The sequence below is a fragment of the Acanthochromis polyacanthus genome, chromosome 20 (assembly GCF_021347895.1).
Source record: "Acanthochromis polyacanthus isolate Apoly-LR-REF ecotype Palm Island chromosome 20, KAUST_Apoly_ChrSc, whole genome shotgun sequence".
NCBI classification, from domain to species: Eukaryota; Metazoa; Chordata; class Actinopteri; family Pomacentridae; genus Acanthochromis; species Acanthochromis polyacanthus.
Window position 1 is genome coordinate 16,856,818 of NC_067132.1, and position 288,358 is coordinate 17,145,175.

At 41.1% G+C, this 288,358-nt stretch overlaps 3 protein-coding genes and 1 non-coding gene across 9 annotated transcripts; 1 reads left to right on the forward strand and 3 right to left on the reverse strand.

Annotated features, from left to right (window-relative positions):
- Nucleotides 1-40,989: 40,989 nt before the first annotated feature.
- sema5a (sema domain, seven thrombospondin repeats (type 1 and type 1-like), transmembrane domain (TM) and short cytoplasmic domain, (semaphorin) 5A) lies at nt 40,990-172,160 on the reverse strand. Of its 3 annotated transcripts, none has more exons than XR_007938384.1 (23): nt 171,594-172,160; nt 139,048-139,260; nt 126,795-126,894; nt 123,758-123,803; nt 115,317-115,379; nt 111,436-111,534; nt 106,297-106,510; nt 104,721-105,006; nt 102,097-102,232; nt 97,330-97,534; nt 94,123-94,330; nt 92,158-92,275; nt 87,717-87,898; nt 86,084-86,227; nt 80,898-81,045; nt 70,162-70,387; nt 54,753-54,962; nt 52,435-52,605; nt 52,040-52,195; nt 47,977-48,021; nt 47,175-47,386; nt 43,603-43,832; nt 42,290-42,414 (listed from the first exon to the last, which is right to left on the reverse strand). XR_007938384.1 is itself a non-coding variant. In XM_051940360.1 (22 exons), exons 2-22 carry the CDS (start codon nt 139,193-139,195, stop codon nt 42,295-42,297), a joined length of 3,237 nt encoding a protein of 1,078 aa, XP_051796320.1. In that variant the 5' UTR covers nt 139,196-139,260; nt 171,594-172,150; the 3' UTR covers nt 40,990-42,294. The 3 variants fall into 3 exon arrangements, 1 of the variants encoding a protein (XP_051796320.1); XR_007938385.1 differs by having other exon boundaries at nt 42,291-42,414; nt 43,614-43,832; XM_051940360.1 differs by lacking the exon at nt 43,603-43,832 and having other exon boundaries at nt 40,990-42,414; nt 171,594-172,150.
- A 19,316-nt stretch (nt 172,161-191,476) lies between these two features.
- timm21 (translocase of inner mitochondrial membrane 21) lies at nt 191,477-205,062 on the reverse strand. Its single transcript, XM_022203946.2, has 10 exons — nt 204,519-205,062; nt 203,462-203,524; nt 203,274-203,371; nt 202,367-202,440; nt 202,094-202,199; nt 200,049-201,838; nt 199,693-199,794; nt 199,420-199,579; nt 195,883-196,015; nt 191,477-193,816 (listed from the first exon to the last, which is right to left on the reverse strand). Exons 1-6 carry the CDS (start codon nt 204,832-204,834, stop codon nt 201,746-201,748), a joined length of 750 nt encoding a protein of 249 aa, XP_022059638.1. The 5' UTR covers nt 204,835-205,062; the 3' UTR covers nt 191,477-193,816; nt 195,883-196,015; nt 199,420-199,579; nt 199,693-199,794; nt 200,049-201,745.
- A 1,720-nt stretch (nt 205,063-206,782) lies between these two features.
- neto1l (neuropilin (NRP) and tolloid (TLL)-like 1, like) lies at nt 206,783-288,017 on the reverse strand. Of its 4 annotated transcripts, none has more exons than XR_002596138.2 (13): nt 287,207-288,017; nt 286,512-286,568; nt 286,255-286,389; nt 285,599-285,847; nt 232,025-232,066; nt 231,583-231,710; nt 224,789-224,871; nt 223,499-223,644; nt 216,480-216,593; nt 211,591-212,218; nt 210,614-210,688; nt 207,667-209,613; nt 206,783-207,564 (listed from the first exon to the last, which is right to left on the reverse strand). XR_002596138.2 is itself a non-coding variant. In XM_022203945.2 (12 exons), exons 1-11 carry the CDS (start codon nt 287,232-287,234, stop codon nt 210,628-210,630), a joined length of 1,671 nt encoding a protein of 556 aa, XP_022059637.1. In that variant the 5' UTR covers nt 287,235-288,017; the 3' UTR covers nt 206,783-207,564; nt 210,614-210,627. The 4 variants fall into 4 exon arrangements, 2 of the variants coding, with proteins under 2 accessions (XP_022059637.1, XP_051796336.1); XR_002596139.2 differs by having other exon boundaries at nt 207,667-207,718; nt 287,207-288,016; XM_022203945.2 differs by lacking the exon at nt 207,667-209,613.
- Nucleotides 213,103-213,175, forward strand: trnar-ccg (transfer RNA arginine (anticodon CCG)). Its single transcript has one exon. It is a non-coding gene; the product is annotated as a tRNA-Arg (tRNA).
- Nucleotides 288,018-288,358: the final 341 nt, after the last annotated feature.

Genomic DNA, 288,358 nt, shown 5'->3' on the forward strand with positions numbered 1-288,358 from the left:
ACACTCACACCTACAGGAACATTTAGGATCATCAATTAACCTCAGCATCTTTTTGGACTCAAATGTAGATCAAATATGCATTTCTAAATATAATATGCAGGTGTTTACTTTTAAATGTGATAAAGAAAACTTGCCTTCAGCCCCATGTTAGTGAAAGCTGGAATTACTGACAGTTACAAATGAAGTGTTTTGATTTGAATTGAAGTGAAATCAAACCAAAGCAAAGCAGCTTAGGAATAAGGACAGTCTGCTCTTGAGATCTCACTGAACCAGTTGGCGTTTTTGTTGGACAGACCACAGAAAACTTTCAGCACCACTGTCACACATCGTTCAGCTGCTTTTCAAAAGATGGACGTCGGGGACTCTCTGAATCAGCCTCCAAATCGTAAGTAGTTGTTCCATTGTTTTACATCTGAGATATCTGTGATGTACACTTTAGAGCATTTTAGATCGGTTTTCTTTGCTAGTTAGTGCAGCGGTTAAGGAGAATATTTGGAAGAATTGTTCAAATTGTGGTAAAAGTACCAAATTTTGCAGATGCAAAGCCAAGACCACTGTTAAGCAGAAAAAGGAGGGCTTCAGCAAAAATTAAAAGATTAAGGGGGTGGATTCAGTGTTTTATTTAGGATACTTGGTGTTTAGCAAGAAATATGCATTGTGTGTATTTATTTTGTAACTATCTCTTTGACAACAACAAAAACAGGGCTAAATGTACTTTGTAAATACTTAAAAAGTGTTGACAATGTAGAAATGACCAATAAAAAATATTGTAAACTTTCAGAAAAAAAGTAACTAAGCACACCAATTATTTAATTGCCATTCAAAAGTTTTATTCAAGGAATTAACAAAGGACATCTTATACACTGGTGAAGCATGTTGGAACATATATAAGCATGATCATTATGAATGCTAAGGACAATATTTATTCTCATAAAGTGGATACTACCACTATTATGTTTCTAGAAAAAGTACATGCCAAATTAGTGCCATTTTCATAGTAGTGAATTGCAAAAGAATTGGTGTCTATAAATATGTACAAGCATCCTCCACATACTGTAGATAGACATTTTAAAATATAAAATTAAAAATGATCAGCTCATATTACATGTACATGTATTAATTTACATCATCAATTTTATGATAATCACCTCCACTATTCTACTCAAGCTGAATCCACCACCAATTACAAGAGTTCAAAATTAATGGCAGCCAGGATGTCGGCGGTCCTCAGTTCAGGGCTCTCGTTTTGTGATTATGAACATGCACATGCATCTGTAAGACAGAATGTGTAATCATGTAGCCAGAGGATATAATCAGATCAAATAATCAGACCAATGTCACCCACTCAGGTCAATATCAACTTTTTGTTCTTTTTTTTTTTGCTCATGCAGGAGAGTCTTGTAAAAACCACAACAAGGTTTTCTGAAAATGATAACAGATGCAGACAGACAGGATAGGTGCAAATCAGACCCATTTTTAACATTTCAACTCACCATTGAATCATTTTCTATAATTATGCTAAGTCTGTGCAGAAAATGGTTCAACCAGTCCTTAAGAATAACATCATATTTGAGATCAAGAAGTATCACAATAAACTGAAACCCTTTAAATCAAAATTTAATGTTTAAGGACAATACTCTAAAGAGTGAAATACATGAAAAAGACATAGATAGGATTGTTACTTTTAAGTTACACAGCTATAAATTGTGCAACAATTGGATGAACAGCCATGTATAATGTAGGCCAGATGTTATTGATGTGGAATAATTCTTAACTGTTAAGTATTCTGTATATTCAAAGTTTAAATTGTGTACATTTTGAAGTATTTATGCTGCAGAACCACTATTTTTTTTTTTAGCTAAACATGCTTAAAATCCCTCTAATCAATAGCTGTCTTCCACTTGAAGGGAAAATATGCCACCAATTTGGCTTTCCACAGTGTTAAATGATTTTTACAATATTTAACATATTAACCGATACCCAATATTTAATACTTAATCTACCCCTGAAATATTGCAAATTTCTGGTGAAGCTCTCCCTTATGTGGAAGACAAGGGTTCAGGCTGTACTTGGTCCAAGTTTGGTACTTTTATCATAATTTGAACAATTATTCTCTTAACCGCTGCACTAAGTTGAGGAAAATTGAAGTGCTGGTTTTGAATTTGATTCTTATTAATTGTGCCAAAATTGTGGATTTGATTTTTCAGGACTGACATTTCATCTAGCCACAATTGAACAAATGTTGGAGGCTGACTTTGCAGAGTATGCACGTACGCTGCTCGAACTGCTCCGTAGAGTCACCTATCACGGAGTGGACGATCCTCTGTTCTGCGATCTGAGGCACATTTTTGACCGCTACTTCACTGAGAACATGAACAACATTATCATGGACAATGTCGAACACGACATAATCAGACCAGAGGTGGAGGTTGTCCAAGAAGCAGAAGCATCTGATGATCCTCAGCCTGAAGCATCAAGGCAACGGCAGAGTGAGGAGGAGGAGGATGAAGGTGAAGACGCCCACAGCAGAAGATTCCGCTGGTGGGATGAGTTTGATGACACTGACAGTGATGACAGTGACGAAGATGACGATGCTCCAGTCCATCACCAAGACAGTGAGGCTGATCCAGGTGATCTTCCTGCTACATCAAGAAAAAGATCAAGAGAAGATGACGAAGATGTCCATTCTCAGGACAACAAACATTGCCGATTGTGGAAAAAGAGAGAAAGAGATGACGATGAGGACGACGATGAGAGAAGTCCTAAACGTTTCAGACTGAAGTGATCCAAGCAAAGAGTGATAGAACAGAGTGACCAGGAAGACGTAGAAAAAAAAAACACCTGGTCGCTTCAAAATGATAGAAAGGGAAAAAAGGAAAAAAACAAAAAAGAATGCAGATAATTTTTCTCTGCAATCCCTTTCCAGTCAACCCAACCAGCTGAAGCAGACTGTCGGCCTCCCACTTCTGCTGGAGTTTCCTCCCTGTTCTGTTCCGTTCCGTTCCGTCCGTCCGTCCGTCCGTCCGTCTATAGATCTATCTATCCATGCCCCTCGCAAAAATGTGGGCATAACCCGTGAGCACTGCAAATCCAAAATAACTGCCGTGAGCTATTTTGAAAAATATCTTTTCAGTGGTTTGGCCTACAGAACCCTACAATATATGGTTTCTGACATTTGTTGGGTCAAGGATCTCATATTAGATGTTGATTTAATGATTGGACCTGTTTTTAACCTTCAAATCCAAAATGACTGCCGTAAAAATCCAAAATGGCCACCGTGAGTTATTTTGGAAAATAATTTTTCAGTGGCTTGGCCCACAGAACCCAATAATATATGGTTTCTGACATTTTTTGGGTCCAGGATCTCATATATGATGTTGATTTGATGATTGGACCAGTTTTTGACCCTCAAATCCAAAATGGCTGACAGAAAATCCAAAATGGCTGCCATTGGCTTTATAGAAAGTGTCTTTCTTCTGGTTTGAGCCATATGTCAACATTCTAACATTTTAGTAGGCAAGTGCCATATCTAGAAAGCTAAGTTTTTGTTTGAATATATTACAAAATCAAACAAAAAAAACCAAACAACAAAAAAAAAGCAAAAAAGGCAAAAAAAAACCCCAAAAAAATAACAAAAATCCCTTGTCAAGTCGTAAATACTGGGCCTCATCGTGGCACAAGGGTGAACACCTAAAGTGGTGGCTAACAGCAGTATTACGCATTTTTACATTTTCACTTTCCTTGAGTCTTTATGTTTGCTAAACTTTTTTGTTGCGCCTTTCATCATGTCAAGCCTTCAAGCAAACACTAAATACTTATCCTTCAACTTTAAAAAGTTCAAGAAACTATCCATGTTTGAGCCTTGTAGGAAAAAAAATAGAGATCATTTGTGATATTAATGATGGCGGCCATTTTGGATTTTATGGTGGCCATTTTGAATTTGAAGGTCAAAAACAGGTCCAATCATTAAATCAACATCAAATATGAGATCCTGGACCCAAAAAATGTCAGAAACCATATGCTGTGGGGTTCTGTGGGCCAAACCACTGAAAAGATATTTTCCAAAATAGCTCGCGGCGGCCATTTTGGATTTGCAGTGCTCACGGGTTATGCCCACATTTTCGCGAGGGGCATGGGGGCCAAATTTTTTATTTATTCTTCATAGATGACAAATCCACCGAGAAACGAACCTTTAAGCTCAACGGTCACGGAACCATCGTAGATGACCCAACTAGATTCTGAACCCATTGACACGACTCCTCTCTTTTCCATCCAGCTTGTGGATCATGCAAGTGTTCTGACCGATAGTCTTTGTCCTTACTGCAGTGGCAAAGAACAAACCCCTTCACAGGCTGCAGAGTTAAACCCAGTTCTCTGTAGGTGGATTTATGGCTCCATGTTGGCGTTTGTGTACCTCTCGCCTGCACAGACTGAGGAATCATGGAAATTCAACTTCCTGTCTGTCACATGGATTTTTTTTAAAGGTCAATTCATGGTTTCTGCATGACATATTTGATTAATCAGGTTGTGAAAGTTTTATTCATGCTACTGCAATACGAGTCAATCTGCTGTGTAGATAGTTGCATTGCCCCTCATGTGAAACACAGAAGTCCACTTGGGCTCCTCTGGGTGTTTCTAAAAGGCTGGCTGTGACTTTGCAATTTTTACAGGATATAGCAGCTGGTTACAGACTGCAGCGCTGTGTCTATGTGATTATTCCTGAGGTGTGCTGAGCACCGTGGGCGGACATAACACAGGATTTAGAACTCTCTGCCCCATCGATGGGAAGCTTGTATAGTATCAAAGCAGCTCCTAAGTCTGGCAGCGAATACTTAAACTACACCGATTGATAATGAAGTATAAAAGTGTGGATGATGAAGAAGGGCTCCTTGATAGCTTCTTCTCTAAACAAGCATTTGTTTTAAGCCCAGTTTGTTTACCTGGCACATTCACATTTGGCATGCTTGAAATGCTGACATGGTGGCAAATTTTGAGCTGCATGTTTACGACCGTCGAGGGACGGATGGAAGACGGCGTACTTGGGTGAATGATGACATTTATGTTGCACAAACCTTTGGCCACTGAAAAAACAGGAATGGGTTTTCAACTTTAACTATGCTCCAGTCATGTACAGACAGCTGTGAACACCTAGGGATAGTTATACTACTGTTTGTTTGTGGTCCGCTAAAATCCACTTGAAAGACTCCATTGCACGTATGCTCAGTAGGTCATATCGACATACTTTGCTCAAAAAGACACAAATTTTGAGGTGCATACAAACTTCGGCTGATGACAAAATTTTCATCACATGGGCCCCAGTGGACCCTCGCATTCTGACTGATGTAGAAACACTGACCTTCTCACAAAGTTTCTTAGATTCTATGACTTCTGTCTTTTCTGCACCAGGAGCCATAAAGAATGGGGTAATAACAGCTTAACCACCTACAAGAGTAGCTTCCATTTTCAGTTGTTCCACATGTTCTTGACATATTTTTTTCCCCACAAGGTGCAGTAGATGGTAGATGTGCATTTGTGGAGATCTGCATAACAGTAGAATGATTTAAACTTGAGAACAGATGTATACTTTATCTTCTTTAAAAGCATATCCTCAATATGAAAATGAAAGTTTGGGTTTTTCAGATTTTCCTTTTTATGACCAATTTAAATATTTGATCTACCTCTTTATGTTTCTAGTTCTGGTTTTATGTGATCAATTCTCTGTTTTATGCTTCTAGTTCCCCTTTACTGTTCATTGTTCCCACTATATATATTTCAGGGTCTCTGTAGTGTTAGTAGCTCTGCTTCGTTGCTGTCCAGCGCTCATTAATTCACCCGAAACCTGTTCTCAATGCAGATAAGACCAAGTTAATGCTGATTTCCAATTCTAGGAAGTGGTCACAAATGATTCCACACTTGAGGGAAATGAAGGAGACGTGGTTCAGATGTATAAATACCCGTTTGTCTTGATTGATGACTCCCTCACTTTCAAGCCACATGTGGAGAAACTTGTGAAGAAGCTGAGGCTAAAATTGTTTTTTTTTGTCGAAACAAGTTGTGTTTTTCTCTTAATGCAAAAGAGCAGCTTGTTGCTGCGACTTTTTTTTGTCTGTGTTGGATTACGGACATCTTTTGGACATGAATGCTTCAGCTCAATGTCTTTGGATGGTGGACACTGTTTATATGCTTCTCTGAGGTTTATTGCGAATTGTAAAGTGTCGACACACTACTGCGAGTTATACTGTGGAGTGAGATGGCCAGTTTTAGCCAACCGAAGGATTCATCATTGGTGTACTTTCATATATAATGCAAAACTTGGACTACTGCTCACCTACATTTGTTATTTAACTGCACAGAAAAATCCTGATCTTTACTCTCTCTCTATTCACTAGATCATTTGTTGCTTTCTGTTCCTTATGCTCGTATTGAAATGGGTAAAAGGCTTTGTTTACTCTGCACCTTTTGCATGGAATATGTTGCAGAAAACTTAGAAATTAACCAAGTTAACCTCATTGAGCAGTGTAGAATCAAAACTACGAGTTCTTGAGGCTGACTCCACAACATGGCCTTGTTTTTAGAACTTGCTAGTGCTTTAATTGTGTTTTAACTGTGTCATTTTCTAACTGTTTTGTATTTGCTGCTACCTATCTTGGCTAGGACTCGCTTGCAAATGAAATTCTTGATCTCAATGGGATTTCTCCTGCTTAATAGTAATCATAATTTTGTTTCTGTTTTTGTTTGCTGGTTTCTTTTCATTTTCTGAGCATTTCTGATCCCTTTTTTAGTGTTTCTGATTCTCCGTTTTATATTTTCAGTTCTTTTTCTTTACAGCTTCTACTTACACTGTTTCAATTTCTAGTTCATTTTTCAAACTCTTTAAATGGTTTATTGTCCTATTTATATTTTTGAATCCCCATTCAGTGTCAGTGGTTCCCTTTTCAGTGTTTCTGTTTCTCATTTTAATATTCTGATTTCCCATTGTAGTGTTTTCTACTTTCATTTTAGTATTTCCAATTCTCTTTAATTTTCCTATTTATGCAACAGGTTAGTTTTTTCTTCCATTTATATGTTTTTAATGTTGCTTTTTCATCTTTCTAGTTCCCAACTCAGTATTTATTATTGTAAATGTCTATCTCCTCATGTTATTTTTGCTTTGTCTTACACAATTTATACATGTGCTTTCTAACAAGGAGGCTTTTTATAAGCCCCTAGGCTGATACTTCCTCCTCTGCACATATTTGTTGAGCTATTTTTTGCTAGATCTTTTGCTGTGACATAAAAACTGACAAGATAACCTTATAAGAAAAAAAAAGTGTATTGCCAGTTTCCCCCCATTCCATCAATAACTACTAACAAGTAAATAAACATTGTTTGGTGTCAACTTTTTACACATTTCTGTGTACAACAGTGTTCAAAAATCCATAAATTCTTAAAATAAGTTCTATATTTACAGACAACTTTTGTCAGAACATATATTGAATACATACAGTAATGTACTGGACTATACCAACTAGACCCCCAGAACACCACCAAAGGACGAGTCAATACCGTCTACAGTGAATAAAAGAATTTTAACGAAAAACACAACGTACGAAACAGCCTCCCAAAACGCAGTAAAATCCCTGTCTGCTGCTGAACACCAGAGCTCCTCTCTGTTCTCTTCAGATATATTTGCTGTGCAGTATTGATTGCTTCCTGCAGGAGCACTTCCTGTTCCTCCTCCTGCCTGTATTCACGTCTGAGCTCGGAGATCTTTCTTAACTGCCGAAATGTTTAGTTAAAGACAAGTGGCAATGGTGGACACGCCTCACCTCCAGCTGCACGTTGAGATCAAGCCGCTGCTCTGGCTGATTTCTGAACCGTGTTATTGAGATGTTTTCAGCGGCAAGGCCTGCACTTGCAGCTACGAAACAGAATTTCTAAAAGTCTCTGAAGCAAAAAATGCATCACAGAGATTTAGGGGGTTTTACTAGAGGTGTTAGAGGACTGTGAGATAGACACACCATCCTCGCACCTTTTCTCCAGCAGGAAGCAGCCCTCATATCTGACAGTATTTGAAGGTGAGGACGTGTTTCCTGTTCTGGTCCCATTATTTCCTAATGATGAATCTCTGCTAATGGTTAGTCTCTCCTGTGCTGCACTGTGGTGCTCACGATGGGCTTCTTGTTAATTGGCCTTTTGACAGTGATGCCCACCCACTGGTGGCCAACTGGGGTTTGATAAATGAGGTGCTCACGTTCCTTGTACTCCCTCTATGCTTCATGTTTTGAGAGTTGAGCGAAGTGGGCGTTTGTTTTCCATAACACTTTCTGAGAGATGAAGTGTGCTTTGATGTGCACGACCACTCATAAGAACCACAAGATGAACAACGCTTGTTTGCTGTGTGTATGTGTGTGCTTTGTACTTAAAGGTAAAACCCACACTTAAGGCTGCTTGCAGTTACCTTTGCATTTCTGGCGTTGTGTTAACTGAGCTTTAACTCTGTGAGATAATCAAACTGGGAAATACTGAACCTCTAGAATACTTCCTTGTTATATATACCGTCAAAGGTAAATGTCAGGTGTCTTCTCAATGCTCAACATTTTGCTCTTACATTCAGCAATCAAACAAGGGCAAGCCCATCACAGAAAAGGTGGATAAAAGTTTTTTCTACCAACAATAAGCCTCAGATGATTGGGATGCAATGCAGCCTCAAAGTAGTTCAGATTTCTTAGCTGACTTTTGGGCTCAGAAGATCTACACATCAAAACATCTTTTGTACTTGTCTTGAGCGTGCTCACTGCCCATGCTAATGTTAAAGTGTCCTCTACAGATCTAGATTTACAATATTTAAATGAAATTTGGTCATGAATATTCCACAAGTCAGAGAAATATTTCAAATTCCAAACTGAGCCCTGCAAAGTAAAGATATGACATTGTTGTGACATTCATATGTCAAAATGTATGTTCCAATAATTGAGCAAAATAATGAATATTGTTGAAATGCGGTCGCAAAGCCCGGGTTATTAAACTGCTGAAATATGACAGCAACCTCTAGGGGGCATTGAACTACCAAATTAACCTCAGGTCAACATAATTTATGAGACAGTGTGCACACAGACTACACAGATACTCTCTTGTCATTTCAGTGCACCGCTCACCAAGGTTGCATTATTTCATATTTTCTAGTCCTGCTACAATAGAAATACATCCCCTGTCCTCGCTCTGTGTCCTTGCATAGTGAGTTAAAAAAATGGTTGCTTTTTAATTTTTTAAAATATAATAGCGGAGGAGGTCAATTAGCATGCCAGGCATTTTTGCCCAAATCTCATTTTTTGGCTCTCTCTTCAACTCCGCTATCTTTCTATTTTGCCTCGTAGGCTTGTAATCTTCATTGCTTCTTCCTCCCCTCCTGCGTGTCTCTTTCAGTTTACTTTTAATTCCTTCTTGTACTCCACTTTTCTCTGTACACTGTGTTTATTTCCTCACCCGTGCTGCGTCTCAGCCTCTTAATGGATTGATCTAAGTGCTCTCCCGGTGCTTTGCAGCTGCTTGTTGTTCTTTATTGCTGCAGAAGCTTGGCCTTAAGGCGATGTAGTTCCTTCTCTTGTCCCACGGTGGGGCAGCAACTGATGCCCTTGATGAGATTGCCCTGTTGCAGTCAGACTCATTAGCTAGCAGATGTGAGGTGTCACCGCATATCACAGCATCAGGCACCGGTGGATAACTTTTTGCCAAGGTGTGAATAATACATCAGATTTTGTTTACAGGCTTCTCTCTCCTCAGACATTATGCAGTCGGGACCAGACCTCCGCTATCTGGCTTTATACAAACTCAAGAGCCACCAGCCTGCCTGAGGACGAACAACACTGCCAGTATTCTTTCACTGTTCTCTATCACCTTTCATTCAAGTTTACAGTTGCCTAACTAAGCATGTTGACACTCCCCTTCACAAGACACAGCGGGTGTCTCTGGGTAGGACATGTTTCAGCGCAGGATAAGATCTCAAAGGACAATCTCAACAAAAGAGGAGGAGCACGTCCTCTGGCCTCCGTCCAAATCCTGTTTGGACGAGAAAACTGATTAGAGCATCCCTATGTGAAGAGGCCAAATCAGATCATGTTTGCTGCTCCCAGTTTGATTAGGGATTAATTGAAATAGGAACCGAGCCTCCTGGGAGTAGAGTGGAAATAACAAGGGTTACAAAGCTTCACACACACACTTCACCTCCCTCTCCGTCTCACTTTATTTCTATCTTTGGTTTGACTGCCTGACCAAATACTCTCTCATCAAAGGTGGGAGAACAAAACAACTTGCATGCCTAGCCGTTCATACTAATTGCTCAGACTAATAAAGGGCACTGCTACCTTTCTTGAAATATGCTACATTTGGCTGACTTCAATGCCTTTTTGTTTATTTCTTTGTTTCATATAAAATGCCTCACATTAATAAGAACAATAAAGCTGAGGTCTTTGCCTCAAAACAAACCTGATATGTTTTGAAATGAGTTGGCAGCTTTACAGTTGCAGCAAAAAAAAAAAAAAAAGAAAAATTTCACTTCAATTAATTGACCGTTCTACCACCCTTTATTCCTGTAGTTACAACAAGCAAGGAAGCTTTCTGTTCTTTAATGACATAAAAGGACAGATTTGCCGCTAATAATGTTATTAATTTTTGAAACAGAGGGTGCTTGATTTAATGACAGGCCAAAACAAAATTCTCCTTTCTACCTAACAGCCATGTATTTTGCTCCCTGAAATGTCGCCTGTCACTGGCAGAAATTGTCAGTTCTAGCTGACCTGCTAATTACACAAACATTAGTCTAATGGTTGAAAACACTTTGTATGCTGACTATTTTTCCTTTCCAGCTGGTTCGCTGTAAAACTGTCTTATACGCATTTGATAGAATAGTATTGCACTAAAACTATGTTCAAGATACACTATCGTTTAAAAGTTTGGGTCACCCAGACAATTTCATGTTTTCCATGAAAACTCACACTTTGATTCATGTGCTAATGTAATTGCACAAGGGTTTTCCAATCATCAATTAGCTTTTCAACACCATTAGCTAATACAATGTAGCATTAGAGCACAGGAATGATGGTTCCTGGAAATGTTCCTCTGCACCCCTATGGAGATATCCCATTAAAAATCAGCCATTTCCAGCTAGAATAGTCATTTACCACATTAAAGGGGAACTTCGGTTTTTTTCAACCTGGGGTCTGTTTCCATATGTAATTTCATACATGTGACTGATGGAGAAATGAATTTTTGACATAGCTCCAGTATTTAGCCAGGCAGGCAACTTAGCAGCTCGGCTAGCGAAAAGTATGGGGCAGCTGGCCCCCCCGCTTCAAAGTCCGCCCTAACGTGCTTTTGCCCCACACTGACCGGCTCAGATAGTCTCAATGAGTGTCCCACAACATACTAGAGATGAGAAGTGAACGAAAACCTCCACATTACCTGGTGATCGCTCTTTGTTGTGGTCTGTATCCAAATCTTAGGACGCTAGAAAGCAAATTTCGTTCCAAAATCGCGCGAGAGCTCACGCCAAAACACCGGTTTTGGCGTGAGCTATCGCGCGATTTCGCGAGCTCTCGTGCAATTTCGGAACAAGATTTGCTTTCTAGCGTCCTGAGATTTGGATACAGACCACAACAAAGAGCGATCGCCAGGTAGTGTGGAGGTTTTCGTTCACTTCTCATCTCTAGTATGTTGTGGGACACTCATTGAGACTTACTGAGCCGGTCAGTGTGAGGCAAAAAGCACGTTAGGGCGGACTTTGACGCGGAGGGGCCAGCTGCCCCAGACTTTTCGCTAGCCGAGCTGCTAGCTGAGCTGCTAGCTGAGCTGCTAAGTTGCCTGCCTGGCTAAATACTGGAGCTATGTCGAAAATTAATTTCTCCATCACTCACATGTATGAAATTACATATGGAAACAGACCCCAGGTTGAAAAAAACCGAAGTTCCCCTTTAACAATGTCTACAATGGATTTTTGATTATTTTAATGTTGTCTTCATTTTAAAAAAACAGCTTTTCTTTCAAAAACAAGGGCATTTTTATGTGACCCCAAACTTTTGAATTGTAGTGTAAGTCCCAGTAGGAGCTCAATGCATCTAAACTCACTGCTTGTTTCATTACTGCCATTCAAATCTTTTATTTTTTCACACGTTGGGTGCCCTTTATTTCTGATGATAGATTTATTACTTCTCAGCACAAAGGATACCTGTGTTGTACAAATTTGTTCAGACATGTTCTGCCGTTCTTCAGAGGATATTTTTCCATCCGCTCTTTGCCAGAGGGGATGTGTTGCTTTTCCTTTCTCTTTAAAATACCCCAAGGTGCTCCGCTGGATTGAAGTCAAACATCTTACTTGGCTAGGTGATACGTTGTTCCTTTAAGAACTCCTTTGTGATTGTGGCTGCATGCTTTGGATCATAATCATGCTGGATGTTTCCTCTTCTGCCAAACCTCTGGGCATTGGAAATCATCTTTTCAACTAGTATTACAGACATTTATGGTGCCATCTATAAATGTCATATCCCACCTGTGTACTTTACTGGCAGGACTGTAGCCTTGGCCAGATTCATGCCAAACAGTCTGAAACCCATCTGACCCAAACATATTTATCTTACTCTTATGTGACCACGGAATATGCTACCAGTATTTCACTTATTTACATGTTTTTTGACACACCCTAATGTCTCAGTTTTACACCACAAGCAAGCAAGTTTTTTTCTTAGATGCAGTCCATAAAGACTGATGTATAAAATGTCTGAGCTGCCACTGAAATCCCTTTTTCTATTGATGACTCTGGTGGCAAGTGTGAAGCATTTGCCCATCTATTTTTCAGAAGTGCTTTGTAAATGGCACACATTGTCTGTACCATTACTTGATCGATACAGTACTGCAGCTCTGATTAGTAGTATTATCTTCTATTCTGTACATCCTCATTATAGATGCAGCTGATCCTGCATCCTTTTCCAGCTTTGTGAAGTCTCTCAGTCAGACTTTTCAATCCCGCTAGAAATTCTTTTTCATGTACAGATAGACCGAGCTAATGGGTCCAAAACTGAGAAGCTTCTGGTGTTCACAGGTCATTTTATAGGTAGTTGCTAGGGGTACGGGTCTGTATCTGTAGACACTACCCATTTTATAACCCTGTTCATGCAGTGTGACTAATTGGAAATCACAGTTTTTTTTCAGCTTTGTTTCAGTGATCACAGGTTTTCTAACAGTGCATCAATGATAACACTCCGTGTGTTCTCGCTTTTGTTGCATGGAATTTCTACTTTGTTGTTTAGTTGTCAAGTATTCATTTTCATTTTGAAAGGTGATACTATTGGGGATAATTTGGATTTTAAGTGATGTTGCAGAGGGATGTACTATTTTACTTTCAAAATGTTTTGCCCCCAAAAGAATTTATTTTTGGTCCATAAATCCAGAGTTAATTGGTATTTACTCAAAATTGTTAGCAGCTTGTAAGCTATAAATATGTGAACATTTAATTCCTACTGCTGTTTGGTAATTGATAAGATTATCTTTCGATCACCTTTTATTTTCATTAGAACTCAGTGTACAATCTAAGTCTTTGGTTTACCACGCTTCTGAGATGTATACATGAGAGGTTGTTATGAATTTAACAGAAGAAAATCAAGTGAAAAAAACAATAGGGGTTAATTGTCATGACGGAAGCTACATTATTTAAATTATACTGTATGATAGTTACTTTTAATACTCTCAGTTGTTGTAATTGGCATTTTAACAACCACTTTCTTGTTCACATACTATTAATTTGCATATAATAAAGAAACAGTATGTGCTGTAAGTTGTATTTTTGCAAAGAATGCAGCTCATTGATTTGATCTGATGGAAGGCTTTGTGAGCGTCCATTCAAACTTGATCTAAACAGTATTTGCTATGAGTGCTCTTGAATACTCGGCGAATAAGCTGAACCCTCTCGGACCTCTTTTCGCCTCAGCAAGGGTGATATTAGTATTGTATTACACTGAGAGAACTGCCTGATGCTCAGCCATTGTAAAGGGCTTGATTGCTGTCGTGCCGTTTCATATGGGCCTACTACCGCCGGGGTTGCTCCATAAATCTCGCTCGTTCGCCTGCTTCTCCTCCTCAGCTCCTCTGTTCTCCTTTTGATGGAAACCATTGACCAGAAACATTAATAATAAGAAGAGTTTTAGTCACGGCCCATAAAGCGGCTCTTTGCAGTCGTTAGAGAACACCGGGAGGAAATCATTTCTCATGTTTTTGATGTGGATTGTTTAAAAGACAACACAGAGTCTAATGAATGCCAAGAACAGTCACTGAATGAGCAACTGTTCTGGGTCTTGAGTGTGTTGAGATGCTAAATGAATACTTGTATTTGCTTTTAGTTACAAATGCACTGCATATATTCCGTCATTCTTAATGATTAGGTACAGTACTGGTTTGCAGCTACGTGGCTGATGGTTTGCCATCTGCGAATTAGCATAGCCATCATCTGTGAGTTACTAGTGAGACATTTGCTGTGTTAAATACATGCGTCTTACTCAACGCTTCACTGTCTGAGCTATTTTTTGCTTTGATTTACAGCCAAAATGTGGTTTATTCTCATGCAGTGTCTGCATGTATGTACCCTCTCCAAGGATTGTGGTAATTTATTTCCATACCTTTGCCTTTCTATGTTGTGCTTGTGTATATGACAGTGTCCTTGAGGGTTGTGTACATGTAAGGGTGTGTATTCATGCGTGTGCATTCCTTTTCTCTCTCAAGAAGAGCAGTCCCATCCGTCTTCTGTGCTCAGTAATGGGGGTTCAGAGTGGCTTACGCTCGGCCCCCTGATCTGTCCTCATTTGGCTGGCATTTCGTTACAGGCCAGACACTCTTCCTGTGACACGGAAAGAAACCCAGACTTCCCCCCCTCCACCTGCCATCCTCACCGCTATTTCTCTTTTCCTTTTCTTGCTCCTTAGTCCTTTACTCTCCCTCACTTTGAAAAAACAAACACACACAAGTTCTCCCCTTGTCTGCGTCTCAGCTTTCACACCACCACCACCACAGGATGAGGCAAAATGAGGACAAATTGATATGAATCCCAAGGAAAGGAGCCAGGGGGTAAAAAATAAAAGCAAAAAAAAGGAAGTGTGCCTGCCTGCGAGGCAACTGTAAGCATAAATCCGCTGATATACTGCTGTGGTGTTCGCTGTGTAAGTGCGTCCATTCCTCACTATGATGCCCATAACGGTCACACAGGAAGAACTTCTAGGACAACCCAATGTCACACCAGCATCAGACGCTGTAGATCATATTTTTTGATTTCAAATCTTAGCAATAATCACAGCAATTTCATTTCTGCTCAGTTTCTCCTCGAAACTCTTTGGCTCTGACTGATGTTTCCATTGTGGATTTAAAAAGCAGTACGCCATACAAATAAAGGCGAATAGAGTCGACCTGCCTCGCCCGGTCAGGGGACAGGGATAACGTATATAGGCGGTGTGCTGCAATGCACGCTGAATACCCCGTGGCTTAAAACTGACGCTGAGACAAACCTCATCTCGGTTAAAGGCAATTCCCCTTCATAGTGGGTCTCTGGCTCTGAGCTGCTGGGCCCAAAACAAAGCCAGTCAATCTAATCACGAGAAAAGGTAGGAAGGGTAGGAGAGAGAAAGAGACGGAGGCTGAGAAAGAGCCTTTCTGTGTGTATATGTGTGCAGGAGACAAGGTGAGTGGGGGATAGAGCTTTACAACATCAATGCTATGAACTCTGAGGGCCTTGGCTGGCTCTCAGAGGTGTTTATATGTCTAAAACCCAGATTCATCCTGTTTGCTGCTTTCATCATCTGGGAGAAAAACTGTGAGAGAGACGCAAGAGCCTGATTTTTCTCAAACCGCTGCTAAAGTTCTCTGTTTTAGCACTGAATAACACTTACTGTTGCATATAATACCCACATAGCCCATCTATAAAGTTGTAGCCTACTTATGCACAGGCACACTTCCATCTAGTGAATTTCTGTATACCCTTTAAACTCGAAAGCACATCAGCCGATGCACAAAGCACTCTCGCAGAAGCCCGTACTTTTTCGGTTTTCTGTGCCGCGCATGGGAATAAAGGCCCATTGTGTAGGTGTGTGCGGCGAGGTGAGCTCTCAAGTCTAGTCAGCACAACATGGCTTCTCGGAGCTGCTGGATAGCCCTACTGCTGAGCGCTGCAAGTGCAGTACATCTCAATTTGTTCTGGGAGGGATCAAATTCTACTGCCTTGCAAATCTTACCAAGCAGCAGGCGAAGCACCCAGTGAATAAATGGAAAACTGTAGGAAATATAATAGAGCTGTGTTTGAACCACTAGAATCAAATCGGAGCCTGGATATCTGTATCAATAAAGTATCTGTAGGGAGTCTGGCCAAGCTGGATGTGAAGTAAATCAATGAGATTCAGGATAATTACAGGCCGCATATAATACAAAATTGCTTATCATATCCACTTCTCTTTGTAGATGGAAGTCGGGTTCACTGTAAATACTGACTGCATGGGTGGGTAATCAAAAGAAACGTCAGTCTCCTCATCCAGGATGACAGCTCCTACAAGTCTGAAGTCCTATTAATAATCACAACCTTTTGATAGATAGATGTTATTAATCTTTCATTCATAACTGACCCGAGACAGAAAAGAAAGTCCTCAAAGGTCTAGAGAAGGTTGAAGAGCAGAGGTTGAGAAAGGACAATTCTACCCTAATTACCCTCATCACTCACTCTGCCCCTTAATTTATCTGATCCTCTTCCGGAAATGAAAAACTGCATCACTAATAGCCAATATCATACAGCTGAGGACAAGTTTTACCAAGTAAGACGGTTTCTTGCCGATATTGAATAATATTTTCTTTTCCTCGAGGTGAAATTAATTGCTGTTTGGTTGCCAGTAGAAAAACAAACGGCAAAGTAGGATTCATGTTAGAAAGGGTGATGATTGATTAACATTTTTTTAAATGGTGAGCTTTTTCGTACTTTTCCCTTTACTGTCACATGGTGAGTTTGTGTATTATTCTTAATCTGCAACCAGGATGGCAAGGGGACATGGAGAAATCTCCAGCCATCCTATGTTTGCCTCTAGGGTGGCTGGGTGCAAAAAAACAAACAAAAAAAACCAACCTAGATGATATTGGTAGGGTAAAGCGATTTACTGCTCAGGGATGAAATTATCCCGAAGGAAAAGTGATAATACGAAAACAAGGCTGATGGATGCTGCTAAATCAAACAACCAAATAAAACCAGACAAAGGCTAACAGAGTTATTAAACTAACTAAAGAAAAAACAGAACAACCAAGCTCCTTAGCCAAACTTAAACACAACAGGAACACCCACAACCCAAAACAGAAAATGAACAGACAAGTGCCTCAAAACACACATGAAAACACAGGACAACAAGTAGCTCCTACACACGCTAAATTAACAGCTGCCAACAGAAGTTACAACTCACGCAAATCAGTAACGCCTTCACGAAGTTGACAGCAGCTAACCGAAGCTGCAGTTCACACTCACAAAGACACAAGAGGAAGCAGTGCAGATCATTCACATAAAATCCCAGCCCCTTTAAGAGTTTGGATGAGCTTTAGACTCTCCAGGTGTGACGTTGGCTGCAGTTGGTTGGACAAAAGTGGAGCGAACTGGGTGGTGGCTCAATCAGACACGTCGGGATGCGGGCGGGGAGAACAAAAGGCTGGAGTGCAGGTGTTCAGCTTCAGACTAATCAGCTGAGATGACTAACAGCTGGGGTTCTGGAGAGGCTCTCCATGCAGCCACAGCTGGGCCTAGACAGGCCATCTCCCTATAAGGCCCCAAAAATCCACCACAGGGGCAAGACGGCACACAATCACCAGTGGACGTCACAAGCTAGAAAGCTTTTTTATCTAGCTAACTAATATATACAGTTATACTTAAAATAATGCAAGTTACTGAAAATTGATATGTTTTAAAATATAAAATATCACAGAATAAAATAAATTGAATAAATGCTATCAGTTTAGAGTAAGCCAAACGACAAAAGCGAGTCTGTAGGGACCTGAACAGCAAAGTCTCTGTGACCTTTAGTGACAAATTGAAACTTTGGAACCACAAGTTGGGCCCTACTGAAGGATTTCAGGCGGTGACGACCTTAATAAGCGGTGAACAGATCTCAGATATAGGCAGGAGCCTGTTCAAGGCTTTCTATCTTAAAATCAATTCTAAAACTCACCAGTAACCAGTGAGAGACGGCTACAATTGGGGTAATACGGTCGCTTCTCCTGGTGAGTGTCGTAGTAAAGTGTTAGGCCACCGCGTTCTGCCACAGCAGCTTCAATGCAATCGAACACCATTCCTTCAAAAATATTCCCTCATTTGATGTTTTGATGATGATGCTGTCCAAATAAATCTGCCATTTGTGATTACTTAGGCTTAGATCTGCTGACTGCAAAGGCCATGTCATGTGATTCACATCGTTTTCATACTAACCAAACCTTTCAGAGATCCCTTGGGCCTTACGGATAGGGCCATTGTCCCTCATCATCATGGGATAACGGTGATCATTCAGAACAACTTTGTGATGATTTGCAGTGACCCTTCACTTCAAGAGGACAAGTGGATCCAAAATAAGCCAGTAAGATGCCCCAGACAATATCACAGAATCACTGGATCTCCTCACTGTAGGGTCATACGTAGCGTTTAACTTTTCGTAAGCATCTAAACTGTCATGTAGTTACAATATAAAGAATAACATGTCAAATATGCTCTTAATTACCCAACAGCACTGTAAAACTTGAACTGGCTAGCTCAGTTCTGCAGTAAATGAATATTCCTGTACCCTATCAATAACTGGCGAGGATGCAGGATCACGTGGCTTTAGCTCTACACATTTTCGCAACCTTGATATGCATATCTAACTTTTCAGAGCCTCTGTTTCAAAACCAATCGCATGAAAACTTTGAAAAGTCAGCTGGAGACAGAGGTTTCAACCAAACTTTACTTACTTTACTTACGATAGCTAGATAAAGCTGGTAATATGTACAGGCAGATAAAATCAAAGGTGGTCAGAGAGGAATGAAGCCTGCTTTTGTTTACTTCAGATGAATTCAAAGGCCTTTTGTTTCCAATATTACTGCAAATTTTGATTGGTAAAATGTGTGTGCTATGCAAGAATGGGAAGCCTAACAGGCGTAGCAGCAGCAACAGAGGGCTTAGCAAATGGTCAATTATAAGTATTGAGGGCAAAAAAAAAAAAAAAAACTTCTAATAAATAGGCTTATTGAAATGCCTCTTGCATTGCTGTGCAGAATATTTTCCTTTTTTAGTGTTTTGTTTGTAGCCCGCTCCACTTCCTGAGACACCTTGCTGTAGATCAATAGCTCATCACAAGGCCCATTAGCAGACAGGATGAGTCTAATGAGGTGATGAAATGAAGAGTTGGTTTAATCCAGAACAGTAGAGCTGGATTCTAATTGTTAGTTGAAAAGATGGACAGAAGCATGGGTGTTACTGGGTGTTTTTGAAAAAAGGCTACAAATTAACCCCGATTAATCTCCTAAACAGCTTACGTGATTGACAATTTTTGATCCAAAGGCCTCATTTTCAATGTGACTGCAAACTTTGAAAGCTCCAAGGAAAAAGGATGGGTGTGGGTAAGAAGGGATCAAACGAGACTCAGTCCCATCTCTGTGATATTAATGTTTTATTTTCTCCTATGATGCTTCTGGAGGAGGAAAAGTGTGTCTTTAGAGATGTTTTACTCCTACTCATAACAGCCATTAATACCAGAGTTACACAAAACATAGTGATTGCTTTCCTGGACCCTGTAATGATTGCGAGGTAAAACAGGTACCCAATCATTACACTTCCTCCTTCTTCATTGTTTTCTAGTTAAAAGTAATCAATTTTCTTATGAGTGCGAATCCCTTAAGTGTTTCGCTGCCTATGTTGAGTGCTTTCATTAATCAAACAGACAAACCATGCCTCAGGGGCTTGCTCGAGCCTTTATAGTAAATTTTTGGAAAACGGCAGTAAAACAAAAAACTTCATCATGTGTTAGAATGAAACATGATGCAGCACCAGCAGAGGCAATAATAAGAGAAACTCCTTCTACCTCGAGTCTCTCCGCTCGTCTATCTGCCAACTTCTCCCTTTCTCTCTCTCGTCTCCTCCTTTCCCGTGGCTCATGAAGGGCTTCATTTGTCATCCTGCGGGTGATGAGTGCAGTGTTTTTCACCCTGACCTCTACTCTCTCCCTAATGAGATATCAGCTATGCTGCTTCATGCCTCCACAACCAGGACTGAGACCTGGGTCAAAGAATATCTGAAAACACTTTTTCAGTTTGTTTAAGCCTTCCAGGCAACCAGATGGATTTTCCATGTGTGGGACTATAACGAACAGTAAACATTTAAAACTAGCCCTTAGAGAACAAAGCATATTAAAGATAATTAAGTGTCTCTGACGGACAGCTTATCTGACACTGTGTGAATACTCTTAATTCAGTAAACTCCAGCCATCTGGTGACCCAGACGGCTTTAAACAAATACTTAAAGTGACACTTGGGGCTAAAATATGCAACTACTGCTTAATTCAGGTTTGATACAGCCGCACCAAAATCATTAGAGACATTTCTATAAAGTAAGTCCACCTTGGAATATGTGTCATTAGCCCCCCACCATCAGTGTCTGGAAATATGCGCCGGTAAGTTGAAAAACTTTTATAGTATGCCACAAGTTTTGCTTAACTCCGTCACACACGTCACGACTTTTGCTAAAATTCTTAGGTAACCTGCCACTGTCAGTCTTCCTGGTGCCAATCACTCGCTCTGACCAGTCACCGCAAAAAGCAAAGCAGCAGGACAGCTGTTGCTGTAATGAAATGAAAAGTTAATACCAGTGTCAGACTGTAACACCAAATTCAGGAGTCGGTGCATAAGCAGTCTCCCAGGGCCCCCTTCATCTCTTGATCCACGTCACTCAAACATCTTTTGAAAAGTGTTTCAACCACTAATTGAGCCAAAAAGTGCACAACTTATTCTGTAATAGCTATTAGGATACTCACTGATTACTTATTTGTAGGTGATAATAATCTGTTTCTCTGCTGATTGTTAAACGTCTCTGGCACTCACTCTTCAGTGTTGCCCTTTCTTTCCTCCCTCTCCTCTTCTGTCCTCTCCAAATCTGTCTCACTACCCACAGAGCAACCTTCATTTTCCCTGCTCTCACCACAACTTCCATCATCCTCTGTCACATCTTGTTGCTCACAATCTGCTAAAAGGAGAAACTCGTCCGCAGGCATGAAGTCTACAGATGACTTCAGACTCTTAACCTGCCTGCAGCCTAACATACAATTAAACAGGCTGCTGGATGACAGTGCTGCTACGCTCCTGTCAGCTATAACTGCAACATATGATTGCTTGACACAACTGTTGGTTTAGTTACCTAGAAATAAACAATTGCAAACAATAAGAAGTTTCCATCTCAGGTGCTTCAACCCACCTCCATCGATTTTGGGATGTTATTTGTTAGTGGAACTTCAAATCAAAATTTCAAGTGTTCATTTTTCTACCCTCAACACGTTTTTAGAGTGTTTTTATAATCCAGAAGACACATTGCACATCAAATAAGCAATCAGTGTCATGGCTGAATATTTCCTCCTAGAAATGTCTCAAAAACATGGATTCTGTCTTCTGGAGTTTCATACAGTAGGTAACAAACCTAAAGAACCAGTCCTGTTGGCCCGAAGAATAGAGCTTTCTGTGTCATTATTTTTCTCAAGCATGTATTTTTTATTAATCCAATATTATATCTAACCATTGTGTTGCACAGAGTATTCTTGCATTGTGGAAATAGAGGCAAGGACTTCATAAATGCTAAAGGAAGCAGTGGTATAGAGTTAAATCGAAATCATTTTAAGGCAGGAAGGGATTATTTTCATGAAAAAAACCTTACAAATATGTGACTTTAATATGGTGAGATGAGTTTTTGGGCATTGAATCAATGACTAGAGAGAACTGTTAAACATTTACAGACTTTTAACTGAGGATTGCAGGTGCATCCAGTATGTGTACCACAACAGGTCCTACAAAATGTGTGAAATGCCATTTTGAACTTGTACAAATAGACTGCAGTAAAAAAAAAAAAAAAGGATTTGCTATAAAGATAATGTGTCACTGATAGGGGATTCTGGTAAAATGTCAGCTCGAATCCACCCTCTCAACTAAAAACAAGTCACATGTAAAGTGGGAGTGTGTTACTGTATCATAATTTACACCTCTAGAGTTGAAACCCGTCTCCTCTGAACCAATAATTATGTGGCTGTGAAAACATATTTGTCTGTCACGTCTGCAGTGGTGAAAAGTCACTAATTGCATAATTTTGACGTCCCTGTGTGGTGGTACCATCCCACTCCTAAAGGAAATATGGTAGTTTTTACTTCAATACATTTAAATGCTACAAGTTGATAGTTTTTCAAAATAAGACAGATAAAAATCCTGAGAATGCCACAAATATACCATCTTTATAGTTTAAACTACATGAGTACATTCATTCAGATTCAGAAAACTTTCTTTGTCCCCAGGGGGCAATTATAAAGGCACATAGAACAGCGGTGCACCAATGATATAAGAAAAGGAGTAAAAAAAAAACAAGAAATTAGAGAGCAGTAGCATAAATAATGCAAATAGGGATAAACATATATACAAATGTAGAACAAGTAATATAATAAGAATAAAAATAAAGTGACAAGAAAGACAAAAAGGAAAAAAACAGAAATTAGTAACATGCTAGTGCAAATACAAATGAACAATGTAGATGCAATGAAGACATAGTGCCCTGGTCTGCTCTGAGCTTTGGCTGTTCTGAAAAGAAATAACAAAATACAAAAGCAAAATTAAAGCTTTATTGAAAAAATGGGAATGCTTGTGAAGTTTGTCTTTTTTGGTAAATACAGATAAGATGAGATCTAACCTGCTGAAATCCATCACATGTGCTGTACATGCATTCACCGCAGACAGTCTTCACCAAAGCCCGTCCTGTTCTGTGGAAATAGCACGCTGTATGTCACAGTGAAACGGCGGTAAAATAAATTACACAGAGGGAGGGGTTGGTTCAGGTTAAGTGACTCCTGGAAATATCAAATAACATCACATTTGCAAGCTCAAATAAACACAGGGTAAGAAATATATAATCAGCTATTTTTCACCACGGCCTAAAAAGCTGGATTTAGTCGCAGTAAAGGGCTATTTTACTGTGAGCTGTGTTTAGACAAGAGCTTTCAGGGCCACTGTACATTCCCAGACCTTGACACAGGTCTTACATTTAAAGGCTGTACTGTTAACATAATCTTTAGACTCAAGGCCTGAAACTGTGGCACCGCCTGCAGCAGCATTTGAAAGATGGTTGAAAAGAGGCTTCATTTTATGCTGGACATTTTTAAAAGACTATTGTGCTTTTTTCTTGATTGGTAAATGAGAACATCAGTACGTGTGTCATGATATAGCAAATATAAAGCCAGCTGCATAACTTAGCTTAGCATAAATACGGAACACCAGACGAAATGGCTAACTTGGCTCTGTTTGAAGCTTTTAAAGTTTATAAAGTGAACCTTTCTACAATTAAATTTTTGTGTGATTTTGGTATATTTAGTGGGCTTTAGTGGTACTGGTGTAGTCAGGGCAGCTGTAATCCTTGTTTCTAGTCTTTGTGCTAAGTTAAGTTAATCGGCTGCTGGCAGAAGCTTTATATTTACTGTACAGATATGATAGCAACATCAATCTTCCTAACTAACTCTCTAGCAAGAGAGCAAATATTATGCAATATTATTTCACACATACAAATATTATCCTGTTTTGAAATGAACACTACAGCTAAAAGCTGGGCAAATCGCCCAACTCGCATAACAAATAAATCATTAAATCTCAGTTAGTTTTATTCTTTGGAAGTGCTTTTTTTCCCCCCACATCAATCAACAAAACACACACGGCTACACACAGCATCTCATGCTTTCATTTGTGAATCGTTTCTGCCGGACAGATTCACATCACAGTGAGCTGAATGCTGCTCTGATAACATTCAGCTCCTTCAGAGTTGTGCTCATCCTGAATGAATGCTTCAGTGGCTCAGGTAGTGCTGCTGTTCTTCCCGTCAACAGGGACGGTGCAGACATCCAGTGCATCTTCTGCAGCCATCTGGAATGAGCTAAAAATGCTGAGAGACACGGTGCACGACTTGGGGAACATTGTGGTGGGGCAGAGGGGAGAGTTGAGGAGTCTGGAGACCAGAGTGAGAGACAGCGAGGGTCAGACGGAGGGAGAGTGGAGCAAAGTGCTGCTTCTGACAGCTGAGCTGGGAAACACGTCGAAGAAGGTAGATGAGCAAAGAGCAGAGAGCCGGTGGTTGCCAAGAACAAGATGACTAAGACAGCAAATGCAGGTAATGAGCAGAATGCATTCTGTACTCTGTATTGAGTTTTGAAATGAATGATGCAGCTAAAAGTAGAAGTTTTCTATTTGCCCCAGGAAATGGCTCATTATCCGTTAAAAAAGGGAAAGGATTTTCGTTTTCTCATCATTAATAAAACACACAGCGCGACTTTAAAAAAGTGACACACTTTTAAGTGGTTCCGCTGTAGCAGATAGCTATGCATATATCTTCCGGTAAGAAGCATGAGGAGTAAATTTGATGCTTTGGTGTCAGTCCCATTAAATCAAAAAGCTACAGAGTATTTTCAACTAATGTAAAAACAAAAGTGTGTTTCTCAGAGTATCTAGGAGGAGGAGGACTCACCTGAACATCCAGATGAGTGAGGAACCTGGTTAGGGCATGGCCATCAAAACAGGTAATCCTTGGTTAACGTCTGATGTTTCCTCAAGCATGATCATCTGGATAAATCTGCACAACTGCTGTCATTCCTCAATTTTCACTCTGTGTTCAGTACAAGTTAGCAAGTTTTGCGTATAGCTTGCTCATTTTTAATGTCAATGCTAACTTTGTCACTGTGAACATGTTAGAATGCCAATGTTTGCATTTAACTCAAGTCTTGCTAACCTGGGTGTTTTTTCCTCGTTTTCTGTTATGCCTTGGCAGATAGTGATGCCATTAAAACATCAATATGTTCTTGTACTTGACTTTCAGATTCTTTTATCAGGATACCAGCAAAACTGTCTAAAAATTGACTGACTGTTTTGCAGATTGTTTGTGTTCCTATATTATACACCCCTCCTTAAAACTATATGTAAAATGTGATTGTACATAAGGAGAAGCTCATCAGTTATAACAGTTCAGTTCAGCCACAACATGCTAAGGGTTCAAGTATCCACACTCAGAAGCAAAGGACTGTGTCTCAGACTAGTTCTGTTGAAAGGATGTGAACAATGACCAAATTAAAGTAAAAGTACACAAATAAGGTTGAGGGAAAGGTACATGTCACACTCTCTGCCACAAACATTTAGAACAGATGACTCATAACAGTATCAGTGAAATTGCGTATCTTTCTGAAGATGACAGTAAATGAGATCCTGACTCTGTGAAAGCAGAAATAATATTCACAGTGATTCACGGGCACATGGGTACATTTTTCGCTTCATAACCACCAGCTTTTGAGGGGGAATACAAATCATTTTGGATGTAAAAGCTCCAACTGTTTCCACACAGTGAATCCTTTGGATTTGTTTGAAGTTAGATTTAAAGGTGTCCATTTATATGACTTCCATCACTCTTTATTTTTTGTACATTTTGATGCAAATATTTAATTTCAGGACGGCCACAGATGAATTTTGCTTCAGGCCATGCTTTGAATATTTTCGTTTGATTTGTTATTACACTGTTTACAATAGATTGCGTTTTGTTCGGTATGTTGAATGGATCTGCTGAATGCATAATAGCAGGGCGTGTTTTTCCTCCTTTTTTTTTTAACAATTCCAGTGCTATCAGCAGAATTGTCAGGTGCTGAACAGAGATAGCAGACAGACCTGGACAATGAGAGCAAAGAAGTGGCCACTTTCCATCAATGTCAACCAAGTGTTACTTCTGGGCTGGAAGTGGTTTGGGTTTTGTTCAACTCGCAAAGCTTTTAGGAGACGGTTTGCCTTTCCACATGCTAGAGCAGCGCCCTAGAGCTGCCATGACATTCCATGTTTTTGTTGAAGCTACGTACGTACGGTTTGTTCTGAACCTTTGTTGTGGATCACAGTGCAAAGAGACAGTTTGTTTCCCTCATGGACCACTGTGGGTTTGTCATTTTCTTAATATTTAGATGTTTTAAGATCACCAGAACACATGTATAAACAATCTTGGTGGAAAATGAGATGATTAATACCGTATCGGCCTTCCAAATACAGCTGCTTTGATTTCAAGTCGATCACTGAAACCGTCTTTTGCTCTTCTTCTTTCTTGCTCTGTTTTTGTTAAAGGGCAAAGTCAAAGTTTTTATTGGACTTGCTGGTCATGATACTTCCACTCCCAGCCCCAGATGTAAGCGGTCCTTGGTTATAGACCAGCTCAAGGTTGGCACCACTCTTGAACCAACTTTCCTGTCCAAATACTGGTCCTTAGGCTGTCAAAACCTAAAGAGCTGGTTTGAAATTAAGTTCCAACTTCAAATCAGCCCTTAAACTGCCTTACAGGAAAAGGGTGTAGAAAAGGAGTGTCGAATGCGCTTGTGAATCACATTTTATTCTACTAAGAAGACGCTATAATAGAGGATCAGGAGAAAGAAGGAACAGGCATGATACCAGGAATTATCCCATAGTTTGACTGAGCTACCATTATCTCTGAGCTTGCTTTGTGTCTGAATGAGTGAAGCATTGACAGAGTAACATTTTCCAAATCATAAAAAAGTATTTTGCCAGACAGAATAATACTCCACACTTCACTTTTTATGAATTTGAAGGTCATTCAAATACAAACTTCTGTAACAATTCATCGTCCTTCACACATCGAATAGAAATTACCCTGCCATTTACCAAAGCCTGCTAACTTTAGCCTTCATAATGAATGACTGAGATATTCAGATTCATGATTAATATTCTGTGTTTCATGAACTTTATGTACTTCTGCTATTTTTTGTGGTTATGGTTAAATAATAGAGTTTTTCTTTGCTTTTCAGTCTAGACACCTCAGAGCAACAAACCAGATTACATTTTGTGAACTGCAGATTCAACATAATGACACAGAGCATCTGCAGAAAGAGGCTGAAGGTAACACTGATGAATAACTTCGGAGCTCGAAGGTTATATATCTTTGTATTGTCAAGGCAGATTCAGTCAGATAAAATATCTGTAAATGTGTGCTCCACATTCATCGGGTTGAACATTTTAAAGGTGTAACTTGTACAACATTTGAATTAATTGAGAAAAAAAGATGGACGAAAACTATGAATCACTTGTATACAAACATATTTTTTTCACAGGCAAAATAGATTTTTCGGTTGTCTTGGCCAATCAGGTGGAACCATTCAAAATAGAAGCCAAAATGAGGTACAGCAAAAGCCTCATCAGCTTCAACAATGCTTATAATCCAACATTAGGTGCAGTTTAACCACCAAACAAGTTCACTTAATGTTCAGAAATATGAATCCATCTGTCCTTATTTTGTTTTTCAGGTTTCAGGTCAGAGGAGTCTTTAGAATTACTGTCTTTGATGACCGAAATGGGAAAGGTTTTGGGGTTCACTTTTACCGCAGTAACCAGAAAATAACCCTGAGAACACAACAATAAGGAGGGCCATTTGTACCTGTCAAATACATTAACTCTTCAAGTCAAGGGGAGGATTTAGTGTACATGCAGCTTTTCAGTGATGGACCTGTGGTATCCCATTGTGCTGCTTGTTTATGGCGACCCAAAACATGAATACATAAAACGTACCACCTGAGTAGTAACAATATAGCTTTTAACTCCAGTGAGAAATCCTGAAATTACCCAGTTCTGAGCTGAATTACCTGATCAAGCTTTAATCAGAGTTGTATTAAATACAGGTTGATTTAAGGACGTGTAGTTCTCTCTGTTCACTTAAAGAGACAACAAAATAGATTGCTTCGCTCGGATGAACTCCGTCTTTAATTGCTTTAATGGCGTCATGTCTAGATGAAAGACATTGTTGAAAGCGCACTCGATCAAAGATGTGCAATGTGAGATCTATAGAGAGTGTGCACGTGTACAAAACAAATGATTTTAAATTCTGTGTGTACTCTGTTTGCTCAGATACTCATTGATGAGATAGAGCAGTGCAGACATTAAATAAACATAGTGATAGGCCTATATCATCCGCATCTGTCACACATACAGGAATATAATGTGATTTTAAAAATAGTGGCACCGTTTTCTGCAATTTCATGTGTACAGTTTTTCCAAAGACTTCCTTACTTGCATAATCTGCCACTTCAAAGTAGTACTGTACACTTAGATATATTCACTGAGATATTTTCATGTCAGGGACTTATTCTGCTATGGTTACTGAAAATGTCATTGGCTTTCACACTGGTGCCCGTTTTCGTTAAAAAGAGCAAAATCTCGTAGACAAAACAAGAGTACGGGATTCCACAAATTCATTTAGAGAACACAGATAATTAAAGCAGAGCTGAAAGGAACCTGGCAGCATGGTAACAGCTGAATTTTTTAAAAACAATCCATAGAAAGCAGCATTGGTACAGATGAGAGACAGCAGTGACTGTTTCATTGCCAATAAAAGCTCAGATTGAGCAGCAGTACCCTATTTTCCAAACTGCTCAAGCTCCTTAAAAGATCCATCATCAGTATTTACAAGCTGTAACCACACATACACACAATGACATAACTAGAGAGAGAAGGACGAAGCAATAAAAATAATAACCTCTTCCACTCCTGGCTGTATGCAGAGTTTAAAATACTGAGGTCTGGAAATTGAGCTTGCGTTCACCAGTAGCTTATCTTCCGTGGGGGCACGGGGGAGCAGTGGCCTTCCCTGTGATCTGATTGGCCACCTCGTGTGATAATACTAGTCCTGTGGGAATCTGCATCTCGGTGATTGGGGGGTAGTTTATCTGTTTTGTTTTGTTTTTATAGCGCGTATTTTTCTACATCTTTCTCGGTTGAATTATGGAGGCTGCGGTGGAAATTATTGACAGCATTTTAGGTGCAAATGCAAGAGTAGGCCGATACACAACAGGCTTACGGACCATTCACAGAAACGGCGAAATTAAATCAACAAGAAGAAGAACATTTTGGAGGATATTGAGATGGATGACATGTGTAGCAGCATGGGTTAAGCATATCTTTGAACATGTTTACATGTCTTGACGGCCCGTTATCCCAACAGCGCTGCCCGCTGTTCAAAAGTCACGTTGCTGCTTTGACATGTTTACTGTTGCCATGACGACTACATACCATGTTAAAAGTGGTCATTTTAACGTGAAACACAAGCTTTCCATGAACCTAACCACATGGTTTTTCTGTCCAAACCTAACATAACCCTATAACAATAGCATTGTTACAACACAGGTTTTTAATGTTTTAAATTTTTATTCGCGCAACCAGTGTCTGTATTTTCCTGCGAGTAGCGGCCGGCCACTTTGCACATGGACATCATATGTCTATGATGGACCATAGACTGTTTATATGTGATGGACATGACAACAGCAGATGTTGCGTCCTGAAGAGATTTGACATCATATGCGGGCTGTAATGTCAGTAAATTCGAGTAAAATACAGACTTCGCTTTTCCCGTGCGAATGCACTGTGAGAAACTCTGACATCCTGGAGTAATTCACAAATTACCAGAGGTCCCCAGGTAGTACTAATCCCGTGTGAATAGACTGAAGAGACTTAAGTTTCAGTTTTGTTGGAGCTCATGCAACAAACATTTTGGGTAACTGCACTTTAATATGGATTTATGACACTGAATTAGTGTCTGTTTAAAGAGACTGAGTTCAGATGTGTAGCTCTGTCATTAAATAGTCCATTATTTCTCAGAAAAGTCTGAAATGTTTGCTAGGTTAGCGTCCCACATGTTCTTTGGATCAGCTAAAGCTAACTCTCTCCAACTTCTGGATCTCGTGAGTTGCTTGTTGTTCAAAAATCTTGCTAGAGGTGCTGAAGCTCAGAAAGTCTGAGATGTTTGTTCAAAATAAGCTCATTCTCAAGTCTTATCTGAACTGTCCTCTTTTGTTTGAACTTTCCCTAAACTTAGGAGTTAATGACAGAGCAGCACATCCAGACTCAGTCTCATTTATGTAGAGATTAAACTTCAGTGTCATTCATTGATGTTAAAGTGCAGTTTTTCAGATGTTTGTTGCACATGCTCCTGACCAAACCAGTCCAGGTGGAAGACGATGAGAAGAGAAGCTCCAGAGGATGAACATCACACATCCATCCATCCATTCTCTATACACCGCTTTATCCTCACTAGGGTTGCGGGGGGTGCTGGAGCCTATCCCAGCTGACTCGGGCGAAGGCAGGGGACACCCTGGACAGGTCGCCAGTCTGTCACAGGGCTACATATACAGACAAACAATCACACTCACATTCACACCTTTGGGCAATTTAGAGTGATCAATTAACCTCAGCATATTTTTGGACTGTGGGAGGAAGCCGGAGTGCCCAGAGAAAACCCACGCATGCACAGTGAGAACTCTCAAAGTCTCTTCTGTTGCACGTTGCTTTGTAGAACTGTTACAGAAAACCTCACTAAACCACATGGAGGAGCCTCAAGATAGTCGTCCAAATGAAACCATACAAAAAAACAAACAAGCACAACCCAGACGCTAAAGTCTCCTGCAGCCTACCAGAGAACCTCTTTAAACAGAGAATCAGGTCAGGAACTCTTACCTTCTGGACAACCAACGTTGGTTCACAAACAAGAATACAGAATGTGTCTGACCAAAGACCTCTGAAGACTCATTACAGCCAAGATAAAGACACAACTCAGCTGCACCAAATCCACTAATCACTGCAGATGTTAGCACCATGTGCTAACTGTGGCTAAAGAACCACATTTACCAAGACAACTATCCAGTACAAAGCCCAAAAAAACACACCAAGAAACACATTAAAGACAATTTTACTGCTGGAAGCTGCAAGCCAACGCCTGAAGAACAAACTAAAGCAATGGAGCCAAACCCAGTTCAGTGAAGAGAAGCAAAGGAAATGTTTGACTGCAGATATAAAGCAGGAAGACACTGAGCTGCTCAGGTGTTCCTGATAACACCAAGCAGCCACCTGGACAGCCAATAGGAGCACAGCTTACTGGAAGTCCAGAGGGCTGGGTTAGTGAAGTAAATTTAGTTTAAAGTTGAAGCAGAAAGTTAACAAAGAAAGTTGAAAACCACCTTCTGATACCTGAAATCTCTGAGTTTTCACACAAAGAACATCTGAACATGTCAAACTGGTTCCATAGTAGAACCATCACTGTAAAAATGTCATAGTATGGTGTGTCGTTCAAAAAACATTACGACCGGTTGTCTCGGGTTGCCGAGGAGCGACACAAAAACAGGACAAACGCTGGTTTCCAGGGGGTTAGGAGGCTATTTATTTGAAAGAGTAAGTTTACAACAACACAACATGTGAGCAGAAAAATCACAAAGTCTGTCTTTAGTTCAGCTGAAAATATTATTTTTTGTCTTTTTTTAATTCACCAAACTTTTCAGGAATTAGATGAAGAATAACTAACGCTCTCATGTAGAAATCCATCTTATTTTAGATCATTGTGGAGAGTTTACTCTTAGAGTTTGTAAAGCTGTTGAGTTTTTAGAGTCACATGGAATGTTTTGACATTTAATAATAGTCCTGAAATAAAATTGCAGTTGTGGATTTCTGTCATCACTGCTCTGGACATGGATGCCATGATGAGTACGATCTTCACGTGGCTGGAGACCCCGGTGACGTTTGATAAGTCTCATGGCGTTAATAACACCCTGGACACAGAGATCATCTCGAAGTCCGACCACAAAGAGGAGGAGGAGACTCACATCCTCATTGTGGAGGGCTTCCTGCTTTACACCTACAGGCCTTTGATGGACGTGCTAAACCAACGTTACTTTATTTCCATCCCGTATGAAGAATGCAAAAAGAGGAGGAGCTCTAGGAAGTACACGGTGCCAGACCCCCGGGTCTGTTCGATGGCAGCGTCTGGACCATGGACCTGCAACACAAGAACGTCTGCTCACTGTGAAAGATTATTGAGAGCAGCTTTTTGTGATTTCTATGCAGAACACTATGATGTTTGCTGAGCTGTGAACTATTAAATGACTTCAGAATATGGAATATTGTTACTGTTTATTACTGTTCTCAGGTTTACTATTAAATTATAGAGTGCTACTTACAGTATTTTATTGAATGTTAAAATTTACATTCCTGCCCAGAACATTTAAAATTATTTTACCTCAGATCATGGGAACAGATTGTTGTTGTTCACTGTGTATTGGGTAGTACTCATTTTGATTTAGACTGATTAGTATACAGAACCCTATGATGTTTCTGGTTTACTGCTGAGAACTAGTTGCTAAAAGTACAGAATATTATTTCTTATTTTAGGTGTGATAATTGGCAGTAAACATTTTAAGAAGTGGAAATTGGCAGGGTTCTATACAGTGCTGTTCTTGCACAACATTTACTTAATTGCCTTCAGAATACTGTCATTGAGCTTTCCAGTTTTACAGAACAGGCAGATGCTGCAGCTAATGATGCTCTAATTCACATAAACAAGGAAACAAGTCCATCATAATTTGAATGTTAACAGTCCAAAATGAAAAGGTCATATACAGCTTTCCTATTGGGTTAAAGAGTCAGGAAAAAACAAACATGAAAAATACTTTGTAAAAGTGAGAGGTCGGTTGCAGCTTTCAGTTTTTTCTTGCAAGTTTTCGGTGGCCCCCCCAAAATATCTGTTGTTCCCCCCTGTGCCCCCCAACTAAAATTAATCTGGATCCGCCCCTGGTGTTCAGGGGCATGCCATCCCGAAAATGTTCCTGATTTCCCTGAAGTCCCTGATTTTCAAATGTTTGAAAGGCAAAAACTGAAGCATAAATTCTCCCTCATGCCGTAATACGTAAGAATCAGGTTAGAGGTTGGAGTCTTTTCTCTGCCTTCATCATTGCTTTTTTCCTGTTCTACTGTTTGTCTTTTCTCTTCAACCCTAGTGAGTGTCTCTACTTCTATCTGTGGCTCCTCTCTTGTTTCATATGCCTAAGTGCATTAAAATCATTTAGTGAAATTATATACACATTTTCATTTCATCTATTCATTTGCATAATTTTTGATGTGAAATACAGAAAAGGTGTCTCAAATGGTGCATAAGCAAGATGTGCTTTTTACAATTATATATTTATCCTGTATCATTATACTATGGCATCGTTATTATGCTCGGTGTAAATGGTTAATTGAGCCTATAGGTTCCACTGTAATTATTAAAGAAGGTATATCTCTGTGGTAGTGATGCATACATTGTTGGAATGTGATCAGGTCAGTTTTTGTTTGTGTTGCACAGCACAAGGACATACAGTAAGTGATCCTATTGTGGGCCAGCCCGATCTCACGAGGATTTGTGAAACTGTCACGTAAGTTTTAGTTTCGGTTTCGTGCGCACCAACACGATTTCGTCATGTTTTTCGTGCCGCTCACCACGAAATGCACACCAATGTATTTTAAACGGTGGACTTTTCGTGCCACTCAGAACGTATTTCAAAAGAATGTGTATATTATATTTTTAATGTAAAGCCGTGGCGAATCCAACGCTATATTTTGCATGACATCGTTCCTAAACATAACCCTAACCATAACCATAACCTAACCATAAGCCGGTGGTACACTTACCAATTTGCATAGGAATTTCAAGAATGTCCGGCGGCCGGCGGCCGCAAACGCGATCACACAAGCAGTATACGCCGATGGACAGCTTAGATCGTCGTGAATCCGCCGGTATAAACCACTTTCAGATGTGATTACCACAGCGAAAAACATTTCGTGGTGAGCGGCACGAAAAACATGACGAAATCGTGTTGGTGCGCACGAAACCGAAACTAAAACTTACGTGACAGTTTCACGAATCCCCGTGAGACCGGGTTGTGTGGGCACTGTGGGGAATATCTCCCTCATGTTCTCTTTTTCCCACCCAGCCTGCTTATCGTGTCCTCTATCTCTTCCCTTCCCAAGGCAGAGTTTTGAAAGATGCAATGTTTTGATTTTCTTCTGCCTGTGGAGGAAGTGAGCACAGGGTAATTTGACATTAATTTTCAAATGTTACTGGCTGCTGCTAGGATATTCCTGCAATTAAAACAACAATACATAGGGCGAACACCCCTTTCCAGAAGCTGAACTGAATGAAAAGCAATTGAAAGTTTATCAGTCTGATATTGGATGAATTGAACTTTTGTTGGTTGGCTTACCAGCTAGTTGATTCAGTCTGGTGAACTTAACTAGCTTGCATTACGGTGTTGTGTGAGGTAGTGCATCTCCACAGTTAGATGATGTCTGGTAATGAACTACAAGGAGTCTGCAAGCAAAACTTTTTATTTACCTTCACCTGAGGGAGCTGCTTGGCCGACTTCTCGGTCACGCACTAAAATAAAACATGGCCAAAGCTTTAAGCTCTGAATTGTCAAACCAGTTTGGAGCTAGTCTCGCTTGGCCAGCCCATTCTGCATTACAGAATGGTACACTTCACTATCATTTTATATCGGAGGAAAGAAAATTTTTGGTTTGTTAACATTTCTTTAAACCAATCAAAATAATTTTGGGTGGAGCTTATTGAAAGGTGCCACTTCAGTGGTCCCTCAGAATAGTGCCAGGGGACTTGTTATAGTGGAACATTTGCACACAGTGAGGCGAGCACTTTGATTAAAATAGCTAAAACAGTAGCATAAAGGGCAAGGAAGCTATGTGAAATGCGAGGCAGTTGGAAGGCTAACACCTGTAACAAACATCTGGTGAGTCAGACTAATGTAGAAGTGACTTAAACCAGCATTCTAAGTGATTACCCAGCAGGGGGCGAAAGGTTGCAAAAGAAATTCTAAATGTAAAGAGTCTATCACAAAATGAGCCTACTTCTTGCTTGATTTATTACCTCTGGAAACATCTTCCCAAGTTGTTTACGGTCTCTGTTGTTTGTTTCAAGTCTCCTATGCAGCATGGTGGTTTTTTTTCTTTTTTTTTTTGTGGATGAATTTTGGTTCCACTTAGAGTAAAATAGGTGATGGAGGAGGGTATACTTTAGGGTGTGAATACCTTGTGATTGACAAGTTCACAAGCATGCATGGTGTCTTTGATTTCTCAGTCAGATCCATGCGTCACTTATGACATCTGGTTCAGAAAATCCAGATTCAGAATGACAGACAGCATATCAGCGGGTGGCATCACTCTGGCTTATGTTATATGTAGTTTATTTGTTGCTCATTTTGCAGCAATGATCCACTCTACCCACACACAAGCAACAATAATGCCAGAGAACAGGTGAAGAGGTCAGTTGTCTGGGCATTGTACAATATCTTTGCAGCTTTACAGAAGAGTTATTATAATGGAGTTATTTCACAGCTTTTATTATACCTACTGAACAATACCAAGACCGAACCTTTGTTGAATCAGTGGAGGGTACAGCCATGCTGGAATGATGAGATTTTTCTCTGGTTCTATATCGTGCAACGGTAGCTGTCACCAGGATCTTGTTTTGTCTTGATGCCACACGACATATGCGCACACACAGACAGACCCACACAAGGTGGAAACATTACGAAGCACACTGTCACAGTAGGTACAAATCCAGATAACAAAATTCTGTTGGCTCATGTGGCCCCACAGCTTGAATCTAGATATTACAATGACACTGCTAACATGCCAGTACTAAGTTGGTATAACGTTTATAATATAGTTTAACATGCTATCTGACTATGCTAAGGTTTAGCACAAAACACAAAGTGCAGGTGAGGTTGAAAGGCTTAAAATAAAATAGTACAATTAATTGTTCTAAAGGGCAAATTTATATAACAATATGAAGGCATTACTGTAAAAATACTCTATAATAGGATGAGTAAATGTCACTGTCACAAATATTACAGATACATCCATATATTAGCTGTTTGTATAGCTATTTCATATAACATCATTGATTTTGTAAGTGTTAAACTCTGTTTTCAAACTTAATCAATGTAATCAGTGTCCTATTGAAAACGTCTGGCCTGCGGTAGTTCATTGGACACCAGAGTCTGCCAGTGGCACTGCACTTTGAAAGACACCTTTTCCACTGTTGATAAGACCACAAAACGCCATGGCAGTCATCAATAGCCCCAGTGAGTGAATCTAGTGCTGACAAAGCCCTTCTGTTCGGAAAGGTCTCCCTCAACACAGATACTGAGGAAACGAATCGGCGCCAGAGCAGCTGGGCACGCTGAGGAGAATTGGGGCTTGTGGGGAATCTGGCAGGGAAAGATGGAGAAGACATAGTGGGTAATTGGAGCGCGGCGATATCCGCCATCTTGGCTCGTTACCTAAATAGCAGCTTTGATTGAGGTGAATGGGCCCATAAAGGGTTGTGGTGGAGCTGATAAGCTTCAGTGTGGTTTAGCCGGTGTTGCGAGGCTTTTGGCACACATGAGGACTCTTGGCTTCCTGCAGCTGAGACCTGGATCGATTGGACGGGCACCTGGGATTCCAGATGTCTTGGGGTGGAATCTATGGTGGCATCTCTCAATTGGCATTACTGCCTTTGGTGACATTCATCCTTCAGTCTGGCATGATGGAAGTGGCAGCGTCGTGCCAGCTTCCTATCTACCCACACATATCTGTCTGAGCGAGTGCTGCTGGAAGATGTGCTTCCTTCTATCTGGACTGAAGAAAAAAGCCGGAAATACAGAAAGCTGGACTTGTGCGCTGTCTGGAAGCTTGGAAAGTTACATCAACAGCAGATGCTCATGTAATGTGTATAAGATTCTGAATATCCGTGGCAAAAACACAGTTTTCCTAGAAGATGTCACTGAAATAAAAATGTTTTTCTTTAAGCATGGCAGCAAGGGGGTAACGCAGATTAGAGCTGCTTTGAAAAATCTCTCTCATCTGTTTGCTTTGAATACATAGTAATGTTCAATCTGGGGAGATGTTTGCTTCAAAACACACAAGCAGACAGAAAAAAGATGCACTTAAGGGGATGCTCTATTACACTGTGGGATAGTTAGAGCATCTTCTGTCTGGCTCGGTCTATTTACAGCGGCAAAGTAGCAACAAATAAAGTGGTAAATCCGCAGGGCTTCACCTTAGCCTCAGGTGGAGAAAGAGTGAGGGTAAGATAATGTAGACCTCGGCGGTCTAATTTTAACTGCACCAACTGTAAACCCCCCCTCCCCACTCGTGGATTCAACTTCATGACAGGCGTCGGTAATCACTGTTATTTTCCGACTGCAAAAAACACAGCATTTCATGACAGCTCATAAATTGTTCGGTAGTCTTCAGTCTTCCCTGGGGTTGTTTAGTCAACATCTACTTCCATCACTTCTCCAAGCTCATACAAACACAATACATCAGCATACATTCATCACTGGGCTATCTCCCCGAAAGCAATTTTCATAGCGTACTCCACCAACTGCATGGGGTCTTGTCCTGCACTAAGCTGTAACTTCTTTTGATTCTCACTTCACAGTAGCAAATGGCTGAATAGTTTTGGCTCGGTTAACCATTGGCACAGAATGGAGCCCGGGGACGTCATTTTGTGGGCATTTGTATACTTAGTCCTGCTGATATTTCAGTGCTAACAGGGTGGTGGATCTGCTCAGGGAGGTGCTGAAAGACCAGTATAAAACACAGTGATCCATGTGAATGAGAGAAAATCTGGTCTCGAGAGGAAAAAGAGGTGTTTAATGGGATGTTCACGCTCTGTTACCTGCCTGACAGGAACAATCTCACTCACTCACCTTGTTTGCCACTCAGAGGCCTCTGTATATAGGCTGCAAATTAACAGTGCTCCTAAATGCTTCATGAACAAAATGGCTCTGTGCACACAGACCTGGCTCATATTAGTGAAAAGCTATTATAGGAAATGTATTCCATATTTTAGTCACATTGTATGAGTAAAGAAGTATTCAAAATGTGGTAGGTTATATCACTGCATTCCCAGTTTAATAGTTTTTTGCAAATTACTGACGTCAACATGCCAAGATGCTCGCAAGCAGAAAGCAAATATGTTGATTTTTAGCAGGCACAAAGCTTACTACAATAAATTAAAACTCGAGTGTGGGAGTTTTACATATGAATAAATGTCCAGCTGCCAAACAAATTCACACAGTGTTGATTAAGCCTATCAGCACCAGCTACATCTATGTTTAACAGCAATGAGCACTATGGAGAAGAGTTTGACCAATATATTACTTAGGTGATATTATTCATTAATATTGACATGCCAAAGCTTCATCTGTATTTGGATCATTCCACCTCAGTTCAACAAATTCTAAAAAAAAAAAAAAAAAAAAAAAAGTTCTCACCTGCCCATCTTCCATTTGGCTGTTTTTCTGTGAAGTGGTGAATACTGATTGAATCGACCATGTGTAAAATCTGTCATGATAGGTAACATTAGGTTTTGAGGAGTGGTCTCATGTCGATTTTTGCATAGTTTTATCTGCACCAATCTGTGGATCAGTGTTCAAAGAGCCATAAGTTGAGAAGTAATGTGGCCAGAGTCCTTAAAATCTGGAGCTTCATTGGTATATAGGTACGGTCTTCAATGCTACAACTATGTGTTGATCGAACAATACAAACCAGTTGTTTGATGGTACAACTTTGGTAGAAGAAAAGATTCAATGTTTCAATATCTAGCTATGTTATTTCTCAAATTATGGCACTTCAAACATTGGACCACAGACTGCCTTGAAGAAAATCTAAAAAAAGCAACATGACTGCGCCGTCTCTGAGAAATTAATGCTAGCTATGACTCCAGATTTTACAAATGGTCAACTCAATTAATATTCACCACTTTACAAATTGAAGATGGTTGTGCTTGGGGCATTCAGAGAACCATTTGCATATATGTTGCCTGATATAAAAACGTTCCTTTCCAGAGCAAGATTTGTTAGGGGTAATTTAAAATTAGCTAAGCAGCTCTGATTTGTTGTTTAGAATGCTCTCTGAACTGTATGCAGCACATGTAGCAGAGCTCAAATCACAGCTAAAGAGCGGAGTCAAGCTTTGTTTGCACTGTAATTCACTGTTTAGTTTGTGAAATACACTGCTGGAAAGTTAATAAACAATGAACCCATCATTTTCCTTTTAAATACCTCTCGCATTCTATATCTAATATACATGTATAAATAATACTGGCTTATATATTGATATCAGAATTTATTTCTTTTTGAAATCCGTATCAACCTGAAAAGTACTATATCAGTCATGTTCTACTGTGGAGGTCATGGTGGAACAACCTTGCAAACATCCAAGAAAGGTTTCTGATGCTTCAAGTCAAAAACAAGTTCATAATTTATCATAAACTTTTTTTTGCCTAATTACTCTACCAAACTGTCACACGTCAAGTCTGGGTTTAGTATGGTAGCACAGTATAACATTACTAATTAGCACCAAACAAAGCACAGCTGTCTGGTCATTAACAGGTGTTTGAATATAAACGGAACCTTTGAACACATTTAAATTTAGACCTGATGATTGCAAAAGTTATTCCAGTTTTTCGTGACAGGAACATTAGTGTACCAAATGTTTAAGCACAAAAACAAAACAGAAATAATCATATTGTTATAGGATATGGGAATCGTTTGGAGTCACAATTTGGCACAGTTTTATTTCTGTTACGACCAAAGATCAACATTCTCTTTGCCAAAAAGCATTTAACGTTGATAAAAAAATGCAGATTGTGATCCATCTCATCCTGCCAGTCGCCTCTTCTGACTTTTTGACTTCTTTATACACATCCAAGCACTCACATAGTCAGTTTCTCTGACGTGCACAAGCCCTGCTCTTGTGACCTTTAGCTGCGACCTTTAGCAGTCCCCAAATGGCACTTTGGGAAAGTCGTTTATCGTCCTTGGCCGTGCTGTCAAAGTGGAATGTCACATGTGTCTGACTGACTACGGACTGCATAGCTCATGTTACTAGAAAATTCATGGAATGATGAAAGTGTTGAAGAACTGGCTAAAGACGTGCATGTGTGTGCAGGAAATATATGTACATTATGAGTGCACCCAGTAATGATTTATCAATCGAGGTTTGGCGGGGTCAGTGTGGAACAAATGGCTGTTATATACAACATGCACGTAGTCTGAAAACGTCTTCTGAGGATAACTGATACGGAGAGAGAAATGTGCACATTAGCAGCATCCTTTTTCCAACCTCCAACACACACTTTCATGGATATATACACAATTACACATACATCCGCTGTCCTCGAGCTCCCTACTGTATACAATGACCGGTGTCTGTTTCTGCAGTGCTTCTTTCTCCGGTAGTGAGAATGAAGTCAAGGTAAAGAGAGATTAATTCTCTGAAGTCAGACCCTCAACCAACCAAACAGCGGGGTGATTAATAACACCCCCTCCATTACCCTCTGCACACAGATGGGACGTCAGGTTGAAGGTTGATGGAGAGCGGCACGGTGTGTGGTGTTACACCCCATCATACAGATTAGAGTTTGGACTTGAGACAGTGCCCCCACCACCTTTACCCCGCTGCCTTGCGCGATTTGTATCCTTCAGGTATCCTTCCGTTGCAGCCGATGCCATTTGTCACCGCAGGGCCCTGCTGAAGACTCTCTTTAAAAAACAGGTGGAGGGAGTCTTTTACTCTGGTTTTGGGGTGATTTATGAAGCGCTGGTGTGTGCTTACGGTGCTGTGGCTTTACAGTGTTTTGCTTGAGGAATATCAAAGTCTCCAAAGTTGTCAAAAGCAAAATCACACTGGACAGAAGCGCCTCACACTTGTAAGCGAGTGCTTTATATCACTGTCTCTTTTTTTGCCAAGTTGAAGTAATCTTTCAGCCAAAATAAACGTTTATGGGATCAAAAGCTTCAAAGCTTTACAAATGAGATTGGAAAGAAGTGCATGTGTATAACTCACACTCTGACAAGGTTTTTGTGTAGGAAGCAATTTTAATTTATGCACAGTAACACAAGCAAACAAGTAAAAAGAGTTAGTTGCAACTGAACAATTGAATAACCTAATATTTGGTTATAATCTCTGAACAGAAAAGTGTCAACTTGATGAATGAATTTCATCTTACAGTACACGGGTAGCACTCGAGTTGGGGTTCAGGGGAGCAGTATTTGCTATGCTCCATCTGTACAGTAAATGCCATTAACATCCTGCTCTCACAAACACATACTGAACTCAGAAGCCAAAGGAATAGTGAACACTATCAAAATTCAAAAACATTTTTTTTTACAAAAAATATATAAAAAGTACAATGACAGAGACTAAATTTGATGCAGGCTGATATGAATACTCCCAATTACTTGCCAGAATGCACATAAACCTTTTTTTCCTTTTAAAAAAATGTTCTTTAAACACTGGAGACATTGAATAAATTCATTTAGAAAATCTACAGACATAGGCGTCAAACTGAACTTCCTGTACAAAAACATAACTTTTGAAAGCAAAAACAAAATGAGGAAACAATCTTACATTGATATTTCTATCACTTCTAGCTGCTAGAGAGAGAGAGAAAAAAAGAAAAGAAAACAAAAGCATGGACAAACTTGACCACAGGCTTCAAATATCTACATCCTGATTCTAGGACTGGGGGGTGGATATTGATCCATCTGGAGATTGCTGCAGCAGTAAATGGTAAAAGCCACCAGGCATCACTGCGGCATTTGTTTTTATGACTTCCAAAACCAGTCCTGAACCTAAGACCAGCAAAAAACACAACACTGCTTGCAAGTCCCCAAACCCTGGAATGCGATCAAACATGCAAAACGAAACCGAATGGCAGAGAAAACACGTCAGATGAAGTCATGCAAAGCAATTTGTGGTTATTTCCCATCATTACAAATACAGGTCTGTTTTAGAGGCGTCACAGGAAAGTTAAAAGGGATCGCATTTCCCACAGTCTCTTTGTGTTGAGTTCTTCTTTCTCCCTTTTTTATGTCCACATCGGGAAATCCGGTTGTCATTTCTCAGCGAGAGTCAAGGCAAGTTATGCCCCAAAATGTTGAGCTTTCCAAGTGTACCCCAAGGCACCTGAGAGAAAGTGGGCATTTCCCTCTGTTGGCAACATCGTGTGTCTGTGTTTTCACCACATACAAGCTGCCATAGAGTCTCAGAGTGGGACTGTCCCACGCATGGTGTCACGAATCTCAATACAAAGCACAAAGAAAAGAATAAAGTCGGTGGATGGTAAGGTAGACATCCCCCACTATGGCATGGAATCGAGAGTTAATAATCATCGTAGGTGTTGAGGTCGGTGAAGTATGCATTGGTATAGGTCTTCCCGGCAAGCTGTGGGTTGAAGTACTTATTTCTTTCTTCCAGAATGAGATTGTTTTTGTTGAAGGCCTGCAAATAAAAAAAAAAATAAGAGGGAGAGGAGTCAGTATGGACATGTTTGCAACACATGGATCAAATGATTATTCAGCCCAGATGGCAAGGTAAAAGCAAATCCATCGAGCACCCCCCAAAGCAAAAACAAAACAAAAAAAACAGCAACACAAATCAATGGGAGGCCGCTCAGTGAATGAAACATACATTTCACAGAGCAAGGTCAAAGCATTTGCAAACAGGCTGAAAAAATGATAAGCCACCACAGGGCTAAATTATTTTGATGCGCATCCGTATGTCCACCTCTGTCATCTCTAATACCCAGCATCAGCAGCTTTTATGGCCCTCGGATTGTTGGTCCTCCAGGACAATCTAAAACCATAAAAATCGATCAAAAGAGTCGCTTTTCTGTTAAACAATAAGGAAGAGCCATGGGGGCATCTCCTCTGTCCCTGCATGACATGGCAAACATGGAATGAGCTTCTGATGTGCTGCTCAGTACAGCATCAGCAATTAAGCAAATAGATGCGCTCATATGCAGTCTGTTGTAGTGGAGTGTGTGCTGGGAGTCCCTCGGGGCAGTGTAATTGAACACTTGATGATGCTGCATTTGCAGCTGATGGATGTTTCCGACTGACACTGATAGGGAACAAGCGTGCTGGACGAAAAACTCGTATATTTCGCTTCATTCCCATTATGTGATTTGCACACAAAGGGGATGTAATCAACACTCCTGCAGCCCCGGAGATGGATATGCATCTCTGCAGGTGGGCCCATGGCTGCTTTTAAACAGCTGTGCTACGACGCTTGTTAGCATCATCTACTTTGTCTCCTTAAACAGATTTAATTGGCTCAAGAATGATTATATTTGAGTTTTGGTGAGGCAAACAAAATTTTCTTTAACTCTTAAGTGGCATTAGTGACAGAGAGGTAACAGAGGAGTTTAATAAAACAGCATCACAATGAATTTTCTGTCTCAACCCATCAAAATCAAACCATCGGGTAAAAAACACAACAAAACAAGAGAGACAAACATGAAGAAAAACACATGCAAATGAAGGCACTTGTTGAAAGAGGAAAAAAAAAAAAACCAAGGGAAGGGATACACTGCCTTCTCACAAGCCGGGAGGGAGAAGGGAGGGAGTCGTGATGGTGGGATGAAGAGGGGTCTGAGCAGAGAAAGAAACTAGAGTACTGTACTCCAACCTGCCACACACAGGAAGTGCCACACGAAGTGGAAGAGCGGGGCACGTTGGGGAAGAGGAAGTAGTAGTGGTTGGGGTCAAAGAGTTGTTGGGGGGGATCAAGAGGCGGGATGTTGTAGAGGTCAGAGGTTAGTAGAAAATCTCCAGTCCACGCATAGACACCCCCATGTTAGCAGAGAGAGGCTGGTGCATGGCGGGGTCGTCCAAGGGCAAGAGTACCGACACATCTGGCTGCAAGGAGGAGAGGAATGGGCAAGAGTCATCCTCAAAGAAACCCTAAGGTCATATTCTGTCTTACAGGAAGCCTGGAAATATGATTCTCTCTACATAAAACCACAGCTAAACAGTGGTTTAGGTTTGTGATTATGAACTAGTCTACTGGAAACACTCCAGCTGGCCAAGAACCACTGTGAAGGGTGTCGATCATGCATTGTGCACAATAAACCTGACTAATGTGTCATCAACATCAGGAATAGAGCCAGGTGTTCCATCATTCCTTCCTTAAACACTTTTAAAAAAAGGCATATTATGGATTTGCACACTTAACGGTTGATTATTCACTGCAACATCTGATTTCATTTCACTGTTTAGGCCCAGTTGGTGAGGGTTGGAAGCAGAATGTGCTTTAGGAAAATTAGACGTCATTCATTTGTCATGCGGCTTCTTTTGTATTTTCACGTGGCCCGTCTATATTCATATCCGCCACTATCTGCAACTGCACTAACTGAATTATGCTCGACGCTCCTGACTCTAATTGCATGACAGATGAACGCTCCTCACACCTTCATTCCGCAATGAAATTACATTTAGAGAAGTTTGCCCCCGAGCCAAAGGATCTGTTCGCACTCTGTGACAGTTTTACAAAACATTTTCATATCTGAGAAGTAGTTTTGCAAACAGAGATCCAGGTATTCACTCTGTTTATAATATAGACAGTCTGTGGTGATGGAGATGTCCTCTGGTGGTAAACCGCATCAAACACATTTTGGGGAAAGAAAGGCTGCCTCAAAATGCCTGATTTATTAGAATTACAGTGGAATCAAGTTGACTGCAACACCAAGCTGAGAATGCATTTCAATGTAAAACTTACCAAGATAAAGTTTCCCAAATGACTGTTCATAAATCTCATTCTCCAAAGTACCAATTGTCCAGAAACCGATAGTTAATTAATCACGTAGATGGTGCTGTTGTAAAATACTTTTCTTTTTTAAATGTCTGGAGGGTGAGAACGTCTTTCTAAAGGAATGAATGGAGTCAATCAAGCTGTAATTCTTAGCGTCCTTGCCCATCAGCTGTGTTTTCCGCTGTAGTAGCCAAGTACAACTTTCAAAACAAAACACATCATTAACAAACTACAGTTTGTACATGACTGTTTTTCCATTACATTTTGAGGAAAACAGTTTTTCTCTCAGATTATGTCACAAATATGCAATTTTTCACATTTTTAACTGCTTTACTGTTGCACCTTTTCAGCTAACTGGCATATATTAGGTGTGGAGATTTCTGGTAACCAAGACAACAAAGTGGAAGTATCAAACATGTAGTGAAAGCAGGAATATTCTTGCATTTTGTGGCCAGCGCCAAAGTAAACTCACCAGTGCCAAAGTGACGAGAATTGAGAAATCTTTTAAAAACTAATTTTGTTAATTGGGATTTCATTTACTCAAGCATGAGCTACAGTTTTATTTACCAAATAGTAAGAAATAACAGGGAAATTGGTCTATTTCTGCTAAATAAACCAACACAGGCTCATTGCTTTTACTGTACACAGATTGATCATGCTTACTGTCGTGCTTAGTCACACCCCAAAGGCTCATTCTGAGCCAGAAAAACCCTTTTAATACAAAGCATTCTGCAAAACAAAGTAGTTATGGCACCTAAACCAAACCAAACAGAGAAAATGAAACCAAAGAACAATATTCCCTCACAGTGAAGCAAACCCCAGTCTCTTGGATGAGAGACCTGTTGCATGCTTATATCTCCACCGCCACCCCAGCCTTATGAAGTGTGTTTTGTGGCTTTCTCAGACTAGAAATATTTCCTGCTACGTTATAGTCTTACCTTCCCTATCTTTCATTGCTTTCAAATATAAATGAGAATGCAGCTTAGCTGTATCGGAACATCTTCTTTGTGAAACAGGGTTAAGAGGTTATATATATATTAAAAAAACATTCACCACTAGAATATCCGCTGTAATGTGTTTCTCTTCTGTCTGCAAGAGGGCCCAGTGTGCCGTAAGATTTTCAGGTAGCTGTAGTGAAGATGTTTTGCTCTTTAGTGGGTCCAATCATACACTACAGAAACACCATGGCCTGTCCTTGCTTTATATGCCTTCTCTCTTCTAAATTCAAAACTGAATGTCACTGTTTGGAAAGAATCTAATAATAGCAGCAACACAAGGTAATGAAATAATTGATTACACTTGAGGCAGCAATCACGGACCCATTGTTTCCAAGCTAAATACAAATTTTGCCACTGTTAGATGGATTTCAGCAGCACGAGAAAAAAACTTTACAGGTTACTGTTAAAGATAAAATACTGCGACTTGCTAGATGACTTTGTATTTGTCTTCATAGGAATCTTATATGCAAATGATTGCTTCAGGATGATGTAATGCTGAAGCAAAAGCTGCGTCTCAAGTGGCGAATCCTCATTTAACATGTAAGTAGAGACACAACAATGAAAAATAGAACCAATTAAAGAAAAGCTTCACAAAGGTGCTTATTAATGCACTTTCCAGACATACTCAATAGCTGCTTGTCAGTAATGATATCTAAAGGTGCAAGACCATCTTACAGATGAAATTTTGTTTAAATATATTGAGGAAATTGTTGCGTTTGCTTTAGGATCACACTACCAGATTAGGTAGTTCTGAACCCCCTTTTCTGAGTAAAAAATGCACAGGCTGTTAAAGTGGTCCAATCCAGTTTAATACAGAGCTCAGGGAACTCTTGAAAAAAAGAGCAGCAGGAGCATGGAGTATCTGTGGACAAGCACTAATCACCAGCCCAGACTGGCGCTAAAGGCCTGATGTATCAGTGGATAAGAGGCTGTTTGTACCATGAGAGTGGCCGGATCTCCTTCACTGCCTCTGATACGTCCAACTGTCTGCACTTTAGGAAGCAATAATGATACAGAGAACCAGTCTGAGCGGGGAGATGTATCGAGCTTCTGCGCTGATTACCTACCCACGCACCGAACACTAATTGCATTAGCATGTTATGAGAAAGCAGTGTATGACCACTGACACAGAACAAAGTCGCACACTGAGACACACAGCAGAATGGAGAAAGGATGAACGCACAACTGCCTATCCGTTACACGACTAGAGAGTGCCGGCGCACGACAGGAGGTGGTGTGACACTGAGAGTCATGCAGTAAGAAGTGTATTTAATCACAACTGACACTGGGGGAAGAGGCAAACCGTCGCTCACTGACTCAGACTGGGAGTGTGACATCAATTGATTAAGTGGAAAAGCGAGGAAACGTTGCAAACTGCTGTTTTGCCTCGACACATCCCAACATCTGTCAAGCGTGACCCGCAGTGAACCCCGAGCAAATGCATCTACAGACCTTGATGGCTTCCACCGAGTCGTATTTGTCCAGTTTGTTGATGTGGTTGGTGATGCTGGTGTTGAGCGGCGCGGCTGAGATGGGGTGGATGACGGTGGCGTCGTGCGACTGCTGCTGGTAGCGCTGGCAGTACGAGTAGACCAGCAGGGTGACCAGGCAGCCCAGGATGGAGCTGCTGAGCCCAACGGCGATCATGTGGAAGAGGTTGAAATCTGGCAGAAGAATGCGCGGGAAAGAGCCAAAATGAGACTAGGGGTAATTCTCAGTCAGTAAAAGTGGTTATTAAAGCTGCAATTCATGTGGCAACGACAGCATGTACTGCGATAAAGAAGACCCTTCTGAGCTGATGAGGAAAATATAGAATTTTTGTTGCCTCTTTTGTCTGCCGTGTGCGAAATTAACCTCTTCTGTTGCTCTATGCAATCACAAAAAAAAGGAATGGCAAAGCAAGACGATGTTGTGTTTTTATACACCGCTATATCAAGCTATTGTGTCAAGATTTAATTACTCAATAAACGTCCTCTAATAAGTCATTCTTAATAACAGCAATCTGACATAATAATTACAGGCTGATCATAGTTTGAAATGAGAGCTGTATTTATGGCTTGAGGAAAGAAAAAAGAAAACTGCAGCTATGTGATGAAGAAATGAGCTCTCTTCCCTCGGAATTTATATGCCGCTAAGCAAGACTGGAGAGCTATCTTGTTGCCTCTGATGCTCTACATGTGTCATGCCAGGTGCTATGCTCCCCGCACTTCCTCTCTATCGCCCTCACACACACACAAACACACACAGAAATTACCTCCACAGCGCCTCTCCTCCTGGCTGGAGCGTGCGATCGAGACTTCTGACAAAGGAGAAGAATAAAAAAAACAAAAAACAGGCAGAAGTATTAGGGCCAAAAACCATACACATACACTCCCCTGTTAGCATGACAAATCGTACCCTTGAAGGTGAGTGTGGAGATGAAAGCTGTACTCAATACGGAACAGATTATCGTAAAAACTCTGCGAGCTAATCATGGCTGTGGCACCTGGAGTGGTTTATGAAAAGCATCAGCTTCCATTAAAGGAAATGAAGTACAAGACGTTGCTAATGAACCTTAATGGACTACCTTTCCCATAAAAGGGGATGGATGATAAGGTATAAAGGCGAATGGGTAATTCTGTAAAGACCTGTGAAGGCTTTCGTGAGTATTATGAGCCCACTAATTAATATAGAAAGGTTACAAATGTATGATTCAATCAAATGTTTATTCTGCCTAATAATTAATGACCCCTAATATTTAAAGACTCTTCCTCATGAATATGACTTTTCCAAATATGTACAGTGCTTTAATGGCACTAGACGTGCTCCCAGTGATGCAGTGTGAATATTATGAGCATCCTTTGTTAAAAGGAAGAGTTTAAAGGATCTCTGTGTAGCAGAGATCAATGCTTTTCTGTCCCGCATTACTGACTGTCAATAGGGAGACGCCTGTCTAAGCAGAGGTCAATACTAATGGTGTGTGTGATGTACACTACCATTCAAAAGTTTGGGGTCACTTAGAAATGGTGATTTTTTGAAAGAAGAAGGTTGTTTTTTTTTTCCCCAATGAAGATAGCATCAGAAATACAGTTAAGGTGGTAAATGAGTATTCTAGCTGGAAATTGCTGGTTTTTAATGAAATATCTACATACAGTGGTGAAAAAAAGTTTTTGGATGCCCTTAAAATTTAACACAATCTCAAATATTATCATGAAATATTTATGGAAAAATCCAATTTGTGTTTCAAAAGGTGTTGCTACATTAGACAGACGCATACAAATTATATTTTATTTGTTTATTGCTTACAAGAAAAACTAACAAAACTAAATTCTACCAACATTTTATTTTTATTTAGCCTTTATTTATACAGGCAGTCTCATTGAGACACTGAGTCTCGTTCTCAAGAGAGACCAGTCCTTAAACAAAATAATACAACATTTAGTCACTGACAAACAACACTAAGAGACCTATACTAGACTGACCTAATACTCACCTAATTTCTTATTTTTATGGAACCAATCCATGGTAAGTTTTTAATGTCATTTATTTTTAGGATTTGTTTAGTATTGTGTTGCGAATGTACTAAAAGAAACTGAACTTGAAGAACGCACCCAAGAGTGATTCTTAATGCAACATACATGTAAATGTATGGGATGTCTGAACACTTTTTTCCAACACTGTAGGGGTACAGAGGAACATTTCCAGCAACCATCACTCCTGTGTTCTAATGCTACATTGTGTTAGCTAATGGTGCTGAAAAGCTAATTGATGATTAGAAAACTCTTGTGCAGTTATGTTAGCACATGAATTTCATATTTTCATGGAAAACATGTACAAATGTCCAAATGTTTGAACGGAATTGTATGTGTGTGTGTGTGTGTGTGTGTGTGTAGTAGGTATACTTAAAAGAAGAAGTTATCGCTGGGAGTAAATGTTCAACTGACCAGTCACTTTATATTAGTTTGTCGGGCCCCATTAAAATAAATCCCTTTTTGCTACTTGCACTGCTTTGGAGTCTGATCAAAATTCAGGCATCAAACACTGAACACTCTTTGGGACTAACTAGCTCGACGCTGCAATACAAGTCCAATGTTGTTTCTACATTTAGTGTCTCCTACATGGATCATCAGCTTGTGAGGACGTCGTTTATACCTGGTACATAAAGCTTTAATTTCATTTTCTTTATGGACAATAACGTCATGCATGTAACCATCAAGGGCTGTTGTGAATCTGCAACTAATATCACTTTAAGGTGCTTACGTGCTGTGAGAAAACTGAAAGTTTGACAGCTGTATGAAAACAAAAGGGGGCAATGGGTTAGGGAACAGCAGGGCTTCTTTCAGATACCAGCTGGAGTCAGGGTTTGTCGAGTTTTTTCATCCTGTTATTTTTATTTTTTTTGGTGTTTCTTTTTTAGTGGCAGTGGGGCGCTCTGGCTGATTTCTCCTAATACAATGAAGATGCAAATTTCAACAGACCTCACCATGGACACCTGAATTCAAAGTGTTTCCAAAGAAAAAAAAAAGCATTCCCATTAAAACTGTAGACAGTTCTGCTGATTATGTATTCAGCTCCATTGTATTAAGCACTGATTTTGAAAAGAAAGCTTGAATTCTAAATGAAATGCGGTGAACACCACAAATTAAATTCATCAGCAAACTTGGAAAATATGGGCAAAAAAAATGTAATCTGTATGGATGAAGACACACCACTAGGTTACTGAAAAATTAGTCATTTTTGTTGTAATTTGGGTGAACAGATCTTTGAAGTTGCCTGAGAGGAGAGGCGTGATGTATTCGAGTTCAAAAAAGGAGCATATCCTTGAAACATGCCTTGCAGCACAATAACACCCCAAACACTTACTGTAATATCCAACAGTCTGAATGTGTTGCTGACAAAATTTTTGAAATTGAAATCATGACTTTCTAAACAAAGAAAGTTCTGCTCAAGTGTAATGACAGTTCATCAGACTTCATTAACTTTTGGTACAACTAAAGCGTATTCAAAGTTAGCCCTTACTGGTAAAACATGCCATATACTGTCATTTATCTTCCATGAACAAAATATGACACTGTGAGGCTGAAATGTGCTCAACAACTCTCCCTCTCATGCACATATTGATTCTGCTGCTGCATGACGCTGCAAGTATTTCACAAACCCAGGGGAAATATTCCTGCAAACAGCTGTGAGCAACACAGAAAACTTCAGCTCCGATTCATGTTTTGTCAAAATCCATATTACATTTAGAGGCAGGTGAAAAATATTGATGAACCTCAGTAGTTTAAGAATGTACACACTATCTGCATTAAAAGTTGTGCTTTTATGGATATTTCACTTCTTAATAAATGTCACTGAATGACACAAAACTCATTATATTTGAAAAGGGATTTATTTGTGGACCAATAGCGGTGCTGAAAAAAGTGTTTGTCTTTTGTGCAGAGAAAGCCTCTTTAACCTATCTACAGTAACTGCTGATAAGTTCTTCACTGACTGCTTCTTGTTTGGGGTGAGATTTGCTCAAGCAGCTTGAAATTGTGAGACAAAGCCGAGAGTGTGTGTCTCTGTGAACTGGCAGCCCCGATAAGCAGTTAATTCTGGGTGTGAAATCAATAATGCTTATCTTATTATACCACTTTTAGTGCCTTAAACATGGCTAATTGTTTAAAATTGACATTCAGGAAGTAGTTGCATTTGCATTTTTAACAAAAGGAAATCTCCCACACACTGTCTCCTTGCAATGCAATTAATCTCATTAGGAAAAAGATCTCATCACGAAAGGTGCAGAAAGATTATTACGAAAACACAGATGGCACAGAAGAGTGGAGGAGCAGCAAAAAGTGCCCGACAGCAAACGGCATGCAGGACCCATTTCCTCCATTTGAGGCAAGTAAAACTGCTGGTGTAAGTGCTTTTTTGTATGGCCTGACAAGACGCCCAGGCTCATAATGAAGCTAATACAGCATCAAGATTGTTGGAATGAGTAGAGAGGCTGCCCTTAAGTGTAGCACCTGAGTTCACGCCCCCATGTAATCACCTGCCGCACTCAGGAGTCCTTGAGCAACACGCTACTAATCCTGACCATCTCCAAAAGGGCTGCCCTGTCGCTGAACCTGACCTCTGACATGAGACGGGTCCCTTAGAGGGATCAATAACGCATTTCATTATCACAGGATTCTTGGAAATGAACTGAATTACCGCTGTGGGCATATGGTGGCGGGTGGGGCAGAGCGTGTGCGTGCGCTCAAACTTGTGTGCTAAGTCACGCATGAGTGCCCAAGACATTACGAAAGAGGAAGCTCGCGTGTGCTGGCACGCTGTGGGAGTGCGTGCGTGATCACCTGGTATAAAATTGGAGTCAGGAGAGCACGGCCTGGTCTCGCTGCTGTTTCCTGAGCACTGGTTTCCAGTCGGGAAAAGGACATCACAGTGACGCACGCGCAGCTGGGCGCCGCTGGAGTCACAGTGGGACCACTCCGACCAGGTGGACCAGCTCTCTGGAAAACACATTGACAGCATATCTTATAGCCTGTCAAGTGTGTGTTTTTATATGTGTGTGTGTGCGCACTGTACTGGGTAAGTTTGTGTACATTAGTGATGCATGAGCGGCCGCTGAGGGGCCGAGAGGAACTAAAGAAAATAAGCAATGAACCGGTGATGGATGGTTGGCCCAGTCGAGGCACTAAGCTGCTTATCACTGAGGTGTGTGTGTGTGTAGGTATGTGTGTGTGTGTACCTGGGCAGGGCTGTGTGTTGCAGAGCGCCTCCTCAGTGTGCAGACCCAGGCAGATGTCCCCTCCGTAAGCCGGCGGGGGGTTGCTGCAGGTTCGCGTCCTCATGTAGTGCCCCCCTCCGCACGTCACCGAGCACTTGGACCATGAAGACCAGCATGACCAGCTGCCATCCACTAAACCAGTGAAACCAGTGTCAAATTGTCAGTGGTACAGAAGAAAGAGAAAGCTTTTTTTTTATGTCAATATATGCAGCTTTACTTCTGTATTTGATATAAGACAGCAGGAAAATAGCCACTACATTTCAAATTGTTGTTTTCTCAGAGAATAGCTCCTAAAATTTGTGCTTTTATAACGCGCAGTTTTTGGGTTCCAGCTCATTTCAAAAGACAATTTCCTCTGAACATCAAGCGATTGCAAGTTATTCCGAGACATTTCGAACTGCAATAGGCGACACAGAAAAATGTGTGAATGTGTGTTCTGAACTGAGAGAAAGTCTGCTTCATCCAGCTGTTAGAGTACATTTCTGACCCCAGCATCTTCCTGTCTCTTCCTGTGATTAATAGAGATAAATGAAGCATCTCAATCCGCATTGTCATCCCTCCCTTCATGTGTGCCGAACAACAGACGTTTAAAAGACATGAATATTCATTCAGATGCACAAAGAGGACGCTCTGTATAAATAGATGAATAGACTGAGAAAAAGGAGAGGCGTAAAAACACACAAAAAGAGCATTAAATAGTAGGCGATCTTGGCACATGAATCACAACAGAAGTAAATATCCTTCACCAGTCATCTGGATAAAACCTCACTTCATTGTGGCACAGAGAAATTCCCCTTTCAACTGCTTTTAAAGACTTGAAGATGGCTGGCAGCGCTATGCAGGTAATTGAAGTTGCCGATGCTTTTTGTCATCTCGGTGTAATTTCTCTATCACAAAGTGACACATAAGTCGATTCGTGGCCCTCGATGACGGATCGTCTCATCTCGGGCGCAGACGCAAGAAAAACACGGATTCATTTGTTTCCAAACCAGATGGATGGTGGGCATAACACCTTTTCTCTCCTTCTCCTTCACAGCGAACTAACGCATTTAAAAAAGCGCTGGATTAGCCACAGGTCTGCCGGTCTCAAAATAATATCTCACTTTCAGAGGGGTGCTAATTGAGTATGCATTAGTATTCATTGCCACTCAGGCTGGGTTAAGTCGGTTCCTCTGGGGGACAGGAGTGCGGAGTTGTTCATCAACATACGGTAGCTGTGGTGTTATTACAGTCAACATCCCAGAATAGGTGTACTACATGTATTAGCATAGTGATGCGGCGCAGGAAAATCAAAGCACATTCACCCGACATTTTACTCAAGGGGAGCACTTCTGGCAACCATCCTGCGGGATAAAGCAAATCTGATGCTCTTAGATCCAACCAAAGTCTTCATCTGAGCTTGCGGCTGATAACAGCTTACCCTATTAGGGACAATGCTCGAGCTGCTGGGGAGTTGAACGGTGCACACTTTTGCTGAACGAATTAACAGGCTGTAAAAATAGTGTCGACGCTCGCTCACTGTCTTGTCTATTTTGCTTGCTCGCAGCCTGGCAGCAGTTATGAAGACGGATCGTGCGCGCTGAAGTCGACGCACACAGATCCAGGCTTTTAGCGAGATACCAAAACCGTTCTCTAGGGAGCTTGATTAATAATCATCTGAGACAACGTCCTGCTCGTCTGTTTGGTGCCCGTATTGGATACCAGGTGTGCTTTATGCCAAACTAAGCACTGGATTTCCATTTAGACAGCTTACTTCCCCTGTCAGAGAGAGTATTCTTTTAATTAGAAAGCTTCCTCTCGCCGTCTTCCACCAGAGGAGTGTTGAAAATGCATTGTCTCAGGGCTTTTCACAACAGAATAAGGCCTCCCATAGCTGGAAGCATAATTACCCAGCAATGTAATTACATACTGGAGCACCACAGGGATTGTCTCTTTGATTCTTGGTTTAAATTGGGGTCTCCGTCACACCTCTTATCTGCAACTGATTTCTTTTGTGGATCCTGATTATTTGCTAAGTCATTTTGTCACTGTAATTCTTTATCCATTAATCAAGAGGAAAAAAACATAGCTTTAGCATGGTGGGAGATAGTGTGTATTTATCTGTGAGTGGAGAAGAGAGTTGGCTCAGCTATTGACTTATGTTCTTGTAATTGCTCTTATCTCTGTGTGCCCTTCGCCTATTGAGCCAATGTTTTTTTTTTTCTTCTTTAACCCATTGTGTCTCTACTACTATAGCTGGAATAGTGCAGTAGTATACCATGTATGTACTCTTTTCTTACCTGGACAAGGGGTGATGTTACACTCCTGATACTCCTGTGCCGGGCCCATGCAGGTCTGACCTCCATACCGGGGTTCTGGGTTACTGCAGGTCCGTTTCCGACTACGGATCCCCCGACTGCAGTCTCTGCTGCACTGAGACCAGGAGCTCCATGTCGACCAGCCGCCGTTCACCGTGTGGCCTGAGATTCTCCCCAGACGAAGCACTTCTCCTGTTAGAAAGAAGCGACAACACAAATAATGAGACTCTTGTCAAAACACTACCTGTGATATTGTTAGTGTTTCTCAGCATGAGGGCAACATTTACTAGAAACACTGCTGTTTTCACTAAGAAAGCAGATGATAGTCGTCGTGCCTCGCTGGCATCACTGTGCACATTTGTTTTGAAGAGCATTAAAAGGGCAGAGAGTCAATCACAGCTCTTGATAACAATGAATGTGCCTTTACTCTTGCAGCTGGGAGACACTCTGAAAGCTTTAGTTCGATTTGCGCTGAAAAAGCAAGGCCTATCCTTTGGGTTGTGTTGATTTGAAACTAGTTTGTGCTTTAAGGCAAAATGACAGATTTCATCAACAGGTAAAAGCTTATAGAGGCTGTCAATCTTAGATCTGATCAATAGAATATATCTGAATTTTACCGATGTCTCAAACACAGTGGTGGAAAAATTAATCAGATGTTAATTAAGTACAAGCTCCAACAGAGTAATATATATTTTAAAAAAACTCCATTAGTAGAAAAAGTGGTGCATGAAAAATCCTATTTAATTAAAAATACTTATATTTTAGCAGCAAAATGTAGCTAAAATATTAAAGCAAAATCGTAGTTTGATCCATCCGACTGATAAATTATTATATTTGACATCATTATATTAGTAATACTGAAGCATCAGTGTATCAACAGCATGTCACTGTTGCAGCTGCTGCAAGTGGAGCTACTTTGAACTCCTTTATTTACAGTTTTATATATACAGACTGAAGATAAATCTGAGGAGTCATCAGATGATTAATGAGGGAGCAAAGAAGAAAAAACTGCTCCGATACACAAATCTGTTTTCAGTTTTTGGACTTTTTCTTTCATCTTTCATTTGTGGCGAGATATCGGATCGTTTGAACGTTTATTGAAATGAAACCATGTGAGAAGTTTAGAGAGAAAAATCACTATTTGGTGGAGCTGTTGACAACTCACAGGCATCTGAAATGTGAAACTGGCAGCGCACTGCTTTTTGTAAAAGCCAAAAAGGTTGGAAACCAGTGGTTTGACCGTCTAAACTTCAAAACCCAGGTTTTGAAAGGCATGTTGTTGTTCAAAAAAAGCCAAAATTACACCATTTATCAGAGACAGAAACTGTAAAACCAGAGTTGGTGTATTTTCAACTTCTATCTGTTCCTTTTAATTCATCTGTTGCAAGGCATGCTGGGAAACTTGGCCACATATAAGCTTAAAATCATAATATTTCATCAAGATCACTTCATTCTTTATGTCACTGACCCAAACACCCCCAAAAATCCACTTAATCAAACCAGATTTTGCACAAAACTAAAAATTCTGCAGTCCTCGACACAAACAGGAAGCCATGATTGATAGCTGCAACTGACAAATGCAACCTAAATAATTTTCTTTTAATTATTATTTTTTTGCATCATAACTGCACAGAAGACATTCCTGAGTTGTCTCTACTTTTAGTTATGGTTGTACTGTTTTCACTGAGGTGCAGGACTTTATGCTGCAGTGAAAAAAATGAGCTAATGTTTAACAATGTGGTGTATTTTGAAAGCTTGTTATGTTATCCCTGGTGTAAAATCTTCAGCTTAAAAATAGCTAGCACCTAAAACTGTCAAATAAATATTGGGGAGAAGAAAGCACAATATTTTTCTCTGAAATGTAGTGGAGTGGACCTACAAAGCAGCATAAAATGAAAACACTTAAATAAAATACAGGTACCTCAAAATTTTAGTCGAGTACTTGAGTAAATCTACTTAGTTACTTTCCACCGCTGATTAAACAAATAGAACTAAAAAGGCTGACTTATTTATTCAAGGGTCCATTCATTCAAGATTATGTTTATGAGCCATTTTAGTAGTAATCCATTGGGGACTCCATCTTTTCATCAGGTCAGAATAATAAATATTAGTCACTTCTCCTTAAAAAGTCCCAACAATATTGGGTGGATTGTCACAAAATTTGCTGTAAACCTTCATGATCCCCTCAGAATACTTCGCATCATGATCAAATACCTGTAAATGTAATGTAATTCTTACCAGCTGCAGCCCCTGTGCTAAGCGCTAATTAGCGAATGTTGGCACACCAAACTGAAAGATGATGAACAGTGCACATAATGTCATGTTGTCACTGTGAACATGTGTGTAAGCTGCCATTAGCAGTTCATTCAGAGCATCGTTGTGCCTTACGGAGCTGCTAGCACGGCAGCTAGTCTTACGTGTAGTAGTATTTCTGAAAAACCGTGAATTCATCCAGTGTCAGAAATCAGCTGCACAAATATAATCCATCATTTAATTCTTCACGGCCCCTTTGTCAGATTCTAAAGATGGATTCAGCGAGAGCCAAGTGTGTCCTGTCAACACGGGAACATGCTCGCTCATCAAACAACATCAGTTGACTAATCTGTGTACTCTCATCTGGAATGAGTCAAATAGAGGATTCCTAATGAAATATGAAACCGTAATTTCTATTTAACTGTAATTACTGGGCGCATTAATCAGCGCTGTGGAAATGTGCCTTGTGCTGAGAGACAGGAGGCAGAGTGAGCAGCGAGAGAAAAAGCTTCTGGCCTTTTTGAAAGAAAAGTGAGTGAAGTCATCCATGTGAGCAAATGATAATCACCTGCAATGAAATAACAGTCACTGTCCAATCACTGTTGTGATGATTAACCTATTCAACAAACTATGCTAATTTTTTAAATTGCTTTTTGCGGATAACAATGCAAATCTTAATTTTGCCCCTATGCTGCTTCTGCTCATTTTACTCTTTCAGGCTCTGCTTTTAAATGAGAGAGGAGACAATTTTATTACTGGTCAAATAGACAGCGGAGGCACACCTGGATCCTGAGTCTTCCATAGCAGCCTTTCTTTTCAGGTCTTCTTTTAATCTTCCTTTTTATTATCGCTATCTCATCTTTTTTTTTTTGGCCATTGCTTCTCTTAATCCTCCTCTTCCTCTCTGTCTATCTTTGCCATTAACCTTCTCTTGCCTTTTGTCTCGCTCCCTCTCCCTCTCCCTCTCTCTGTCCTCCAACCTGGCCTCGCTGTTTTGTCAGCGTGCTCTTTTCACTGACAGTTATCACGGCATGGCTGCTTTGTATTCTCAGGGAGACGACAGTGTGTTTACCTAGCGCAAATCCTCGACCTCTTCATAACTACGGCCGACCTTGGCGGTGCACGGGCCGACTCGCCCCGGCATCAAGCTGGCGTGAGCGCTGACAGGCCCATCGAGGGCTCGAGGCCTCCACTCTTTATCGATTCTGAGCAGGCAGTGGCACGGACAGTCCCGCTTGCCACTGTGACCTGTACTCTTTATCAAGCCCTCCGTGGCCCAAGAGACCAGGCCAGTGCTCGAAAGGCAATGGAGTGCTTAATAATCAAGCTTCTCATTCGTGCAAACATGTACACACAGTTTACAAGAACCTTGTAGTCATCTGGACACACACACACACACACACACACACACACACACACACACACACACACACACACACACACACACACACACACACACACACACACACACACACACACACACACACACACACACACACACTACAGTTATGTACCAGTGAAAACGTGGCTCTTTAATTACGCTCCTGCCCACAAAACACACACTGCTCTTTGCTCTTTTTGTTTGCTTAAGCTTTGCCCGGAGTCCGCTCTGATTTACCGTGCATATTGTTAATGCTACTTCACAGGGGCTGCCCTCCTGTCGCCAAAACAAACAGCGTGGTGCCCTCCCTCTCAAATAGGGAGCGACTGGATCTATCGATCCACGCAAGAACCACACACAGCCGGAGAGAATTAATCCTCCCTCTCCTTACGAGCCGGGCTGAGTCAAAACTAAGAAGGACACAGCGCAAAACTGCAAAGTAACTAGGACATGAAAAAAAGTTCCCTCCTCTGTCGCTTTTATCAACCTCACACCCAGCTCAAAGGCAAAACACACTGTAAACAAACTCATGGGCATGTGTGGAAATCTAGATGTATGCATGCGTGGGGTGAAGAGGAACGGGAGATTCTGTGAGCCTTTATAGACATGCAATGCTGTGCAATCTAAATGTACTGTATAGGCAGATGAGGTAATAGACAGACATGAAATGACACCTGAAAAACCACAGACAACTGTGCTTTGAGACAGACAGACGTGAGAGACAGAGAGGTGGAAAAACTTTCAGCTCAGATGAGTGAAGCACTGTCAAGTTTTTCTCAACACCAGAGCAACGCTGGACCACACAGAGAAAGTGAAGAAGTGCTTCTTCCAGCCTGCCCTAGATTCTGAAGAGCACATTTACAACCCATTACTCTCCCTCCCCTCCCTTCCTCCCTCTTTTACTTTCCCTATCAGATCAGCAAACTCTCCCTGTGGAGGGACCGATTTCTTTCGACGTGTGTGTGCCGATACACGCTCAGAAATGTATGGCTCTTTGAGCACACGTTGTGCCTCATGAATCCGTAAAAATCGCGGCCTCTCGGTTGTTTACAGTGGCACAATATGACAGTATTCCCTGCGCTCTCCTGAGGTCTGCCAAGCGATGGTCGACCAGAAGCTCTCCAGGGGGATGTTCTCAATGGAAGAGCCAATTAAAGGTTTATAAGAGTGCAATTAAAAGCTCAGCCCTGAAGAGCATGAGGGATCAGTGCACACGTACAGAAACACAGCAAAAATAGCCAAGAACAAGGCTATATAAGCTCACCCGAAATGACTAAAGGAAGTTACTAAATGTACTGGATGTTTTTTGAACTCATCTGAGGTGAAACTACTTTTTTTTTATGAGGATTTAAAGTCCAAACTGCACGTTCAGAGTGAGTTACCCTCGGCTGAAACACTGTCATTCTCACTTATAGTTTTAATTATAGAGATTTATTGGACTGAAGTGTTTTTTTTTTCCCCCACTGTCTGTCTTTAATATTTATGCTTCCAAGGCTACACTAACTCTGCAATACTAGATATGCTGCTAGCATGAGTCATATTTACTTATTTTGTGATATTTGTAGGGTTTAATGCTAAAAAGGATTTCCAGCAGGTTGAATTCAGTTTATACTGAGATTTCTATGCCATTAATGTCAATCAAAGGCAGTTTTCATCACTGTCAAACTTTCAATGTACAAAACATCTGAACTTATGTTATTCATCTCGCAATATCCGTGTTTTTTCATTGTTTACCTCACGGCTTTGATTTTCTGACAGGCTAGCTCAGCATTGCATGAAAAGATTTTCAGCTCCTGACAAACAATTTGTCCTTGAATGCACCACCAAGGAGAGCGTTGGAAATGGTCCCTGCTGCTCTAAAGCGCAACAATAACAAAACTTTGACAAGAAAATTAAGGCGACTAAATGTTTATTTTGATGAATTACCTTCCACAGGCCGGTTTCCAGACACCAAATGCTGATTTTTATACTGGGCTAAAATTAACTGCAATCAGCGCCGTGTTGAAAGGTAAAAGTTTGAAACTTTAAGGTAGCAACAATGTAAATCAGCAGCAATTTAACATAAATCAGTTTTAATCCGTAAACCACTGGTGCTTCAAGTATTTTATTATGCCAACTATATATATTTACTTAAAAAACTTCTTCAGGTCCTTTTTACTGCTTAGGTTTTGTATAAATTTCCCGGTGTTGAACACAGTCTTGATACGCTTGTTAGACAAAAGCCCTTGTGATCGTCTTTTTGTTTTTGTGTAAGCGAACACAGCAGCAAAAAAGCAACTATCAGGAGGGTAAATTCAAGACCAGACTTCTTCCATTTATTCCTCTTGCCAGTACATTCACAGGTAACACAAAGTACCTGCCGGTTCTGCTGGTGGACTTCAAGTGCATGTTTGTTGTAATTGTGCGCTTTCAAAAATGAGCCAAGTCCAACAACCTGAAATTGCAAACAAACAGTACAAAGGGATTGATTTTTTTCTCTACCCAAGTAAACCTGCTTCCATCAAAAAAAGCACAGCCATCTCCCTGGTAATTTGTAGGACCACAGCTGAGCTCTCCACTCTGAGTTTGCATCCAGTCTGGTTAAAAAAAAAAAGCAACAAAGTGGAAAGTGAACCGATGCGAGAGGAAAAAAAAGCTCATCACCATGTCAGTGTGTGTGTGCTTAAACTGCTAATCCATATTGTTGAAAACTGAATAGAGGGCATTGTCAAAACCTTCTGGTATGACGTTTTTAGAGCAGAGAGCCATAATTGCACACAGAGACGCTAAGCAAGGAGTGGCTTTGTGCAAAAAGAGTTGACTTCCTGACAGGCAGTGGTGTTTTTTTCATTGCTGTGCTGACTTTAATTTGTTGACTTTCACCCAATGTGCCACACTAGAGGTGAAGGTGAAACAGGCAGTGTGCCACCGGCTTTCCAACCTTACCCTGCAAATTTGGTGTCAATTTAATTGCTGATAGTTTGTGAACTCCATCTGAGCACTTTCTTGCAGCGGGCACGGGTTATGTGCTTAAATGAGGCACAACAAACGGACACAGAGTGAGGATTTTGCCAACAGCAACTGAGTGAGAGTTACTGTATTATAAAAGATGCAGCAATATCACATTTTAAGGCATTCAGTGGCATAAATTTATAATTAAGTGGCTAAGAGGGACACACAACCAGAGGGAGAATATTTGCCAATTTGACCCATTATGTGGTGTGATCAAAAAGTTCTGGAAGTGTCTGCAGTGTATCCTGTAACGTGCGAGCAGTCCATATAATGAGTCAGGAGAATTTGTGATACTGCGCTATCAACACTGCAATCTGTGTTACACAGATTTTTGTGACCACTGATAGGTATCCATTTGTAATTTCTACAAGGAGCACCAACTTAAGAACAAAACTTCATGTCAGAGTTTATAGCTGCTGATGAAAGGTGGGTCTGCAGTTACCACCAAGAGAAGAAACAACAGTTTTCATGTTGGAAGAGTGTGTAGCTTGTAGGGCTGGACAAGGTGTATCAAGGCAGTTAGTAGCTCACCAGGTGTACGCTCGCTGTTCTCTTCAACATTCATGTGACTTTGCACCAGGAATTAGTCCCAGAGCTTCGTGCTGTGAAGGCAGAGTTCTGCTGTTACGTCCTGAGGTATTTGAAGGAGAATACCTGGTGAAATTGGGTGATCTCAACTGGCATGCTGCTGTTTCAGTGCAGTAATTGCCGACAGGTGTGCGAGCCAAAATAAACAATCTTTGCTCCACACCTGAAGGGGTCGCTGTTACAAAACAGTTGAGGAGATTCAGAGCCCATTGCAGATGCTGCTTGCCATGTTTAGAAAATCGAGTTTAATCGAGTGTTTAAGTGTTGCAGGAGCACTGGGAGCTGAGTATCGGTTCACATGGAAGCTACTTCAACAAAGATGGTGTTCAAATTTTTTGGTGTACTCTCACAACGTTTTGATCTCACCATGTACATTAAACATACAATAATGATTATTGTGTAGAATAATGCTTTTTAACATTAAGTTACACTCTTGCACATACCATATATTAATAAAGATCTTGTTGAAGAACTCTGAGGGTCTTCCAGGCTTCGAGGATTATGCAGCTGCCACCACCTCCCCATCACTATTACGATTTTCAAATTTAGGATAAGTTTTAAATGAGAGTTCCATACGGCCACACTTCATACCATCACTTTGATTTACCAAAATCGCAAATATATGTCAATTTCTTAATATAAATAGCATATAACAGCAAAACTGTTCCAAATTTACATGTGCATGTATTATTTTACAGCAGTTTCCTATAGAAACATGCTCTACAGGGACAAGATGTGAGTGTTGTATAACTTTAATAAACTGTGTGTTCACTTTTTGGCTCAACTAGCTCTGCTTTTTCACTTGATATACAGTGAGACAGTCATAGAAGAAGGGAGTGCTGACTACAGGGAGGGAGAGCGAGGCAGAGCAACAGAAAGACAATAAGGATGCTGGAATGGTTGTCATCAGTCAGAGTCGTCCCTCAGCACTGTCCTGTGTCTACTCAGTGTCTGCTCATGACATCCGTGTGGGAGAAACTAATCTGTCGTCCATGAGAGGGCCCTGGCCTTGATACCAGATCAGCTGAAGTGAAACACATCAGGCTGCTGACACGCCAGCGTTTCTCCCTGGAAAAAAATGAAGCCATCACTCACCGACACAGGCCAGCAAAATTACAAACTCACAGCCTTCTTCAGAAATGTCTTTCATCTTTCCAGTGCTTTCTTTTCCCTCTGCGTGTCTGCCTCTGCTTTTGAAAGATGCAGATGATAAAACGCCGCGACAAACATCTCATTTAAAGCTTTTTTACCTGTGATATTGCTACTGCCGCATCATAAAACCAGCGAGACTGAGCTTTTCACTCTTTCGCATCTTGTAAAGATCAGCAGGGGAATGTAACGGAGTATATAAAACCAAGGACTGTACTTAAGTACAAGTTTGAGCTACTTTTAATTAACTTGAGCCTTTCTTTTTATGACACTTTCTACTTTTACATCAGTACATCTCAGTAGACATATTGTACACTTCATTTTCTGACAGCTTTAGTTACTTTAAAATTCAGGACATTTGCAGACAAAATACAGAAGAGACTTATAAAATATAGATTTTGTGATAAACTGTATGAACAGTTTAGACAAATGCAGCCCAAACAGTAATTTGACAGGAAATTGACAACTATTTGATCATTCTAAAAAGCAGTTATGATGGAATTTGTCACTATTTTCAGAAACAACCCATCAATTACCAGAGGAAGTAACCAGCAGATTAATCAATAGTAAAATTGAAATTAGTTGCAGTTAAATATAAAATAGCTTAAAATAATGTCCACCTCAAGTAACAACTTAATGATACATACATATTTTCAGTACTTTAAATACATATTTGTGATAATACTTTCACACTGTTGCTTAACTCATAGACGCAAAATGGGTCAAAAATGGCCTGGTAAGGTCATTTTTCTTGCAATATCTTTGTAATAAAAAGCTTTTATTGTTTCATTTCCCAACTATTCCTTAAAAAACACACTTAGATATAGTTCCATTTATATTTCTAAGGTACGTTATGTTTGTATTATTACCCCAAGCTCTTTATCACTGATAATATCATACAAGAGGCGATGCAGTGCACAAACTCGGAGTGACAGAGAGCAGCAACAGCTGGAGATAAAGTGTGAAAAAATGTTAACAAAATGACTGTTGACATTCTTCTATTGCTGTTCTGTGTAATATTCTCTTTTTTAAACGATCAAAATGTACAAAACCTGCTGTAAAGTGAAAAATAAACATATTTTGAACATTAAATCATCTTGTGTGGACAAAAATATAATACAAACAACAATACAAATGATTAAGCTTAACTAAAATGACAAAACGTGGCATAAAAACACATAGATTCTTATACGGGTCATTTTTGACCCACTAATGGCAGAGTGTAGAGTCCAATCATTTGTGCATCTAAGGGTTAAATAACAATGTTGAGGCAGGAACTCTATTAAAAAAAAGAATACTTTCACAGTTCAGTATCACAAGTTTTACTTAGACAAAGATGAGGATAATTCCTCCACCTCAGATATTGATTAAATCAGGCAGAAATATCTGTTTCACAGAACTATGGCTTTGCAGGAATCATCATTTCAGTGCAGTGGGCTGGCCTATAGCTGCAAGCAGAGTGACTAATGATAGACAGGTAGATGGTTTTAATCCTGACTACAGTGGGAGGTTGAATTTCAGCTGTATGCCGATTACAGCTGGCTGGTTAATTGATTAAAAACGAAAGCCCGCCCCCAAACAGCAAGTATCTACTCAAAGCTTAGCAGCTGCTAAGTATGCATGGCAGGCATGCTTCTGATTTCTCACCGTGCTGACGCGGTGTGCATGAGGCTGCAGTGGGAGGGATGCTTGGCATTTAAAAGAGGTAGAGGGTTGTGTAATTGTTTTAGTCTTTCCAAAATTTGAAGAAGAAAAGCAAAAGTCAAAGGAGTGGATTTAAAAATGTTTTTATCTGCTGGAACATAAGCTGCAATCGCTACGGTGAGCTTATCACCAAGCTCCAGTTACTCTCAAAGGAGCACATTATTAACTAATTACCTTAGATTGTCAGGTTTTATGCTAAAATCGTGCTCGCGGCGGCAGTAAACCCACTCTAATCCCATGTGTTGCGCCACCAGGTTTTGCCCATCAGGGTCCAGATAAAGGAAAACCAAAATGAAGCTCTAAAAAAGACACTTTCTGGGTCAGAGTTGAGGAAAACATTAACAACTCTGTTCTGCTTTTTATTGGATTCAGGGAAGTTTACGCATCAGCAACCCCAGCAAAACTCATTACCCAAGACAGCATTACATTCATGAAAACACCTTCGTTAGTCCACAGCCGCGCCCTTTTTCTCCTAGTGAACTTAAACAAAATGTCTGAGAATCTGAGGTAGCAGCCAAACGGGGTTATGTTAGACAAAGAAACCCGTCTGATCTCACATTGTTTCTCAAATAGGACTAATTAGCACTGAACTGAAATGCAATGCTCTTTCTTTCTTGCCGTCTTAAACTCAGGCTTGCGAGCAGGGAAATGTTAGATTCAAGTCTTTTATCATATATAACATTTCGCATTCAAATGCATATTTGAGAGGCTTTTGTATGTGTGCCGCTAAATTTGAGCAAAGCGTCAAGCAACTGGGATGCACTCTGCAGGATGGAGAATGTGCAAAAACCAATTGCCTTGTGTAAACTACCAAGTAATATTAAATGTGTATCAACGCGTTAATATTTAATGGAGACTTACTGTTCTCTTACTGAGTAAAGAGAGAAGTCGCATGATGGAGAGGAAGAGGAAAAGCCTTGGTTTATACTGTCAATTGCCTAAATTGCCTATTTTGTTTCAAGGATGTAAGAATACATGTCTATCGAGAAAATTATGCAAACGATCTAATGTTTGACTTTGTGTTCAGGCATGTGAGCCGCGATAAGAAGGAAAAATGGCTACAACAGCTGCAAGACTAATCACTGAGTGTACATGACAAGAGAGGTCTTTAAATCACCACAGATCTTAAGTAATTAACTCATCGCTATCATTAAGCCATGATCACTGATATGAAACAAGTCAGTATGTTCTATAAAAGCTCATTGTAAATGCTTGGTTAAATCATATATTCATAATTTATCTCTCATAATAAAGACAGATAGAGATCCTAATAAGAGGGACAATGTGACACCCAAAAAAAAAAAGGAGAGAAAAGTTGGGGTGAGGTTGGGGAAAGTCGCCCACCAACCTCAAACATCCATCTATTCTCTATATTGACGGGGGATTAATTCTCCTTATCTGCACGTCACAGATGAGACTTCCAGCTGTGTGTCAATAACATCTGCTGGATCTCCGAGCATAATCCGAACTGTCAAATGTCAGGTGTATCTGATGGCTGTGATGCTCAAATCCACAAACATGGTGACATTTTGCCCGAGCAGGAGGAGACGACGAAGGAGATCTCAGACAACATGGCAGAGTGGGCTTTTTATTGAGTAGCAAGGAAGCCACATCAGTGTGACAGCGAGACAGCAAGCGCGAGAAAAATAGTCTTTCAAAGTTCATGCATTGACTTCTAATGAGAAAACAAAAAGGACATTGGAGGCTTTAGGGCAGGAAAGCTGCAAATTCACTTGAAAGCAGCACTGTAGTGGAACTTAATCTGTCTGAAAGGAGGACATTTTTAGTTTGCATGTACGATCTATACGCATGTTTAGCATTTTTGACATATCATAATGCATGCATACATGAGGTACTGTAGTGGCATTATATAGTGGAAGGGATTCACTGAAATTCAGTACAATACAGTTACAAATCCCAGTATGGAAGTTGACTTAACTGATAACTTTCTAGGAATGCAATGCATTTCAGAGGATAGATGGCTACAGGATTAATTGGATTTGTATTGATTTGAAGCTTTGAGTTTGGCATTTTGATCACTACAATCTTTCTTTGTTGGAGCCACAATTGATCATGTTTGCATAAGAGGGAGGAGCTGGAGAATAATGAGGAACAGTTATGACTGAGAACCAACTTGTCATGTAGTTTACAAATATAAGCCTGCCATTGGCTGCTCATTTCAAGTGGCTTTCTTCCTCCCCTTGCTGCTTGCTTGTTGCCATTTTCTCCACTGTGGCCCACAACAATCTCCAAGCAACAATCTACTAAACAGAATATTTCAAGTTTTGCACAAGTTTTGTCAGTAAAGCATCCAGGCTGGTTGTTTGTTCTGTAAATTTGACTGGAGACTCGACTTTAGCAGTGAAGACCATAAACCCTTTGGGAAAATGCTTACAAAGGCAATAATTCTAGTGAGAAGTAGGGTGATTTCACACAGACTTTCTCTTCAGATCTAGTGGAGTCGCCCCCTGCAGAGAAAGAGCAGGTTTAAGACACTTCCACATTGGCTTTACTTTTCATGCGGCCTCCAGCTAGGCACTGCTAGCTTTCTTAAATTCAGTCATTTGTTGAGGACTGAGGCTGATCAGTAAATGCCTTCAAGCCTTGAGCTATCTGCTTGCGAAACTACAATTACTTGCGTTCTAGATCTACACATTTAGTAGAGAATATGTGACATGTGGGTGGAGAGGACTTGGAGATAATGATAGCCCTGGGCTGACTAACAAACCTAGACATACAGCAATGCTAGCATTAATTAGGGAAAAAAAGCAAATACTTTATTAATGTGTAATATGTACTGGCTTATTGACTACATTTTCAAATAACGATATATTTTATAGTGACTGAAGCCTTGGATGCGCTCTAATCGATTGCAAGTTGCCTGATGCAAATAGTAAATCTTTATCGACTGATGCACCAGCCCCATTGGGTGTTCATCATCTCAGAGGGGTCTCGGTGTCCTTTGCCCCAGTAGTGGCCATCAATAAAGACCACCACTGTGATGGTAATCGTCGTATGATGGCCTTTTGCTCCAGGAAAGGTTACTCTAAGTGCTGTCCCCAGGGATCAGGCAGCTCATGCATAAGAGATAGACGGTGGGAGGATGGCGTATTGAAAAAACACCTTCACAAACAGGTGCACATTTCTACCCACTGACAAAACTGGCAATCCCACACATCAGGCCAACCACACATACACACACAAGAACACACACCAGTGCTCTCCAGATGGATGGCAAGTTTGATAATGGTTGAAATGAAGAATTGGATCACTGGAGTCCGTCCTCTTTCGCGACAGTTATGACTTAAAACTCCCTCTGTGAAGTGAATCAAATTGAAGTCTGGAGATGAACAATCAAGGTGCGTCAGAGCAGAGTAGCACACGGAGGCCATTCGCTACTCGATAGGTCTTGTTTTCACCCAGATGGCACGCCACAGCTCGGCGAAACAAGGGTTTTGAGGATGAAGAAACATTTTTACAGTCGACACTGAAGTTTCTTCCCTCAAAAATGTACACGGCTGAGCTTTTGATAAAAAAGTACAAACGCGTCTTTGGAGTAAACCAGTTTTGATGTTGAAAAGAATTTTGTTTCACTGAACATCTGCAGAAAGTAAATGGAAAAATACACATTTTATTCACATCACTCTCTTTCATTCACAAGGCCATGCTTTGAGGGAATGCAGAGCAGCAGTAGTGTTAATTACTTGTCTAGTTAAAATGCAAAATTTAAACGGAATGCAAAGTGCAAAAGCATCATGACAAATCAGAGCTGCTGATAATCTTTTCACTGGGTGCAATGAATTATGCCTGTATTAACACATAAATTATCACCGCGGCTCAAAACTAAGGGTGTGAATGTAAACTACAGCACACTGGATATAGCATTTGCTCTTAACAAGCTGATTTAACAGTTTTGTGAAACAGATTTGAGAAAAATACACCCATATTTGTTGAAAGGATTTGAAAAGCTTGTACTGCGCAGCTCATCCAGTACATCACCATCTGCTTGCTGGAGCCTATAGGCTGCTTACATCCTACAACACTGACTGACACGTTGCCAAAAGTGAATGCTGAACTCACCGCCTTTGCTTTTCAATTGGCGTAATTAACACTGAAGCTAATCTGATGTCAGGCTTCTGGTGACAACCTCTAATGAAACACGTTGTGTCTGTTACTTCCTCCCACTAATAAGAAACAAGACAGACCTATTAAAGCTGGAGCCTTTGTTCTCTAATATCTTAGATGTGTGGCTGTCACTCCTCTTAAAGCTTTGAGTCTGCAGGTTTCCTCTGTGCCTGTCGGCGCTCATTTAAAACCCTTCAGGAACATTTAAGCAGCGGCTTCAAAGTGTGAAGAGAACAACTTGTACCCGTGACAGCACTGAAGAAAAGACAGATAATAATAATCAGAAATAGGGAAGATGAGAGAGATCAAAAGAAAATCCCTGCGATATCGCACATTAAGGCTAACCTCACAGCTCACCGCAGCATGTGGCGTGTGAGTGAAGTAGCGACAGACCACCCAGAGACACAGATGAGCTCAAAAAGACGAGAGGCCACCGCAGCTTAGCCCCGGCGCTAACTCTGAAGCCTTAAAAAACAGCTTTCCCCCTCTGAGGCAGAGAGCAACACCATAAACAAACTGTAACTGCTGCATCTGTATCTGAGCGCCTCTTTGCTGTGGTGTGGTACCATCCCGCCTGTCTCCTCTCTAATATGGATACTTCCACTTTACATAAACAACTTGTCAATTAGCAGCCTGTTTGTACAAACATTCGCAGCGTTTAATTCACCAGGGGTGTGGCTGACTGAGACTGTGTGGTGCACCGACGCAGGCAAAAGGGAATAGCTGGGGATGATGGATAAAGAGCTGGCGCTTTGTGCTTCTGCGCGAGACTGTAATTGAACTTTGTGTGCGCAGTAGTGTATGTTTGTTTGTGCTTTTTATGTGTGTAGGAGTGTGAATGATGGCGTGGGAGAGCTAAAATTAGTTATAAACTGCTGATCGGCTTTGTGGATTGGAAGTTCATTAACATGTCTGTTGCTTTGATCTACTGATAAAGTCGAAGAGGATGGGACCATAAACACGAGAGCTGATTGAGATAGACGTCCCTTAACTTTTGCAGGACGGAGAGAGATGAAAAGTTTTCGAAGACAAGAAAGAAGGAGCTAACAAAGACAGACGGGAAGATGGAATGGCTTGAGGCGAAGAGGACAATAACTAGGCTGAAGAGACACAGACAGCCAGTTGATGTGGGATAACAGAAACATTCAGAGGCTGACGTAGCTAGAAAGAGACCATCTGTCTCCTCCAGTGTGAACTCACCATCAGTGGAGCAGCCGGTGGATCCGTCACTGGAGCAATAGCGCATCTCGATCCTCTGCCTGCCCACTTCCAGCAGGCTTGGATCCGGGATGCGAGCTTTGCAAGTGTAGCGGAAGCGTTGCTCATAGTGCCCGCCATTGTCGGAGATGTTAACGGGCGTCCAGGGAGTCCAGGGTGTGGTCTTCTTGAGATCAGGACACGGCAGAGTGTTGCACGACTGGTACTCCTGCAGGCACAAAGAAAGGAAACGTTAGACTGCATTTAACCCAGAGGTTTACTACATGACAAGCACGTTTGCAGGCAGGTGAGCTGGACACGTCCGGAATAGGAAGAGACAATCACAACTCATTAAAGGAATAATTAGCATGACAAGCTCAGACAGAAATTTTTGGTGTATTTCCCAAGCATAATAATAGACGCACAATGGCTTTTGAAATTCTCAGAAGTGACTCATGTGAAATTAAACAGCTTATTTTATGAGGAAATAAACAGCCGTTTTAAAGCCTTCATCATTGTTCATCCTTGAAAGCCTCTTGATTCCAGTTCTGGCTGTTTAATGGCGCTGCCTGCATGCTGCTGGATCTGGTGCCACTCATCCTCCAAGATACGTCTCACAAACCAGCCAAGCCTGGTTTGCCTAACACGGCACGCACCGACTACGGATAGATTCCCATTAGACCACTTGCTGAACATGGAGAGAGGCAAACAAGCCTAGCAGAAAAGGTCATTGATCAAGTTTAATTTATAACCAAGGGGAAAGGATGGGAGAGAAGCAGCGCAGATGTCACGGACCTGGAGAAGCTGGCAGAGAAGGAGGCAAAGACATAGAGAGAAAGGGAAAAGAAGACGGCAACTCCTCCTACCATTTGCATTTGGCTTTGGGAGCCGGGCAGTAAAAATGACGAACACAGCACTGGAGCTCTAACAATATATCTGACAAGATATGGGACTCATTCAGGAGTACTATACATATATAGATCTCCCCCAAGTTCCTCAGCCAATTTGGTCTAGTGGTCAAAAAACCATCCCGCATCTTCTGTGGTGCTATATTCTATTATATGATTGCATAATGAGCAGTCCAAACCCCATTTGTGCCCAGCTAGAAAAAAAAAAATAGGGATGTGCTGGAAGTGATACATCTGAAGGTGAGATGGCTGCCATTTTCCTCAGCACTTGTTTATTTATGCTGAATAGGACTTGAGTGACTGCCAGACCTTGACAAAATAAGATAAGAGTTCCTTTCTGCACATCCGTCAGCCTGTCGCATGGGATAGGCTGACAGGTCAACTGAGGAGAGGAGCTCTGTACATTATACAGTACGAGGGAGATTTTTCACCATCTAGCTTCCTTCTTTTATCCTCTCTCACGGTCTCACTTTGCATCCATCTATCCATCTTTATATTTCTTTCACCCCGTTTTTCACACATAACTCGCTTTGTGTCAGATCTCTTTCTCCGTTTCACTGTTTCTTTTCTCCCTCTGTATCTCCGTTTCATCTCTCTTTGCCTCTCCCTATCCAATCTCCTTTCTATCTCCTCCTCTCTCACGCTCCCTCTGCATCTCTTCCCCGGGGTACCAAGGTTAAAAACACAGGGAGGATTTAGATTCTGTTAGGGCCCCGTGATGAATGAGGGTGTCACCTCCACCACACTTCCTGCCTCTCTCCATCTAGCGCAGTAATCATCTCCAGACATTAATATTTAACATTGTCACGGATCACAGCCCGGCCCACAATCTGTGATTATCAGCCAATAACAAAAAAAAAAAAAAAAAAAAAAAAAAAGGAAAAGTTCACCTCAACGTCCCGCTGATGCCTACAGCGACAGGAAAGCACCACATGGCATGAATGGAGGCGAAAAAAGGCAAACGATCTGTGGGTGTTTGTTGTGTGAGTTGTTGATGGTGGCCAAACACACTAAATATTTAATGAGGCTTGTCTGGTAAGCGTTTCTCCCTGTACTCTCTGAGGATTAGTGTCGATGCAGAGGGCTAAGGAGATAATTACTGGGTTTAAAGCTAAAACCTCATTCAAGGTCTCTGAAGGAATCCACATCAACGGCATATGCAGCTTACAGCAAGGTGGTCAGTATATACCGCATGTAATAAAGATATCCCACTGAGTGAACTGACATCAAACGATGCCCTTGTATGCGTGTCCACACAGCAACTCTTTATAGAATAATTTTACTGTAGAGCCGGGCTCTTTAAATGAAAGGTGCCATATAAAAACTCAATAAAACCAAGGGGTCACAACGCGATTAAAGGGAAGGAAAAAATCTCTTCTGGCCTTTAAGAAACCATTCAAACTAAACATTTTGAGAAGAATTTTATGGTCTGTGTATTGATGAAAACCCATATTCATGTTGAGGACATGACTTGTAATGTCGACAGCTGGATATGACTTCTATTTAAAGGTTGCAGACAAAAAGTTTGATAGCCGTTGCTCTAGTCGTGGAATTGTAAGACATCTTCGAAATTTAGGGTTGAGGAAACTGTTGATGCCGAAGGAAAGGTAGCCGCATATCTGATTAACAACAAATATAAAGTATTGATTACTGAGAGAAAATAGAAATGTAAGGATGACTCGAGGAGCAGATTTAGACAGAGATCTGATGCACCTCTGTCCTCTCAGTTTAACTTTCAATACTCAATGGATATAATTAAACCAGCAGATTTGCTCCTATATTTATTTACGTGTGACAGTGGAGATGTGTTGGGGACTGTATATTTGAAAAACGTCGTCAAGCTAAGTCAGTTTTGTTTATCCAGCCTATAATCACAAATCATACATTTGCCTGAGGGGGTTTTACAATCTGTTCGGCAGATGCCACCGTCAATCCTGTGAATAAGAACATAAAGTGCCTCCAAAGGACTGTTAAAGGGGGAGAAACTTCCAGAGGAGCAAGAGAGGAGGAGTCCCTCTTTCAAGACAGATATGCAATAGATGTGCAATAGATGCAAAAGAATTCGATATTAATCTTCTGAACGCGAAAAGCCACCGGTGGGTTTGAAAGACATGCCATCTTTAAAAATAGTCACACAAATTACTGCATTCATCAGAAACCCTGAAAACAGAAAGAACGATTGGATTTTCAACTTTCCAACAGTCCTTGAACTAGTCATCTGTGATGTGCCATTCTGTCCGATATCTTTACAGAATGTATGCTTCATATCATGATATATTAAAATTCTCTGCTCTAACCACATCCTGCTCTCCTGAGTGCAACTGCATCGTATTGACTCAGCTGCAACCAACAGCCATGAAGCTTTTCAGCTGAACTGCAGGCTGTGTTTACACAGAGCGGATAGGAGACAAGTGTTGAAACATATTAAAAATGTAAGACATAAAATATCTATAGCATGTGGAGTAATTTTTTTGATTCCAGTACTGGGAACACCTGTCTGCACTTGGAAAAATGTTGTCCACGTTTTTTTTTTCTTTCTCATTTTTGGAAAATAAATAATCTAAGGAATTCAACTTTCATTTGTTCTTTTTATGATTTATGGCACTCTAACTTTGTGATACTGCTCTGTGTACTTCTAGCCAGGGTTGTGTTGTTTCTACAGAGATACAGGAGTGAAATATGAGCCTACAGAGAGTAAAAATGTGGCAGCAACTCTCGCAGTTCAGGGGGTTAATATGTATTTTGCTAGTCAAGCTAATAAACTGGCTACATAAAATGAATTTATGACAGTGTGATGATACGGTGATCCTGTGTATCAGTTGTGTACCACCTTGGGGTCTATAAAGTGGGAAAAAAACAGTTAAAGACTTCTGCTGTTGAAAATATAACAGCCATGTCTAAATGTTGAAGGATGGTGGACAGTTTATTGTGTTTTACTGCAGGAAAAAGAATCTTGTTACAGTGGCTATGCATGTGAATACACAATGGCATCATAATGAAAACAGTCCATCCTGCTTTCAGAGAAGAAATTTTATAACATGTGTTGAATAATGCATTAAAAATGGACCCGAGGACGTGAAAATAAACATCAGTCCAAAGCCATAACCCCGACACACACACACACACACACACACACACACACACACACACACACACACACACACACACACCCACAAACAATAAAATAACTCCATTCAAATGACATTCGCCCGAGCAGTGAGTAGGTCATCGTGAGCATACATTATAAGTTGACCACTGCAAATTCGGCTTGTTTGAGCGAAAACAAAGAGCCCCATTCTAAGCAAACCTTGATTCATTCTCTCTTGAAACATTTAACCGAGCGATTAGAATCTCATTCTTTCCAGCTGATGTGTTTAAGTAATAAAACAACAACAACAAAAAAAAGCGGGAAACATTTCCTGCACTCTTCACTCAGCCACATCTCAATTTCAGAGAAATTAACCGAAAATAAAAAAAGAAAAAAACACGGCGGAGAGCAGTGGAATGTGACAAGTAGCATGTGGAAACAAAATTGGATTCAATTAGTCCGCTGATTTTGACTCATACCCGCGCCCCCCCTGGCGAGAGCGGCGATGTGCATTATGGGCAAATGGACAGCAGCGATTTTATGCTGTGAAACACCTTTAACAGGCAGCTGCTCAGAGACGGGCAGCTCTGTAATGGGTTTCTGGCTGGGGCTCAGGAGTGCTGGGTGGGAGGACGCTTGATAGCATCTTTACTGCCTCACACAAACAAGCCGCCCGTTGGTCAGTATGGGAGTAGCGCTCGGGCTGTTTTTCTGTGTGCGTGTGTTTGTGTGCGCGTCCGTAAACTTGACCAGTGAGTGAAAGTTTTTACTCTAGGCTGGCACCCTGGCACTGATTTCCCTGTGTGAGTGTGTTTATAAGTTTATGCATGGTCGAGTTATGGATTCAGGCGGGCTGTCTCATTCAGTCTCCATCCGCAGACCTTTTCTGCTGTTATAGACTGAGGGGGAAACAAGTTGAGAAGGAAGAAGGGCCAAAAAAAAAAGACAAAGAAAGTCTGTGTGTGTGTCAGCATAGTGTCTGTGGATGTATAAGCCCTCAGCCTTTCTCCTTATATTTATTACAGAATGCATGAATGTGGAGTGGAGGGCGAAACACAGTCTACTTCTGAGTGTGTATGTGTAGGTACAAAAGGGCCTCTGTGGTGTCTGGCCAGCTGTGGGAGGTGAATAATAAGGAGTCGTGCCTCTCCAGCCTCCTACCATCATTACACTCATTATGCGTCTTATTGGAGCGGGAAAGCAGTGAGTGTGTGAGGAAAGGGAAAGCAAAGCATATGTGAGTGCAAAGACCCCGCGAGCACCGGACGTTTGAGTGTACGGTCCAGATGTGAGAGTGACTAATTCTCTCCTACATCTTTATCTGTTGTGGTCGAGTCCGCCGAGACGAAGGCCTAATGCTCCTCAAGTCTCTGTGACACATCAGTTCAATTAGCAGCACTGACCAGAACACACTTTGTCAAACACAGACTCCCCCCCCTCACCCTCTCTCTCTCTCTCTCTGTCTGTCTCCTCACCAGTCTGACTCCATAATGAAGCCTGCTGTTGGCCAGGAGCAGGCTACACACCGCTGCACACACAATGACTAGCACAGAACAATATGAAAATACACAAGGGTGCGCACACATCAGTCTGCCCACACCAGCACTGAGTACTTAGCTTTCATTTCACAGCCAGCCTGCACAACTGAACTCCTCGCAGGTAAATAGGACGGCTCTCAATTTCATTAAGCAGCTCTGTGCATCGTCAGTTCTGCACGGCCCACATTTTGACTTATTTAACTCCGAGGGGCAGATTCGGCAGAGAATAATGGCTCTTTTTGATCGCTGGATGTGACAGACATTTGATGCGCTTTACTGAGGAAAGTAAGAAAAACCACAATGAGTGATGTGCTGCCGAGGAGCGCGCAACTCTGAAGCACGTCTTCTTACATGTAACACTAGGAATATACATTAAAGTAGCTTCTGACATGAACTAATTCTCTGTTTAACACAGCATTTTTCAACATGCACTGTAATTGGAGTGTGCTTTTACCATCGTAGGTTCGTAGTTTTCGATGCGCTCGCTAACATTGATGTGGCATTGAGTTTCACAAGCACAAATTGTTTGATAAGGAAATGAAACGCAGGGTGCAGAGAACACTGCCGAAAACATTCATTTACTCACAATTCAAATCAAACTGAGCTCGAATTTACAGATAAATTCATCGTCCAATGAAGACTGGAAACACGCAATATTCGAAAAGTGTAATTCTGACCAGCAAAAGATAACATCAAACCAGTAAGAGTCAGTGGGGTGGCGGCTCACTACTGGACTCATGTAGGCAGATCATACAGCATTGAAGTCGGTCATTTGTGGGCACGCTGCTGTGAATGTGATTAAAACATGAGAATTTAAGGGAGATTTTGGAAAGCAGTTTAATCCTCGCTTGTTTTCCATTCTCTTCCCAAGCTGAAGATTGTTAATGGAGCGGCTGTTAGCAGCACAAAGACGACTTTTCTATTCATCTGTTCAACCAAATTTGGTCGGAAAGATTATAATCACCAACAACTTTGAGCTGTCTTTGGCGAAAGCGACTGTATTCAGGAGAAGTTCTGCCGACTGATGCTGAGATTAGCATGAGTAAGGGACACTTAAACTTCATTTCGATGCTTTTATTTTTGCCATCTTGTTTTTCTTTTATGCTCATGAACAACAGTGATCGTCCTAATTAACTTGGCTTATAATCTTCTCAGTCAGCTTTGATGATCACAATTTCAATGGCATCAAAAAGGCTAATTAAATCATTATTTTCTGCACCACAAGGGTTAATATATGAATTATTTTCTGCATTAAAAGGGTTGACACAAAAAGGCTTACTGTAATAATTATTTCTGCATCAAAAGTGCTAATATAGCAATTATTTTTTGCATCAAAAGGGTTACTATAATTATTTTTTCTTTGTGTGACACATTTCTTTCTTGTATAATAACCTCGTTTCCAGACGGCTAACCTTTAATGTTGAAGACTCACTGCTTCAATACTGGGAAAAAATTACTTCGATTCCAATTTATCCAAGGTTGACTGCATAGTGTTCCGTTTTTTGGAGTTATCACTCAGGAGGAGATGGGTTAAGGACTATACTCTTGGCACGGTGCAGCACTGCTTTGCCATCAGAGCCTCACTTGTTTATTTGCAGCCCAGATTTTGCCTGCCTCTCCGGGGATTCAAACCTGTAGTGCAGATACAGTGAAACGAGAGCGAGGGTGCAGCGCCGCATGGACCAGAGCTCAGACTGATGAAGTTGCAGTCCTGTGGCCTTTTGCATCAGCAAAATGAGCCACTGAACACTTCAGGAATAAATACCCCCATTAGAGAAAGACTGCAACTGAGGCTCAGGGCAATGACAGACAGGGCAACATTAGAGCAGGTTTGATGGTAATGAAGCACCCAGAGAGAGTTTCTTCCTTTAACCCTCCTCTTTCGGACTGGGCTTCCCACAGATGCAAAGGTTTACAGTTTTTGTTGAAGCTCACTGGCACTTTAGTTAACTAGTTGAGCACTTTTTCCTGACTGCTTCATAACACTGTCTCTATTTTAATTTGTGCTTTTTTAAAAATACCCACTTACTGGGGTCCGCCTATGCACTTTTAATAGATGGAGCTATTTACAGAGTTCATGTTGACTATGGGTCCTAAATTAAAGTCCCACAGAGGGACTCTCTGTCAGTCATTTCAAAGAAAACAGACACCGATTTTGCTCAATCCAAAATACTGTTCTTTCTCAAACAAGATAATGCTCAGAATCTGAAATGCAACACATAATTTCATGATAAAATGCTTTCTAGCAGTCTTACTAAATGTTGCGTTCTCCTGTATGAGATAGCACTAAAGCAGTGTGACTGTCATGCAGTCGGAGCACGATCAGAACATGGTGTGAGTGTGGCGAAAAGGCACAAATGTAATCATTTTCGAGGCAGCGGAAAGAAGGGGTGAGAAAGAGGAGTGTGTAAAGATTTGAAGAAGTCTGCTCTGTTTCCGAGCGCTCCAAGACGTGTTTGGTCACAATAAAGCGAGAATATATCACTATAATTTAGCTTTGGATGAGATCAGTGTTGGCAACAATAGCAAACAGATCAAGGCTGTTACTTGAAATTCTGAGACATAAAACATGAATAATCTTTACTTGAAATGACTGAAAATGAAAGTATACCAGAATCAATGGATGGTAAATAAGCTGCTTGGGATAAAAGCTACAATTTCTATGAAGAAAACACATCCAAAAAGCTATTTAAATGCATAACTAATAAGGTGTTGAGAATAAGCTTGTTAATTTTTTGTTTTCGTGGGGATGCCAGTCGGTACTCCTCATATACTACATGTGTTTGTAGACTGATGGTGGCAGCATTTTGTTTTCAGGGTAGTAGGTTGCAAAGTGAGAGGAGATACTTGTTTAAGCTGAAGTGTCCTTGACCTGAATCCCTACTGTGCTTTATTTGAGCTATTCTGTATCTCACTGTGGTGTGAGCTCCCTGTGGAGGGGTAGAAGTAAAGAAACTTTTGCCTGGGGGATCAATACAGAATCACACAGAAAAAGTAACAGTTGAGTGGATTTTTTTTTTTTTTTTTTGCTCAGCGATTCATTTTACAGCACATTTGGAGTGTATCAACAACACTGCTAGGGAATTTTTATCGTCGACTTTAGTCCGTCTTTGTACTTTGCACAAAATAAGTTCCAAAAGTTGATGTTTCACCTGAACGCGCTGCCTCACATTTCTTTAAAACAACAAACAGATGTTAGTTCATTGTTGTTGATTAATGTCTGTAAAACACCTGGAGCTGACCACAGGTGGCTGCGGCGCTATCAGCCCTTACAGGTAAACATGAATGCACAAATGAAGACGTACTCTGTGCTCTATTTTTCAGCTCTCAGCAGGATGCCTGGTCTAAAAAAGTAGCGGCGACGACAGAAGCTACAACATGTGCATGCGTGTGGTCTCCTTCTGTTTAATTAAACATGGATGTGTCCGCGGGAACAAACACAGACAGATGGCACTTAAAAATGAATTCCATCACACTTTTTTTTGGGGGGGGGATGAAATTAAAAGAACATATTCCCATCATTCTCATCATCCCCATCATGCAGGGCTGAAAAACATAAAGACTATTAAGTTCAAACCTGAACACCTGAGCTGAGCCTATTTGGGGGTATATATTAACAGCTCTGTCATTCAGAAGCTGATGAGAGTTGTAAATGAAAGGCAGCAAATGGTTCTTTGATCAGAGTAAATACGCCGCTCTAACACAAGTTAACCAAGCTGTCCAAATCGAGTGCTAGAGGTGTCGGTGAAGCCTGCATATAATTACAACTGCGGTGGCTGAGGTGGCCCCAATTAAGGCCATATCACAATGTTCGAAGACAAGGAGTCGATGAGAGAACAAAACAAAGGGGGGAAAAAAGGGACAACAAGTAGGCAAGGAGGAAGGAGAAGGCAAGCCAGAGAAGTGAGTTAGTAAAGTTATTCATATGACCTGCACGCTGAGATCTCCAAACTGAGGATACATCAAAAATAACAGCAAATACCGACAGTCAAAGACTAGCTTTCCCATTAGGATGCAGCGGCGACAAGGTGCTGACATGCCTTCGTGCCATCAGTTTCCTTTTTCTGAGCTGAGTTCCTGAAGGAATGCACCTCAGGATAATTCAGCGAAGATAATGGCCGTTGTGCAACGACAGAAACAAGACAGCTGTCGTCGTGTGAATGTGTGCGTGTTTCTATGTGAGAAAAGAGCAGGTAGGTGCAGTAAATGATAAGGTGTGAAGGCGAAATTGCTACTTAATGGGAGGTCAGTCTTTTCATTTTGGGCGTTTTGCGGGTACTAATGTGTCATGAGTGATTATCAGATGCTATATATGCTCCTGAGGTTGCAAGGCTTTGTGTGGGATGTTTCATAATCCTGGTGGTGTATTATTTAGCCTTACAACGGGCCATTACACAACCTGTGGGATGTGTTGTGTTTTTTTTCCCAGCTGAATGTGATTTGTGTTGATGAATTCTTTTTCAGCACTTGACAGCATTTCCCTGCAACCAAATTTCATCCATAGTCACTTTAATTCAATAAATCGAACGCCTGTATTCAGTCATTTATTCCGCATACATACAGATTCCTTCACTTTAAACCCTAAATCTACGCCAGTCAGTGAAAAAACAAAGTTAAAACGGTCAGCTTTGCTTGTACATCCTTCAAAAATCAAATTCCCTACCAAAACGTTAAAGAAAACACACAAACAAACAAAAATACACTTCAAGGATCCCATGCATCCACAAGGCCCTGACCCATATTCTTTAATCCGTTTCCAAGAGGGACACGAGAAGCTACAGATATCGTGTTCGCGCTCTCTTATTTGTACCAGGACTGTGGATGAGGGAACGTATGAAAACAGCAACAGAAATAACACAAGCGTCACATCATTCTGTCATCAAGGAGGACGCTCGGATTTCAACACTTCCTTGCATCATCTTTGCCGTGGAGAAAGCTTTGTCGCGGAAAATAAGCCTATTCATATGTGGAGTGATTACTGTGTGTGTGCGCGGTATTAAATAGGTCTTGGTAATAAATCTGATGGCTGCTGCCACCGCATAAATATAGCCAGGGGATTTGGTCGTGTTAGATGTTCCAATTTCATCACCACTGACTGTTCATCGCATCAAATGGCTTAGGCTGAGTTCCTGAACAATGGATAGACGGAGGGAAAGGCGGATCGGAGGATGGTGCATGCGAGAGCTATTGTGTTGAAAGACATACCTGACCACACCCGGGACAGTCGTCGCCGTTCTCACAGGTTCGGCGTCGCGACTGGATGCCTCCGCCACAGGGCACGGTGCAGCGTTCCCAAGCCGACCAGGCCGACCAGTAGACGTGCGCAGGGCAGGGCAGGTGTTCGTTACAGTACCTGGGACGAGACAGGAGAGGATGGGCATGACTCTTCAGTTGATCACACAGATTATATAGTAAGATCGAACTTTTAAAGGCACATGAAAGCAAAAAAATACTGAAAAGATCAATTAAATGAGACAGCTCTAGCAATAAAATGAAAAAAACAACCACAATATTAATTAAAACCATTGTTCTAAAGCTAGAAAATCCAATGGGAATGAAAGAAGCCAGCTTGAAAACTGTTGGTAGCTTATTCTAATAAAAGGTGAATGTTAATTAAAGACAGTTTCACCAAGATGTATGCATACGTCAGTGCAACAAGCTGTCAAAGCAACACTGACAAGGTCATGTATTAATAGCAAACATGCTAGCAGATAGCAAGTTTTTCTTTTTTCTGGTCATCTAATTAAGGTCAGTCCAATGCGACTCTACAATATGTAACTCCGGTGTCTAATCTTTTTACAGTTGCTTCGTTCTTCACCAGCTCCTGGGAGAATTATCTGTAGCTGCTAAATGTTCTGCTGTGAGTACCAGCTAGATGCAAACTGCCTATCTGCTGTTTGGAGGTAGACAAGCTGGTGGGTTTATCTAAGCCTTTTTGCATTTTCAAAACACAGCAAATCAAAAAAAAAACTGAGAGCGCTACATAAAGCTGAAGGTAACTGTAGAGTCAAGGGGATGCTTATCTGCAGGTTTCTCACTTCAACTCTACATCAAAACCCACTGACAGGTGTGAAAGGCATGCTATCTTCAAAAAAATAAATAAATAACACAATTGGTCAGAACTGTAAAAACAGAGAGAATCATCTGATTTTCTACTTTGTGTCATTTGCTGTTCCATCTAAAAACTTCACCACATCTGACCTTAATATTGTATTTTCTCATCAAAGCCCCGTCATTCTACATTTCTCATGAAAAATCACAGAAAATAATCCATTTGCATGAACCAGATTCCGCAAAAAAAAACAAAAACAAGATAGTCTGTGCTCCTTGCTGCAGTGATGAGTCCTCTCGTGACTCAGCTGTGAGCAATAGTCATGTGACAAAAATTCATAGAGCTTTCGGTTGAACTGGGATGAACTGCAGACTGTGCTTACAAAAAGCACACAGGAGGGAGGCTTGGAAAGGAATTGAGAAGTAAGCACTACTGTTTAAAAGTTTGAGGTCACCCAGGCCATTTCATGTTGTCCATGAAAGCTCACAATTTTATGCTGACATAATTGCACAAGGGTTTTCTAATCATCAGTTAGCCTTTCAATACCATTAGCTAACACAATGTAGCATTAGAACACAGGAGTGATGGTTGCTGGAAATGTTCCTCTGTAATCCTATGTAGATATTGCATTAAAAATCAACCATTTCCAGCTAGAATAGTCATTTACCACATTAACAATGTCGAGACTGTATTTCTAGTAAACTTAATGTCATCTTCATTGAGAAAAAAAGAAGATTTTCTTTCAAAAATAAGGACATTTCTAAGTGAATCCAAACTTTTGAATGTTTATGTACGTAGTAAAATATTCATCGCATGTGGAGCCACCATTTTTTTTCCAGTATTGGTAACACCTGTGAGCAACATACATGACATTTGTGTGCTGGCAGTACGTGGTTCAAATGACAGAAGAAACCTGAATTACCACACAAACTTCAACAACAGAGGCTAACTTTTTAAATCATGCAATCTTTTGGGTTGAAAATGAAATGACTACTTTATCTGATTATATGTGAAGGGCACTGAAGATGTCATCACGCTTTTGAAACCTTGCCTGTCAACTGGAATAGCTACAAAGAGTTCAGACCACTTGAGAGGAAGGTCTGAGAGGAAGGCGTGTAAACTTCACTCGAAGCAAACTTTTACAAACCCACCATCTCTCTCTTTGATGTGGCCCTGGAGTGCAGAACACACTGGGAGCCTGAACGTACGACTGCATCACGCCGCCGGAGACAGCAGCTCCGTGGCATATGTTTGTGCGTGGCATAAAAGTCCAGTGTCGCTTTAAAGAACAACCAAGAAAATTGCACCTCACATCTTAATGAACGTGCATATGCACTTTGCATAATTCATTGACACAGCCTATTAAAATAGCCACAAAGTTGCATGCATCATCTCTAATTGCATCGTTTTACAAGACAGGATTACAGCGAAGTCTAAAATACTTTAATTACTCAATCCTCATTATACATTAACGACAGACGATTGCCAGGCTTATTAGAGCTATATAATTTATTTTATAACTTTAACGTATACTATAAAATTGCTTTTATCGCTGTTTTGTTGTGTTTTGGCATATGACTGCCTTTTGAAGAAAACTGAGACTTCTTGCACTGAAACAGCTTTAAATTCATACCCTTCCTCCAGAGGCTCTAGCCGGATATTTCCATTGTGCTCTTCCCAAATACTGTACTATTGTTCACGGCAAATCAAAAGCAACATTTTGTATACCCTTGGTTGTAAAAATCCTGAGAGCAGTGTGTTCCTCTCCACTTTTACTAATCCGCAAGCTTGTAGTAGGCTGACACAGTGGGGAGGAGGAGTGTGGAAAAGTGAGAACAAATGTGGATTACAATCTTGCACATGCATGAGAGACCGACAAAGAGACTCATGAAGCAATTCTCACATACAAACTTGCGCAAAATAAGTCTACTGTAAAAAATTGTCTGCAACCAATCCTGTAGGGTATATTTAGAGCTTCAAAATCATCGTCACACACACTTTAATCGTCTCAGACGACTGAGTGGCTTTGTTATCTTATCCTTTTCTGGTCTTTCTAAAGCACACAGAGCTGATCAGACTAAAACGAGGCTAATTACCCGCTATAGGCTGAGTAAGCAGTGTGGACGCTGTCAGTGTGCTGAGGGAAATACCAACAGAAGGTTCATAAATGCAGGCATTAACCAGCCAGATTTAAGCCCGTAGCGCTGATGTGTACGCTTGGTTTCATGGCATTTGCTTTATCTTTAAAAGCTCTGGCTGCTGCCAACAATCAGGGCCAAACTTATTAGAGGCCTGATGGCTAATAGACATGCAAAAAAAGAGGTGAAAAAAGAGGTTTGTTTTGCCCTATGAACGTGAATAAGCGCGTCTGTGTGCATGTGATCTCATGTCATGTGCATGCATGTTTGCACAAAAAGCCGGCGAACATAAAGCCGGTGAGTTAATCTGAATAGGGTACTTGAGGCAACAGTGGAGGAACAAAGTGTGTAGTGAGCCTTGCCGCAGATGCCTAACACCTCTGAAAGGAGCCCCATAAAATAAAAGGCTTTCACAGCATTAAAAGAATCGTTCAGCGCTCAAAAGCTGACAAAGTGCCAGTCCTCTCCATGCCACGCAGATTAAAGCTTATTCAAAAGACTTTACCTATTTCACACGTGGGTGACTATAAACAGCAGATGTGGTGGAAATTTTTGGATGCCCTTACATGGGCTGAACACGCACTTTCTCCAAAATTTAAACCTTCGATAAACATTTCCGATAAACCTGGATGTGCTCATATTGAACACACACACACACACACACACACACACACACACACACACACACACACACACACACACACACACACACACACACACACACACACACACACACACACACACACACACACACACACACACAGAACATCCCCGTCTTTTTCCCCCCTCAGGCAGACTCAGACTGACACAGCATAATTCATCTGTTAACACATTTTCTCTCCGTCTCTGTGCTCCACTGTTCGTCTGTCTGACTCTATTTCACACACACACACACACACACACACACACACACACACACACTTCTCTCCTCTCACTCCCACCTTACAAAGATCCTTTCCCGGCCCTCACAGCTGGCCCCTAACAGGCCTAAGGTGTTTTAAATAGCTGAACAGAGCAAGTACTGAGAGCAGAGGGGGGAGATGAAACAAATGAGATTAAAGCTCGGAGCGAGAAACAGAGGGGGTGGCAAAAATCTGCTGCTGGCCTCCTGTGGTCTTTTAGTGCCAGCCATTGGTTTTCTTGGTGTGGCTCCTGAGTAACTGGGCTGTGGTGGTCACTCCTTGGAGCCGACTTGGTGGAGCAGTCCTGTTCTCAAGGACTCCACGAGACGCAACGAGAACGAAAAGGAAAGGGGGAAGGTTAGAGGAGGAAGAGAGGAAATGAAAAAGTGCAGGAAAAAAAAAGGAGTAATAAAAGGTTCATCCTTGAAGGCCGTATCCAATTACTCCTCCATCACGATGCTGTTTCTGTTGCCATGGTAACAATTGGCAACAATTTATATCTCGTTTTTCCTCCCCTGTACCTCCTGAACTGTATTTATTTGCACTTTTTCTGCCTTCAACTCTGGTTAGCAGCCGGGGGCTCGATGAAAAACATCAGCATGATGCCTCGCTGCATAATACAGACACTATAGACACAGAAGGAATGCCTCTGTTTAGGAAATCATGCCAGTCTTTACCAGGACAGATTTAAATTGATCTAATATAGCCAATGTCACCTAATTTTAAATCACAGTGGAAACTATGAAAGCTGTCTTTAGTCATTTTCTGGTTTGGCAAACACTAAACTCATAGAGAGCCACAATAAACTACGACTTTAAAACTTCATTGGAAAAAAGAATTAAAATCTCTTGACCTTTTCCACCTGTGCAGCTTTGAATGTCTCTTTGTGCTTCTTCACGTATTTTCTCCTTGAAAAACAGATTTTCTTTTCGGTCCTTGAAGGTTGCTTAGAAACCACATAAACATCTTTAAAAAGGCGATTATTCTATGCCAAAGCCTCCAAAGCTTCAAAACGTAGACTCAGTCTGTGTGTGAAAGCCAGATAATTACCCAAGCACAGGCCTATCCCACTCATTCCTTAATTGGCTGTCACATAGTGGGAAAGAAGTGAGAGAAAAAAAGTAAAACAAAAAGTCACCGCCAAAGTCATACTTCCAAAATGCAGGTTGCAAATTATCACAGAAAGTAACTTTTTTCCCCTTATCTTTGACATACACAGATCCCAAGATGAATGTGCAGCATCTATTTACTTTAATCAGTACATGTGGACGTAGTGTAGGTGTGCGTTGTGTTATTTACCTCTCCTCACGGTTCTGGCCCACACACACTCGGCCGCCGTGACGAGGCGTCGGGTTGCTGCAGGACCGCTGACGCACCTGGAAGCCGATGCCGCAGCTGGTGCTGCAGGGAGACCAGGAAGTCCAGGGAGTCCATGCTCCGTTTCTATAGTGACGCACAAGACAACATCAGTCTAAGCCACAATAGCCACCGACTGAGAAAGAATGCAATTTTAGCTGGTAGACTAAAAACCTCATTATGAAACCTCTGCTTGTTGCACACAGTTTAAAGTTGAGGTTTTTGGGGTTGAGGTATGTTTGTCTAAAAAATGAGAATGCAAATTAATAAGGAACAGCTACACCGAAGAAATATTGTATCTTTGACAGTCATAGAAGATGCTTTTTTGTCTTTTTTCTCCCAGATTCTGCTATTTATATTTCTCAAGACCAAAAAAGTCTGGCGCTTAGAGCCCATTCTTGATTGTTTGTTGCATAGAGGAAAGGAAAAATCACTAAAACGCAACAATCGCTGAAAAGTGTGTAGATAAACTACGATCATAAATGGAAAATATAGCATTCATGAACACTTATTATTACACTTGTATTAAGTTCACGGACATGTACATGCATGTATAGTAACCTGCATTGTAGCAGTAAAACAGTGAGACTAACATTTATAGTGCCTATAAATAGAAAATGAATCAGTGACTCTGTTAATAAAATAGATTAAGTGATGCACAGTATAAAGAAATAAATACCCTGCATGTAGGTGTAACAGCTTTTCATATGAGAATTTGCTGGTATTTCCTTGCTCTGCTTTGCTGTAAATGTAATAATGGGCCCGGGTGATAAGCATTTATCATTACTCTCAGACATTTAATACAATAAAAACATATCTATTTTTAAATTTGCACTTTTCTATTCATAAAAAAAGAGACATACAAATGAGGAACAGCCATACGAAGAGCAAAAACGACACACATTAAACATAACAGGAGGGTATACAGTAGAGTGCCTCCATTGATTATTCATTCCATCATTATAGGGTCTGCTTGACCTATATAAAGGGAGCCAAGGTTGCAAAAGGAACTCATGGAGGACTGCTCAATAGTCTGAATTAATTGCAAATGCATAATGCTGAAATGCATTTCCGGACCTGATTCCAGTTTGTTCCAGAATCTAGCCTCGCTAATCACATCAGTTATTTATTCCGTAGGAAGAAAGTTGAAAATTTCATAATCGAGAAACATTTTGGTTTAGACATGTTCGCGTTTATCAAAATCAATCTTTTTCTGCCTAAACTCTACTATTTTCACCTAATTGAAAGACTGTTAAAAACATCCCCATTCTGTCATGACAGAATATGTTCACATGCCTCGCTAGTTAGGGAGAAGACTGACGCAACTCTGGTTAGAATGTAAAAAATAAAACAGAAACACCCAATCAACACTTGCTTGCTGTAAATAACTGACAGTGACAGTGAAAATGAAATACGGAGCAAATTTGTGGATCCCTAATGAGAAGGTGTGAGGATGCAGGGAATAAATTAATTGACTTTCCTTGTTAAGGTCTCATTACTGTATTCAGATAGATAGATAGATAGATAGATAGATAGATAGATAGATAAGTGCTGTTGTATAACCAAACTCATTTACCTGGAGCAGTTGGCGACCTCCACACTGATCCCGTGGCACTGCTGGCCGCCACACTGAGGTGCAGGGTTGTTACAGGCTCGTGTCCGACACAGACAGGACCCAGCGCTGCCTCCATCATTATGACTACAAGTTGACCATCCCGACCAGCTACCAAAGCCTCCGTCGACTGTAACGTTGCGCACCTGTTAGCAAACAAAAAAGGGCCAAAAATAAAGCATTTTAAAGTAATTGCTTTTCTCGGAAACTGGTCATTGCATTAGAGAGATGCTAGCAGGAATGTGTTGCTCTGGGAAACGCAGCCCACGGGTACGTGTGGATGCAAACAGAAATCAATTTTCCTCAAATAGATGCAAAGATAACTGCATTACATCATCTATACCACATCTAAAATTATGCAGTTATGTGCTGTAAACACGAGGAAGATATACGAAAATTGTTTCGGGATACGATGAGATTCCAAAAGAGAGAGGAAAAAAAAGCAGAGATTCAGGCAAGGCAGATGAAAGCCGTGAACGGACACATTCAAAGGACAGAAATGTGAGGAAATAAAAGTGGCTTCATAAATGAATATCTGAAGCAAAACAGAATCAAACAGGAAGGTTCTGATATTGCAGAAGCTATGAATTACGAGTGATGTCCTGGGCATACGAGCTAAATGCAAAAAAGGCGCCGGTGTGAGATTTGGGGCTGCAGATGCTATGAGCCATGTCGCTACTACATTTCAGGGTGATTTAAAAATGCAAAGAACATTTTCACAGAAGGAAAAGAGAGAGCACGATCATCAGCTGCTTTGGCAGAAGCAGAATAACGTCTGCCCCGCACTCTTATTGGTAATTGAACTCTACCGTGGGCCTAAATGGGGTTCGCTTGGCTGAGATAGACAACATCTGCATCAGTAGGCTGCCTGGAAAGCAAACAACTAGAGAGAGATAGCCAATACAGCAATATCCCAATATCATCTACAGCTGTGAATATAAATGATATGGTAGAGGTACACTACCTACTCGATGAATATTTCATGCAGCAAATCCCTCATTGAAAAATAAAGGGAAAAAAAGGAAATAAATAATTTTTGCTTTTACTGGTGAGAAATATGTAATTTCTTTCATTAAAATGCCAAAATACAAGGGAAAGGGCACTAGAAACAGAATGTTAGGTCAAATCTGAAGGATGATGAAAAGCACTCATGCTTTATGTGTATTATAAGAGAAATAATTCCTTTTACAGACTGAAGTGCAACAGATGTGTTTTTTATTGTAAGAGAGTGTCTTCCATGCAAAAATCATATTGAGAAGAGGTTTCCATTTTACCTGAGTGAAAACTTAGACACATACTGAATCTTACCTTCGCTAAAGCACACAGTAAAACCATTTTTTTTGCTTGTTTCCATACAGACATGAGACTGTGGTGCCAGATGGCGTTTCTGAATAGGGTGGTAAAGCGCATCTCCTTTCTCTGCCTACACACCACAACTCAGCATGCAAACCCTTGACTGGCCTCCAACTCCAGACTTTCATTTCGCATGGAGAACACCGCAGAGCAGACTTCCAGCCATTTTCAAATAGTTAATGGGCTCATAGGGAGTGAAACTGTAACTGTGATAAAAGGTTACTTTACTTTTTAGATCTTGGCATAACATTGTTGCGAAGTCACAATGTTTCTGCTCTGGTCTGACTTCAGACCCCCAATCGTATGGCCATTTCTCGCTGTCAACGTACAAAGTTATTACTGCCAAAGTTAATTCACTCTCAGTCTAAATAAGTCTGGTTAGACTGAGCAAATACATATTCCATCAGTAGTGTGTGCAGTGGTAGCATGTGGTCAGCTGGAAATACACAAGATATTAGTAGCTGCACTGCTGGGAGTATGACTATTATTTTTCATCAGATCCTGCATATAAGGCATGGCTTGACATTTGTGGAAACTGCTCTTTTTTTGGCAGAGAATTGGATGAAAAGATCAACATCACTCTTTTTATGTTTATTTACTATGATGCTGAAGCCAGGAGGCAGTTAGCTTAGAGTATGATAATTGCAGGAAAATTAGGGAAAACCTTTTCTAAAATGTTCTACCATGTTTGCTTCATGGGCACAAAAAGGGAAGTATGAAATACTTTTTGTACGAACAACAGAAAACCTCAAACTAAACATAGAACTTGCAGTAGAGAGTGAGCTCCAGACTTCGGGGTAGTATGGAGCCAAGCTAGCTGTTTTCATTCTTTATGCTAAGCTAAGCTAATTGTGCCTTGTTTCCAGTTTTTATATTTCACAGACATACATGAGAAAGGTATCAAAGTTCTTGTCTAACTCTCCTTTAGTGAACAAACAGCTATATTTTAGAAAAAAAATGCTCTATAAGCTGCACACTAAGCCAAGTGTTTTCAAGAAAATGTTGCTGAAATGAAAGTATGGTTACAGTCAAAAGATGTTATTTTGTTTACAAATGTTCTCAATGGAGTTAAATGATATAAAGACATCTAAGTGGCAGTCATGATAAGAGCTGGTTGTATACTCTTAACACGAAGACGCTGCTACAGTGCCTCATTTCTATCTCCTTAAGTGTAGGCTACACTAGTACATCCTCTACAAATGGAAAAGAGATAATGGCATCCCGCAATCCTTCTCAGTGTTGCCAACTTAGTGACTTTCTCGCTAAATCTAGCGACTTTTCAAAGCTCCTAGCGACTTTTCTTTGTCAAAAGCGACTAGCGACAAATCTAGCGACTTTTTATGCCGTTTTGGAGACTCTGATAGGAAAACTTGGCTCATTCTGCAGTTACTGTTTTCAACAAGCAGCAGGTGCTGCTGTGAGCTTCTCCCCCTCCCAGAGCACAGGCTGTCAGTCCAGTAACACTGCAGCAGTCCCAGTGAGGGGAGGGGGAGACCCACATCACTCCGCGGCCAGACGGCAGATGAATCGCGCATGCACAGTCACTACAGATCCCATCCAGACTTACGGAGCCATATAAACGAAAATGTTTCTTCACTGTCATGTTAAAATAAACCACAGCATTTAGCCTCTAGTACAAAAACATATTTTGGGTGTTTTATATTCACTTTTTGGTCTCTTCCACAACATTATTCCTCTCTCCTACAACGTTGATTACAATTACATGCAAACTGGGAAATATGCAAATTAGGCGATGACGTCATTTAGCGACTTCTAGCGACTTTTAGGACAGCCAACAGCGACTTTCCTTGCTGAGGAGTTGGCAATAGTGATCCTTCTGGCAGTAACATTGAAATGACGCACCAACCACAGCAGACCCACATCAGCAACAGCCATCATTTTGTAGCGTAGCATAAGTGCGGATGGTATCTTTCTCTATGTCTTTCATATCTTTTCTTGGCCTAATGACGTTTTCTACTGAGGTCAAGGAAATGAGTTACAGAAAAGATCTAATTTTTTTGACGATTTGATTGTAGCCTGACTGCTTTTGAGGAAATAATGAGCAGCTAAGTCAGCTTTGACCTTTGGGTTGTAGTTGTAGCCATCTCTCCATCTCTCCATTTGCTATACCTGCTTTATCCTGTGTCTTACACTCATTTTTATACTTATGGCTGATTAACCCACCAAGCATGGGAGGGAACAGAAGCACCCATAGAACACCCATACAGGCACAAGGAGAACTTTTAAACTCCACACAGACAGGCTAACCAGCTGGGAACCCACGACTTTGTAGCTGTGAGGTGACAGTGCTAATCGCTGACCCAGTGTGCTGCTCTGTTTGCAGCCAACAGCAACTCTTTATGCACATACATGGATGTGTGATTGTTTTTGTCCATGCATTTGTCTGAATGCATAGACAGACGCAGCGCTTGCCAGCTTTCTGCCAGAGCTCTGCCGACAGATGTCACAGGGTGCTCAGTGGATTGAATGCCAAATATTCCTCTGAACATGAAGCCACATAAAGGAGTACAAAGGCACACAGCACTCTTATCTGTGACTGGCTTGAAAATGACGTCCAAGAAGCTCTGAAAATGCCGAGGCATGTTGAAATTGATAGGGTGGACACCCTCTAATACCGCTCCCAATTTCAGTGCACGTTAAAATAAATGGAAGAGCTGTTTCGCTAATGAACCAGCAGTCAGAGGTGAACGATTGAGGCAGCATCCTTGATCATTGTGGGGGTACATGCTGCTCCCTTACAGTCAAGTTGTTCAGTCTCTTTTGTTGGCGAGGATATGTTTTACAGGGCTGTTGCCTGTGAGTTGTGAGTATCTGGAGAGCAGGGTGTAGCTTTCAGAGGAGAAGAGCACAGATGAATGTGGGTATTAAATTAATGTGGAGAGCAGAGTGAACTTGGAGGCCAAGGAAGGATAATTGTGTTTTCTACCAACTTGAAAGTTTCAAAGAAGTGACAGAAAATGGATATTAGGTAACAAGTAAGCGAGCAACAATGAGGCAAGTACAGATCTGACAGCAGCGTCATGATACTCACGGGGCATTTTGTAATGCTCTGCTCCCACTGGCTCATTCTGACACTTTCCTCCAGGGTGGTGCATTTCTTCAGCAGCAGATCCCAACCACAGTATGGGTCCCTGGCTCCCACACAGGCTCTACAAGGAGAGAAAAGAAGTCCACTTTTAATGGGCTTTTATTAACCTGTCATGTATGCATGCAGACGGCTCTGCATTGCGAGACAACATGATATCAAACATCAGGAGGGAGCTAACGGAGAAAAGATAAGGTGGCGGGAGAATTGATGGATGGAACTATGGGAGCTGGGGAGAGATAAGATGGTAGAGGAAAGTGTTAGAAAAGAGAAGGCAGAGGGAATAAGGTAAAGAAAAGAGCGGGGAAAGGCAAGAGACGAGCAGCTTGGAGAGAGGGCAAGGAGGTGAGAAAATTAACAGAGATGAGAGGGAGGAGAGAAGCTACTTAAGTGACAGAAAAGACGAGACAGATAAGAAAACCGGAGAGAAATGTTAATTTTGTTTATGAAACCCTGACATGCATTAGATTGCATCTGCATCGCAAAATTATGCCTCAACACAATTTGCTGACTGATTTTTCAGGTAATCTTCAGCCAAGAACCAGGATTATAGTTTTTACCTTTGGATATGCACACGCACACACACATTTCTGACACAAACAGCTTATCTGCCCAGCAAATATTCAGTGTGAGGATACCGTAGTAAAGATAGCAGGATCTGTCTTTGCCATATCTGTCTCAGATGGTTTATTGAGTGCAATAAAAAGCTTGATGATACTCTTTTCGTATAAATACAAGTCTGCGGTGACAGCGCAATGACATATCTCTGAGCTGCAGGCGTCAACGCTGCCTGACATGCCCCTAGTGAAATGTAACAAAGTTGTTCGTGGATTTCATAACAATGAACTGCATGTAGACACAAACAAACACATTTCGGCAAAGAAACATGATCATATGCAGTCTATATCTGTGAAACTGAAGAAAGGTGAGATTGTGCTTGCTTGAACATACAAAGTGGCTGACATAGTGTCTAGGTAACTAACAAAAAGCAGAAACTTGATGTCTGTTCGGACAAAGATATGAGGGGTGACGACAGCAGTGCAAATGAAAGGGAGAAGCTACATGCCAGCACCCGTCTTTAAGGGGGCCTTAAGGGCCATGCAGATTGTACAGCACCAATCACTGAGCCAAAAAACTGAAGACAGAGACAGCCTTCTAATATTTCAAACAGGTAAAAGCTCAAAGAAACGTCAGTGATGAACCCAGTAACTCTCGCTGTAGCTGCCTGTCTGTGTCCATGGTGTTGTTTCTTTTATCTGTTTCGCATTTTCTGACTTTCTTCCAGCCTCTTTCAAAAAAACAAAAAACAAAAAGCATGAACGATGTGATGAAGAGCTATAATGGCTGCAGAATATATCACACAGCCACAGCTGTAATATGAAGCCTTAACTCTTTTGTGGATTCCAATAACAGCTCATTGTGGGAGCGATAAGGAATGCAGGTGTGATTCTTTTGCTGCGTGCGATGATGGATGGGATCCCAATCTTGTGGTGAGTCTTCACACCCCGGCCTCTGTCTCAGGTTTTCTTTGCCAATATTTATGCCTTGACGGACCGTCTTCCAGACAGACAGAAACTCAATATATCTGATGAACACACGCACAATCACCGCAAGACTGTGCGTGAGACAGAAAGCACACGTTTTCTGTGCGTGTGTCAATGACAACGAGACTGGAAGACAGTCAGAGAGACAGACAGAGGGCAGCCATGGGCACCTCCAGTGGCACAGACAAAGCTGATTTAGAGGGTTTTAAATCTCAGCAAAGGCCCCTGACCAACACAAAGGCCTGGCCCTCTGTGATAAAGAGCATCTTATGAAAGAGGGGGCTTTCAAACTTTGCTTGCGAGCTCATTTGCTTTTGACAGCTTCCATTGAGATTAATGGAGTTTGTTTGTCAGTGGATGCACTCACTCTCTGCTCTTGTGGTAGCTGCATCTCTTGAGCGGGATCTTGATGACCTGGTCTCTAACACCCACATAAAGCTCGCTGCGGCTGTGCAGGATCAGCAGGCTTCGGATCGGCTGTCTCTTCCTGGGCGGGAACAACTCGATCTCCTCCAATAGGCAGCTCCCTGTGGACTGGTTGAGAGGGGAAAGCACTTTCCTGATGGTACCGTAATCTGGAAGGGAAAGGGGAGAAGAGAGGATTTGGCCACACAGAGGAAGAAACATGATTATCTGCACGAGAGACGGTAAATTCCAGGAGGAGCGAGGAAAGGAGAGACATAGTAGAGACTCCGAAGAGGGAAAAAACAACAAAAAATATATGCTGGATGAGCAAAAGTGCACATAAGCCAATGTGAACTCAGTGTGAACCACATAACAATCACTTCCTAACAGAGAGGCTCTGAAATGAGACTGTCAAAAAGAATGGTGGTGGCAGGTGTGCCAGGCTTGGTTATGCCATCTTCATGCAGCGCTGTAGATGCAACCAGGGAATTGATATGACACCTGAATGCATGATTTCTGCCCTACTTTTCTTTGAAGGGGATATTCCAGTGGATGAAACCACTTTGTAGTTCTCAGAGAGAGAGACGAATGTTTAAATCCGTGTCAATGTGAGTGTGTGCTGACCTTTATTTTGTGTAGGGCAGGCCCTGTGCGAAGACGTTAAGCGCACATTTCCTTGAGGGAGAACTAAAACAAACGTCATCTATTATACATGCAATCCCCTGGGTGAGGAAGAAGTAATTAGGTGCACAGTGATGCCATCGGAAGAAAGGTGAAATGCTAATAGATGTAAAATTTAAGTTTTCGCCCCCAAGGGATTAATGCAAATACTATTTCAAGAAATACGTGTAAAGAAATACAAGATCTAATTCAGCTGAAGCTACATGGTGAGACTGGTGTTCTGGAAAATTGTAAGCTAACCAGGGCTAACATTAAACTGGTTGTTGGTCATGACATAAGTCAGCATTGTAGTATTCTATTACTCTTTTTCTTTGTTTATACAGCACATTATACAGTATACAGAGTATGATAAACAAAGGTGGTGCACTGATATTCTTGCAGCACTGTTTACTGTAGGCATATTGTTTGCATTGCAATTTTTGCCTGAATAGTTTTTATTTTCATAAATGTTTTTTTTTAAATCATTATGTTTTACTATACTTCCTATTTAATTATTGAAAGATTAAATTATGCATTCCTGTCTTTATACTGCTGCAACTACAACATTTCCCTCCTTGGGATCAATAAAATCTAACCTTCTCTTATAATGTCTCCTTTTCCTATACTACATATGCTAAAATACCAATGATATGACACATGTATATATGTTGGACCACTTCATTTCTTTATTTACTCTGCCACCTGCTGTGAATTGCACATTTAAATAACTCTAAAGTAACAAGTAGTGCGTCTAATTACTTTGCTGTTGAGTCATTAGTAAATTACTATTCAGATCAGTGATTTCTCAAGGCATGCACCTGGTTAAAAGTGATGTGGTTTTGTGAGGAAGGAATTTTAAAATCTTTTGGATTTAACTAAATTATGTTCACATTAACTGCATGAAGAAAAAAAAAACGACTGCTGCAGGGCAGAAATTACAAACGAGGGCTGAATAGCAAATGAGGGGAAATACACTGCAAGCCACATGTTCGAATAATAGAACTTCACACCTTGACATCTTTGGACCCCCAGTTGGAGCCATCAGGTTTCCCACAATGGCTCCAATCAGCAGGGTGTGTTTAAGCGTTAATAATAGCACGCGATTAGATACAGTATGTGCGCTAGCCAATGGCCTTGGCAGGGTTTCAGATGTTTTCATTAGCGTGTGGTGAGTGTCTGGGGAACTTGCAATGTGGGCAGCTCTGGTCCACTGCTACATTGATCACAGCACCACGCAAACAATGAGAGGGGAGTTTTTTGAGGGAGATGCCAAGCACGGAGGCAGTGAACTGGAACATGTGAGTGTGTGCGTGAAAGAAAGAGAGAGAAAGAGGGCGTAAGCTCGTATGTGAGATCCTAAAATAACACTGACGCTACAACAGGAAGATCATGTTGACATTTCCCACTGGGCTTATGGTACATTAGCACTGTGAAGTGGGTCACTACGTTCAAATTCTGCTCGGTACACCTGCTCATAATCCACGTGTGCGCCTGTTATATCATAATACAGCCGCTCAAACAAACTGGTGTCTATCTGGTGTCTTGCTGATATTGTTTTCCACACCTTGGCAAGTCTAACATCACATATTGTCACAGCAGCATGATCAAACAGTGTAGCGATAAGCAGACCGATGTCACGACAACACGCAGAGGAAACGTGCAAAGGCGGTATGTGTGTGTTACTAATTACCTGTCTGTCTTCTTTGACACGTGATTGTTGGCTGTTTCTCTGTCTTTATGATGTCTGTGTGTGAGGGATTGCCTTGGAGTGACATGTGGCGTTCTGTTTGTGTGTGCGCGTGTACATTACAGCGTATGCGTGCGAGTTCGGTCAGTGCATATGGAGAACATATGGAGGTAAAAAGCGCTCAAATTCGTGTCAAAGTCAAAGCTTTGATGTCTACATGATGGTGATGCAGATCGATTGGTTTTCTCATTCCTCTTGCATGCCTTTTTAATTTCTCGCAGAGGAAACAGAGGGCCTGAAGAGGAATACTCGACGCCCTTGAAGAATTTTTCTGTAACAATCAATATTCATGCCTGTATGAGTAATAATCAACACTTAAATTCAAAACAAAAAAACATCCTTGGGTGTAATCCATTAAAAAATTAAACACTCAAACCTTAGCTAATATGCTTTGCAGGGCTGTGCAGGTGTGTTCTCACAGATCCTAATTGGTGCACGGAGTATTAGATTATTCAAACTAAATTCTCCCCATTTCAGCCCAGTGAGACGGATAAAAATGGGGGAAAAAACATGCATAAATATTTAATCTGAAAAAGCTGATTGACAGAAATTGTGTGTTTATGTGGGATCTCGACAGTCAAAATAAGAATACTGGGAAAATATATTTCCAGGACCTTTAAGTTGTCACAAAATGACACCAGACCATTGAACTAATATGCATATGATGAAAACTGAGACAGTAATAGTCAACATATGTGAAAATATAGACTTTCCAAAACACATTATCTGTTTTGTAAAGAAAAAGAGTCATAAGGAACCTACCAGTGGCCAAATAAATGATGTGGAATAGCATGTCTTTCCCCTGCACCACGTCCACCGCCACATGAGTGAAGCGGACGTTGTCCTCCATGAAGTAGGGCACGGGCACCACGGGTTGGACCACCTCGTGCATGAGCAAAAACTTCTGAGCGTCCTGCAGGTTTCTCTGAGTCAGGTTCACGTAGGAGCCGGAGTCGATGGTGCCGCACTGTGGAGGTGGGGAAGTCGGAAAGAGAGAGGTTTGACTGACCGCATTAATAAAAGCCAAGCTCTTTGCGACGGCAAGTTAATAAGCTTCAGATTTTTGCCCCGAAGTATCACCAGAGTTGGAAAAGAGACGGATTGAATGATTAAATGAACAAGGTTTTAAAGTCGATCGCTGCCTTGTAGCGATGGTTTGCTATCCTCACAACCTCAAGGCTCTGTAGTCAATACGCCAAGGCTGATGGGAAGAGACTGAATGAATGTTTGACTTAGCAGGTAGTTATCTCCTTTATTAGATTTTTTCCTCATATGCATTTATATTGCTGGTGAGCTTTATTGGAACCTCAATAATACTGTGTCTTGATTGTGTCATTCTTTACCTCAAAAATAATATCTTTAAAAGCTTTTTCAGGGCTTCATTATTGCTGTTCATAATATTTCGGAGTACAATGCCCTCTCTCTAAATGCAGAAAAATCATTCAAACAAAGAGCTCCCTGAAAAATAAAGTCCCTAAATTACCTGCAGCCAAGGTTTTTGGGCTGTGAAAAACAGCAGTCAAAATAATAGAAGTATCTCACATAAATAGTTAGATTTCGTTGTCACAGATTAATTCGCTTTTATCAGGCATTGTTGACTCTGAGTTTGCACACTTTTGCGATGGAAGCTTAATCAGTGTGAAACTTCTGGGTTGTAATGTAAAATGTCTGACATGTTCGATATTTCCTAGGGTTCATTTATTAAAAAAGGGTTCAATGAAGTGAACTCTCTCCAGACGGGAGTAAAAAGAAGAAAATATTAAGCAGACAAAACAGTGCTACTGGATTTTGTAAATGTTTGTAAATGTGTGAATCTCCTTGATATTCCTGTGTGTGTTTTTCTTGGAAATTAATAAGTGAACTTGGACATTCTGATGTATTTTCTAATATATTTCATAAACTATTCTCTAAAGAGCTGAGAAAGGTTCCAGCAGCATGAATATGAAGCTGCAACACTAATAGCATCCTAAAGAGTAACTGATGAACAGATCGTGTATATTTTTGTAGTAATTGCACCACATTTGATCAACTATGTAGTTCGTAAGCTAAAAAAACTATTTAAAACCTCATGGGATTACCTGAAAAGTGTGCTGTCGCAATACTAAAAATAAGGACTGTTATTCTAAGCCCATAAAAACTTGACATTTCAGAGACAATTGGTATTCACAGGATAAGATGATACTCCTGCCTTTTAAAGCTGAAATGTAGACACTTTTCTCTGCCAAGCTGAACGGGACAAGGAGAGGCACAAAGCCAGTCCAGCTGAGGGACAGCTGGATGAGTAAAGCTAACCATGCATGTCCTTCTCAGTAAAAGAGGTTCCAAGCTGGGGTCAGGATTGTGGATTGAGGGCCCCATCCACAAAGAATAGGTCTACAGTGAGACACGGCGAAGAGAAAACAAAAATAAGCTATACTCGACAATTACACCCACCCAAATGACGGGTACTGTTTTAGTTTCGTGCACAGTATCGTGTTTGCTCCAGGGCTAACCATGCACAGCCTCTTCGTACTTAACTGAGACTGGACCTTGGGTGGCGATTAGTTCCCGCTGACTAGCTACAGTAGTAACAGCATGGACGCTTTGTACAGATCAATCCCTGGCCTTCCTTGGGCTGACAGATGAGAATCATGGAGGGCTTCCCCAGGATGGAGAACGGATCAGTGCCCCCGCCACATCAGGAGATGTGAAATTCAAGGCCTGAAGGACAGGGAAATGCAAAACTGTGTAGCCATGTGCCTCACGTGAGTCTGGCAAAAATGTGTTGTATGTGCGCACAAGTGAAGCAGTAACACATGTCTCAGGTTTCCTTTTGTGGTTTGTCCTTGCATTGCGTACATGTGTGTGAATCCCAAAGTGTCTGTATGACTATATTTCTGCCACAGCGAGACAAAGCCGGGCGCTGGCCGGCGAGGGTCCAAGACATCTGTGAATGTGCAGCGAGATGGATGTCGTGATTTTCCCAGTACAGTCAAGGTGAGGGACACAACCATCATTTGGCTGAGGGCCCATCCGACACTGAGGTGTTCCGCTCACCACCGCTGCCAGAGTGATAAGTGACACTCAGAAATAAGCTTGTTTTACAGCATGTTTTTGCAAAATGGACTCCTGTTTAAAATGCCCTTCAGGTGAGGCGTCCTGGTCGATGCCATTCCTCTTTCTTTCCTCCCGGCCTTGCAGGTGATTTAAAAATTTAAAAAACACCAAAAAATGTTGGTAATATCCGACTCTATTTCATCAATTTTATGACAGCAGAAACTCACACTTGTGTTTTGCTGCATTCTAAATATTTAAGGTAGCAAAACCTTTCTATCAGCAGCTTAGCATATTTTTTTTCTAAATATAGAGCTTTACAATGAATGCATTTTTACAGTAAGTAATTACCGAGTGACAGAAAACCTATACAACACAGAGAGGGTATTAGCTTCTAATGCACAACGAACATGACTCATACCCTGAATAAACCCAGTAGGATCAATCCGTGTGGTTCAAATAAATGGGGGGATTTTCTCTGCAGACAGACAGGGAATTAAGCTCTCAATCAATGACCAGCATGTGTGTGTATGTGTGTGCGTTGAGTGACAAGTTCACAGTCATAATTATGCCCATTTGGCAGCAATCTATAGCCCTTTATTTTGGTGGGCGTATTTGTATATAATGGATAGGCACGTGGCCCGGTGAGCTTTTATGACTGCAGGTTTCCTGTAGGTGTTGTTTGTGCATGTACATGTGTGTAGGTGTGTGTGTGGAAAAGGATGGGGAGGAAAAAAAGGACAGGCTATAAATCCTGCGCTCGTAAATCTAATCCTCCAACATTGACAAATGCTTGATGAAGATGTCACTGAAACCTAGATAAAGTGTGCATCGGTCCAGCGGTGGGGAGCAGCTATTGTGGCCGGGCTTAAGTGAAGAGACGGGGATGGAGAGGACAACTGATGCTGGTTTATGGTTGAGGAGCACAGCTGGATAGAAGCCTATAGAGCACAGAAACCCCTACTGTATGCTAAACAGGATAAATCTATGGTCAGCTCTGACCAGATAGGGAAAATGTTTTTTTTCTTGAAGGTAAGAGTATTTCAAAAAACCAGCTGCTGACATGTAGATAAATGAATGTGTGATGACAATGAGAGGGATTCTCTGCTATGCTCTCATAGGTGTGTACATGCCACTGTCACTGCTGGCATTTTTTCTCTGGGAGCATTTCATTCACTTTTCCCGCATGCATTCTCTTTCTGCATGTCATTATAGATAATGCGTGTGTGAGTCCCTGATAGCAGGCATCACGAATGCTCATGCATCTGCTGGCTTGATGGAGACATGATCGCTGTCCCATGATGCGAAACACGTGTGAAAGTGTGCGACGCCCATCGCTAACCAGACCTCGGAGGCAATTCAATCCCTCACGGAGAGCAGTGTGGATAAGCTCGCTCCCTGTCTGCTAAGCTTGCAAAAACTTGTGCTAATAAAACATTCCCTCTCTGTCATCGGTACGGAGTGCCGCTTCAAATGGGAATAAGGTGCTTGGTTTGCCCCTCCGGGTTTTAGAATGGAGTATAAACATAAAGTGCCACTTGTGCAAAACAAGGACAGTTTATAAGGAGGAACTACAGTTCACAGAATGAGGCTATGAGACATCTTCGAGGAATGATTGCGCCATTGTAAAAATCAGTGGATTTTATAACGAGAGGTCGTAATGTGCGTCTTCATGAGCAGAGAGAGGGGTGATTGAAAGAGAGGGAAAATTAATAAGAGTGAAGAGTTTCCTGGGACTCTGAGGTAGGGCTGTTCAGGGCAGCCACACATTTATTTCTCAGCGTACACATGTGGTATGCCCACTACATGCATAAATTTCCTTAGGCATGCAAGCGTTGTACATATTGTATGACTGACTTGGCAGTGTGTTGAATCTAAATGACCTCTAGCATGAAAAAATGACCAATCGTGATCACTGAAGGGTAGCTCAGAACTGTTACTTACATGCAGAGATCTAATAAACATATTTCACCCATGGTTGAAATGGCTCCTGGGTTGGCAATGTTGGGCTGTTGGTGGAAAATTTTTGTCCAGGCTGAAACCCCACCATGAATATTGGTACAAATATTAATGATCCGTGGAGGATGAATATGACTGACTGCATTCCTAACGCATACAGGAGCTTGACTCTTTTCTTATTGCTGAAATGTAAATGCAACATGACAAGTATTGGATACATATTCAGGTCACCCTTACGATAAATTGTGAATAAATTTCAGCTTGGTTTGACATTCCCATCAGCCACAGCTATACTTTGTATTCTGTGCCGATTTGCAAATGTTAACATGCTAAAACCAAGATCATAAACAGTGTGCCTGATTAGAATCAGCATGCTGTCATTTGGTGCATGTGAGCAGTCTCATTTCAGCTCGAAGTGCTCCACGGTTTCACAGAGCCGCTGGCATGACTGTGACACAATCAGTCATGCTGTGAGTGTTTGCGGTGTGTGGTTCAAATCTAAAAAACAAACAGACCAACGAGGGCTAGTTTCACTACCTGAAAGTCTGGGTTGGGGTTGGGGTAGGGCAGCCAGGCCGACCGCGAGTTCTCCTGGTACTTGAAGGGCCCGTTGAAAACCTGCGCTATGGCACTGAGATTGAAGGCACACACTGCAGATGCGGCAATGCTGTTTCTGCATGTCAGGAAGTTGTCAGGAAGGCGTCAGGACGATGATGGAGGAGAGAGGGAGAAACAGACATAAGTATTCGAAGAATCAAATTTAGAGTCCATAGTAGAAGCTGGAAACTGTTCAGAATATGTTGGTATTTGTAAAGCTGACCTCCCGAAGTTTGTATTGCTCTCTGCCAACAACACAAATCAAACACTGGGCAGATGGACACAGATGCTGGGGTAAGTGATCGTCATTACGGGATTATAAATCCTGCAATGGGACACAATTAAGCTGTTCGGCTTGTCTGATTAACTGTACAGATCTCTGGCCTGAAATACAGCTTTGACTTTTTAAGCTGTCAGTTTCAACAAGTACCGTCTCCTCCCTCGGAAGACAAAGTAAAGAATGAGAGTATTAGCTCTCAACTCAAACTGTGAGACTTGGGCGATGTGAATTATAATCCGGTGCAGCTGTTCATTAAAGTCTGTGCCTGCAGGGGGAAATGTTTCCAATACCCTTCAAAAGACTTCTTTTTCAGCAATGTGGAGGCATTGACCATAAAGAATTGATTACTCAGCTTTTAATAATGGTCTGTGCTTGCGTGCGGGTGTGCTATGTGAGGAAGTTAAAAAAAAAGAAAGAAAGATGGAGAGACAAAAAAGAGGAAAGAGTTATGATGTTTGGGAAAACAGAAAATAATAGTTTTCATTATACACTCCGCCTCGTACACATGATACAGTATCTAGAGTAATGATCGGCTTCTTTCATAGGATGTAAATGCAAGATAGCGGCTGGAATAATAAACCCTGTTTGTAGATTGCTTGGCACTTCTTTTTGCCTATGCAAACAACACGACATTATAATTTAAAATGCGCACGATATGAAAAGTGACAAAGAGGCCACATGTTGTGTTCATGCAGCTGCTCTTATGGTGTGTCTGTTCACACAAAAACTGAGAAGACATTCGAAGATATTTGCTGGTGTTTTGGGAGGTCAGATATCCAATAGTGCCATGGAATTGGGATGATTTAGAAAAATTGTTTTAAAACTCATAAAGATTTGGAAATTTCTTTCAAAGATGTTGTATGCTAATGAAACTATTAAATTGATAACAGAAATTAAGGGGGAAAATGAAACATTTTGTAAAGACTGGGCAAAGACACCCCTTGTGGCAGAAAAGAAAAGCAATTAATCAACAAAGTAATTCAGCGATTCCTCTAAAAACATTTCTTGAATATTTAATGATGTATTTAACATTTAAACTGAATTGTTATCTTTTGTCGCTGACATCACCAACAGGTGCAGAAGCTGGCATTTTGCCTGCAACATATAACTTTAATTTTTTAGCGTAATAAAACTTAGGTAGCCTTTTCATGTACATGTAAGATAGCTTGAACAGTGACACAAGTGTGCAGAAAATTAAACCAGGCACAGTGCTTTTAAGGGCGCTGACATTTGCTGAATTGGTCGGGTAGATACAGCTGATCAAACCTGTCAGATATGATTTCAACAGCTGCCAGGCAGAAATGAGATGCCTGCTTTTCTCTGCTTTTGTCTGAAAGTCAGAACCACTTATAAAAAAAATAAAAAAGCACTGAGTATTTTGAGTACCAGAAGTCTTTGAAAACATTGGGAATGTTGGATTGTGCACATTACAACTGTATGACTATCATCTGTTTAATTGTTTCATGCGAATTTCCTTGCTGTTGTGCGACTGAATATGTATGTACATATATTTATTCCACCCAGGGAACGAAGCGGAGTTCTGTGACGACTGGAGTTGGTTTGTCTGTCTGTCTTTCTGTCTGTCTGTCTGTTTGCAACATTACTCAACAACGGACTAACGGATTTGAATGAAATTTTCGGGGAAGGTCAGAAATGACACAAGGACCAATTGATCAGATTTTGACAGCAATGCGGCTTATAGTCTGGATCCATGGATTTGTTAAAGATTTCTGTGTCATTGCAAAAAAGCGGCACGGTGTCACTGTAACCAAGACAACAAGTGAACACTACGTCAGCTGCCTGCTGATGATCACGATTGCAAACCTACTACAAATTGACTGCTGTGGACTTATCGGGACTTATCTGTCAGAGATCATACAACGACTTTGCAGCGTTAGCAGATTACTGCGTTCTCTACGTGCGTTTCTTGTTTTTAATTTGATTTGCACATTTATTTACTTAAATGGCCCTCATATGCTTCTTTGTCTATTTAAAGTCTTTATTATTTGTCTTTCATTATTATATCTTCATTATTATTGTCTCTGGTAAAAGTTGTACTTTGCAGAAGTTTATTTAAGTTTTGTCCTATATAGGTTTTTTTTTAAATCAAAATGAGAAAAGAAATGCGAGTAATCATTTGGTCAAAATTATCATCAGAGAATAGAAAGCTTCAGATTTATCAACTGTAACTAAAGATGTCTGATCTTAATGTTTATTTGTGGATGTAAATTCTAATGTGACGATGTCCTACATTTTATAACTAGTAAAACATCAGATCACTCACACATTGGTGGTAAAAATTCCATAGAGGAGCTCCAGCTCAGGCAGGTAGAAAGTTCCCTGCAGCTCGTTGTAGTTGAATGGGATTTCTCCTGGTCTGGAGCAGTTCAGCCTGGCCTTCATGAAGGTGGTCCAAGTGTCCTCCAGGAGGAATCGGCCACCAATGTCATTTTTACAGACGCGTCCGGCACGGGAAAACACCGTCCGGCCACAGTCGTGCTCCACTGCGTTTTCCCGAAAGAAGAAGTAGGTGAAGTTGCCGATATCGTAGGAGGAGACGAAATTCGGTTCTGTTGAAGGAGAGGAGGGAAATTAATGAGAAAAAGATTGTCACAAAGACAAAGAAGACACAGAAGGGGAAAAATGAAGACAACCAAGAGAAAGATGAAGTGCAGAGAGAGGAAGAAAAATACAGAAGGGAGCATATTTAAGGTTGCAGGAGTACGAGGGGGTGGGTGAGCGAATGGGTATGTGTTATGACTGATTGACTCACAGTGTGTGTAAGCGTGCAGCCCACACAACAGCAGGTGATCAGGATTAATAACTACAGGCCATGTTATTAATGACGTTGTGTTGTAATAAGAAAACTCATTTTTCACTCCCCAAACCTAAAGGTTAGGATGAGAAATGACCAAAACAGGTGTAGCGTAATAGCTCTCACCCTATCTGAAACACGCGACCCCCACGACACTGTCTCGAGTAAGACGTTCATCTTTATGTGTGACATTATTGGATCTAAACCACACGCTTTATTCTCGCCGACAGGGATTTAATTCGGCTTTAAATGAAAGTATTTCCACCCCACCTCATTTCAACCCTGTTCTCCTCTGCACCTTTGGAGGGCAGTGCAGGGGGGAGACAGAGGGGAAAAAAATCAATCCGCCATAAAATTAGTTATTAAACCTTCTCCCAGAAGGTTGCTGCCAAGTAATGTATGTGGTAGTTTTTAATTTTTTTTTTTTCAATTTAGCCTAAATGTGAATCAGATAAAAGTCACTTGCTGACAAGATACTGATTGACCTGCTCCTCTGTAGTCTGGACACCTTAAGCTGCCTGAAGTTCCTCCAGTCTGCGCTGAGGAGGTCTGTGCTTGAAGTGGGTCTGAGCCTTTATGGGGAAAAGACATTGATTTTTGAAGGATTCGCAATTTTATGCTCCTCTTCGAAGAAAGGCCGTGATAAATATAACGATTTTCTAGTTGCTTAGTAACTTTACAAATAATAGTTTCTACTGATAAAAGCCACCAGAATAATTATGAAGAGGGGATCTTCCATTTCTGGATTCACTAGATTGCACAGTGCGGTGGTGATTTGAGGATGAATGCAATCCTTCAAGAGGAACAGATTCCAGCTCCCATGTTAGATAAGCAGCTGCCACGTTCAAGCATCCTTGAGCAGAATGTTGAATCCCCACCAGCTGTAGAGTTAATGTTCAATAGTTGCGAATGGAGAAACAAAGACAGAGAAAAAAAACCCTCTATTGTGTTTTTCTGTTAAAAATGGAGATTTAATTTTACATAACAACTGTTGCGTGCATTTACATAGACTATAAAATTCATCCGAACTTTGGCAGCTCCTTACCGTTGAGCCACTTGGAGTTGTACTGGGCAGTGCGCAGGGGTGGCAGGCCGCCCAGGCTGCGGTAGATGGCCGGGTCTCGCCCAGAGAAGTCCATGGCGGTGGCGGCGTAAAGCTCCCCGCTGGAGGTGATGAGGGCGGTGGAGTTGTGGAGGGGGTTGTAGGGACACCGAGCCATTCCGCTAATCTGATCGTGGATCTCTGTCAGATTAGTGAGCTGCAGCGTAGAGAAACAAGAGGAGGAAGCGGGAAGAATGAAGAGTAAGGTTGATCGAACAGGAGAAAATAGAAATTAACTGGAAGCAGACATTGCCTGGATACGACCAGAGGATTTTTGTTGTTAGTGAGAACCCAGGAGATGAGAAAGTCGATGAGATATCCACAGGAAACAAGATGAATTTCCTCCTTTCTAAATAACAGATTAGTGTCGAAAAACCTGCATAAAAATATAGGACAGAGTATCAAAGGGCAGCATTAAAATGCAAACCAGATGAGTCTGGTAATGTTTTGTTTGTTCCTGCCAATATGCAAATGGTACAGACTAAGAAAAAAAACTTAACCTCATTATGCTTTGTTTGGTTTACATCTACTGTGAAACACCCACAAAGATATATGTATTTATATATATGAGCAAAACCTTTCTGAGCTGGAAAACATAATCAGAGGGCACATTTGGAATCATTATCAACATAAAACACACAAACACAGCAGCTGCTTCAAGTCTAATGCTAAGAAACCACCTGTTAAGGCACCAATAAAATTCCAAAACAGGCTTCTTAAATCAAGTTAGTCCTGACTGCACTGCTTAGTTGGTTTCGTTTCTGATGTCTACAGGACAGCCAGCTGTTTGTCTGGCCATAACATTATTATACCACATCTTTGGGAAGCCGTTCTGAGCTCCAAAGAGGCTTGATGTGAGATGCAGTCTTCTGTCGCATACAGCCTTTGAATATGAAGCCAAATCCAACTCCCCGCTTTTTAAAAATACTTTACAGCATGACCCTGGCTTAGCCCTGACACACTGCACTGGTTCCTACTTATATATAAAAAAGTACAGGCCATAGCTCAGTGACTTAGCCTTGAATGCCAAAAAAGGAGCAATGCAATTTTTAAAATCCAAGATGTAATTATATTTTATGGTGCAAAAGTAAACACAGTATAGGAGGATTAGCTCATGGTTGGTGCTTCCATCCAAATTCATCAAAGTTCTGAAGGCAGACGCATGACTCAAAAAGATTGCGCTAATCTCAGGTTTAGAAATGCACAAATGATGATTTAAATTATTTGATTCGCAATTACTTTTCTATCAATCAGCTGAGTTCCACATTTGACTGCACGCTGGAGGATCTACAGTGACAGTCCTGTCTCTCTACACATTTTCGGACTGAATAACCTGCGGGTTCTTTCCACTTCTTCCAAAACCAGGCTCCATTCAAGGCAGTGCATTGGGGAAACCAGGAGACTTCTTCAGTCAATTTCCTGGAGCCGGTCGATTTGGATCAAGGGTTCTGTTAACTCCTGCCACCTCTGCTCCACCCGAACCACAACAAAACAGAGCAGTTCTGTCTGAGCCCCACCGGTTTGAGATGAAAGCCTGGTATTGAAGGGACTCATTCTGTGGGCCGGAACAGTCACTTTTGGGTCAGTCGGGTCATTTAGAAAGACAAGAGGAAGAGTGATAAATAGACAGAGTGCAGTGCATCCGTTGCATTTTTAAGAAGTAAAGAGAAAGTTGTCTCTATAGTGGACCGAGCAGCTGCACGGGTAGGACACTGAAGTGACTCTGAATGTGTCTGATTTTTTAGAAAGAGACCGTTCACAGATTCAAGGAGATGGCTGTGAGAGCCAGTTGGGTGCTATGTGTGGTGCCACTGAGATGCCACTGTGGCTATTGAGAGAATTTTTAACTGCCCAGTAAGACAGGAAATCTCGCCAAGCCCTGTGTGATCTGAGATGTGTTAATAGATGGGGTTGTCAATGATCTTCCACCGTGGGTGGCTGGCAAGTAACATATCCTTGTAGCTTTCTGTCAAGCAAATCTGAACAAAATGTCATGTACAACTTTTAAAAAAAAATCTTATCTCTACTTCTTCTCATCCTGAACATACATACTGTTTGTTATAACACTGATATAGTGTAGCATTGCTTTTCTCCAGAATAACCTTTTCCATCTTTAAGCACTCTTACAGACAGTCGGTTTTTCATAAAAAAAAGTGAATTAAAGATGGGGTATGCAATCCTGAAAAACACAGTGAGTACAGGTGGAGGACGAATTCTGTAAAAGAGAACATGTGGCACATTAAATCTAACTCAAATCTAAAAAGACACAAACAGGCGACATCTTCCTATTCAGGCCCAAAACGTCCAGGTTAGAGCCACGTTAAAGTATAGCTATCAACAGATGAAACTTGACTACAACTAAGCTAAAATACAGCCAGGCAGTGAACATATACACATGCATGTATCAGTGTACCTCAATGAAACTGGACGAAAATACAAAAACCGCTAAAAGATCCACAAATACACCAATAGACACTATGATCAGGCATGTTTAGTAAAGCAAGATGTTGCAGTTTTAGTGGAAAATGTGTCTGCACTTTGTCCGCCTAACTTTCTGCAAGCTAGCTAGCATTTAGCATTGTATCGGCCTCGACTTGTTGAACATTCTTGTGACGTGCAATGAGTGCATTAGCAGACTGCATGCTGGTGTGTAGCTCAATCATCTCATGTGCAGTGAATGTAAAGCTTGTACTGTCTTTTTACAGGCCTGTTACTACCTGAATAAACATAAAAAAAATCTGTTATCAAAGCACTAGAATTATCGCTTGCTGCTAGGATGTAAAAAAAAAAAAGTTGAACGAATATAACAAAAAAAATGCTCTAGAATACATTGCATATTCCAGCTTTACTACACATTTCCATCCTCTGCTGTTATGTATTAGGTGTGGGATGTGTCAGAGGAAACGATTGCTGGCACTAATTCTCCATTCAGGTGCAATTAGGCTATTGTAGAAGTAGAGGACACAATAAAATGAAGCAATTAGAAAGAGTCGGTCAAACCTCAAACCGTTAACAACTGTTTAATCTATAACCTCTGAGTGCTTATTAAATTATTAATATTCCACTCATTCTCTGTTCATCATCACGCTTGATAGCAAATCTGTCCAAGCAGCGTTCTGTTGCTGTTGCTGTTCCCGACCCGTGTTTCACATTAATGGACGTTCAGTGGGTAAATATGACAGCGCCTGATGAAATACGGCTATAATAATGTCATGACATTTCAACTATATGTATTTTCACAGCGGTAAACAGTCATTATGAGCCTGTGACCTTTGAATGCAGTGCTTTTGGACAAAAACAAATGTCATCATAATAGTAAACTCTTCCCTCCTACTAAAAAAAAAAAAAAATCCAACACAAGGAGAGCCAGATATTTTATATGGCACCGTTCTAAGGTAAGAACAACACGCTGACATTTCAAATGTTGCTTTATACTCAACTTCAGTGAGCATTAGTCAGCAACAAATAAAGGTTCTTAGCTGGAGCTCAGTTATCCAGAAATATGGCTATTAGCACAGTGTGCTTTCATAAACTGGTTTTACAGACTGGTTAATACACAAGAAAAGGCTGGAGTTGCCCGGGCTGCTTCAAGAGCCTGCTGAAACACAATAGCAATTCAAACTGAGAAGTCTGACTAAACGCCCCTTTAAAACATGGGATTAAGAGCTACAGTGAATTTGAGGGAGCAGAGGAGCGAGGCGTGAAAACATTGCGTCGCACCGGAGTGAAATATAGAAGCGGAAAAGACAATGTGACGCAAAGAACAGAAGGGAAATCATTGCAGTGACTTGTGAAAAAGGGAAAAGCAGCATAGATGAAATGAGGTTTGTGTTTACTTGGAGGCCAACGCCATGATTATCAGGAGTAATGAGCTTAAGGCAATATTTTGATTAGGACGCTTAACAAGTTTGAGGTAACACGGCTTCCAAAAGAGAGAGCTTAATAAGATTCATTTTATAATTAGTCTCCATCCCTGACTGCACAGCAGGAGGCAAGACAAAGAGCCACAAAATCTTGTACAGTGAATCCCCGATATCAAAATCACGAATGAATCACAGCTTGATTAAATATGCTGATCAACCTTGTTGTTTCCTTCTGACATTGTCGGCTCATTTAATGAGAATTCAGTCTGCACATTTGCAATGTTTACATGCTTGACATATCACGGTTATTGACAAATAATGCCTCCTTTAGATGCTGTCAGCTTCCATACTGCACTGCAGGTTTTATATCCCTGACAAAGCAATTATATTTTTTGTGGAGTTTGAAAAAGTTGGTCTAGTTGCAATGAAGGACATTTATTAGTGAAGAACAGAGCATATTTTCTGTCAGCAGTGAAGGAATAGCCACTTCTAAATCATCATTCAGTAGTGTGTTTCAAGCATATACTGAGAACAGCTCAGTTTTGAAACATCTTATTTTGAAAATCAGCTGTTTCATTCTTAATCTCGACTAAAACATCATGTTCATGCGTTAGGCCTGTGTAAGACCAGTAAAATTTGCAAACTGTCCCTTAACAAATTATGTTATTTTCTATTTCTGGCACCTCTGGCATACTCTATCTGTTGCAAATCAACATTTACAAGAGAGAGTTTCAAAAACGGAAACCACTGGCCCGTAGACTTGAAAGGTGAGAGAAAAGCTGGCTAATTTTAATGTGTGCAAGGAATAATTTTGTCAAAACGCATAATTATGGAGTTTTCCCACCTTATACTGTGTGGTCCAGTGCAAAATTTGCACCTCCACTGTGGAAAATCTTAACTTTATAATGAGCCTTACTCCCTGAAGTCAAGCAGCAGCAGTTAAGTGACAATGTGCAAATCCTACTGGCCCATTTTTTGGGGAATTAAATTTGTAAGAGTGCATGCCACTGTTTACATCACAGGGTGCTTTTCCCTTTGCTTTACAAAAATATTGGGAGCATAAATTAAGAATATACCCACTTCTACAGGCAAACAGCAACCTTTAGGAATCATGCACGTGAGTTCATCTGCATTTCAAACGGAATAATGTGTTTTATCTTCACAAAAGTACTTCATCGTGCACATCTATTAGTCAAAACCAAGAGAAATTCTGCCGTACCGTTCGGTTGGTGCAGATGGGGGTGAAGGCGTTGGTTCCACAGGTAAACAGCCTGTTCCCATTCACCAGCAGCACCCTGATGTAGTTCTGGCACTCCTCCTGTGAAAGCACACCAGCAAACACACATATCACAGTTAGCAGTAACCAGAAGCGCCATTATCTATCCGCTGACAAGCAGCAGCATTAGGCAGAGAGACAAAATTACACTTTATGCCAATAAATGAGAAAAACACCTGAAGCCACGGGAGGGCTGCTCTGCAACGTGACCAAGCTAGACAGAGTCAAATCAAGGCTAATGCCCACACGGCTTAGCCATATAACATCTTAATTCAGCAGGGACCCGGTTTGCAGAGGGATCTGAATAAAGGTGGAGAACAGATAAATGCAGCGGCCGTGGGAGAGGATCACTCAGAACTAGCTTTAAAAAAGTGCGTTGGCTTTGTTGACTGGTCAAAAAACGTGAAAATGAAAATGTAGTCTCTCATTCAATCATGTTCCTCTCTAGCCTGCTCTTTACATTAATCAATTCCAAGCACTTTTCTCTAAATTATGGTGAAGTACATGCTAGCCACTCTTTTCTTGGCCCCCGCTCCTCCTCTGAGGTTTTTGGCCTGGGCTTCTAGCAAAGCCACTCAGCACTTGGTTAAAGGCACTCAACAAACACAGCAGCACTGACGGAGTGAATGACTGATAGAATGATTGACTGCTGCTGAACGTCATGAACCCTTGGTCAGGCGTTTGTGGAGGTCTGACGGTGATTTCCATCAACTAAAGTCATTCAGTAGTAAATGTAACAACAGTAGTCAGTATTCATGTCAGAGAGCGGCATTTGTTTTTGTCCCAGGACAAGGTAATAAACTCATAGGGTCCCCCTCCATCTGAAAGGGGCCACGGCTGGGTTGGTGAGGGGCCCTCGTAGAAATTTAAAACCTTGTAAATCTGCTATTGTCTGAGCCACTTGAGGTGCCCAGGGCAACCCCTCCTCCCCCGTCACCCCCTCTCAAGAGTCTGATTTAGGAGTGGAGGGCATCGTAACAGAGATGGAAGGAAGGAGGGCGAGGGCTTTTATTTCCCACTATCAAGATGAAGGCTGACTCGTAAAACAACTCGTTTCCTGGTGCTAAGCGCAGCCTAAGTATGTGTGTATGTGTTTATACCGTATGTGCGCCTTCAAAGCAGGAGATGTGTGCAGGAGTAGCCACACTTGTAATGCGTGCCTATATATCTGTGCTGTTTGTGCAGCTCGTTATGCACTGTACACTTCTCTGTGTGTGTGTGTTTGGATAAAGGAGTGGGGAGTGGGTTGTGCAAGGGGGTCTGCATAATTCAATTCTTCTCTGCAGTTTGTTTCTACAGTAAATAACGCCATATTTAATATTTGCCCAGCCTCACAGTCTTGACTTGTTTATGAAAACTTCCTGACAAATGTTCCGCGTCTGTACTGTAATACAGCGACTGCTGTGCTTGGCTCTCACATTATAAAACAAAACAGAGGCAGCAATCAAGCCCTGTCAAGTCCATTTAACTCTCCTTTCTTCTCCCAGCTGAAATAAATCAAATACAAAAAGAGAAGCGGATGCGTGCATTAAGAACAAAAAAAGAAAGAAATACAATCACTTGTAAATTCACTCAAAGCACAGGGACGGTATCTGTGTAACAGCTTAAGCGATGGTATATTGCTGCGCATTGAGCTAGGTAATAAACCATCGAAAGCCCTGTCAGCTGCTGGAGAATGAAGTCTTTTAATGCTATTCTTAGTGTACATCACATGAGCTGATCCTCAGAGGAGAACAGTGAGCAAAACAATTCGGCTCCTCCAGACAGCAGCGACTCTCAAGGACTGAGGTGGCTTTGGTCTGTAATTCACTACTGCTATCTTGTGCCGGCCAGTCCATGCATGCCCATTATGGGTCCCTAACCACCTTTCACAGGAGGATAAATACACAGCGGTGCACACACACACAGGGATCAGGGCTGGGCAGTTCACCTACAAGTCAAGTTTAGCTCGAAACCATCTGTTTCGTAGACAAGAGTATGCCAAGTTGCCAACTAACCACATACAAAAACATACTCTGCTCAGAAAGAAACTACAAAAACAATAGGAACTCCCTTTGTACAGGCTCTAAAAATAAGAGTTAAGGTGTGGTTGGGAAGCCTTTTACTTCACAGTAAGATGATTTAAATCCTCTTTGAATTCAGTCCCACATACAAAGCAGAGAATCCCTGTGAGTCTGTATGTTTGGGCTGAATGAAAAGCCCCGTGTTGCTTTCAGACCTCATTATGTTTCATCATAACTTGACGTTTTTTTGATTTTGCTCTGCTATTTGGTTGTGAAAAATGAAGGGAGATCTGTGATTTTGGTCTTTAGAAGATTTGCATTTTTAAAATTTTTCTTTTTTTTTGAAAGCCGTAACTGTTATGCCGCATTGATGTGCTGGTGGGAAAGTCCAACATCTGGGTCCTTCGGTTTCACTTGTAAACAGCACTCATTCATGTGTTATTTTTGTAGATAACCAAACCCACAGGAAAACGCTGAATAATCACGGAGGCTGCAGTGTTCTAGTTTGTAATTGTTGATATTGTTGTTATCCTAACAAGACGTCAAGGGAAAACCCATTATTTTAAACATTAGAAACAGTTTATTAGTCATCTTCTGGGTGTCTGTGAGTTACTTTGTCATATTTGAGAAAACAGACCTTGTGAAGTCATCGAGGTTATTTTGGGTTAAGCTTGCACACAAGGAACTGCAATGCTAGTTCAGTGAATCCTCCTTTGAAAATGTAATGTTGTTTTATGGTCCAATTGCTGCGAATCTACTGACATTTTCATCCTCATCTTCAGCACATTTGTGTTTAGCGCTGAAAAAGCAAATGCCTCTGTGCTATCATTTAATCCTACATGCTAAACACTACAGTTCTGGAAATTATCATTAGACCACTGTAAGTACTGTTTCCTGCCTCTTTGTTTGCAGTTCTTTGTGGAGCCATACTGCGTTTCCTTCTTAAGGTTCTAATTAACAGCTGTTCTGCCAGTTAGCAATGGCTCTCTTGTTGGATTTCTCTTCATTGTGCACCAACATGGCTGTTCTCACATCCTTTCACAATTCTCTTCTTGAAGGCACTGCTGAGCAATAATATTCTCAGCATTATCTGCTGACTTCACATAACCAGCTTACACACAAAATAATGATGTCTCAAAAAGTAGTTTTTGACCATCTAATACGAAATTTTAGAAGTTCAATTTACAGATTCTATCAATCATATTTCATTCATTGATTGCATTTGTTAAATTATTCTCAGGCTCTTTTCATGTATTTTGGAAGATGCTGTAATTATTTAACCGCTATGACAAAATTCTAACTAAATTATCAATACTGAAGGCCTGTGTTGTGCAGACGATGTGAAGAAAATAACAGATGGTCTTATAATTATTTCCAAAGCTGTTAAACTTATCATCAGTATGTAAGCCTTGTCATTGTGGGCATGTTTGCACGTCGACAGCACAATGTAGTCGCAGAGCTGCAGAATTAAAGGCTTGTATTACTAAAACAGGGCACAGAGTTGGACACATTTTAGCATCAATCTGGCATACATAGTTTATTGTTGAGATGTGAAAGAAAATGCAGAATTGAAAGTTTTGTTGTCTCTCAGCCTCCTTGAACTTAATGGAACACCAAATTGCTGGAATAATCCTTCGTTTTCACAAATATCAATATTTTAAGTAACAGTAACTGAGCTGTAATCACAAAGTACACCTTTTACAGGGGGTAAGATGTTTTTTTTTCTTTACAATACCACTGCTGAAACTTGTTTTTCTCAACATAGTGACAAGTGTCTGATGAAGAGATATAAAAATGTGTTGAGGCATCACTTAAACTCACCTCAGATTTTCCCCGGCTGAAGCAGGCTCCCTTGGTGAACTCATCGCAGTGCCACTCAGCCTCCTGAGAGAGAGTGAAAAAACAGTGTAAGGCTCCCAATAAACCATCAAGACGAAGCAAACACTGGGCACCATGTCACCATGAAGCACTTTGAAAACCACTCAGGGAACCCAAACAAAACAATGCCTGGCTCTCAACTGTGGCAAAATTCCCACCTTTTTGAAGTCAATTTGATGTCTGGTGACTAGCCTGGCAGTACGAATACCACAAGAGACACCGTTAGAAAATGTAATGGAAAACCATACAGCGATGAGTGTTGATATGCTGGCTGCGGCGCTGATTTCTGGGTGCCGACTATTCTTTGACTTCGGGTGGGAGGAATGGATTAAAACAGAAGGGAACGGTAAATGAATTTGACATCACACATTCCCCGCACTCTCAGTCCCACACATAGACACCCGCGCATGCACGCTCACGGCACACACAAGTTTATAAGCCATGTTAAATACAGACAGAGAATTCAATTAAGGTGCATAGCAAGCAGAGACCTCCAGAAACGGGAGGCAGGAGCGCGCAGAGCCAAATGTCAATTTGATTTATGTGTGAGGGAAAAGAAGGGATCTTAAGACATAACAGGCGAGTCCCTAGAGAAGGCTGTCAATGTGATTTACATGTGAGGAAGAAACAGAGGGACGCTTTTTACATTTTATTACGGCAGGGAGAAAAATAAGAAGATAAAACCTCAACTGGTCTCCTCTGAGGGTGAAGACATCAGCATGCACCATCTTCAACCATTTAATTTTATCATGACCTCTGGGGAGGGGGTCCTCCTCATTGACAAAAGTTCTCGATTCATGAAATGAGCGCTGGCCTTGGGAGCACACCGGGCCACTAAGACACTCACATTGGTGACAGGCAGAATTAGCCGCTACTGCCACCAACTCCATATGACTGGCAGGGGGAGGAATACTTAACTGAAAAATTGGCTGGTGCAATAATTCGCTTAGCGCCAAGTCACAAAAAGTCTCCAAAAGTGAAACTATTCTACCTTTTTTTTGGCCACAGAGATACGACTTTCCTGCAGTAATAACCTGGCAAAGGGCCAGAGGCGCAGGAATTCACTCTCTGTGGGAATATAGTAAATATCGCTAACTGACAGAGAATATTAGATTTCACCTTGGTATCAGGACTGTTTTATGCCAGGACAAGAGGGGAAGGGAAAGCTGAACCCCCCTCAGCACTTAGGAGAACTTCTTTCATTTCCTCTTTGAGAAGGCTGTGGAAGTTTACCCTGTGTTTTATGACAAGACCTTTGCTTTCCACCTCAGTGGCCTTCGGGAGGCGTAGAAACACCCGTATGTACACACACAGGAGGGAGCTTAAAGAGGGGAAGGAGCTCAGGGTGTGTGCTGCTATTCAAGGAGGATAAGATATGGAGACTTAAAGGGAGCCGGCTTCTCTCCTTCTCTTTTGTGTGTGCGTCAGTTCGTATTTCAGGCCGGAGCTGGCTATTCCAGGGAAGATGCATCCGCCGCAGACACAAACAGCCTGCACACACAGCACCACAGCTGAATTCACCGTAGGCGCTAAAAGTGCTCTCGCTAATCGCCAAAGGGTTGGGAGAGAAAACCTGTTAATGGCCTGAAACCTTATTCACTCATGTTCAGTGTAAAAATCAATCATAATACAATGCAGAATTACAACTTGAGATCACATTAATGGGAGCAAAGTGGTTGCTTTTATCATGAGGAGGCGATTATGTGATTTATCATCATTCCGCTTGGTTCAAAGCATATTTTCAGATTACTACATGTTCTCATTATATCTGTAAGATCCCAAACTTTATGGCTACTGATGTCCATAACCTGTAGGTAGGGGGGATATGTTGGCATCATTGGGCACTAAAGCCACCCGATCTGACAGCCCTGGCTCAAATGGTCCAGAGTAAAGAACAGAATCACAGCCAAGCAAAGGCAAGCGCCGGTGTCATTAAGAAACATTAAAAGCTCATTAACATGCTATTGTTCAGCCCTTGTGCTCTGAAGATGAATCTGCCTTGAACTCAAATATGTCTGGAATGTGCTGTCGTTAAATAATAATAATTCTTGGCTTTATCAGGGGAAGCTGCTTTATGGGCACCGTTTTCTGTGCCATTGTCACCTAGAGGAAATTGGAGTACAGACTTAGAGAAGAAATAAAGAGGATGAGACTGAAAGAGAGGGCTGGGATCAAATTTAGAGAGCAGATAATAGTGAATTAGTTCAAAAGGTAAAGAAATATCCATCATGGTGCTGCACTGATCGCTGAAGAAAAGCGGCAGATATTGTGAAAAGGGGCCAGATGTGTGACAAATTAAAAGAAAAACCTGAACCCCTGACACCCAGAGTGACCAGATCCAGCACATTTGTTAAGCTGTGGGAACACTTTGCTGGCATGGTTTGGATCAACTTGTTCCTTTATAGTGAACATTCACAGAAAATCAATACCAAGTTGCTCTGAATGAACAGTAAACCCTAACCCTAATCTTTATCTTACGAGCAAACATTTCTATCCTAAAGGTGCAGTCTCTTCAGGATGACAATGCCTCTAACCGTAGGGTACAAGGGGTCACTGAATGGTTTGAGGAGTCTTAAAAAATAGTGCTAACCATATGATTTGGCTTTCAGAGTTGCTGGATCTCAACCAAATTATACAACTATGGGAGACTCGACCACAGTCATCACCAGATGAAGGAATATCTTTGTTGTTCCACTCTTCTAGTAGAGCTTAGACACCGAGAGAATCAATGGCAAGGTGCACTGAAATTGTTCTGTAGTGGCTCAACACTGTACAAAGGCATTTTTTTCTTTTTTTTTGTTAAAGTCGTCACCTCTCTATTAGGGCTGGACCCGAATATCCCGAATATCCCGAATATCCGAATATTCGTTCGCTACGGCGGTATCCGGATATTAATTTTGTTATCCGAATATTCGCCCCCCCCCAATCGTTCATTACATTGTTCATTTTGTGTTGAGGCAACAAGAAGTCAGCCGACCCAGTCAGAGAGAGTCTCTAGCACACATGATCTCCAACAGCTTTCCTGGAAAGTGAATCCTGTGCTTATTCTTTATTGGCCAAAAATGTGGAAGCCTGTGAAAGTCTGAAAAAGTTGCTCAGTGGGGAGCAATTTTCAGAGCCATGTGGCATTATCTGAGAAAGCAAGATCCAGTTCCATTAATACAACTGTGATCCCTTCCAAATGAATTTAGATAACCGGAGAGTTTAAAGCCTGAACGATTGTCTGACGACTCCTCTTTCTTTCCACATTGTGTTTCTTTTCAGCAATATTGCCGCTCTCCACAATCACAGCATGTACTCAGTGAATAGAGTTTTATTGTTACTGACGCTAAACTTGCAAAAACACCAAAAGCAAAACCTAACTGAATGAAATAATCATTTAAGTGAGATAAAGAGTGATTAAGACACAGAATTTCAGAATGAGGCAGAGACAAATTGGCACAGTTATTTGTTGCTTCAGGGAAGACGAAGGAAAAATTCCTGACAAGTTATTATTCATATGTCCGCCTGCTCTACTGCCCTCTGGGATGGGTGCAATCCTCAGAGGTGAACCATTGTGTCGGAGCTGCTCGTCACACTGAGGGGCTATTGTCACCGCATGGTGGGTGCAGGAGGGACGCAAATGGAGGGAGTTTGCAGGGAGGGAGATGGACAGAAAAGAAGGAAAATAAGGGACAAACAGGCAGAACAACAAAGAGAAAACAGAGTCCAACTTAGGAGTCAGACTGAACAAGGGAGACTGTGTGGGCAGAGAGAAGTAGTCAGTGAGATGGAGGAGGGAGCGAGGAGCTGAATTCCAAAACAGCAGTTTCCAGACATGATATTGAATATATTTTGCATAAAGAGGGTCCAGAGAACAGACCCGCTGCTGACAGCTGTCTAGCGCTGTGAAATGACTGGCTGTGAGTCTCACTATGCGGGGACACAGGGTTGAGAGTAAGAGCTGGACAAATCCTGCAGGGTAAATCTAATCTGTCTTATGAATAGCTGATATTACCTTTTGATGTGATGGCACAATATTTACTATTCAGACTGATGTCTGCTGATGTAAGCTACTGAAAGATTTACACATGAAATTGGTCTTGATGTCATGTCTCAGCGAATATGTACGTCTGAGTCATTACGCACATCATCGTATCACCTTAGAAAAAGATAAGTCAGTGCAGAAGTGACCCCCTGCTATGAATCTTACAATTTAGATTCACAACCCTCTTGCTTAAACATGCCATCATCTCCATGATATCACTGAACATGCTGATATCTGTATCACCAATTCCTATTATGCTTTTTATTCTATGCATTTAAATGGCCAAGTTAGTGTTCTAGTAATTGAATTAGCAATGATGATGAGGACAGCTTCTGTTAGCTACTGATTAGCAGGGCTAATTGTCTGGCAGACGAAGTTTAATTGTTAGAGACAGGCCTGTGAAATACAACATGCAAGAGTGGAAGGAGCCTTTTGTTTTCTTTGGAGTTTCCTTTCCTTCTTACCGACAATACAAGGGGGGGCAAAGAAAAATGGAGGCAGAATGTACATCTCAACACCAAACAGTGTCTGTTGCCAAGGGGAGCTGTTATGGATAGTGTTTTCATGTGCCAGTGCAGGAAGAGAGAGAGAGAGAGAGAGAGAGAGAAAGAGAGAGAGAGAGAGAGAGGGAGAGAGAGAGAGAGAGGCTGGAGTGAATTTCCACTATTTCCTCCTCCTCCTCCTCGGCTTTATTGAATGGTGAACAATGCCACTGATCCTCCTCATCCCGGTGCTTATTGACTAATGCTGTGCCACAGTGTTTCTGTTGAAACTCAGCCTCATTGTCTGCATCCTGTCTCGATTGAGAATGGAAACGACATCTTTATATTGAATTCTATAAGGCTCTGATTTTTTTTCTCTTAATTTCTCCTTACATTAGCAACTCTGCTTCGATAATGTGAGTCCGACAAGATCTTATTGTGCCTGAAAATTAGACACTTAACATCCTTTCATTAAGGATTGTATTTGAGCAGCTGTGCAAGGTTACAGATGGAGCTAAAACTTCGCAAGGGTGGATGCCCGTATTTGATTATTTAATAACGTCACAGGACAATTACTTGAAGAGGTCATGAGCAGACAGAAACACAAGGCTGAGTGGTGCATCAAGCCTGCTTGGCCATTCCTAAGCTCTGGCATTGCAGTGGGAAATGATAATGCCAGCATTGATTCACCTGCCCAAGGTTGGCAGCAGCTCAGTTGAGGGAGCTGAATCGGGGAGAGTGGGGGCAGGAGGACAACACTGAACAGATGTGAGATATAATGTGGGGTTCACCTGTAGACAGCGGAAGGAAACTGTGCTGTGTGGTGGCTGTTTTAACAGCTAATTCTTTGGCGTTGGTAGCTGTAAATGTCTCATTAGTTGTGCATGCTGCTGAGTTAAGCCCTCACCTTCTATTTTTTTTCTCACTTCAGCTGCACAAGTTTAAAAGTGGAGCAAGGAGAAAAGCATCCACCTTTTGTTCTTGACAGTGTTTTCCAGATCAGTGAGGACAAGGGTAGAGGTTGACAGGGAGAGGAAGGCCTCTTCAGACTGGTGAGACACGGCAGAAAAAAAAAAAAGTAAGTGCCTGATATTAACTCTAATCAAGGCCACAGGGAGGGCTGACTCATCTTTCAAGGTCTGACTCTTCCCACTTCAACCCCGACTGCCATTCAGTTTGAGTACCTACTAGAAAGTTCATGTAATGTGAAATATTTTCTACTGTTTATGATTCGGTAAGTGTCCATCTCACTTGTAAACAGCCCCTCAGACAAGCTTTTATATCTTTTCTAAGGGATTGAACCCTTTCTACTCCCACGACTTGTGGAAAACCAAATCTGTGGTGAGGCCTTAAAAGACTCTCAGGCAATGAAAAAGTTTTCAGATGGCTAGACATTAACTCTTTTAACCAAAGTGTTAAAGGTTTCTCTCCAGCTTCTGATATTGTAGGCATTGTCTGTATTCTTTTATTACTCTCAAGCAAGCGGGGTTTTTACAGAAGAGATTATAGTTGTGGGGGCTCAGGCTTGATAAGTCCTCCTTGTCTCAACTCAATATGTGCGATAGACCAGCAGTGTTTAGCTAGAAGCTTAAGTGTCAATACTCATGACACAACAGTAGGACCAGCAGGTATTCAAAGTTAATTTTCTGCCTCACAAAATGCTAAAAAAACGAACTCATCACCCTGCAACCAAGGACAGAAAAAGCGTAGAACCTTTACTTCCTGCACCAGAGGACCTTGGTGGCATTTTCCTTCATTTTTTTTTCTAGAAATGTTTCATGCATGTACATACAAGATGAGATCAGTCATCGATCATGTCGTAATTACACCCAATTCTTTAGCGCGTTATAGGCTGTTTGTACTACAGTGGCTCTAAGCCTTGTGCTCTGTCAAAACATACACAGCCTCCTTCTTAGGGCTGCCAGCCATGCAAGAACAGATCACTGCCATTAGGCATTATCTGACAGGACTGATACATGGGGATGGGGTGAAATCACAAAGACAAGCGTAGGTGTAGCTTTTGGCCTGATTACCTTCTGCGGGAAAAGAAAAAAAAGAAGCTCATGCAACTCTTTTGGAAATCGGCGCAACCAAATAAAACGCACTGAATTACAAACAACTGCTCAAACTTTCTTTGTTGGCTCTGTCAGCACGATATTCCCTTGTAAATCTATTTGATCAATCGGCAGTGCATGTAATGTGAGCAGAGCAAGAGCGCCAAAGGGGAAATTCTTTCAAGTCTTTCGTATTGAACAACAATGAAAATGAGAAATATATGTAAACCATGCCACAGAGGCAACCAAATCTCAGTGCAATGAATCTCCTGTCTTCTTCTAGGATGAAATAGAAGGATGAAGAAGAAGGCTGGTGAATGGAAGAATACCACTCATGCTCCTGAAACTTCAGCAGTTGAAGTAAGACGTCTCCTTGACTCTACAGACTCGGTGCAGTTTAATGCAAAGCAGGGACGAGTGCATAGGTCAGCCTAAATTGGCCCGAGGTCTGGGCAGGGATTACCACATCCTATTCTCCCAACAGAAAGATATCTCGGAGTTGAGGAGTTGATTGGCTCAGCGGAATCTCCTCGCTGATTCTGTAGCACCAGCCGAGCGCGGGATGAAATAAAAAAAGGGAGGATGATTGGATAGCACAGAGCATCTTTAACAAGCATCTGTGTCCCAGTGAGCGCCCACAAAAGACCAGCTCTGCATGAATCCTCGGCTCTCTCCGTGGGGGGTTTCTCTGCTTTCTTCCCTCTGTCTGCTTGCTGTTTTGCTGCTCCCTGATTCTTTTGTGTTTGCCGCCCTCCATTCCTTCCTAGCCAACAGATTCAGTCTTGCTACTTATTTTGTCTGACCGTTTTTCTCATTTTCCCTTTCCCGTCAGATTTATGTCAACAGCGCTCCCTCCATCCTCCATTCGTATCTTCCTCCCAACCATTCTCACAGCCCTGTTTCCCTCTTTCTCCCTCCTCATCCTCCCCCCTGGATTTCCAGGGTGTAAATGGCAAACATCAAGAGCTGTCTAAGCATCAAAGGAGCCTTGCTGCTACCACCTAGAAATAAAGCCCTCAACATGTCAATATTTGTATTGTAACACAGTGGGTCACAAAATGGTTAGCTCCACAGGTGGGAATGTGGACTCACACAAGTGTGCAAAAACACAGAAAAGGGAGAGGATGCCAAATGATAACAGAGTGACAACATGTGGGAGAAGGAAGAATGAAAGATAGACTTTTAATAGAGAATTGCCACATCAAGTGTACCGCTATTTATGCATGTTTTGTGGAAATTTTACAACATGTCACCATAGCCAGATGGCAAAGCCCTCAAGCTCGTGCACTTCAGTTTCTGCCTTGCATTTCAGAACAGATAACTGTCTGTGTGGATTTTTTAATGCTGCTACCTTTTAAAAAAGAGCTGAAGATTTAAACCAAAACTGGAGCATCATTAAAAAAAATTGCAGAAGGTTTTAAACAGCCTCAAAAATGTGGAAAAGTATAGCTTTAGAGTGTATGTCACATGCAGTTTCAAATTGGATTCCAACCAAAGGGTATTAACACACAGACTAGACTTCATATCAACACTCCCTCTGTGTATCAACACACAGTGCCATCAACCAAACCCAATGGTACTCCACCGGTTGGGAAGTTGTTGTGACATGTGAAATGCTAAACCATTTTACTGTAACAGCTTTAAGTTATGGGAGCTGGCAGCGCTTTGCTACGTTCAGCGCGGTCTTTATTTGGAGGAAGGGCGACACTGTGCATCGCTGTGAGAGCCATATGAGGGTGAATACATATTCGCCCATAAAACTGGGTGAGGCAGACTGAGGGAGGAATCAAAAAGACAGAGCGAGAAGGAATTAGCACTCACCTGGATCAGTGTCAGGTCTTCTAGATTGAGCCTGAAGAGGTGATTTCTGTGAAGAGAAGAAAACATGGGAGTTTATAGAGACATTTTCTCAAAATTAAAAATATGTAAAGATGTTACAGAATATTTTTTTCTCCAAAGCTCTGCAATGTGATTGTCTACAGTGGGTTCAACCTCTAGTCCTTTCATGCTTAGCTGCCTCATCAGTAGGGAAACCAGTATGCTACATCACCTCCAAAAAGGAAGGGTACTGACTTAAACTGCTTAAATAGCAAGTTGGAGGGTGAAAATGATTCAAAGGACAATGAAATATAGGAGTTTGCTATTGATTTCACTATGTACTACTTTATCTGTTGGACTTTATTTTATTCCAGGCATTTCCCACCACTGTAAGTAGACAGTTTGAATGGGGACTTATATGTGTTAGCAGCTACTATGTATAGCCTCGAGCTGCTACAACCTCGAGCACAGATGAAAAGCAGCCTAAAGTTGTGTGATAACCTCACTTTCTAACTGTCTAACTTCACACCTTCAGATTTTTCTTTCATTTTAACAACTTGTATTGTCATGCCCACCTCAAGTTATGTTGCAATTCACTGAACTTCTCTTTCATGAGTGTAGCCGTACTCCACAAAAACTGCAAATAGATTGTTGTGTAAAATAGACAGAGCTGCCCTTTAGAGCGGCTCCATCTGAAGCTTCTTAAATTCTTCCCACTTAAAAGTTAAAATGACTCTTTTCACTGGGTGCATGAGGAGTTGTAAGAGTGCAGTCAGGATACTGAAAAGAACTGAGTTCAATAGATAGCTGGATTCAACCGCTGCAGCAAATTATGGACCTCTAGGTTTCTCCAACCCATAATTAGGATGCCAAAAAAGACTAGATAAAGCATGGGTAAAAGGTTTTATGCTCCTGTTTCCCAGAGGTTTGTGTGCATGAGGAACAGTAAGAGAGAGAGAGAGAGAGAAGAAGAAGAGAGTAAAGGACAATCGAAGCCTGGCGGTAAAAATCTTCGTCTAATAAGTGCCGACCTTGCCTTTGCCTGAAGCTTCTCAAATCTGCAAGGCACAAACAATTGGCATTTCCAAATTTTCAAGAAACATTAGGTTCTAATGAATGCCATCTCAGGAGGGATATTCTGTATTTTGACTAACAATGTCTCAGGCTGTCAGCTGAAGCCATTATGAACCATTACCAGAATGAGATCACATGAAACCTGACAATTAGGACTCAAACTATTATTCATTGCGATGTTTTTATTTTAACCCTCGGAGATGTCGACATTATCTGTGTTTTGTACTATGTGCCAGTCACAATCGAAGAGTATTGCTGGTATACGCAAACAAAAGAAAGTTTTGTTTTGGTAAATTCAGTGCAAAAATACTTTTAAGAGACGATCTGACCTGGAAGGCTTTTCTTTTTGCTTTGCTCAAAAACAGTTTAGCAGGCAGAGTTTGTGCAAAAGTGTGAAAAATAAGCCCTTATGCACCTTTCTTTCATGTCAGAAATCATTTTTGAAGAGCAGGCATTGTTTTTTTTATTTTTATAAATCTCATTTTAGAGTTAAAATCCCCAAGCATGCTCACACAAACACCTCCACACACATACACAGACATTTACGCGTTCGCAGAGATCTATCAATCTCTAGACGAGTGGCTATCAGCCAGGTTTCAGTGTGGCCACGGCCCCCTGTTTTACTGTATTGATATTTGCATCGATTCCTCTTTCCTTCCATTATCACTCATACTTCGAACCCAACCTGCAGCCATCCATCCAGCCATGTTGCTTTTCACAGTTAGACACTCAACAGCCATCGAGCTGGCACAGAGAATTGAACTAAATCTCTTATTTGATTTTTCTGAGTGCTGGGAGTACGTGTTGACAGAAGTGGCTAAATTGTCGCTAAAAATAAAACATGACCGGCAAACACAACATGAAATATAATATAATATAATATAATATAATATAATAACACAATGTTGTCATGTGTTTCATTCACAAGACCTTTATCCATCCACATACACTTTTCCTGATTAGCTTTTCCATCTACGTTCTTGGGTGCATTAGTAAATTCCCTGGGCTCGCTTTGTTTCTGTTTGTTTTGCCGCTCTCCTTCCTGATGGCTCTCCTGTTATCTCCTGTTCAGCTTGTTGTGATTGTTTCTTTATACTGACAACTAAAGCCATTAAGCAAAGTGCAGAGGAATCAGCCGGAGACTCTTGCACCATCAATGTACATATGTGGATTCACATATACCAAAAAAAAAAAGCTGTATAGCATTAAATGGATGTAGGTATTTTTAAATTTAGTGTCTTAGTCACAAATAATTACAAAGGAACGACAAAATGATGGTCACAGTCACAAAGAAGAAAAAAATTGCATGAAGCTTAAGTAGTGACGCCATGGGTGGTTGGTGTCATTTTTGAGCGGATTTGCAGACAAAAAAAAAAAAGGAACGACAAACAACCACACACCCACGCATGCACACACATTTCTTTCATTCGTTTCTTAAAGACCTAGCCCAACCATAACAACTACTTTCCTAAATTTATTTCAAACTAAACCTGACCTTATCCTAACCCTTAAACCAAGTCTTCACTCCTAATCTAATGATTCATATTATGGGGACTTGCTACTTGTCCCCAAAGGGGAGGTGAGTCCCTATGGTGTGACTGTATGAACAGATTTATGTCCCCGCACCATAACTAATACCAGTACGCACGCACACACACACACACACACACACACACACACACACACACACACACACACACACACACACACACACACACACACACACACACTTGGCTGAGCCTCACAAACACAGAGGACTTGGAAAGAATCTCCAAAGCCATTTTTCTTTGGCTTTTGAGGACATCCATTGAGAAACTGATCATTACTCATGCAATGCTCCAACAAACACTACAAAAAAAGAAGAATGAAAGACGGTGCAATAAAAGAAGAGACAACAAAAGAAAGGGACAAGAGGGAAGACAAAAGGAAGGGAAAAACAGAAAAAAGTAAGTTGGATATGGGTTACCTGGCACCGACGATCAGTTCGTTCTGCCCAGGGTCAAAGGTCAGCTGTGAGTAATCCACCGTGCCCTCGGCTTTGAACCTGAACATCCACGGCTCCATCTCTGCCAGTGACACCAGAGGAAACAAAATCAGTGAGCCAGTCACAGCGGAGTGTTTATGGCTGTAGATGACAGCTGTGCTGATAAATTATCTGAGTTCAAACACTGAGGTCCTTAAGGGCCAGATTTGTAATGAGGCTGCAAATCTTTCTGTTTCAGCTTTTTGTTGAGAATTTTTCTACAGTCAACTAAAAAACTGCAATTGTTACAGCTTCATTTCACAAATTTCCCAGATTTATATTGTTAAAAAAACCAAACTTGAAGTAAAGATCAGGCAAGAAAGCAATAGTGATGTAAACTATAGCAGATAAAAGAGAACTCATGTGAGCAAAGAGCATCTGAGTGAAGAAATTTAGGAAAACTGCAAACAGTAATGATGAAGGGAAACTAAGTACACTTGCAACAAATTATACTTAAATAAAATTATAGTTACGTATAAATTTGAGTTAACTGCATTAAACTAGAGTTTAGACTTTATGTGGCTGTTTTGCTGCGCAAGTATTTAATAACTTAGCTTCAGTTCTTGCTGAACTGAAAATGCTCAATTTAGGAATTATACATGCAGTGGAGTAATGCCCATTCTGGCTGAACGTACATAAAGAATCCATATGCTATTTCCACCACTGGGGACCAACATCATCCTTCAAGTGAAAAAAACAAACAAAAGAAACATGTACAGACCGTAAACTCCTCTTTGACAGCACTGGGTGATTTTGGGCTTTATAATTAAACCTGACTTGACTCATTTACAGCAATTGGCTTATTGAGGGATCTCTGAAAGGACAAATGTACTATTGCTTTGCATCAGATGCACTATTTATGTTTTGAAGGTGGCAGTTGGCACATTTGTAATTGCTGAATAAGTTCGGCACTTGGCATCTGCCATGAAACAAATATGGGCTTTTTTACTGAAGAAGTGAAGAGGAGGCTGAGTGAAGAACAAAAAGGCTTCGAGGTATTCTTTGTTGTTAGGGTCACGCTTACAAAAAAATTCTCTTTCCATGATTTGAAAGACTGACTGACACATTAGTGTTTCACATGCTTCTCATCTTAAATTCACCAACTGAAACCTGAAATGTGGATGTCTTCTGACTCAGTGGGAAATCCTTTGATTTCTATACACCATCAGAACTGCTGTTGATTGAGTGGCTACATGGAAATGTACACTCCACACGAACCAGGAAGATGGAAGAGATTTTAAGTTTTTTTGGAGACTGCCCTCGACTCCATGCTTTGGGGAATACATACAAACATAACAAGAGCGAGCGAGAGGGGGAGCGATATCCCAGACAGACACTGACATCTTATCCACAACATGCCTCTTCTCATGGCGCCCAAGCCATTAACCCCTGACCAATCGAATCAGGTGATGAGGACGGCCTGTCTGCTGTCTGGTTACCCGATCGGTTTAGTCAAGGGTGGTCAATCAGTCATTATGGTGACTTATGTCCTCTATCGCTCATCACTTGCTTGATGTGTAGCTATAATAACTTTTCCAAGTGTTACTGTATACACAGCTTGGATTACAGTTTAAGAAAGCATTACATTAGAAGCTGTATTTTCTCCAGATTGCTTGGAATTAGTGTATGTATAGATACCAGTAGGATGCCAGAGCTCAAGCATTGCAGAACTTTTAGCAGTGCTTGCTATAGTAATTCTAACGCATTCATCACTATATTTGTGAGCTATTTCTGGTAGAAAATTTTCAAAGGGACTTTTTTAATTTACCAGGGAGCTTTCCATCAGGGCCTGAACAGAGGGAGAGGACAGCTTGAATATCCTCCTCGAAACACATTATCTGCTTCTTCAGGCACACCTGTCAGACAGCGTTTCAAATGAAAGCATGCCCTCCCTTGACTGCATCAAAAGCAAGTACTTCGAGTGTTCGTGACAAACGTGGGATTTCTGAGTGGCTCAAAATGAAGACAAACAGAGCAAAAGAAACAGGAGCTTCCACGGAACATCTGCCACCTCCGGCTCACATTGTGGGACCAAACCCTCGCTCTCCTAACAAAACAATATCATCTGCTGAGAGCCTGTGCCACCGCATGCAAAGGCATTTTCCCTTGTTCTCTTTCAAGTCTCCAATGGGAGTACAAGAGAACTGCGAGAGCAAAAAAAAAAAAAAAACACGTCTCGCATCTTATTCCAAGTTTCACAACACTAATACATTTTCATTAGCTGCAGTGAAATAAATATGTGCGAGATCATGACCAGCTTCACCCCGAAGATTTCATTTTGCTTAATAGCTGCTGCTCTGCTTATTCTAGAGGGAGACACCAGTTTTGGATGTGCCAATCCTGTGACTCCACTGAGCTTGTTTTTTTTTTTTATGCCATCGAGAGGATCCCTGGCATACAAATGTAGCTGTGACACCCCCCCGAGGGAAGACGGCGCTTGACGAACCCAGCTTCTCCCCATAAATCTCCCTGACTCACCAGGGGAGGCTCGCTAACGGGGTGACGGAGTGTGCCTCTGAATGTGTGTGTGTGCGCAAGACCGAGAGGGAGCACATTTGTTGGAGTGTGCAAAAGGGGCAAAAGGTTCTAATTGAACACAACGGCACTCAAAGGATTTATGGCCTTTTGTGATGAGGCCAAGGAACCGTTCATAAACATTCATAACCAGGCCCTCCCAAGGCTGTGCAGCTAAATATACAGGGGTTCCCAAAGTCAAACTCCTGGCAGAATCCTGCTTTCATTTTACTGCTGGGATGCAAAATTGTGGCCCACTTGGAAGGATTTTTAAAAACAACGTCGCGGGATACTGAATTAGTGTCACCACAGAGACTAATTTGAACTGTGATCTAACTTGTGATATTTATTTGTTTTTGGATCAGTAGTAATAGCTAATTTTAGCGGCACCCACGGAGGTTTTTATGGTTCCGCACAGAGCCAACAAATCAACCTAATCGTAAACCCAGCGTAAAAGGAAACAGCAGGACAACCCCCCAGTTAATAAGAAAATCCCCCCGAAAAACAAATCCTGTATTCACTTTCTGGATTTCAACTGCGCCTTGCATGTTACATGGCTTCACATCAGCCACACTTTAAATGCATGTGATAATGTAATCACATTGTGGCCATGCTTGTACAGCAGATGACTGAATCAGGAGATTGGCTGCTCATGAGACGGAGGTGGGATCACACACACACAGACACACACAGATTGGGATGAAAATTCGGAACTCAGCCAGGGCTCCGAGCCAACACAAAACCAGCAAACACACACACATATATACGCACCCCACCCCCCTTTCTCGGTCCCAACTTATCCCCTTAACCCCTGTCTCCTGCCTCCTTAAAATAGAGCAGCCCATCACTCACATGCCGCTTGTTATTCCTCGCTCTGACACGGAGCAGTTGACACAAAGACAAAATGACAGGATATATAAATATTTACACACAGCATCAGAGGCCACGCCAGTCTCCGGTCTGCCAGCGCTCAAAGTTGCTGCTGCCGTACTGTACTGCCAGACCAGCAACAATGGCAACATGTGGAACCAATTCTGAAACATGAATGGCTTTCCTGTGAGTGGTGTAAATAGAGTGTGGCAGTGGGCGCTCACATAAACGAACAGCCAATTCGCTCTAAATGCAGCCCTGTGGTAATGGGCGGCAGTAAGAATGGCAACTATTTGTTCAAGTTGTTGTGAGGAAATGACTGGTCCTAGCGGTTGAAAAAGCAAACACCTGCCTAGTTGGAGGAAATCTAAAGGAAAAGGCAAGGTCGCTTAAGACCTTCACGCATGGCTCTGTACTTGAAGGCTCCTTCGTGTTATTTTGAGAAAAGAAAAACAAGGACAATTTACAGCTCAAAGGCCTACAACTCAAATTGCCGTTCCTGTGCTGTGGCCCCGGGGCAGAGAGTGAATCATGCAAAACAAACCACCGTGAAGCCACAAATAAGTGCGTGATAAAATATTTAAATCTGATGTGCATTTCGGAGCCGAGTCCTTTGCTTGTAAGGGTGCCAGAGAAGAGACACGCTTTTAACAAGATGACCAAATCTCCTCAGGCCGCTTGCAAAAAAAAATAGAATGAAGTTAAAACATGCATGGCAATGACATGTGGGATTTTTACTGCTCTGGGTAACTGAAAGACAAACAAATCCAAAAATACTATCCGTGCAGGCCCCAATTCATTCCACTGGCAGCCTGTCATCCATTAAAATATAACATGGCGAGAACGTAGCTTGACCTCGGACATTATTAGAGAGAAGTTAATGTTTTGGAATTTAACTTCCACAGACCTTGAAGAGCTTTAAATTTCAAACAATCGTCCCCAAATGACCAATTAAAACATCTCTGGTGCTACTTGTGGCCTGTTGCATTTATGAATGCTGTGAGGCCATTTGTTTATTTTCCTGCCTTCACTCCCATCTCTATAACGACGTGTTAGCTTTTTAGGGATGATAAAAGCTGAGCTCGGTCTGAGGCTGTAAAACAAGTCTGCCTGTTCCACTCCTCAGAGACATGGCCCTCAGCTTGGCCTGCGAAGGCATTGTTTACACCACAGTTTATAACCTTTAAAAGCCTTCAAGCCTACACCCAGGAACACTTGTTAAATACAACACTTTATTAATACAGCATATCTCAGGGGCTTTGAGCTACAATAACACTACAAAAGCTTGGTCAGAAGTCTTTTGCCAACACTCCAGGAATGAAGTCTTTCAACCCACCTCCTAAAACAATCCCACAAATCGCACATATTTACATTAGACCTCTGCTGAAGCTATATTCAGCCCTGTTTTCATGAAAGTTACCTTTTGGGTAAACATTTGGGGTGTTGTTGCTGAGCTTCACAGTGTACTTTCTTTCTGAAACCCTACATTTTTGAAACCGCCATACAAAGCAGAAAGTGGTCTTTAGACTATAGCATCCTCGCACCGCAGTAGCAGTTCTGTCAGCCAAGTGTTGTGCCAAGTCAGAAAACCACCATCCCCAGTGGGGTCAAACCCATGTGAGGCACGCCCTTCCAGAGTCAGGCCACAATCACACAGAGAGAAAGAAAGGCTGTCACTGGAACCCACTCAGACAAACCTTGACCTTGGCTTCTCGTGATGGGTCACAACCACTTTTTGGTATCATTTTAACTCCTTTTATACCGGAAGAACGGGATCTGAGGTGTTTCAGTGAACAGCTACAATTGCATGTCCATTTGCTTTTTTTTTTTTTTTTTTTACTTGTGAATACCATTCTGTTACCCCCTACCCTGAACTGCAAATTTGAATCTTTTTTCACTTCATACCAGAATAGATCAATCTATCTGACCCTGGTTAATCTATTTCTGATTTCTTTGAAGTTACTGTTCAATCTAAATGGTTGATGCTACAGGTACAGACCCGTACCCATAGCATCTGTACTAGAGGTACGGACCCGTTAAGGTCACTGAAGAGCTGGCGCCGGTTAACTACTATTTGCTGCACATTACAGGCAGTTTATATGAATGACTTTGACGGCGAACATTGTATAATTTAACCAAAAATACACCGTCTCCTCTCACACTTTAGACAATGTAGTTTTTACGCTTTTAGACGCTGTGTCTAAATTGTTTGAAGTCCAGTTCCTTGAATTAGTTTACCGCGTTCAGTGGTGGAAGCGGCTGACGAACTCCATTGCAAATGTTCCCATTTAATTTCGGACGCTAATTTACAAGATAAAATTAAGGATGTCGAAAATGAAAAACACTCATGAAAGGTGAGGAGCAGCTCTTTAATTCGGCATGAATTAAAAAAACCCACAAACTCGATTTACTGTGATATTGTGAGATTTGTTTGTGGTTATGTAACTTAGCCATTCAACAGAGTCCGCTAACATTAAAGTGACTGACGTGCAGTGTCTGTGTTGACAGACGCAGAAAATACATCAGGGTTTTGTTTAGGTTGTTAATATGAAATAGTTTGTCGCTACTTTTGAAGGTAAAAAAATACTTGTAGTTTGCTGGCTGTTAGTTCCGCCATTTGTTTTGTTTGCTGTTTGTGCTTTATTAGAACAGGGTCACATGAATAAAACGTTTTGCTATTTTTAATAGTAGTGCTGATTTCAACCCCCAAATCGCTGTCCGTGAAAAAGTCAGGTCAAATTCCACGAAGAGCAGATGACTGACATGACAGGCTCTGCACGCAGATTCACCTCGAATCACGGAAGTGCCTTCATCAGCGTAGCCGGCTCATTAATATTTATGTCCGTCGGATTACTAGCCAATCACGAAGCGCGTTCATCAGCCGGCTCATTAATATTTAAGGTAAGGGAAAGTGCCGTATCCGTAGGCCACAGGCTACGGGTACGGGTCCGTATCTGTAGACACTACCAATCTAAATTGTCAGAAAATTATGAGAAATTTACATTTAAGTGTTACAGGGTCCAACGTGATATCAAATTGCTTGATTTGGGCCATTAATATTCCAAAATCCTAAAATAACTAATTTTAAATCGCAACACAATAGAAAACAAAATAAGGGAAAAAATAAAGCCAAATATCCATTTGTGGTTCAAATGGATTTTCACATTTGAGAGGCTGTCCCTAGATAATGAATGACTTTCCTGCTGAATAAAGGATTTAAATGAATCAATAATGTACAAAGACTGTTGTTAGATAATCAATTCATTAGCTTTCCATTAAAAAAGATAGTTTGCTTCTTCTTGCCAAGATTAGAAGGTCAATACTACTGCTGTCTAGACTCCATGTAGCCACTGCCAGTTATCTTAGCCCTGCACCCAAATAATGCACGATATTTCATTTGCCTCAGTGCAAAACAATAAAGACAGCAATTTGTGGTTTTTAGACATTGAAGAAGGTGCAGATTTTGCTCCTTGTGGACAAAGCCAGGGTTGACGTTTGCCTGTTTCCCATCTATATTATAAGCTAAGCTAAACAGCTGCTTGCTGTGCCTTCATATTCAGACATCAACGGTCTTTTTAATTCTTGGGAAGATAAGATAAGTTAGACAAGACAAGACAAGGATCAGAAAGCAACCCTATATAAAATGGCAACAAATGCAGTGCAACAAATACTCCAAGTAATAAATAATACTGGCAAGATGAAACCAATTACTAGTGTTTTGCAAAATTTTAATCAACTGGACATTTAGGCAGTAGTTGCAAGACTCAAGCCAGATCTCTATATGTATGCTTGTGTACATCCAAAAGGATAATGTTTGCCTGAGTAGAGTGGGAGTGTTGGGTTTCTATGATCCACAGGGGTATATTTAATGTGTTTGTAGTCCTCCCAGCTTGGCTAAAGAGCAGTCATGGCAGCCTCACACTGCACATTCTCAACAACCAGGGATTACACTACATTACATGCAGCACAATGACTCACAAAAGAGAATGATAATAGGTTTAACGAGAGGTTTTGCCACCCTCACACACAGTTGCATGTGCACATGCGTGCCTATGCGTATATGTGTCTGCATATTCGGTAATGACTCATGGCTCTTTTTGTTTTTTTGCTTTTATTGCACAAAAGCGAAGGCTGTAATTTTGCAGCCTCTGAAAAAAAGCTTTGTGTACTTTACAACAATGAGATGCATTTGAAGCGCACACAAACTATCATTACGCCATGAAAGGAAAGTTATTAAAAAAAAACGAGCAGAAATATAACTGTTGGAGCAAAGATAAATGGACATCTTGATGAAACCAAGGGAATTAGCAGCTGCTCTGCAAAGGTGCTGATTCTTACATACAGCGAGACTGCAAGTAAACAAAGTACAATGATAAAACTTAAAGAGACAATTTGTGCTAAAGGGAAACTTTCTGTGTGTACTTGACAGCAAAGAAAAAGTCCACAGAACTTTAAAGCTTTACATCAAAGCTGATGAGTAGACTGGGAGTCAACAGCCTTTGAAAACATGTGTTTGAGCATTAATGCAGTTCCATTTTATGAAAAATAGTTCCACCCTTTTGCAGTTTGAACAGTTTGACTGCAGGTGTGTCGCACTGACTCCCAAAACACCACATCGTCTTTCTCACTCAAATAATTAAAGTGAGACAGAATGCCAGTCGCTGTGATTTGAATTCTCACTGAAACTCAGGACTCAGAATTTAGCAAAGGTTACTCTGCAGCACAATCTGGGGAGGTGTAGAAAGGCTCAGCTTCCTCTGACGCGCCACAATGGCAACCAAAAGTGAACCAGAAGCCAACCAATTGCCTTTATTTTGACTTTTGATTCCCTTGGTAAACACTAACACACCTCTGTTTTCTTTGCCAGTCAAGAAAATTGAGAGTAAAATGATCATTATGTTCAACAACAACATTTAACAAGGTACCAAAACTGGAACAATAGCAAGAATGCATGGAAAGATACTTGGACAGAGACTTGCAGACCCTGGAGGGGGCTGAAAGGTTTTGAAAGATCCCATTTCAAACGGAGGAAAGACAAGAGGGGAACGAGGTGAATCATGCTGGTTCTTAAAGCCAGAACTCAATCGCTCAGAAAATGAAGAAAAAAAACTCCAAAATATGCTATAGAATAATCACTTTTTGAAATTTTCTGTAGTATAAAGCAATCTATTGGTAGCTGTCTTTGTATTCATGGGTACATTGCAACTGCTTAACAGTTAAAACAGACACAAAACCACATTTAACTGCAAATGCTGTCCATTTATCTTGATGTTAAATGGCTACCGTCCTACAAAACACATTGTAAATATGTTTTCCTGGACACTACTTCATTGAGAAAATAGTAGTTCCAGTGAAAATTGTTCCCAATAAGGTCTATGGATTAGCCAAAGGAGACTTCTTAAATGCTGAATATGGGTTGCAGTGGAGGCTTAGATTTCAAGACCTGGATATAACCCAAAGCTGCGTGGGTGACTGGATACCACAAGAGGATAGCTAATAAGAGATAAAAAAAGATAATCCTTTATTGCTCCCACGCAGGGGAAATTTACATTGTTACAGCAGCAACATTGTTACACCAGCAATAAACATATGTATAATAACAATAATTATATGTACAATATGTACAAGGAGGAAAAAGAAAACGAAGAATGTGGGTAAACCAACTTCACACCTTTTACCATGCCTCATTCAGTATCAAATGATATCTATCCAGTGAAGCTTTAGAGTCTCTCTACATTAAGGAACCACTGCATCATCAGCACTGATCATTCAGACCAAAGACTTTTCTCGTTCTTTCCCTTTCTTCCGTACAGTAGGTTCTGTGTTGCTGAACCGTGTCTGAATGCTAACTGAAATGTCGACCCTCTTTATTAGCACTCCTATATTTCAACCAAAGCATTAAACCACTGGAGCTTAATGGGCCAATCTGGTACATTAGCGAACGCAAATGCATTGACCACAGCTGACCCACTGGCTGGTGTGTGGTCCTGCGCACACAGAAACGCACAAGGCAGGCAAGCATTACATTAGCTGGGCAGTTAGTCATCATCATTGCACTCAGTTGGCACAGAAGGAAGAGCGCCACCTCAGCTAACAATGAAGTGACAAAGACTGCGAAGAAAGGCGTGAGAGAGATAAAGGGCTGTAGTGGAGCATGCTTGTATCTGCGCTGGGCGAATAGGTTGAATATGAGTCGTTGCATGTATGTGGATCAGAGGCAGTGACCTTGGACTTCCAGTCAATTTCACCCAGACAGAATGCATTGTGCTTATCTGACTGGGACTCTGCTGCACTGAAAACAGCTCAATGACATTTTGCTTCTTTGCCTTAGGTAGACAGGACTGCATTGATTTCTATTGATGCTTGCTGTTGACTAGGTTTCGCAGCATTTTATTACAGTTTAGTTGTTCAGTAGCAATGTAAGATAAAGAGTAAGGGCGATGAAATTGGATGCAGCATATACTGTATCTAAAAACTGCACAGCCATGTAGGAAAGGCACAAAAAGAAGAGTGTGTCTGCTTTGTGTCTCGAGGGAACAAACAAGAAAAAAAGGCCAGAAAGATAATACAGGAGGGGAAGTTTTCCCAGACAGTAAAAGAAGCTTTATACATATAATTTTACAATAAGGGAGTAAACAGAAAAGTCCGTGGGTAACTGTTCACTAAGCTCTCCTTCCCTTACATCATGTCTACACTGAGAGTGGAGTGTGAGCAGCACACTGAGCAGAGCAGCAGTGAGTGTTCAGTCTGTGTGTCTGCACAGCAGGCAGTCCAGGTACATTGTTGAGCGTAGGTCGACTGTGTTTTTGGAAGTGTTCAGAGCCCCATGCACAAAGACTGCAGTGACGCGTGTGAAATGGGGGAAAATATATTCAAAGCCTACAAATGCACTTGAGGTCGCAGCTATATCTGTGACATGCAAGCTACTTTGGTGTAGACAGCTGTATTGATTAACACAGAAGCCTATTGTTCCATCAGGCGTGCATCAGACAGGCGACTCAAAAACATGGCTGAAAGGGTTTTTGTGCAGACATGGTGTTAGCTACTGTCAGTCTCTGCTGTCTGATGCAGCACACTGGTAGTCTGCAGTCAAAACTGTGATAAATCTATGAAGCTAGATATCAGATATTATCAAACAAAGGGTTGCCGTTAGGGACAGACTGATTATTGAGGCCACTATATGGCATTTTTCCAATTATCAGTGTCTGTATTGTTATTGACCGATTATTGATAAATTAAATGCTACTTCAGGTCTCCTGCAGCCTCCTCTCTCTATCTCTAGTCACTCTGTAAATTTGCTACTTTTGTAGTGGCTAAGGCTATGCTAAACGAGTAGCAGCTAAGTCAGATGCAGCCACAAATTGCCCTAAAACAGAGTCTGGAAATCAATTATTATTAATGCTTTCGGATATGAATCTTGGCGGACAATAAAAATTGTGAAATATTAGGAAAATAGAGAAGAACAGCACATGTAACTGCAGGTGACAATCTCATCAATGTCAACTGATCCCACATAAACAGAGAACATCCCAGTTTAGCCCCTGCTATTTCTATTTGACATATTCAATAATAGTCATCTTAGTTATGAATGACAGGGTCCTGCTATTACATGTGTTAAAACATTACATCAAGTGTATATCGGTTCCAAATATTGGTTATTGGTCTTTCTTGAGCACCCATTAACCAGGCCTAAAACAGTTGCTGATTTCAGTCACGTATAGCCAACAGCAGGCTTCCCATGTCTAGTGGGTTTTACTTGATCATAATTGTCTTGCAAACATGTATCACACCTTATAAAGGTGACATTAAATTATTTGGTCAACTTTTGAATGTTTGCATTGTACTTCTTTAAAGTAAGTGTCTTGTCAAATAGGTCTCTAGTGCACTTCATGACATGCAGCTTTAGCCTTTTAGCATGATACTGTGTCATGCTAAAAGGCAAAAGTTGCATGTTTTTGCTGTAGGTGTAAATCTGGTTAGTCAGAGATGCTAATGATTGCAGCCTCCATTAGAGCAGATGAGCACTGTTTTGAATCCACTCTTTACATTTTTGCTCCTATGTTTTTGATTTCAGAATGAATCAAAAAGATGCCCATCTTCAAAAGCACTCTGTATTTAAACACCATTAAAATGCGGAGAAATCCAAAACTTGACAGGCTTACAAAGCCTAATTACAGCTGCTGAGATATAATTGGATGTTCACAGTTTGGCTGGGTTTTAGCAAACAGTCAATTCACATTAAATTCACTTATCTTGAGTGATAGGAGTATGTCTGCCTAATGTCTATAGTGTAATCAAAGATTCAGGCTCCTTGCTTTCCAGTGTCTGCAGATTCAACCAAACATTTTGCAAGTCTGAGTAAATTTATAGTGGTGTTCACTTGGACTGAAGTATCAGCTATGAAGACAGTCATTTCTGGAGAGTGATATTTAGTCTAGATTACCTTAGACAACATTTCATAAACTATGAGAGAAACACCTCATTGCAAACCACCTGCCCTGAAAAAAAAAACTAAACAAAACTTCATGGTGCTTTATTTTTATACTAAAAACATCTTGGGTTATCAATTTGCTTATAACTTAGAGCTGACATGTGTGAAAAACTGTTTGCGTATCTTAGCAACAGTGAAATGTTCTTATAAAACTGTCCAGAAACTGACCATATATGGTGCACAAGTCTAATCTTATGAGGACTGAAGAAACAGATATAACTCACTGACCAGAAAAGCAGGTATGGAGGGAGATAAAAATGTAACATGAGGCGTATTCATGATCTCACCCTGGTGTTTGCGTGGGTTTGTTTGAACATTTACCTGAGTGTGGAATGAGTGGGTGCTCTGTCTTGTGACAGGGCGATTCAGGCAGCAGCACGGGCCCTCTCCTACTGGCCACGCCTCCAGGCCGCAAGACCAGCATGCACTGCAGCAGCAGCAGTGCATGCTGGGTAACAGGGCGTCCCATTGGGGGCCTGGGCTTGGCTCACTTCTCCTCAGGCCTCAGGGCCCAAGAGCATTGGAGAGACACACCTGGAGAGACAGAAAGAGACAGACTTGGGTTTAAACAGAGGGGTCTGTTTCACATCTGATTTAATCCGAGAGCTGAAAATCTTGATACAGTGTGGCGCCTGCGTATCTCTACAATCACGGAGGATTCACCCGAGGAGATGAGACGAAGCAAAAATAAATCCAATAACGAACGAGGAATGGAGGTGCACAGAAGAGAGAGTGTGACAGATTTGCAGGGGGAAAAAAACGTGTGCACTTTTTGCTAAGCAACAGCAGCATGTTTGCACCAGGAGACCTCACACCTCTCACCTCTGACACCAGGTGCATGAATCAGACGAACTGCGTTGCATCAGCCACCAAACGCGTGTGTCTGCATCTGTGTGTGTCATTTAATATCTGAAATTATGTGCCCTTTGTGCGCGCCCTGGTTTCCACTGCAGGAGAGCTTTGTTGTATATAATGATGAACCGCAGCAATAACCAAATCTGTGCTGTGTGTTGTGTATTCATGTGCTTTTCATTATTAAGAGTCTATTTCTTTGTTTGTGCGTGTGACTGATATATGTTTGGAGCTGCAGAGTGCTCCTCGCGGGTCAATTAAATCCTATAGCTGCTGTAAATCTGATATGTTTTTATTCACAATCAGACCCTCCAATTGCTGGATGTGATTATTATATGGTGCTCATGGCACACTCATGCTTCCTGGAAAACTCATTCCCTGCATGAAAAACAAAGCAGTTTGCACAATTCAATTGCGCATGATTTCTTTCTTTGTGGGTGCGAATTGATGATCAGTCAAGACCATCTACATCATTACTTTTTAATCATTTATGTGATGCCATTACCCCAAATGATTCATGCTGTGCGCAGCAGAAGAGCAAGCCTCCCTGACTGTATACCACATTATGTGCAGCATGTGTGGTGGAGTGAGTAAAGATACTGAAGATCATAACCGTAAAGCACCAGTAATAGAAGGCAATGGTTTAAGTTTTCATAACAGAAAATGTATTCTGTGGCTGAACCTGGGAACACACTTATTAGCTCTATTGCAAGTGAAATGGGCTTTTCATCTGTTGTCCAGTCAGTGGAAAAAATGGTGTTTTGCAGAGCAAGAGCAAAACAATCCTCCGTCCGTGACAGAGTTGATTTAGTGTGAATGGAAGGTTGCAAATAAGCAAAAACTATTAATATCATGTTTGTTGTGGGAAGGTGGTAAAATATGGAAAAATCTGCCCGGTGCTAAAAGTAAAAAAAAACAAAAAAAAAAAACAGATGTGAGCGAAGAAAGAAAGAAGTGGTGTAAACATTTGCTCTCTGCAGACAAACCTCGTCTCCACTTTTCTCTGAAGTATGAATCCCCCTCAGTGCTGGAACACTTGGAGTGGCTCTGGGGTAGAACATAAGGCAGGCCTCTACTCCTGATTTCAAATGAAAACCATAATGTCGAGAGTGTGGAGGTTTTATTTCATTTCGCCCTTGAATGGAAAGTTTACTCTGCCTTTAGTGTGCATGAATATAATATATAATAATCTTGGGGCCTATATGGAATTCATTCAGGGTCCAGCACATAAAGGCACAGGCACAGTGGAGATGTGTGGTTTGGCTTCACCCACAGAGGAATGTAAAACACCTGTCATCTACAGCAGGGAAAGCAAGTGACAGCCAGTGCCAGTTGCCGCGCTCTCTTCCATTTCCCTTTCGTCTTGACGGTTCACACGTCAGCTCCTGTACTCTTTTGCGGTTTCACTTTTGTCAACCTGTCGTTTTACATGCCACTTTTCTTTGTCTGCTAGTTTTCCTGACAGTCTATAACAATGTTTTCCCCACCAAAAAGTCATTTTACCTGTTGCTAGTCGGCCAGCTAGGACATTCTTCTTGCCGTTTTTCATACAGTCTTCTCAACGTTTATGTCTGCATTCCCTTAGGAGAGATATTTCACAATCGGCTGGGCACAGAGGTGAACCTTACTTAGGAAATAAGATTACGGATGTTTTTACAGTCTTGTGTGTGTAAGTGGTCTGACTCTGGTATCCACACACACACACACACACACACATACACACACACACATATGTGCGTGCAAACACAGCGTTAGTTGACAGGAGCAGCAGCCGAGGCCAGCAGGTTGAGCACCCTCTGTTAGGCTCGCCACCTCTGTTACAACCCTGCACACAACCTGCTGTCACTGCAAACATACTTGTGCACACATGCATGTTTGGAAAACAGAGCTGCACCATTTCATATACAGTATGTACAATATGCAGTGCTATTAAAGAATACATCTATTATTTAACAATTTCTTAATATCTGTTTTTTATGCTTTTCCTTGTTTTATTGGTTCATGGGGTGTTAACAGTAATTTTAATATTCTCGGATTTGTGATAAAAGTCCACAATAATGGTGCCCTGAGGGGTTTTCTAGCAAAAGTGTACACTTCCTCCCTGAAATACATTGTCTAACAATCTCGTTTAATGCATTTTTTTGCTTATAAAACACTCAATGATTTTGAAAAATGTGTATTTGCCCTATGTTTATATCAGTGTTTGCTAGTTCTGCTTGCCATTATTGGTGCATTTCTACACCTCTTTGTGCATCATCATCACAAACAGTTACTAAGTGCAACTATTTTCGTGTGTCTTGCATTGCTCAACTGCATGTGATCCAATCAAAATGGAAACCCTCTAATAAAAACAATGCAACTCAACGGGGCACCTTTAATTTAACCACAAATCAACACTTGAAAAAAATAGCATAATTGATGATTGAGGGTTTTAATTATGCCCAGTAAAAAGGTTTAATTTATTGTTTTTTCTTGTAGCAAAACATAACTTGCAAGTGAGTCCTTCATTTTTGTCACCATACCTTTCACATCTGGATCTAATGAAAACTTTAATCTCTGTTTGTGCACGAAAGCGAAGCCTAATGAAAACCTCTCGCTGCATGGTGAAACAATTAAGACCTGCAAAATCGGCGATACTGTAAACATTCACACGCCGTAAATTTCAAAAATGTATGTCACTTTAGAGACCCACACTTAACCTGATTTATGCCCACGCATGCATTTGCATCATGCCTTTTAATGTAAATAACAGAGATGTGGCCATGATTTACAGCCGAACCATCTGAGCTGTTGTTTCATTCCCCTGAAAAGATTCCTGGTGGATCCTATTTTCTCTTTAAATCACCACAAGCCACCGACTGGTCCTGTGGGAGAAAACTGGAAGAGCTCTCTGTGCTGTTCGGTGGTTCAACTCTAAATCATCTCCAGGGCATTAGTACAAGCCTCCATCACCACCACCACCTACTCCTGCTCCCACTCCTACACAAGAACACATATACAGTCCCAGAGCTTTTGCAGCAGACACACTGAAATCATCCTGGGACCCGGTGATGGATAACAGCAGAGTACATTTAGGGCACAGAGCAGAGGGAGAACTAGCCACATAAAAACTAAAACATGGGCTAAATGGTGTTGTCATATGAGATGGAGTTCTTTTTCTAATTCTGAGAATGTGATATAATTTTCACAGGAATTGTAAGCGCATATACCTCACTTTTAGAGTTAATTTTTTTGTTTTTTTTTACTATAACCTCTTTAAATATTATCCTCTTACTGTACTGCCAGCAAATGTAGATGAGAAAAGAGAGGAGTTGATAAAAATGTTGATGCACTTATCTTACTTTCAGTTATTACTGTGCTCTCAGAGCAGCAGCAGGTGGTGCTACAGATTTTTTTTTTTGAGGCCCCTGGTTTCAATTTGCAAGATACATACAGGTTGCCCTGGCTTATTGTTGGAGGTTGTTGGGCTGATATGCAGCCTGAGAGGATGACAGCAGACACCACTCAGGAGTAAAAACTAGCTCTGCTACATTCCCTGCATGATTTTTTTTCTAGGTAAGAAAAAAAACTGGGATCCATATTTTCAAGCAAAGTTTCACTCCCAACTCATCACATACTGCAGCTTTGGACCCTTTGGCATCACACAAAAAGCACTGACTACTCTTCAGCGACAGACGCCATGAGAGCATAACCAAATGTTCCCTGCTGGTGTTGTTGGTTTTTAGCCAACGAGGAGTCTCCCTAATGTTTTGAAAGGGCATATTTTAACCCAAAACAAGATATTTTCCTAACCTGAACCAAAAAAAATGAGTGAAAATAAGTCTTAAGTCACAAAACAAAATGAAACTAAGTGTAAAGTGGTGTGCGGGATGGAAGTCATGTGACCTATACCACCGCCAACCCTCCAACCTGCTTATGAGACTCTTGAAACTCGAAATTTTTTTTAGTTCCATTAGCATCGAATACTGAAGCCAAAGGACACCTTATGTGTATCTCTCTAAGAGAAATTGTCAGTTTGACACCCTCGGAAAAAGAACAGGCTGTATTTTTCTTGATGCCAGACTTAAATCTGCATCCAAAACACTTAAAAAATACTTAAAATTAAATTCCTATTAATTCCCGTTGGCAACAATATCCACTAAACCTTCGAGCAGTGTACTTAAAGCATAATTTGGACATTTTCATAGCGCTCCCTAATTGGTTTCTCATGTCAGTACACTAAATATAAAGTAAGAGCCAGGAACCAGTTAGCTTAGCTTAGCATAGAGATGGAAAACAAGTAGCATCGCAATATCCAACACCTCTTAAGCGCACTAATTAACATGTTATCTCATATCATAGCTTGTTTGGAATAACTAACAAATGTATTGTATTGAATTCTCAGGCAGGTTCTTCAATCTGGATGGTCAAGTTTTGAAGATCTGTTAATTGCCGTATGTTATACTGTTTCCCATTCACATGCTCAAACCAGATGCACCATGCAGTCAAACCACCAACCTGACCAACAGCTGCCCACAAACAGAAGTCGAATAATTATGCAGCTGCAAAAACCACATGCACAAAAATGCGAAAGTAGATTCAGTCACACATAGACGGTACTTTGCAGATGCACACACAGATTGCATCCGAGGAGTTGAGGTGTCATCTAACTAATCAAATGAAGTCTTCCTGCAGTAACAAGTGGAGAGAGAGGATCATATTAACACCGCTATTGATTTTGTCTGAGGGGGACTTCACGCTGGTTGAATTGCACTATACATAATGAATAGGCTCCGGAATAAACGCCGGCTTTGAGTTCGTCACCCTGACACATACATGCACACACACACACACACACATGCAGGCTCACATACAAACACGTTTGTCAAATGTGAGTGGTGCGGTGATGATCCATCTGTCCAAACACAGTCAGGGGAGTGTGAGATCGGGGTCACACCACAGTGCTGATAGATGCTTCTCTCTCTCTCTCCCAGCCCTCTTCCTCTTTCTCTCTGCCTCTGACCAGACAGGACACACACCAGTAAAATCAGCCCAGACTTTGCTTTAGACCAGAGCACACAAAGACACCACTGAGCGGCTTTATTTAGCTGTATGTTTGTGAGGCAGAACGCTTATATGTGTGTATTTGGATGCGATTGACTGGGTGTTTGCCTGTTTATCACGCTGTCTATCAGGCGGGTTATTGCCAGTTTTTGTTTGTTGTTCCATGTCTCCGTCTGCCAATTGGTCTCTGTGATTTTGGCGTCTTGTGTTTAGACCAAAGCAAACACGGCTATGACGGAGATGTTTGATTTTTACTTTGCTCTGTGTCTGTATGAAAAGGACAGTCTGGGTGACTGGATAGGTTATGATCGAACTAAATTATGTGTCCATGAAGGAACAGTGACTGACTCACTAGCACTTACTAAGTGAGTGGCCAAAATATGACTGGTTTACCAAATAACCAGCAAACAAGATGGCTGAGTGGCTGCCAGGCTGAATGTTAAATGACGTGACAAGGTAACGAACTAGGTGAGTGACTGACAGAATGGCTGACGAGGTGTCAGACTGAGTAACTGACTGCTGTGTAAAACACAATATGATTGACAGACACAGTGGTCAGTAGTTGGATTTTTCTTCTTTCCGGTTGTCATGACAATTCTTTTCAGTGCCAATGGTCAGATGTTTCAGTCTTCCATTGTTTCCCTTTGTCCCTGCCAATATTTTTCTACTTTTCCGTGACCTTTCTCCCCACTTTTTATGTTTTTAGTCCACCACAGTCCACTGGGTGCCTCACAGGTTCAGTGGAGGAAGACAGAGAGAATGACGGAGAGATGATTTTGCCATCAAAGCCTCATCGCCCCACAACGGGGTCCTTTCCGCTCCATGACCTCCAGATCAGAGGGCAGATTAATTCCACGTGAAGAAATGTTTGTGTCCCTCCAAGAGTGGGATTGAAAAGCGCACTTGGATCAGATGGCTTGTCTGTTTCAAACCTTATCTCTGGTGCACAGTGTGGCTTTTGAAGCACAAATCAAATGCACACATGCACAGTTTGTCTTGTTCGCTCTTTCATTTTTCCTCTCGCTCTCCCTTCTGACATACTCGTGAGAAAACATCTCTCCTGGCTTTCTCCAGCTCCAGGGTGCATTTCGTATTCTGCCTATCGATCCATGCTTTTGTGTTTTATATGCTATATATCATATATATTTCCTTGCTGGACTTACTGACGTCCTGATGCAACAGCATGAATAGTACAGTAGATCCTGAGCTCTTATTCAATCCTCCAGTGTTTCAGCAGGTAACTCAACCTGTTTTGAAATGGTATACATAAAAACCAAGACAGCAAAAGTTGCCATTGCCAAGCTTGTGCTATACCTGAAAAAAATGTCATTTTCTCCTATATGGGTCAATAGAAAATGTCAGCAGCTGAGGTTTTCTCATTTAATATCACAGATACTATACTAATGTAAACATTGGTACATAAGTTTATAATTCACCTATAAACTCTTTTTGTTCTTCTGTACTCCAGTTAGTTTCTAAACCTTTACTGCTCTTGTTACACTTTTACCATTTTGTCCTGAACCTCTATGGAAGCAGCACAACCATGGCTAGAAGGAGAAAAAAGTTAATTTCTGTGCAGTATGACAAAGGAATATTACCATAAATCAGCTAGGTTTCTTTGAATATTAGGTAATACAAAAAAGAGAAGAAAAAATGGAAACAACCTGTACAACATTTTTCAATATTGAAAAAAACAACATGGCTCTATATACTACAAATTAAAATTTAAAATTTGTAGTTTAATTTGTTTCAATACGTTCCTGTTTTGTGTAAACACTGATTGCAGTTCAACCCAGGTAAGTCATAAAAAATAAATACATTTTTAAAATCCCAGAGTTGTTTTTTTTCCCCACATGACTGTTTGTTGTAAATGAGTCACTAATTGGTTCAAGGTTGTGCTGGGAAAGACAGAATTGTCTTGTTTTTGTAGAATCTGGTTAGAGTAAAGACTTTATATTTGACCTTTTTTTAACTGAAACATGTGAAATAAAGTGTTTCTGATCAAATATCAGGCTTACTTTTCATTCAGTTTTCTGACATGACAGTGCACATACATGTTCTGTGCTGTCAACAAGTTAAAAATCTGACTTTTCTTTCTGTTTTTCCAGCTTACTGAGCGAATAAATAGTGTAATTTTGGGTTTGAGATTTGAGAGAGTGCCATCATATAGTCAGTTATGGAGTGCTCTGTGTTTTTGGCACTTAAATCCAAACCTTGAGGCATAGATGACATTTTTGTTTCAAGGGATTACTTGGGTCACAGTAAAACTTTCAGTCATGGCCACATCTACTCAGAGTAGTTTGGCTGACTTTTTAAAATATGCACCAGATCTGTTTTACTTCTTGGTAGTTTGAAGGCAAGCATGTCATGGTACAATCACTGGATGCAAACAAGCCTGTGAGGTTCCAAGGACACTTAAGAAATTCCTCACAGTTTTATTCTGAAATGTTAGATTTTTTAGTTATTTATTCTATGCTTCGTCAAGAAGGTGTCCTTAGCTTTGGACTCTTTGGATAAATGCGTATCTGACTCTGAGGCTGAATTTTATTCTGTTCCGCACACGACTCTAAATTGGAACAAACATTAAAATTCAGCAAATATTGGATCTGTTTTTCCTTGTTGGAATGATGATTCCAATCTGTTATTGGGTTTGGGACCTCTGCCTAAGATTTGGAAAACAGAGCTGCATGATTTGCAGCATATTTTCTGCTCTCAGCATATGGAGGGAACTCAGACGGTTGATGAAACACAGGTGCTGGGGATGAGAAACAGAAGTGAGATTTTTAGGAGGTGGGCTGAAACACTGCAGGTAGTTTCAGTGCTCAAAGTTGGTTTCTCAGAACTTCTCCTGAAACTTTTACAGTACATTGTCTTGGGGTCAATTTAAGATAATGTCACCCTCCTCCACTCCACTCCTGAGTAATGGTTGTATACAGCTCAGCCTTTGTGGTATTTTTTTTTATTTCTACTGAAAAACACAATGAATCTCAAACACAGTAAAGGCTGTGTGCTGTACTGAGTCGGGCTGCTTCTTGACTGGCCGTAATGACTCACCTGACCACAACCATAGCTTTGGTCCAGTTAAATTGGGCACGTACATCACACACATTTGCACACACTCACCGAGCCACAGAAACACACACACACACACGCTGAATCTCTCCGCTGTCTTGCTCAAAAACACACCCAGCAATTTCATCCGAGTCCCACCCTAGCTTTCTAGAGGTTCCCAAATTCTGCTGTTATTTTTACCCAGCTCAGCTTACTAGCACTCGTGCTGATGCCCCGCCACGTGCCGAATGCGGTCTGCATGTGTGTTCATCTGCACAACACAACTCTAGACGAGGCGAGGCTTCGACAACATGGAATATGTGGCACAAAAAGTGACATCATGCCTGAAAAGAGAGAAACATCCCCATAAAAAGCTCTCACCCAGCACTAGACAAAATTAACAGCAGGACCGGGGCCTGTGTGGCTGTTCATGACATGGTGATTGCTGGAGGTAGTTCAATATGGCCTCTGACTAAAACCATTAGAGAAGGTCTGGCCGGGAATCGCTTTGAGCACCGAGCAAGGGCTGTTCATTTCCAAATTTAGGTCAAGGTAAAGCAGAGGCAGGACTTGTAACCTGCACAGTCGACTTCCTAATTACAGAGAATTTATCATTTCTGTGGATGGCTGGTTTCTAGTCGAATATTCACAAGGCTCATCTGGAAACAGATCTACTAAATAATTTGAATTTATGTCAAAATATGAAAGGCAAAATGGGAAGCTATCTCGATGCCTGGTTGACTCAGCTTTGCACCAAAAATCGAAACCACTAAACTGGTTCTCTTAGGTAAAGCACATTTACAAAAACCTCTATAGCCCACTAACACATAAAACCACAACTTTTATAAACATTTACAGATCAGTTTTTGTGCAGATGAGCCAATGAGACTTCATTTTTAGAGGTGCTAGTAAGCTAGCCAGACCAGAGGATGGGTATAGCTTCATACTTTGCCTACAGATACAAGAGCGATTTTGATCTGCTCATCTAACTCCCAGCAATAAAGTGAATTATTGAAGAAGAAAAGTTCTTGGCTCTGCGCAGCTGCTCGGCGCTTAGCAGCAGAGATTCCAAGAATGAGAGATCAAACAAACAAGACACAGTACAATGTCTTAATTATTTAACTTCAGCGTGTTCTGCTAGTCAGATTTTGATACCACTAGACGGAGTCATGCTATTTCCCTGTTTCTAGTCTACAGTAAACTCAGTCGGCTGACTTCAAAATCAGTGCATTTCCCTGCAAATTTGTCTTCTTATTGAAAAAGACCCTGAAGGACTTCATAAAATACACTCAGCTACATGCAGCACAGACAGAGGAGAGAAGACTATCAGCTATCAGGATCTATGTACAGCACACACTGTTCCATTCACTGCCAATTACCATCATTCCACAGACCGTGAACCTGTCCAAACCACTGTGGCCAGGCTTCTGCCACTGCTGAAAGATGTCTGTATAACACTGTCAACTTGTTAAAAAAATCTTACCGCTGACCCAGGCACTGATCGGCTCTTGAGACGGTGAATCTGACACATGGCCCAGACCCTGAGGCTACTGTCTGAGCTCCTCTCAGTGTCAAGAAAACGCTGTTCACTGGGACCGAGTTGTCACAACAACCTCGGAGCGCTGCAGTGGCTTAAATCTGAAAGACAAAACCCAGAGTTTGTCCCCGCTGTCCCTAAACTACATCTCAGAGACTTGACACTTCCATAACAGCCTCAGTTAGGTAATACCTCTCTGGAAGGAGTGTCAGGATGCTGGCGGCTCCATTATACAAATGTTGGGGTACTTCTTCAGTGTCAAAGTCATTGATCACTTTGACATAATAGCTGAAGACACCAACCCTACTACCCTTGACTGATTTGCGATCATGTTTTTTTTCACCGTGGAGATGATCAAGACAATCCCCTTGTGGATGTTTGAAGATTTTTCTGTCATTTTCCCAGCGTTTAATGTATCACCATCAGAGATTCCAGACTTCAAAGCCTTTGTTCTCTATGCAGTGTATTAGCAGGGCCAATCCACATGAGATTCGCTGTGTCATCTCATGGCTGATCAAGGCAGTGGTGCGAAGATGGCCACAGCACTCCAAGACTTATAGGCAAATTATTCACCACACACGAAGGAAAAACAAACACTAAACTCATAGCGGCACATGCACACATTCACCTGGGACTGCAGTGATAAGGGGCATAAAGCCCACCACTGAGGAATGGTGACATTTTTAAGCTTTAATTACATGCTTGGCTAACGGGTAGCAACTGTCTCACTGGGCGAAAAATTACACTATCAGTGTCTACAGCTGTGCACATACACAAAGTCAAAAACTGACTTTCTGTTCACACAAAACACACCTGCCTTCTGAACCTGTGAGGTGAAGAACCAGAGTGAGGGCGCTTACTGCTCTGCCAGCATCAAGGGTAACTACTAACTGCAGGACCAGCTCTTGATCTATACTTCCAAAAGGGCACTGAAATGCTACCTTGATGTCAACCAGACTACAAATGAAGAGAAAATTACAGTCATTCAAGGGTAAATTCCTCTCATTCAGCTCAGAATATGAAATCAGTGACTGCAGACTTTTTTTTTTTGTTCTGCACAGGCTGCTGCAGTTTCGAATCATCCAATTACTAATATCGTAATCAATCACCAGCTTTAGAGATGACAGAATATGACTGGGGGATGTGATGGATGAAATCTCTTACAGATAAATTCCACTGCAGGGGAGGTCGAGTCTCTTTGGTTACACTTGCTGTGAAGGCACAGAGCTTTCAGCTGTTTGTGATGTTGCAGCTTCTAGAGCAGATGTGCAAAGCAGCAAGGTATTTTTACTCCAGTGTTACATTTCAGCATATTTTAGGATGTGAATTCGTGAGGTTATACTGTTCTCAGCTGCATTCAAACTAAAAAGCGGCTACAGTCAATATTGGTTATGCCGATGGTTCAAATAACTGTGTGTAATGAGTCAATTGTAGGGAAGAACCTCAGCTCTCACAGCTTTACAGCTTATTTCAACATATTATTTTGGATTTACATTGACCCGGTGGCCAAAAACACGATTCCAAATGAATGCTAATGCCACTCCTTAGCTGCCGGATGTGTAAATACTGCCAAATCAACTTAAAAGGTCAAAAAATGTCAGTGTGATTACAGCTTGTTTCCACTTTCCCCAAGTACCCAGAAATTTGTTATTGCAGGAGTCTAGCGGTTTGTGAGTGAACCATACGAGAAGATAAAGTTGATGGACTGCTTCATAAGACTTTGTATTTTAAAATGTGCCAGTTTTTGAAAGTTTTATGTTACAAATCGCTAGTTTTCTACAATATATCTTGTAGCAATGTTTTAAAAATCATCTCTTTAATACTTTGAATGCATATAAAAGAAAGCATGCTAGTCTGTCCTCATTCAATGTATTTTGAGTAAAAAAAAAAGCCCCACTATGTTTGTTTTCACTGCATGCTTCTTACTTGAATTTAATGCTGAAAAAACATCAGACTTCTCTGATTGAAAGTACCTTGCTTCCACAATAATAAACTTTAAACCCATCGTCATCATAAAATGCTGTGAAGTTGAGATGTGTTTCGTTAAAATTTGGAATTCAGCAGTTTGTCTTTAATGGAGTTTTATCCATGTTTTTATATTACTACAACAGCTGGTTAGTTTCTCGTAAAGTTAGCCAACTTTGTCACATTTAATCTTTTATTTTTCCGCCCTTTCATGTTCAGTCTGCAGGTAAAGGTACTCTTTTTATCGGCCACTTCTTTCTTTTAAAGCTGGTCCTTTACTGACAAAAGTCCCAATTGTTCAAAACCAAAAGGAGGCAAAGGAGCAGGGAGAAATGTACTATAATCAATCTTCCCACATGCTTCTTGCAATCAACACATCCAAGATAACGAGCCTAACAGGCTGCCAACTCCTACAGCTCCGTAATTATATGCCTGAAAAACAACAACAGCCACCTCTTTGGCAGGAAAAAAAAACATACACACATATATTTCAACACACATAAGGGACCTACAGATAGGGAGGGAGCCATAAGGAGGCTGCCTTGAGATGAGTTGTCTTTCTGTATCAGAAGAAATGTGGCAGGAGGGATAGAAAATTAGCTCTCGGCTCCACTGGAACCAATTAATTACCCGGGTGTGTACGTTTGCGTGCATTATTGTGTGTGTCTGTTGAGTGTCTGGCCTTTGTAATTTGTCCCGTTAACACCAGAGATAGGCACAATAGCAGAAAGTTAGAGCATTAACGGAAAAGAGAGACGGATTTGGTTAGCAGCAGCTGTTTGAACACAGAAAGGATGCAGCAGGAGGATTTGTGTGTTTGTACGTGTGCATGCCTGCCTGAGCGCCCCTCTCCCCTGAACACGTCTCCCAATGGTAAACTGGAACAACGGCGGAGCAGAGTCGGAGACGGAGCCCGCAGGCATGCGATGTGATCGTGTCTCTGCTAGTGAACACATGTAGGCCCGTCTCTCTCCGTCTCGCCTCCCCCCATTCTTTCACTGCGTTCTACTGTGGAGCTGAAGGATTGTATTTCACCATGAGCTGAGCGGACTAGTCCACTTTGACAGCTAGCCTCCTCAAAAATAGAGACGCCCAAGACTTTCAGTCACTTTCAGAACCAACCTTGCACACCTTAGCCCCAGGCATCTTGTGTTTCTGGATCTATTAAGGCCATGTGAAAGCAAAAACTTGACCCTAACTATGGAATGTACAACTTCAGTAATTCTTCATGCAGTTCCTTTCTTTACACTTCTACTGGAGCAGGGCCTACGGGTAAAGGCTTTAATTGGGCATTTGATTCCCCCTTGGTGTCCAGACAAAGACTATTAGTCAGTAGTACAATTAGGAAGTGCAGCACTTGAAACGCATTGATTCAACAGTCATATATTTTACAGACACTATGCAGACTGTATGCATACAAAAATATTATGTAGCAAGCACCTACACAATTAATATTATGTTGTGTCAACATTAAACCTCAAGTTAACTAGTCACAAATGTAGAGCTAGAGGAAGCTCATACATACACAAACATTTGCAACAGATACTTCAAACTTATTCCCGGCAAATATATAATTTTTTTTTCTTCAGAGACCCCATTTAAATAAAGTCAGTAGCACTTTTTCTTGGTCATGGGATGCACATATTAAAAATAGCTTGTTATTAAGCTTATTTACATCATGTGAAGACGGGAATGCGTAAATCAAATGATTTTTGCTGTGTCTTTGAAATTCAACACATTAAAGAGGCTAACTTTTAACATCAGGGCTCAGTGATTAGGATTCTGCAGGGAGGCGGTAATTGCATTTCCTTCTGTGTGATCCACTGTATTTCCCCCATGAGAGAGGCCAGGCTGCTCTCAAAAAGCACAACAACATACACATCTTGCAACATTCTCTCAGAGGGGAAAAACTTCGAAAGCACGTCAGAGAAAGGGGGCAACAGCCGCTGGAATTAGTAGATAAGGAGCTATCCATCATTACGGAGCTGCATCAGGATGTCCGCGTAATATGTTGAGGAATATAAGTTTAGCCTGCTTAAACACTGCCCCTAATCATATCCAACAGAATGGTGAAAAAGTCAATCCATCAACACATTTTTGTGCATTATAATCTCAGCAGAATATCATATTTGTTTAACTCAAACTCTGTTTTATAGCTTTAGCTCTATTCTTCCATATTTATTTTTCATTGGAAATAGCGTGCATACCCTCCTGTGCAGCAGAATATCACCTACTAACTGATCCTGATAGCTGACAGCTCAAACAAAACATATTTCCCCCTAACACTGACATTCACTGAAGTCAACGCAGCTGTATTACTATAAGGTAAAACAGTTTAAGACTGCACCACATCATTATCTCACCCACATCAATAGATGTCATTATCTACATGCTTAGGTCCAAAGGCTTAATGACCACGTTGTCCTTCACCATGAGCTCATTAACCACTGTGACAAAGTCTTTTGTGCAGGTAGATTTCCTCTGTAAATGCCAATTGCAAGGTAATGAGAAGCACTGAACTGGGGCACAAGTTGACAAAGTGCCAAGGAAGAAACGCTGCTTAAATGAGGGTTTTGTCCTCCTGTAAGGAAATCCGTGTGGTGATATGGAAAAGGGGGGGCACATGTTAAGCAAACTAAACGCGAACTGCTAACACCGGTAAAAGTGCCTCTTCTTTGTGGCTACCCTGCGGCCTTTCATGGCAGCGTGGAGGTTTGGGAGGTGCTGAGGGTGATGCATTTGAGAAGCTGCCAGACTTTGTAGACAAGGACAGGAGGGGAGACATCAAACTTCTGAGGGAAATAGAAAACTGAGGCTCAAGCAGATTTTCTCCGGGTGTCATTACTGATGCTGATCCCTCGGCGCGTCATGCCACACTCTTACTAATCAGGTCTCACTATAATGTTTCCACACTGTCTCTTTCTCTGATCAATGACACCGTGCCCTCCTTTAAAAGCATGGAACTTCACACAGAAAAGCGTGAACTGCACAGTTAATCCACTCCGCCGGTGTACTGCTAAATCATCAACATGCCATATTAGATGGGCAGATGGGGCGGGAGGAAAGTAAAGTAGGCGAAGATTAGATCAAAGGTTTGCACACCACACGGGGATGAGTAAAGGCACACAAACAAAGATGCAGGTTTAGGGAACTGCCTTTGAAAACAAGGATGCACCTGTCTGATCTGTCTGATCGGTCTCTGCCTCAATATTTATGGTATTAAGTGGAACGACTATCAGCCAGATGCGACAGACGCACATTAAAAACAGTATATCATCGCTTCATGAATGTGCTTTACAATAAATGCATTTTGTCTTGAAGGTAGCAGTAGATCTTTATTGTACATTCAGAACATTACTGACAGATCCCATAAATCTTACTAACGACAGACTTTTAGCAATGCAGCATTAATTTAGCAGGTCAGTATTGGTTTGTAAGAAGAAACAAGCAAAGAAAGCAGGCTATGAGTTGGACAAAGGGCTGCAGAAGCATGTAATTAGGCTGAACATTGCATTTTAGCTCAGACAGCAAATATATCATTGGCTCAACAGTGTTTGTAAGCATGCTTTTAAACCTACAGCTTGTCTGTTCAGTGGATAGACAGTGGGTATCAGTAAAAGCGATAAAAGCAATGCATTTTCACTCTGGTGCAGTTTCCTTTCATACAAAATGCATCATTAAAAGCTTTCTCTCCCGTCTTTGGTGTATCTCAGGTGGAACCAAGGGAGTAAATACTGCAGGAAGGTCATGGATGGGCTTCTATCACGCCAATCACACAGAAGACAACCTCGATTCATACCCAGACTAGCTGCTTGCAACTATTGATTGAGCTCATTCGCATCCTGGTATGCGAAACACAGTTTACCATGGGAGCTGCTCGGCCCGAGCTTGCAGAGTCTTCTTTGAAGCTGGGTCAGATCGAGCTTTGTATCACGTTCCCAGCATCTCCTGTGGGTCTCAGCAGCAGTCATTTTATATTGTGTGTTTTGTTGTAGTAGACAAATTGAAGGTAATGCTGTGTCTGCCATCGGGTCCGGTGAAAATTTATACAAAGTTCAAGACAATCTTTTCATCCGATATGGCGGGGATGGGTCAGATTACTTTGAAATGTAGCCAGGTGCTGAATACAAATTACAAGGTACTTTTTGCAAATACATTTTCAATGCAAATAAAATACATTTTGCACATGTAGCGTTTACAGGTAGAAAGAGAAAGAGTACCGGCACAAGTTACAGGCGTGCTGTTTCCGTTTGACGACATGTGGGTTGCTGCTTTAGTCGCTGCTGTTTTTTTAAAGGTGATATTGACAAGAATGGAAAGCTATTTTGGAGCGACTGCAGATTCTCGAACCTTCCATCTTGACTCAGCGCTGTTATTTTTTCCTCCGACTCACAGTGAAGCACTTGTGGAAGGAACTCAAAATAGTACATCAGATGCACTTTTCATAAGCATCGGATATCTCGACAAAAAGCTTTGCGATTTTTTAGTTGACATGTTTTGAAGGCATTATCAAAATCCTTGATAATGCCACTACAATCTAATTGCATTTTTTTTTCAAATGAATCTTGGGTAGCTTATTTTTTGGTATCTAATTACATAATCCCCATTATGTGTAATTGGGTTCTACTCAATCAAGCAAGTGAGTTTTACATGGAAGCATTACGCAGAATTAAAATGTACTTACACTTAATTTTTACAAACAGATAAGATGAGTTTAGGCATCAGAGACAGTATTGAGAAAGAAAAGGTCAGACTGGTGTATCGCTTCTCAAAAATAAGAAGTATATTATTTTCTTATCAAAACAATTCAAAGTTGTTGCTTTTTTTTTTTACCAAACAAACTTATTGAATTCATTTCCTCGCCATATTTTACACTCAGAAAGGTGCTGTGTAGGACACCTTCACATTTAAGTTACTGCTACAGTTCTAACATGCTATAGCGCGATTTATGAACACGTGTGTGTGTTTTTTTTCTGAATTCAAAGAAAAATATTTCTGTCCCTGTGGTGACCTTTAATAAATATGAAATAATAACTATGGCAGTTTTGTGCTTTTATACAATTGTACAATAGCAACACACACAAAAGGCATTAAGCCTTCAACAACAATGCCAACACTCTTTTCAGCTCTTGTCACAACTGCCTTGAACTGCCCTGAAGCAACAACACAGCCTTTAAAGGCTCCCGATGACAAACATTTGTGAATATTTGAGGACGTCACAGTCAGATGGGTAATTGCAAGTCTTTGGGGTACGGTGTCACCGTGCCCCTAAAACAACACATAACAAGTTCCCTCTAATTGACCCAAATGAGCAATGTAACAAATAGAAATCACTTTGATAGTGTGTCATCACTTCCCACCCCCCACCCCCCAAAAAACGGGAGAGCATCAGGGATTAGAGGCTACAAAGAAGGAGGATGCACATCCTGTCTGTCTGTCTGGGCGCCTTAAAAAAAATGTAAAAAAATGAGCGTGCCTGATCACAAATACTGTCTGTCAGGACAAATCACACATCAAACAGACTTATAAAGTCTGCAAAGTGCCGCATATCACAGACACAGTATATCTTTAACATTTTTTCGTCTGGGTAAAACTACAAGGATATCAAAAACTCGCCCTGCCGTCTTGCAAGGAGGTGGGTGGATGGTCTATAATTGTTATAAGAATGCATGTGTCAGCAGGTACACAGCAGCAGAGCAGGTGTGTGTAAGTGTGTGTGTATGTAAACTTCAAGCTCCGTGTCGGTGTTAATGAGTTTTGTGGGGGAAACTCCAAGGTTTCCGGGATAAAAGTGAGAAGCTGGAGTCTCTATTTGGGCCAGCATTAAGTCTCTGAACCTTCATTGCTGCAGGCTCCTCCACTAACTTGATTAGGCAGGTACGGGCTCGGTGCTTTGTGTTCTCCCTTTGCTGGAAATGAAGTCTCGCACAAGGACGAGCCGACGCAAACACTTACATGAAAGGGACAAACACACACAGAGGCAATCTCAGTTTTACCTTAGACCTTATACCCTCTGTTTTTATTTCTTCCTTTTAATACGTACATGCTAGCGCAGCGACTGCCACGGTGCCACCCGGGAGCAAAAACAATACCAACTAATCAGCAGCAACAGCTACATCAACTTCCCCTGACAGATGAGGAGACACACAGGCAGGCATGGCATGTGTCTATAGCTGTGACAGGTCTAATTTAAGCTCACAGCTAAATATACAGTACAGTGCAACACTGCCCCTCTGAACTGTGCAGCTTCATGACGCCTTTGAAGGCTCAACATCAAAGCTGAATATCATCGCTTTTAACTCTAATATATTAATTCACTTTCTATGTTTAGGTTCTGCCTCAGATTGCTGTGGAGATGAAAAAAGGCCAGCTTGCCCTAACAATGCATATTCATGTAGTGCACACACACACACACACACACTCATTACAACACCTAAGAGCCACACAAGACATTGAGTTCTTCAGATTTTGGTCAACTGACCCGAATTTCCCCGAAAATGATGGCATGTAATAATTTGGAAATTCCTTCCTGTGTCATTAGGACAACAATTGCAGGTTGCGGTCCTGGTTAATACCCCCTTGCTGCTCTAAATCCCCAGCAGTCAGTCGCATGAATACTGGGCGTATTTAATGTGTGGTCTCGCTGTTGTTGACACACCAGCCCTGGGGTCCATCTGGGCTTGATTGTAGGCCAAAAACAGATGTTTCTGCCTGTATATGCTTCTGCGAGTCTGTCTCTCTCTATCTGTGTGTGTGTGGCTTCTTCACAACGTTAAAACCTGTGTGTAAAATATATACGTGTGTGTGCACAGATGTCTGCCTGACCCAAATGTATCTATTACTGCTGAAATGCCTCTTTGTGAGTGTGTACCTGACCCACTTATATCAGTTTGTTTACGTGCATGTTCCTCTATGAGTGTGAGCCTGTGTGTGTGTGTGTGTGGTAGCTTGTGTATTTTAACAGTTTCAAGAATTTTCAACTAATTTATTGGTGTTTTTATGTCATGTCTCTCCACGTTTGGATATGTTTTTGAGTTCAATCTGCCAAAATTCTTCTTGATTTAAAACCTAGAGCAAGAGAATGTGTCTTTTGTGGAGTTAAATCGAAAGAGGAAAAGAAAGCCGATTTCTGATTCGAAAATGTGAAAGTTTGCTGATTTTCTGTGTTTTATGTCATTGCAGTGTTTGGCATCTGGACTGACATAACATAATCCGCTGTGAAATAATCAGAAGAAAAATCAAGGATGAAAATAATCATCAAATGCAGCCTCGGTGTTATAAAAAAACAACAACAATAAGGTACTTTCATATGTGCTCTGTCTGAATCTAAGGAAGATTTTGCGCCTCTGGGCTGCATGTAAGCAGATCCACATGAGTGACGCTCACGTCACATGATAGGTGGGAATCACAATGTTGAGAAATTTTAGATGAAATCAGGGGAGAGAGCTGAATTTTGGGCAACAGAACCAAACTTTAATAGGTCCATCCTTTTCCCATGAGTCACCTTTCTACCAAGTTTTATAAAAAAAAAAAAATCCAGTCTGGTGGCTTTTGTGTAATCGTGCTGACAGACAAATTTACCTCCGCTGAGTCTCCACTTCCTTGGCAGAGGTGGCAAACCTCAACGTCTGTAAAATTGGATTTATCAGTGTGTGGGATGAACGACAAGATGGGCAACGATATTAAGCGCCGTAAAGAGCGATTTACTTTTATGTGGCATGCTGGGTGATCACTTGGGACAGTAACATGCTGAAACACACACCCGAACAGGATGCTGGATCAAGCAATGAGCTTATTTGAGACACGGGCGCCTGTTTCACAAAAGCAATTTGTAAGCATTCTCCAATCTGCCAGCATCCCATTTCACAAATGATTGTCACTCACAAATTGCAGCTCAATTTAAAGTTCCACACTCCTCTCCCATGTTCATGCACGGGTCACAAGTATGGTGTTTCTTTTGATGAGAGTAAAGCGCAGTATGTTGCAAAATTATTTTTTGTAGGTTCACAAAGATGTTTCCACGCAGAGGTATAATTCCAGCTTGAGTGTGAAGCAGTTTTTGTGCTGTGCTGGCATCACTTGATCACATTATTGCTCTGTATTATGTTAATCCTGAATAAGAAAAACTAACAAAGCTTTTCTTTTTAATGCATGTCAGAATCTCCCTACAATGTCAGCATGAATAGCAGAATAACGACTATCCAGTGTATAACAGAGAGCTGCTTATTACTGGCATCTCTGTCATATTTCCCAATAAATAATGGTATTTGTAGTGGAATGTTAGCAGAAAGAGCTTCTCTGATTTACGCTATTGTGTCCGTCTACCAAAGTGTCCTTCACCTTCGTCGAAAGCCAAGAGTGAATTATCACATGGTTACACTGACTTGTTTTGTACAAATGCGCACAGTCAATGGACAAAGTCAGAACAAATTTAAGCGTGTCTCATAACTGTGCTGCAATTTATTCTCCAGCTGAACACTCCAGTGAGTTTGTCTGGATGCCTGAATCTATTTTATTTGCCGCATATATTATTTTTGTTCAAGTGAGCTTACGTGCAAATGTGCATGTGTATGAATATGAATGTGCATGTGAGCGAATGCGCTCCCGTACATGTGTGTGTGCCGAGAATTTATTGCTGGCACCGGGCTGATCGGTCGTCTGCAAGACTGAAACTCGGTGAAGTAATGGCCTTCAGTCGCTCACTGACCTGTTCTTCAAAAGAGAGGGACAAAGGACTAGAGAAGGAGACGGGGCGAGAAAGTCGTTTAGGTTCACTTGAGGTAGATTACTGGAGAGAGGCCGGTAATAATGAGAGGAATAGAAGAACAAAGGATGAAGGAGATGCAGGCGAGGATGACGGGTAGAGGTTGGATGAGATTAAATTGAGGGACGGGCCAAGGATAGAGGAGGTTGGAGTAAAGAGGAGAGGGGTGTTAAAGAGGTTAGGCAGGAACAAAAGGAGCAATGAGTGAGGAGGAGAATGGAGAGGATTACCATGACACAGAGTTTAGATGGGAAGAAAGAGGAGTTTTGGGGTGCTGCAGAGAAAAGCAAAAGAATAGGCTGGAGTTGAAGTGTGGCTTTGCTGTGAAGAGTGCCTGGGATCTCCATAAATAGCGCACACTTTATGCCGTAAAACAGTTCCTCACATCTCTGCAGACCAGCGTGTGCACGTCAGGAGAGTGGTCCCACAGAGGTAATTGAATCAGAACATGAAAACAACAGCAGGACAGGGTGAGGTGGTCAGGCGCAGCTGGAAAAGCAACAGTCCCCCCTCTTTTAGACTAAAAGGAAAGGAAACACTAAGGGGAAACAGCGGTATTTGGAGTATCGGAGACTGCGGTGTCCAGAGAGCTGACTCTAGTGGCCTTTCGCAAGAACCTCAGCTCCAGGTGCAACACAGAGCAGGTCTGTTTAACATCCAATTCTCTGTCTTCTGGTTTTTAGGACCACCTCTACCCCACACGTCTCTGTTTGCACGAACACACTGGGCTCTTTTCTTCTTTTGTTTAAAGTAAGCTGCAATCTTATAACTGTAATCATCCATCACGGTGTGAAATGACAACAAAACGGGTGAAAATTGATTCAAATTTGGTCCCCTCATAAAAATAAAAAAAAAATAGATATGCAGCTTGAAATAAACCAGTTCACACGGAAATACCTGTAACAACCCGTCCACTTTTACAGGCTAGAAAAACATTGCGGGGGAAGAAGCTGAAATTGGGCGAGAGGAAGCTTAAAGTGCTCTGTGTGCGATGCACTTTTAACTGGGCTCATCCAGCAAACTACCGCCATTGTAAAGAGGAAATTGCCTGTAAAAACTTCCCCTCCGCTGCCTCATCCCTTAAACCAACGAAAATCGGGGAAGTGAAGGCTCATTCTGGGAGCGGCACGTAAGCAAACACAAACAACGCTAGGTGTAAATAAGCCTAAAAGAGGAGGTGGGTGAGTCGTCTGTACAGCTGGCCCAGACTGTTAATGTCTGCACTTTTGCTATTAGACAGGACCCCCTGGCTGCCTCATACAATTATGTTATTCTTTTGGGGCTCTGAGTGTGGGTGTCTGCATTGTGAGACTGTGTCTGGAGGTGATAAAACAGCAGAAAGCACATAAATAATGACTTAATGATCCCCTCCACCCTTAGCAATAATGATGACGGCGGAGTTTTCCAACCCAGGACGCCGGTGGGGGCGGGTGGAGTGATCCACATGTGGCCTCCAGGTGTGCTTAACTTCATCACTGTTACTTCTTAACCTCCCACATCACCAAAGCTGCGTCCACTTTTACTTTGGACACCTTTTACTATCCCACAGTCGCTGTATATCCAGCCATAAATTGAAGTTTTTTTTTCCCCGTCTCTGAGCATTTTATTATGCTGCAAGTCAAAATATGTGTCTCCTGAAACTGTTTAATGATTTCAAGAGAATGATACAGCTGGATAATCTGCATTAATCATCCCATCAAGCTACGTTCTCCTGCATAAGGAGTGTGAACACAAGTGTATGTGTGTGTCTGTGTCTGTGGCGGGATGTTTCTAAAAGAAAAAAATAAAAGCACAGGTAATTTTGAGTGACAGACTCTGTGGAACCAGACACCGAATCAGATGTGCAGCTAAATTATAGTCCATCCACTGAGGCAGAAACGAAAGCATGATTATCCGTAATTGTTTCTTTAGGTACGTTGTGTTACCGCTGCTCTACAACAATAGCAGTAAATCATGTGACTGCAGACTGCAATTAACATCATTTACCTTTCTTTCCCCGGCAATCATCCTCTGCGGTTAAATATGGATGCGTTTGTGTTCGAAACATTTTAGTCTTTTGTGCTGAAGGTGTCATTAATTATTTTTCCAACAACTAATTGACTTCTGCAGCTTCTAAAGAGCTCAGGAATGCAGCAAGAACTTTGCACGTCATCGATGCACGCAGTCAAAGAGGAAAGAGATGACGAAGTGGCGCTAAAGTGTGAGAATCAAAGATGAAATAAAGTGACTGTAATCTGCCAATTACTGTAATTGCTTCGGATGAGAGTGACGATTGCTGGATATCGGAGAAATCCCACTGAGAGCATGAACATGTGCACAAGAAAACTCACTTTTTTAGTAAAATCGGGCCAAGAAGATACATATATTTGGAATGAGAATGTGTTAATTATGATATATTGGGATTGATGGGGGATGGAGAGGGAGTCAGTGTGGGCGGGGAGCTCCGCTGATGACAATGACAGGTTGCAATAGGACTCACTGTGTGCAGGGAGAACTGGTACTGTGGGTGTTTGGCACAAAAAGGCTCCAGGATCCAGAAGCTGCTTTTGTTCTACGCCTATTAACACACGAAACTGCCCATAAAACTGAAAACGATGGTTGTTAGTGTCCTTGAGTAAGTTACTGCATCCCAACCTGCACTCTGACCTTCCCATGTCAGAGCAGAGGGAGCGAAAAAGATTATATCCCTCTGGGGATGAATATGGCATTATAATAACATTACAGCTTTCAGCATAGAGTTGGAAGGAGGGCTGGAGTTACAATACAGCTGAGATGTAGAAAAAAAAAGAGTGCCATTTTCTCGAAAAACAACCTAGAAAGGGAGATCTCTAGCTGCAAATTTCCAATATTTCTAACACCAGCAGAGGCATTAAAAGCTGAAAAAAATGCAACAATCTTTACTCGCACAATTAACTCCTGAGTATCAGTTGCTTGATGGTCTCAAGCAACAGTTTCCACTTCACATTGTGTAATACAACTCCTTTTTCTGTGCTTTTCTAAAGTCAATAAAAAGACGTCGACCCTGCAGGAAAGCGTCCCCTTTTGCCCTTAACTATTGCAGTGAAAGGAGTACTTTTCTACCCAGAAAGCCTTTGGGGAACAGCGTGGAGCACAAAATAGATCAGGGCGCTACAGGGCCCTTGCTTCATAAGGGCAGAGGTCTATTTTTAATGACAACAAGAGCACTGCAACAAAGGGTTGTGGTATAGGCAAGTCCAGAGGAAATTTATCCTCTGCGTAGGAGTTCCCTCCCTCACTGCGCCTGTCTGAAGAGTTCTGCAGCAGCTTAAGTCAAAAACAACTGCAAAGGTTTCCTGCAACAAAACCCATTTTATCCTCCATTTAAAATGATTTGCTTGAGCTGATCTCAGCTTATCCTCATTAGGGAAGATCAGGCAATTGTCTTTTTTCTCTTAGTGCTCTGCCGTCATGACAAGCGGTGCGTGTTTTCGTGTCTCTGTGCACCTTTATCTGTTTGAAAGAGCAGCAGGAAGGCCGGGGTCAGGGTTAGGGTCTCGTCTGTTCAAGATGAGGTCAACAAACTGGAGCAAACCCATCTTTGAGAAAGTGAAATTCGAGCCTTTCCTCTCAATGCTTCTGCAGCCTGCTGACCTCCAGAGGCCTGACACTTGCACCTGAGCTTCATGTGAAACGAGCAGAAGATCTATTAATATTCTTCATATTTGTCTGTAAGGATTTTTTCATGGCTCTTGTTTGCTTATTTTTGAGGATATATTTGTTGATTTCACTTTTCTGCCTATCTGACAGCCTCCGTTTCTCGTTCTCTGTCGGATCTTGGCCTACATTGCACGACGCTGCAGGGTTTAAAGCTCATCTCCGTACAACACAAAAGCACACACCTTTAAACGTGTGTACACCGAGATGTGTGTTTTTAGGCGCTTTGGTGTTTCTTTGTGTTTGAGTTTTCTCTTTGCTATGCAAGAGCAAGGAGGGAGGGAGGAAAAAAAAACCACACATCTCATCCTGGAGAATCTTTAAACAATCCACTTCAGTCCCAAAAGGGCAGCACGGCGGAGGAAGCGCAGGCAGAGAGTCAGCACAACTCTTGAACGTAACTCACTTCTCTGGGGAGCTCAGCAGCACAATAGAGTCAGAGCCGGGGAATAGAAACATTCTCTTATTTCATGAACAGCATAATCAGACCAGTGTATTAGTAAACCAACACTGTCTATGGAAAAAAGGACACTCTTGGCAATACCTCTAGAATTACTCCCTTGTCTTTTGCAGCAACTGATATCCTTATCTCTGAAGCCCAGTACCTGGCTAGACTTAATGTTCCATGACAAAATATCCCTTGAAACCAAACTCCCACTTGTGTACAACAGCATTCAACTCCAAATGACCACTTCGCCTCATGCACACGGCTTTAAAAAAAAAAAAATCAAAGTAAAGTCAGCTTGGCATACTGCAAATCACCAAAATAAGGTGCTCACAGCTGGCAGACAGCCTTCCAATTTCTAACTAAGGGCTCATTCTTCCTGATGGTTTATTCAAGGAAGAATGAAAAGTTATTCACAAGGAATAATAAGTGGTTTGTTATTCACTGCTGGTGGTTTAGATCAGACCACACATCCTCCATGTGGTTTCACCTTCAGAACTGAGGCAGCATTGTGTCTGCGACCGGGGTAGACTCCACATCCACATCGGTGCTCAACACAGACCGGTAGAAGGGCATGACTCACGAGAGCCTCATGTCTGGAGAGTGTGCAGCGTTTGCAGGCGAGGTTTTGAGAAAACAATGGCTGCATGCGAAGCAGCACGTTGCCGCTGTTTTTTCCCTTTAAATACACATAGGTTCTTCATTAATGTGCTACATAATACATGCAATAGTATTACTTTAACGCCACATTTCATTTCCTTGACAGAAGACCTGATACTTTATGATAACTAATGCTGTTTTGCCACTTTCTCTAGCCTTTTACTAATGTTCAGGGTTTTTTTTTCATGTTTTAAGGAGACTATTATCTGTGAATGAAACACTGAAATGAATTAAATACTTAAAAACATAAGAAGAGGTGATTTTTTTTTTCAGTTTTTTCCATCCAGTCTCCCTCTTAGGCTGTAGGAAAAATGTGCTATTACAAGTAAAACCTATGCATGGTACATTCTACATAACTAATAGTACAGTGTTATAGGCAAATGTACTTATAGTATGAAAAACAGTGGTGAATGCGGTACACATGAGGCTATTCAGTATTTCTAGTATTGTTTTATAATGTGTCAGTGTGCAAGCAGCATTTTACTGTTGCAGTTGGTTGAGAGGTTAACTAACTACTTTATCTCCTTTTTATGAAGTTCAGGATCTTAGTCCTCTGGTGTCCAGGTTTGGAGTTGGACCCCTCCAAAGAGTCACAAGATAAACCTGGGGGGTCATGAGATTATTTATGGTGTAGGAAAGAAGTTCTGTGGTATGAATTTGCATTCAGTTTGTGTTCTTACATGCTGGAGGACACATCAGTGGGAAAAAAATAAGAAATATTTACAAGAGTAGTTTAACAGAGTTTGTGCAAAGTTGTAAGTAAGCTTTTGTGCCTGAGCTGCAGGGACTTCGTAGATTGGTACATAGAGAACACATTTGTGTAGAGTAACATTTTTAAAAAGGAAAGGGTTAATTCAACAGACAAAAACTTGTAAATATCAAAGTTTGATACACAGAGGTGAGTTTTTAGTGGTTTAATCAATAATCAGACAACACCTTTACCTACACTCCACAAGTCTATGCAGCCTGAGAGGTGAAACTCGGGACAAAAAAAGCCTCCCTTCTGTCCTTGTGACTCAGGTGAACATATCCACCTTTCTGAACTCTGCTGGTGACAACACTCGGACTGTTACGAGTTTGCAGTAAGAGGAGGAAACTGCTGTAAACGTGAAGAGCATTTTGGAAAGTGAGAAAGACGTGTCCTCTTCGTACAATGTGAAGCCTGCCTCCTCTTCACTTCATCTTGTTTCTCTATTCTGTCAGCCCTCTTCTGCTTCCATCTTCTTTCTTTCCTCCACTTGCTGCCTCTGCTGCCTTACTTTCTCTCTCTTGTCTTGTCCCGTCCTGTCCTGCCTGTCTGTCTCATGTCTGTCCCTCTCTAAGGACTTCTGGCTCTGACAGCTGAATCCAGCAGACAGATGCATCCTGGGAACGAGTAGACTGCCGCCTCTTGAGAGAAGCTCCTCCTTGTACGTTTAACAATTTTCCTCAAACCTGCTTGCCCTGCCTGTCTGCTCATCAGTCCTTGTATCACCCCTTCTAACTCCATCTCTTCACTCTCCTCTTCCCCTTGTTTTTCCATTCAAACAGAAGGTGCCTCCCCTCTTTGTCTGGGAAAACTTGGGTTCTTATCTTTTCACCTCTATCAGCGTTGTCCAATCTCCCTTTCGCTGGTTATATCTCGCCTCTAATCTCCCTCTGTATCTCCCTTCTGTTCTCATTTTTCCCGTGCGTGGCCGAACTACAAGTAGTGGGCCGCTTTATCTCTTAGATGTTATCACAAACTTTCATATAAGGTCGGATAAAAGGAATATAGCACGCTCTGTAATTTCACTTTCTCATTCATCTGCAGAAGGAAAGCATCATCTTGCAACTTGACGATGTTTTTTTCGAGGATATTGCTGTGATTAGCCCTTCGTAATGATTTCAAAGTACAGATAAATGTTTTCATTTGCTGAAGATTAAAGGATTTTCAGTATTTATATCCTCTCACTGATCAAATTAGAGCCTCTCTGGCTGCGATAGATGAAGCTCCGATAGTTCTAAACACATCACATCAAAAGGGCTTCTTATCGTATAATGATATGCTCCATAAAGATAAGACGCAATGATGCGCATCCCAGGAGGAGCAAAAAAGTCGAACCCAAGAAATACTTCAGCAACATTATCTTCTCCTGCTGATGTGAAAAACATATGGCAAACAAAACAGCGCACAAATAAACGCACGGAAAAGTACACAAGCGTGCACCTGCCTTAGTAATGGGCGGCTGCTAAATTAGCTGTGACTATACATAGCAAAGAGTGTCAACGTCTCACAGGAGGCAGTCCAGTTTTGCTCTCCCCACCGAGGTACAAGCTGCAGCCTGAAAGAAGAAGCTCCTACAAAGGCGAAATATACGAGCTGAGCGCTGCTATCAAATGATCCTCTCATTCATGCTTCAAAGTCATTCATCTTCCAGAGAAATACAGCTGGGTGACGGCCCAGAGAGGATGGAGGGGGAAAAAAGTGTGTATTTCCCCTTGTGTGTGTGTGTGTCTGCATGTGTGTTTGGTGACAACTCATGACTCATTTCACCCTCCAAACGGCCCTGTGGCACTCAATCAGTCAATAAACAAAGACCAGCAAAAGCCTCTTCGCTCTTTCTTCCACAGTCGCTCATTTTAAAAATCTTCTTTTCACCTCTTTTCCCCTGACTCATTACACCTCATCGCACACTTCTCCCCACTCCTGGCTTCTTCTCCTCCCCTTCACTGCTCCCTCTCATGCCGATACAAGCGCAAAGGAAAAGTACAACGAGCTCCAAACTTAAATAAGTTTACAATAATCGCTTCTCCTGTTGTCAGAGAAGTTTGGATCCATCTCTGTTTAACCTTTCAAACATCCTCTTGGCTTGATCCTCTTGTGAAAAAGAGGCTTTGGGGATTATTTAATCGTGACCCAAATAGAGTCTCCCTCTTCTCCCTGTGCTGGCATCATGGTTAAAAGACAGATTCCTCTGCTTATTTGAGTGGGGTTTGAGGTTGTAGAGGAGAGAGGGACAGAGCTAATGTAGTGTAACAGTGCTGGCGAGTGAAGGCTGGTTTAGCGCCGCTAATTCCCTCTGACGTATGGACATGAAACCGAATGTTTTACTCAAACCACAGACATTCATTCTTGGATCCAAGCGGAAGAAATAATAGCACATCCAGGATCACATATCGCTTGCCTGCGCTTCCCTGCCTCACACAGAACTCAAATCATTTCCTACACCTGCCCTCGTGCTGTTTCTGCTGTTCAGCATGCAGTGTGAAATTACCACGGCTTCCTTTTGCTTGTTTTACAAGGATATATCCCATCAGAGAACTGGTTTGCGTGTGTGGATGTTTGTGTCTTTCTGCACGAGCACATCCACTTTTTATCACTTCCTTTCCAGCTCCTTTCATGTATCGGTCTTAATTTTTCAACTGTGCTCATGTGTCTATTCCTTTAAACTCACTTTACTCCAGCTGTGAAGCATTATAATAAGATATTTCTCACATGAAATGGAAACGCAGTGTGTGTTTTGAAATACTGGCACCATGCCCGTTTATAAAGCATCACATTTTTCACAAATTACCTTGACAGAAGACAAAGATGTAACACAGCCTGATGTAGCTGTCATGTGGACTTTGTAGGGACAAACAACAGATGCTATGGGTTTGCACTGTGCATCCCACTTGATAGCCTCTTCACGATCTCCGTGGCAGCCACTGCAACACTTTGGCCTTTAAAGAACACAAGTGGCGTGGATGATAAACTTTCATTGCCAACATTTTCATTTCCTCTGTGACGGACGGCCTCTCAAAATCCCCCTTCGGAAACCTTGGCGTAACCATAGCAACATCGCACCATTTCACTAAATGACTGACAATCGCAGAATTGGAAAGAAAGAAAATGTTGACTTTCACCCTGACAACTTTCTCTGTTGTGTAGGAACAGGTCAGAAATGTATGTGAATGTGTTGCCACGGGCACAAAACCCCCAAAGGAGCAGTAAAAATGAACACAAATGTTTTGAATCTTTCCAACATGTGGGCTCATTCTCCACTACAGTCTCGAAATCAGAAGTGGCAGGAGGAACAAGGGAGGGATGAGATAATGGCAAAGTGGTTGTGATGTATAAATAGCCTGTGGTAGTGAGAGGACAAAGCACAGCAGGGAGGAACAGCAAACCACTTCAACTATTGTTTGAGTCTCCAAGTTTACTTGCATGAAAGCAGTAAATAATCCACTGAGGAGAATTTGTGAAATCAGGGCTTCCGTGCAATTCTCAGCCAATAAACCGGGGTCTTTTGTGAGGGCTGTGTGTACAGAGACCAACTATCCCAAAGCTCCATCTTGCCGGTATCAGATAAATAAGTAACCCAAGGGCCTTAAAGAGCGCCGAGGGGCCAGAGGGTAATGGCTGTTTAGTTTACACGTGCATGATAATGCCTTTCACTTTCACTCCCGACGGGGCTCGACCCCCGAGGGGGATGTCGAATCACAAAGGTCGACAACAATGGGCTTGTCATTCATGAGGTCTCCATGGCGACCACACAGCCCGCCGAGGCCACCGGGGGTCATTTTCATCACGGAATTCTCCTGGCTGGGACTAATTGCTGTGTTTGTGCTGGTGTTCTGTGTCAGCGCTCGGGCAAATTCCCAACACAACACAAATATCAATCACGCTAATCATAGGCTGCTTTTCACTAAGCGCTGGTTTCCATTCTATGGACTCATCCATATCTGCTGCTCATCTCTGTTACGACCCTTTGGTGTTCATATTCATTGAATAACTAATGACTATATATTGATAAATCTGCCAATTAACATCTCAATCAAACTTATTACTGATAGATAGATAGATAGATAGATAGATAGATAGATAGATAGATAGATAGATAGATAGATAGATAGATAGATAGATATTCATGGTCTGTTAAGTGTCTCAAAATGGCCATCACTGACAAATTCAGTTTTTCCAAACCCCAAAGCCCTGACATTTGCTTTTATAAATCACCATCTGAGAAGCTAGAGTCCTTCTGTTGACTGACTAATCACTGCAGCTATAATGCTGTTCTTTCGCCAGCAATTCATCTGCAATGTAAACTGGCAACTTTTGCCAAAAGGCATTAGGTTACTTGATTTCTCGATTCTGCATTTTATGCGACTTCACTGTCGCTCTCTTGTTTTGGGTTTCTTTTCCTCTCTTGTCCCGGGGCATTTTAGCATCCAAAGCCTAATAAACGTCTGGACACTGGGAGTCTAAAGTAATTCTACCATCTGGGCGAGCGTCACTTTGGTAAGCTCAGTGTGACAGGGCGAGCGAGCCACAGCATCCTCATGGGTCTGAGGCCTTGAGATCAGAAGGAGCTGACTGTGTTTATCAGAAATGTGGTTTTCATGTCCCGAAAGCTAGCACGACCAAAGCAAGCAAAGACCTTTTTAATGCCAGCGAAATGGAAAAAAAAAATATGTTGAGGGCTCAGCACTCAGGACACAACATCTGAGTAAAAACCTGCATGGTTTCTTAAAAAGGTGCTTGCCTCGGGCCTGAAAAAATAATGGTTAATGAGTGACTTAGTTAGCAAATATGTCCACTTAATCATACACCAATCAGGGCCATCATCGAAGGAGATTAGTATTCATCTAAACCTGCTGCAAGGTCAGAACCTTGGGGTAACTGAGAAGCTGTGAATTCATGTAGCACCTGGACCACATACATTATCGCCTCACAACAACAACCACAGTTTACACCAGCAGCACAGACAGATTTTTGTATATAAAACTCGTCTTTTTTTTCTAATTTTTGTTAATCCGCTCACTGACAAGTAAAACAGATGCTGTGTCAGTGCAGCCTTTGTGGATGAGTGCTGCCCGCTTAATTGGAATTTACAGCGCAAGAAAAGTTCAAATAAATCTCTTATAGTAGTAGTAAAACTACTTTTTTCTGATAGTTTTATAAAAACCACTGGTAAGAAGCTTCAAGGACTACTGTGAGTTTGAAGTGTGTGGCTGGAAGGTTTGAATAAATGTATAGTACGGAGCATTAAGCTGAACACATTCAGAGTTTTATACAAGACACACATTCTGTTCATGTCCTTTGTGCCTTCAGAACAGTCACATAATTCCCCAAAGCAAGTGAAATGGAAATCTTTACTCTATCAAAGAAGAATGGAGGATTCAGACGGCAAGAAAGTTGCAAGTTGCATACAAAAGCAATGATTTTGTTAGATGTGAAATAAATAATACTGTGAATATTTCTTCCCATAATTAGCCAGAAACCATCTGAGTGTGAAATTTCCACAGCTTGCATATCATCTGTCAAGCCATTGATATTTCCAGGGCTTATGCACTCCTTTTTGCTGCACTAAAGTCTTCCTGGGTTTTTGTTTTTTTTAAAAGATGACATAAGTCATATTTTCCAAGCTTCTCCCAAATTGCACTTATGCACTTGCTGCAGCAGTGAATGCAGGAAGCTGAGCCGGAAATCAAACCAGACTCTAATCAGCTGTAATCAGGTATTAGAAAGAGGAAAGAAAGGCCAAACATTGCTGTGAATTTGTTTGGGTATGAAGATTTAATGAAAGCTCTGAGATATCTGGTGATGGCTGCACTCTACCAGCACCACCAAGCGGCCAGACATCACACAGCATAATGCAAAACTTCGAAAACTGATTATTTGCGTTATTGTGGATTTGTGGTGGTGTGTGCGCCCTATTTGATGCTGGCATAGCTCCATTCTGCAGCATGTATGTTCAGTGGTGGTGTGGATGCAACATAAGGAATCTCTGATGAAGTTAAAGTAGTCAGCTTGTGATTATAAGCAAGGAAATACGTCGCATTTGTATTGGAAATGGCTACACAAGTGTGACACATATGTGGATAACAATAAAACCAGGTGCGTAATTCGTAATAAATATGTTTAATCTTACCAAGTGAGGTGCCCAACTCCCGTTCATCTAGTAGGGAACGAAGCTGCGTGTCTTGTCCCGGTGAGAAGAGTGGCGAGGAAGCACAGTAAATGAAGATGAGCTCAAGATGAAATATCCTCGGTTCGGCTGTGACTCTTGCCAGAAATCGACCTCGGTTAAAAAAAAACTCCTTCTGTCTCTGCAGAGATTCCTCTGCGCTCTCTCTCTCTTTCCCTCTCTCTCTCGTCCCTCCGGAGCCCCGTGTGCTATTTCTGCCCCTACAGAGAAGCGCTCTGTGCCGGCGGCTCCTCGGCGCACGGTTTGTAATCGGACACCGCACTGACACGCTGCGCCACAGACAATAAAGCTTCCGATCTTAGGGGTTGTGCGACAAAGCGCCCGAGAAAAAAAAGGAGAGAAAACGCCAAACTTTCCTGCAACTAAAACGGCCGGTGCGCGTACGAGAAAGAGTCAAACCGGAGTGTGGAGGTTGGCTGATGTGTCCAACGCTGCTCTCAGTTACAGCTGCGCAGCACACTGAGCTGGGTTTTGATGGCTGAGGATTGCGCCCCCACTTTGCGCGTCCACTCCAGCAGCGAGCAGAGACGTGGCAGCGGCGCACAGCTGTCCTGCAGGTGCAGGACAGGAATAAAAAAGCTAAAGCCACAAGTGGAACGGCTGAGATTTTGGATAGTCTGAGCTATTTTGACATCCTGGCGTTGATGCTGCACTACTGATCGCAGGTGTGAAAGTCTCGATGGCTTCTCTTTTCCAAGGAGGTCAGAGGTCACTTTCTGCCTCTGAAAAGCACTCACCCTTTAAGCATGGGTTATATGTGTGAAGGCTTAAGCTACTTTTGGACATCGATACTTGAGAAATAGATATAAAAGCTCTATTTGTTTTTCAAAAAAATTGCAGTTTTCTGAGTCACAGTTGGTGCAAATCCCCCAAATTGTGGTGCAGATTCAGTTTCAAGGACTCTCCCGCTGAAAGGATGCTCACTGAAAGTACTGGTTGAACCCTATTGTGCAGATCTGCAACCACAGGGACCCAGCTGTCCAATATTGTTAATGGAATGTTTTGTAACAGCTTTACAGGGCCAAAAGCCATTCCTCCATTCATCCAGCAGCAAAGTAAATATACACTTTGCATTGATATGAGTCTGTGTGTGTGAGAAGACGCGAACAAGAAAGAGAGTGCGCTGTGCTTCTATGTCTTTGTGTATTTTAATAGTGACATCCTTGGTTCAATTACCGATTTATCCCCCGGTGAATGAACACAGCTTCTATCAAGCTCCAGAAGCCTGAAGTGTCGTACACAGCTTAAGGGCTATGACAGAAAATGTGTCTGTCTTTTTGACAGACACGTGGTGAAGTCAACAACAGCCTGTTAATACGCCTCTTCGTTATACAGGAACGTGCCTCTGTGGATGCCTCTTCTCCTGTGTACCCACATCTAAATTCAAATCAGGTAATTTTCATAAAAATGCCGCTACCCACGACGGAGGGAAGTAAAGCTGAGATTTACATTTCAAGTGGCCTCCGTGCGACTCTGGGAAATGCGTGGGTAACCTTTTCCTTTCTCTTGCTGTACACGGAGGTGCAACGGGAGCTTTCTTAAAAATTTCAGAACAGATTGCATGATGACATGGCGTACCACAGGCAGCTGTAGTGCTTTACAAATTTTATGTAACAAATAAAAAAACACTATGAATTAAATTCCAGTGCAATAAATTAACTTTTCACTGTGGCAAGTGGTACTTAGAGTATCAACTATCCAATGTAGTCTCATCCACTGAAAGCGTTGTGACCTCCAGAACTTTTTCTCCACCCTTCAGGAATTTCAGACTCTCTTTGCCTCTGCATGGTTTTTCTCTCACACACAATAGACGTTTTGCTCCCTCATGGCCAAAAGCAAAACCCGCAGTGCTCCAGCTAAACTTCAGAGTGAGACTTCAGCTGTCTAAGCTGTACAGAGAGAGCAAATTTCATCAGAAAAAAAAAAACTTGCAATGTCTTTGAATGGACCATCAGACTCAGTGACGGATGGGTGTGAGTACATTAGTTCGTGATGGGAGGCCTGAGACAAAATGAGTCAAAGCTGCTCTGGCATTCACTTCTCCGCTGGTGTGTGTGTGTTTGTGGACCTTTGTTGCTCAGCATTCCTGTTTTGATGTCAGGCAAACGTGCTTAAGTTGCCAGGCAACCACAAAAAAATTCTGTTTCCGAAGAAGCCTCCTATATTTCACCTGGTCATTTAAGATCTCAGCGGGGTGAAATTGTGTGTGTGTATTGTTTCGTCCTGCAGCTTTTTGAAGACATGGGGTTTTACTCTAAGTGCCAAATAATACTTTCAGAATGATACAGGATGAAAGAAAATGAATGCCAGTTTATATGTGTGTACAAATAAAAAAAAATTGAAGCATACCAGAGGGGAAGGAAATACAGATTTGGGAATACTCCCTGGCATGTCTAATCATTTGTTGTTGTGTTTCCTTCATGTGACCGCATGTATTTGTAATGGACTATGTACATGTTATGTGTGTCGGTATACAGTGATGGAAGGAGTCACTAGCAGCAGGCCACGTCCTTGCTTTGGTGCCAAACCTCAGTTGACCGTAGTCAAGCCCCCAAAATCCCTCTGTCAAACAGGCCATCTGTCATGCAGTTTCTGTGCCGTTTCAAGCCCCAGGTCAGCTCACACCTTGCAAACACAGCCAGCCAACCAGCCAGCCACTGGGACATGCAAAACACACACACTTACCGACACATGAATGCAGCATTTTCACACCCTGGCACAATCACCCGCTTATGGATGGTTCTACATGAATGACTGTTCGTTTGGCTGAGTCCGGTTGGGACTCGAAGAGGTGAGAGTGCAGGTGAGTGGGAGAGAAAACAAAGGTGTTTTGGTCATTTCCCAGGAGAGCGGGAGCTGGGGAATAAAAAAAGGGGATACATGACTATGAAAAGATACCAAGGGTGAGAGAGCGAGAGTAAAGCTGGCCAGCTGTGAAAGACTGCAGTCATTCCTCACTCTGAGCTCCATACCTGCAGACTCAATGAGCCGTCCCACGCTGCAGCAGGGCCAAAGCCATGCGATTTCTCAGGCTTACTCAGCCTTACTGTGCCCCTGCAGCAGCAGTATCCAGGGCCTTGTAGTGCCAGGACTCCACAAAGTCTACTTCCCCTGCCACGCTCCACGGGAGGAAGGATTGGTCAATGACGCCGTAACTGTCAGAGTGTCAGAGGAAGTATGAGTGCGACAGGGGAGAGAGCTATTCTGTAGGTGTCAGACTCAGCAAAATTATTAAGAGTTTTAAGTTTCTGTAGGGTGCTAATTTATCAGCTAAAGATCGGAGGTAAAGCTCTTTGATACTGTGACTCCTTCACCTTATTAGTCACGCTAACATCATGCCTCTATAGGGATGACGGTATTGATCTGTAGGTGAGCCCAACACTCTGTTCAGACAGAAATATCTCATTACAACTTTAGAACAGATTGCTATGGTACTTGGCACAGATATCAATGGTGCCCACAGGACGGATCCTAGATTCTATGCCTTATCTGACCTGTCCTGTAGCACCACCAGCAAGACAAAGTTTTGATTTATCCTGTGAAATATATTAGCATGTACCGGATAGATTAACCCCAAACTTGGCAGAGACATTCATGGTTCCTAGATGATGAACCCTGTGATGGTGGTGATCCCTAGCAACTATTGGATGGATTGTCATGAACTTTGGGAACATAATTGTCTTTGGAATTAGTTTGCATCCGTGTGTGCAGATTGATGTGACATGGAGAGCAGACACATTTCCATTCATATATTTTAGGGTATGTGTTTGTAAATGCGCATACCCAAGCATACACGTACCCACAAATGTGCATGAAGCAAAGGACTGTGTCACTGCATGGGTCATTCCATTAAATACTTGTATGTAGACAGTAAGATGAGCTCTGTTCTGTTGTACTTGAGACAAGAAGAAGTGAAGACAAGTAAGTGCGCTCACCTAATGAAACTGGGACAAAGGATGGGGAATACCATACACTGGTGCAAGAAATGGCAAGAATTGACAGAAGAAACATCACGAGTACTTTCATATGACAGGCTGAAGATGTTTTGAGCTGGTGCACATGCTCCTTACATCCAACACAAAGTACAGCAGCTATTTGTCAATCCTAGTGGTCAGACATCGCACAGGATTTCAGGAGAATATGAAACTTTACGCTGTGTTTGGGTGCAAGTGGACAACATGTACAAACAAAAGCGCCTCCCAAGTCCGGCAGCGACTGCTTCAGTTATGAACAAACATATTTCATTGTTCTCATGGCTGCATGTGATGCACTTGTGTCACAATTCTGGACGTGGGAGCCTACTTTGAGACAACTTTGGTGAGCCTTTAACTATTCATATTGCGCCATCATCTAGTCAGATGTTTTATTTGCTCAGTACTTTGGTTTAAAGTTAAAAAAAAAAAAAAACTAAAAGAAATAAATTAATTGAATATACACTGCTCAAAAAAATTAAAGGAACACTTTTTAATCTAAGTATTGCATCAAATCAGTGAAACATGTGGGATACTGATCTGGTCAAGTAAGTAACTGAGGGGCTTTTTAGTCAGTTTCAGCTGCTTTGGTGTTCATAAAATTAACAACAGATGCACTAGAGGGGTAACAATGAGACAACCCCCAAAACAGGAATGAGTTTACAGGTGAAGGCCACTGACATTTTTTTCCTTCCTTTTTTGACTGTTTTTCACTAATTTTGCATTTGGCTAGGGTAAGTGTCACTTCTGGTGGCATGAGGCGATACCTGGACCCAACAGAGGTTCCACAGACAGTCCAACTCCTCCGGGATGGCACATCAATGCATGCCATTGCCAGAAGGTTTGCTGTGTCTCCCAGCACATTCTCAAGCGCATGGAGGAGATTCCAGGAGACTGGCAGTTAGTCTGGGAGAGCTTGACAGGGCTGTCGAAGGTCCTCAACTGATCAGCAGGACAGGTATCTGCTGCTTTGTGCAAGGAGGAACAGGATGAGCACTGCAATAGCTCTACAAAATGACCTCCAGCAGACCACTGGTGTGAATGTCTCTGACCAAACAATCAGAAAGAGATGTAATGAGAGTGGTCTGAGGGCCCAGCGTCCTCTAGTGCCCGCTGTGCTCGCTGACCAGCACCGTGGAGCTCGGCTGGCATTTGCCATAGAACACAGGAATTTGCAAGTCCACCACTGGTGCCCTGTGCTTTTCACAGATGAGAGCAGGTTCACCCTGAGCGCATGTGACAGACATGAAAAGGTCTGGAGAAGCCGTGGAGAACGTTATGCTGCCTGTAACATTGTTCAGCATGACCGGTTTGGTGGTGGGTCAGTGATGGTGTGGGGAGGCATATCCATGGAGGGACGCACAGACCTCTACAGGCTGGACAATGGCATTCTGACTGCCTTTAGGTATCAGGATGAAATCCTTTGACCCATTGTCAGACCCTATATTGGTGCAGTGGTCCTGGATTTCTTCTGGTGCACGACAATGCCCAGTCTTATGTGGTGAGAGAACTCATGCAGTTCCTGGAGGATGAAGGAACGGATACCATTAGCTGGCCCCCATGCTCACCTGACCTGAATCCAATAGAACACCTTTGGAACATTATGTTTTGTTCCATCTGACACCATCAGGTTGCTCCTCAGACTGTCCAGGAGCTCAGCGATGCCCTGGTCCATGCAGTTCTGGGAGGAGATACCCCAGGACACCATCTGTCGTCTCATTCAGAGCTTGTCCCGGCATCGTCAGTCATGCATACAAGCACATGGAGGCCATACAAACTACAGGAATTTCAGCAAGATGGACCAGCCTGCCACATCAGTTTTTCACTTTGATTTTGGGGTGTCTTGAATTTTGCCCTCCTGGGGAGTTGATAATTTTCATTCCCATCAAACAATGTGGCACTTTTCATTCCTAACACATTATCCAGTCCATATCAATGCTAATATCCAGTTTGTTTTTCCCCCGTATTGAAATATGATGTATTTTCAAAGTGTTCCTTTAATTTTTTTGAGCAGTGTATGTTGCTGATTGGCTAATTTTAGCATGCTAGCAACCTTAAGTTATAGTGTACATGGTAAATGTTGTACCTGCTAAACCTTCAAATGCTAGCATTGCTGCTAGTAGCATTTCAATGTGAGGGCTTAAGATTAGTCTTTTTGAAATGTAGGACATTTATTCATCTTTTGCACCTCACAAGATTTTTACTCAACTCTTCATTGTCCTATGCTCGTTTAGCTAATCTTACTTTTCTAATTGTGACTTTTATATCTTGTCCTAATTTTTTGCATGCCTTATGTAAAACACTTTGAATTGTCTTACTGTTTAAAGGTTCTGCACATATAAACTTGCAATACCTTACATGCTGTTAGCATTTAACTCGAATCAGTATCAATATAGCCTTACACAGATGCCAGCATGGTTGTAGATGTTCAGTCTTGCTTTAACAGATAAAAGAAGTCCACGTCCTGCATTTTGGGAAAACAGAGTACCCCTCAGATTGAACTTTATACACCGGGATCTGTTTTCTAACACCATGATGAGAGTTTACGCCATCTTTATCTTATCCTTGTGGGCCTGTCCAGTCCTCATCAGCCTGATACAATGCGGTGTTGAGGTATTATAGAGTGTTTTTGGGGTCGGATCCATCCAAAGGTAGTGAATGAATGGACTGAGTGAGATAATGAAATGCAGCACCAGAGTCCAGGGGGTCATCTTTCTCGCTCTCTGCCGAGATTCTGGCTGGCTGTATTTGTCTTTGTCCTCCCCTCTATGGCCCATGATGGATAGCAAAAAGAATATGGCTGATGGTGAAAGTTTTTTTCAACTCTCTTTCTTTTTTAGTGTCTTTTTCTTCCCCTATCACCATTAGCGGAGTGGCAAAGTTAAGGGCTGGTGAGATGAACTCTGTGAAATTCAATCATGGGAATTGAAGGTTTGGAGGCGTAAGGTCTTGGCCCCATGGGCAGTTTGGAGATTGCTTCAGATTAATTAACGTCAAAATGAAGAGGGTGAGGCTGAAGAGAACAATTATGTATGTGACTGGTGGGCACGATGTTCGCTATTCACAGTAAAGAGTGTAGTCTGCTGATTTTCGTCTGTGTGTTAAGAACAAATTTTATTCCCAGTCAGTAATTTTGAGAAGCCAAAAGCAATTTAAGTGGAGATAGAGTAGGCAAAAGCTACCCATGGCTAAATGGATAGAAAAATAAAGCCACTTATGTAAGTACTCAAGGTGCGTATAATCCAGAGAAGCCGCAGTGGGGAAAGCTACCACCATCTCCTGTGCATTGTAATCTTGTGAAGGCAGACTTGGAATTATAAGGGGAATACCACTCAATTAAAGAAATTAGATTTTATATGTAAAGCTTGAACTGTCCAGTCACATTTTCTGCCTTTACATATGAACCACCATATGGCACCTACTGTGTGTATTTGAGTGTGAAAATGTATTTTTAAAGTGGATCCTGTATTGCTATGGCAGCGCTGTCAGCTGAAAATATACCCTTATCTGCAGACTATCATACTGCAGTCACAGCCACTTCCTCACCTTTTCCATTGCATTCTTAATGGGGGATGACATCAACAGTGTAGCACCACAGATTAAGCAGACAAATAAACTGCGCTGTTCACCAACACTGACCAAACTGTCTCGGGAAACTGGAAAAAATCTTCTAATTTCAAACTCGGCAGAAGCAATTTGTTTCTTTCAACGGCATGTTGAGTTTGAGGATGATTACACTTCTGCCTCTCACAGCATGGTGCTGCCTGTTCACTCAGTGCACACATCCACAAGTCTGTATCCTCACCAGCTGAGGTCACTGGTATCATTCTCACTAATACTACCTACTCGAACACACAGCTACGCACACATTTTCAGATGTGCCTGATATGCTTTCCTGTCTCTGTCCTTCTCACACTGAAACATGAAAACACATCCACACTATCAGTCCAACCAGCCCAGAAGGAATTTGTATTTGCGTGAGCCGTGGTGCACTCTCAGGTGTGCAGTGGAAAGCAAGATTGGTCTTCTCGGTACGGTGCGTTTTTATCTCAAGAATTTTGGAAACCTTGACTCATGTGTGCACCTTAGGTCTGCAGAGGAATCTAAAAATGACAAAAATCTTAGGAGCTTGACACAGCTTTCTAGTCTAACAGGTAGAAACAGCCAGAAGAAATTGCACAATTGAACTGAATGTTTAACTTGCATTAAAATGTGTATGCGCTCGGTAAATCTCATTGCAGCCTTTGCATGAAGAGCTGATTTTTGTATCCTTCAGCTGACTGTGACTTTCATAAACTGCCCCATTAAAGGAAGGAAAATAAGCAGCAAGGCTGGCAACAGTCACCCAAACTTGCATTAACTGATAATAATCAGACTCATTACTGGGATATTATCGTTTCTTATTATTCTCAGTAATACAGCCTGCAATATGGGAGAGGAACTCATTAGAATGGAGGCACCATAGGAACTACAGACATCCATCATTTCTGCACCTCTCCTTTAGGGGCCAGCTGCAAAGAACTGTAACATACTACTCATGATTCTCCTGAGAAACTAGCTTTGCTGACAGGCAGAGGGGTGCTTGGGTAATTGTTTTTGCCCCACGCTGGACAAGTTAATTAATTTCAATTACTGGCAACTCTCCAGTTGGAGGTTAGAAGTCAGAGCTGGGCCAGAGTGTGTGGAGGAGGTAGTCTAATATTTATTTGTCCTTATATCAAAGAAGACACGGCTGCATGTTGAGTTTCTGATTTGCCTGTGAATGTGTTCAGACAGACTTCTCTCTGAAGTTGTCTTAAGAGCTGCTCTGCCTACTGATGGAGAGAGTGAGCTCAGGAGAGTCTCGCTGTCTTCACAGAGTAGAGCTGGAACCGTCAAAATGGCATTATAAGATGTAGGCACCTGCTTGTTTTTGGGAAATTTAGGCCACTCGGCAAAAAGGAAGAAACTCTTTTGCTTTGACTTTGAACACTCGCTCCCCACGGAGTCACTTTCACCTTTTTCCCATCTTTGAGGCATGCCTTTGGACAAGTTAGAAGTAAATGTCTGAGCACTTCAGTCAGGGTAGACTAGACAAACTAGATGGAGACGGCTCTTATGAAGTAAACACTTCTAAAAGCAAGAGTTCAAATGAGAACAAGAGAGCGCTGACAGTTGGTAGTGGTTGAATGGTGCAGGCCAGACTGCACCGTTTTGCTCGAAATGCAACAAAACATTTTCAAACGCTGGAAGAAAAACAATATAATCTGGTCAGCAGTGGACTGTGAGTGTGTTAAATGGGCAATATGCAGTGTCACATCAAAGACAGTGACATGGATATTTAAGAATATACGGGAATGCAGGTATGCTGTACTGTGTAAAATCTCAACTTCCAGATCTATATATTTTTTATTCAAAGATTATTTTAAGTTCTACTTGACACAGTACCACATTATAAATATTTAGGAATTTTGCTAGAGTGCAGATTGTCCTAGAAAAAAAAATTGAACACTGTTAAAACAGCTAACACAACTGAGAGTCCACAGTCATCTATTAGTCCCATAAGGATCGGTAAGTTGTTCACTGGTAGCAGTACATGATTTGCCCCTTGGTGATAATAAAGATATCACTGGTCATAACATGATAACAGTAACAAGGCTAATATGTCAATGTTAACCACCGTTTTTTAGTGTTTTACCATACTTACATTTGCTAATTAGTACTGAAAAACGAAGGGATCAGCAGAGGTCTTAAGTCTGCAGCTCATCCTGAGAAGGACACACATATCGGACACAAATTTCATGGCAATTAATTTCACCAAATCCCACTCAAGACATTTCACTCCAAACCACGAGAGGAAATTTTGGGTGATGACCAAAAGACATTAGGATTTGAGCTGGCAAGCTGAGCAGAAAGAAGCCAAAGCCTTTCTGGGCACCATGGACTTCTGTACCAAATTACATGACAGTCCAGCCAATACTTGAGATAACCAATTAAAAAGAAAAATGTCAACCTCGTGGTGGTGCGAAATGAAAAGTGAGGGTGGGATTACTGAAGTTAGCAGGCTTTGATCCTCAGGGGACCATGAATGTCTGTATAAAAATTCATGAAAATCCATCTGTTAGTTGTTTCGGTTTGGATCGAAGTATCACACCAACAGACTGAGACTGTGTATCATAAAGCCACGCTGTAGGCATGTAAAGTTTTGAGCAACCAGAGCAGAGATATTTCAATGAAGTCGACACTGTTAAAGAGTCAAAACTAGTTCAAACCCTCGAGCCACTTTACTGCCGTCAATCAGCCATTATAACTGATTGACGTTTGCAGCTTTGCAGTTGCAAAACTTATTTGCTTTTGCAGTTTTTCGAAGTTACATCTCAGCAGTTGTTTTTAGCAATAACATCTTTAACAGTAATTAGTCATACATCGACTTCCTCGGCACCAGTGTTCAACACCTAATGGTGACGGCTCCATATGCGAGACATTTTCTTAACTGCTGCCAGGAGACGAATGCTGCTCAGGTTTTAATAAGAGGTAGAGGCATTCAGCATCAAAGCGTTATATTATAGATTATGTATATTATACTTCCATATGAATCATGCTGTAGACATATAAGTGAATTTTACAAGCTGTTTGCAGCAGATTTAAAGAATTAAATATTTATTTTCTCTCAATCCATTATTAATTCAGACGTTCATCAGATGTCTGGGAGAGTCAACAGCAGTAATGCAGGGTTTCTAGAGACATTAGTATCAAGCCAATCATTTTCAGGAATCTTCATTTGCTTTTATAAGATCAGAGTGTGTGCTATCGCTCTCAAAGGTGATAAGATTGCGCAATTTACGATGGCAAGCCTACATTTCGGGCAGCAACATGCAAATTATTCCTTAATTGTATACTTGCATGCTTTCCCTCAGGAAGGCCACTGATTTCCCAAGTGTGGCATCTCGGTTGGACTAGGCAACAAACTGAATAAACAGCCTGACTTTGGTGCTTTGTCAAGCCGAGCGCACACTTCTCACTTCAGCAACACGTGTATTACCATAATAGCTACATGGAGCCCCATCAACCCCTTAATTGATTGGCTAATTGCTCAGAATCCCTCAACTGTACCCCAATGACCGACTGGTGTCGCCTTAGGGATTGTGGGATCTGTGTCAACATTTCCCCATGTCATCCCATTCATTCCCTCTTCCTGCTACTCTTCTGCAGAGCGTGAAGCATGAGATTGGATTTACAGTGTAATGGAATAAAGCACATTGTTTCTCATCTGTGAGAGAGGAGGATGTAGCTGATAAAACCCCTTACTTGCCCAGCTGGAGGTTTGATCAAAGACCTTGCATGCAGGAAGGCAGATTTGTGTTTTTTCTTGCCCTCTTTTCAAGTTTACTTTCCCCGCAGAACAGTTCTGGGTTTCATGGTGGTGTCGCTATCGATTTGCTCTGTTCTGTTTTGCTAGGTTTTGGAGGAAGAGTGGGAGTGAATAAAGGAGGTCATCATCAGGTGATCAAAGCCTCTGATATGACAGGTGTGGTGTTTTTCTCCAAGAAGTTTGTAATGCAATTTGTATAGAAAAAGACGCAATGGAATTCATACTCCATGGTTTAGGTCATTGCTGTGGCAGCTGTGATAAAGTTTAGTCAGCACTAATGCCATCCCAATGTGAAACTAAATCAGGAGGAATAAAATGAGCCACGGTTCTTTGAGATCTTCAGAATGTCCATTTTTCTCTTTGACTCCCAGCCTTTCATTTCTATTCACTGACTTTCATCTCGATGAATAGAATGCCATTATCAGTTAATTAACTCTTATCTGCTTTACTGTTACAATGATAACATTTTCCAGCGTCACACCAAAGCATAATCTCTTTAAGCCACAATGTCGCAGTCACCGCCTATTACCACAACTTTATTTTTATTTCCATATCCACGAGGTAAAAGCAGGGAGAAGGCCGTCTATTTGTTCCAGCAGACGCAATGAGAGCAGAAGGTCAGACTAGATGCAATTAGTCAGAATCCTAACGACTTCTTTCGGAAACTGGCTCTGGCAGTCTGTCGCTCAATTTATGCTCTTGACTTTTCAGTTGCTCTTTATCAGTGGATAATACAGAAGCTAATCGCTATCTAGTTACAATGTACAGCGCTTGGATGATGCCTGCAGGTGCCTCATTCAGGAAATAATGTAATAATAACAACTGGAATTAGCATTTTAATTGCTTTGTAATGGGTCGCTCTTCCGTCCATACCGGTGTAAATGAGACACAGAGTAAGAAAAGTCCTTTACCTGATTCTTCGTCCAGCCGAACACAGAACAGTACATCTAAACCAATTTAAAGGATTGATGTTCATCTAAAGAGAAAGTGGGAAGATCGAGTGTTGTCAGACAAAAATTGTTGGCTTGTTTTAGTCTCAGAAAGCTTCATTCCAACTCTTGACTCCTTTCAAAATTGAAATATGGGAGTAATATGCCTCACAAAACCAGAGAACTTTAAAAGACAGAAAGATATAAAGACAGGAGAAGACAAAAGAAGGTTTTGATGATCAGTGATGCTACCAAGACCAACATTCATGGTGCCCAGACAATGTATCCTAAAGATTTCGCTGTAAATTGTGTCATCAACTATGAGGTATTGTTAAGAAGTTCAGACTCGGTTGCTGGTAAGCATGAACAGAGCGTCATGGCATGGTCAAGAGTATGCAGCAGGTGTGAGGACTAACGCTGGTGCATCAAGACTGCAGATGGCTTTGTGTAGTCAGCACTGGGACCTACATATTGTATGTCGCATGTGTTTTTATAACAGCTTGCAGATAGTATTTGCCATTTCACCATGGACATGTTGAAGCACTGTGTCGAAATCTGCAAGGACCTTCATAAACAAGATGAACCACTCTTAATGTCGTGATTCATCACTAGTGATGGGAATTGGGTTTACAGCTACAGTCTCGACATCAAACAGCAGTCTTCAATAGATGAATGAGACCGAGGAAGGCACGTCAGTCAGCAACACACCAAGAGCGTGCTTTTCATTTTATTCTACATTCACAGGATTGTGCACCATGAATTTGTCTCTGAGGGTAAGATGGTCAGCATCTAGTAGTACAGTAATGTCCTAAGGTTTCTGTGTCAGAATATTTGGTACAAAAAACTCAACTGTAGCGCAATTGAAACTTGTTTGCTCTGTCATAAATGAACTCCTGCTCACAGTGCATTAATAATGAGCAAGTATTTTGGATGCACCACCATGGCCTTTGCTCTTCACCCATCCTACTTATTTTTGCTCTTCTCCAAAATAAACTACAGGTTCAAGGGCTGCTGTTTGACAGAGTTGAGGGGATTCAGTGTATGCTGCAGACGGTGCTTTAAGTGCTTGCAAAACTGGACTTCTAGGGAGTATTGAAAGTGTGGCAGGAGCACTGGGAGCTGTGTATCCTTGCACAAGGAGACTATATCAAAGGGGATTGTGGTGAAATTTATATCGGGTCTTTGTTTATTAGGTGTCGATTCTGAAGTCTTACCTATTATATGATGGATAGCTATGACATTCGGGAAAAAAACTGTAGCAACTTTGGTGAATCCTTGACCTCCCAGCTCCTTTTTTGCAGTTTCTGGATTGGTTTACAACCTACAGACCTAATGTGACAACCAAACTTTGTATTTACTGCTAAAAAGCAAATGTCAGCTTGCTCACTAGCTAAACATAGATTGTATAAATGGCAACATTATACCTGTTAGCAGGCTAATTAGCATTTTCGCAGAACGACATTAGCATCTTGATGCTACAATTTAGCTTTAAGCATCACTGCACAGCCTCACACAGCTGCCATCAACTGCTGCAGATTCTTAGTCTGGTGAGAAGAAAAATGCTCCACAATTACTGGTTTCAGTCTCTAAAAAGACATACAACAATGGTGCATTTTATTTTAAACATTTTGCAACTTGAGCTCCAACAACTTCACATCTAAATTACTACAAATTAAAGCAACACTGAAAAAAAAAAAACAGGCCTTGCAAAATTAACTCCAGGCCGAAAGCTTGCACCCTCCTATTGTCTAATGTAATATCCTAAATAGATGTAAAAGGCCAAACAAAGACTCCTGCTGACGAATCACGTCTTTTTATCTCATATCTTATTAGACAGAATCTCACACATCAGCACAGTTGGCCAACATGCCACATCAAAGCAAGTGTAGGAGTAGAGTGTACACGTCTATCCTAATTAGTATGTTAGAGTGCTGATCTATGAGTGATCTGAGAACACAGACTACACACACACACACACACACACACACACACACACACACACACACACACACACACACACACACACACACACACACACACACACACACACCTACACACACCTACACACCTTGAGTCCAACTCCAGTTCCCTGCTGTTTTTATACACACAGTCCAAGTATATTCCTGGCAATGGAAGCATGGAAAATCTTGGCACATTCACACTCATTAAAATACATACAAGCTGATGTGTAAATACGCACACACAAAGCCCAGCTGTAGTTTTGTGATATTGTTACATGAACAAAATCCAAGGATATCCCTGGTGATGGCAAAATGAGCAATCTTGGCACCTGAGGATGATTTCTGCATAGTCAATGTGAATGCCTCTGACTGCCTGTCATCTTCAGTGGACTCACACTTCAAGCCTGTAAGTTGTTTCTCTGAAGGAGCTCCAGTTACTCAGCAAGTATAGTTTGGCTCAAACATCAGGATTCAATTAAAATGTAAATTCTCACTAAGCTGATAAATGGAAACAACAGTTCCTCTGGCACCAGACAGGAGGCGTCTCTGTACAGAGGGACTTGGATTTTCTTGTTTGGGCCAGCAGGTGAGTGATGAAGCTCAACAGGGAAAAAGTAAAATAAAGAGAAAAAAAAGTGGAAGGTCGGCAGGATTCAGACCATTTGGAGGTATTTACACACTGCTTGTGTCTTTGCTGTTTCCTTCACTGCTGCTCTCGCTTTCTGTTACACAGATTTCAGGTCTTTGTCTGCTCTATTGACAGCTCGCTGAAAAACTCAATCTGCTCTGCACCTGCTCCTTTAAAGTTTTTCCACCAACTGCACAAGAGGAGAGACATTGTTTGGAAGGAGCTGGCACACGTCTTCGACTCACCGCAGCTTCAAAAAACGTCAGCAATGCACATCACGTCAAATCCAATACGCTCAAGGGCAAATGCAACACTTTGGAACACGGAATACTGATAAGAATTACTACATTTCAGGGAGTCGGATAGGTGTTTCCACAGAGTTTCTGCGCTATAGCTCACAGCTGATTCTTGCCAGTGCTGAAGGAACAAGAGTGGGCTAGATGAATGGTTTGCTTCATAAGCCAAGACTGCGGAGAGCTGCAGGTCCTCCAGGACGAGAGGATTTCTAATTTTCACCTTTCATTCTTCAGATGAAGCCAATGGTGGGTATAAGTCACAAACTCACTTGCCTGGATGACAACTTTCCATTTGGAAAAATTCTGCGAGATTAAAAATGCAAAACATACTGGCTTCAGTTACCAACAAATTACCTCTGGGGGAAGACCGCCTGGCGTGCACAAGTCTGTGCCATTTAGTAGGACTGGTAAGTACTGAAGCCATCAAGACTAGGTCCTAAAGAAAATTAATTATGATTATACCCAGCAGCTACAATAAATTCTTAAAATGAAACCACCAACTGTCTTGGCTGCCGTGTCATTATACCCAGACACATGCGTGTTTACACCAGGTGCTCATCCTTCCTTCCTGACATTCAGACATCCTCACTTATCCTGTCATCACACAGACACAGGAGCAGGCATGTCCCTGCCCTCTAGATTATATCTATCGTGGCGGGCCAAGGAGAAATGATCAACCTGCTTATCATGCTCTTGACACTTGAGTGAGATGAAAGCTAGTATGGACAGCAGTGTTTTAAAACGCTGAGAAGCAAACCCACACTCCGTCCATTTAATGAGGAGAGAATACTCCGGCCGTCATCTAATACCACATTTCGTCCCTTGACCAAACCACTCAGTACCCTTCCTCATTACTAATCAGTGCCCTTTTAATACCCGATGATATTCCTTATAATTGTATTAAACTGCTGGATGGTCATGGCCTTTGGAAATGTTCAGAGGTAACATTTTGGTCCATATGTTTTGCTTAGAAAGGTTTATTGCACTACAGCTCACAGACAAATCTGAAGTGTCACAAGATTATTATGAGGGTTGGATGGAAGAAACAAAGTTCTGTGACACCAATTTGCATTAATTACTTTCCAATCTTTATTTCTTGTGAAATACTGTAGTGTTCCCACTCTGGACCTTGAGCAATTATTGTAATGAAACCATGTGAGAAGTTCAGCGAGGAAATATTTCCCCGGTGGAAGTGCTAACAACTCACATCTGCAACAAAGTGACAAGATGCTCCGACTAGATGCTCATTTGTTGTAAGATGTCGCAATGAAAGGAAAATACAAAGAAAGCTGAGACCCACTGCCTCAACACATCATATTTCACAAAAATCTTCAAACTTCTTCAAGGCAAACCACTAACCACACCTGTCAGATGAATACAGTTAAAAGCAGTACCGATTTGTACTGCAGTAGGAGTGGAATAAAATAGAAATCACCACTGTTTTTCATTACTCAAACTTCTCACATGGGAGCCAAGCAAATGGTAATGGTAAATTTGTTTGTGTGCCTCTGAAATGCCAAAGAAACAATTTAGTTCCGCAGCAAGTTAAACTGCCACGACACAAGACTGTGAATCAAACATATTTTAGGAACTGTCAAAACATATTGTACTTTTTGTCCAACGCGTACTCTAAATGTTTTGGTATATGGCAGGAAATGAGCGTTTCTGTAAAGAGCCTGCAGGATCTTTGCTCTTCAACCCAACGACTCGCTTTAGGAACGAATGTTTTACACAAGATGGGAATTTGCCAGAGGAGTTTGCTGGAGAACTGCAACTAACAAGGCAGTTGTCCATAAATAATTTCAATCAAAGCAACGGCGTATCATTTTAAATGCTCCGGATGCATATTACAAACTGTAATTAACATGATAAAAAAAAAAAAAAAAGACATTGCAAAGAAAGTGATGAAGGTGTTCAGACGGAGGAAGGAAGAAATCTGTTAGCAGTTAAATGACCTGCAAAACTCATTAACGTCTCCTCTGTTGTGGCTTTGCGATGATACACTGTTGTTGCACGGGGCTGTAATATGAATTTATTGCGAGACAAGAATATGAGCAGCGTAAAATAACCCCCTTTGGTCCGGCTGGTGATGGCTCTCTTCATCTGAAACGACTTTGAGGTGGGAAATCAATAACAGACGTATTTTTGACATCTTATCCTTCCTCGCCCATTTCTGGAATGTGCTTTCCTGCTGAATTCAAAAGGGGCAGGTCACTGCATACATACCACACTCCAAGTACTTGTCACTTGATAGGCACAACACCTTTTTGTTTTTTTTGTTTTTTGCTTTTCCACGGCTCAGAAGCACAATACATCTTTGACAGACAACAGTGGATAATTGAGCCATCAATTCTGATTCTCCAATGGCCTTGAAGACCTCAATAATCTCGAAAGGGGTTTGGTGGATATCCTTGAGAATAGCGTTTTGGGCTGTATCCATTATACAGCTGTTTATACCAAGATGTAATGATTAGTAAAGCAGTATGCATGATGGATTGTTGCCCGATACCCAAAATGCAAATATTTCCTCTGAAAAGCATCCCTTTCTTAAAGCAATGCGTGACGAACGCAGACTGCTAATCTAGCTATATTTACAACTGACACAAGATAGACTCTCATGCATGAATACATGAATCACTGAGTGAAGGATGGATTTCATTATTCAAAGGGACTTTGCACACAGGAGCTGCTTTCCAGAACATATAGCTGCAGACCAACATTTTTTTATTTTTTATTATTTGCTGCTTGTTTTGTTTTTTTTAAGTCGATTGACAAATTTGCACTTATAAACTTCGTCTCGCTCCCAATATCATGTTTTGCTTACAAAAAGAAAAAAAAGTTAACCAAGTAAACATGCATTGTGAATGATTCCAGCTCGGCTCATCTGTATGCAGCTTTGAGAGGCAGCAGCTGAGAGGCTAAGATATAATAAAAAAATGAATGTCCTTGAACCTACATTCCACGAGAGGGCTCTACAATTGATCTTGATCGAGCCCAATTATTTTTTCCATTAACAGCATGAAAGTTTGGAACAAAAGTCAATGCTATTTTCTGTCACTTCAATGTACGATAGAAGGCATCAATCTGTATTGAGGTGATGTCAGCCAGCAGCTCCGCTTATTTGGGCAAGGCAACAGGTGCAGGGGAAGAAAAAGCGCCAAAGCTCACTAGTGGTGCAAGACTGCTCTCCAGTGGCACATTATAGGTTGACAGCTTTTAAACAAACCCCATTTCAAAACCGCACACATGTTGAAATATCAACGTTTGAACAGTTTTTGGTCAGTGCACTCACCCCTCCTGTTTCTACGGTGTCTGAAGAGTTTAGCTCATAATTGCTGTAAAAGAAAACACAATCTACACTCCTTCTTTCGTGCAAATATTGCTTCCAAAATTCATCTGACGTCAATTTGAGGCTTCAGCAGTCGGAGTTAAACAAATCAAATGCGCTTAGTCAAAAGACAGCTATATTTGTGTATTCTTCCACTGCAGCTCAACAAAAAACACTGCCAGTGGCACAAAACAAAGCAGGAGTTCCATAATAAAAAAGATTATAGAATCAGACACTGCATTTGCTGGTGAAGCTTCATATTGGCTACGGATGACCTTAACACTGCATTTTTACACAGAATAAGAAGAGAAGGGTTGTCTTTCTACATTTCTTCCCCTTGCTTTAAGACGAGGTCTCTACAGTCAGAATCGTATGATAAAGCTGCAACAAATCACTCAAATGGACAATGCATATGGGCAAGTGTGTTGTTTTTCAGTTTTTTCCACTTGGTTACACACATTTTTGAGCACGGAGATCGTTTTTCAAAACCATTCACAGTCAACAAAACAGCGGTCAGTATGGACTAAATTGTGGATAACCTTTCGCTGCCTTGACACAAAGTAAATGAGGTGCATTCTACTGCATCTGAAGCTAGGAAAAAAGTCGATCCTGAGAGGTGCACGAAGCACTTTGGTCGCCTTTTCCATTTATGTTCAACTGCGATTCTGTAGCGTATGTTGGTCTTGGAACTGTGTGGAGGATTTTAAAGATAACTCAGTGTGAATGTGTAACTAGCCATTAGAAACACTAAACAAACAAACCTGTATAACAGACTGGCGGAAATGTGAACCTGCAAAACAAAAAAAGTGACTTAACCTTAATGTTTAAGGGTTTTTGTATACAGTTTGCTGTATGATAAATACCCCTGCAAATGTTAAATATGGGTTTATGCTAATAGCTTTCATGCAATGCTTTAAAAAGTCGCACTTGGCTGATTTTGCACATAAATATCAGTTTGCTCAGAGCAGTCTACTGTATGTCGTCTTCCGAGAGAGCTTATGATGTTATCAAGGCTGTCTGAGTTTGGGTTTAAGGGATATTGATAAACAGAAAATCCCTCCAACACAAAATAGAAGTGAGGAGATTAAGGACAGTGGGGATTCAGGAAGTAAGAAATATCTAAAGAAAGATAAGTTGCATTATGGCAAATGTAGACAGGTTCTGGACCCACACTAGAGCAACACCAAATCAACTGAGTATCCCTTAAGGCTCATCGACGAAAAACAGAACTGGCAAACACCCCAGAAAGTAATGAAACATCATAAATAAATAATGACCTGTTGCTAAGTGTGAAATAAGTAAACGCTGTGCATCTTGGTACCAGTGCAACACCGGAGTAAAGGAAGGAACTGAAACTTGCAATTTTATATATAACAGTTTAATACAGAAGATGTATTTCCCCCCCAAATCAGAAAAAAAAAGTTAATTCCCCTTCACTCACAAAGCTACTAAGAGGAGAGATCTGATATGTCAACCACCATGGGAATGAACATGAAGTGAGCAGACAGGACATACATTACAGAGGAAGCCTGGAACACTATAGTTTAGGTAGTCCATCATCATCATGTTGCCGCCATGTTAGTAATTTCAACTGAGTTCAAACCTACATTTAGAGTTGTACCTCGCAGCTTCTCTGTTGCTTCCTTCAGATTTCAAAACCACAGGATAAGTTTGGTAAAAGGCATCAGTGACGGACGATTTGTCATCATAAAACAGAGGACTACCAATAAAACACATCACATCTTAACATTTTCACTTCTGATTCTCAATAAAGACCCCATTTTTTACACTTTCCCAAAAGCGCAAAATACATTTATACAGCATTCATTTTGTTTCATCTTTGTCATTTTTCCCCCATAAATGTTCAGAAACTATACATAGACTATAGCATTGCTTAAACGAACATGGGGAGTGGATTACTTGAGAGCATCTTCTTACAGTGTTATTTCCGGGTTACGTGAAATGCGGTGACACAGAAAGCACAGTAAAAAAAAACAAAAAAACTGTTCCCAAAGCAATACTATATGAGAAAATACAACAGAAGAAATACACAAAGCTGGCTGAACTCCACCAGCCAGCAGCAGATTAATGATTACAAGGAAAAGAGGCTGTAGTTTAAAAAAAAAAACTTTTTGGTTAGTCCTCATTTCACAACAACTGCTATGAAAAAAAGCGTAATAACTGAGTTTTGTTGGTGACTTTTTAAGAGTCACGTAAAATGCAGCCTTCAGCTCCAAGAACATTTTGAGCCTTTGCTCGTAGCCCTGTGAGTATATTTCCATGATCGTTACGCGTTCTTGATTTGAGGATATTTTTCATTTCAAGCGTTCAGCTTAACATTACAATTCATAGCAACAATTCGGATTATCATACGACTGTATTCACGATATTTTAACGACATTTAATTTGCGTTTAGGGACTGCACAGCAAATTCTTCTGAAAACTCTCCTTAATTTCGAAAGAAATGGCAAAATTCATGCTTACGCCGTTTGTGTTCTGGCATAAAGGATTGAATGTAGAGCAGCAGCAGTTACGGTGATGCTTAACAGAGAAAAATCTCTTCTCTACTGCCGTGAAGTGTTCGTGAATTTCATCAACTTGTTCCCCTTTCCTGCTCGTCCTCACTCACACCCATTCACAGATCTAATAGTCACTTGAATTGCTTAATGTCCCAGTATAATCGCCACAATATATTAAACATAACCAGTGCCAGAATTGGGTAATTATGTAAGACAATTACAGTATTCATTATCAAATAGTACTCAAGTGCAGTAATAATGGAGCACTGAGTACACAGACTGAAGTTGAAACTATTTATTATGCACAGGTACATAGAAGATGCCCCAAACATGTAATTGGACTGTCTACACTAGGAATTTTGTATCACAGACTGAGCCACTGTGTTCATAAGACTGTCAACGGGAGGTGACCCACAAAAATGACGTTGTGCCATATATTATGCCTCACAGCAGCAGGAACACAAACTGTCAAAGCGTCTACTCATTTCCTCAATTATGCTTTTAGAATGATTCAAATGTTTCAGTTCTGTGAAAGGAAGAGACCTCAGACCTACAGCAGGAGAAAACCTAATAAAACAGAGCACACTTTAAAGTCTCGCTGTCTCTTGTGTATACCTTTATCTCACCGATTCCCTTTGAGCGTGGAGGTCAAAGGTATTATCCTCATCCTTGCTGGGAGGCAGGTTCTGCGGTCCTGACTGAGGCACACAGGCTTGCTGATGTCATCTGTTATTGCCACACTCATCAGATGACCACTTTCTCTCTTTTTTTTTTTCTCTCAAAACAATAGAAAGTAGAAAAAACAACAACTTGGCTCTAAAAAACCAACACACGCATACAGGCACACAGACATCCAAATAAACATTTGCTCTCACGTGATGAGAGTTAGGCTGGCAACAATCACTGAGGTTGAATGTAGGAAGGCAGTGCATGGAAAAGGCAAACTGGCATCAAGGAATTGATTAAGCGGACCTGCTCTCTGACTGGGGCTCACTGTGGCTCACAGGACCGTCTGCTTGATTGACTTGTGTCGGGAGAGATGCCGTGTACGGGGGAGGAGCTTCGTTTATGCTAATCGAATCTCCTCCCTCAGAAATAAGAAGCGTGTGATGGGCGGGGCGAGAGGCGTCGCTCTCGTCGCCTTGAGCACACTCACTGTAGGGGGGCGGCTTCAGATCATCCTCTGAAAAGAAAGGAGAGACAAACCGACTCGTTAAAACGCAGCCTAAAAAAACTTAAGCCATAGGTCATAAGTTTCAACATTAGCACAGTCTGATTAATAGAAGTAAGATCTTGATTCATGCATCCACAGAATCTCACATCATCTGACAATGACTCCGCCTGGTTTACACTTGCGAGGAGATCAAACAGATACTCCTAATTCATCTCCAGTCTGCATCGATAAATAACCAGCGTGTTATTCTACCATGACAAACTGTGCATTGATTTCAATACATCTTTATAATGCAGTGGAAGGAAAAGCTTTTTAAAAACAACTAAAATCTGAGAAACATAAATCTAGTGAGGAAGAATAAATGCACTGACAAATAGCGGAGTCCTTCCTGTTGCTCTTTGTTTTTTCTTCTCCTTGGTTTAGTTGGGATTTTTTTGAACACAAAATTTTAATTTGTTGATGAAATTATTCAAAAGCAAATGGTTGAACTATGCTGTATGGTTACAAGAGCACACCTAAGGTTCTTATTCTTCTATCTACATGCGAGGTAAAATTAAATAGTTCAATTACAATAGGCCCCGAAAACCCCTATGGTGTCTGTGATAGGAAAAAGATCAGATGCGAGGGCGAAATGGAAACTTGTAGCATCATGTAATAACATTAGCGCTGAAATGTCACCATTTCCACCCTCCATAACCACATCCTGCTGTCAGGGTGACTGAGCACTTCAGATCAAATAAGATGCCATTTGCAAAAGAGGACACTAAGAAACCTGATAGGAAGATTTAGAATGGCTAACTTCATAATGAACTCACAAAGCCAAATTAAGAAAGCACAAATCTGTTGGTAGCCGTAAAAACACAGACAAGGTTGAAAATGATGACAGCACTGCCTGTAACATATTGAAGCATAACAGTTAAGATAGGAAAATGTCAGCGAGATAGGGGGTAGAAATAGGAAAAAAGAAAACAATGAGTAGCATTGGCGTAGTGTGATTATGGAATAAAGAACTCGACAAGTGGGAAAGATCTCAGAGATCTCAGAGTTCAGTACGTGAGCCTCTGTTAGGGAAAGGCAACTAGTCCCCCCCCCTTACTGCTACCACAGCTAAAAACAGACACCAGAAATTAACAAACTCTAGACTTAGCTAACATGTGAGCAATATAAGACACTGGTGTACAAGGAAATGCTTGAAACCAGTGGTTTCAGTACGAATAAGTAACTGACAGAGTGTTCTTTGACATTATAAAGCAAGTACAAAAAAGACAGTACTTTGTGTGTGTATTTTAGCGTGAGAACTCATCTGAATAATAAGAGACTAGTTTATAGATACAAGTATTGTAGTCAAGCAAAGTAAACCGGTTTTGCCTACAGTGGATGTGTGCATAAGTTATGCTGAAGCTAAGATGCATCTCATCAAAAATGTAATTACACTTGGGGCTACAGTAGCTATGGAGATACCGGTTATAGGTCAGCTTAGGTTGCTTTTGTGTCTTCCTGCTAATTTTTGATGTGAACAGATATTGTTCAGTGTCAAGCCAGTGATAAGCAGTTATCTTCTCTTTGTCACATATCAGGTGAAGCCACTTCCACTACAAAAGCTTCTGTTCTCAGTGGCTTGTGCTCTGCATTGCAGTAAATGAAACTTCGCCAATACAGCCACAGCACAGAATATTCAGAAACAAAGTGGACTTTCCCACAGCCATTTGTAACACAATGTGATCGAATCAATGCAAACGGAGTTACTGTGGGGAACACAATCAAACTGCAATCCATCTCAAGCAAGTATGAAATACTCATTCTCATGTAACAGCGGTGCTCTAACACGCTGTAATTTGACAATCAAAGAAGGTCGAACCAGGAAGGAACTGCTTTTAACAAGTCAAACTTAGAACTGAGAGAAGATGTGAGAGTGGAGGGAGCTGAAAGCTGCAGCTTTTAGGGAAGTTACGAAGGAAGAAGCAGAACAGAGAAAATTAGTAGGCTTCCTGGTTCACAACTGGGTCTGTTTGATGAATGAGGAAGCAACAGATGCATGACATATTACTGTCTTTAGAGGTGTATGCTAATGCTACCTCCAGAGACTGCCTCGTATGGTGGTGGCATGTCCAGCTGGGAGAAGGATGCAGCGGGTGGCAGAGCTGTGGAGGGCTCCTCTATCGACAGGTCATCCTGAACGCCATACCAACTCGGCCAGACGGATGTTTGCTACAAGGGAAGGAAATACACAGAGAGTTAATGAAACAAAAAGGGCAGAAGCACATAAACAAGTGCATATACATAAACACAGTAAGAACAGCACAGACAGACGTTAGCAGAAGTAAATGGTAAAAAGTCAACACTGCCAAAGCTATCATGATACTAACTGGACTGGTTTTACTGAACACTTACCTGGAGGAGACACTGCTGCTGGTTATGTTAATATTAGTGGTACAGACCTATCCTCTTATGAACCTTTACGCTTTTTGCTTCAGGCTGAGACTGACGAGGACAAGTCAAAACACACTAAAGCACAAACACCCTAAAGCAAACAGCAAAGGAATATTCTCAAAGTAGAATGAATCGTCATTAGCCAGCCTAATCTCATACCTTTTTTTTTTCTGTGTCTCAACATGTTTTTACACACAAAGATGACCAGCATGGAACTTTTTCTCCCCAAACCTGATAAACTCATCTAACTCGAAGTAAAAATGCTTACACAAAACACAGGAGCAAGGATGTCGGCCGGTTCATCACAGAAATACAAAGGCAGTTGTTGTTCATATTAAATTAGACAGTATGTCTTCCAGTGTTAATATCACACTTGAATCAAAGGTTCTTTATTGTCATATCATTCCACATTTGCACATGCAACAATACGAAATTGGACCCTGGTCCCGGTTTCAGCCATAAAGACAATATAAGTATAAAAAGACACTACTAATATATACAACCTACAACATAAATAGATGTGCAATGAGACAATCAGTTAGTGCAATACAGACAGGAGCTTTGGCTCTGAAGTAGTGGTTGACTGTTTCTTAGTAGATAAATAAATAAAGAGCCCAGTGCAGTAGTGCAGTGTGTGTATGAATGTGGATGCCTGTTTGCATGTGTGTATGTGGGGATGTGTGCATGCATGTGTGTTAGCGGGGAGAGGTGGCCTCAGTCCCTTTAAAGAAACAAGAGACGCAGTAAAATCTGATTAAAATCACACACCGAAGGACTTTTTTCTTTGCTCTTGTCTCCTTTTAAAAATGGTTCAAGCTCTCCTAAACTCTCGTTATTCACTCCTGTCAGGTACCTAGTTGTATTAGTGATTTATAGAAGGTACATACAGATGAAGCAAGTAAGTGAGTGATGACAGACTGATGTCTTCATTAGTTATAAATTGCCATCCTGCTGTTGTGGGTGTAACAGGAAACAATGAAGAATGATGCAGGGTAAACAGGCTACAACAAGCTCAAGGTAACTACCACACGAGTAACCTAGTAAAGACTATAATGATACATACTTATTGTCTTTCTTGCCCAAATCAAACTGGCTTCAAAACAGCCCACAGCTCACATACTGAATAAAAATCAGTCATCGTTTATGTAATTCCAAAGAACTAGACCAAAACAGCTTGAGAATATAGCAATCAATAAGAGATTAATCACCTCCATTTCTGTCCACAGCCTTTACATATCAAGAGTTTTTTTTGTCATGGCTCTACTGGTAACTGTGAGTAAGAATGTCGAAGAGGTTTGGAAAGTGATACTGCATCATTTAGGCCCCGGACCGGAGTAGCATTGGCATTTCTCCAGAAAACTTTCAGGGTACCGGGTTATGGATGACCACGGGGCGTCCCTAGTGCACATTCCATTAAAATCTAAACAGGGAACATTATACACTTGAGACGGCAGAGGGAACAAAGGGGAGAGAAGAAACAAAGAGGAGCAGGGAAAAAGGAAGAGGAGAACAGAGAAAGGTGTAAGAGAGGAAGTGGCAGCAAACAAAAAAGATGTGAAAGATAGATTACAGACTAGAGAAGGCCAGAGAGGAGAATGTAGGGGGGTGGGGGCAAACAAACAAAAAAAAGAGGCCAGTATACATATGACTGTTAGACACCAAGAATGGCAACTTGTGCTGGACTGTATGTTCTCTTGAATCAGACGGTCTATATAGCACACAGGATATGACAACTGTCCTGGGAAAAACCAGAGCTAAAAGCCCAGGCATGGCGCAGTTTCAACTGTATCATTTATTTATTTAGCTTTTTCTTTTACAAATAGGGCATTTCCTGCCACACAAATATTCCAAACAGTGCTAAAAATATCGTGTACTGTGCCTCTTACATGTAACTACTACAACAATGGAAAAATATGTCAGAAGTTGAAGCAGCGAAAAAGGCTAAACTGACTTTTGAAGCAAATTTCCATTTACATTGATCATCTCCTAGAAAATGCGTTTATAACTCCGTCATTCTTTCGGAAAAACTAATAAGGACTGGATTTAGTGGGTTGGAGTCAGACAAGAGTTAGAAACCTGTTTTTTTAAAAAAAATATAATTCACTGAATATTTTGGGAAGGTTCTGAATCATGGAGATTGCTTCCAGGTGTTTTAGTGAGGCAGCAAAGCTGAAAGACCCTGGAGGAACATGATGTCTAAACCTGTGGCATAGCCCACAGAAAAGACCCCACGCAAACTGATGCTGAGCAGAGGCATTACCATTTTAGACCAAACAAACAAAATCAGCAGAAATATAATGCAGTTCAATTGGCATTTTAATGGGACAATGAAACAGAAGGTTGCCTTTTGTTGCACATTTCAAAATAAGTATGAAAAGCATGTGCAAGACACTACAAACCAAACATGAGGATAACTATGAAGGTCATCCCAGTTATCAAATGAGCAACCCAAACAAACAATATAAACAAACAATATAAACTAATCACAATCTCAAGCAAATTAGAGACTACACCTTTCCCCCCATATATCCTATGATTAAATGAGACAAGCAATAGTAAATAATAACAATTCTAGATGAATGAATACAAACGGTCCCTTTTCAAATCTTCAGAGATAAACAGACCTTCGAGAAGGCACACAGTGAAGTCTATAAATCAGTCCACTCATGCCTTGCTGTCTGCTGATATTTGCACATTCAAGTTCTCACATGCACAGTGGAAATTTCACAAGAAAGGATGCACTCCCACAACTGTCAAAGCTATGACCTGCACTAAAGACCTCTGCCAAAGAGGTCAAACAAGCTTAGCAGAAAAAATGCAGGACACAAGCACATGTAAACTAGGCACATATACCCATTAAATTCCGACCACAAAGTCACTCAGAAGAACGTCACTGAAAGTGAAATGTAGCCTATCATAGTAAAGCTGACTGACTGAAAACCACATGCCTTCTTCAAGGGAGCAAACAACTCCTCTGCAAAAATGTAACACAACCGTGACCTTATTTGACTGCCTGTCATGTCTATATAAATGGATTTTCTTTATAACGCAGACTCTTTTTGTATACTTACGCCCAACAGCAAAATAAAAGACATATCCTGGAAGTGAAGACCCGCTTCAGAAGTTTACAGCTGGGTTATGCATTAGAAATGTGGGACATGTTTGTGTTGCTCTGTACTTACACTCTGTCTCTCACACATTTGATGAAGGTAAGCCCTTCCTCCAACAATGACTATCTGAGCATTGCGAGGGTTGCTCAGGTATGCTGCCAGTTGCCTCTGCCTTGACCGGTACCAGCACACGTAGAAGAATATCTTTATGATGATGAAGATTATAACAACTCTGTAAGAGAAACACAACGGGAGGAAATGGTTGTGTGGATTTATTCATCAGGTTAAAACTCCACATAACTTGAAGAATAAAATACAAAGAGGAAGTAAAGAGGTTCTACTCACATGTACCAGTACAGCTCCATTATTGTGAGAGGTCAGTCACTGGGAAGAGAGTCTCATAGCTGAGGAATAACCTGCTGATTCCTGGTTAAAACACAAGTCTCCCTGAAAACAGTAACATTATTACTCATTAATTGTAACAATGGCCGACTGTATTTAATTCATTATTGCAATACAGCTGTAATTGTTGCAGTATCTTATGTTCGTAAACCCCAAAATTTAACTAATCTAACCACTCTAGCTAGGTTAAACGCTTTGTATAACTTAAAACAGATGGTAAGTCTACATCGACAGCTCAACGGTGAATTTAGTCACCAAGCTCAGTTAAAACAAACAGAAAAACAAGACTGTGAACTTACTTTATAGCGACAACTCGGCCTTCGGAGTTAGCTGCCAAAGTGTGCCATTTCCTTGGCCCGTTTTGGCGATGTGGTGTGAGTAAAACCTCCAGGAGCCAGATGAGGCAGCGGCTAGTTTAGCTAAGCTATCGTGTAGCAGGCCACAACAACAACAGCCGTGCCTCTATTTACCCACACCGCGAACAAAACAACGACTGAAACTGGCCTGCTTTATGAACGTACCTCTCTGGTGTTTTCTACTAGGTCACTAGCTAGTTATTCGACAACCTACTCGTTAACTTAACGCGGAAGACATAACTAAATTAGTCCTAGAGAGTTCCTAGCTAGCGCTGACTGACTTAGCACGTCCGCGGCTGCCGTTGCTTTCACGGTGGGCGGTGTTCGTTAAATTGATGCTTTCACGCTTCCCGTAAGCTGCTCCCTCCCCAAACAGACTAAATGATTCCAATTAAACGGTTAGTTTTTTCCGTTTAAGTGCCGTCGGTGCTATCAGATGGTGATCAACGTTGTTATAAAACCAAGCAGCATAGAGCCACTTTGTGTTGTCATTGCGTAATAGAAACGAGAAAGGTTATCTGAGGCAGGTAATTTTTTTTTAATTACTCAAGAGTAAAAGCCCTTACATAGAAATAACACTACGAACAGTACAATTGCAAAATATTCAAAAATAAAAACGTCTTATTCGAGTACCTGAAGCTCAAATATCAGCAGTAACACTGCCACAAATAGACAATAAGGAGTGGAATTTACCAAGATTCATCAAGAATTCCAAAATTTCGAGGGAACTGGAAGGTAGCACAAAGCCATGAGACAAAAGGGTAATTAAGGGCGGAAACACGTTTTCATAACGATTTCATTTAAAAATATATTACACAAGTATGATATCAGCGTAGAAATATATCTGAATATAAAGCTAATCCATCCCAAAAGTATCAGGGTGTTCATTGTGTAAAGTGAGATATTTGGTTAGTTATTCAGAAGGTTGGTTTCTCTTTCACTTACACCTACAAAAATACTTTCAAATACAGATAAGAAAAAAATCTTTAAGGGCATATCAAGTTCTTCCTATTTTAATTCGTTACCGCCATCTCGTGGTCACTGTTTCATAATACAAACTTTTAAAACGACAGCCTTATGACATTCAACACTACAAAAATGCGTACTGCCAATGCCAAAATTAAATCATAAATCTACTCAAGTGAATTCAATCATAGTTGGCATCTGGTTTCAATAAAATATTCTCAGAAATCAAAGAAAACACCAGCGCTGTTTTTCTTGCATTTCTGTTCTGTGCATGTGACAGAAAACAACATTTTATTACAATTTAAAAGCATCAAATACTTTCAAAATTGATCACTATTTTTTTGGTCAAAAGACAAACAATACCTATTTAAAGCACATGTGTACCATTTATAAATCAATAGCACATTGGAGTCAAATGATCCTTTCATACTTGAGGAAGAGACTGTGCTTTGCAAGGCTCTCCACCAAATGCTGACCAGTACGTCGTTGTGACCAAGTTTAACCCAACCATAATTACTGATGTTTAACAAAACAACTTTTAATATTAAATTAAACCAAAATCTTCAGGTTTGTTTTGTCCATTAACACACACTCCTTCCTTCTAGACACACATTTGTCACATTTTCATAATGATGAGACAGTGAGTTGACACTTGAGATCAGCCATTATCTTTCTTATCTGTTATCTTCCACAATGATGTTCCGTCTTGGGTAGGTGTCCATTTCCACAAATATATAACGAAACTCGTATTTTCCAGTTTCGGGATTCTGCAAAATGACAAACAGGAAACTGAACGATTAAACGCCATCTTAGCTTGGTAGACAACAACAACAAAAAAAAACATTTAAATCATTATTAAAAAGTTTTTCTGCACATGTGATCTTTACTGTCTCTCATGAAACTATTTGTAGTTTTTAGCATACTCGTTAAATGTACAAATCATATTTACTTCCTGCTTTTACCGGCCCTCAGTAAGTCACATCTATTTCCTGAGCTGCCTTTTGGACGGGAAAAATACCAACCTCTTTAGATTCTGAGTGCACGGTTCCTTTCAGGCCTGGCTCTGACCCTTCTATGTAAAACTTGAGTCTCATGTGCTTCAGTCCATCCTTCAGGTACTCCAGATGACTGAGGCAGAAACACAAGCAGATTAAAAATGCCGAGTACAACCACCACCACACAGATGTTTGCTTATGCGAAGCCCAATTAAAGCTCAAACACACAACATAAGAGGGTGTCTTTGTTGAATATATTAATACTCCAGAGCTTGTTTAACAGAACAGCAAAATTCCCACCTGACTTGCTGCCTCCTCCCTCGACGGGTGGTTTCACCGTAACACTTGATTGGTTCCCCAAATGCACCAATCACCTGCACAGGATACTTATTTAATCCCAGAGGAAAATCCTGTTCCAGACATTGCTCAGAAGAAACACAACATACGAATAACAAATTGCCTAATAGAGAAAGCGTGTGACACATTACCAAAATAAAGTAAGGTAAAAATAAGACTACAATAGAAAAGTAAGAACAAATACTGGCAATGATAATGAAGTAGTAAAGTAATATTGTACTTAAAATTGAGTGAAATGAGGGACATTGTGCATAATTTCCTCAGCATACCCCTCTCTGACAACCCCACTAAAAACTGCTGCTTCATTCCCAGGACATAACCAGTTTTCCTGATGAGCCTGTTGAGTTGATTAGCATTGCCTATCTTTACCTTGCTCCTCCAGAACACTACAATGTAAAAGATGACCTGGTCACCGCTGACTGAAAAACATCTGCAACATGCTTCTGCAGATGCTCAAAGTATCTTGAAAAAAAAAAACGCAGGAAGCTCTGACCTTTCCTGAACAGAGGCTCCATGTTTTTAGTGTACTGTGGACACAAAGGCACTCATAAACCTCGACAAATTCCCTCTCTATTCCCTAGTTGCTTATTTTGTTCAAAGTGGCCCCATGCCTTCTGAAATCCACCATAAACTCCCTCGTTTTTGTGATGTTTAGTTGTAGGTGGTGTAATTCACAGCACTCCACAAAACTGTCCATAAATTATGAACTCTCGGTGAACAAAAAAGCTTTTCTGCACGTTACTCATCAACAGATCGCTGGAATTGCAATTTTACAGTCACATGCTGTCCTTAGATGATCGTACCATTTAGGAGGAAGATGCTGTTTGGTAGGTTTTAAACACTTTCTTACCTCTGGGTGCGACTTGACTTTGTCAAAGGCTTTTCCATAGACTTTATTTGGACTTGTGGAAGAAAACAGCTCCTGGAACACCACATATAAAAGCCCACCTAAAACACAACACAACAACAAAGCATGTTTGTATCCGTATCTACTGAAGATTAATTGGAATGTCGGTGGCTGTTTACGGTTATATTCACCTGTCACTCCAAGTCCGATGAGTACAACTATCAGGTAGGTGAAGTCTCTGCCAGCGTCTTTTACTGCAAGACATTGAGCATGGCGGTTATTAGGGAGTCAGGCAACAACAACAGCTTGGGATATTATCGAGTAAAAGACTGAACATTTGAGCTAACAAATGAAAACAGGTGTTTGTTTTATTCAGTAAATAGACTGGCATGTAGACCAGACAGATAATTTGAAGACATCGCCTTGGATTTTTCTGTCAGATTCATTCAATTTATAGATTTTAATCGATCTTTAAAATACTACATTGATCACTGATAACATCACTGCCTGCAAAGGAAAACTACTGAAATAGAATTAACTAAAATAAAAGCAGGCAATATTTTGATAAATTTCATTCATTCTTTTTAAGATAAGGGAATGATTATTTGCTGTTTCCACACATGACATCTCTACAACAGAATAGACGTCTGGAAGCAACAAAGTATGCACTGTATTGGAAATGGCAATGAAAAGATGAAGAGTGGGGTCATAGAGCAGAAAATATAAGTCAGTACTGGGTCATGCATCAGCATCATATTGGCCCACTCTCCTTGACGGGCTTGGAGAAGTTGGCAGACATTTTGGGGGATGTGACTTCCTTGTCAGACATCAATCCACAGGATCCTGTTGCAGATTATCTATCAAACATACACCATTTCTTAGGAGTTGTACTGACATGCTTTTATCTAGCATGCCAAGTTTATCTAGTGAACAGTGGTATCATATCACTTGAATAAAGTCGCTTTTTAAGGTGGCCTTTAAGTCACCTGTCAAAAGAGTGTGTGTGTGTGCTGCTGGTGTTGTCCTTTAAAGATGTGCATTAACTCAGTAGTGGAGAGAAACTTTTTTGGTGGCTAATTATAACCTTTTCCTAATGACGAGGAAATAAATGAAACTTAACTTTTCATATAATGCAGATAAGAGACCATTTGTATTCTGTATTTGCATTATTATGCAATCAAGCTCTTTGAAAGCAGCGCACAGATTAGAGGACAACTCAAATCATTTGCATGTCTTTGCACTGCATACCTTTTTGTGCAGCTGAAGGCTTTGGGCTTCCACTCTGATACGTGGAAACCGACTTGTCTCTGTCCTCGGGGCTGCTTTTATTTCTGGCTGTGAAGTCCAGAGAGAAACTCCGTCTGTGTGCTTGAATGAAGCAGCTCACTACAGATAATGGAGCTTCTGCTCCTCTGTGGAAAGCCAGTCTCGATACTGTTGACACCGTCCTGTTTGGGTGGATGACCTCGCTGATGTGCGCCAGTTTGCATTTGTGCACGGAGAGCTGTGTCGCCGTGTGTTGTAGATTTCGGTGAAGGACTTTCAGAATTTGCGTGTAAGCCATGATTACAGCTAGCAAACAGAGCTAGTTTGTTCTTTAGCAGGGTCAGCAGATAGATAAAGCCAGAAAAGCTGCAGCAACTACCCTACAGTACGCTCTAATTATATAAAAATGGCTAGTTTTTATGTACAACACGAAAGCACACCTTACAAATCTAACCTACTTTGCAGCAGGTCGGTCTGTCATTAAATTGTGCCACTGAGGCGCATAATGCTGACGTCACCTACCGTTAAAGCCGCATCAAACATCAGTCGATCAGATTGTACGTCACCAAGTCCTTGTAGTTGTTTTATTTGTTGGTTCTTAGTAACATAAAATTTGATGTCATTGTAATGAAATACATTTGTTGTTTGTATTTGTTTCCTTTTCTACCTTACCCCCTGGCAGTATTGTTGGATGTATGCTGAAAATAAAATCTTTTCAATAAAAAAACAAAAAACAAAACATAAAGCTGACCAGAGCATACATGGGAAAAACTCAGGCATTTAAGTGAAACAAGGAAACATGATAATCAAGCTCATTCCTGAAAACGTTTCATTTTTATCTTTAAAAACATTTTAGGAGGACTAAGCTGGATCATGAGGTCAACTTTGCACAGCAACTATAGCTGTAAGCTGGAAAATTGTTTTACGCCATAGCAACTGATTAAAAGCCACTGTGGCAACAGATTTTGAACACATGGTGACATGAAATTGAACAACCAAATATCCTGCTACAAAAGTAACAACATACAAAAACAAAAGAATGAAAAAAGAGAATCACAACTGGGTAATTTGTATGTTCAGCATCCTTTCCCTTCACACAGTCATCTGATCTGTTGAAGAGGCTGACCAATATGTTACTTTCAGGACTAATATTGAAATTAGTAATCAATAGCATTAATAACTGATATTTGGGACAGATATACAATTGCAGTAAAAATCTAAATCTTGTGATGATTTGTGCTGTCAAAATTCAGAGTAACACAAACACCAACAAAAACTGTGCTGAAATGCCTTTGTTTTTTTTTAATGTTTTACATATTTGAATTAATACAGAAATTTTAAATTTTAATCTATTAGAATTGATAAGCTATTGCTCTTGCTGTTTAACCATCCCCCATTGATGTGGTTGGTTTATTACCAAAGATCACAGAAAGGTGACAACAAATAGCTATAGGTAGCTGCATCAGAGTCACAGTGGTACATTTTTAAAGAAATTTCTTATGGTCAATTATGAGTTTAAATAAAAATAATGCCAGGTATATGTAAGAATGCTAAATATCATATCCAGTAATTGGCCAGGCCAATCTCTAATCTGTCATCATTATACAAATATTAAATGTAGCTGCTTTATTGGGCGTACTGTGAAAAACGTTTAGGTAATTTTGATGCTAAGATTCCTATACATCAAGAAGGGATTTGTTCAGTTCCACACTAGCATGACAACAAATCCAAGCATACAGCCAGAGTCATAAAGAATTTCTATCAGCAACAAGAAGAGCAAGGAGTCCTGCAACAGATGGTCTGATCCTCACAGAGCCCTGATCTGAACATTCTGGAGTCTGTCTGGGACTACATTAAGAGACAGAAGACACAGAGGCAGAATGAATCCACAGAAGAACTGAGGCAAAATCACCAAGATGCTCAAACTATGTGTAACGTCTCTCAAAAAAGTGAGTGTGGAAGACACTCGGACGTTCTGAATCTGAATAAAGGCATGAAAAAAGTAAAAATGCCTTTGCTTTTGGAAAACACATTTGTTTTATGGTCAAAAATAAGTTGTATCTAAATATGGTGCATTTCCTCGTCAGATGTTATATATTAAACGGCATTTATCTGCCTCTTGTGTGAAACGTTGAAATAGTTCAATGTTTGCTCTCCAAGGTTGTAAAAATGTAATAATTTCCAGAGAGAAGAAAAAACACATGAAAATGAGAGTCTTGAGGCTCATAAAAAGTCATCACAATAAAATCAGTAAACGTTAGTTTATTGAAAACATTCATTCCAGCATTTTCTTAATGTGTTATCAAATAAGTATGCATATGGATATAAAAAAACACCACAATGCAATGAATTTTGCCAAGAAGACAAAAAACAAAGGGGTAAAAGTATCAGTAAAATTGTGAACAAATAAAGGTTAGTAGGTGGGCCAGTAGACTCATGAATGCACCCATTTATGAGGTTTAATGTCACTTTATTTCATACATCCGGTTCTGTTGTCTTCTCAACAGGTCTTTCAAGAACTGTTTGATATAAAAACAATCTGATACTCTATACTGTAAAGACATGACATCAAAATAGGAAATATGTGAAACCAGCAGCTGAAATATGCAATTTCATATGTTGATCGTTACATGAAAATGATTTAAAAAACCTGATTCTGTTGTTTTTTTTTCTTCATGAACAACTTTACATTAAAGGTACTCTATTTTTCCAAAAAGAAAAAGAAAAACAAACAAATTTTCAGTTCTGTCTCTGAAATTTTTCAGTGCTCCATTCAAACCTAGGCAGGCGTGGAGCACAGGTTGGGGGAAATTCACCTTCTATAGTCCAAAGCGACAAAGAAAAACTTGATGCATACATCACAAACCTTTTTTTTTTAAAAAAAAGAATTTTCTCATCACAGCACTCTACATTGGTAATGTTGCTCAGGGCAACGGTTGACTCAAGATGCAAATGGGGGAGAAACCTTAGCTCCGAATCCTGTCAAACTTGTCAAGATGCAGAGGAATGATGCATCTGTCTGATGTATCTGCAGAGAAATGAAAACACTATTACTTTAAGTCTGCTCTGGGCCCTACACTTTTCTCATCTGCTGCCTGGGCTGCTTGCGATCCAATTGATTCAGACTTACTTAATTAGTGGCGTGTCGGCCTCCATCTATAAAGTGGCAGATGAATTTGTGACTTTGAGTGTGTGTGTGTGTTTAAGAGAAAGAGTAAAGAGGAGAAAGACAGAGAAAGCAGGATGAGTATATGTGCTGGCTGCGCTGAACATTCTTCAAATATATGTGTTGACAGAAATGTAAAGCAGAGAGACAAGGCACAGAACAATGTGTGTACACAAAAGAAAAATATTTTATTCAGTATTTGCAGGTATATATGTCTGTGTGCATATGGCAGAAGAAAAAAGACTGGAGAGCATGGATGTAAATAATACATACATGACATCGAACACAGAAAAAGAATGTACACATAGATGGTAAATACCATTAAAATCGCCACGGTAAGAAAAAAACAGACAATGACAGAGTAAGAAACAAGAAATGCAAGAGTGTGTGATTTGTGTGTGTTGATGTCATTGTGCTCAGAGGTGCTGATCTCACTTTCCACATAATGCAGGTTGTTTTTTTCCCCCTTCAGTTTCTTATAAAACCAGCCTGCCAGCACAGAGTACAATTAAAGTGCAAGGCTGCTGCTGCTGCTCCTCTGCAGTATAAATGGGATAAATCTCATCAGGACAAAACACAAAAAGTCAATTAACTTGTCTGTCAGATGCCTCGATTACCTGGGATTATTTAAACCGTCTGGAACTGATTTTATTGTCCCGCTTGGCGAAACAAATCCTTTTTGGTTTGGGCCTGGTCTCCCTCTGCAGCAAATCAGTCACAACAAACAGCAACATCTAAAAACGCATGACTGCGAGACGAGGATGGTGTGTGCTGACCGTTTGAGGACACACTAAACAGACAGAGGAACTGCTGACCAAAAAGCCAATAAAACAAAAGAAGAAGGTGAAGCTTTATTGTTATTTATTTTATAAAGCATCAGTAAAATCAGCCCTGAAAGATAATTTGAATAACTGTAAAAATGGTCATCCTTTCAGTTTGCCTTAGTAGAAAAGTCTGTTTTAATACAAAGATATTAAGCTCCTACAGTAAAAGAGAGTTAGACGTCAAACAGACTTGAAGTAAATGTGTTTGCCCGAAAAAGCAAGTACTCTTTATTAAAATAAAAACGCATGTCAAAAAGTTAGTCAGCATATTCAAAAGGGAGTCTGAGTTAAAATCAATGTCGGGAATTTATTTGCGTGATGCTCTAATGATTTAGCGAAGCAACAACATGCAGATGCTTTTAAAAGTCCATCTTATGCCCATATGATTTATGTATTAGTAGATGGCTGTTTTTCATATTTTAATGTTAGTATGCTAATGCTTTAATGGATATAGAAGAAGCATGCAGAAGCCATACAACTCGGCCTTGATTTGTTATCCAAATTAAACTGCTTCTGGTTACTCCAACAGTGTTAAATTCAATCAGGTTAGTAATTAGTTCAGTTTAATTCCAATTTTCACTAAAACAAGTCTTTCTAGATTTGACGAACTGCAAGCACCTAAAATTTGCTATTAAAATCAGAACATGTTTGCTACTAATTTGAAAAACACATGCTTAAAAATTAACTTAAGATGTTTGATCACATTCATTTTGTTATCAGTGAGGACTCTATGACAATGGCAGATATGTAACGCGCATGTGACGTCCCAAATCTAAAGTTCAGTAATCGTGTTCATTGTAAAGGTCCATATCTTTACAGCGAGACAAAACATCTGGATTGACTACAGTAAGTAGAGCACAGAGCTGACTGATTTCCCAAACCTTCCCGCTTCACAGCATTGCAGCTGGAGTGTTTTCATCTAGTCCTTTGTGTTCATCCTTGCACATGAATACACATTCAGTATCCTTTCGTCAACGTGCCCCTTCATCATCATCAGCATCATGCTGGTGTAAATCTCCGCTCCGCTTTTTCATATGTCAGTGAGGCCCGTTCGTACTGATCCAGGATTGCACTATTCTCAAGAAGTCTACATGATGGAGACAATGCAACATAATGTAGAACATAAGCAGACACACACACATATCAAGACAGCACATTTTTCACAGTAAAAGACAAAACAATGGGTAGCACTTTATGTGACTTCTCCATTATATGCAGGCATGAAGCTGCAAGCATGACCTTGTGTAGCTCTGCCCTGCTTTTTGTATTAAATTTAACTCTTAATTACCAAACAAATGAAATGCCAGCAAACACATACATCCAAAATGTATGCATTTCATTGGTTATTTTCTAATGTGCTTTTTGCAACTTCATGAAAGCACAGTCATGGAGCATATACACATGAAATGTTACACACAGGCATAAATACTATGCTTCATAATTAACCAAACATAAAATCAAATACAGCAACTGACACAAATCATGCAAGTCTACAGAGGACTTTTGTATAAGTGTGTGTTGAGTAAAGATTAAGGATTTAAATGGTGTTGATGTGCTTTTTTTTAGTGTTTGCAAAAGAAAATCCATTGATGTAGCTTAATGAAAACATCTGAGATTCCATCTGCTTTTACTTGTGCTTTTCTGTGAACATGACATGTTTCTTAACATTAATGACACAAATGATTTGCTGTAGGCCTACGAGGAGAAACGTGAAGGGGTTAGACATATTAACTGATAACAGCTTCAACTGAAGATGACTGGAAAGGTCCATGCTAATGAATATCCACTGAGTGACATAATGTATGTCTTCAAGGGAGGAGGACATACAGTAAACTTGAGCATCACAAAGACTTCAAACAAACTCACTAAGAGGGCAAGATGGCTGCAAGCAAGAAAACCATCTTGGTGAAAATGAACAGTTAAAAAAAACAACAACATAACAACATAAAAAATAAAATATAAACCTGCGCAAAAATCACAGAAAAGGAAAACATAAAAAGAACTTACATAAAAGTATATACTGACTGGGCAAATGATGACTACACAACAACATATAAAGATGTTGATTGTTGGATAAGGGTGCTTACCTTGAGATTGTCTCTTAGACCCTAGTTGTGTTGTACTCTGATTCATGTTTGCTCAAAGAGCCAATGAGGCAGAACCTGAAATGTCATGGCTCTTTCATTTAATATCAAACTTGTTTTGCATAGAGAGGTCAGAATGCATAATGTTCTACATAACAGCAATAAACTTCATTAGTGCTTTGATGGCCTCTAAGAGCCTCGCATGCAGATTTGTAGAAAAAGAATACAGTCAGGAACACTCTGGAAAGAGCACATAGAAAGTGCATGCAGGAAAATGTTGCATTTTTAGTAGTTTCTCCAAAAACTGTACTCTGATATCTTCACATAGCGATTTTGTAAACATATACAGTTGCTCTTCAAGCAGTCAAGGTGCAAGTACATAGTAAAATACTTCTTTTTTTCCGTAGAAAATCTCAGTCATGCCAAAATGTTGAGCTATAGAATATATTTTCAGTATCACAGTTAAGAATACAAATGCATATTTTAGAATGATTTGCATTCATGTCAATAATATCTCTATGAGGCACCGATTGAAGCCCTTGTGTCACAGTCAAAAGTGGACTTTTACAGAATTAACATCTACTTAAATGAGGTCTGTATTTGCTTAAAGATCTCCAACAAACCTCAAAGTGCAGTATAATTAATGGTAAGCTATGTATAAATCATCATTCAGGGAAAACTAGCTGGGGGTGCTTGACATGTTCAAGGATGAGCATGCAAGAAGAAACATATTTGTCTGTTAGAATTTAGCCCTTTCTGAAAGTTTCAAATGGTAGAGAAGGGGGAAATAACAAGGATCAATGCAAAAAATGAAGGTTATCATAATCTTAAAAAAATCATGAGAGGAAGAGGAAGAGCAAAGCTAAAATAAGAGGAACACAAAAATAAATGTAAATATCCCACACAAATTTCAAACTGTATCCCCATAGTTAACTCTAGGGTTGCTGTTCTTCCCTCATCAGAAATCTATGGATACTGACCGCTGTACTGCCTTTTCGTGGCGTGAAAGCCGGTGGCTGGTGGTGGGAACTTCTTCCAGGTCGTCGTCCAGGTCACATTCATTGTCCGCTGCCTCCTGTGAGTAGCTGTGCTTCATGACCAAGATGCTCCTGCGGTTTCCCGTGGCCGGCAGCAAGGGCCGCACTGCCATGGGCGGCTGTGGGAGGTCTGTGAGCAGAGTGGCGGCCGCCGTGTCACGGGCGCTCAGGTTGCCACGGCTACCCCGTCCACTGAGTGACAGCTGGGATATGTGCGCAGACCCGGGGTTGGAGGAAGAGCCACAGTGGTGGTCGTGGACGCAGCGTGAGGAGGCACGGCGAAGGGCGTGATAGTTCTCAAAGTCTTCCGCCAGGTCGACTAGATCTGCCGAGGCCGCTGTGGGTGTGGTGGCACTCCGTAAAGTACACAGCTCATAGTGAGGGGGCTCAAAGACCTCCTGGAACATGGTGGGGTCAAAGTCCTCACGCCGCAAAATGTACTTCTTGCGCGGCTGCTTGATCTGGACGATGACAGAGACGATGAGGAGGATGAGGACGATGCAGCAGGTCACGCCAATTATGGTCCCGTTTGTGTTGTTCAGGTTGTCCAGGATGTTGGCTTTCCTCTTCTCTGTACAGTGGCAGAGACACAACAGGAGAAAGAGGAGAGGTTTATGAGAAATTAACCAAGAAGGCCCTAAAAGATGCTTTGGAGGGCTATCACAATGAGAAAGGAGAACAAAGACTTCCAACTTTATTCAGTTAGTGGAACATTAAACACACCCTTCCTTTAAACTCTGGATTTCTTGTGGACTTTAGTAAGAATGACATGCTGGTAATCAACTTGGGTGGTATTTTTTGGAGCACATCTAAAGGTACAAGAGCAGAATTTTAGGGAATTAAACTGAAAACATCACTATACATGCAAATCTTTTTTTTTTTTTTAAATTCCACACTATTTAGCTTACTACCTACATAATCAACCTAACAACCTACTTCCATGGCTAAGGAGGCTTCATACATTTTGTTAAATAGGTTAGGTTAAAAACTCCTAACTAGCACAGCCACTACACGAAAGAAACAGAGGACTTCTATTTTTTTTAAAAATGCCATAATGTTACTCATAGATGCAACAACGACTCCAACAGGACCAGGTCTTTTAATACTCCCAAAATGTGAATTATGATCTCATACAACCACTGAATCTTTGGTGGCAAATGTAATTACTGCTGCCACACACACAGCGCTGTGATCCTAGTCAGCAGTGACAGAGCGTCTCCTCCTCTCTACCGTGCCAACCAAGCATGTTGATTACAGTGGAGGAGCTTGAAAAATGGAGGAGGAGGTCCGATATTTTTTGGTCTCAAAAAATCTCATAGCAAGTAAGTAGCAGTTAGATTCTTGAGTTTACTTTTAGAAGTGCTGTTTTTGTTTTGCAGAATTATGAACAGGCTCTACCAAGGTCTCATTTTCTAATGGTCTGATGGTTATTCTTGAAAGTTAGCACATGAATGTGGCCCAGTGGCCTAATGGATAAGGCATCAGCCTCCGGAGCTGGGGATTGTGGGTTCAAGTCCCACCTGGGTCGTGTGATTGTAACAGATTTATCAATATGTATGGCTGCATATCCCTATGTGACAAGTCAGGTTACCGCATGGCTTTCAATATGACATGCAAACATATCCCAAGCTTGAAAAGTGCTGCAATTTGGACTAGTGGGGTTGACCATGCACCCTGACCCCAGCTTCCTAACAAGCAGGGATATGTGAAGACTTAATTTGCTGTGCAGTGACAATGGAAATCTTAGGTGTGTTGTTTTCTGTCATCTTGAGTTATTTTGTTGAGATGTCATTGTTGCACCGCCTGCTCTACGTGCCTTTTTAATTGCCCCCTGGGGACAAATAAAGTTTTTTGAATCTGAATCTGAATCGTATATGATCCCATAAAATAACCCCAAAACGCAGATATGTGTAATATGTTCTGAATGTGTGGAAAGTTTTGAACATGAGCAGAAATCTGAAACACATATGAGCTATTACGGTTTAGAAACCCATCAGAGATAGTTTGTTGATCATTGAAAAGGTGCCTCATGCACATCTAAAGAGGTTACTTCCATGAACAAATGACAAAAAAGAAATCAGAATAGTAAATCCTGCCTATATTATGTGTGTTGATTCAGCAGGGATGATTCAGGCATATTCAATGAGAAAAGCTGAGCTCTGGGAGAATAAACATTTAGGATCAATACAGAATGCCTCTGAGCTTCATTGCATTATAGGCCTGTAAATTTGGATTTGTCACCTGGTGCCTGAATATTGTGTTTGTCTTTACATGAATAAACAAATTGCCACCATAAATTGATGCAGAAAAGTCCCAAATTGGTTCATGAAAATGCATCAGAAAGCAGGAAATGAAGTGTTTGATGCCCAAGATTTTCCCTAGACTACCCACTTTAGAGTCCCCCCCAGTGTTAAAAGAAAACTAAGCAGCTGGATTACACTGCGCACTGCCAATCATCAAGTTGGAATCTGAACTGCAATACATAAAGCATATCTTTATTTCTGTCTTCTAACGTGGATCATCAACTCATGAGGATGCTGATATTTTGCCTGCTAGGTGTTTTCAGTCTGTCAGCATGAAATTGTCGACCTCTAGCTGAAAACTGGGTCCAATTCCAGTTCTTAGCACTGCAAACTGTATATACAGAGTGGAAAGCTGGGCTTAGCAAGTGGCCACATACTCCCCAAGTGGCAGTACAAAGAAGGAGAAGCTCATGTGTGAAGATATCTGCTAACAAATGGACCTTATCATGTACGAGATTAAGAACATGGCCTCCATCAGCCATCTACCAGATGGACAAGAAGGTCACACCGGGTCACAGCTGTAGTCTATTTATCACAGGGGAATCTACAAAGAGTAGCAGAGACAAACAGTGCGTAGAGAGCCAATCTGTGGGGAGATGCGTGACATTTAAATGCTGGATGAACTTGCAGCACCGTGCACTGAGCTTCAATGACAGTAAATGGTTACATTCAGACGTGTAAAGGAGAAAGGAATAAAATTTGACATTTTACCACTAATGAGGACAAATGTGGGCAGCATGCATTACTAGAGCAAGGAGAAGGGGGAAGACAGAGGAAAAGGATGAGGAACATGGCTTCTTCTTGCTGAGTTCAGCACGATTTCAAACTCCCAACTGTAGGGTGGAAAGGTAGCTTCGTCCGAGTGAGGAATGGATCGTGCAGGATTTAACTAATTGACGCAATTTGTCAACGGTTCTGCTTAAAGCTTCAGAGTTACAGCGCATATACAGAATACGCAAGCATCTTTTCTGTACAGCGGTTCCATCTGAGAGAGAAAACGTGTCTAAAAAAAATAAACTGCAAGCTAAGGCCCAGCATAATCGGAAACACACTGCATTTATTGATATGCGAGGTTTTATTGCAGACAGGGCGCCAGGGAGCTTCACTTCAGATCTCATTTTAAGTATTTAGAATCCAGTGATGGCTCATGAAAGGTCAAGGAACATAAAACTAATTAATAGGCGATACAACACTGAGAAAAATGAGCTTATTACCAGGCCGCACACATTTCAGCTAATTATTTCAAAGGCATCATACACAAAGACGTCGAAGGAAGAAAATGTCAATTGAGAGGTGTAAATTACAGAGCAGCCGGCAGAAGACACTTCGTCAATGTATGGATCCAGCGGCTTTAAAATTCTGAGTGAGGTGTCGAGCTACAGAGGGGAGGAAGAAACTGACAGTATCTCAAAATCAGGAAGTCGGGGAGCAAGACATTTTCACAAGAGTCAAGTTCTCGGGCATCGATCTGCACCAAAACATGGAGCAGTTTGACGGTGAATTCAAATTTGTGGCTGTTAAGGGTTTACTGTCAGGGACTTTCTTATAAATTATATGGATCTTTAGTGTTTGCGTCTATTCTCTGTGTAAGTATGAATTTTAGCTACAACTCTTTTTTAGTATATAGTGCACAATATTTAGTCTGCACCACTGAGAGTGTCTTAGTTAAAAGCGTTTCCTTATAATCTCCACTTGAGTAGAAAAAAGTAGTGTCAATAGCATGTAGAGCCTTTTCTGCTAATAAACCTACAATGCAAGGTGTCACATGCTACAGTGAAAAATACTTGAATTGTTTTAGATTGTTTGTTGTTTTAAATTAAACAGTTGAATGCATCAGTGGTTACAGAAGAAGCAGTAATTCATGAATGTCTTGAATTCTCTACCTCACTATTCATGACATTGTGACTTTTATTATTTTCAAATTTTCTATTGTTTTTTTAAAGATGTGCATTTTTTAAAATATATTTTATTGTTATTGCACAGCTTTGAGAATATCCACTTTGCATTTCACCACAAAAGCTGTATGAGCATGTGACAAGTAAAAGCTTGAATCTTGAATGAGAACTGAGTCTCAGTTTCTCTCTCTGTCGCTCTCCGTGGTGCTGAAATGTTCTATATCCATGTCTAGTCTAAAAGAAGGGGCTGCAGAGTGTGTCGGTGGTTAGCACTGTCCTCTCACAGCTAGAAGATCGCCAGTTCACATCCTGGCTTGGGATCTTTCTGTGTAGAGTTCACGGGTACTCTGGCTTCCTCTCATAGTCCAAAAATATGCTGAGGTTAACTGGTGATTCTAAAGTGTTCCTAGGTGTGAATGAGTATGCTTGTTTGTCTCTATGTGCAACCCTGTGATAGACTGGCGCCCTGTCCAGGGTGTCCCCTTTCTTCACCCTAAGTCAGCTGGGATAGACTCTAGCACCTCTGTGACCCTAATGAGGATTAAGCAGCGGGTAGTGGATGGACAGTCTAAAAAAAAGCTGTGCCACGAGGTACCAAAGGGTTAAATAACTGAGCTTAAGTGTAGCATCTCACCTTTACATTGGTTCTCATCCCAGGGGTAGACACAGTTCTGCATGCCGTTACACACCAGCGTGTTGTTTATGCACATGTTGCTGTGACAGAAGAAGGCATCTGCATCACATGGAGCTGAAAGAGAGAGATCACACAGTTATCACTCCAACAGCTTGTAATAAAAGTGATTACAAAAGTCCGCCCACTTTGTCCCAACTGAAACATTTAGCTTTATTTGCTCACAGACAGACATAAGTACGAAGTTGTAATTCCCCATCCTTAAGAAGAATAAATTTGAAGGACACTTCAATATGCTGCTGCACAAGTCAGCATTTGCGGTACAGCTGAAGAGAAGCACCAGTGTGCCAGATTTTGAGGAAATAAATTTGGATGGGCATTACTCACATCAGACCTGTTTCCCCGAACCCATCTGTTCTTCATGAATTTTCATCCTCACCCTCCTCTTCAAACATTTGCAGAGACAACTTGTGGATGTGAATGAATTTCTTGTATCATGCATGTGTGTGTCCTGTGTGCATGCATGTGTGTCTGGAGAGACAGCCATGACATTTCACAATTATCTGCACACAAACCCAAAACAAATCCTGTTCTATTTATGCCAGATGTTTTTGTTCTGTCTAGAGTCCATGAATTATTGCAAAAAAAAAAAAAAAAAAATCTAAACCAGGCCACAATCACAACCACCAAACACATGATCCTCCATGACACCAGTGTTCCGACTGCAGTCTTTCTGAGACATTGGTATCCGAAGTCTCCACCTTCTTATGATGACAGCATGAGGCAGAGCCATCTGTCACCAGGACATGGTCATAAAATCAGTGTGGTAATACCACAGGCTACGCTGACATATATGTATCTGGTGGAGCTACAGAATTTAAAGCTAAGGTGCCCTTGCTCTCAACAACCAATCATATTAATGCATGAGCCAGCTGAATGGTCAATTCATTGCATGCGACTGTCAGTAAGAGTGAGGGATAGCAGCACGCCAAGCTAAAGCTACTATTTAGTGGAGTCCAGTAATTAGGTTAAACCACAGGCCAGCTCTTTGGCAGCATTCAGCTGAGGGGCAAGTGAATTATATAACCACAGTGGAGATGTTTTCGAGTTTTCAGTTAGGAATGCATCTGATTTAGGAACATATTTGAGGGCAAATGTAATTTCTCTCATTGTTGTATGACGGCTAACAGAGTTACAGCTGCTTATTTAATACACTCTGAATAAAAACAAAAATAGAAAGCATGGGTTTGAAAAAATATCGGTGCAATATTTTTGTTAAACTGCTACCTATTTGTGTTTAAAATGCAGGTTATCAATTATTAGAGATTCTAGTTAGATTTTAGGCCGCTGGTTCTATTCTCTACTGTTATTTATTCCATCAAATAAGAGAGAAAGGTATGAATGTGGTATCCAAAAAACAGAAGGTGACAGGTTCACCTGTCTTTTTTGACTGGCCAACATACCAGAACCTCAAATTTGTCTGTTTATAATCTTATAAATTAGACAAAAGCAGCAAAGTTTATGATTACACCAGTGCACTGGATTTCATCATAAAGAAGTTCCTTCATTTTTTAGTTATTTTATTGGTCAAAACTATTCTCATCTGGGTATTTTATATATAAACAGTTTCTCAATTGATCTCCCAGAAAACTGACGATATTGTGAAGATGCTGTACATCAATATTGGCAGGTACAGTAACATGAAATTGGAAAAAATGAGTGCAAATGTACACCACTAGTTAGAAATATGCAGCCACACATAGCATCAGAAAAGCAGAGGTAAAAGAAGAACAAAAAGAAGAAATAACACATTGTGAAAAAGATAAGTCAGATGTAGAAGTTCTGCCTTCATGAAGCAGAAGTATCTTAGTACTATCAGGAAAATGTACTGTGTAATGGAAGTATGCTATTGCGTTATTGCCACAGATGCATTCAAGTGTGTGCAATAAAGCTACCATATACAGCAGCACAGAATAGAAATGCTAGTACTGAACTAACTGTACTTATAGCTACATTCCTACATAATGGAAAACAAAGAAGCACAAATAGTCAGTATAGCGTGTTAGATTGTATGCTATCCACTATGTGCATGCATTTGTAGCAAAGTATGAGGACGGTCGAAGTATTTGAGATTACTTTGAGTTCCTGAATGTTCCAAATGTTCCTGATTTCTGTCTGACATGTGAACATAATGGATGGCTCTGTTGAGCTGCAGGCTGTTTCGTTGTGAAGAAGTCGTCCTTCTCTCGCATGTCTCTCGTTGTCTCTCTTTATCTCTCACTCTCTCCACACACGGACACACAGCACTGGCACTGCTACTAAAGCAGCTTGCCAGTGCTATGGCAGAGCTGGGGACTATTTGACAGCGTTACCACTGTGATGTATGGCTGTTTTCATCCCAGCTCCCGTCCCAAGTGAATAATAACACACCAAATTAGAGTGACTTATCTCTATCTCTCTCTCTGTAACCCATCCTGTCTGGGCCTTTGCCAGCATTTCCTGACTCATATTGGCTCTCTGTGTGTGTTCTAATACCCCTCTTCTCATTTTCTCCCCCCCGTCCGCCACCTCTGTTTCTGTTTTTCTCATTCTTTTTGTCATACAGTACAGTACACGCCAAACCTGTAAGAGTGTGTTTTGCTAACAGCCACCAGAGGGAGCCTGCTCCTTCCCATTTCCACACCGAATCCTCCCGGCTCCTTCATTCAGCACAGGGTGAGACTAGACGTTATAAAGAGCGCGATCCACACTAATCTCCTGCAAAATTAATTTCGAGACATTCTGTAATAAAAGTGCCCTTTTGACCACACAGAAGTGTTCACAGTCACTGCTGGAAGCATAAATTAACTCCTAAATGAGAGGCTGATGAAAATAGTCTGGGTGTCTCAGCAGAGCAGGACTCCAAGAGCAAAGAGGCTTCTGCAGCGGAGTGCAATAAGCAACACCTGGTTATCATAAATTTTTACAATCAAACAGCCACTGTAGATCTGTGTGGTTTTATTTATTTACTAGTATGTAGTTATGCTACTTGTATATAACAAGGATGATGTGTTTTTGCCTGAAGTGTTGTCCATGTTGCTTTCTTTTTGGAATGACGATATTTTTTAACAAGAATTTAACCTCTCACCTGCTCTAAATTTGGAAGATGACTGTCAGTACCAATTCCAGTCTTGTTTTTAAATCAGTAAAGCTGCTGTCTTCTGTTACTCTTGCTATATTTTGATTTCCTGCACCCATTACTTAATATTTTTAACTATATGCAATTTTATGCAATAATACACATTTTTTACTTTCATTCTAGTGTTTATGTACATTTCAGTTTTTTCTGTGAAGCATTTTGGTCAACACTTATTTTATATTCTTGGTCATATATTCATGTTAATATAGCTTTAAATTAGATAGTAAATACATTAGGCTCATCAATTAAATTCAAGTTACTGTTGACTAATAAAATCACAAATCCTGGTTATTGCAGGAGCAGATCATCCATCCTGTACTGATTTATTTCTTCTTTTATTTGCCTATAATGCTGCAATCTTCCCACAATCTCCCCACTGCTTTCTATTAAATCGCAAAGCAACCAAGATATCAAGTGCATATAGACATATGCACTTGATATAATCCAAACTAAGAGCAGGCAAAGATCCATATGCTAACAGGCATTAGCATACTGTGTTGCTCTCAAATGCTTTCATGCATACAGTAAAGAAGCTTTGCAAGAAACAAGAAGTGATGTGTGTAGTGAAGCCAGAGCAAATTTCCATCTGCAACCCCAGAGATGGGCCGCAGATGAGGCGTAACAATGCTGACAGCTGAGATGTCACACGAGCGCATTTATCACCTGAGACGTAATTGCTTCTTGGGTAAAGATAGGTTTCACTTTCTTATGCTTCACATTTGTAATCACAAGCCGTAGCTCTGCATAGCGGGACGGTGCCTGTGTGCGTATGTGGGTCTGGAAACAGGGCGAGCTCAGTAAGATCAGCAGATGTAAAGGCACTGCACTGACGATAAAGGTGGATGTTTGCGTTTGGGAACATTGCTCTCCCCAGCGGAGCAACTTGCTGGGAGTCAGCAGCTGTGAACAGTTCTCTAAGAGCCGCTAGTTCCACTGGGAACCTGCAGCTGTGAAGAAACATGCAAAGGCTTCGGATCTACAGCAGCTAGGGAACACTTATTGTAAAAACAGCCCTTAAAAGCTGCAAATCCAGATGCGTGCACCTGTAATAGACTCACACACACACACACACACACACACACACACACACACACACACACACGCACTTGTAGTAGTTACACACCATCTTCTTTTTTTTTCCTCAGGGAGGGAATTAAATAACCTGCTGCAGTCTTTTTGTAGGACACAGTGCATGTGGAACCTCTATTTAGATTTCCACCTTTCATTCTTTCCCTTCTACTAACTGGACTTGCTTACTCTCAACAGCTTTTTTGCTTTGATTATGGCATTCCCTTTGGATTAAAACAACATTGTTTTGAAGTTTTCCAAATGCATTACATAGAAAGTATCTCTGCCATGACTGTGAATAAATGTCTATTGACAAAGTTCACTGTTTGGTGAAAGTGGGTGCACTCTTTGCACTGGATTAATATTTAGTATGAACACATGAGTCAAGACAAACTTTACTGGGATATGAATACACTTACAACAAAGAAATTAAGTCCTTTTACTTGTCAATAGTTACTAAAAGGGAGGCACTACAAGGGAATTGTGTACTATTATTAACTAATAGATTTAAACATGAAAACTCCCTAGTTGCTTATATGCATCATGGCAATTATTTTTTTTGCATTGCATTGTTTCCTAAAATGTTATACTTAATTATGCAAATGAAGTGTTTTAGAAAACTTGAAATGTAAAAACAATATTTGTCTAAATCTAAGTAATCAGCTGGAGAAATTTGATTGATTTCATTGTTTTTATATCCATAAAATGTATTGAATATAAAATGTGCATTTAAAGACGATTTTTTCTCGTACTCCGAGCCAGAAATCTCCAAATGTTTTTTTGCCTGTCTGTACTCCAAAGGTTTTAACACACCGATAGGTTTGTTCATATATTAATCACAGTCTAATTTATGGAACATTGTATTCAAAATATGGTGAAAACTGACTGCGTATATTGATAGTGTTGTCTGATTTATTTAGTGTTAAAAAGAGGTATTGATGATCCTCTCTATAAAAACCGTTAACTCCAATAAAGGAAATGAAACAAGACTTTTGAACCTGACTTTATCAAATGTTTTGGTTTCTGAGAAATGTTTGCAAATCAGTGCATACAAACACACTAATGTGCATGCATGTATGAGGCAAAATGTGGTTAAAAAAACACCTTTATATGTGTTTTTGTATGTATTTTTCACATTTTCTTTGAACTATTGTGAGAGAAGAGATATTATTGGGGAAAAAATTGTCCAAAATTGATTCTTGTCTCTACTATTTTCCCTTTAAAATGTTTAATATTTGAAGATTATGGAAATTCTAAACATTTATTCCAACCATAAAAATGAAAAAATATTAGTGTTTTGTGCATATGGCTGAAAGCCAGTCCAAACTATGCAGTAAAGTGATGCAAAACATAACACATAAGTGTATTAAAAATTATATTTTCACCTTATTATGTTGTGCACAAGTGCTTGAAAATTTCAAAAACAAGTTAATGTGTGCTGTAAATAAGTAAGTAAAGACCACACTCTGAGCTGTTCTGCTGCTCGTGCTTTCCAGAGCTCTGCTACATCTGTACATTGACTGTTGACAGGGGCTGGTGCAGTGCTGCTGAGCTGTGGTGGATGCTGCTCTAAAGGCTGAGGTCTGGCTGGGGATCGCCTGAGTGACTTAGGCAGAAGCGTTGCCCCGGCAACAGCACATCCTGGCTCTGCTTGGTGAAAAGGCCTTAAAAAGGGACACTGACTTCACAACACAAACAACTCTGCTGCCACTGCTGTCGCCTCTACTGATTAAGCTAGGTGCTAAACTGTCTCAGCGCTATGACGAACAACATGTAAAGGCTGCAGACGTGCAAAGCACATCAGTATGATTTTATGATTCATTCTACTTCAAATCATCATTTGCGGTGCATGGTTTATCTAGAGTACATTCATTTTTCTTTTCAATAACTGAAAAATCAATGGTTCCAACACTTGAGTCAATGAATTCAGTTCTTTCATTGAATAACTGTAATAAACCTTTTTTTTCCTCTCTCTTCCTGTTAGCTTTCAGAAAGATCCTTTTCACAAACTGAACCAGTGCATGTGTGTTTGTGTGCACTCCTCCTCGCTTGTATCTGCGCCTTTAAAAGGCAGTGAATGACACTGACATACTGTATACTCACAAGGCTCAGGCCCGCTTCATTCACATCCCTAGTACAAAGAATGCCCTCTGCAGCCCCTGTCAAACTGCAAGCTCCATCAGATTAGAAGCGAGTGAATGGGAAAGAGGAAGACTATGTGTGTGCTTGTGTATGTGTGTGTGAATTTTAATCTCTCCCAGGTGTTTGGCTCAAAGAAAACAGCTAGATCCGAACACACTGTAACTCCTCCTGATATTCTTTCAGCACACAAGCTCAGCCTCGCTCCTTATTTCTATCTCTTTAGCTTTTGTACACAAAGGAGTCACCTATGTGAGTGTGACACACAGTGTGTGAGTTGAACTCAGTTCCACTTGTACTGTAGTCACCCACAGGCAACATTTCCTTTAATGGGAATCATGTTTCCTGGTGTCTTGCTTCCTGCTGTTTAAATGGTCATAAAACTAAATGGAAATCTCTGACAGCACCTCTCCTACGATCTGCTGCTTGCCATAAATGCGGCCACCGTGCCTCCATCTTCTTTTAATGGCCACCAGTCAAGACTTGGCCTGTTTTATTTTGACATCACTTTCACGGAGTGGCGGCCTGATGAATAAAGCTAATGGGCTGCCCTCGATAAGTGTGTCACATTGTAGTAACTACCGGCAAACGACAGTCGGTGCGCATGAATGTGTGAGTGTCTATTTTCTCATCTTACGTTCTTGGTAGGTTGTGAAAAGGATGCGGAAGCGACTTTTGCGGCTGGCCTCGTCTGCCCACATCCGGATGACTCCCAGCGTCGACACCAGCATGATATCGTTGGCCACCGTGGAGCAGAACTTGCTCTTCAAGTCTTCCACCGAGCTGAGTCGAGACAGGATGAGATAAGAAGGCGTATTTTATCATTGCGTAACACGGGCCTCCAATGTGCATCTCAATAATCCACCGTGTTGCACAGAATCTCTTTGCTGCTCACAGTTTTTTCAGGTTGCTTATCTTGTGATCACAACTATAAAGTCTGGATAGCCCAAGATAGCAAAATACGCTCCTGAGATTACATTTTCAAGTGCATTGTTGATAATGATTCAATTATATCCTTATCTTAGTGTATCAAATATTGTTTGCCTTAATCGCGGTTTTAATAGTTTATTATCTGGAGATAAAAAAAATAAGTTATTTATATTAACAGACCTGTTCAAGTGAAGTATGTAGGAAACAAATGGCTTGCTGAGAGTTAGATAAGAAGATCAATACCAGTCTCACATCTGTCCTTAAAATGTGAGCTGCAGCTAAATGCTGGTTATTTTGGCATTCTGTGAAGACTAGAAACAGACAAAATGTCATGTTATATGAGCTATATGTCACAGTATGTCTAGGCTGCAGTTTCCAGTCTTTATTCTAAATTAAAGTCACCCATATTTACTGTAAAAAAAAATACGTGACATTTCTAAGCATTTTTCTGTCCAAATTCCATTAACATAATAAAAACTAAAAACTTTCCTTTAATTAACTGAAACTACTCCAAGTGTGTTTGGACTAGAAAAGGACAACTCTGTTTGCTTTTGTCATAAACTGATGCCTTTAAGTAAAATGCGATGTGTTGATCAATTGTGATTAAAAATTCTCAGTCTATTGGTGATCTAATTGCAAAGTGGTGAGGGTGCAGCACATGGGCGCAAACGCTGTGAAGCAGTGAGTTTCTGGTTTGATGCCTGGAAAGCCGGACCATTATAGCATGCAATTTCTCAGATTTCCCACATTTCTCGCTTATTTCTAACGTCACTATCTAATGATAGATAAAGTAAAAGCTCTGAGTTTGCTACAGAGTAGATCAAGTAAGATCAACCCAACATATTAGGACAAAGTCAAAACCATGGATATTTTACAAGTTATCTCAGAGTAAATAGCATGTTTAGCTCAGGTTTAAAAGACAAACGGCCTAATACAGTAATGTGCGATAACAGACTGCTGTATGATTTATCCAATTAAAGATGCCAAAAAGTCACACCTGCCACCATCATACACCGCCACAAAGTTGCGCTTGCATTCGTTGGAATTTGCCATCTCATAGTCGAGGAAACGCAGGTAGATCTAAGAAAACAAAGACAAAAAGGAGAGATAAAGTGGGGAAAAAAATCAAAGGATGCGGTAACATTTGGACATAACAGAGGAAAGAAGTGAGCAAAAGAGAGGAGGACAGAAGAGTGAGCAAAAAAAGGTTTCAGCTCCATGCTATTATTGCCTGTGCATCTTACTCATTATCCCAGTGCCTGATATAGCAGCCCTGTAATGAAATAAGACTGACAGACTGCAGCTAGTACAAAGTCATTACATACGCATATCAAATGAGGACCCAAAGACAGACAGGGTCTATTAGCTTTGGACTCATTATCCATATCTGTTGAGATAAAACATTACACAAAACCTACAACCTTGTTAAACTTTACAGAGACCTTGGCCATTTTACACAAGCTTTGGATGTTCAAGAGCGAAAATGTCGCCGGCTTTCTTTTAAATTCAAAGTACTTTTGGACCAATGGGCTCCAAATATATTCAGTATATAACAGACTTACCTTTTGTCGAGCTAATCATCAAGTACACTATGACAGATATAGTATAAAGCACTATTTTACTATCCCAACAATCTCATCTCGTTGAGTGAAATATCCACCTTGCTATCCACCTTGACTCGTCTCAGCAGCTATTCTACACTTCCCGATTGCCTCCGCATCATTGTCTGTCACTCATTCATCAGACTGAGATCTCCCAATCACAGCTATGGTTCTGGTCCGCTGAGCACAGCGCTCGCCATCATTACGGTTAATGAGCGGGCCGCTCCCGAACTGTGACAGGGAAATGCGACGCTTTAAATGGCCAAAGACGAAAGCTGCAGATGGAGCAGGATAATGGACCTTGCAATGTCAACTTGGCTTCAACAACATGACAAGTGAAATGGATCGGAGGGGGAAAACAAGCTAGCCAGTTCCCCTGAGGTCTCATATTGATGTCAGTAATCTTCTGTCTAATAAAAATTGTCATATTCAGCCACTTTGTTGGCTGTATTGGCTTTGTCACGAGAAACAGGACATTTATTGTCTGCCATACTGACAGAGTGGAATGAAATACTGTTACAGTTCATTCATTCACTGAAGGTCTTACAATGCGATCCAAAGACGAATATGTATATATACAACACACATATACATACTGTACATATATATACAACAACATACACTATATGTGTATATACAGTGTATATACATATACACACAGCAATGGGTAGTGTGACTGTGACTTTTCTGCATGACTGCATGACTTAATCTTTGGTGGTAGAACTGGAGATTGGTGAAGAGTTTAATTTTTTGCAGATGTCTCGTGCTGTGTTGTTGTGGTCTCAATGTTACACAGACTTCCAATGCAGTGCCTTAAATATGGTTGGAAGCTTCAGATTGGTGATGTACTATAAGTGTCTAAAGATTGGGTTCTCAGCAGGGTGGATGATGCAGTGATTTGGTCATTCCTCTAAGAGGACTATCACTCGGCACTGCAATAAAATAGAAAATAAATGCTGCTAAAATCAGTTTTTCAGAACATGGAAAACTTAGTGCTAAGAGGAAACAGTCGGAAATCACTTTCACTAGGAACAAAGTACTTATTAAGAGTAGATGATGGCTCCATTCCATCTGACAGATTGCCAAAGACGTCAGATTGAATGTGGAACTGTTAAGGTTATAGTCAAGGTTAAGGTTATGGTAAGGCGCTCTCAGCCAAATTTATCTCCATTTGTTTTAGAGTTCAAGAGGCAAATAATTGGAAAAAGTACCAATAAGCATGATAATTACGACACTTGGCCTCGTCATTCCATCGTCAGCGAGTACAAAGGAAATTAGACGAGAAGTTTTCCACCCACAGCACAAAGAATGCACTGAACGCAGCCATCTGTAACCAATAAAAGTTATTTCAGCCAGGGGAGACTAATTGCAAATGCAAAACATTGTCGATAAAAACATTACATTTTATTTTAGCATAGACTTCATCTAGTGCTAATGGCTAATTAAAGCAATGAACTTGCAGTCATTAAAGAGCATAATCCCCCCATCTTGACCATCATAGCTGTTTCTGGACAAAAGCATAATGCTGGTGGCTTTTGGGAAGGTGGTGGCCGGCTTTTAGCTGTGCATCCACAGACGAAGTTCACACATTCATTCCTGAGGAGGACCTCCACTGACTATCATGTCAAATATTTTTAACATCCGCAGAATGGACTGGCACAAAATTGAACACAGCCGTTTATGATTTTCAGACAACGGAAAGTGTTAACTTTAGGGAACCTGTGACTTTTCCTCCAGTCCTGTTATGCAATTTACATAAGTGCTTTCTATCACATTGACTCAACAACTGCTGGGTGAACTGCAGTGAAATATGGGCCATGTTTGGTACATGATCGCTCACCATTCTAGCAAGATCAAGTCAGCACTTTATTTTGTCTAATACTTTGGTATATGGCCAAATACTGAAAGGCTAATGACACTCCTATCAGCCTCAGCTGTTAAACGAAGATAGCAAACATGGTAAACCTGCTACCTTGACAGCAACATGCTAGTGATATCATTTTAATCACCTTAGCATGCTGACCTTAGCACTTAGCTCAAGGCATTGCAGCACCTTAATGTAACTTCACTGAGCCACTTACATGACTGTATACTCATAGTCCTGTTATTATTCTATGACATGCTGTATTTCAGAGCTGCACTTGAGACATTTGCCATAATGCAGTGTATCACTCGCTCTGTGACTTCAGGCTATACATGGCCTGTCTAGCTAAACTGAAAGGAAAAGAAACACCGCATATGCTACACACATCCTTTTATGTTGTAAAAGATAACGGCCTTATGGTCTTGGATATTTTTATTAAATGAAATGGGGCTTTTTATTTAGTATCCCAGCCTGCAGTCATTTCCATTTTACTTATGTGCATCCTGCTGAGTTTGAGCATGGAAAAATAAGTGAAATTCTTCTTGGTTATAATATCTTTGATCAGCTGTTACATACACAAAGTTGTTGTGTGACAAATGCAGGTTAGTGTTTGCACAGACTAGAAGGTGAAAAGGACTGCCTCATTATATGGCAAAAAAACAAAAAACATACCAGAAATGAACAAATATACAAACAGCTTTTGATGCTTTTTTGTCTGAGGTCCCTTTTGGTGAACTCTAACTGATCAGTGATGAAGAAAAATCCGAGTGCAGATGGCATCACAAAGCCAAATGACGGCAATGGATCAGGAAGATACAATCGCCAATTTGTAAGGTGAGAGATTGGCTCCAGCAGGAAAATAGGCTGCCTCTTCATTGATTGCTGCACCCAATAATGACGCAAAATCCATCACTGAAGGGGGAAGAGTATGTTCTGTCTACTGCTAAAAGGTGCCCGTAAAACTGCGCACTGCTCATTACAGTCACAATGAATGCCTATATTTTGACCATTATCTCCATGAAAAGATGCGGAAGGTGTCAGACAGTGCAGGCCAGCGTGGTGGAAAAATACAGACTGTGTAAAACAGACAGGACACAAATGGTGTGTGGAAAGTAACACTAACTGATTAGACGGCTGAAAATATTCCTCTATACAACTAACAGCTGTCAGCCGAGTTTGGACAGCTGTCCACACCGTAATACCAAGAGGGAGAAGAGTTACTAGAAAAGCAGACAAGTTGACAGTTTTGTAAATTTAGTGTCCAATTGTCACCACTGAAACACTGATTGTATCTTTATCCTTCCAAATTAACTCACTATTTGCTTTTTTATTGCAAACACATGCAGACTATTATACCTGAAAGGTGACATCTTATTGAGCATTTTGCTTTGAATATCAGTGCAAGCTAATTACTTGTTTTTTCAGGGTAGTTTCTGAAACATCTATTAGCAGGACAAGCTAAAAATAAATGACATATGGTGGTGTATACTAAAAACGTCATGGCTTTAAAACTGGTGCAGTGCTATGGTCATAACTGCTTACTTGCAGGTATGTCTCCTCTGTCTTTACCTTTAATGCCATCCCTCTCTCTGCCATCTGCCAACCCCACCTCTAAACTCCATCCCTATACATTTGGATATTTGATAACATGCATTATTAACTATCTGTTTCCCTTATCCCCTCCTTTCTCATTCCTCCTCTTCTTCTTCTGTACCCTCTTCTCCTCTTTTTTCTCTGGAGTGCTCCGGTGCAGTCTAATTAGAGCCTCCGGTATAGGATGTCATTATCTCTCTGCTGTTTCTGGCACACTGGGTACAGTGCAGTACTGTATCAGCACAGGGAAATGAACGCCCTGCTCTGCACAATGTGCAGCCTTACGCATGCACGTACACAGTGCTGGGGGAGCGGCGGTGGTGGCGGCATTCTCTACATCGCCTTCACTGCAGTAGCATGTGAGTCTGCGTGTGTGTGTGTGTGTGTGTGTGTGTGTGTGTTTGAGAAAGCGACTGGAAGTGAGGAACCAAAGCAGACAAAGAGGGACACTGTAGGTTTTACATATTTCATGTGTAACTGAGCGTGAACAGTCGCGGTGCAGGTGAGAGCTTCAGGACTGCGTGTCTCTGAAGATAGATTTGTACTAAAAATTTTATTTTCTGCCTTGTCCGTCAGTGCCAATTGGTTGTCAGCCTTTGGCCCATGACTTGCCCTGTGAGGCTCTTCTGCAGTGTGAAATATGACGCTCATTCAGACCAAGTGAAATACATCATACTGCCAGGATGGCTAGCTCTGTCGCTCTTTCATGCACAAACCAGTTCTTGGCCACACACACGTGGATGCATACATGTGATGTACGAAAAATACAATATAAGCAACATACTGGCAGACATACGCACTCCATTTAGAGGGACTGAGAAATCAATGCCACATTTTTGAATCGACCGTGAAGTTTAAATGGGGCCAAGGTCCCTCCTAATGCCTGTTTCAATGCAACACTTATTGGATGGCTTCACATGAGTGCTGATGATCAAGAAAAGGTCTGCAGGTAGACAGTCTTATGGATCCTGTGGCCTTGGGGTTTTGAAGCAGCTGAATCCGAAGGTCCTTTCTGAAGGGAAACAAGGGCATTCCGAGGAAAAATGCAACCTAAAGAATATGCCAGATAAGAAGAAGTGCTATGGCCATGAATCACAGTCACACCAGTGTTATCATCCAGTCACATTGTAAGCCAATGTGTTTGTGTACAGCACCAGAGCCTGCAGCTCAGCACAAAAAAACCTGTGTAAAAATAAATAAATCAAAAAATACTTCGAGCCTAATCGCACTTTTCATCGGGGATAGAACACAGCTTAATAGCCTTGCTAATGTGTACTGTATAACTTTAAAAACATCTCTATGGTGGTCACAAAGTAAGACAAATAACATCAAGTAACTATAACAAGCATGAATTAGTGGAACACATAGTTATACGGTTAAGCTGACACTGTTTCTGTCCTAACTCACTCAGAGGAATAACAGGAGAACACATTCAGGAACGTACTAACATAAAGTTATACAGTGAGTCACTTTTGCAATAGTTAATGGCAGCATTATTGTCAAAGAAAGCTATTCTAATCTAAATTTTAAATACACTCACATATGCTAAAATGTCAGAATAAAATGTTTGACTGGCTTTAAGAGCATCCCAAAGCCATTTCAACATAAAATGCAGGTCTATTTAACCTCACCATTTACAGTTACAGTGTTACAAATGAGACCAAACCTTTTAGCGCTTAAAAATGCAGACCTCACAATATTTCCTGTCCTTGAAAGAATTGTTCTTGCCATAAAAGTGAAAGTAAAATAGTGGTCTCTTTCTATTTAATCAAACCCTGCGAATGGGCTCAGAACACTACTTGAGCAGCAGATATACTGCAGTCATGGACTGGACTTTGTAAGTGCGTATAAGATGAAGCCATATAGACTCATATGGGAAGTTGTAGCATTTATAAATTGTGGCCTTTTCCTGCACAGCTGCTCTGCCCTCGGGAAATGTTTAATCCCATAGCATTAATGCGGCACAGGCACCTGCAGTAGATAAGGAAGCATGTCTGGTATGTCTCAGGGGTTGGAGCAAAGGTGTGCATGTGAATGTGTGAGCATGCATGGCTATATCTGAATATGCATGCAGGGTTGTGTCCAGAACACTGGCAGAGAAAACAAACGCAGGCTGTTGCCGGCCTCAGGGTCAAACCGCATGGCAACACTATTTCATCAGCACTAACACTCCCTGCCTCCCTCTGTCTGTCCAGTCCACCCTCACTCCCCTCCTTCTATCTGTCAATCCTTTCTCCCTCCATCCCTCCATCCCTCCATCCCTCTTGGCAACAGTGCACTGATTAAAAAAATGGACCTGACCCCGAGTAAACCCTTCTGCCTATCTGTCTGACCCTAGCGGGGGGAACACGTACCCCCGCAGCCACAAACACTCACGTCGGGTTAGTGCTGACAGCTGCAGACAAACCCACATGCAATATCAAAGGTTCCTGATGCAACCCGTGATCTTGCCGCATGCGTGGAGAAATACTGAATGGAAATAGCTAATTAAACAGAAAAATATACTCAATATCTCAATAGAAGCTGCAAAAAAATTTCCACAAGGAATGGTAATGACAGACCCGCAGTGTTTGTCAGCGAAATAACAGCCTTTCTGATGTAACCGTGTTGAGCTGTCACCAACCCAGCTGATGGGAACACAATTTCACTTTCGGTTTATTTTATGTGACATTTCAAAATTTGGCTTTACATCAGATTCACAGTTGGATGGTAAGCGCGGATGATGTCACTAACCTTGGAGCGCGGCGGAGCACGGATGTACCATTTACAGTCGACGGCCTCAGCGGCACCCGCCTTCCCGTCTCTGGTGATCTGATGAGACTCAACGATACCTTCTGGACCAACCATGTCATACTGACAGGCTGAAACACACACATATGCATAAAGACACACAAACACAGGCATCCACACACACACACACATATATGCACATGTGCAGTTCAAGTCGACAAACACGGACTCACAAATACGGCACATTGCAAAGATTAGAGAACCAAAGCTCAATATGTATGTGTATGTATTTAAGTGGAGGAAACACAGTATAAATAGGTTTTAGTGAGACAAATAGAGCGCTGAGAGACAGAGTAAATGTAAATACAAATGAAACAGAAAGAGGCAAAAGAAGAAACTGAGGCAGAGAGAGAGAGAGCGAGAGAGAGAGAAGGAGTATACCTACAGGGGAGAGGTGGGGGTACTCCTAAGTCTGCAAAGTCTGGATCTGTGGAGAGAGCAGAAGAGGGGCGAGGGAAGAGAGGGCATTCATTTTTAATACATGATTACAAAATCAGAATCTTCACAGAGGCAAAAACAACCAGGTGTAACAATGTGCCGGGGAACTTCCTGCGAAGACAACAAATTACTGTCCTCCCTTCTAAATTATTTTGGCACCCTTAAAGGCTTCCTTCTGTGGCTGGAAGCTGTTGTCATATTAGCCCAAAACTGGTGGTTGAAGGTCACAAGCTCCTGAATCTGAGATTCTCCCGAGGAAACCACTAATTATTATGATTGTTGAACATTTTTAAAGACTTTTGCACTCTGCATTTCCAAACATCGGTGCTATTAATGTCACAAATCACGGGGAAGAAGTGAGACAAAAAAGGACCGACTAATTGCTGCCGAAACCTACAACTAGACCATTAGTAGTGTGACTTTGACACCACCATTTTCCATTCAGTAGACTGATTTCTCTCCATAACCAAAAACTAATATGTTATACATATTAATACACTTATTAAAAAATTAATACACAAATACACTTATTAAAAAAACATAAGCATGAGCAGACCAACAAGGCCAAGAGCACAGTGTCATACCTACAGCTGCATGTGGTTGTACTTTGACACAGCAGTTCTTCAGGCTAAATGCTAATACTGAGCCATTTTCCAATACAGGAACTTCTGGGTTCTTTTAGTGAGGCTTGAACCTTTTTGCTTATTCCGACCGCAAAAACTGCCCAGGCTGAACCTCTTTCTGTGGGAGAAAAAAGTGCCCACTTGATGGGAAGATATTCCTGTACAGCCATGAAAAACTGTTGTGCAGGACTAAATGCTGATTGACTTCAACCAATCTTAGACAAAATGGATCTTTTTTTTTTTGCCTTCTTGATGTTCTGGTTAAGTCCGCTCCACTCCAACATTGCTGTCAACAATGTAAAATTCCCCTAATAGGCGAAGACAACAAACCCTCCATTGTATTTATGCTTGTAGAAGTGAGTTACATCCAGTAACTACTATTTGTTTTGGTGCACTAGGAGTTGAAATCACGGTGGAAGTTGCTGAATCCAACAACGAAACAGAAACACAAAGGCTGGAGGGTCACATTACTTGGGCTGCACACATTCATGCACAATCATGTCTGCCCTGAATCTGCCAGAGAATGGGGGTTTTCTTATGAGCATGCACTCATAAACCGAAGTGTAGAGCAATCACAGAGAACCAAAGAACCAAAGTATATAAAATGGATCATACAAAAGAATTAGATTGCGTTTGATTGTAATCACATATTTTGAGTCTAGACCAAAGTGGTGGTGCTACATTTGCTAAAACGCTACCACAATATGACATGTTACATGCATGTAAAACAAAAGAAATAGAGTACTTAAACTTTATATGTCTTGGGTTTTTACAGTTATGTATATGTGCAGTGAAATACATCCCAATGATGTGCATGTCTATGAAAGGACAGTGCATTAAAGAGAGAGCAAAATGCAAAAACAAGCTCTCAGTCGCTTTAATGCTAAACAAATGTAGAGAATGAGTTCACTGCAGTATCTCTACTGATCTAAAATTATGTAAAATTCCTTCATAAGAGCTGAATTGGTCAAAATATGGGATCAGCCTGAATTACAGCAATAAAGCCTTTCCAAGCAAATTTAGAGGATCAAGGTCAAACCCTCATGCTGTTCTCCTGGGGTTACATTCAGTGTTTTAGCCAGTCAAATTTGCAGCTGTGCTTTACAGTAATTTGGTGTAATTATGTTTTGCATAATAACACCAGATCCATTTTCCTCGTTCAAAGTAGCTGTGAAAACCCCCATTATGGTTTGAAATCAAGACACCTGTTGTTTCTGGGAGGCGTAACGGTCTTTCCAACTATGCAGCCGTGACAGCAAGGTCGTGTCAGTATTTACTTACAGTTCAGATGACACTGTAAGTCTCAATGGCAACACAGAAGGGATTATGTTTTTCAATCTGACCTATTGAATATAAGTAAGAACTCTGCTGAGCTACCCACATAAGTTTAAGTCTTATCTTCGTTTCATTTAGCAGCGTCAGAACAAAACAGAACCGAGGCTTAACAGAGACAAATGGGAGAGAAAAGACATTACAATGTCCTTTTAGAAAATTTTAGCAGACCATCGGGACTATGAATCTAATCCTTATCCGAACTTTTGCACATTCAGAACACAAAAATAAAGTTAAAGCCAAGCAATTCATTTTGTTAGCTGAGTGCAAAAGACAAGTGTCGGGTAAAGTTTTGAAAGTCAGCTCGGAGCGAAAGGTATTAAGCAGTGTTTTCTGTATAATGTTGCAATAAATTACATCAACGGGCCTGCCCCCACCGAGGTACGTTACCCCCTCCTAGCTACTGCAACATCACAGTCTGGTCTCCCATCCCCAAAGATTCAATATCACTCTTCAGATGACTTCACACAAGAAAGAAATTGACTCTTGAACAATCTCGCTCTTCTTTCACGTCATCACTTCTGTGAGCGTGTGCGGTGTGGAGGGAGGTTCGTGTGCTTTTGCCCATCACAGTCTAGCAGACTTTCAAATACAAAACCCTGTACAGCACAAATGACTTTCAAATTAATATGAGGTATGATCGGAATTCAATTTAAAATTAAATTGCCCTATGAGGAGCTTAGTGCAAATAGATCTGTCTGACTTTTCAATAACATAAAAGGAAATAATGATGGCAAATCCTGAAGCAGCCAGAGGACAACCATTCTCTGGCTATTTTTCAGAGCTAGCATATTGTTCTAATGGCACCATGTCCTCTTGTCACCATGCCACAGCATTGTTTTTGAAGTAAAAAAAACCAAAGCAAACACCCCTCCACAGCATTAAATACATTCCTGCTGATCTCATTCTATTCCTGCCTGGAGCCCGAGCAGTTGTGCTTTCAAAGATATGCCATTTGCTGTGATCTCCGGGCAGCACAGATCCTGCAGAAATAGGAAACACACAAAAAAAAGGCTTCACATTAAATCTGATTGTTCCTTGCCAAATCGAGACATGGCTACCACTGGCTGAGCTCAGTGTGGAAAATGAGGTCTGATTGCACAGCATGAACACCGTGCCTAAATGTCACCGTTTCCTTGTCTGTATGTATGCCCTAATTTTTCTGTCTAGACATGAGTCAGAGCTTCACTGTGTGTACACCGGACATGAAGAACACGTCGCGTATGCCTGGCAACAAACACCAGATGAGACAAAAAAGAAAGTGAATGAAATGGTGGATGAGAGGGGACGAGCATTTGGTGTGTTTGATGATGACACTCGCTAGATAAAACCTATAATCAAAGGAGAGAGATTCTTGGCCTGATCTTAGCCGTGCTCTCATGGGGATTCAAAAGAGGCTAACTAGCCCTATGGAGAAAAGAAACAGAGCCTGTTGAATACCGGTGACAAATCTAGCAGGGCTGCAGAAAGCCCTCTCTCCTTGACGCTTTAACACCGTACGGGACAGTAAAGCATTCAACACAGCCGCAGTCAGGAGACGTGCTTAGAGTGTACTCGGGAGTTTCTCTCGAGGCTTTTACTACACTTCCCTTCTGATTAATTGTTGCTTTCAACTAAGGCTCGAATGATTCAATCTATAAAAAGCTGAATGGGGAATACCGTGCAATTTTTAAAGTGGCTCCTCTGGCCTTGGACAGCTAAGTGGTAGTGAACAACTTTTTTTTTTTTGTCTTTTGGGGAAAGCATTGCTGTGCTTGTAGAGTTCAAACAAATCCACCCACGCTGCCACTTTCCATCTGAAGAGGTGCTTCGAGGAGTTGTGTACTTCAACACTAAGTGATTTTTTTTCTCTTGAAATAGAAAAACACAGACATTCATTCCTTTTCCATTATTTCCTACAGAACTGATTCAAGGCTGTTTGATTTTTTTTTTTAATTTTCAGACAATATTGATTTCATTCACAGTTAAATGTGACTCATGAGTGCCTTTTTATGTGGCTTTGTACTTGTAACTGTACATGTAGGTCTGAAAACCATTGACTGTGTAGTAAGATTAACAAGTCATCCCTGATGTCACCCATAAGTTTCTCGAAAAGCAGTTTTGCAAGCTGGGATGGTGGCTCTACCCATCATCATCTTGGCAGCGCCTGACTGCGCCTAATCCAAAAATTGGCATGGATTGGTTACAAAAAAATAATCCCACACACAGCTTTAAAAATCATTTAAATTCACTATTGAGATCAAACTGTTCTTTGCTTTTTTTTTGTTGTTGTAAAAGGCTTTAACTATGCTTACTTTGATCTGTCCAGTTGGGTACTTCCGTGATTTCATATATTTCTTAGCCTCAGAAGTGGCCATTTGTAGGCAACAGTCAAGCCACAACCGTTAAAACAATGGATAATATGATCATTTTAATCTTGTTTTCTCAACAAATCAATTACTTTTTTCTTTATAAGTTGTTACAAATGAGCTAAAAACACAAATCACAGTTTAACTAAAACTGACATGTTAATTTTGTCGATTTCCTCTTGCCCCACAGCCAAAACCCTATGAAACACCAAGAAAACAAACTCGAAATAGCTGGAAGTAGTAGCATTATTTGAGGGTTTTGCTTGAAAAAAAAGAATGATACAATTAATCAATTATTAACAGTTTGACATTTTAGTAATTCCACGAGCCACAACATTAACACGTAATCTGAGTGACACTGATATTTGTCACAGTTCTGTTGGGAAACTTGGGGGCCTGACATTGATGTGGATGTCACTACCACCCATCTAAACATTCTTCCCAACCATGCATATCCAGTCAGGAACAACACCAGTAGGGCAATGCGCCCTGCATCACCACGAAAACTGCCCAGGAATGTTTTTTGGTTTTTAATAAAGAATGCAAAGAGTAACTCCCCACATCCAAATTTGATCGAGCACCTGTAGGACGTGCCATAAAAAACTTGTATGGAGGCCCCACCCCATAAATTACAGCACCCTCAGGATCCCCTGTCAGTATCCCAGTTTCAGACACCCTAGAGGTCCCACATCCATGGCTCCATAGGCCAGAGTTGATGTGGCAGCATGATGGGGTCTTACAGATTATTAGGCATGTGGTGTAATGTCGTTCCTCGTTTCTGCTTAGAATTTAAAAAAAAAAAAAAAAAAAGTAAAAACACTCCCATTTTTGAAAGTTAAATATGCACCTATAAAGAGATGATGAAGCTAGCCTAGCATTAAGACTGGAACAAAGCAAAATCCACATCCAAACAGGCTATGTCTTATGTAAAACAGGACATGATACTGTGTAATAGTAGATATTCTTCCCCAAAAACGAGTGTTGTAAAACTTAAAATATACACTCTCCCTGCTCCCTGAAACATTTATTAAGGATTAATCATACATTTATTAATGTGACATAGGCTATTTAGACATTCTAAATAGAGCTATAGTTTAAAATTTGGTTTAAATACTTACTGTGAGGTCAAAATTGACATGGACCATACTGTGAAGGCATAGAATATGAACAGTATGTACAGGTTAAGCATGTCCAGCTGTACTACTGAACAAAACCTCCCTCCTCTATATCCACGTCTATTTTGCCTTTCAGAGCATCTGTAGGTGAGTGTAGTGGGCAGTTAGGCAGGTGGGGAAGCAGACAGGCGTGAGGGATGAGAAAATCAAAGAGGAAGACAGTTAATGAAACAGTGACCTTCAGGTCATCTATGCTGGTTGTACCAGAGATTTATTATTGGGCTTTGGCATCACTTACCCCACCACGATCACAAGGCCAAGCAACCCAAGAGGAATACATGCACGTATGGAGGTGCGCACACACACACACACACACACACACACACACACACGTTTGTACTTCTATCTTAGTGAGGACATCCATAGGCGTAATGCATTTCCTAGAGCCTTACCCTAACCTTAACCATCACAACTGATTGCCTAAACTTAATCCTTACCCTAACCCTAACCAAACCTCAATTCATACCTGTTCTCTAAAAGCAAGTGTTCACCCTCAAACATGGTTGTTTTAAAGTGAGGACCGGCCAAAATGTCCTCACTTTGTAAAAATGTTCTCACTTTGATATTTAAATGCAGAAAATGGTACTCACCATGTAGCAAGTACAAGAACACACACACACACACACACACACACACACACACACACACACACACACACACACACACACACACACACACACACGTGCACACTAATGCACATTCATTCACCTTTGATGAAGGCTGTTCTTAACATGGCAACAGAGGTCCCGCTAAGTGGCTGCTCTGCCTATAAATGCCTTGTAGGTGACCCCTGACCTTTAAGACTACAGCTCTGGAATCTCAATCAGCTGGGTTCCATCTCTCCTGCCATCCATCACCTCCTCTCCTTCTCTGTCCTCCTTGATTAATCGATCCAATCAATTACACGGATTGATAAAATGATTGATGAACTGCACAAAGAAGGTGCACTCCTTCAACAACAGATGATTTAACCCCGTGTTTTATAAGCTGCACCGCTCAGCTCAGGCAAACCGGTAAAATCTGATTGCGGCGCAAACATGTAATACTGTATGTTGCATTTGTATGAAAGAAAAAATACCATAATTAATACTTAACATGCCACAGGAAGCACGGCATGCTGACATGTGGAACAATTGTGTTCTCTGCTGCCATTGTATTCACTGCAGCTTCTCAGTGGTGCCAGCTTTCTGCACTGCATTGTACAAATGCCTTTGCCCGAGCAGACTGAATTCAGAGCACATCCACACATGGCCACACCCACCCCTCTCTTCATAAAGCTCGACTAAGAGTGTAATCTTCTGGGGCTTACTGTATTTGCCCTTTGCAACACAGAAATGCTTACTTCAAAACCCAGGGCACAGACTTTGAGTTGCCCTACATGCGCCGTCCACACATTGAGCTACTTGAAGATCAAAACACTTCCAACACATAATCCTGACTGAATTAACTACATTGCACTATGGCTATGTACAACAGGCGTACACACATATCTAAAAACAATGCTAGTCAGGCCTGAGTGACGCATAGAAATAGAGCAAACAGTTACACATTTCTTGTGCGTCAGGCTTCTCATTCAACTGTAAATAAAATCACAGACACTCGAGTTAAGTGCCACTTCCGGCTCTTTGCTTTGATTTGAGTCAGTGTGCAACAATATTTAAAGAACTGTGTGATATAGACACTTTTTAACCCATGATATCCAAAGTCTAGAGGTTCAAAATGAATTGAACACATGGCTACAGAGCTCACATATGACATTATTAAAGAGTTTAGAGTTATGATTTAGATGGAGATCTGTGAATACGAGGCATAAAGATGTGACCTTGCAAATAATGAAGGCACACCAAGGTATAGTTCATTCTAAAACAGAAGGTGCAAATGGGTAGGACAAGGAGCACATGTGTTTTGGATGACCAGAAAATTATTTGCACGATGACAAAAAACCTCATTAAGACAGCAAACCAAGAATGCTCCCCAGGATGTTGCCGTACATGTCCCCTTTCCAGCGATCAGTAGACGACTTCCCAATCAGAACCTCAGAGGATTCAACACAGGATGCAAACCACAAAAACAGACAGGCTGGGTTGCAGTTTGCAAAAACGTACAAAGAGAAAGTGGTGGAGTTGCGGGAACAAAAAAGAAAAGCAAAGCGGCTCATGACCCAAATCATTCTTCATCTATTTAACATGGCGATGACTCGGTTACATTTTCAGAATGTATGACCAATGGAACTGGCACACTATTTATGATTTCAATGCTGACGGAGGAAACTGGATGAATGCAGAGTTATGTGGTAGTTTTCTAGACCCAGCCAAAAAACTCACCGAATGTCATCTTTCAGAGGAATAGCAGTCTTAAGCATATGACCAAAGCAAATAAAGAGATGGAAGAGGTGGAGTAGCTACAACTGGCCAATCAGTCAGCTGATCTCAGTCTAACTGAGCTTTATTCCAGCTGCTTAAGACTAGAATAAAAGTGAAGAAAGTAACTGCAGTAAAGGCCTGGTAGAGCATCACATGTGAAGATAACCCACAGTGACTACTACTGATAGTCATCAACAAACTGTTTCTCCTCAAAATAATGAATATGATAATTTAGTTTGACTTGTTTTCACTTTCACACCCCTAAACTTTGCACTGTGTGTGTAAAAGGCTTATACCTCCCACACATTTCTTTCCATATTGATGTAATCCTAGTCAAATTTAAGCAGAGACTTTAATGTATCCATTATTTCATTTCAAACTAAATGCGCTGAAGCACAGAGACGGAACAACAAAAAAATGTGCAGCTGTACAAATATGTACAGGCTGTGCAGACGCCCCCAGAATGCCAGCTCAAATTTGCTCATTACATTTCTTCAAAAACATGTTAATACTACAAGCAGAGTGGCGATGGTAATTCCTGAAACAAATTTGTTCCAGTGAAAATACTCGCAAACAAATGATGAGGAGCTCCTGATTAGCCTTGTTTGGCTGTGGAGTGGGAGATCATTTATTTATATATATATATACATCCTTCAGGCCCACACGCCGAAATGAAACGAGTACTGCAGAGCTGTCAGGAGATGTAAATTTCTAATAACTGTACAGTCCCACAAGTATCGTATTGCTCTTCATATTACAGGCACAACACAATGTTTTATTAATGAGACACAATACGTCTCATTTGGAATTGAACATTAAGCTTCATTGCTACACATCCCTTCAGTATTAGCTGCTGCACCCAGTGTACACAAAACAGCATATGAATGAGTCCATGGGTATCATTGTGAGGCAATATTCCAGGAACTGAACATGTCCACACACATGCAGACAGGCAGCCCACACACAATTTCCCAGTGGCCTCATTTCCTCCCAGTTGCTCAGCGGTGACATTTAAATAAGCATCTGATTAATAATCTCTGCTAAAGTGGTTGATCAAATTAATGAATGGCTGCCATTAATCACACCAGGCACAGCTGTGGATGGAGAGACAGACAGAGGAAAAGGTGGAGAGAGAGAGAGAGAGAGAGGGAGGGACAGGGACGGAAAAGTAAAGATTTCCCACTGTTTGATCATTTCCAGTACTTTCAATCAGAGCTAAAGACCAGTTCAGGCAGAGATGACTGTCTCTGTCTCACGTGCGGTTCAGTCAGCGTTCACCTCCCAAAACAAACGCACAGGCTACATACTAGACTGTTTGCCTGAGTAAACAACAGGCCATTGTGACAACCTCTGTGGATGAAACGGTGCAACAAAGATCAGCTATATAGCTAATACACACTCCGCAGTGCTTTGTTGACCCTGCGGATGACAGCCCAACTATACAGAAGAGGGGCTATTAAAAGAGGAGGCCACAGGATCTGCTGGGGACTGATAGGATTCACCACACCCTGGGTGTCATGGCCAGTGAGCTGGGTCTGTGCCCCAAACAGCGATTAGCACTGATGTGTACCCCAATGCCATGCAACGAGCACCACTAGCTACACACTGAGAACCGCACTCATCTAGTCTGCAGAGGAAAAGAGAGAATGAAAAGAAGTGTGTCTTGTGCTCCTCTTGTGCACGAAGTGATATGAATTACAATTTTTGTGTTATTTATCCCAGGAAGCTGAGCTCCCTCTGTTTCACATTCATACAGACAGCCTGCTCTTGACCTCTGAATGTAAAATATGGTCTGTATTACAGGGGGAATGAGCTTGTAAACGGGAATATTCTCCAGGGGAAGAAAGCTATACTGCGTAATCCTCACCCCTACTTCAACCGTGAATGGTTCAAGTGCCCTTGAGCAAAGCACTTAACCCCAGTATATTCTGGTGGAGGTGCTCAATATCCAGAAATATCAGCTAAAAAAAATGAGATCCTCTGTCAGAGCTTGGAGGACGGACTGTTATAGCATTTTTAGAGGCATATAGATTACAAGAACTGTGTGATCTCTGCCCTTGTGCGTGAACTAATGATTCACATGATACATTATTGATCTCCATAAGGGACACAGCTATAGAAAAGCTCTCAGAGCAGAAAGGGATACAAGGTCTTGCTCAAGGACACCTCAGCACCTCAAGCATGACTCTGAGGTCAGCTCGTTCATTTCTAAACTCGACAGCAGCGCTTCCAAACCTCCTTTTGTCTGACATACTGCCACAGCCCTATCAGATGAGCCAAATGATCCCTTCATGAACACCGCCCCTCATGTTCCGACTGGATGCTATTTAACAGTATTTCTTATAGAAAAGTGGACACTTCAGAGGAGTCATACTACGATTAAAAGTGGCACTAATCTGGGCATAATTTCAAACACTTCATCTGATACTTGCAGCTACATTATATTAGATTTTTCATTGTTACTATTAGCTAAATGTCAACTCCTGCATTAAAGACAACTTAGTATATAAACATGGATTGAGCTATTTCACAATCTTACCTTGCAGCCGATGGCACCTGCAGACTTATTTTGTAAGGTACAAGTACCTCTGGTTGAGATTTACTTCATTACACAACACATTTTATGATGAAAATACACAGTTGTGTTCAACATTATTATTAATTATGTGCATTCTTCATTTACTTTCTTAATAAGTTTTGATTTTACTGACAGAAATGTCATTTTTCTCTCCAGACCATTGAGCACACTGGCATCGAAGGACAAAACTTTGTCAATTAATCTGCTCATTTGTCCGTTCATCCATCTCTTCGTCCTTGCATCCCTCAATATGTTGATCCTGTAGCACATCTACTATAAGCAGTTTGGTACATACTGCAGTCGCCTGTGCTTCTCACAGCGTATAAACCAAACTGAATGAAAGTGTCCATCAAGATTTTTGCTTTGAGAGGACATTTGGGAATTTGGTCACTGGGATGGAGTTCCACTTCATTTTGCACCTTTATTCACAGTGATGGATTTGAGAAATCTGTTTATGGCTGTGTGTTTGTGTGCACCGATAGCTCTATGTGTGTGTGTGTGTGTGTGTGTGTTCCTCCATTTAACTGGCTCTCCTCCTTCTCTCCTCCTTCCTTCCTCCCCGAATGCCTTCTGGGAACCAATGACAAGGACACAAAGCTGATACAGAAACAACACTACTCCAGCATCTTGTGAACAATGCCCCCCCCCATCCTGTGTGAATGTGTGCGTATGTGTTGTTAAGCATTGACATGCAGGAGTGGTACATGTAGCGGCGTCCCAGTAGATGGTCATGCTATGGTGCTTTTAACCGCTTTACTGTTTGGTAGTTGATCTAGTGACAGTGCATGATATTTTATACGACAGTCTCTTCAAGTATTACAAATGGCATCTTCACAGAGAAAAACAGAGGATGGTTAGATGGTTTAGAGAGCTTCAGATCTCGGCACCTGCCCCAACTCTGTCTCCTAGTAATTTATATGGAATTCTATACAGCTAAATTGCTTTACCAATGACATTTAGGTGCCACCATAACAGTTGGATGGATTACATTCAGTTGCTGCGTTTTGTCTGAATGAATAAAGCTTCATGTGCATTCAGAAACACCCCGAGGTGGTCTTTGGATTGCTATGTCGGAAAATAGGGTATGCGTCCTGCCTGTGGTTAGGTTCAGGCAGCTAAAGGTTAAAAAAAACTGAGCATGCATTTGCTGAAATGTAAATAAACATGTGGTGTCACAATTCATTGTGAACTTTTTTTCTGAATCAACCCTTTGACGCCGATCGTCACAAATTCGCATCATACCACTTTCATTCGGACTGCAGCTGAGATAGCGTATCCATTCCCCCAATCCTGGTTTGTTCATATTCAATACCTACCTCGAAACCTTTTGCAAGCACTGGTTTCTCGTAGAACTGGTCGGCGTGGGATCTAATTATTATATATCTGTTATTATTATTATATATATGTTCTATCTGTAATAGATAAATTAACAATCTCCACTAATTTTAGCACCAGTTGGAAAGCAAAAACACAAATACTTATTATTTTTTTACATAATTGTAAATAAATTCAGGCGTGAAGGGTTAAACCAGACCACAATCTTTACTTAACATCACCCACCCACCACCCCATGTTGAAACTGTAATTTAGATACGCTGTCAAAGAAACACATTGTTGGAGACCGCATCCCTAATATATTCAGCATCAGCGTGTTTGTGACTTGTCAAAGACATAAAGGAACAGCATGTCCTTACTATGTTAATAGAAAAATATAATTTCAATTGCAAGTTATTTCTACAGCACTTAAGAAGCATGTGATACAGTGATCTTGTTGTTAGAAAATGCTTCAGTAATGTTTAATATTGTTTTCCGGTGTGTTGTCTTCATGTTCATATGCATGTGTACACTATTAGCTAGTGTTTCAACCTCACTCATCCATTTTGTTTCCCTTCCCAAAGCTACAACACTACAGATCAGCATCAAGGGCAAGAAAACTCAGTGAGGTTATTGGAAGGCAGTGCTTCTCTGTGGTGCATCCATTGCCTAGAAGGCCAAAGTCAAGGAGCAAAACTCTCCCTTGGATGGTTAAAGTCTGTTTACAATTCTTAGGGAACGTTAGTACATATATGAAAAAAATAAAATTGTGCACAGCGGCTCCAGAGAGCTCCACACATAAACAGAAAAAAATGCCTCAAGTAATGTCTACTACTACTATATGATGCAACTATTGGGGGTTGAGCTGTGTTGTGGTTGATGCAGGCAGAAGGAAGGATGTCTGAATAATAAAAAAGACAATTTCACTTCTGCTGCGTCAGTTTGATGCTTCCTTAAAACCTCTGTCCGCTGTGACCCTGCAATCGACCTTCTGAACCCCAAAACCCACCAACATGTCTGAAAGGCATTTCATCTTTTTAAAAAGAAATGCCAAAATTACACCATTTATCAGAGTCAGAAACTGTGAAGAGGAAACAATTGTCAGATTTTCAACTCTCAACTTGGGTCTTTGAACTACTCATCCGTGTGGGGCTGTTTCATCAGAGAACTTGATCAAATCTAAGGATTAAATTACAACATTCAATCAAATTAGCTCCACATCGTGATTCCAGGATTATGGACCTATTGTAAAAAAAATAAAATAAAGACATTAAATTTCTTTTTTTCTTTTACTTTTAATGATTTATGACATTACATCTCTGTTATACTGCACAAAAGACACTTCTAAGTTTTAGCTACTTCTAGCCATGCTTGACAAAGTAGCCCACAGTGACAAAAATTGAACAAAAACTGCATGATTTAGACGGTTGAAGGCTAAACTTGACGCTGATTACACTGAAGACTACCTGGCTCTGTGAGATAAACACTAATATGCAATTCTGATTATTTTATCAATAAATACAGTAGATCCCCCCTTCCACCTGCCCTGATGCAAGTATGCCGGCACACCACCTCACCTCAGGTGCACCGTATGTGCGGCTGCATCTGATGATGAGCAAATCTGCGTGAATGACTGTGCAGGTTTGTCAGTACAGACTGCATATTTTGTTGTTAGTAGTAGTGCAGTCGACTGTGCATTTGTGTAAACTGTTGTATATGTGTGTGTGTATGTGTGTTTGAGTGTGTGTGTGTAAAATGCGCTGATGGCTCAGGCGGGAGCCCATTCCTGATGGAGCAGTTAGTTGTCCCTAGGCATCACAGGTGTTTCTATCGAAGTGACGCCCCAATGACAGACACATTCCATCCAGGTTCCATTTGGGCAGCCATGCAATAAATCAACACAACATCGCCACTCTGCCACTCATTACCACACACAGAGTGTCTGAGAGGCAGAGAGAGAGCGCGAGAGAGAGAGAGATACAGTGACATAAAGGGACAGAGCGACGATAGTTCTGCTGATCTGCAAACAATGGCCCCCCAAGAAAGGTAATTTGAAAGTCTGATTGCTTTCTTGAGATAGTGTTTCATTTCGCTGTCACGGAATTATGAGAGGTAGCAGACTCCTGTTTCAATTTTCACTGCCACTCTGCATCTGTTCCAGAGGGGCCCAGGGGGGAATCGATGGCTCACAGACTTTTCTATGCCAACAACAGGCTACAATTTGACCCAGTGGGCTGATAAACTGTGGGCAAACACACTTTAGCTAGTAGCCAATACAAACACAAGTGCTGAGCAAATTGTTTGCCATGTTAGCCCAGTAGCAGTGATGGCGGTGTGGTTTAAGATTAGAAATCATGCGATTTCAAGGTAGCATTGTGTGCAGTGTTAGCCTTTAAATAAACTCTGAATCAGTGAGAGGAGTAAAGTGTAAGGAGAGAGTAGGGAAAAAGAGTGAGGGGGGGTAGAGAATATTTAAATCAATAATTACAGAGAGAGAGAGTAAAAACAAGAAAGATTAAGAATGGTTTCTTAACACTTTTCCTTTGCTAAAGTGACAGAAAAAGTGTGGAAAGGGACCATAAAGGATTTACAGCTGCATTAAGAACATTACACCAACAGTGCAGTCGTGTAGCACAACAAGACCTCCAAAGGGAGCTGGCCATTTGACCAAAAACAGAGCAAGAAAATATACTGCTTTTGTAACAATCACACGTGTCAACAGTGCTGGACACTTTTCCAACATTTATATTCCCTTTGAGAACACAGTCTCTACAACACATCGACAACTACACCAGCTTCTTCTAATATTCGGTTTTAGAAACAAGGCTGGCAGTGTGGAGTTCAGTTTACTGCTTCATGAGTGCAAACAAGTGGAGTACTCTGAGAGAGTCTAAAAACACTGAACACTACAAGAAACAGATTCAAAGAATTTCTCCTCCTTTATTTTATAAAGAAGGAGATAACTTAATTAGACACTGACTTTGAAGAATGCCAACTATAACCCATTTTTATGGCTGAAAAACTGTATTACTGTAATTTCTGCACCAGTGGAAGATAACTTTATGAATTTTCTAAATTAGTTATTGATACGAGCAGAGGAATCCATTTAAAAGGAATGTGCTATGGAAATTTACAATCAATTAGAACATTAAAAGTGGTTCTCCACTGAACGTACACATCAAAGAGACTCACAGAGAAGCAAGCTCTTATGTAATGTGTTCTGTGGCTCTAGAGGAGCTTTGTCAAGTCTGAGAAACCCTGGTGATATAATCAGTATCTGATATATGCATGGAAACTTTTTTTTTCTTTTTGGAAAATATGCTATTAAGTTACAGTCTGGGTAATGTAGAATCCCCGTCTGTGTAGCTTTACTCATTAGCAGAACTTCAAATTGAGATATCTCGTACTCTTCAGCACTAATTCTGACCTCTTTCTTTTTCTTTTTCAAAAACATATCCTTTGAAAGTCCCTCAAATTTTGAAATGCTTAATAACTCATTCAGTATTTTTTCCAAACGTGCAATAACTTATCTTTTTGGGGGACTTAGGGCTGCAGAGAAAAGCATGACTGACATATTGTCACTTCTAAGCTTGACAAGATGAACTTGTTAGCAAATACTTACCGATTTACCCATTCAACAGACACACAACTACACAACTCAACCTCAACATTAAAAACACTCACAGAAGATATGAATGACACCGATCTTCTTGAAACCTTGAGACCCTCCCATGGTAGCAGTCTCTGTCAGTGGGACAATGTGTCCTGCCATGCCGGAAAAATTACTCTGGAACGGCTCAGAGAACATGAAAAAAAGCCCAACGCATCGGCTAAGGCCTCCAAACCCATAAGATCCCAACTGAGCACCTGCAGGATGTGTTTATCCACAGCTAACCCACCCTGCAACCCACAGCACCCAAGAGAGCCCCGGCCAACATCCTGGCACCAGACACACCACAGATCACCACGAGAGGTCCCTTGTTAATGCTCGGATAGTTCAAGACTGATTTGGTGGCATGTGGGGAGCTGGAAAATTCAAGAGAGGTGGTTATTTGTGCACAATATCACTAACTTTGACCTCTGATTCTAGCCACGTGAGTAATATCTAGTGTTCGATATTACTGTGTCTGTACTGTGTCATCTGTCTTTCCAGCTGCTAAATGCTCCGTACTCTGCTAGTTGTTTTCTTTTTCTTTTTTTTATTCTAAAAGCTGCCAATTGCTGCTGCAGGTGTTAAGAGCAGTGAAAGTGAAACAAGACAATAGAGATGAAGGTCAGCAAAGAAAACATGAGCTGAAAATGCTCCATGTAGCTCAGTAGTGATCTACAATCTGTCAGTTTACCACTTCAAACACGGAGTATAACCAGTGTATTATGTGGCCAATATTATTATCGGACGATATTCCCTGAGAATCATATATACCCATATATAAAGAATGTTGTCCAAGACAATAATATCAGATTTTTTTACTTCCTATAGAAGTGGTTTTTGCCACCAAGCTACATCTTTCATTACACTCAGTCATGCAATTGTTGATATAAAAGGATTCATAATAGCAGCTTTAAGCACTGAATCCGACTGATCCTTTAGCTTATTATCACACAGTACATAAAAAAATGTGGCTTGTTATGTGTAGCTTTTATCCTGGATGCTTCCAAACTCACAGTTCCTAACAGTGACAGGATAAAACAGCCTCAGTCACCTGAGCACAAGATCAATTCAAAAGCTCTACAAGCTGCAACATTCAGTCCCAACACTCCCCAAAAAAACCCCTCCTCTTAACTGAACAGATGCTAAGCTGTGACGAGACCTCTTATGGATTTTTCCCCCAGCAACAACTAATAACCACCACGCTTTCTTTAGCTTCACATTATGACTCCAAGCTGCTGCTGTCTGTTGTCACCAAGGAAATGCTGCTTCTTATTACAGCCCAACTCTGGCCTTTCCGACAACAAAAATACTGTAGTGAACCAGACCAACTGAGCATCATGGGGAATGTGAAGCCGATAGACCGTAACATGCACAATCCCACAACTTTGATCTTCTTTACTTTGACCTCTGTCTGTTGGGATAAACCAGGTGTTCTATTTGCTGACTCACAATAGACATTTTCACTATTGTAGGCAACCTGTGCTAGGTCTGAGTGAGTCTCACTGGGCCTGGAGGATAATCCATGCAGAGCTGCTGTCTTTTCAACGAGTATTGGATACAGCAGCGGCATGGTGACACGTAAGGCCACTTTTGATCCTCTTGTTACTTCATCCCACATTTGACCCAGCTAAATTGGATTAATTTCCTCCCTCTGCACAGAACTTTTACATAATCACTATTTCATAAACAATAAAGGCAAATTTGATCAGTCTGAATTGGATTTAGCTGGATTCATTTCCTCCACACAAAGTCACAAGCTCATAATAAAAGTAATATACCATACTTCTTGTATGTCTTGGTCTCACTCTCCCTAACTCTCTTCACACATTGCACCTCCACAACACTTGAAGATGAAGTCTGTGATCTTAGAGGATGACTGTTGGTATTTAGCTAGGTAAAATATGTAGATAGCATGTGCCAGATTTAACATCCATCACTCCCACTGCTGCCTTTCCTTTTGTCTTATGAACAAAACAAGAATATTTACCAGCACAAATAGGGCACACTGGAATAGTGTTACATTGATTGGTTCAAACCACTTTGATTGTTTGCCGTGTACAGTCACAACTGTGAAGAAGCACCAGAAAGCAAAGCTAGCAGGCCACAAGTAGATACATCACACAGAGTGCACTGGATTAGAATCATACACTCCACCTTGAAGCCTGACAAATTTAGCAACCCACATTAATTGTGTATTAAGGCCATAACAGGGAGAAAATATTTACACCAGTCAGCAAATTGCTCTACTATCCGACAGCAGCAAACAACCAAATCCGGCTTCATCTGCACTGGAATGATAATTTCATTGAATGCTATTTGAGGAAAAAGAGAATTCACTTTGCACCAAACATAGATTGTGTCACTTCTCCCAAAATATCCCATTAGGTATGAAATCGCATGAAATTGCCAGGTAAGTAATCACCCAGAGTGGTTAAACATAAAGATGGCAAATATCCAACCTGAGTGCTTTTCTTGCAGCACTGCATATTTTAAAGTCATGGTCATTACATCCAAATAAGTAAATGCAATCAACACACAGAGAGAGGGAGGGATGGATGCTGTTGCAGGGTGGGAAGGTACTGTAGTTACATACTGATAGAAATTAAATTTCTAAATGCACACTGAAACCTCCGGTTTTGCTGTTCCAAACAACTCCCAACAGAGCAGACTAGAAGGTAATGGAGGGTGACCGCAGTGTTGGACTTCATTTTGCCAGCAATTTGGGAACAATGAAAGAGCTGAAATGCCTGGAATTCGAACTGAAATGAGGCTGACTTTAGAAATGCATTCCTTTAAATAGTTCAGTAATGTTAACTCATCCATTATTTGTATTTTATCGCTTTTTAAGGGCAGTAATGGAATTAACAGGTTGAAAAATGAGCTGATCAACAAAGTTTGTGTACAAGTAAATGTCAGGAACTTTTCTAGTTTCTCCTAACTGTGCACGATCTGTCTGTCTGTCTGTCCATGCAGGCAGGTTCTGAGCAGTAGCGAGCACTCAAGCATGCATCCACCATATTATCAATTCATTTGAGGTGTTTGAGATAAATACTGAATGTCCACTGAGAACTCACTCACAGAAACCCCTTTCAAAATCTCACATTTTACAAGGCTTCTTAGCCATCCTTGTTTCATCCAAATGAAGACCTGTATGGAAAATCTTACAGGTGCCCTGCAAGGAAAGAATACATACAGAGTGGGTGGTCTTTTGCAGCAATGAATGAAAAAGCTGACCAAAGCAGTTCCTCCTGGGATTCACTGTGCAGCAGAGCAGGTCTGAATGTTTGATTATCTGTCAATCCCTCTATCATACTGATCAAGGTCTAAAGCTCAGCTCTTCTGTACTTTTACAGACATGGTTACTGTGCTTTCATCTGGCCTGACTGCCATCTCACTGCAAGCCAATAATCAATGACACAGCGATGATATATCAGCACTTCAAAGCTTGTGTCCTCCAACATTCGCGTGCACTTACTGTAAAGACAAATGTCCATCCATTCTCTTTATACCGCTTTATCCTCACTAGGGTCTGTAAAGACAAATGTGTCAAATACAATTGTCTGAAGTTTCACGCAAAGTTTAAATATGCATCAGATTTGTTTTAAATGTTCTGGTAAGCTACAAAATTGAAACATGTAAGTGATTGTTTAGCAGAAGTTACAAAGGCAAGACCTCGCCTGAAAAGCTCACAAACATTTTGTCTCAAAATTAAAGGAATAAAAAGACTCAGTCATTTTCTTCTCCAAGAACTGGGAGTCAGTCCATGAAGCTACCTCCATGAGCCTCTTAGCTTATCATAGCTTCAAAACAAGGATCAAAGGCTAGCCTGGCTCTGTCCAAAGGTAACACAATATGTCAACAAGATGACTGGCTGCTGGCTGGAGCGCCAAATTTACTGTATAAGACAAGACAAGAAAGCGAATAAGCGTATTTCCCAAAATGTCAAACTCTTCCTCTGAATGAACACCTACATAGTTGAAAAGATTTATACACTACAACTAAACAACGTGTTCAATCTTTCCACTTTATCAAACCGACACAAATAGGTTTGCACACATAAATATTGCTCCACTCCACTCACCGCAGTGACACTTGATTAAGCCGCTGTCGGCACGGCAACAAATATCTGCACGTACGTAGGAAGTACTGATGAACTAACAACCAAAAGCCACCCACACACCACAGAGTCCGTCTTTTCTCCTCACACCCCACTCTCATCTTCATCGTGCTGTAGGGCAGATATGCTTGAGTGTCACACACCAGATTTCATTACAGCCTCATGACTGATCACTGCCAGGACTGACGGCTTTTACAGAGAAGAGGATGAGATATGTGGCTGTTATGGCGTTGTGCTCGATCAAACTGTAGTTAAGAGATAACGCAGACAGGCTCCAGGCATTATCCTGCGTTTGTCTTTATGTGTCCAAATACATGAATGTGATTCATGCATAAGTACACATATCCAATTACGTGGCTACATGTGTGCATTCAAGATTTGCATGAATCCCCCGCTTTAAGTGTCCAGATGTTTCATTTTGTCGTAGTGCGTGCTGTCATTTCTTTTCTGACTGCCATGACCTGCTCCCATATGGACTCATCTATAGTGACAGGCTCATCATTTCAGTCAGTGAAGGCCACTGAAATGCCTTCTAATAAGACTGGACCGCTGCCAGAGATCACAGCAACGCACAATCACATCAACTCCTGTTCAGTGTTTTCATCCTTACAGTCTGGTAAGCACTCATACAATGGAAAAAAACAACCTTTGGTTGGTGGATGACACTGTTTTTCTACTTTTCTCAGTTCTTAGGACACTGCAAGTGATCAGCAGAAGCTTATACTCTAATGATGAATTGGTATGTATGACTGCAGGTCAGATGTTTAAAAATACACTGTTCATGTTGTTGATTTACAGGAAGCTTCTTAAGATGCTCTGTCATTTTGCTAACCCTATAATCTGACCTCAACCTTGATTCATACAGAAATTTGGCACAGACATCCATGGTGCCCAGATAATGAATTCTAATGACTTAATTGGTACCGTGACATTTCCTCTTCTGAGGTTCAGTTTTGTAAATCTGAGTGAAATATCAACTCAACTATTATACTGCCATGAAATCTTGGTGTCTGTGTTCAAGTCTGCATGAAGACATATAGTTAAAAAAGGGGGCTGATGCTATTCTAAAGAAGGGATATGGGCTGCTTCTTCAAATGTTAGAGAAAAATGGGAGAAGCTAAAACTTGCACATCGCCAACTACTTTGTAGGAGAAACCCTTATAACAGTTTATAAATGTAAAATAGGATGTTACTGAAAAAGAAAATAACTTGTCAGTGGGGTAAATAGTGAATTAAAGCTTCTTCAGGACATCGGTGAGAGCTTTCGGCGGAATGTTTACTACAATCTTAACTGTGACTTTAGAAAGCCAAGTATCCAGTGGAACTTTTTCCTGGCACTGATATCCTTTGTCAAAGTGGGAGCAGAGCAGTGAAGCTGAATCTATAATCAGTCTGTACCAATGGGCTCAGTGTGAGACTGCCCTTGAGGGCTAATCTATATGTGTCCCTAGTGCTTAAGATGTCCATGAAATGTAGCGACGCCAAGCCTGGACACTCTTGACACAGGGGGCTTGAGAAGAAGGGGGAAAGGTCTAATGACTGAATGTAGCTCTGCACCTTATTCCATTTCATTTCTTCATGTACCTCTCCTTCAGTACCTGTCTACATCCAGTCCCTACTGTAAGCTGCAGCACTCAGCCCCATGGCAGCCCACGAAAATGTCCATGTTCTGCTCCGATAAAAGGAGAGAAACTGCTTCAATGGATATCGATACAGTAATCTTTTTAAGATCGCACGATTTTTACTACTGCCTTGTCTGTGGGGGTATTCATTTTAGGACAATACATAATTGTCCTTTGAGCTGTATCTTGATTTTTATGTGGGTTTTTATGCAGGCGTGAAACAACACACACTGCTCCTTTGTGATCTACAGCATTGCGGGAAGGATTTGATTGATTTTGATCCTATCTATGAGCTCTATATGCAGGGCTTAAAGCGAGATTTATAATAGGGGCTTTGTGGGTTCAGCTTTGCCACTGATATACATGCATGTGCATATCCTGCCTCGAAATCATAAAGAAGTTGTCGACATTCGAGAGCAGGCTTATGATTTACATACTTAGACAGACAAAAGTCAAAGAATAAATAAAGTATATAAACTATTACAATATGTGATCTATGTTGACAACCTTCTCTGCTCTGTTCTGAATGAGGCAGTGTACTACGACAATAAAACCCTTCTGCAAGTGCACTTTTCTGTGTATCAGTATCAATAGAGGCGTTAGGCTACAGTGGCACAGTGGTGCATTGTTGCTTTAACGCAAGACGACTCTGGGTTTCAACCTGGTGGTCGGCTGTGACCTTTTTGTTTGGAGATTGTACGTTCTTTCTGCACCAGCGTGGATTTTTCCAATTGCTCTGGCTTCCTATCACAGTCTAAAGCAGATGATTTGGTGATTCATAGGTGTGAGTGACCATGTCTGTCTGTCTCTTTCTGTTAGCTCTGCAATGAACTGGTGACCTGTCCAGTGTTTACCTCGCCTCTCACATCATGTCAGGTGGATGAATCCAGCCTTCTGTGACTCTCTACAGAGAATATTAATATGAATGAATGAATGTGCATGGACCAGTTTTTATTAATTACATTTAAAGGGCGTTCATTTGCATCCTACAGAATGAAAATATGAACGCTGGGAAATAATCAAACTAGCTTATGTTAGAGTCATTGTTTAATTTCAGTTGCTCTGACAATTTGCCTAGACCACACTGGCTAACTCAAAATATAATCCTGAGCTTGCAAGCTAGGAACCTGTAACAGACAAAAAGTTGACACATGCGATGTTTAAGCAGAATATCAGACCACATTTTTTTCAGTTACAATACAATATGAGGCATCTGTGTCTGTGTCTGGCTAATTTCTTTCCCTACCTTGCCATCCATGTATCCACACCATCCGCACCATCTGACTGTCAAAAGAGGTGGTGGCTGTTCTGCGGCGTGGCATTTGGGGAAAACAAGTAATAGTATGAAGGAAATGTGGTAGAACAACCAACATTGGCAAGTTGTTACATTTCATATTCTCCACAGCTGCCACTAGTCTAGACTTATCAGAACCAAGGGTACGGGTGAAAACATATTTTAGACGCTGTTTGAATTATGAGGACCGAGAATGGTAGCAATATATACGTTGTTAGATGTAGTGCGGTTGAGCGTCCCCCGATGACACTGAAGAATGATTGTGCTATGGCTGAGGCCGAGACAGCCCAATTTAACCCCTGGCTCTGTGTACTTTTAGTTTTGATAGCTTTGCCTTCTCGGCTCCCACAGTACACTTTTATTATTATGCTGCTAAAATATTTTAACAGTCCTCTTCAGGGAGCTGCTGGCACACTTTGCATCCTAAAACCTAACTTCATAGTTCACTTGTCAAGGTGATAGTATAGCTGACAGGGCACCTACTTTTTGAAAAAAAAAAAGAAAAACGATGAGGGGAGCAATATGCCAGACCTCTGACAGAAGGGAGCCAGTACAAATGGATTCAGACCTCATACACAGATGCCTCTTTTGTATTAAAATCCGCCCCATTCTGTTTATGTATACATATGCATACTTATGAGTGTGTGTGTGTGTGTGTGTGTGTGTGTGTGTGTGTGTGTGTGTGTGTGTGTGTGTGTGTGTGTGTGTGTGTGTGTGTGTGTGTGTGAGTGAGAGAGAGAGAGAGAGACAGAGAGAAAGAGAAATTGCAGCTGTCAACATGCCAACCTTTCTCTTTCCCGTCCTGTCAACCTCTCCCTGCTTGTGCTTTCTATCCCATGGTGCAGAACAGAGAGGGGTTAGGAAAGCCTCTCCTCCCGCCCTCTCCTCCTTCATCTCTCTGCCTTTGTCCATCATTTTTAAGTTGAAAATGTCAAACAGACAGTCATCGCACCATTGTATGACACACTGTCAACATTTTCACCCATCAAACCGAGTGTCCAATGCAGGCGTCACATTGGCCACTGTTTAACATCCAAGCTCCATATCGTGGAGTTCATGTGTTTGACACAAACAGCTTCAGTGTAGGTTTCTAGATCTGATGTCTCTGTGCTCTGCTGTCACTGTGAAGGTTTAAGGTCAGCAGATTTTGGCTCACGAGAGTGATGACAGCCCAGACGCAAAGAGAGCAGGCTCAGAGGTTCGCATCATTTCAACATGTCACACACGTCTTGTTTCACTTTGCATCAGGGATGTTGAGTGTTGCCCTGTTAGTAGCGTGACATCTGTGTCAAGACACCCGACTTGATGTGGCAGACATTTACATTCACACTTTGACTCACATATAAGACGCTACGCACAACTAAGCCTATGTCCATACCGTTCTCGAACATTAACCAAATGGAGCAGGTCCTTGTGTACAAACTTCATTAAACACTCTCGTTATCTGTCAATGGCCTGCTCCCAAAATAATACTGGTTTTCTTCGCTGCTTGTAGCACAAAAATTCTATGTAACTTAATGATTCCCTGTAGAGTTTTCTTGTAAAAACAAAAGTTACGTTGACACAAAGTGCTACAACATTACTAAAGGCTTGCTTGCATCCTTGAGGTCTAACAAATATGATAACTGAATTAGATTGCTTGTACAATATTTCCAAAATGGACTTTCTTAAAAGGTTAAACTCCATTAAATGAATTTATACTTCATTTTTTAATGTTTGCCTACTAGCATTTGTCTTGTTCAATGCCTTTGGTGGCGCATTGCCTTGTTTGTCAGCGCTACTGCAATCTACTACAATTCTACAATTTCACTTAGCAGATGCTTTTATCTGAAGAGACATACAGCTGAGAGTAGACACAAAACAAGCAAGGATCTAGTCACGAGAAAACAACCTGGATAAGTGTCATAAAACAAGTTCAAGTGTGAGAGGACCTTGGTGCATAAAGGCAGTGCAGGAGGTAAGAGGAATTTTTTTTTTTCCGTTTTGCAGTCTGTCAAGTGCAAAGGTGTTCAGTGAAGAGCTCAGTCTTCAGTCTTTTCTTAAGGACTGAGAAGGACTCTGCATATCAAACATCCTTCAATGGGGAAGCACAGAGGAGAAGAGTTCAGCTATTGACCGGCCCTGTTGTGATGGTTGTATCAGACACTTTTTGTTGTCCAGGCATAGTGAGCAGCAGGGAGTGTAGATCTGAATGAGAGAGTTCAGGTAGGAGGGAGCTGTTGTCATTGTAGTTTTGAATGCAAGTGTCAGAGTTTTGAGTTTTATGCAGCAACTGAAAGCCAGTACAGCGATTTGCGGGGTGATGTGCTGTTTTTGGCTGGTTGAAAACCAGACGGGTTGCTGTGTTCTGGATCATCTGCAGAGGTCTGACCGTGCATGCAGGGAGGCCTGCGAGCAAGGATCTGCATTAGTCAATACGTGATATTACAAGAGCCTGCACAAGGAGTTGTGCTGCCTGTTAAGACAGGAAGGGTCTTATCTTCCTGATGTTGTACAGGAGGAATCGAGATGACTGAGCTTCAGAGGACATATGAGCCTTGAAGGCTGGGTTGATTCAAGCTGGATGTTGATTTGTTGTAGTATAGAGGAGCTGGCTGGGATATCAAGGAGCTCAGTTTTTGGAGAGGCTGAGTTGAAGGTGGCGTTTTTTCATCCATGCCGAGACATCTGCAAGGCATGATGAGATCTAGGCAGAGATATTGTGCTTGTCCGGGGGAAAACAACAGGAAGAGGTGGGTGTTAATGCATATTAATGGAATGAGAAACAATGGGAGTATATTATTGCACCAAGCGAGGTTGTGTATATTGAGAGGAGGAGAGGACTGAATGCAAACCCTTGAGGAACCCGTGTGGATAGGTTGTGCAGTTTGGGCACTTCTCCCCTCCAAGATACTCTGAAGTATCTCCCTCTGAGGTAGGACATTAACCAGCGGAGGGCAGACCCTGAGATGCCAAGCTCAGTGAGTGTGGAGAGGAGGATCTGGTGGTTAACCATGTCAAAGGAAGCTGACAGATCTAACAGCAACAGAGCTGAGGACTGTCCAGCAGCTCTAGCAGAAAGCAGTGAGTCTGTTGCCGATGGAAGTGCAGTGTGGCAGAGTGACCCTGTTTAAAAGCAGACTGATTCAGGTCATACGGGTTGTTTTTTGAGAGGAAAGCAGAGACTTGGTTGAAGACAATTTGCTCAAGTATTTCAGACAGGAAGGGCAGGAGCAAAACTAGTCTGCAGTTTTTGACCTTGGTTGGGTCAAGTGTAGGTTTTTTGAGTATTGGAGTAACTCGAGCTTGCTGAAATGTGGCAGAGAACACAGTCTTAGCAAGTGAGGAGTTGATAATGTGTGTTACTGCAGGGTTAAGTGCTAGGGAAATGGTTTGTAAGAGGTTGGATGGTATCGGGTCAATTGGACAGGTAGTGGGACGAGAGTCCAGCAACAGTTTGGAGACTTCATCCTAAGTCAGAGGGGAGAACGAGGAGAGTGTGGCCTTGTTAAGGTGGTGGGTGCATAGTACCTGTTAGTACTTAACTCCAAGCTACTCCAAAAATTAGCAGAGGTGAAGCACGAGTTCAGCAAAGATGGGCCATGCAGACATCTCCGGGCCATAGACTGTCTTTAATATGTACAACTTTAAGATTTAATACAATTCAAACAGGGTACCTAATTGAACATGAACTTCTTGTACAGTTGACATGAAGGGGAAAATTATTCAGAAACCAAACCAGTAGTTTGTACTACATTGTAAGCATGCTCATTTTGTGCTGTAAATTTGAGCATTTTGACATGGAGGTTTATATGGAGTGAAGTGCTTTTGGCCATTTGAGGAATACTTTTTTTTTAACCCTTCTGCATAGGGTTAAATTTGCTACATGGTGCGCACAATAAAAACCAAACAGGGACTCACTCATCAAAACGCTGCCCTGAAGTGCCACTAGTGGTCAGATACTCAGGGTAGATTTAATTTAATACTGTCTGCCAGTGAAGATCATTTCATTACTGCGAGTGGCAGAATTGCAGACCATGATAATTAAATTGTTTGCACTTTGTTTAGAACGAAAAATTGCAATTACACACACAAATTGCACACAACGAAAATAAAACTCAAAATTACCCCAAGCTCAGAAACAACATCTTGAGCATTGAAATTCTAATTAATTCAACGAGTTTATCTTTTTTTCACATTTGATAGCACTTTCCATGTAGTAATTATGCTCCTCAGATTGTTCCTGCGGTGGCCCCTCACATGCCTCATGTCTGAATGAGTAACTTGCAGCTCAACTGTTTCATACTTTCCAGTGTGCAGCGCTCAGCCACCAATGTCAGTTTCATTTGGAAGATATCTGCAGCCAAGCCTTTTGACTCAAGTCACATACTTCACGCTGTCAGATGTACGACTATGACGGACACCAGTAAAGCTGAATCAAAGCTGCAGAGCAGATTATGTCGACAACAAGTTTTCCAAATGACCTCTAAAACCACTTAGACTCTTCTGCATTGCCTTCGAGTCTGTATATCTTCATATTACTGTGAGATATACTGATCGTTATATTGCATAGTTTACAATGGTAATATGTAAATTACTGTTCCATGTGCATCTCAAAGAGCAATAAAGTCCAATAGGACATTGAGATACAACACAGAAATGAATATTCTTTCCCCTCAGAAAATTACACAGCAGAATGACACAGATTTTACAATCACTGACTTTATATCAGTGCTTGTTTATGTGTTTGCATTATGAGCTTTATGAGGGCACATTTAAAAAGCAGTGTTGCATTAGATTAGGGTGTCTGACTTTAACTGCCTGTAAGGTTACAGCACATATAGTATGCAAACACTGTGCTTGTATACATGAAGGTACAGTAAATACTTGCAGCTTTGTACATAAATTTACACTACAACTTTCCATTAAATGCATCCCCAGCTGTCTTCGCAGCCTCAAGGGAGATTAATAGTTGCTTAAAGTTTAAGGTTTCTTCCCTGAATTTGCTGAAAACACACAGATGAACACTTTGTTCACACTGCTGGACTGGATGATAACAGGGAAACCCATTTAAAGTTAAACATGAGCCACTTCACCAAAGAGAAACACACAGTTTAGTATTACTAACACAAGCTCTGCAAATATCTTCTTTCTGATGGTGCAGATTCTGATGACAGCATCTCCTCCGTGTCTGTAATACCGCAAATGTATATGCAACAGGGCATGCTTATTCATGAGGTGAGTAGTAGTTTGTAAAACAGAAAAAAGTGCAGCTGCTTGACAGCTTAAAAAAATTTAATGGGTTTAGTACAACTGAAGTGTTTTCCCTCTTTAGGCTTTTATGGAACATTTCTCTAATTCCTACATTCAAATTAGACTCATTTTCCTCCAACCATCATTAGAAATTCAAATCTGTTGCAGTCACTGCTGAAGTCGGAGATGTTGATTTCTTGGGATGTGCTGTGTTCTAATGAAAATTCATCAGAGCTTAGAGAACACAAACAAGGAAAACTTGCAGTCTTAACAAGTGAAATATTTAGAGGCTTTGAGAGTTACTGTTCATCTACAATTTGAGTTTGAAGGAGTCAAAATTTCCTTCAGCCTCATTTAACAGCAGTGATGATGCTTTTTTTTTCTTCCAAATAATAAATGCAGCTTTAAGGAAGGATAAGGCCTACTTGGCAGTGGGACTCTCGCCTGCCACCAGCACAATAAGAAGGCAACAGGAAGCTAGCCAAGCTCTAGCTCTCAGCACTAGTTGTAAAGGGTCTAAGCAGCAGGGAAGCTGTACCGCAACATAGCTTTTGCTACATGTCTGCCAGATTCGAGCATGAATAAATAAACGCAGCAAGATCTGTCCAATTTTCCCTCAGCCCCAAGGCTTTACACCAGAATACTTCTGACACCTGCTATGATCATTCATTATCCTTTCCTCACATGCATTATTTCACATATGCCAAGCTAAAAATAGCTCTATCTATTTTTGATGGATGCCAACGAATAAGTGAAATGAAGCCCACTTGTGCTTGACACAGCGGATAGTGCCAGATGAGGAGATTACTGCTGGTTAAGCTGTTCCACCCGTAGTTCCTACAACCAAATTACTCAACAAGTCACAGTTCACTTGTTAGACAACAAGAGAGTCTTCTGGGGAGACGAGAGCGATGCCCAAAACATCATTTACTGCCCGATTAGTGGTTAAGTTCAACAAATCATTTTTGTTTGGAGCTTAATAAGTTCAGGCGTTAAGGAATGATGCCATCTGCACCATGGTTTATCACGTCAATAAAAGGATACAGCTGCATTTATTCTGAATTACGGAGATTCTTTCACTCCGTGTGAAAAACTGTCTTGCAATTTGTAAGGACAATAGTCAAACTCAAAAAATTAATATACATATGAGCTTCTTAAGAATTTTGATTTCCTTAAAGGCAGTCAAAAGTAAAGGTGCTTTCGCTCATCAGCAGCTCCTGTGCTAGAAACACACCTGTATGCTGCCTCTGTTTTTTAAAAACAAAAGGCTACATATTTTATTTATTTGTCATAAATCATGGGGAAGGTTGAGCTGAATATAACGTCAATAGATATATATACACATAATGTCAAAGACACGGTAGTGCTCAGTAGCACCTTCCTGTACCAAGTGAAAGCTACACCTGAGTCTGTATGTGCTTGTCAAAAGCATGCCAAGCCATCAGCGATTCACATCCTGGTGGGATGTCTTTCACAAGAAGTACTGAGACTTACAGTGCAGCCTGTGGGAAACTAGTCAGCGCAGCTTTGGATGCTACAATATAGAGATTCTATACAGACAGAAAGTGTATAATAATCAGAATTATTAACATAGTCATAATAACCATCATTTAAGAAGACAACAGCACTACACTGACATTTAGCTGTGATTTTTCTCTTCATTTACTATTTACAAATCTGCTGTTTAAAAATCTGGATTATCCTGTTTTGGCTTAACACAGAAAAAAAAATGCTTCTTCAACTTTCCAAGTTTCACAGCTTTGTTCTGTCTCTGACTAATGTTCATTATAATAAGCTGCTGTTTTATTCATGGAAATGCGCGTGAAGATCATTCAGCTTTTCCAGTTGCACTGATTTCAGTTTGGAGCTGAAATGTTTAGATGACTAATCCAAGAGGCAGCTACCAGAAAATGAATCATCAAGACTTTTGATTCTTTCAGTAAAATGTGATGTTATGTGCAATATGCACTGTCAATATCTTGGCCAGACACAAAAAGTGATGTCAAAAAGAAAGGCCCAATAAATCTGACAATTATAGTTCGACATCATTTTAGATTGTGGGTTGAATAATTCATTTCTTAACTGAAAAAAATAATGAACAGACTAGCAAATAATGAAGCGTGCTAACAGTCTGATTTGTAGATAATTATTTTTGCTTAAACATCAATCAAGCATCAGTGCCATGGTTTGAAAAACAACAACAACAACAAAAAAACCCCAGAAGACAAGCATTGCAGCAGCTTAGTAAATCCTCTAGTATGACACAGTCAGTGAGTTGCCCAGCATGGTGCTACGAGAGAGAGGGAGGGTAGAAACTGTCCAATGAAAAATGACATGAATAACAGGCTGACACACAAAGACTGACACATATGAGAAAAATCGTCCCTAGGTGTCAAGAGACAGATTTAAGGAGAGACACTGAGGGGTTTTGGAGTAGAAAGAGGAGGAGGAAACAGCAGATTGTGGGGTAACGGCAGGGGCTTAGAGAGAAGGAGGGAAGTGAAAGAATACAGGCTATTAAATCGAAGCGAGTAATGGGAAAAGCTAGTCAGGGGGAATGGGAGAAACAACGGCTGACAAAAAAACAGACAGCGATGGGAAAAAACATGAAAGACTCCAAGCTGTCTGCATTCAGAGGAGAGAGGCAGGTGATTAGTAGTGATGTGATGACTGGAGCTGAGGGTGTGTGTGTCTGCATGTGGTTGTTGATGAAGGATAGCTCTCTAGCAAAAGAAGAAGGAAAAAAACGGAAGAGAGGCGAAGGCGAGAGAAAGGCCACCAGCCAAGTGGTCCAGTAGCATCCTGGGAGAAACAGCATCTGTCTCAGCAAAATAGAGCCGAGCAATCAATAACTATACAGCTAAGGTGCGGGTGCACGTGTTTGTGTGCTGCTCCTGCATTAGCCGTTGCGGTTGTGCTTACGCTGCAACTGTGTCGCCATATTTTGACAGATATATGTGAATGACATGTGAATTTGTGGGTGAGCATGTTTGTCCATATTTTTAGCTAAGCTGGAAGCCTGGCTCAGTGATTGGTGATGTTTCATGGTGTGTCAGCGGGGCTACCTCTGTGGGTGAGATAGCCTGACTGATACTGGATTTGTGGAGCTGATACTGATATCAATGTTCACATTATAAAATGTGACGCTCTTGTCACATTTTAACTCACTGTAGGTTCATTTTTCACTGCAATATCAAGTCCTGTACCTCTATGTTTAACTTTGGTAAAAATTTTAGAGTGTTAATGAAGTTATTTTGATGAAATGTCACATTTTAAGCTGAGATTTGGTGAAGTTTTCTGAAGGAATGGCATGTCATAGTTAAGATTTATGACTGCTGGAATTTGAAAATTCGATTCTTTTCATTTTACAGGCTCTGATAAATGGTGTCATTTTGGCGATTTTTAAAAATATGACATATCTTTCAAACCCACACATGTTCAGAGGGTTAAAGGGTTTAAAAAATCTGACCACAAGATACTAGCCAACGTCCTTTTTTGCCTCTAAAATAAACAATATTGATGTAGATGCCTTAGATTTTGTGTTTTTAGTGGGAACATAGCAAGTGGGAGAGTTAAAAATCAACTTGTCTCTGTGATCTCCAGTGGACTAACTCTGTAATGGAGTAATGAAAACCTTGTTTATGAATTGCATCAAATCATTTTCATTTTTTTTTTTTTTTCCATTTTTATACAAACCAATACCAACAGATGAGGTACAATCAGATACTTCAATGACTGTTCTAGTTGTGGACTCATGGAGTGCAGCATAGTCAAGAGTATCTCCCATGAGTCAGGATTCTGCAAGTTTGCAATCACGTTCTACATCAGTCAACAAACTTTATGTTCAGGATCATCGCTGCTGATGAGAGCTGGGTGTGTGAGGATTATGTCTTTAGTAGAAGAGTCCACAGTCTCCAAGAGTAGACCAGATCAGGAGTGCACCAAAAGCACACTGATCACTGTCTTTGACCTTCACAAGGTCAGGCACCATAAATTTATTAACATCCTGAACAATCTTAGGGAGAACATTCAGCAGAAATGACCCAAACTACGTTGTGCAGAACTGTGTGCTTGCTCACCCCACACTGATTACAACAACACAATCGGCGCTCTCCAGCTGCCCTACTCACCAGATCTGGCTACGTATGACTTCTTCTCCTTCTTTCTCAAATGAAAATTGAAGGTTTGCTGTTTTGACACAGTTAAGGAGACCCAGTGCACATTGTAGACATGCGTTTGACATGCTTACAGAATGGGACTTCCAGGAAGCATTCCAAGAGTGCCAGGACAAACGGGAACAGTGTATTTCTGTACAAGAATATCACTTTGACAGGAATGGCAGGCACATTTTGATATGATTTCTTGCCCCTTCTCAGAATGTTTTGATCGCACGTCATGTTTCTGAAAGGGTAACGTGAATTACAATGAAATTCTGTGTGGAACATCTCCTCAGCTTTCGGATGTGTCATAACATTTGGTGCAAGATAACCTCTACATACTTTGTCGAATCAAAATATCTATTTATTCAATACTTATGACCAAATACCCACAAAAATTGAATGATGTTCTCATTAACCTCAGATGTACGCTGTATTTAGAGCTAATCAGCAAATGTTACATAAATTATAAGACTGTCTACAATGAAAACGCAGCATAAAGAATAGTCTTCAATTCTATTTCTGATGCATAAATATGCTCTTCAGTGTGTTTCTGAGTGTAAAGTGCAAGAAAACGCAAGCAAGCTTAAATGATTAGACTAGAAGCATAATGACACAGACAATTGAAAAAGAAGAACACAACACCCTCAGTGCTGCAATACAGTGAATATGTTAATTTGTAGCATTTCCTGGAAATCACTTTAACTGGCTACGACAGTTTGGCTTAATTCTTCTGCTTGACCACATATTGAAGCGCGTGGTCAATATGGTCCCTCTTGTCTCATCTGTAACCCCCCTCCTTTCACAACATCACAGCTGTAAACACATCCAAGAAGGGGAGCTGTAATCTCACTGAGCAGCTGAATAACACCAAATCCATTTCTATTTGGTGCCCAAACCTAAGTGGAAAGCTCCATTTAACGGCGGCAAAGTACGGCCTCTGAGACGATGATCCGACACTATGCAATTCAAAGTGAAGCAAGACCAGCGTCGTGCAAATATCTGTGACGTGGAGAACACAAAGTGCACTTCACATAATGGATTTTCCTCCCTTGCATGGTTTTACTCAGCAAAGTGTCAGTTTTAATTATAAAATATACAGTTTCATTCGTCACTGCCACGAAAGTATGCAAACATTACTCCAAATGGACAGTCTCACATGCAAACACACACAAATCCATGATGGATTAAAGTGTGTCCAAAGCTGTGAAGGAGATGAATGCATATACTGTATATGCACTGCATTTATTTCTGTATGTAACCTTTGAAGTCTAATAAAAATGGGAAGAACCACTCTGATCTCCCAGAGAGAATAACCCTGTTGGTCAGATTCACTGCAATCAAAAGGACCGTCTGTTTCTCAATGCGTGTCAGGGGGAATTAAGACCCCTGAATGAGAAATCAAATCACACAGCATTTCCTTTCATCTTCTCTCGAATCGATAGCATGTCATAAAGTATGTTGGAGCAGACCTCGCAGCATTCTGGCATTTTCTGCAGATGAGGACGGCTGCTTCTTTCGCACAGTTTCAAACAGAGAGGAGCTTCTTGCGACAACCTGCGAGCTAACCCCCCAAAATGTCAGTCGTATTCACAGTCACACTGACAGGCCGGGATTAGACCTTCATCAGAGTATCTGTCCTTACAATACAAACATTTCCGTCACCCAATTTAGTCAATTTAGGCTTTCCCCTGCCTGGGTGTTTGATGGATGCCCAGAGTAGTTGGCAGTGGAGTGGAGAGTAGGCTTTGATGTTCAGGCCCAGACTGTTAGACTATTCAGGTTGACTTTGATAAACCCCATTAGAGTGTCGTTATCTCTCCCTCTCACTCTCTCTCTCTCTCTCCCTCTCTCTTTCTCGCAAACACTTACAGCCTATAAGCCTCAGAGGAATGGGTTTGAGGGCAAAAATACAAGGTTGGTCTGACAGTGCATAAAACCTGGGGAAGTGTGTGAAGATGAATAACAGAGAAGATAAATCTGCTTACAGAAGAGGGGAAGGCAAATTGATTGAAATGACCGAGAATGAGCGAGAGAATATCAGATAATGACACAGGGATGTGTTACTAAAGATTTACATATGCAATTTCAGGCTTTATTCACCATAAAAGATTGAGAGATGCGTATCTGAGCTTCACAGCTACAGACAGCTGGTTGTACGAATGTGCAGGCAGAGTTGCAGTAGTAGCATCAGCTTAATCATAGAAAGAATGAATGATTTGTCAAGAAGTCTGGTGGAGGTCGGTACTCTACATGCACGCCAAAGCAATGCCCCATTCACCATTTGCCACTATCTAAATTGAAAAGAGTATTTATACCAACTTAGGGATCAGAAGTTAATGGAAGCAGTCATGCATCAATTGAGTTACATAAAAATGTCCGTTGGAAAAGGTTGAGATAACTACATCCTTTTAAAAGATTTTTAATTTTCTCAAATTGGCTTTTTGTGTCCGATAGAGGCTGTGCGTGCTGGTGTGTATGTGGGTGGGGGTTGTCGGCACATTACTGTGAGAGTTTTAATCAGACATCAGAAGGAGTATTAACAGGGAAATGCGCTGAAAGAGTAGGATCAAATAAAGATCTCACTCCAATGTAATGAAACACTGCTCTTTGGTGAGCTGGCTAATTATGCCGGCCAAGTTACAGCACAGATTGCTCACAGCTAAAAAAAAAAATAAAAAAAAATAGTGCAATGACAGAGGTGGGAAAGTGATAAAGTGATTAGGAACACGCTGCCCTTCTGCTAAAACACACGTAACGAACCTTTTGCACAGAATCGGTGCTGCTTGGTTTGCACGTCCTGCCCTCACCTAAACTCTTTTGTCGCTCTGTATAATGCCGCTCTTATAATCACATCTGTTAGTTTAGAGGGTGGAAAATACTATCATTTCTGTTGCTTCACACATCTAAACCCCAGGCAAACTGTTCCCTCCAGCTGATGAAATCCCGATCGCATTTAATGAAATGAAAAACCCGGGCCCAATCAGGATTTCACTGAGAACACCCAAAAGAGATTTTAAAGTGCGCTGGAAACACGCAAGCTGTGCCAAAAAAAGAAGGAGAAAAAAATCAACACTTTACCGTTACGCTGTTAACAAAACAGTATCACTTTACTACAGTCCTTCATCTCTAAGACGTAGTTAATCTTTAAGGCTGTTTTTCTCATTGCTATAGTGTGACTATTTGTATGGTGGACAACAAAAGGACAAATTTAACATGTTTGCACCTTAAAACTTTGCTGTCAAATTAACATTATCTTAATATAAAATAACTACAACTGATGACATGAGCAAAAGATTCTGATCTTTGTTAGCTGACTGATTCAAAAACACATCTACAGATTACTCCCAACAACAATAAATAATATGACCATGACATTGTTACAGTTACTCCTCCTGCTGGAAAAAAAGAACAACTACAAGAGGAAAGTTACGTATTTAACATTCAGATAAACACTATGCAGGATGGGATTCACAGGGGAGATTCTTGCCACCACAACAGACACTCAGAGTGGTGTTCAAAGCAGCAGTACCTGAAGTTAGGCTTTGCATTTTAACAAACACAGGTGGAGGTATGCACAGGTGCACTGGGAGGTCAGCGAGGGATCATGTCCTCAGTGGCGTCTGCTACTGTCATTAAATATGAATGGAATGAAATGACACACTCGATTCAAAAGTTGTTGAGAAGGTTCATGAAACGGTTTCTAACGTGCTACAATAACAATCAGTCACATCAGAGGGAACTTTACTGAGCTGAAATGCATGGAAACATAGTGTTTGGGAAATGAAGTACTGTACCTGCACCAGTAACGAAACAATGGGATCAGAACTCAGTATACGGTTAATGGTCTGCACTTCCATAGCATTTTTCTACATTAGCGGATTTACTGTGTGTTCTTTATTCACCCTTTCACACACCAACAGTGACAGAGCTGCCATGGGGTTCCATGTTTTGATCAAGGACACTGCCAACCTTGTGATTAGTAGACAACCCGCTTCACCACCTGAGCCACAATGTGTATGTCTGCTACAGTAAATGAACTACATACTGAACCAAACATCCACAGACTTGAGAAGCAAAAGGGAAGCAGCTCTACTGTTTTAGTGTTGGGGGGTAGTTAAAAATTATGTCAGTATGAGAACTGACAAATCACGGTTACTATTTAGCTGATGTGTGCAGAATAATAAAGGTACAGTGGACATTTTGGGCGTTAGGATGACCAACCACCATTCAAACACCCCAGGAGAGGAGATGGAGTGGATTATTTGAGGGAAAAAGTTCACATCCATAGTTCAAATCTATGACGTCAGTATTGAAAATCTTACTCATGTGTCATAGTTTGTCAAACTACAAAAACTGATGTTACAATAATATGCAATATTATTGTTGTTGAGCTACAGGTGTCATATTTTGGTAGTAGTTAAAGTCCACCTGATAGCAAAAATTTGATATGACAGAAAAGCATTTTGACTTTAGTAAACAGACTTTTACCTTAAAATAATATCCAGTTGTGATGGAGCTCAGAATTTAACTGAGTAACAAGCTGAGACTCTGTAAGTGACAGCTTGTTTACCTGAGGTGAAGAACAATGCAAAGCGACATTTACTGTTAGATCCAGATCAATCCTGCCTGCATGTTGGAGATATTTTATAATAATTCTAAGGTATTAATGATCTCTGTCAATGGAGATGCTCATATGAATCCTGCTGCCATCTGATGCTGCAGATATTTCATCAGCTCACTCAAACTTCAGCTCCTTTGGTTTAACATATTATCCTGTATGGCAAATTTTAGGTTGTTGATGGTGATGTTTGAGAGGAGACAACTACTTTTAGAAGAGGACATAAGAGATGATGGCAAAAGACTGGTGTTTAACCACCTGAACTCCAAAGTCCACTGTCGAGTTTTAAAACCGTGTTGATTTGCCATATCCCGTCGGCATAAGTCCAAATACGTCTTTCTTCTCAAGTTGAATTTTAGCTTCAAATCTTTAAGGGCTGTGGCCAAAGCCGAGTCGAAAGATAACTGTTTATTGTGCGCCGGTTGTTTCTGTCAGAATCGTCACGCCTCTGTCGTCACTTCGTTACGCCCGCCTTCTGACTCTACACTTCATGGTGATTGGTCCGGCCAGTTTTAGGAGAATCCAGCCTCGAGCCTTATGGAGGGTAACTGGACCTACCCTGGCAGAGAATTAAATTCGTTGCCGTGGGTTGTCTAGCGCGGCTAGGCTAAGTCCCTGAACTAATCATGTGTGACATGCTGTTTGGTCAAGACACTTAGCAAAACCTTAGTTTGAAATCATCATTGATCAAATTCACTTTATTCCATATGTCTCATTTAAAAATGTACCAAAAATGAAACATTAGTGCTATCCAGATTCTGTACAGAACAAAAATTTGGTGCTCTTTGTTGCAACCAGGACGTCATAACTTATTCAGCTGAGACCAACAGTCACATGACAAAAAAATCTGTATATTTTTGTCTGATCTGGGCTGAACTGACACAGCACACAGGAAAAGAGTATGGACGTCAATGACAAATGTCAGTCAGTTAGTATATTCAGTTATTGTTTTTCCTCCCAATATTGGCAACACCTATGAGCATTTTGTAAAAAATGTTGTACATACTGAGCCTAGGATTTATTAATTATTGCAAAATAAGCAATCAAAGAAATTCAGCTTATTTTTTTGTTTGTTTTGTTTTATGGCATTAGAGCAAATAAATCCGCAGTGAGCAAAAATGTGACCGGAGCAGAAAACAATTCGTAACTGCGTGGGTTTCACTGAGTTAACTATCAGCATTCGTCTTCTCCAAGTTCATACAATCAGCGTCAAGATGTGAACAGCAATTTTTTGCCTCCTCGAAGCATCTCCTCTAGAATAGGTACTTTTCTCTTCCCCTAAAAAAGTTGTTGCAGTCTGAACACATACAGAAGTTCAGGTCAGCTCCTGCTCTCTCTTCTGTATTGCATCAACCCTCATTATTTTGTCAGTGTTTCCTCATTTTGCAATCCATACGGTCATTACAAAAGTTCAGGGCAAAGGATTTGCAGCCCTCATTTTTAGTAATCAAGTTAGTGCCGAGGAATGGTTTTAACCCTTCATATGTCACATCTATCCTCACCAAATGAAGAGCAGCAGCAGGGACGGCAATGCAGAAGAACTGTTTATCCAATTGGGAGAACTGCTGACAAAACTATCTGTTGTAAAGTATCTGGCAGCTCATTACTAGATTCAAACAACTGGAACCAGAGGTGAAGAGTGTAGGTTTACCCATGCAGCACAAACAAAGCAAACACACCAATGCAATTTTAAACTTTGTTAACAAGAAAAGTATATCTGCCAAACGATTACACAGATGACTAGTGACAATCCCCAGTTCAGGTAAAAGAAAAAGCACACCCACAGACAAACACACCACTTATTGTTTGTCACTACTTTGGTTCAATGGAAAAATCCTTTTCAACAAGCTAAAGATTTCACAAAAATGCCCTTATCGTTCACACTTGGACAACAATAAACGTTTTGCATCGCAACACTAAACCCCCAGATTTCTTTTTTCTAAATCAGCTTTACTTCAGGTGAAAGGGCAAAATCACAGATGTTTGACAAATGGTGTGTCAAGAGATCCACCGCTAGGAGCTAAAACCTTACTCTAGAGCTATTGCCACCAGCAAATTAATATTTTAAGCCACACCAAAGCCCTCCTCTCCACACACTCAATTTAAGCATTTTCACTGAGCTCTTTCTACCACAATCTGAGTTTCCACAAAGCCTCGCTCTTCAGAGGCAGAGCACGATAAAATCAATGACTCAGCCTTCCCTCCTGATCACAGTCAATCTCTCCTATAAACTACAAATACACACAATGAGGTTTTTTGTTTGTTTGTTTTTTTTACGGGGGTTTAAATCTAATCCCATCTTCCACTCCACACTTTTCTTTATTTCTCTGCCTGATGTTATGACCTAGAGAAGCCACTTCACGCCTTCTTTCTTTGCTCTGTGCAGTGGTGATTGAATGCACAAGTCGGTGATTTTTAGGTCACAAATGTGTAATAAGAAGGACAGGAAATGCTTTGTGTGAGGTGGAATTGACTTTTTTATGTAGTGTTAGGTGGACGTATTACTACAAAATTCAAATTCATGTCAAATAACAAGGTCAGGCAAGTCCGTGGTTTTTGAAATATTAAGTGAAATTCATTTTTTACAACTATTTCCTCTGTTATGAATCACCAGTCCAGCAGCCCACACACATAGTTCCCCCTTCCATAACAAAGAGACAGAGCGTAAGAGAGACTGTGAAGTATCAGCTAAATCAGAAGGTGAAGTTGGCAGACTTCTGGAATACTAGGAGATATAGTGTTGCCCAGAGGGCGACAAAATTTTCAGCCGAGCTCCACAGATTCAACCTCATCCTTTCTAATTTAAGAAAAAGAAAATTATGTCCTCGTGGCATGAAGTTATCTAGGGAAAAGGACAGTGATTTCAATCTCCCTTGAATTCTACATCTTACCAGAAGAGCCCCAAAAGGATTTAGCATGAATATTTAAGAATGTACAATGTACACGGTGAAGTTGGTTATGAATAAGTATTTTGAGAGATCTGGGCAAAATGTGTGCCGCCATGAACTGTATTCCACATGAAGATAAAGCTCCGTTGCTCGGTGAGTTCACATTATTGCCGTCGTCCATCTTTCTCGCAATCATGGCTGGGTTTTTTTTTATTTACTGCCGGCACACAAACCGACGTCCCCCCTACAAACAAACTGGAGTACAAAATGAAAAGGATTTTTTGATCTGAGGGTTCAGATGTAGCCGCTCAGTGGAGGTCCAGAGTGTATGTCTGTGTTTGTGTGCAGGGATTAGGAACGGCATACAGATTGGAGTAGTTTCCTCCAAGCTAAAATCCAGCTTGACTTGAGTCTTGGATGAGAACTGTCCTCCTCATACACTGGGACACAAAAATAAGAGCACAGTGTTGTGTTCACATGTGTACGGCTGCATACATGTCAATATTTATCAAAACATCAACTGATATCATGACAGTCATGGGAGGCAAATATTCCCCTTTATCCTGTCCACTCTGAGAATTTTATACAAGTTGACTATCTGGGATCATAACAGACTAAAAATTAAATAAATGCACCGAACAGATGAATAATCTACTTTTTTGACTAACTGAAGGATTTCCTAAAACAATTTCCTCCCCCTGCAGCAGATCAGATATTTCATTATACAGAAAGAATAAACAATCAGCGTACATGCATGAAAGAAGATAAAGTCAGCGAGTCTCAGTTTCAATCCTAGAGATATGAAGCCAAACAACTGTCACAGAAAAAATATTATCTAGTAATGCGTTTTTCATGCACAGCAATTTAAACACACTCAGAGCAAACTGTTACAGCACTTTAAGCCGCTTCAAGGCTGTTCATAAGGGGAAGCGGGAGCTGCTGCGTGTGTTTGTGTATTATGAAGAGTCATTTGTATGCATGTTAGGCACAGAGGCTTATTAGAAGCCACAAGGTAAAAGCCAATTGGCATCCTTTTATAGACGGTGGCGAGAAAAGCCAGTGTCAGCTCAATGAATATTCAGATAGAAGCAGAGCCTTCAGGGGACATGGAGCAGCCCCAATCTTTTATCAGTCTTCCTCACAGCGTGGCCGTAACCTATTCGCAGCAGTCCAAATCTTTGTCTGTATCGCAGAATCCCTCTGTCATTTCTTCCGTCTTTGCCTTATTCTTTTCTGCTTGCTACTTTTATCACTGGTCCACAGTATTTGCAGCAGTGTCGGTACTGTATAGAGTTCCTCTTGCCCCTTCTCTGCCTCCCTTTCCTCTCGCTGTATATTTTCCTGCGTAGGGGAATAATGAGAGCCAGCGATGGTGGGTGGTCATGTGCGTCGTATTGTATAGGAGTGCTGTGATTAATCGAGCTTGCCAAATGGAAAATGAAATGCCAGTGAGGCCATGCTGTTCAGCGGGCTGTTAGTGTTTGTTTGAGTGCGAAACAGAGATGAACACACATGATCGACTTCCTGACTTTTCCAGGTCCTTGCTCTTGGCAATCTGCCAGGAAGTCTTCAGTTGTTCACTGGGAGAAGATAGTCTTAATTGACTCGCTGGACTCCACTGGTGTAGAGTCTATGGTCTGAGTAGGGGGGGATAAAACGCTCCCGTACCCCTCTGCACCTCAGTAATCATAGATGGATGAGCAATTGGAGCTTTAACAAGGATGAAAGAGGACAGAATGTGTGCGGAAAGCTGATGGAAACCAACACCTCGCTGAAGACGCCTGTATGTTTGCTTTGCTGACATTCTGACAGTTCTTTCAGCCTTGGCGCCTGAAGGATCCAGAGCCAAGCAAATGCTTGACACCTTCAGCAAAATGGCTGAAAGTGAACTGAAACGACTGCACCGAAACATCATGCAATCTGTTTCACACCTCCAGGAAACCAGATGTCACATGCACCTTCAGGACGACAAGCAGTAAACATTCAAATCTAACCTGGTCTTTCCTGAAGCAACTGTTTAGCAGCCTCCGAGCTTGCATAATGGTTCCTTTGGGTGCAATAGCAATCTTTCACACAGATGGGGGGGGAAACAGGGGCAAGGAAGGCCAACCAGGCAGGTCGTTCTGAGGGAAATTTAGTGTCAGCCTGCTTGGAAATTCTGCCATTATGGTTATGAATGAGCTGCAAATTAGGCACCATTCAATCACCACTCCAAACCCGAGCACAGATACGCACTGATATAGACTATTCTGTTTTTTCTGTATACAGATTTTGTTCCATTATTACTATATAGAAAAATATGTGCCTCAGTTGAACCCAGGAAACCCTAGAATAAATAAAAATATGTTAGACTGAGAGGAGTGGCAGAATTAGAGTCAGTTGTTAACCAATAAACCACTTGTCATGGCTTTTCTGTAAGCCTATCAAACGGTAATGATATGCACTAAACCTCCAACACAGTCCCATCAGTATGTAGAGGAGGACAGCTGCTATATGACCAAGCTGCACTGTTATTCCATGAAATGCACCATCAACTCATTTCATAGTCGTTTCCTATATGGGAGTATTATATATATTGCCTTCTGCGTGACTCCACAAATGTTTTATCATTCTGATGCGTTGTGAGGATTACCGACATTCCACGTAATCCCATCATGGGCTTGCCCTCATTCATTGTTGAATGTTGACATCATTCTCCTCGCAGCAAAATAAAAGCTTGCCATTACCTATTAGATTACCCTGATGCCAAATGTGATTTAGGTCCCTTTTGAATCAGACATTTGCTCTCAGATGATAAGCCGGGACTCCAAGCCACTGCCAAACGGGATGTAAGAAAATGGGAGAACAAAGTATAAGTAATGAAAACAGAGCATTTGTCATTCATCCACCTTTTATTAAGACTATTCATTCCTCTATGTTAATATATCAACCCTCTAAGGAAAGAATCCTCCTGGTGGGAAGATGAAAACAAAAGTAAAACCCGTCAAGCACGGAAAGCAATCTGCTCCGCGATGTCCTCTGAAATCAGAGGTACAAATCAGGAGCGATGAGCAAACAAAGCTCATTCACCTTCCAAAAATGAAAAGACCTTTTCAATCAATTCTTAAGGGAATAATTCTCTAAGACGTTTGCGACTGCCTGAGACCTTAATGTGTGCAGAGATAAAACACACAGCTCAATCTCATTGCTGCCTAATACAGCATAATGGAGAGAGTCGGGCTCCCAGCATGACAGCCAAGGATCCACCACGGTGATAGGCTAATGAAACAAAGAGCCTTAGGCGAGCTGTTATGCCTACAGAGGAAGCTAGAAAAAAAAAAAAAAACAGACTAATTTCCAATTCAGTTCTGAGGGGACGGACCATATGCATTATGTGTACAATGTAGCAAACACTGTGTGAATACACAATAGATCACTCTCTTGTAGATTCAGCACAGGAAGGACATTGGGGTTTGAACAGGAAAGCAGCCAAGATGCTGTTACAGATTGCAGAGATGCATAGTGTAGACAAACACAAACAAATGCACGTTTTAGCATCCTGTATGTACACAAGGGCATTGATACATATGGTGTGTGTGTGCATACAGTAAATATATATACACAAGCAACCCCCCACCACCCGCTCCAATCCCCAAACTTGGCTCCGAATAAACCCCCACACCCAGCATGCTTTACGTTACCGCAGACTTCCAGCTACAACAGAGCGCTGCCCTGACCCCCACAGCATCTGCAGCTGAACAGCAGGCCTGGCTAACAAACTGCCACAGAGAACGGAAGCAGGAGGCAGGCTGAACTGCTGATTGATCTGCGGGGTAATTGGCTAGGAGCGGCTGAAACAGCCAGAGGAGGTAAATATCAGCTATCCTGCTGGATACTGAGTTAAGTTCCACAGGAGCGATAAACTCTGACTGGTTGTCCCCTGAGTGAAGGCTCGCGGCCTGATAAGCCGGTGAACACTCTGTGCCGGGACTCCGCTGCTGAGTCGGAGAAAGCAAGGTGTGATATCAGAAGAGAGGAGTCGAGTGCAGCAGAGGAACAGAATGAAGTCCCAGTCACACCAAAAAAGTGGGATAGCAAAATTACATACGATTTTGCAAAGTGTGTAGTTTTACAAGTTTTGCGATGAGGTGACTATCGGCATGTCACAACAGCTCTCCGATCTAGCGGGCTTCAAGTTGTCAGTCTGACTCCTTTCTTTTTCTGTTTACAAACCAAACTCAGAGATAAGAAGAATTATGAAAAGCAAAAGATGAAGAACACTACAAAAGAATTCCCTGTTTTGGGCCCCTCAAATATCAGCTTAGTTAAGGTACTTTCCTGATCACCAGTTGCACAGATTTGACCTTCTAACTGTTTTGTGCTTAACATAAAATTCCATATTAAACAGCTAAAAATTGGGGCTTACTGTCATTATTTTGACCATTATTTCTCTCAGTTACGACGATATCATGCTCAACAAGCACAAGCTGAGACGTACCATAAACAAAGTTTGACAAGACAAGTAACATGATCCTCAAAGGTTGTAAACAGACAAAGAGTTTAGCAAAATGATCTTAACTACTTGACAGCTGCAATGATCAAGTCCAAGTCAAATCCAATTAAAGCTTGTTGAAATGGAATTGGAAAGTCAGTCTGCAAACTGTAATGAATCATTACAATGGAAAGATTAGATGATACTTTTACCGGCTGCCTTAGATTTATTGGCTAAACATCCAGTTTGTCTTGTTTTTGGCAATGCTGCCATGCTCCCATATCTCAGTTTTAATTTGGTGAGTATGAAATCATCATAACAAATAGGAATGATGGTCAAAACTGTGAAAAATCAGATGTCTTGTGATGCTGGAATAACGAAGTATTACTCGACATTTGCACAGGTGAGCACCACAGAAATCAGAACAAACCTGTGTGCTAAGGTAAGTAAAAGGCACCTCTTCCTTTACATAAATCTGGTGTGATTCATACAGAAAGCATGAAAGAAGCATCGCGGTGAGGGTAGACGGGAGAGAAGAAAAGAGGCAGTGTTAGCTGAAAACAGAGAGAGATGAGTGAGGAGAGTGAGGGGACGCCTGACCTCTTCCACAGCTGCAGGAGGTGTGCCTGCAATACTAACTCGCTCCATCCATCTCGTTTTGCTAAAACAGTGTTGAGAGAAAGGGTGTCTTCGGCAGAGCTCAAATGTACCACCTGTCATTCTTCTTCAGGAGCACGGGAGATTCTTCCTGAAATGAGACTGGTGTTGGCAGGCAGAACTCAAAAACACAAAGCGAGAAAAGAGACCAACAGGAAAAACCACAGACTCCCTCCACATGTCAGCTATTTTCTCTTTGTCAAAGCCCTTTAGCTGATAACATCACTTCAGGGACACGGTATTACACATGAGCAGCATGTGAGTAACATACACCTACACGTTTTCCCAGTAGAGAAAAGACAGACCCCTAACAATCAGAGAAACAGTAGGCAGCCTTGAACAATCAGGGAGAAAACTCCCAGAGAATGTGGCCTGCACTGTAGGGAACACTAATGGTAATAGGCACTGGAGCAAAACACTGCAAGGAAGATTTTTTTTATTTTTTTTTAGTTTGTTTTGTAATTTATTAGGAGTGACTTTATGTGAGCTGCTCATTCAGGAAAACACACTGAGCTCTTAGGAGAATACCAGAAAATGCACCACAGGAGATTTCTCTCTCCATTTCTGCTCTTGGATTTCATCTACTTTCCCTCTGTCCTCCTCTATGAAGCTGACACGCTACCAGTGCTGGGCCATGGAAAATGAAATTTTACTCCCACTCCCTTAGGTGCTTTACCAGTGTAGGACAAAGTTTTGACAATGTTTTATTCTATTTATGTTGGGAGGTTTTAAAATACAAAAGGTAGACTCAGTTTTTAACCTCAGTTTTCACTATGAGAATTAAAGTTATTTGAATGGAGTGTTATCATTCTGCACCTGGATGGCATGTTCCTCACATAAAAATAATTTTAAAAAAGTCTTTTTTTCATTTCAGACAGTCAGTCGACGAGCTCCATCTATCCACTCAGTAGTGGGAATAAAATAGGTTACCTGGAGAGAGCTATCAGCTCAGACCACAATGATTTTCAAAAATACAGTGACAGTTCTGTTTTTTTTAAAAAAATCTAATACAAAGTGAATACCACACTGTGGAATGACATGTAATAGAAAGAATCTCCATATGCTAATATAAAGTATGCCAAAAGTACTAGTTTTCTAGTTCAGAGTTGTATTTCTTCTACTTCTTCCACTGCACATGTCCCCAGATCTTCATAATTCATTAAACACCTGCATCCCCACAATCAAGCCCATGCAGATATCTCCATTTGCATACTTCAGCCAAACTCCCTAAAACCCCTTCTGTCTCATCACAGTAGCAATGAGATGTCTGTAATACAGTAAACAGCAATTACCATGCATTATTACATGCCTCTCGCTCCCAGCCTGCTGAATGTCAGTGTCTTTAGAATCTTAACTCTGAGAGTTTAGTGGATGCAGTTAAACAAAATACAATTCAAACATGTAAATGTCAGCTGTGGCCACCAGCAAATGCCTTTGGAGACGTGAAACTGAGAAGTCACTGAACTTTCTGTCCAGCCGCAGTCAGTTCCTTCCAAGAGCGACGAGTCGATCTCTATGGTTCAATTTCCAATTTTCCACTTCGAGCCCATCTAGGTTCAATCTCATGACCCTGCCTCCTTTATGATGGGCCCATATATCCTATTCCAGCTCTAATCCTAAATGCCATTTGACTGATTTCATCCCAAAATGATTCTCAGTCCAGTTAGAGCTCCGTTGGGCTTCAAGGCACTTTGATCAATCAGTGTCATCTTGACTATTAGTCATGGCCTGAAGTCTAAATGGGGGAAAACATTAAGTGGAAAAGCTACTAATGGAAACATTACATTGTTGCAGGGTTCCATGTTTTCCACAATGATGAATATTTGTTTCGGGCACATATAATCATTTTTAAATTAAGGACATTCATCAAGCCTTTTCCGCTGTCCTCAGTTCACAGACACACAAACAAAACACAACAAAATAGATCTGGACAAAAACCACATTAAGAACTCAAAACAAAACAAACCCAATTCAGTATGTAATTATAAAGGAAGAATCAAAAGTTCTTCCTATTTTATCACAAACTCTCCCTGCATCTCCATATAGCAGCATCTGTCTCAGCACAAGGTCTTGGCTCTGCAAACAGCCAATGATCGGCGTGCAGGGAGGCAGAGAGGAGGGAAACTTGCTGCTTTTATTTGCTCTGGCTTTGGCTTAAGGTGCTGAAACCCCACTTAATCTACCAGCCCACAGGGGTCTAAGGTCACAGTGCCCTAGGATGACCCGAACTGCAGAATGCTGCTCAAATCTCCCAACAGTCTTGAACACACACATAAACACAGAGAAATGCACACACCATAGCTCCTCCACACAGGAATTTCCTCTGCTACACATGCTATATTCAACTCTTCCACTTGCAATGTTAGATTATATGACATTACTTCAAGGCTGCCTCTCGCAACGTGTAACACATTTACTTTGCTGGTGAGCTCAAGAGAAGATGTGAGTTTAGTGGAAGCGACTTCACATGTGCTATGAAAAACAACAAGCTTATGATAGCGCTGGCTTTTCATGACAGCTGAATTTTACTCATCATGCTCCACTTCCATTTCTATCTCCAGACTACAAGAATGAGCATGCACACAATAGCTCAGAATCACACTTTCACATTTCGCCACTATGTCACAACTAAATTATTCTTCCACCACGGACGTATTTGGAGGGAACAATGAAAAAGACAGAAAAGATGACACACACAAAAAAAGCCATCCCGGGATTTTTTATTTTTATTTTTTTTGAAAAATCAAACACAGTCTTGCCTTACAGGCCAGAGGCTTACAGTCCTTTCCTAAACCATTTTTGTTTTGACATGTTCAGTGCTTACTCCTGTCTCAGGCTTTCCCCATTGAAGTGCCTGAACAAGCCCTTCTATACGGACTTCATTTGTTCAGCAGTAGATGATCTCTGGGATACACTTACAGCTGATCTGCATGCTGTTTCAAAGTACTTTTACATGTTAAGATATTGAATATGCTGCGTTTTGTCAATAGTTTGACATTTTGATGATTGCTCTAATTTTTTCGCTTGCTCTCTAAGAGTTAGATTTGGAGACTGATGCCACTTTCATGCCTGCAGGTTAATGCTACCACCGGTGTCACTTACTGCCTTATAACTTCTTGCAAGACTGCAAACTGGGTTCTTCTTGGAGTCCCGATGTTAGGGCACCAGTAGAGAAATAGCCCTCTCTTAAACCACAACATGTGGTTTTTGCACTTAATTACTTTGTATGGATTAAGCAAATGAGATACGTTGTGTTAATTAGTGTGCTTTAGAGGTGCTGTAGGGAGATCTTGCTACCTTTGGAATCATACTAGTCACTTCTTGTTGCTTCGTTATTGTTTATATGGTGAAAGCAGCTCTTCTAACTCTTAAACTGTTCCTTTACTGAAGTGTAGAGATGGATGATCTGGCCAAAAGATCACATCACAGTCTATTAGGGTAGAATCACTAGAAGCAGTGTGAATTAAAATCCTTTCTGCAATGTATTTGAACTCATGATGATTAGTTGTGCATATGGTTGCCTGGATACACTTCATTCCAGGTTGCTGTTGAGGTGGTCCTTAATGTCACTCAGCTTCCTCTCCAGTTAGTCTTACAGATGGACTACAACTCCACTGACTTGGACATCAGCTCGTAACATGGTCGGTTATCTCATCGCAGACCGACTTTACGGAGTCCTTGTTCTGCTCTGAAACCTCGGTGAGTTTGGCATAGCGGCACATGAACCAGTTCTCCATCTGCTGCAAGTTCTGGTTGGAGTGACCCTCCATCTCGCAGCGGGTCTCCTGGAGGGCAGAACAAGGACTACTGTCACCAGCTGCAGTCCAAGACGGTGCAGTTGGAATCTGTCTGCAGGGCGAGAGATTCACTGGGGAGGAAGCTGACTGACATCAAGGAGCACTTCGATAGCATCCTGAGGTGAAGTGACAGGCTGGTCAACCTGCAGGGAGGAAAACACAAGACGGAATGGAACGGGGCTAGCTGGTTAGTGAAGACACAATGTGCGCGATTCCTCTGAAAAGCAGATGCGAAACTAAGATTGTTATTGGTACAAGATCATCAGATTGCCCAACCCTACTTGAGCATATGCAGAGATATTCCCTAACTGCAGTCCAAAGCTGTGCTCACCCAACTACAGTGAGTCACATAATGCAGCTCATAAACTTTCCTATAACAAACCCTATATAGACGCTGCACCATGTTGTCATCAAAAGTGTGTTACTGCAAGTGTAATTAATTCACCAGGGATCAGCTCTACATGTGATTTTCTTATATTTATGTATGTACTGTATGTATGTATCTATGTATGTATCTTGTCAAATCTCCGACACACATTTTCCAAAAACAAGCTACAATGCAGAAGTGGAAAAGAACAAAGCCTGCTGTAAAAGTTCTATGACGCAAGACGAGACTCGGTATGAGGCATCAGGGTGTAATTTCTTTGACAAATAAATAGCGCATCACATCACTGGGCCAGCCAAGTTCATTTAGTCACTGCTCTGTTTGACTCTCCGGCATCTGATACAGCAGCGTTTCTGACTTCCTCTGAAGACATGTGTGACTGAACAGTATCTACACACGTGGACAAAATTGTTGGTACCCCTCAGTTAAAGAAGGAAAAACCCACAATTCTCACTGAAATCACTTGAAACTCACAAAAGTAACAATAAATAAAAATTTATTGAAAATTAAATAATCAAAAACAGCCATTACTTTTGAATTGTTGATTAACATAATTATTTAAAAAAACAAACTAATGAAACAGGCCTGGACAAAAATGATGGTACCTCTATAAAAGATTGAAAACTATTTGACCAGAGTGACATGATTAACTCAGGTGTGTCATTTAATTGACATCACAGGTGTTTCCAAACTCATAATCAGTCAGTCTGCCTATTTAAAGGGAGACAAGTAGTCACCCTGCTGTTTGGTGAAAAGGTGTGTACCACACTGAACATGGACAACAGAAAGCGAAGGAGAGAATTGTCCCAGGACATCCGAAAAAAAATTATAGACAAACATCTTAAAGGTAAAGGCTATAAGACCATCTCTAAACAGCTTGAAGTTCCTGTGACAACAGTGGCTCATATTATTCAGAAGTTCAAGACCCACGGGACAGTAGCCAACCTCCCTGGACGTGGCCGCAAGAGGAAAATTGATGACAAATTGAAGAGACGGATCGTTGGAATTGTATCCAAAGAGCCCAGAGCAACCTCCAAAGAAATTAAAGGTGAACTCCAAGGCCAAGGTACATCAGTGTCAGATCGCACCATTCGTCGTTGTTTGAGCCAAAGTGGACTTCATGGGAGACGACCAAGGAGGACACCACTGCTGAAAAAAACTCATAAAAAAGCCAGACTGGAATTTGCAAAAATGCATGTTGACAAGCCACAAAGCTTCTGGGAGAATGTCCTTTGGACAGATGAGACCAAACTGGAGCTTTCTGGTAAGGCACATCAACTCTATGTTCATAGACTCAAAAACCAAGCATACGAAGAAAAGAACACTGTCCCTACGGTGAAACATGGAGGAGGCTCAGTAATGTTTTGGGGCTGCTTTGCTGCATCTGGCACAGGGTGTCTTGAAAGTGTGCAAGGTACGATGAAATCTAAAGACTATCAAGGCATTCTGGAGAGAAATGTGCTGCCTAGTGTCAGAAAGCTTGGTCTCAGTCGCAGGTCATGGGTCTTCCAACAGGACAACGATCCAAAACACACAGCCAAAAACACCCAAGAATGGCTGAGAGAAAAGCGTTGGACTATTCTAAAGTGGCCTTCTATGAGCCCAGATCTGAATCCCATTGAACATATGTGGAAGGAGCTGAAACATGCCATTTGGAGAAGACACCCATCAAACCTGAGACAACTGGAGCTGTTTGCTCATGAGGAGTGGGCCAAAATACCTGTTGACAGCTGCAGAACGCTCATTGACAAATACAGAAATCGTTTAATTGCAGTGATTGCCTCAAAAGGTTGTGCAACAAAATATTAAGTTATGGGTACCATCATTTTTGTCCAGCCCTATTTCATTAGTTTGTTTTTTAAAATAATTATGTTAATCAACAATTCAAAAGTGATGGCTGATTTTGATTATTTAATTTTCAATAAATTTTTATTTATTGTTACTTTTGTGAGTTTCAAGTGATTTCAGTGAGAATTGTGGGTTTTTCCTTCTTTAACTGAGGGGTACCAACAATTTTGTCCACGTGTGTACACACTTCAAGGGCCACGTTGAAGCATCTCTGCATGTGACACTAGATATTGTGAGATTTCCGTCAATGGTTCTTCATTCACTGGCTGCTTTACTAACAGCATTAGTCATCAAGAGCATGAAGCTCTGAAAGGATACTGGCAGAATGTGTAGGAGAGGCATATGAGTTTTTTCTTCTATTTTTTTTTTTTTTTTTATCTTCCTGCTCCTAAAATTACTGAGGAAAGAGAGTAAGAGGAGCTGATTCATCTCACCTTTGTTGCCACTTTTTTTCCCTTCCCATTCATCAGAGGAGGGCTGTGTGAATTAGCATGGTTAGCAGAGCAGCTGCAGATGTGAGACACTATTCACATCGCCAGATTTCAGAGTATCAAGTCGAGTGAATTCAAGACTTTTATCTTCTTTAATTATGTAAATCATATGCCATAGATATTTCCTATCAAGTCGAGAGGCAACGCGTTTTTCTTTGCTCTCAGCAAATTTTCAATGAGATTTCCGAGAGAAGCATGAAAAAAGGAACAATACTTCAATTGCACATTACAGGAAAAGAGCTCTGGATTCTTTATCTTGGAGTATCAAGGACGGAATAAAGAAACAAATGATCCTTGGTGTATAGCTCTATTTTTCTGAACATTTTTGGATGTTGCAATAGTGCTGGTAATTGGATTTTATACTGTACTTTAAGACCCAACAGGGAAGACAGTTTTGCAGACAACCTTCACTGCATCAGAGCACCACATACTTTAAATGGCACCATTAAAATGCGGTTATATTTAGTGCTCACATTTATTAGAGAAAACATTTGCCCTTCTATGCATTGTGTTTATTGGCTTTTGTGTCAGGAGATGAGAAAACTTGTAATTCTCTCTGTACAGTTAATGTGAAGACATACTGCCAGCAGCTGGTGAGCTGAGACAGTTAGGCATATACAAAAAACAAAGTCTGCTTCTACTGTCCAAACAAGAACCATAGTGTTTATTATTCAGCATTGTAGTGTGTTTGGACGCAGACCAACACAAGTCAAACTACAAACATGGCTCACTTGTGTTGCAAAGTCAACAGAATCACACAATGGGCAAGATTAGCCTGGTGAGGTGTGAACTGAGGTGAAGATGCATCAGCACGAAATGGGAATGTTTCCCCTTGAGTGAAATTTGTGCTCTTCCTCGGGCTACCTCATCAATATACAGAGACGAGAAGAAAAGGGACAGAAAGCGAAGGGAAATAACAGGAAGAACTGGAGTTCTGAGATCAGCCAGAAGCTGAGCTAACACACACACACACACACACTGTCACACTCAGACTGGGGGCGTGAATCTCCAGTTAACGCAGCTTAAAACTGGCAATGGGCAGTTTGGGATGAATCAACACAAGCTACACAAAAGATCCAATAATCAAATTTGTGCCAGTGATTAACGCAAAGTGAAAACTTGGTCTGCTGTCTGTTTTAAAGCATCTCTGCCATAGATGTGCTTGTACTATTATTATTTTGCTGACTCACAAACTGTAACTGTTCACAGAAGGATGAGCTAATCCTTTATTAGTGGCTCACTTAATATGAGCGACCCATCACATTAGAACTTGGTAAATGTTTCGCTACTCATCTGGTGTTGCTGCTGAAGAGCCCCAAACAACACATAAGCGAAATCACAAGTAGATTTCTAAAGACTGAAACTTAAAATGAAGCTGATGGAGCAATTGACGTGTAAAGCACAGCTGCAGGAGAAGAGATTCATGCTTCGAGAGACAGCATCTCCGTAGCAGAGAACATAACTCTGCCTGACAAGCACTTGAAAGTCTGTCAATTCATGTTTTATTGTTTTTTGGCGTGCTTTCTGGTTTTATTTTTCTTTCAAGCTCCTTTTTCTGATTTATACAGAAAATATCACATTCACCACTGCAACACTGTAACTTTTATTGTGATTACATGAATCAACTGAGCTACGCTAGCTTTCCTTTGGTGCAGTTTTGCATGAGCAACGTGCCTTCTATTTCACAGTCATTGCTATGAAGTCCTTCGCTTTAGCTCTCCACATTTCATAACTATGAGCTGCACTTCTTCACTGCAGTTACCCACGTAGAGATTCACTATTCTGATTTCTCAATCACAACACACAAAGTCTTCTAAGATGAATCTAGAGCCCCCTGTTCACCTCAATGGTGCTCTTTTCAGCTGTAGCCTGTGCATGTGGCATGTTTCCTGGATGAAAGGTCATCATATAAACAATGACACACTCAAATGTTCAATAGTGAAATGACCCTGAAGGTGCAGTGGATGCGGAGACACATCGGCATAGCCTTTATGTTTCCTTGCACTGTGCCTTTCCAGCCTCAAACACGCTGAAAAAAGTTGACAGTGTTATTAAACTCAGTCAAGTGTGGGTGAAGGAATATTAAATCATTGTTATGCCCTGATTCTTTGTCATCAATCCTCACGCTGCTTCAATCACGGGATCTCAACCAAAGATGAGGCAAATTACCAACGCCTCTGTTTTACACATAACCGTAATTATGACGGTTGTGTTCGACGGCGCAGATCGCTTTGCTGCTCTCCGTAAACCGAGGAGGGCTGTTGATGACACTGTTCACTCCAAATATAGAGAGGGAAGAAATAACAGGCTAACCAGCTACAAGAGTGTCCCGGCCAATGACAGCACACTGCCAATGGAAATGGAGAGAGTGTGCAGACAGACAATCAATAAAGCTGCAAGAGGCTCCCACAAGGCCGAGCTCTCTGGATGATGTTTGTTATTCATTTGGAGCCGTGCTGTTGGAGCTATAAAGCATGGGTATGCTTACAAGGGGAAAAAAAAAACTAATTGATAGAGGCAGTTAGGCAAAAACAGCAACAGAAAGTAAAAACATACCTGCAGTGAAGTTGTAACTTGCTGAAAATCCCACTGCTTCCAGTTCGCCATCTGTAACAAATTTTATCCACAGGTATCGGCCGCTACTCCTGATATCAGGTGGGCTGTGTTGACCGCAGTAGCGTCCGAGCATTGGGGAGAAGCCAAACGGTCCATCCCGAACCTCGATGTTGTCAAATTTACATTCCCAAGAGGACTCGATTGAGTAATTCTCCTCAAAATGCAGATCAATACACTGCCTCGGGGGAGCTGGGAGACACAGTGAAAATAATTAGCACGAAAGCGTGGAATAAAATATTAGTCACACTTTCATTGATGAACCTGTTTCATTATCAGCACACCCACGCAGCCAGTACACACCTCCAATCCTGGCTGCTAGTCTCTAAAACACCAGAGCTGTTAGTTCCACATTCACTTTGGTAATTTTTTAATCAGATTATGTGCACTGAGTCATCAAACGCCATCTTTGAACGCTAGAGAAAAGAAGCAGCCACTTGCTGTCTAATAACCAATACATCTCATCATTCACTGAGCAGTTACTGTGATTTTCTCCTCAGGAGAGCTCCAGGAACGCTTTAGCTGAGAATAAATAGCCACATCACATTCACTTTCTTCTCTTTTTTTTTCTTGCTGCTGTGCTTAAAGTGAATACTTACCTTCAAGGATGTAAACACACTCTGTGCCTGGGGGGTATTTGTTTGGGTAATTGGGAGAAGTGAAGAGCCCTCCTTCTGGTTCTTTCACCCACGTTCCACATTGACCTGCAGGCTTCACTCCCGAATTGTTTTTCACTAAAAAAAAAAACGCATACGTACATATTTACAGGCAAAACAGACAGTAAAGTCAGAGATTAAAGCTTTGAAAGAGATGATTTTTAGGCAGAAATAAGGGGCTCTATAGTGATGGAGATTACCTGCTGGATCCTTCTTTGTTGCCCCACACAACCCAAGTATGAGTAGACTTGCAACAACTGTAAGAACAGAGAGATAAATGCATATTTTAATGGAAGATTTTGACCAGATTGTGCTCTTTATGTCTGTTTTTGAGTCAGCAACCAGCATATTTATTGTATTTGAGTGCTTGTGTGCATCAGCTAAACCAGCATGACCATAAAAAATAATTTAAGAAAGCACAAAACCTGAAATGATGAGGATGCATTGTATCTGAATATATAGAGTGGTGATATAACTCCTGAAATACTCCTATTTTAAGCATTTTTCAGCCATAAGTTGAAACTAAATCATTATAAATAATTACACAATGACTTAAAAAAAAGCTAAAAATGGGCCACCAAAACACCTGCATCATAAAATCATAAAAATTTTTGTCTGCCACAATAAAAGCCACAATAAAATTGCTTACTAAAAAAAAGAAAAACTTACATTATGACCTTCAACAGTGAGTTTACAGGTTGTAGGATGCACTGTATCATATCATCACACTTATTTTTCCAATTAAATCACTACTCCGCTCCCATTTTCAGTTTGATCTGTTGCTGTGATATTTAGCATCCCTCCTAAAGTGCTTAAAGTATTATAATACTTCTTTTTGCGCTGTGGGAAGGCATGCAAAAAAAAAAAAAAAAGCTTCAACTGATGAACGTCTTACCGTGATGGAAGCTGTGCCCATGTACCATGTCTGTTCCTTTCACAAACGGCTTCAGACTCAACTAATTCCATTTAGATTTAGGAATACTTGAAAAGAAAAAAAAATATAGATAGATAGAGATGAGAGTTTCTGAAAATTCACACCGAGAAACCGCTCATATCACAAAAGCTTTCGGTGAAAGAAATTTTTTTTTTTTTTACTCCTTATTAGAATCTTAAGTGGGGGAAAAAAAACAATCCTTTCAGATGTGTCACAACAACTATTAATCACCAGTTTCATATAAAACCAAAAACAATTCCAAGCACTCGCCCGATTTCCATCCAAACGTTTCTAATACCCTTTGGTGCTTTTGGTGCACTGAAAGGATTAATAGTCCCTTCATCAGCCCTTCTCTAATCGCTCCACCTTTGCGATCTTCTTTTGGAAAATATCATGGACAGGCTTGTTTTTGTCCTCTTTGGTCCCTTTATCAGGAGACAGGATCCTTCAGGGGCACGTAAAACCACGCAACACTCATCTCTGCGGCGTTTTCTTTACTCTTTTTGCGCTGCGTAAAAATCTCCTGGAAAACAAGGGGGGTGCTGTGAAGAGAGAAAGAGAGAGAAAATTAAGTGGATTTTCGGTCGGGTTTCATTTGTCGCCCCCTTGTTTCTCAAAAAGCTCTGCGCTGAGTGTGCCCCTCTGCGTTGGCTTCTGACAACTGGAGAGTCCCCGCAGCCAGCAGGAGTTAATGTATGATCTCCCTCCTCCTTCCGCTCATTCAGTACCGACTCCAGCCGACCAATGCGCCACAATCCTCACGTACTTTTGACGCACGCATTGCAAAAACTTCTCCGGGATGCAGACTTCATCCCCACATGTGCGCACACACGCACCGGGGGGGAAAAAAGTAAATAAAAGAGAGGTGCTAATGTGTGTGTGTCATTGCATGTGTGTGTTTGAACAATAAAGCACGCGCTGCAGAATTGATTTCAGCCGGTGGATCTGCCGCGCAACGAAAATGGAAAGGTAAGCAGAAAAGGCAATGAGATGGGAAATGGAATAAACAAGCAGACGCGCGCACATGTTCCATCAGCATGATCAAACATGGAAAACAGGCAGGGTAGAAATCGAATGGAGCAACGCAGCGCTGCCATGCATCCAGCAGGAGCA

Bases quoted from the DNA above. Each gene is read 5' to 3' on its own strand.
- timm21 (XM_022203946.2), bottom strand. From the start codon at position 204,834: ATGGCTTACACGCAAATTCTGAAAGTCCTTCACCGAAATCTACAACAC. The intron at 203,525-204,518 runs GTATGCAGTGCA...AATGTCTTGCAG, and splicing joins GCCTTCAGCTGCACAAAAAG to TAAAAGACGCTGGCAGAGAC. The intron at 203,372-203,461 runs GTGAATATAACC...GTTGTGTTTTAG, and splicing joins CATCGGACTTGGAGTGACAG to GTGGGCTTTTATATGTGGTG.
- neto1l (XM_022203945.2), bottom strand. From the start codon at position 287,234: ATGGTACATGGGCACAGCTTCCATCACG. The intron at 224,872-231,582 runs GTTAGTGACATC...TTGTTTTCTTAG, and splicing joins GTGCTCCGCCGCGCTCCAAG to ATCTACCTGCGTTTCCTCGA. The intron at 210,689-211,590 runs GTCAGTATCCAT...ATGACATTTCAG, and splicing joins CACGAAAAGGCAGTACAGCG to GTTCTGCCTCATTGGCTCTT.
- sema5a (XM_051940360.1), bottom strand. From the start codon at position 139,195: ATGGGACGCCCTGTTACCCAGCATGCACTGCTGCTGCTGCAGTGCATG. The intron at 111,535-115,316 runs GTGAGTTTAAGT...GTGCTTTCACAG, and splicing joins TCAGCCGGGGAAAATCTGAG to GAGGAGTGCCAGAACTACAT. The intron at 54,963-70,161 runs GTGAGTTCACAC...TCTTTCTAACAG, and splicing joins CACCGGCTGCTCCACTGATG to GAGAAGTGCTTCGTCTGGGG.